Here is a 254267-nt window from a genome sequence, read left to right as displayed (position 1 = left end):
TCAGTTTTTATGCTTTGTGCGAAGGAGGCTGACATCCACGCATAGCTCCACATCTTAGTCAGCAGCAGCTGCTGACTATGTCGGATGGAAGAAAAGAGGGCCCATGACAGGGCCCCCAGCATGCTCCCTTCTCACCCCACTCTGGTCGGCGGTGTTGTTAAGGTTGAGGTACCCATTGCGGGTACATAGGCAGGAGCCACATGCTGTTTTCCTTCCCCATCCCTTAATGGGCTCTGGGTGAAGTAGGATCCTAATCGGTCTCCAGGCACTGGGACCGTGCTCCCTCCGCAGCCCCTGGGGAATCTGCTGTACAGGAGCCGGGTATCGTCAGGGACAAGGCCCTGCTACTGTGAGGTACTCTGTGTCCCCGTGGGGGACCGCGCATGGAGCGCTTGTGCCATACACACTGCAGCACTGCTGGGTGTGTTAGTGCGCCGGGGACTATCGCGCCGACCGCGCTTATTTGCCGGCCGCGCTTATAACTTTAGTCCCCGGCTTTTGCGGCCTAGTATCGCATATTCCCGCCCCCAGGCCTGCCAGTCAGGGGAAGGGCGGGACGCTGCACAGGACGTCAGCGCTGAGGGCTGGAGCATACTTTGTATCCTCCTCCCCCCTCACTCAGCACAGTGGGGCATCAGATTCCCGTACTTTCTAGGGCACGCCCACGGCCCCCTCCTCCCCACAGAACGCCGGCAGCCATTCCTGTCAGCACTTCTGACGCTGGAGAGGAGAGACAACACAGCTCTGGGAGGCCCAGGCAGGGAATCTGGTGATCACACAACCGCTTTGAGCGGTCGGTAAGCAGCACCTGTGGTGCTGGCCCCACTGAGTGCCGAAGTGTACATATATATATATATGCTTATATGCTATACATTTACACTGTACGGTCGCACTGTTGATTTTTGGCTATATACCCTCCTGGATTGTACTCAGAGGAGACAACAGCATGTCGTCCGCAAAAAGCAAGGGTGCCAAAGCACAGGCTTACTTTGCAACCTGTACCTCATGTGCGGCTATACTACCGGCAGGTTCCACCGACCCTCATTGTGTGCAATGCTCGGCCCCTGTGGCACTTACTCAGCCGGAGCCTCTGCTACTGGTGGCCCAGGTGGAACCACCTGCTACCACTGTCCAGGTGACAGGGACGGAGTTTGCAGTATTTGCTGACAAACTGTCTGAGAGTATGGATAAATGGTCTGCTAAGATACTAGAAGCCTTACAGTCCAGACCGGTGACTCAGGCCCCGGGCACTGTTGAATCATTGACCCCAGGCCCCCCTCAGTTGGAGCAGCAAAGTGCTCCTGGGGTGACTCATAGGTCCCAGGGTGAGGTCTCTGACACGGACCGCAGTCCCAGACCGGCTAAGCGGGCTCGCTGGGAAATTCCCTCGACTTCATCACACTGTTCAGGGTCTCAGCAGGAGGACTCTCTGGATGATGAAGCGGAGGTAGCAGATCAGGATTCTGATCCTGAGGCCGCTCTCAACCTAGATACACCTGAAGGTGACGCCATAGTGAATGACCTTATAGCGACCATCAATCAGGTGTTGGACATTTCTCCCCCAGCTCCTCCAATTGAGGAGTCAGCTTCTCAGCAGGAGAAATTCCGTTTCAGGTTTCCCAAGCGTACATTGAGTACGTTTCTGGATCACTCTGACTTCAGAGAGGCAGTCCAGAAACACCGAGCTTGTCCAGATAAGCGTTTTTCCAAGCGCCTTAAGGATACACGTTATCCCTTCCCCCCTGACGTTGTCAAGGGCTGGGCTCAGTGTCCCAAGGTGGATCCTCCAGTCTCCAGACTGGCGGCTAGATCCATAGTTGCAGTGGAAGATGGGGCTTCACTCAAAGATGCCACTGACAGACAGATGGAGCTCTGGTTGAAATCCATCTATGAAGCTATCGGCGCGTCTTTTGCTCCAGCATTCGCAGCCGTATGGGCACTCCAAGCTATCTCAGCTTGTCATGCGCAGATTAATGCAGTCACACGTACGTCTGCTCCGCAAGTGGTGTCCTTAACCTCTCAGGCGTCGGCGTTTGCGTCCTACGCCATTAATGCTGTCCTGGACTCTGCGAGCCGTACGGCGGTAGCATCCGCCAATTCGGTGGCAGTCCGCAGGGCCATGTGGCTACGTGAATGGAAGGCAGACTCTGCTTCCAAAAAGTTCTTAACCGGTTTGCCATTTTCTGGCGACCGCCTGTTTGGTGAGCGATTAGATGAAATCATTAAACAATCCAAGGGAAAGGACTCATCCTTACCCCAGTCCAAACCAAACAGACCTCAACCACGGAAGGTACAATCGAGGTTTCGGTCCTTTCGGTCCGCGGGCAGGTCTCAATTCTCCTCGTCCAAAAGGCCTCAGAAGGATCAGAGGAACTCCGATTCATGGCGGTCTAAGTCACGTCCTAAAAAGACCGCCGGAGGAACCGCTCCCAAAGCGGCCTCCTCATGACTTTCGGCCTCCTCACACCGCATCCTCGGTCGGTGGCAGGCTTTCCCGCTTTTGCGACGCCTGGCTGCCACAGGTAAAAGACCGTTGGGTGAGAGACATTCTGTCTCACGGTTACAGGATAGAGTTCAGCTCTCGTCCTCCGACTCGATTCTTCAGAACATCTCCGCCCCCCGAGCGAGCCGATGCTCTTCTTCAGGCGGTGTGCACTCTGAAGGCAGAAGGAGTGGTGATCCCTGTTCCTTTTCAGCAACAGGGTCACGGTTTTTACTCCAACTTGTTCGTGGTGCCGAAAAAGGACGGATCCTTCCGTCCTGTTCTGGACCTAAAACTGCTCAACAAACACGTAAAAACCAGGCAGTTCCGAATGGAATCGCTCCGCTCCGTCAATGCCTCAATGTCCCAAGGAGATTTCCTAGCATCAATCGACATCAAAGATGCTTATCTCCACGTACCGATTGCTCCAGAGCATCAGCGCTTCCTGCGTTTCGCCATAGGGGACGAACACCTTCAGTTCGTGGCACTGCCTTTCGGCCTGGCGACAGCCCCACGGGTCTTCACCAAGGTCATGGCAACAGTAGTAGCAGTTCTGCACTCTCAGGGACACTCGGTGATCCCTTACTTAGACGATCTGCTTGTCAAGGCACCCTCTCAAGTGGCATGCCAACACAGCCTGAACATTGCTCTGGAGACTCTCCAGAGTTTCGGGTGGATCATCAATTTTCCAAAGTCAAATCTGACACCGGCCCAATCACTGACATATCTTGGCATGGAGTTTCATACTCTCTCAGCGATAGTGAAGCTTCCGCTGGACAAACAGCGTTCACTACAGACAGGGGTGCAATCTCTCCTTCAAGGCCAGTCACACCCCTTGAGGCGCCTCATGCACTTCCTAGGGAAGATTGTAGCAGCAATGGAGGCAGTTCCTTTTGCGCAGTTTCATCTGCGTCCACTTCAATGGGACATTCTCCGCAAATGGGACAGGAAGTCGACGTCCCTCGACAGGAACGTCTCCCTTTCTCGGGCAGCCAAGGCTTCCCTTCAGTGGTGGCTTCTTCCCACTTCTCTGTCGAAGGGGAAATCCTTCCTGCCCCCATCCTGGGCTGTGGTCACGACGGACACGAGCCTGTCAGGGTGGGGAGCGGTCTTTCTCCACCACAGGGCTCAGGGTACTTGGACGCAGCCAGAGTCCTCCCTTCAGATAAATGTTCTGGAGATAAGGGCAGTGTATCTTGCCCTAAAGGCGTTCCAGCCGTGGCTGGAAGGCAAGCAGATCCGAATTCAGTCGGACAACTCCACAGCGGTGGCATACATCAACCACAAAGGCGGAACACGCAGTCGGCAAGCCTTCCAGGAAGTCCGGCGGATTCTGCTATGGGTGGAAGCCACAGCCTCCACCATATCCGCAGTTCACATCCCGGGCGTAGAAAACTGGGAAGCAGACTTTCTCAGTCGCCAGGGCATGGACGCAGGGGAATGGTCCCTTCACCCGGACGTGTTTCAGGAGATCTGTTGCCGCTGGGGGATGCCGGACGTTGACCTAATGGCGTCCCGGCACAACAACAAGGTCCCGACATTCATGGCACGGTCTCAAGATCACAGAGCTCTGGCGGCAGACGCCTTAGTTCAGGATTGGTCGCAGTTTCAACTCCCTTATGTGTTTCCTCCTCTGGCACTGTTGCCCAGAGTGTTACGCAAGATCAGGTCCGACTGCCGCCGCGCCATCCTCGTCGCTCCAGACTGGCCGAGGAGGTCGTGGTACCCGGATCTGTGGCATCTCACGGTGGGCCAACCGTGGGCACTACCAGACTGACCAGACTTGCTGTCTCAAGGGCCGTTTTTCCATCTGAATTCTGCGGCCCTCAACCTGACTGTGTGGCCATTGAGTCCTGGATCCTAGCGTCTTCAGGGTTATCTCAAGAGGTCATTGCCACTATGAGACAGGCTAGGAAACCAACGTCCGCCAAGATCTACCACAGGACGTGGAGGATATTCTTATCTTGGTGCTCTGATCAGGGCTTTTCTCCCTGGCCATTTGCCTTGCCCACTTTTCTTTCCTTCCTTCAATCCGGATTGGAAAAAGGTTTGTCGCTCGGCTCCCTTAAGGGACAAGTCTCAGCGCTCTCTGTGTTTTTTTCAGAAGCGCCTAGCCAGACTTCCACAGGTACGCACGTTCCTGCAGGGGGTTTGTCACATAGTCCCTCCTTACAAGCGGCCGTTAGAACCCTGGGATCTGAACAGGGTGCTGATGGCTCTTCAGAATCCACCTTTCGAGCCAATGAGGGATATTTCTCTCTCACGCCTTTCTCAGAAAGTGCCCTTCCTAGTAGCAGTCACATCACTTCGGAGAGTGTCTGAGCTAGCAGCGCTGTCATGCAAAGCCCCTTTCCTGGTGTTTCACCAGGACAAGGTGGTTCTCCCTAAGGTGGTATCCCCCTTTCATCTCAATCAGGATATCTCCTTACCCTCTTTTTGTCCTCATCCAGTTCACCAATGTGAAAGGGATTTGCACTTGTTAGATCTGGTGAGAGCACTCAGACTCTACATTTCTCGTACGGCGCCCCTGCGCCGCTCGGATGCACTCTTTGTCCTTGTCGCTGGCCAGCGTAAAGGGTCACAGGCTTCCAAATCAACCCTGGCTCGGTGGATCAAGGAACCAATTCTCGAAGCTTACCGATCTTCTGGGCTTCCGGTTCCCTCAGGGCTGAGGGCCCATTCTACCAGAGCCGTGGGTGTGTCCTGGGCTTTGCGGCACCAGGCTACGGCTCAGCAGGTGTGTCAGGCGGCTACCTGGTCGAGCCTGCACACTTTCACGAAACACTATCAGGTGCATACCTATGCTTCAGCAGATGCCAGCCTAGGTAGGCGAGTCCTTCAGGCGGCGGTTGCCCACCTGTAGGAAGGGGCCGTTTTACGGCTCTATTACGAGGTTTTACTTTACCCACCCAGGGACTGCTTTTGGACGTCCCAATTGTCTGGGTCTCCCAATGGAGCGACAAAGAAGAAGGGAATTTTGTTTACTTACCGTAAATTCCTTTTCTTCTAGCTCCAATTGGGTAGGCAGAAGGGGAGGGGCTTTACACTTTTAAGTGTAATACTTTGTGTGGCCTCCGGAGGCAGAAGCTATACACCCAATTGTCTGGGTCTCCCAATTGGAGCTAGAAGAAAAGGAATTTACGGTAAGTAAACAAAATTCCCTTTATATATATATATATATATATATATATATATATATATATATATATATATATATATATATATATATATATATATATATATATATATATATATATATTATACTGTGTGTGTGTAAATGTATACGTACACACACAGTGGTCCAAAAGTAGGTGGACAGTATGTGTAATAGGGTTATCAAACATGGTGTAAAGGGAAGCTGACTCAGTTGCCCTTAGCAACCAATCAGATTCCACTTTTCATTCTTCACTAACACTTTGGAAAATGAAAGGTGGAATCTGATTGGTTGCTAAGGGCAACTGAGTCAGTTTCACTTTACACCGTTTCATAACCCTATTACACATACTGTCCACCTAATTTTGGACCACTGTGTGTGTATATACATTTTTACGAGGGCTATATTCCCTACAAAATTATATACTTACGGTAGTTTATACTCTGTCTCAGTTGGCAGACTCACTCTACATGGTAAAGACTGCCTAACTAAATATCTGCTACAGTAACTTAAAGGGGTTGTCTCTGTTTTTTGCCAGCGTTTCTGAAATCTTATGAACAGGTGCTACAATGCTTTTATCACTTGCTTATTGCAGCCCCCATATGTGGTGTAAAAAGAGTACGATCTTGTGATTTATCTTATTTCTTGACTGAAATTATCTTCCGGTGTTACCAGTTGGGCGTGTTGCCTACACATTTTGACTTTTGTCCATCAGCAGACTATGTAGCGATACGCCCTCAAATGGGAATGATACTGTCCCTTTAAGAAAACTTAATTATGGGAATTATAGTTTTAGCAACACGGAGTTACCTGCTAAACCGAAGTCTGCACTGGTCTCTTAACTAAAACCAGATATCACATTAAAATGTAAAAGAAGTTCAACTTTTAGTGAAACGTTTGCTTCAAAGTCATGTTTGCCAGAAGCAAGAAAGAATTCTCAGCGCTCGGTCTCTGCACAGAATTCCCTGGATGAATGAGCCTTAAAAATAACAGAGGAAAAGTTTAAATTTGCAGTGTGACATTTAAAGGTAAATTCTACGTTTTAAAGGGATTAAAATACACAAAGGAGATAAGATAGATCTTCATAATATACGAAGATTACAAAGGAATATACAAAATATTAATTTTTTATTAATGTACAGTACAGACCAAAAGTTTGGACACACCTCATTCAAAGAGTTTTCTTTATTTTCATGACTCTGAAAATTGTAGATTCACATTGAAGGCATCAATACTATGAATTAACACAAGTGGAATGAAATACTTAACAAAAAGTGTGAAACAACTGAAAATATGTCTTATATTCTAGGTTCTTCAAAGTAGCCACCTTTTCCTTTGATTACTGCTTTGCACACTCTTGGCATTCTCTTGATGAGCTTCAAGAGTTAGTCACCAGAAATGGTTTTCACTTCACAGGTGTGCCCTGTCAGGTTTAATAAGTGGGATTTCTTGCCTTATAAATGGGGTTGGGACCATCAGTTGTGTTGTGCAGAAGTCTGGTGGATACACAGCTGATAGTCCTACTGAATAGATTGTTAGCTGATTTTTTTTCTTGCCATAATACAGATTCTAAGTAAAGAAAAACGAGTGGCTATCATTACTTTAACAAATGAAGGTCAGTCAGTCCGAAAAATTGGGAAACTTTGAAAGTGTCCCCAAGTGCAGTGGCAAAAACCATCACACACTACAAAGAAACTGGCTCACATGAGAACAGCCCCAGGAAAAGAAGACCAAGAGTCACCTCTGCTGCAGAGGATAAGTTTATCCTAGTCACCAGCCTCAGAAATCGCAGGTTAACAGCAGCTCAGATTACAGACCAGGTCAATGCCACACAGAGTTCTAGCAGCAGACACATCTCTAGAACAACTATTAAAAGGAGACTTTGTGCAGCAGGCCTTCATGGTAAAATAGCTGCTAGGAAACCACTGCTAAGGAAAGGCAACAAGCAGAAGAGACTTGTTTGGGCTAAAGAACACAAGGAATGGACATTAGACCAGTGGAAATCTGTGCTTTGGTCCGATGATTCCAAATCTGAGATCTTTGGATCCAACCACTGTGTCTTTGTGCGACGCAGAAAAGGTGAACGGATGAACTCTATATGACTGGTTCCCACCGTGAAGCATGGAGGAGGAGGTGTGATGTGTGGGGGGCTTTGCTGCTGACACTGTTGGGGATTTATTCAAAATTGAAGGCATACAGAACCAGCATGGCTACCACAGCATCTTGCAGCGGCGTGCTATTCCATCCGGTTTGCGTTTAGTTGGACCATCATTTATTTTTCAACAGGACAATGACCCCAAACACACCTCCAGGCTGTGTAAGGGCTATTTGACTAAGAAGGAGAGCGATGGGGTGCTACGCCAGATGACCTGGCCTCCACAGTCACCAGACCTGAACCCAATCGAGATGGTTTGTGGTGAGCTGGACCGCAGAGTGAAGGCAAAAGGGCCAACAAATGCTAAGCATCTCTGGGAGCTCCTTCAAGACTGTTGGAAAACCATTTCCGGTGACTACCTCTTGAAGCTCATCAAGAGAATGCCAAGAGTGTGCAAAGCAGTAATCAAAACAAAAGGTGCCTACTTTGAAGAACCTAGAATATAAGACATATTTTCACACATTTTAAGCATTTCATTCCACATGTGTTATTTCATAGTATTGATGCCTTCAATGTGAATCTACAATTTTCAGAGTCATGAAAATAAAGGAAACTCTTTGAATGAGGTGTGTCCAAACTTTTGGTCTGTACTGTATATGTAATCATTAAAAAAAGAAAATTAATCAGGAGACAAATACTACCAACACAACAAGAAGGACCCAAAAATGTGTCATAAGATATGAGGTAAAGAAATATAAATGTAAAGTGCAAGGTAAGTATATTACAAATGGTCAAATAAATGAAACACAATAAAAACCTATGTAAAAGTGCACAGAGGAATAAATATCATGAAGCGTACCGCAGAGAGTATAAAGAAATCCACAAGCGAATAATACGCATAAATATGTAATATAAAAGGCGCTAGAGCCAAATCTATATTTCAATATTCACTGCAATATCTACATCTTTAATGTGGTGGCACAAGAAAGCACTGATACAGTGATGTGAAATCATACACGTATACTAAAGTACGTATTGTAATGTGAACAGTCTATAGACTAATCAATACCTCATTAATGTAGATGGCACCAATTTCCCAACACTCCGATGTGTGTTTCGCCCTGCTTCTTCAGGGAAGGTGAAGAAGATTTCATGGAAAAATGCTCAAATTCCCCCTTGACTTCCATTATACTTGCGTATGTGAGTCGCACCCATCCGAGCATCCAACTGCTCGTTACAAGTACTGAGCACCCGAGAATAGCAGTGCTCACTCATCACTAGTTACAAGCACCGAGCACCAGAGCATGGTAGTGCTCACTCATCACTAGTTACAAGCACCCGAGCATGGTAGTGCTCACTCATCACTAGTTACAAGCACCCGAGCATGGTAGTGCCCGCTCATCACTAGTTACGAGTACCGAGCACCTGGGCATGGTAGTACTCGCTCATCACTAGTTATGAGTACCAAGCTCCTGAGCATGATAGTGCTCGCTCATCACTAGTTACGAGTACTGAGCACCTGTGCATGGTAGTGCTCGCTCATCACTAGTTACTAGTACTGAGCACCTGAGCATGATAGTGCTCACTCATCACTAACTATGAGTATCAAGCTCCTGTGCATGATAGTGCTCGCTCATCACTAGTTACGAGTACTGAGCACCTGTGCATGGTAGTGCTCGCTCATCACTAGTTACGAGTACCGAGCTCCTGAGCATGGTAGTGCTCACTCATCACTAGTTACGAGTACTGAGCACCCAAGCATGGTAGTGCTCACTCATCACTAGTTACGAGTACTGAGCACCCGAGCATGGTAGTGCTCGCTCATCACTAGTTACGAGTACTGAGCACCTGGGCATGGTAGTGCTTGCTCATCACTAGTTACGAGTACTGAGCACCTGTGCATGGTAGTGCTCGCTCATCACTAGTTACTAGTACTGAGCACCTGAGCATGATAGTGCTCACTCATCACTAACTATGAGTATCAAGCTCCTGTGCATGATAGTGCTCGCTCATCACTAGTTACGAGTACTGAGCACCTGTGCATGGTAGTGCTCGCTCATCACTAGTTACGAGTACCGAGCTCCTGAGCATGGTAGTGCTCACTCATCACTAGTTACGAGTACTGAGCACCCAAGCATGGTAGTGCTCGCTCATCACTAGTTACGAGTACTGAGCACCTGAGCATGGTAGTGCTCGCTCATCACTAGTTACGAGTACAGAGCACCTGAGCATGGTAGTGCCCGCTCATCACTAGTTACGAGTACTGAGCACCCGAGCATGGTAGTGCCCGCTCATCACTAGTTATGAGTATCGAGAACTTGATATCTGTTATTGGTTAATTTAGTTTAAAGAGAGACTACAAAATAAAGTCTCTCTTCCCCTCACCCCATGATCCCTCCTAAACGTTGCTACAACCGCTCATACATTATAATTGCAGCTCTTCTTGGAAACTGTCTTGCTGCTCCTTTAAATTTCCACAAATGAAAAGAGATAAGGAAAATCGTCCTACTTATGATAAATAGGATGGTTGGATGCTAAATATTCTCTAGGAACAGTGACAGAGCAAGAACATCAAGGTACCAATTATCTGGCTGCCTCCCAAGACTCTGCTAAACTTGGTGCAGTATTAAGGATTTCAAGAGGCTTCGGAAGCACAAGACTCCCCGCTACACAGACGGCTGCAGTTAGAGATCCGCACAGACTGTCCTCGAGAAAGTATAGCCCTGATGCATGCAGAGACATATGGCAATGCCTTTTTCAAAGCAACTGCTAGTAGTTTCTAAAATAGTCCACCATGCTCCCAGAGCTCTGGAGTGTTCATTAAAAATCATCAATAGAGCAATGTAAATAGCACCAAGATAAGAAGGTTGTTGAAGTCTAACAATCCCTCCCTCCAAAAAAACCCAAAGGAAAACATCTCCTCTGGGTTATCACAGGTTAATTCACATCTCCTCGGTTAAGGCAGGTCTTGGAAAAATCAGCAGCCTATCACAGTCTTGTGTTAAATCTACATTTCAAGACTGCCAGTCCAGCTCACTCTTCCTGGAAGACCTTGAGAGGTAGGTCATAGCTGGCTAGAACCTATAATTCTGCCAATCTGAAGAAGAAGGGTGAATATCTATGACTGGATGGACGGTGGACTTGCTTGTGTGCTGAATAGCCTTTTGCTGAAGCATCAGCGATACAGCAAGGGTTAGCATTCATTTCCCTGCTCTCGGATGCTGGACTTGGAACTGTGGTGCTGACTATGCCAGCTATGTCGAAGAAGAAATGATGATGAGGTTGACTGTGGAGAGCTAGTAGGACCTCGTCCAAGACTACTGATGAGCGTATTTTCCTTCACCTCTGCTGTGAGGACATGTTCTTGTAGTCATGTCTAGGAATTCCTACGCAAAAAATGAGGTATTGCATGCTTTAATCTTCCAGGTACAACTAGCATCAATCTAAGGATGACCCCTTGTCAAGTTGACCCCCTTGATCTATAGCGTAGGAAGAGAGCCAGATGTAAGCAATGCCAGGGGGTGGTTTATGTAGGATGACCATGTGCTTCTCTAGTGTGGCTATTGGATAAGTATTGGGAATAATATGTCTTGTCACAGAAGGTCTACAGAACTCTCGGAGGTCTTCCATTTTTTCGAATATCCTAAAGTGTGGTTATAGGATATGTGTTCATTAGGAAATAGTATGTCACCAAAAGTCTGCCAGACTTCTTGGAGGTTTTCTTAGGTATCAAATGTTTTTCTGTAATGTGGCTATAGGATACAGTATGTCATGTCAAAGAGGGTCTACTAGAGCTGTCTGAGATCTTCCAAGGATTTGAATGTTTTGTAGAGTGGCGATAGGTTAAATACTTGTTAAGAGATACTAAGATACTGTGTCGTGTGGCAGAAGGTCTACAAGAGTCCTCAGAGGTCTTCCTAGTTTTTGAATATTCTTCTGTAATGTGGCTATAGGATATGTATTTGTTAGGAGATAGTATGTCATGTCAAAGAGGGTCTACTAGATCTAGCTGAGATCTTCCAAGTTTTCAAATGTTTTGTACAGTGGCGATAGGTTAAATACTTGTTAGTAGATACTAAGATACTGTGTCGTGTAGCAGAAGGTCTACAAGAGTCCTCGGAGGTCTTCCTAGTTTTTGAATATTCTTCTGTAATGTGGCTATAGGATATGTATTTGTTAGAAGATAGTATGTCATGTCAAAGAGGGTTTACTAGATCTAGCTGAAATCTTCCAAGTTTTCAAATGTTTTGTACAGTGGCGATAGTATCTACTAACAAGTATTTAACCTAAGATACTGTGTCGTGTAGCAGAAGGTCTACAAGAGTCCTCAGAGGTCTTCCTAGTTTTCAAATATTGTTCTGTAGTGTGGTTATAGGATAAATATTCCTAAGGAAATAATGTGTATTGTCTAAGAAGGTCTACTAGGTCTCTTGGAAGTCTTCCCAGTTTTCGAATGTTCTTCTGTTGTGTGGTTATAGCATAAATATTAGTTGGTATGTCTTGTCATAAAAGGTCTTCCTAATTTTCGAATGTTCTTAAATAGTGTGGTTCATTAGGTTATAATGTGTATTGTCACAGAAGGTCTACAAGGTCACTTGGATGTCTTCCCAGTTTTCAAATATTCTTCTGTTGTGTGGTTATAGCATAAATCTTCGTTAAGAAATACTATGTAATGTCAGGTCTACTAGATCTCTCCAAGGTCTTCCAAGTTTTCAAATGTTCTTTTGAAGAGTGACTATAGGATAAATATATGTTAGAAAATCATGTCACGGAAGGTCTACATCTCTCCAAGGTCTTCATAGTCTTCTAATGTTCTTCTGTAGTGTGGCTGTAGCATTAGTAGCAGATAGTATGTCATGCCATTGGAGCTTTTCTTAGTTTTTGAATGATCTTGGGTCTAATTAGTTGGAAATTTTAGTGTCTCCGAAATCCCGATGCAGGTCATGTAGCTAGAGATGTTGTTCCAGCCTTCATTGTACTTAGGGAATTTCCCCTTTTGTTGTTGAGGTGTCAAGAGGGACCGCTTCTAGAAGAAGTAGGCTGAAGAGGTCGGATGGAAGTACCACCTCTACAAGCTTCATCCTAAGACAGGTAGGAGAATAATAACTTTATTTTTAGTATTCATTGAGAAATACTGTATGTGCCTCTGTATTTTGGAGCTTTAGCATGAGCTCCAGTGGGGTTAGTTTTCAGTTTTGTACTTGTTTGTCTCTTTCCTCTCCTTTTATATGATCCTTGGGTTTGCCAATATTGGACACCCTGTAAACAGGTTCTTACCACCCAATATAAAGGATGAAGCCATCCTGGTCTGGGCCCTCCCCCCCCCCCCCACCAAGTACTTACATTATTCACATTCCTCTTTGTATTAATCTGACCAAGTTGGCAGTGAAAACGCTATTTAGTTATTACTGTTCCGTCAAACTGTCCAGTAAGTATGTGGTCAGCAGGATCTAGAGCTAGTATATTGTTGAGAAGGAGCGTCGGGCAGATTGATATATTGTTTTGTACACATAGCTTTTAATTTAAAAGAGTAATCCAGCTCCGCAGACTTCCACGTCCGACGTGAGCGAGGTTGGTGCTGTCGTGTTTATAGATTACAGTTAGACATGTGCTTGATACATGCCGCTTGTGCATGATAGCCGGATACTTCATCGGAGACCGATTACCCTTTTAAGTGACATACACAGAAAACATAGGTACTGTAGATAAGTGAGGATCAAGCTGGAGTAGAGAGTAAGGATGTTGGGTGACCGAGTGACCAAAGGAACCTTCTTATATCCTTCAAGATGGCTGACTTATGGTTGCAACGATAGCCGGTTACTTCTTCGGAGCCTGATTACCGCTTTAAGTGACATACACAGAAAAGAGAGGTATTGTAGATAAGTGAGGATCAAACTGGAGTAGAGAGTAAGGATGTTGGGTGACCAAAGGAACCTTCTTATAACCTTCAAGATGACTGACTTAGGTTGCAACCCTTTCCAGTTACGGAAGAGCTTCTCTGTTGGAAAAATTGCAGGTGTAACAAGTGAGCTATTGTGCAGAATTGGGCTCTGTCCTCATCATCTTTAATGAAAATATTCAACGTTATTGTGCCAAAAAGATACCGGCTGGTTAGCCAAACTTCGCAATGGGCTACCATTCTCCTGACGGGAGCTGAAACATTCAGTACTTTTTTTCCATGTATAGAAAAATGTATTTGACGGCTTTTCTACACCGCGTTCCAAATTATTATGCAAATTGGATTGAAGTATTATAAAGACTTAATTATTTGTTTTTCATATACATGTTTTCAATAGTATTGTGTCAGGGCTCTTTGGATCGCTGAAATCAATCTCAAAGACATATGATAATTAGTTTGCCATCTGAGCCCAATAAGGGTGCATACACACGATCAGTGTTTTGGATGCAGCGTTTTTTTCACTGCTTCCAAAATGCTGCATTGTACAGTGCAAGCACAGTGGATGGGATTTATAGAAAGCCTATGCCCACTGTGCTTGTTTTCCCGCAGCATAAACTGCTCTATGGTGCTGCTCTCCGAGCCACAGCATGTCAATTTATTCTGCGGAGCCGCAAGTGTTCTTGCAGGGAGAATATAGAGAGAAAGTTTGCAGCTTTCCAAACCATATTGGTGGGCACGGACAACTGCGGTCTCCTGCGGACAGCACCCGCAACCCCGCATGAGATGACACGCTGCATCCAGCATGCAACTTGTCCTCATCATGTGTACATATCCTTAAAGGAAAGCTACTTAAAAGGGTTGTTGCACCTTTTTATGAAGGCCACGTTTCAAACAACATGGGAAAAGAAGGGATCTCTTGTGCCAAAACACGTCAAATAGTGCAAGGTATGAAAACATTAAATATTTCATGAAAACATCTGTGATCATCATACTCTGAAGACATTTGTGGTTGATACACAACACAGACAGGTTTGTGCAGATAAAGGCATAATGAGGAAGGTTTCTGCCAGACAAATTAATGGGATTAAGAAAACAACTGTTAAAATACCATTACAAAGCTGCAAACTGGTATCTGAAGCTGCTGGTGCTTCTGGAGTCCCACAAAACTTAAGGTGTAGGATACTCCAGAGGCTGCATGTGTATATAAACCTACTTTTCGGCCGAAACTGTTGCAGTGGGCCCAGACATACATGAAGACTAATTTTAAAACAATATTCTTTACTGATGAGTTTTGTGCAACCCTTGATGGTCCAGATGGATGGATGGTTAATAGATGTCCACCATGACCCAACAAGACTGTGATGTCAGCAAGGAGGTTATGTTTTGGGTCGGAATCGTGGGGAGGGCTGGTAGCCCCTTTAGGAAAATGAACTTGGTATAGTATATAGAGTTACTGACTGACCATTTTCTTCCATGGTACAAAAAGAAAAAAAACATGCCATCTGTAGCAAAATCATCTTCATGCTGACAATGAATCATCTTCATGCTGGAGAAAAAAACCTCTAAGGGTATGTGCCCACGTTCAGGACTCCCTGCGTTCTGGACGCAGCGGGTCCTGACCTGCGGGGCTGCGAGTCTCCTCCGCAGGAGAACGCAACTGCTCGTACACACGATCATGTTTCGGTGCGCTGCGGTCTCTTGAATGTGTTCTCCCTACGGAGGACGCATGTGATTCCACAGCAAACAACTGACATGCTGTGGTCTGGAAACACGCACCGCAGGTCAGTGTTTGCTGTGGAAAAAACAAGCACAGTGGGCACGGAAATTCTAGAAATCCTGTCCACTATGCTTGTTCTGTACAACGCAGCGTTTTGGACGCAACTGAAGCACGCTGCGTCCAAAACGCAGCAAGCATTGATTGTGGGCACGCACCCTTAGGGGTACTTTGCACACTACGATATCGCAGGTGCGATGTTGGTGGGGTCAAATCGAAAGTGACGCACATCCGGCGTCCCTGTCGATATCTTAGTGTGTAAATCCTTTATGATACGATTAACGATCGCAAAAGTGTCGTAATCGTATCATCGGTGTAGGGTCTGACATTTCTATAATGTAGCTGCAGCGATTTTACGATGTTGTTCCTCGTTCCCCTGCGGCAGCACACATCGCTGTGTATGAAGCCGCAGGAGCGAGGAACATCTACCTGCGTCACCGCGGCTCACGCCGGCTATGCGGAAGGACGGAGGTGGTCGGATGTTTACGTCCCGCTCATCTCCGCCCCTCCGCTTCTATTGTCCGCCTGCTGTGTGACGTGGCTGTGACGCCGCACGACCCGCCCCCTTAGTAAGGAGACTGTTCGCCGGCCAGAGCGACGTCGCACGGCAGGTGAGTGCATGTGAAGCTGCCATAGCGATAATGTTCGCTACGGCAGCAATCACAAGATATCGCTGCTGTGACGGGGGCGGGGACTATCGCGCTCGGCATCGCAAGCATCTGCTTGCAATGTCGCAGTGTGCAAAGTACCCCTTAGTCATGGGCTACTATGGGCAAAAAAGGAGAGAAACTCCCGATGTCACCAAAAGCCTCCTCTGACCTCAACCCTATTGAGAACCTTTGGAGTATTCCCCAAGCAAAAAATCTATGAGGGCAGGAGGCAGATGACATCAAAGCTTTAGGGGACGACTCTGACATCCTGCAAAGAAATTCAAGGAGAAACTATCATAAAACTCACAAGTTCAAAGGATGTAAGAACTGTGAAGGTGACATCAAAGAAGGGTCATATGTGAAGATGTAACTTGGCTTGCTAAGAGGTGTGTAAGTGGAAAAGCTTTTGATTTCAGGAAATGTGATCTCTTAATGCTGTAAAGTCGCCAAACGATTATTTTCAGTTTTTTACAACTTATAAAATGTGCATTTGGAATTTGGAACATTGCATTTTGAGTTTAATTTTGGAGAGAAAAAAAAAATGTATTGAGATTTTTTTTGTCAATAAAATGTGATTGAAGCGATGTGTCCACGGTGCGTTTTTTTGCGTTTTTCCTTGCTTGTTTTAATCAATAAAAGCAAGGAAAAAGCATCCTAGCAAAGTCTGAGAATCCTGACTGCTGTGCACACTCTGCTTCTTTTTTCCTTGCAGTTTTTTTTCTTTTTTTGCTGCTTTTTTCACAAATTGACTTCAATGCAGTCAGTGGAAAACGCAGGAAAAAAACACTTGTGTAATGCCCACGTTGCTTTTTATGTGCTTTTTTGACGTTACTGGGTTTCCTCAACTCACGGTCTTTACTGTGGGACCTTGCTGCAGGGAACTCCGGTGACGTCACAAGGTGAATCGAGTTCATGCCGACGGATCACCAGGGTTTCCTGTAGATGCGCCGGCATGATCTCTGTTAACCTTGTGATCTCACCGGGGTTCCCTGCACCTGGGCAACATAGCCAGTGTCAGCAGACATTTAGTCATCTCGCGGTCTTGACTGTGGGACCTTGCTGCAGGGAACTCCGGTGACGTCACAAGGTGAATCGAGTTCATGCCGGCAGGTCACCGAGGTTTCCTGTAGATGCGCCAGCATAAACTCTGTTCACCTTGTGATCTCACCGGGGTTCCCTGCACCTGGGCAACATAGCCAGTGTCAGCAGACATTTAGTCATCTCGCGGTCTTTACCGCAGGACTTTGCTGCAGGGAAGTCCAGTGAAGTTGGTGCCCTGGTCTGTGAGGTGATCTGTACCTCAGTAACCCGGGGTCATCATGGTAATGACCCAGGGTTACCATGGCAGCGATCAGATCCCTGTGATCGCATTACAGGGACCCAATCACCAGGGCGAGGTAAGCAATTCCTCTCCCTGCCTCCTGAGTCCTGCGATTGCATAAATCGCAGCATTCGGGAGTTAAACTGCCAGGAGCGGCGCGAGCACCGCTCCGAGCAGAGAGCTGGGTCCCAGCTGTAAGATCAGCTGCTGAGCCGACGATGATCGCGGGGGTACAGCGCCTGAACCCCCGAGATCGCCTTGATTAAAAAGCGCACACAAAAAAAACATGGAAAAAAGCATGCAAATGCGCAATAAATAAAAAACACATGTTTTTTTTCAGCTGCTTTTTTCCTGCCAAAACATGCGTTATGTGCAAATTTTCTGCACATAAAAATGCAATGTGGCCTTATACTCAACGATTAATAATTTTAACATTATACCGACTCCTTTACATCTTAGGAAAATCAGAGAACAATAGAATTCCAGAATAATTGGGTGTATGTAGAGGCATCATGCAGAAAACAAAAGTGTGTGTCCATTTTTTTTTTCCCATTGAGGTCGAAAGCAATCTATGCAGAGCCTAGAACAGAACCGAGCCCCTGTACAGGGGTATTGTGCTGACGTCGAGGTATCTGGCGACTAATATTGTGAGTTTTGCTTCCTGTGCGTTTGTTGAACTTGTATTTTTATTTGCTCTTTATTAAGAAAATCCTTGCACTTTGTTCAGAGCCATTCCGCAGCATAAATCAGACGACCTGCTGCCGATATGAGCTCGGGCTGTAATGACAGCGTGGTAATTAGTGCAGGGCATTTACATAGTGTATATAGTCTCAGGAGTATGGCAATAATTTATACAGCAGAGGTGGCATTGACTTACTTTCTGAGAGATGAAAAACGAGTCTGTCTTTGGAAAGTTCCGTGCGTCTTGTACTTTCAGACATCTTGGTCTCATTTGATACATCATGTGATAGACAATTAAGGCGTGTTGTCTTACCCACGGCCACTCTGTGTCTCCTTTTTGTCTAACTTGCGATCTCTTGCCTGTTTTCAAGTGTAAGGCCTATGACACACGGCATGAAAATCGGAGCGAGTGGAATGCGACAAAACATCACATTCCACTCGGACCAATATTAGCCTATGTCCCAGGACCCATGAGCGATTATTTTCTCACCCCTAATCGGACCGAGAAAACAATCGCAGCATGCTGTGACAGTAATGCGATCCTTGTTTCTCTCGCACCCATTCAAGTCTATGGGGCGAGAGAAAAATCGCACTGCACTCGTAATACACCGGTGTTCCGCGGAGTGCAGGGCGAGAATCGCAATAGCCGGCTACGGAGGAGAGAGGGAGATAAATCCCTCCCTCCCCTCCGCAGTGCCGGCCTGCCTCCCCCAGAGCTGTGGTCCGATCGCATGATCGGACCTCAGTCGCAGTGACACTCGCATGACACTCTGCTCATGGTGTGCTACCAGCGTGAGTCGAGTGCCATGCGAGGATCACAGTAGATCCCCGTGTGGCACCGGGGAGCAGAGACATCGAGACGGGCTACAGGAAGAGGGGAGGGTCTTCATCTTTTGCCGCTCCACTCCTCTGACGCAGATAGCGAAGTGTGATCACAGAACACCTCTCCTCCAGAGTCCAGTGGTGGCAGATTTACATAACTTTATCCAACGCTCGGCATTGTGCTTGGTGATGTACGGCTCGGCATTGTGCTTGATGAAGTAAGGCTCAGCATTGTGCTTGGTGATGTATGGCTCAGCATTGTGTTTAGTGATGTACGGCTCAGTATTGTACTTGTTGATGTACAGCTCAGCATTGTGCTTGCTGATGTGTGGCTCAGCATTGTGCTTGGTTATGTACAGCTCTGCATTGTGCTTGGTGATGTGTGGCTCAGTATTGTACTTGGTGATATACAGCTCAGCATTGTGCTTGGTGATGTTCAGCTCAGCATTGTGCTTGGTGATGTACAGCTCAGCATTGTGCTTGGTGATGTATGGCTCGGCATTGTGCTTGGTGATGTACGGCTGGGTATTGTGCTTGGTGATGTACAGCTCAGCATTGTGCTTGGTGATGTACGGCTCAGCATTGTGCTTGGTGATGTACGGCTCGGCATTGTGCTTGGTGATGTACGGCTCGGCATTGTGCTTGGTGATGTACGGCTCAGCATTGTGCCTGGAGATGTACGGCTCGGCATTGTGCTTGGTGATGTACGGCTCGGCATTGTGCTTGGTGATGTACGGCTCAGCATTGTGCTTGGTGATGTACGGCTCGGCATTGTGCTTGGTGATGTACGGCTCGGCATTGTGCTTGGTGATGTACGGCTCGGCATTGTGCTTGGTGATGTACGGCTCGGCATTGTGCTTGGTGATGTACGGCTCGGCATTGTGCCTGGTGATGTACGGCTCGGCATTGTGCCTGGTGATGTACGGCTCGGCATTGTGCCTGGAGATATACGGCTTGGCATTGTGACTGGAGATATACGGCTCAGCATTGTGCTTGGTGATGTACGGCTCGGCATTGTGCCTGGAGATATACGGCTTGGCATTGTGACTGGAGATATACGGCTCAGCATTGTTCCTGGTAGTATATGGCTCAGCATTGTGCTTGGTGATGTACGTCTGCAACTGCTGAGCTGTGAAGCTCCCGGCGGGTGCAGTGTTTGTGCTGATGTTAGACTCTGCAGTTATAGGGTCAACAGAGCGGTGGTGACTCTTCTGCCCTCTGCTCCTCAGCACACGGCCCCCCGCTCTATAACGTTACATGGTCTACACTTCTTCGGGGCCGAGTTTCTGCAGTTCCTTCCACTTCTCAATAATATCACTCACAGGTGATGGGGGAAGATTCAGGAGGAAGAAACATCATGAACGGACTTGTTACTTGTGGCTCCTATTACAGGACGCACTGGTATCGGTGAGCTCCGGACCACCAGCCGCTCTGTCACATATTAGAAAAGGCAGATAGCATGGTGGGAGGCCGAAAGGTATACACTGGGGGCGAGCGACCATATGTTGCATATACACCAAGGCCTAGGGACCGGATATTATATATCAGGGGGCACGGGACGGATGTTATACACTGTTGGGGAGGGGATGGATGTTATACATCGGAGGGGGGGGGGGGCAGGGACTGGATTTGGTATACTGGAGAAGGGGCCGTATGTTGTACACTGTGTGTGTGTGGGGGTTGTTATATATCAAGGCTGGGGTCAGATGTTATACACCGGGGGACATCAGGAGGGTGCACAAACTTTGGAAAAACATATCTGTCCTAAGAAATGTCTTTTTCTGCCACCAGTTGTTAATTGTCTCTCTACATTTCTGAGGTTTCCAGGATAAGAATATAGATTTACTTTTATTTTTTTCCAGAAACCTCTCCACTCCGGTGTATGAGCTGCCTTTATTTGAAGGCTGCAGTACCAGGCATAGCCTATAGATAGGAGTGGCGCTGTTCTTGTTTATTTTTAATGGACATTTTTTCAAATCCTGAAAACCCCTTTTTTTTGCCTTGTAAGATGTCACCGTAACTGATCCCCATCCTCCCCATATTTCCGCCTTGCTGCATTGCACTCCCCCCCCCCCCCCAATGTTGATGAATGTATTGCATCGGAGCCTTCGCACGGTTCGCTGACCGGTTGTGGATGGTCTTCATTTCATATTGCAGCTCCGGAGCTTTGGGATTGATTCTGAGTAGAAGATGGCACCATGGGGGATACTATGACCTTGTTATGTTCTTGTGAACTTCCTCCAAGATAATAATAAAAAAAAAAATGGAAACCGCATTATGGATGACCTAGGACGTTCACATACTGGGTGTAAGAAAATGGCATTTAAACTTTTTGAAAAGTTTGTTTGTTTAGACTTTAATAGTACAATATTAGTATTGATGTTATATCTTACATGCACCAGGAGGATCAGGATGAACATTAACAGGAAACGTCTGCACTGGGATAAATGTTGAGTCGTCTTAAAGAGCTCTTTATAAAAATCGCTTACACAGGCTCCTTATTTTCTGACCTTAGTCGTGGCGCTTGTGCGGTGCGAGCGATCACTAACTAGTCACATGGAACCTGAGAAATATAATTCTGTCAGGTACGAAAACCGCAGCGGCGGTGGATTGATTAAATAACCTGTAGAGTGTTTTTGCCCAAGGACATATACAACAAATACACGAGCGAGCGCGCTGTCACTTATCCTCCATGATGTCACAATCCATATTTATAGAATATGGGGGGGGGGGATGTGAAAATTTATTGCACGCAGTGGTCAGAGCGACAATTAGGGGACGTTCAGATTTTCTTCTTATTTTGCCTCCATGGATTATTTTGAGGAACCATTAAGGCCAGTCTGAGCAATCATTGGAGGTGGACGCTATCACTGTGTTTAATAATGTCCATGATATAACGCCATTTTTATGTTCAAGCTGATTGTATTAAATTCTCCAGTACTCTCACACTTAATCTCACTTGATAACTTTTTTTTTAAATTATGTTGTTTTACCTCCGTAAAATTGGCCCAAGTTGCTGCGATACTCGGTGTCTCCTTCCTGTGCTACTTGCTGTCCACTGCCTGTTGTTGTGCTTCATTAAATTAGAGTGGGTCTTTGTCCCTCTACAGGACGTGAGGGCAAGTCTTTGTCCCTCTACTGGAAGTGGGGGTGGTCTTTGTCACTCTACAGGAAGTGGGAGTGGTCTTTGTCACTCTACAGGAAGTGGGGGTGGTCTTTGTCCCTCTACGGAAAGTGGGGGTGGGTTTTTGTCCCATTACAGGAAGTAGGGATGGGTCTTTGTCCCTCTACAGGAAGTGGGGGTGAGTCTTTGTCCCTCTACAGGAAGTCGGGGTGAGTCTTTGTCCCTCTACAGGAAGTAGGGATGGGTCTTTGTCCCTCTACAGGAAGTGAGGGCATGTCTTGGTCTCTCTGCAGAAAGTGGGGGTGGCTATTTGTCCTTCTACAGGAAGTGATGGTGGTTCTTTTTCTCTATACAGGAATTGGAGGTGGGTCTTTGCCCCTCTAAGGAAAGACCCTTCCATTGCAGAAAATGAGGGAGAGTCTTTATTCCTCTGCAGGAAGTGGGGGGTGGGTCTTTTTCCCTCTACAGGAAGCGGGGTGGGTCTTTTTCTCTCTTCAGGAAGTGGGGATGGGTCTTTGCCCCTCTACAGGGTGTGGGGATGGGTCTTTGTCCCTCTACAGGATATGAGGATGGGTCTTTGTCCTTTTACAGGATGTGGAGGTGGCTCTTTGTCCCTCTACCAGAAGTGACAGTGCGTCTTTGTCCCTCTACAGGAAGTGGGGGTTGGTCTTTGTCCCTCTACAGGAAGTGGGGGTGGGTTTTTGTCCCATTACAGGAAGTAGGGCTGGGTCCTTGTCCCATTACAGCAAGTAGAGCTGGGTCTTTGTCCCTCTACAGGAACTAGAGACGGTTCTCTGGCCTTTTACAGGATGTGGGTCTTTGTCTCTTTTACAGGTTGTGGAGGTGGATCTTTGTCCCGTTGTTATAGAGAGTGGGAACAAATTTATGTCCCACTACAGGAAGTGGGGGCAGGTCTTTGTTCCTCTACAGAATGTGGGGGCAGGTCTTTGTTCCTCTACAGAATGTGGAGACAGGTCTTTGTTCCTCTACAGAATGTGGGGGCAGGTCTTTGGTCCTCTACAGAATGTGGGGGCAGGTCTTTGTTCCTCTACAGAATGTGGGGGCAGGTCTTTGTTCCTCTACAGAATGTGGGGGCAGGTCTTTGTTTCTCTACAGAATGTGGGGGCAGGTCTTTGTTCCTCTACAGAATGTGGGGGCAGGTCTTTGTTCCTCTACAGAATGTGGGGGCAGGTCTTTGTTCCTCTACAAAATGTGGGGGCAGGTCTTTGTCCCTTTATGGTAAGTAGGGATGAGTTTTTGTTCCTCTACAGGAAGTGGGGACGAATCTTTATCCCGCTACAGGAAGTGGGGATGGGTCTTTGTCCCTTTATTGCTTTGAGAAGTCGGGATAGGTTTTAAGCTGGTGTCACACACAGCGACAACGACGTCGCTGCTACGTCACCATTTTCTGTGACGTTGCAGCGACGTCCCGTCGCTGTCGCTGTGTGTGACATCCAGCAACGACCTGGCCCCTGCTGTGAGGTCGCCGGTTGTTGCTGAATGTCCAGCTTCATTTTTTGGTCGTCACTCTCACACTGTGACACACACATCGCTGTGTGTGACAGCGAGAGAGCGACGAAATGAAGCAAGCAGGGAGCAGGAGCCGGCATCTGGCAGCTGCGGTAAGCTGTAACCAGCGTAAACATCGGGTAACCAAGGGAACACCTTTCCCTGGTTACCCGATATTTACCTTCGTTACCAGCCTCCGCCCTTGCTGCCAGTGCCGGCTCCTGCTCTGTGCACATGTAGCTGCAGTATGCATCGGGTAATTAACCCGATGTATACTGTAGCAAGGAGAGCAAGGAGCCAGCGCTAAGCAGTGCGCGCGGCTCCCTGCTCTCTGCACTGTGACATGTAGCTGCAGCACACATCGGGTTAATTAACCCGATGTATACTGTACCTAGGAGAGCAAGGAGCCAGCGCTAAGCGCGGCTCCCTGCTCTCTGCACATGTAGCGACGTTATGATCGCTGCTGCGTCGCTGTGTTTGACAGCTAAGCAGCGATCATAACAGCGACTTACAAGGTCGCTGTTACGTCACCGAAAATGGTGACGTAACAGCGACGTCGTTGTCGCTGTCGCTTAGTGTGAACCCAGCTTTAGTCTTTACATATATAAAGCACTTTATCTCTCTACTCCAGTGTTCCCCAACTCCAGTCCTCAGGAGCCACCAACAGGGCATGTTTTCAGGATTTTCTTAGCAATGCACAAGTGCTGAAATCATCACCCGTGTAGGTGATTAACTTATCACCTGTGCAAAACTAAGAAATGCTGAAAACCTGCACTGTTGGTAGCTCCTGAAGACTGGAGTTGGGGAACCCTGCGCTACACAATGAGGGGGCATGTCTTTATCTCTTCAGGAAGGCAGGGCAGGGCTTTGCCTTTTGCTCCTGCTCTCCTGTTTATCAAACTACATATAGGTGTAACAGAGAGACAAGCTTTCAGTTTAACGCATTGGCGAGGAACCATGTATTAAGGAAGGAAAGGGAAGTTCCAGCACCTATAGTGCTGTTAGAATTGCAATGGAAAACAATATGACCAGTTACAGAGCATGCAAATCAGGACTATTTCTGCACATATTAGGCTGGTATATATCCAATCTAAGTAGTAGAAGTGGAGCTCTGTATCAGAAAATTGAACTCACCATTAATAAGATATATTAAAAAAAATCAGCTTAGAATTTTGGACCTACAGTATGTAGTAAAACAAAAAAAAGCTCATAAAGGTGTTTAAGGATGGGTAACGGATTATTTAATACTTTAAACACATCTGCTTCTTCCCAAAAATAGTGCCACTCTTTGGCTGTGACTGATATTGCAGTTCAGTGTCATTTATTTGAATATGATTGAGTTGCAATACAAATAAACAGCTGCACTCTGAAATGCTAATGTATACAGACATGAAATATAGGAACTTGGGAAGCATACTGCTAAGGAAATAAATATATATTTTTTTAAACTGAGTTGCTTAGCGTATAAAAAATGCTGGTTTTAAGCAAGCCCAGCAGCCAGTGTCAAGGCGTATCTTGTATGCTGGGTCCCTCCTTACTGATTTCTCTATCTGGGCTCAATAGCCTACAATTTTATGGGCGGGCAGGAACCTGCTACTAGAAAATTATAATTTTCCTTAAGCTGAGGGAAAGGCGTGTCCAGTCAGCCAGTTTCAAGGCGTATCTTGTATGCTGGGTCCCTCCTTACTGATGCCTCTATCTGGGCTCAATAGCCTACAATTTTATGGGCGGGCAGCAACCTGCTGCTTAGGAAATTTACATTTTTGTTAAGCTGATGGGAAGGAGTTCTCAGTCAGAAGGCATGATCCCATAATCCAAAATAAGAAAACTGACAAACAAGTGTGAACAGGTGCAAACTGAACATGAAATAAACTAACAAATGGAAAGCTGCACTCTGAGATGCTAAGGTATACAGACATTGAATATGGAAACTTGGACATGCATTACTGCTAAGAAAATACTTTTTTTTATTTAAAAATTGAGGATTTTAACTTATAAAAAAAAGGCCAGTTTTATGGGAGCCCAGCAGCCAGTGTCAGGGCGTATCTTGCTAGATCCTTACTATCGCTTTCTTATTTTGAGTTGCAATACCACTCACAGCCATGGTCAAAAAGTGGCGCTTTATCTGCAGTCTGATGAGCCTGAATTCATTTTCTTCTTCTTATTTCCTTGCTTCTTTACTGGGAGCATTTCTAAGAATTTGATTTGCATGAATTGCACTTGGCTACAAGATATACTAAGAAACTGCTGACTACTGTGAGAGTGAAGGAACATGACAGCTGCTCTCCGTACAGTAAGGGCCGATACATGATTTATTTTTTTTCTCTTTTTCTTTTTCTTTTTTTTTTATAGCTTGTGGTCTAATATATAATGAACTTATTTGCACCAATCTTTTCAGAATATGGTTAATGAGTTTTGAGGAATATTAAAAATGTGCTTATCTTTTTTGGCCCATTTCCTTATTGCATTTGTACTTTTTATTTCTATACTTTTTGGTGTTTTAATCCTGTTTTTGACTTGCGCAAAATACTTCTTTTAACTTGCGCCTTTCTTGAAGTCTAGTTTCTATGTGTCTTGTTGTGAAACTCTCAGTTTTGGGTATAGAAAGTTGTTTGCTGTAGACGATCCATATTTGTTAAGTGTCCCCCAATAAAATGAAGTTTGGAGGCCCCCCAGAGATCACCTGTAATCTGAGGATCGCTTTTGTAACAAGTGAGCTTTTCTCCTGCAGCACTCCCGCAGGAGAAATTTGGTATTGCATGGAACTGCTGCACCAAAGTGAGGGATGGTTTTGGTAACTACTCTTTGAAAATAAGTTTTCTAAACCAGACAATCGCTTTAAAAATCAATCCTCTTCGAGACTTTTCAAAGTGAATCTCCAAAGCTTATTGAAACATATTAGTTAGCACTGCTCAGAAATAGGAACTCTTACCTTTCCTGGTCCAATTCTCCACCTTTATGCTGCCATTAATAAATCTCAGGAGATGATGTTGGTTCACACTTTTTTGTTTTGTTTTTTTCTTTTTCCCTCCAGATCATGTTCTTTTCTATTTAAATCGCATTTCTCACATACACTGCTATATTTAGCACTTCACACTATGCATTTTCCAGACTTTCCATTGAAACACATTAAGGCTATGGAACAAAAAAAGTAAAATTTGCTAGACTGCAATGTATTACCAGTTCTAATTCTTAAAGGGGTCAAGCATGATCAGAAAAATTCTGCTTTTAGATACTGATTTTCGTGAAACAGCGCCACCCCGGTTCACAGGTTGTGTACGGTATTACAGCTCGACTACATTCACTTCAATAGTTCTGAGTTGTAATGCCAGACACAACATGTGGAGAGATGATTGTGCTTTTTCTGGGGAGAAAAAAAACAGCCATGTTTTTCTAATGAATTTCCTCATAGATGACTTTAAACTATGGTAAAGTAGCCCTGAGCCCTGAGGAGTTTTGAACGTTTAAGAGTGACCCCCAATGTTCCTCTTACATAAAGGTCACTTATTTACTACACATAATATATCATAAATACAACTTCAACAACATTATGAAGAACATTTTTGTTCTGCTTTGCGCTTCTATGGGGTATGGGTACCTTTGTATATTAAATGCATGTATTTTAGACTAAAAATATTTTTTGCAATTGAGTTTCATTAAAAATTTTGCACTGCTTTCCTTCTGTAGTCTCTATGTTGCTCTGTCTATAGCTGGCTGTAGGAGTCATCCAGAATTCCATCAGCGAGCTCATTCTGACAGTAGTTTTAAACTCTATTTTTTTATCAGTCTTTTTATGAACACCTCTGTACAAATTTATGACAACAGACTTAAGGCCCCGTTACACGCTACGATTTATCTGATGATATGTCGTCGGGGTCACAGATTCCGTGACGCACATCCGGCATCGTTAGCGACGTCGTTGCATGTGACACCTACGTGCGACTCCGAACAATCGCAAATAGGTTGAAAATCGTTGATCGTTGACACGTCGTTCAGTTTCAAAATATTGTTCATCGTTTGGAACGCAGCAGACATATTGGTACGTTTGACACCCTGCAAACGACGAACAACATCCACACGACCGCCTTGGTTAAGCAATATATCGTTGAACGATTTTGCGTAGCTTGTGAGATCATTACGTGTGACCGCTAATAAACGACCTATGTGCGATCTCGGCAAATCGTAACTACGATCTGGGCGTGTCACATTGCTAATGAGATCGTCAGATAAGTCGTAGCGTGTAAAGCGGCCTTAACTTCATCAAATTCATCATTGAGTTGAACTTTGTAGTTATAAAATCAGAGTAAGATGGAAGATATTACCATCATGTTTCCTATTATGATTTTATCTATCCATAGCTAGGAAACATGATGCATCTATTGTCCTCCAGTGGCCAGCTATTAATTATGGGCTGATATGCACCTCCCATAATTAAGGCAAAATATGTGTTATGTGCATTCCGCTGTCCTAAAAATATGCCTGCCATATTTGTGGGAGCTATGCACACGCCAATTTTATAATTTTTTACCCGGACCCAGGCTGTCTGCCAGGCCCCCTTTGAAGCTCCTCTGAAACTAGCAATTTTATGCCAACTTCCCAAGCTGAATTACTTTTGTCACCAGGGGGTCTGCTCTGATCAGGGGTTTTTTTTTTCCTTTCTATGATTAATTTTGTCACCTACCATTTGTTCCAGGATTTAGGTATGAGATTTCTATCCTGAATGTAGTGACCTCTAGATGCAGGTAAGGATGTATGGAAATATGTATGATTGGCATGTATGCATATACTATATTAATCACAGTAGGTCTTTGAGCCAGCTCACTGATAGTTTCTCAGTTAACTGTTTCATATTAATATGCATCTCTGCTGCTCAGCATACCTTGTGAAAAGTGTGTTTTGTCCTGTGCAGTATAGTATTGGAGTTTTCCTTTAAGTTCTTCCTGTACACTATAAATATACAGTTTCAGTTTTCTCCAAATCCTGACCAAGATGACATTTTCCTAATATTTAAATGTTGCTTTAAAAGTGGAGGCCAGAAGCCGCAGACAGGGAATTGATGTGGGACATTATCTCTTTTTCATCTGGCGTATAGAATTTCAATCAAAATTTGGGAACGTAACCAATTACCAGGATATTAGGCTGGGGAAGTAAGTAGGTCAGCCCTTGTCTACATCCTCCCGATATCATCCCTCATATGTCACATTAATACGAATAATTCCTTTTCCTTCAAAATTCTTGTGCCTAGCAAACGCTAGAAGAAAGGAGCATTCCGTAAAGACCTTAAAAGGTTTCTCCACCTTGGATAGAAACCTTTTATTTGTTAAAAGGGTTCCATAGCGATTTGTGTACAAATGACCAGCAATCTGTGGGGAACTTAGGTTTTTGCCTACACTGCCCCCAGAGGAGAGATGAGGTATTACATGGTTCTTTTTAAATCAAAAGTCTCTGTAATGCACTTTATATTTTGATTAAAAAAATTTTATTTATTTTTTGCTATTTAATCCAGCCCACAATAAATAATATACATAGCATGAAAGACGACATTTATGAAAGCACCCCATAACTCATCATATCCCAAATACCCCAGTGAAATAGTATCATTCCTGCATAGGCCATCAACAAATATTACAGGTAATACGGAAAGGGGAGTTGGAGGGGAAAAACAGGCCTGATGCTTTATTAAAGGACATTTATTTTATCATGTGTATGTATATATGTATATGTGTGTATATATATATATATATATATATTGTGAGGTAGCGTGGTCAGCTGCGCAGCAGAAGACACGGGATCCAGGCATTAAGGTTCACAGCACACGGTTTTAATGTCCAAACAAAAGTCCATAACAAAATACATGTGCCTCTCCAGCAGAGAGCTCAGGGAGTTCTGTTCACTCCCTCATACCCGGCACACCTGCCCTCGTTCCTGTTTCCATTTAACCCTTCCTTCAGCCTGTAGGGAAACAGCATTAACCCTAGAGTGGATTTACTTTCTATCATGGAGTGAGCACAACCGGGGTGAGACATACCGGCCGTCATAGATAACCCCGGTCACAGTCTCACATACCCCCCCCTCAGTTCAAGCGAGCGGGGTTGAACTCCCGCCATCAAACACGGGCCGCGGGACAAGGCATCGGCGTTGCCCTGCAACCTACCGGCCCGGTGTTCAACCGTAAACTGGAAGTTCTGCAGAGAAAGGAACCACCGGGTAACCCGGGCATTCCGTTCCTTGGCGGACCTCATCCAGACCAGTGGAGAGTGATCCGTCACCAAGCGAAACTGCCGTCCCAGCAGGTAATAGCGTAGGGACTCCAAGGCCCACTTGATCGCCAGGCACTCCTTCTCCACTACGCTATAATTCCGCTCGGGAGGGGTGAGCTTCCTACTTAAGAAGGTGACGGGGTGTTCCTCCCCCTGAACCACCTGAGACAGCACTGCCCCCAGGTCGACCTCTGAGGCATCAGTCTGTACTATGAACTCCTTCCGGAAATCAGGGTGTACAAGAACGGGCTGTCCGCACAGGACCCCCTTCAGGGCCCGGAAGGAGTCCTCGGCCTGCGGAGTCCAGCGCACCATGACGGACTTCTTGCCTTTGAGAAGGTCCGTCAAGGGGGCTGACAGTCCCGCAAAATCCTTTACAAACCTCCTGTAGTACCCCACGATACCCAGGAAGGCCCTAACCTGCTTCGTGGTCAGGGGTCTAGGCCACTTCTGGATCGCCTCAACCTTGTTAATTTGGGGCTTAATCACTCCTTGGCCTATCACGTAGCCCAAGTAGCGGGCTTCCGTGAGTCCCAATGCACATTTCTTGGGATTGGCTGTCAATCCGGCTGTTCGAAGCGCGTCCACCACCGCTTGTACCTGTTCCAAGTGGGTCTGCCAATCGGAGCTGTAAATAATGATGTCATCAAGGTACGCTGATGCATACGCCTGGTGGGGTTCCAGTACTAAGTCCATCAACCTCTGGAACGTGGCCGGAGCGCCATGTAACCCAAAAGGCAAGACAACATAGTGGAAGAGACCCTCCGGTGTAACAAAAGCGGTTTTCTCCTTGGCGGACTCCGTCAGTGGCACCTGCCAGTACCCCTTGGTCAGGTCGAGCGTGGTAAAATATCGCGCCTGTCCCAGCCTATCAATCAGCTCATCCACCCGTGGCATGGGGTAGAGATCGAACTTGGATATTTCGTTCAATCTCCTAAAGTCATTGCAGAACCTTAAGGAGCCATCGGGTTTTGGTATTAGGACAATCGGACTAGCCCATTCACTCTGGGATTTTTCGATGACCCCCAGGCGTAACATAGTCTTTACTTCCTCCGATATGGCTTGTCGTCGAGCCTCCGGTACCCGGTATGACTTCAGGCGTACCTTCAGGTGGGGCTCGGTGACAATGTCATGTCGTATCAGACTGGTCCTACCGGGCAGCTCGGAGAAGACATCGGGGTTCTGCTGAACCAACCGTCTGGCCTCTCGCCTCTGTTGCTTGGTGAGGGCTTCTCCAATCCTTACTTCTGGTTCGTCCTCTCCGGAGGTCGCTGGAGCCGGATGTGAACGACCCGAAGAGGAGGGAGATGGGGAAAAAACAGCCATCAGGTTTTCCCGTTCCTGCCAAGGTTTTAATAGGTTGACATGGTATATTTGTTCAGGTTTCCGCCTACCAGGCTGCAATACTTTATAGTTAACCACCCCTACTCTTTCCTTTATCTCGTAGGGGCCTTGCCACTGAGCCAGGAATTTACTCTCCGCCGTGGGGATTAATACCAACACCCGATCCCCGGGTTTAAAGGTCTGCATGGTGGCTTGTCTATTGTAGCGGCCGCTTTGCGCAGCCTGAGCCTCCTGTAAATGCTCCTTCACAATTGGCATGACTGCGCTTATGCGGTTCTGCATACCCAAAATGTGTTCAATCACACTTTTATGGGGGGTGGGCTCTTGCTCCCATGTTTCCTTTGCCAGGTCCAACAATCCCCGGGGATGTCGCCCGTATAACAATTCAAAAGGCGAAAACCCCGTGGATGCCTGTGGCACCTCTCGTATGGCAAACATCAAATAGGGAAGCATCATATCCCAGTCTTTCCCGTCTTTGGAGATCACCCTTTTGAGCATGGTTTTCAGGGTTTTATTGAAACGCTCGACTAAACCGTCCGTTTGAGGATGATACACAGACGTACGCAACTGCTTGATCTGGAGTAGCCGGCATAGCTCTTTGGTCACTTTAAACATGAATGGGGTCCCCTGATCCGTAAGGATCTCCTTGGGCAACCCCACCCGGCAGAACACCGCAAACAACTCCCGAGCTATAAGCTTTGCTGCAGTATGTCTGAGAGGTATCGCCTCGGGATACCGGGTGGCATAGTCAACGATCACTAGGATGTGTTGGTGCCCTCGAGCGGACTTTACGAGGGGCCCCACCAGATCCATCCCTATCCGTTCAAAAGGGACTTCTATAATGGGTAAAGGTACCAACGGACTGCGAAAATGGGTTAGGGGTGCGGTAAGCTGACACTCCGGGCAGGTTTCGCAGAACCGTTTTACCTCCCCAAAGACCCCGGGCCAATAGAACCTTTGCAATATTCGCTCCTGCGTTTTCTTGACCCCTAGGTGGCCACTCATCAGGTGTTTATGAGCCAAGTCGAGGACCCGCCGGCGATGCGGCTGGGGCACGACCAACTGTTCTACCCCCACGCCCCGTATTTCATCTACCCGGTAGAGTAAATCCTGCTTAAGAGCGAAATGGGGGTATCTTACCTGGGCACCAGGCAGCTGTGCCACCCCGTCAACTACTGTCACCCGACTCCGGGCATGTATTAATGAAGGGTCCTGGAGTTGGGCTGTCCCAAACGTATCCGGGGACGCCTCCAACTCCGGGATGGGCTCGACCGTCTCAGCCTCTCCTGCCAATACCTCTAGGGGCGACCTATCAGGTTCACATCCTGTCCCTATCATGGGGACCCCTACGGCAGGCATCCCGGATTCAGGATTGTAGGGCTCAGGTCCCGGACTGACCAATAACTGAGGGGACTTAGGGGGTCCCTTCCATAAAGTCCAAAAATAGGGCAGATCCCTTCCTAGGATCACGTCATAAGGAAGAGTGTTAAGAAGTCCCACCTCATGTTGCACCTGACCGCAAGGTGCTGTGATGGTGACAATCCCCGTGGGATAGTCGCGGCGGTCCCCATGTATGCAAACCACCCCCACGGTACGTCCTGTGGCCTTTACTTTAGCCCTCAAGGTGGATCGCACAAGGGTCACTAAGCTTCCGGAATCCAACAATCCTGTAACCGGACATCCATTCACCTGTATTTGGCACAAGTGGGGCTCCGTCTCTGGGGAGACCAGGTCAGCGGTACACACCACCTGAGCATACATTGAACCCCGCCGGGTAACCCCACAATCCATGGGCTCCGTGGTGAGTGGACACTGGGCTTCCATATGTCCCACCCGCTGGCACCGCCAACATCTAATGGGGACGGAAACCCCCTTGACGGGTTGTCGTTTAGGGTACAGAACCTTCCGGACCTCAGGAACGGCGGCCGCGGCCTCAGACGGGACGGTAGGGGACTCCTGCACCGTTGTCAGCGGTGGGTCCTTGGCCCTAGGCTTGGAGGGGCCGGACCGACGGGCGGTACGCAAAGTCTCAGTGTCCCGTATCAAGTCCTGCGTAGCCACATGCCGCTCTACCAAGGACACTAATTGGTCCAGGGTACTCGGGTCGCCCTGTCCTACCCACCGTTGAACGGTGACGGGTAAAGTGCGCACAAAACGATCCACTACTACCCTTTCCACCATTTGCGCCGGGCTCAGAGTGTCAGGCTGCAACCACTTTTTTACAAGATGCAACAAGTCATAGGCCTGGGAGCGTACGGGTTTGGCTTCCTCATAGAACCACTGATTTACCCGCTGAGCCCGTACATAGGTATTCACCCCCAACCGAGCCAGTATTTCGGCTTTCAGGGTCACATAGTCAATGGTGTCCTCGGTACAGAGGTCCAGGTACGCTTTTTGGGGTTCCCCCGTCAGATAGGGCGACAATACCTCAGCCCACTGGGGGGTCGGCAGCTTTTCCCGCTCGGCCACCCGCTCAAACACCGCCAGGAACGCTTCCACATCATCACCCGGGGTCATCTTTTGCAACGCTTGTCTCACCGCTTTCCTGACGCTGCCGTCGTCACCCGTTCCCGGGGTTGTTGCTGCCGGTCCGGCACGGATCGACTTGGCCAGGAGAACCATCTGTTCTTGGTGCCTTTTTTCCTGCGCTTGCAAGGCTTGCTGCTGACGTTCCAACGCCCGGAGCAGGTGTGCATTGGTCTGTTGCTGCTGTGCATTAGCCTGTTGTTGCTGTGCATTAGCCTCTTGTAGCTGTGCATTAGTCTGTTGCTGCTGCCTTAGTATGTCCTCCATGGCGTCGCCGGGTTTGGGCTGTAGTATAGCCGCTCGAATCCAGGACATGTGCTACCGGGTCACCAGGGATGGATGCTACACCTCACCGGCTGTCATGCCCGCATTCTCCACCATATGTGAGGTAGCGTGGTCAGCTGCGCAGCAGAAGACACGGGATCCAGGCATTAAGGTTCACAGCACACGGTTTTAATGTCCAAACAAAAGTCCATAACAAAATACATGTGCCTCTCCAGCAGAGAGCTCAGGGAGTTCTGTTCACTCCCTCATACCCGGCACACCTGCCCTCGTTCCTGTTTCCATTTAACCCTTCCTTCAGCCTGTAGGGAAACAGCATTAACCCTAGAGTGGATTTACTTTCTATCATGGAGTGAGCACAACCGGGGTGAGACATACCGGCCGTCATAGATAACCCCGGTCACAGTCTCACTATATATATATATATATATATATATATGTGTATGTATGTATGTATGTATGTATATATATACACACATACAGTACAGACCAACAGTTTGGACACACCTTCTCATTCAAAGAATTTTCTTTATTTTCAGGACCCTGAAAATTGTAGATTCACATTGAAGGCATCAAACATTAGAATGTGGAATGAAATACTTAAAGTGTGAAACAAGTGAAAATATGTTTTATATTCTAGGTTCTTCATAGTAGCCACCTTTTGCTTTCATTACTGGTTTGCACACTCTTGGCATTCTCTTGATGAGCTTCAAGAGGTAGTCACCGGAAATGGTCTTCCAACAGTTTTGAAGGAGTTCCCAGAGATGCTTAGCACTTGTTGGCCCTTTTGCCTTCACTCTGTGGTCCAGCTCACCCCAAACCATCTCGATTGGGTTCAGGTCTGGTGACTGTGGAGACCAGGTCATCTGGCGTAGCACCCCATCACTCTCCTTCTTAGTCAAATAGCCCTTACACAGCCTGGAAGTGTGTTTGGGGTCATTGTCCTGTTGAAAAATAAATGATGGTCCAACTAAACACAAACCGGATGGAATAGCACGCCTCTGCAAGATGCTGTGGTAGTCATGCTGGTTCAGTATGCCTTCAATTTTGTATAAGTCCCCAACAGTGTCACCAGAAAAGCCCCCCCACACCATCACACCTCCTCCTCCATGCTTCACGGTGGGAACCAGCAATGTAGAATCCATCCGTTCACCTTTTCTACAAAGACACGGTGGTTGGATGCAAAGATCTCAAATTTGTCTCATCAGACCAAAGCACAGATTTCCACTGGTCTAATGTCCATTCCTTGTGTTCTTTAGCCCAAACAAGTCTCTTCTGCTTGTTGCCTGTCCTTAGCAGTGGTTTCCTAGCAGCTATTTTACCATGAAGGCTGCTGCACAAAGTCTCCTCTTAATAGTTGTTCTAGAGATGAGAACGTGTGTCCAAACTTTTGGTCTGTACTGTGTGTATGTGTATATATATATATATATATATATATATATATATATATATATATATATATATATATATATATATATATATACTAGAAGGTGGCCCGATTCTACGCATCGGGTATTCTAGAATTTACGTATTGTGTAGTTCATGTATGATTTTTGTTTGTATATATATATTTATATATATAATTGCCTTATTCTGTCTGTCTGTCTGTCATGCTCCGAAATTGTGTCCTTACGGTGACACAAAGCTGATTGGCCGCTGGGCTCGCCATGGCCCCGCCCCCCCACACGGATTGGCTTCTCGCCCCGGCTCTCTGCAGGCCCCGCCCCCCTCACGCAATGCACGCTAGCTCTGGCCGCCCAACTGACACGGGGCTCCGATTCCCAGGTGAGTACACACACATCAGATCACACTCACTCTCACACTCACTCTCACACACACCTCACACATCACAACATGCTGGGATATCGCTTGCTTCTACACCGGCTCCGTCAGGATCCCAGCAGCGCCAGACATAACCTTGCGATGCTGGGATCTTAACGGAGGCCGTGAAAGCTGGTAACCATTATACACATCGGGTAACTAAGGTCCCTTAGTTACCCGATGTGTATCATAGTTACCAGTGTACACCGGCTCACACTCACTCTCACACACACATCACACACACATCACATCGCATCCACACATCAAGGTCCTGCAGCTGCGGAACATACATAACATAACAGCACACACATAACAGCACACACACACACACAAATCAGATCACACTCACACATACCTCACACATCACATCGCATCCAAATACTCACAACATCCTGGGATATCGCTTGCTTCTCGGCGGCGATATTGTGCTGTTGTGAGCTTCCAGGACCTGACGGAGGATCACATGGCCAGAAGCATGTGATATCCCCGGATGTTGTGAGTATCAGCGCGTATGTGCAATATCGTCAGTGTCTGTGTGTGTGAGTGTATGCGATCGGGTGTGTGTGAGTGGATGCGATCGGGTGTGTGTGAGTGTATGCGATCGGGTGTGTGTGAGTGGATGCGATCGGTTGTGTGTGTGAGTGGATGCGATCGGTTGTGTGGGTGAGTGGATGCGATCGGTTGTGTGGGTGAGTGGATGCGATCGGTTGTGTGGGTGAGTGGATGCGATCGGTTGTGTGGGTGAGTGGATGCGATCGGGTGTGGGTAAGTGTCGGCAGAGGAGCACGGCGTGCTGGAGGAGGCTGGGAGCAGAGAGGCTGATCTTGGGGAAGGCTGGGAGGGGGAGGCTGATGCTGAGGGAGGCTGGAAGGAGAGAGGCTGAGCAAACGTGCTCCATCCGCCATACTGCGCACTCCCCATCGTGCTGCATCCCCCATGCTGCGCACTCCCAAACGTGCTCCATCCGCCATGCTGCGCACTCCCCATCGTGCTCTATCCGCCATGCTGCACACTCCCAAACGTGCTCCATCCGCCATGCTGCGCACTCCCAAACGTGCTCCATCCGCCATACTGCGCACTCCCCATCGTGCTCTATCCGCCATGCTGCACACTCCCAAACGTGCTCCATCCCCCATGCTGCGCACTCCCAAACTTGCTTCATCCGCCATGCTGCGCACTCCCCATCGTGCTCTATCCACCATGCTGCACACTCCCAAAAGTGCTCCATCCGCCATGCTGCGCACTCCCAAACGTGCTCCATCCGCCATGCTGCGCACCCCCCATCATGCTCCATCCGCCATGCTGCGCACTCCCAAACGTGCTCCATCCGCCATGCTGCGCACTCCCAAACGTGCTCCATCCGCCATGCTGCGCACTCCCAAACGTGGTCCATCCGCCATGCTGCGCACTCCCAAACGTGGTCCATCCGCCATGCTGCGCACTCCCAAACGTGGTCCATCCGCCATGCTGCGCACTCCCAAACGTGCTCCATCCGCCATACTGCGCACTCCCAAACGTGCTCCATCCGCCATACTGCGCACTCCCCATCGTGCACCATCCGGCATGCTGCGCACTCCCAAGCGGATGGAGCATGATGGGGGGTGCGCAGCATGGCGGATGGAGCACGTTTGGGAGTGCGCAGCATGGCGGATGGAGCACGTTTGGGAGTGCGCAGCATGACGGATGGAGCACGTTTGGGAGTGCGCAGCATGACGGATGGAGCACGTTTGGGAGTGCGCAGCATGCCGGATGGTGCACGATGGGGAGTGCGCAGCATGGCGGATGGAGCACGTTTGGGAGTGCGCAGTATGGCGGATGGAGCACGTTTGGGAGTGCGCAGCATGGCGGATGGAGCACGTTTGGGAGTGCGCAGCATGGCGGATGGACCACGTTTGGGAGTGCGCAGCATGGCGGATGGAGCACGTTTGGGAGTGCGCAGCATGGCGGATGGAGCACGTTTGGGAGTGCGCAGCATGGCGGATGGAGCACGTTTGGGAGTGCGCAGCATGGCGGATGGAGCACGTTTGGGAGTGCGCAGCATGCCGGATGGTGCACGATGGGGAGTGCGCAGTATGGCGGATGGAGCACGTTTGGGAGTGCGCAGCATGGCGGATGGAGCACGTTTGGGAGTGCGCAGCATGGCGGATGGACCACGTTTGGGAGTGCGCAGCATGGCGGATGGACCACGTTTGGGAGTGCGCAGCATGGCGGATGGAGCACGTTTGGGAGTGCGCAGCATGGCGGATGGAGCACGTTTGGGAGTGCGCAGCATGGCGGATGGAGCACGTTTGGGAGTGCGCAGCATGGCGGATGGAGCACGTTTGGGAGTGCGCAGCATGGCGGATGGAGCACGTTTGGGAGTGCGCAGCATGGCGGATGGAGCACGTGTGGGAGTGCGCAGCATGCCGGATGGTGCACGATGGGGAGTGCGCAGTATGGCGGATGGAGCACGTTTGGGAGTGCGCAGTATGGCGGATGGAGCACGTTTGGGAGTGCGCAGCATGGCGGATGGAGCACGTTTGGGAGTGCGCAGCATGGCGGATGGACCACGTTTGGGAGTGCGCAGCATGGCGGATGGAGCACGTTTGGGTGTGCGCAGCATGGCGGGTGGAGCACGTTTGGGAGTGCGCAGCATGGCGGGTGGAGCACGTTTGGGAGTGCGCAGCATGGCGGATGGAGCATGATAGGGGGTGCGCAGCATGGCGGATGGAGCACGTTTGGGAGTGCGCAGCATGGCGGATGGAGCACGTTTGGGAGTGCGCAGCATGGGGGATGCAGCACGATGGGGAGTGCGCAGTATGGCGGATGGAGCACGTTTGGGAGTGCGCAGCATGGCGGATGGACCACGTTTGGGAGTGCGCAGCATGGCGAATGGAGCACGTTTGGGAGTGCGCAGCATGGGGGATGCAGCACGATGGGGGGTGCGCAGCATGGGGGATGGAGCACGATGGGAGGTGCACACCTCCCCCCAACACACACACACACGCGCACTGCACAACACACACACACTAGGAATCACAAACAACGCCCTACACAGACACCCACACACACAGACAACGCTGCACACACAAATATACGCACATACTGCACAACACACACATTGCTCAAAACATACCTCCCCCAAAACACACCACACACACAAACCGCACAACACACACACACAACGCTACAGACACACAGCGCTCCACAAACAACGCAACACACGCAACACACATACAACACCGCTCTCACCCCCCGCGACACTCAGAACATGTACAGCGCCCTACACAAACACTTGGTAACTACACACAACAACATCTATATATATATATATATATATATATATATATATATATATATATATATATATATATATATATATATATATATATATATATATACTAGAAGGTGGCCCGATTCTACGCATCGGGTATTCTAGAATTTACGTATTGTGTAGTTCATGTATGATTTTTGTTTATATATATATATATATATATATATATATATATATATATATATATATATATATATATATATATATATATATAAACAAAAATCATACATGAACTACACAATACGTAAATTCTAGAATACCCGATGCGTAGAATCGGGCCACCTTCTAGTATCTATATATATATATATATATATATATATATATGTTGTTTTGTGTACTTACCAAGTGTTTGTGTAGGGGCTGTACATGTTCTGGGTGTGGCGGGGGGTGAGAGCGGTGTTGTATGTGTGTTGCGTGTGTTGCGTTGTTTGTGGAGCGCTGTGTGTCTGTAGCGTTGTGTGTGTTGCGCGGTTTGTGTGTGTGTGGTGTGTTTTGGGGGAGGTATGTTTTGTGCAATGTGTGTGTTGTGCGGTATGTGCGTATATTTATGTATGCTGCGGTGTTTGTGTGTTGGGTGTTGTGTGTGTGCAGCGTTGTCTGTGTGTGTGGATGTCTGTGTAGGGCGGTGTTTGTGGTTCCCAGTGTGTGTGTGTGTTGTGCAGTGCGCGTGTGTGTGTGTGTGTTGGGGGGAGGTGTGCACCTCCCATCGTGCTCCATCCCCCATGCTGCGCACCCCCCATCGTGCTCCATCCCCCATGCTGTGCACTCCCCATCATGCTCCATCCGCCATGCTGCGCACTCCCAAACGTGGTCCATCCGCCATGCTGCGCACTCCCAAACGTGCTCCATCCGCCATACTGCGCACTCCCAAACGTGCTCCATCCGCCATGCTGTGCACTCCCCATAGTGCTCCATCCGCCATGCTGCGCACTCCCAAACGTGCTCCATCCGCCATGCTGCGCACTCCCAAACGTGGTCCATCCGCCATGCTGCGCACTCCCAAACGTGCTCCATCCGCCATGCTGTGCACTCCCCATAGTGCTCCATCCGCCATGCTGCGCACTCCCAAACGTGGTCCATCCGCCATGCTGCACACTCCCAAACGTGCTCCATCCGTTATGCTGCGCACTCCCCAACGTGCTCCATCCACCATACTGCGCACTCCCAAACGTGCTCCATCCGCCATACTGCGCACTCCTCATCGTGCACCATCCGCCATGCTGCGCACTCCCAAACACGCTCCATCCGCCATACTGCGCACTCACCATCGTGCTCCATCCCCCATGCTGCGCACTCCCAAACGTGCTCCATCCCCCATGCTGCGCACTCCCAAACGTGCTCCATCCGCCATGCTGCGCACTCCCAAACGTGCTCCATCCGCCATGCTGTGCACTCCCAAACGTGGTCCATCCGCCATGCTGCGCACTCCCAAACGTGCTCCATCCCCCATGCTGCGCACCCCCCATCGTGCTCCATCCCCCATGCTGCGCACCCCCCATCGTGCTCCATCCCCCATGCTGCGCACCCCCCATCGTGCTCCATCCCCCATGCTGCGCACTCCCCATCGTGCTCCATCCCCCATGCTGCGCACCCCCCATCGTGCTCCATCCCCCATGCTGCACCAGCATCAGCCTCTCTGCCCGCAGCATCAGCCTCTCTGCCCGCAGCATCAGCCTCTCTGCCCGCAGCATCAGCCTCTCTGCCCGCAGCATCAGCCTCTCTGCCCGCAGCATCAGCCTCTCTCCTCCCAGCATCAGCCTTTTCTGTCCCTAGCATCAGCCTCTCTCCTCCCAGCCTACCCCAGCCTCAGCCTCCCCCAGCATCAGCCTCTCTTCTCTCAGTCTCCCCCTCCCAGCCTTCCCCAGGATCAGCCTCTCTCCTCCCAGCATCAGCCTCTCTCCTCCCAGCATCAGCCTCTCTCCTCCCAGCATCAGCCTTTTCTGTCCCCAGCATCAGCCTCTCTCCTCCCAGCCTACCCCAGCCTCAGCCTCCCCCAGCATCAGCCTCTCTTCTCTCAGCCTCCCCCTCCCAGCCTTCCCCAGGATCAGCCTCTCTCCTCCCAGCCTCCTCCAGCACGCCGTGCTCCTCTGCCGACACAGATCCGATCGCACACACACACACACACACACCCGATCGCATACACTCACACACACCTGATCGCATACACTCACACACACCCGATCGCATACACTCACACACATCCGATCGCATACACGCACACACACATTGACGATATTGCACATACGCGCTCACACTCACAACATCCGGAGATACCACATGCTTCTGGCCATGTGATCCTCCGGCAGGTCCTGGAAGTTCACTGCACAGTATCGCCGCCGAGAAGCAAGCGATATCCCAGGATGTTGTGAATGTGTGGATGCGATGTGAGGTGTGTGTGAGGTGTGTGTGTGAGAGTGAGTGTGATCTGATGTGTGTGTGTGTGTGTGTGTGTGTGTATATGTTCCGCCGCTGCAGGACCTTGATGCGCTGGTAACTATGCTACCATGGTTACCAGCGTATCCCGTCCCCCGCTCGCACGGGAGCCCACACCAGCATACGGCGGCAACCCCAGCAATGCGAGGGTATGTGTCGGCTGGGTTGGCGGCGTACGCTGATGGGGGCTCCCGGGGGTACAGTACTCACCTGGGAGTCGTGGCTCCGTGTCGGTCAGTTCGGGGAATGCGTGCAGGGGGCGGGGCCAGAGCGAGCGTGCATTGCGTGAGGGGGGCGGGGCGTGGGGCGAGTTGCCTGGGCGAGCGGCCAATCTGTGCGGGGGGGCGGGGCCATGGCGAGCCCAGCGGCCAATCAGCTTTGTGTCACCGTAAGGACACAATTGTGGAGCAAGACAGACAGACAGACAGACAGAATAAGGCAATTAGATATAGCTCAATTATAGACTCTAACTTCTGTTTTTTTTTTTTTTTTTACAAGCGCATTAGCCACAATGAACTGACTCAGACGCTATCTTTAGTAGTAAAGTGTCTAATGTGTGTGTACAAAGGTTATTATGAAGGGAATGGCAGCAGGGGCAATCTGTGACATCACGGATTGAGCTTGTTCGATGCTATGTTATCAGCTGTATATAGATTACCTATCACTGTAATCCTGTCTGGGATGATAATGAGGATGCTGAAAAGTCTTATGTAAAGAACAGGAAGTTTGAGTTTAAAAATTTCCCCCCTCCCCAATGGACAATGTGAAAATTTCAACATTACTAGTTTATTTTATACAGATTCTGATGTAAAAAAAAAAAAATGGCCAAAAATATATTTAACTAATGAACCTGATTTAAACAATAGGTCATTACGTATGCAAATCACTCGTGCGAGCATCGCGGTGCTCGGGTACGCTCGGTGCTCGGGTACGCTCGGTGCTCGGGTACGCTCGGTGCTCGGGTACGCTCGGTGCTCGGGTACGCTCGGTGCTCGGGTACGCTCGGTGCTCTGCCCAGTGCAGTGTTTGAATGGCTCACACTGGGAGTAACAACAGTGTGATCGGATGTAGCATGCACACCCCAAAAAATGGAAAACCTCCATCCTCCCATCCCGGAAGTGATCTGTTTATGGCTGCATGTGACTGCCCAATTAATGACTTCCATTGGGGTTCAGGTCAAGTCTGAGTGCCAAACCAAAGTTTATCAAAAAGTCGCCTGAACCCGCCAAACCGAACTTCCATGGGTCTGCTCATCTCTAATTACTATCTTTCATGCCTGTTGCCACTTTCTTTCTTGCAATATATCTGGAACTACACTTCACCATCACAATGGGGCATATTTACCAGTGCTAGTGCACTACAGAGCAGTATTCATCAAAGACATGGAGAAAACGGCCTAACTCATACTTTGTAGTAGGATTACAAATTGCCAGAATTAATTCCTGGGTCATAAAATGATAAAAGACAATATATGCAGATGCGTACAGGCATGTAGTGTCTTACCACGTATGAACACCAGGTGGCCAACCATCCTATTAGATTGTGCAATCACGTGTCACATAAAATAAAGCCTCAAGCCACGTGTAGTATACCATCAATGTCCTGACTCCAATTTTCATCCATTTTGCCATGTGTTTTCGTTTTCAGTATCTGTGTGGAAACTGTTTTCTTGTATGTAAAAAAAAGACAAAAAAAAAGGTCAAATCTTCTATCTATTAAATAGCAAAAAATGCAGTCTTCAAGTGACCCTCAGCTTGCACCCATGTGCTGTCCGTTTTTTCACAAATTTGAATGGACAAGTTTAATTCATGACTATGATGAAAAATGGATGTTTCATCTTTTGTTTTTGTGGTCTCTTGCTCTACAAAAAATACATGGTCATGTGAACAGCCATAGAAAATAATAGGTTTGTGTCTTCTCTATGAGAAATGGACATCTGAGTCAGGCCTTTCTTTAAGGCCGGTTTCACACATCCGGCTTTTCGCCGGTTTGCCGGATCCGGCGCTCTCCCGTACAGACAATTCAGTACAGTGACAGCGCTGTAACTTCCGGGTCACATGCACCGGTCACATGACAGCATGTGACCGGCGCTTGTTGCGCTGTCACTGTACTGTAGTCACTGTATGGGAGAGCGCCGGATCCGGCAAACCGGCGAAAAGCCGGATGTGTGAAACCGGCCTAAACCTCCCAACTTTGCAAGACAAGCTGTCCCCGAAGAACAGATGAATAAGGAAACTGATTGCTTGCAGAGATGTGGCTATAGCAATAATAAACATGTGACTTGCTTGCAGAGATGAGGTTATAGCAATAATAGACAGCTAACTTGTGTTACGTCACCACCGGAGTCCGCTCCATCGACTTCTCCGATCGCCAGGCGACGCAGTGTTCATGCCGTGGATGGTGCTGGTGATGGGAGAGGAGTCGATGCCAGCGGCGTTAGTGGGCGCAGGCTCCGCTCATCCACTGGTCTGGGTCTCCTGGAGATCTGCAGTACCACTGGCTGACTGTAGGTGGCGGGTGTCTCCCAGCTGAAGTTACCATCATTCAGCTACAGCCAATGTGAAGATACCACACCCGTCTTAATGCCCTCCTGTCTGCTGACCTCTGCCAGAGATAGTTCTGAGAATTCTGGCTCCTGTTTTGTCCTGTGATTTTGTATGCTGATTACCGCTTGTTTCCTGACTACCCTCCTGCCTGCTGTTTTTGTACCTCGCTGCCCGATCTGGATTTGACTCTGCTACGTTTTCTGATTACGTCTTTGCCTGCCGATTCTGTCCCTGTTCTGCAATTCCTGGTTGGACCCTGCCTGACGACTACTCTCTCAGACTGCAGCCTTCCACAGGTAGTGATCTCCAGGGCCCTGTGTAATTCCAAATCCCTGTATAGGGGTTAAAGGGTTTCAGGGTTCTGGGGGTCCTGCTTGGTTAGTGGCTTCCCTCTAGCCTTTCCATTACAGCCCATCTGAGTCTGTGGATCCAGGCAGGCGTTACAACTTGCTTGCAGAGATGTGGCTATATCATTAATAAACACATGACTTGCTTGCAGAGATTTGGCTATAGTAATAATAAACATGTCACTTGCTTGCAGAGATGGGGCTATAGCAATAATAAACACATAACTTGCAGAGATGTGGCTATAGCAATAATAAACACGTTAACTGCTTGCAGAGTTGTGGTTATAGTAATAATAGACAGGTAACTTGCTGGCAGAGATGTGGCTATAGCAATATTAAACACGTTACTTGCTTGCAGAGATGTAGCTATTGTAAAAATAGACATGCAACTTGCTTGCAAAGATGTGGCTATTGCAATAATAGACAGGTAATTTGTTTGCAGAGATATGGCTATAGCAATAATAAACAGGTAACTTGCTTGCAGAGATGTGGCTATAGCAATAATAAACAGGTAACTTGCTTGCAGAGATATGGCTATAGCAATAATAGGCAGGTAACTTGCTTGCAAAGATGTGGCTATAGCAAAAATAGACATGTAACTTGCTTGCAAAGATGTGGCTATAGCAATAATAGACAGGTCATTTGTTTGCAGAGATATGGCTATAGCACTAATAAACAGATAACTTGCTTGCAGAGATGTGGCTATAGCAATAATAGGCAGGTAACTTGCTTCCAGAGACATTGGTGTGAACAGCACTAGTATTAAATGAGATCAGTCTGATCCCAGGTACCTGTTGCAATAGAGCTGAGAGTGCAATATCTCTGGGAATCACAGGACTGAGCTAGGAAGCAGTTGCAGATTGTATAATAGCTGACAGACATTTGCTGGAAAGATAATTAGACAGCTGAGTGATGTGGATGATGAGCCAAACTCCTGAAAGCTATGGTTCCTGAATACTCAGACAGCACATATCTGCCTGAGCCGGCCTGAAAAAGTCTTTGGATGGTTATGTCAGCAAAGTAACCTTGTGCGGACTAGTATAGAGGGATCAGGCCATAGGGGAAAGAAGCACCTGAGCCGGGACAGGTAACAGAAGCCTCCACCACCGTGCAGCTCTCAACACTCAGCTCCCTTTAAGCGCTTCCTTCCACATTACATATGTTTCAGAAAACATTTTACACTAAACATATTGATAATCGCATACCTGCAAACTCTCCTGGAATGTCTGAAAGGCTCTTGGAATAAGGGGAGCCCTTCAGGTTCCTGGAAGATTCAGCAAATCGGCAAGCAAGTTATCCCAGCATTATCAGAAATCTCAGAAGGTGTCATTACTGAGCTACAATATGGCTTTTCAAGCATGAGCAGTATTCTTGGAACCTATCATCACTGAACTGCAACCCAGCTTTCCCATTGGAAGCAGAAGTTTTAGAACGAATCGTGACAAAGCTTTGACAAATGTTTTCCATTATCAGCAGCAGTATCAGAATGTATCCTCAATAGGCAGCAACCCAGCTTTCCCATTATCAGCAGCAGAATCAGAATGTATCCTCAATAGGCAGCAACCCAGCTTTCCCATTATCAGCAGCAGTCTCAGAATATATCCTCAATAGGCAGCAACCCAGCTTTCCCATTATCAGCAGCAGTCTCAGAATATATCCTCAATAGGCAGCAACCCAGCTTTCCCATTATCAGCAGCAGTATCAGAATGTATCCTCAATAGGCAGCAACCCAGCTTTCCCATTATCAGCAGCAACATCAGAATGTATGATCAATAGGCAGCAACCCAGCTTTCCCATTATCAGCAGCAGAATCAGAATGTATCCTCAATAGGCAGCAACCCAGCTTTCCCATTATCAGCAGCAGTCTCAGAATATATCCTCAATAGGCAGCAACCCAGCTTTCCCATTATCAGCAGCAGTCTCAGAATGTATCCTCAATAGGCAGCAACCCAGCTTTCCCATTATCAGCAGCAACATCAGAATATATCCTCAATAGGCAGCAACCCAGCTTTCCCATTATCAGCAGCAACATCAGAATGTATGATCAATAGGCAGCAACCCAGCTTTCCCATTATCAGCAGCAACATCAGAATGTATCCTCAATAGGCAGCAACCCAGCTTTCCCATTATCAGCAGCAACATCAGAATGTATCCTCAATAGGCAGCAACCCAGCTTTCCCATTATCAGCAGCAACATCAGAATGTATCCTCAATAGGCAGCAACCCAGCTTTCCCATTATCAGCAGCAACATCAGAATGTATCCTCAATAGGCAGCAACCCAGCTTTCCCATTATCAGCAGCAACATCAGAATGTATCCTCAATAGGCAGCAACCCAGCTTTCCCATTATCAGCAGCAGAATCAGAATGTATCCTCAATAGGCAGCAACCCAGCTTTCCCATTATCAGCAGCAACATCAGAATGTATGATCAATAGGCAGCAACCCAGCTTTCCCATTATCAGCAGCAACATCAGAATGTATCCTCAATAGGCAGCAACCCAGCTTTCCCATTATCAGCAGCAGTATCAGAATGTATCCTCAATAGGCAGCAACCCAGCTTTCCCATTATCAGCAGCAGAATCAGAATGTATGATCAATAGGCAGCAACCCAGCTTTCCCATTATCAGCAGCAGTCTCAGAATATATCCTCAATAGGCAGCAACCCAGCTTTCCCATTATCAGCAGCAACATCAGAATATATCCTCAATAGGCAGCAACCCAGCTTTCCCATTATCAGCAGCAGAATCAGAATGTATCCTCAATAGGCAGCAACCCAGCTTTCCCATAATCAGCAGCAACATCAGAATATATCCTCAATAGGCAGCAACCCAGCTTTCCCATTATCAGCAGCAGTATCAAAATGTATCCTCAATAGGCAGCAACCCAGCTTTCCCATTATCAGCAGCAGAATCAGAATGTATGATCAATAGGCAGCAACCCAGCTTTCCCATTATCAGCAGCAGTCTCAGAATATATCCTCAATAGGCAGCAACCCAGCTTTCCCATTATCAGCAGCAACATCAGAATATATCCTCAATAGGCAGCAACCCAGCTTTCCCATTATCAGCAGCAGTATCAGAATGTATCCTCAATAGGCAGCAACCCAGCTTTCCCATTATCAGCAGCAACATCAGAATGTATCCTCAATAGGCAGCAACCCAGCTTTCCCATTATCAGCAGCAGTCTCAGAATATATCCTCAATAGGCAGCAACCCAGCTTTCCCATTATCAGCAGCAACATCAGAATGTATGATCAATAGGCAGCAACCCAGCTTTCCAAGCATTAAAGAATCATGGCTGAGCTGTAACCCTGCTTTATTAATATCAATAACTTTTACATAATCACTAACTCATAATGAACCCAGCTTTCCTAGTATCAGCAGCAGTCTCAGATTTTATCATCCATGTGAACGGCTCAGCTTTCACCCCACTGGCAGCAGCCTCAATATGTATCATTACTAAACTACAACCCAGCTTTCCTAGCAATAATGTGTCATCGCTTAGTTGCAACCCAGTTTTCTCAATGTCAACAGCAAACTCATAATGTGTCATCCCTGAACTGCAACCTAGCATTGGCAGAAACTACAAAAAATATCAGCTGCAACCCAGCTTTCCTAGCACCATCAGCCTGCTCAAGGCATACCACTTAGCTGCAAGCCGGCTTTACCAGTATTGGACAGTATCATCACTCAACTGCAACCCAGCTTTACTAGCATCAGCAGCAGTTTTGCAAAGCATAATCATTGAGTGGTAACCCAGCTTTTCCACTGCTGGCATCTATGCAGTAACCACACTTACCCAAGCAAGGGGAACACGAATATAATGCTCTGCTTCATATACAGGGTATTATTGGAAGTTTCCCTTAAAGTGAACCTGTTTCAAGCTTCACAGAGCACAATATTCAGAAGTACTGAGCAGTGTAGCTGTGAATGCAGCACTGGGAGAAAGCATCAGAGTCTGTGCATGTCTCTAAGAAAAAGTAGAGAACTCTTTTGCTGCCACGTACCCCACAATGATTGACTCGGGGGATTCTTAGAAGGAATCTGCCAGGTGGAATTTCCACCTAGAACTAAGGTTACGGCTGTATAGGCATCTGTACCCTGAGTAAATGCATACCTTTCTTGTAAAACTGCTGCAAGTGCATTGAGGTTTGGCAGCACTTCCATGTTACCTCCATATTCCCTGCCTAGCGTCTGTATTTGATTGACAGGTCTGTTCAGAATCTGTCGTCCGCAGCCCGCGCCAAGAACTCACACGATCGCCATCAGTGACTGGGGTCCGGACACGAGATCTCGGCAAGGGGCAGCACATGACAAAGGCTGGACTGACCTGTCAATACAACCCGGCGCCAACCAGGAAATAAAGAGAGAGGGGGTGGAGAGTAGGAAGTGCTTTGACACGCCCCCAATGCACTTGCAGCTAATTTGCATATACTGTGGATTTCTCATTAATGGCAGGGTGGATTTTTGCAAGAAAGGTATCGATTTTCTCAGGGTGTTGATTTCACCTCCGATCCTTTCCAGAAGGACCCAAGATGTAATCCTTACTAACCCCAGAAGGATGCAATCCCTACTAACCCCAGAAGGATGCAATCCCTACTAACCCCAGAAGGATGCAATCCCTGCTAACCCCAGAAGGATGCAATCCCTACTAACCCCAGAAGGTGAGAGTATTGTCATTCACCCATTAGCGTCACTGCCTGTTTATCTCTCTGCTACTGCCCCTTCCCCCCTTTCCCAATTCCATATGCAGCAGGTAATTTGATCCTTTTGTCCATCTTGTGGATTTTAGCAGAGTGAATGCTAAAATCCACATTGGAATGGAGAAGACGTGGCTCATAAGTGGAGAAAGAGCAAAGTTATTTTGGAAACTGTATTAATGATTTATGCAAAGTTTGTTACCACGTAACGTGTCCATGCATTATGTGCCGCCCCAGCAGCGGATCAAACTGCTCGGATCCGTGAGCAATGTCCGTTCGTGGCTCGAGGGTCTCCGGACCCGGGGGCTCGGGGCCACACTCTAACGTAAAAGGGGATATTTACAGGGAGATGATAGTTTGTGACGCCAATTGGGAGTACCGCCGCTGACGTTGTTGGGAGTACCTGGGGTGATGGAATGGGGCAGCTAGGTGTTGTTACCCTCCATGGGTAGGGATAAGCCCCGGGCTCTGGGAGGTTAATACTGGGTGCCGTGACAGGGAGATCACTCATGTACTCACTCAGCCAATAAGCAGACGCTGACAACTGGGTAAACCAAGTCTCTGGGTGCCGCTGCTTCTCAAGAGGAGCTCGTCTGGGTCCCGTCCCCTGCAGCACTGCCTGGTGACCGTGATCAGCCTCCTGGCACAAAGTTTAGATTCACTGAAGTGGCCCGGTAGTCTAGAACTTGTCGGGCCCCGCTCCCCTCTATGGCTAAGTGTGGGGGCCTGTTCTCAGGGCTCACGCTTGGGATTTCAGTGGGCTGCTTGTTTGGAAAGTCCTATCCCCCTCGTTGCACTAGTGCCCCGATTCTGGACCTGGTGGGAACAGTCCATAAAGGCTCCGCTCTCCGCAGGTTAATTGCCGGTTTGCCTGAAGCTACTCCCCGACCTAGGGTCCGTGTACCCCGCCGTGCCTTCGGTCCCGGACCGGTGATAGGACCAGACTGCCGACCATTCACTCAATAGGTCCAGGCACCTTGCCTCAATTCTCTGTAACCGGGGGTCCGACTCCTCTAGGTCCAGACCACCACCTGCAACCTAGACAGCTACTCTGAGGAGCCACCGCTCCCTGTTTCCTCTACTTCCCTTCACTCTCCTTCACTGACACTCTCCTGACCCTTACTACCTGAGCTCTAGGTGGGCGACCCTATTCCGCTCAAGCCGCCCACTGGTGTGCCTGGTGGGTGTGGTGCAGGGTGTGCCTAGGATTTGATTTGCTATATGAGGCAGTACTGTAAGATGGGCACCCAGAACCATGAGGGATTTAAATACTGCACTAAGAGAAAAGAGTGTGCAGTACCCTGTGACCACCTGATAGTCCAGGGGCGTCACATATTATGTGACAGAGACATTGGTGGGAAAGCCCACCCCAGATTACGTGCCCAGGGGTCTCCAATGACTTTGATTGTCTTTATCTGAGTCTTAATTATATCCATCCTCTTTTTTTTCTAAGATACAATAAATAAAGCAGAACTTTGGTAACTGGGGGTTGATCTGCGGACTCCTCCTTTGATGTGTAATAGTCATCATGGCGATCAGTGGTTGTGTAACGTGCGGGGGGGGGGGGCGGGGATGACTCAGGCACTTATCTCTCTACTAAACTCCGCAAAGTACAAAAGAACATTTCTCCAGGTGTAATGGATCGGGGAGTTCTTCCCACATTCTGTCAGGTTATTGTCTTCAGAAAACTTTTTTTCCCATTCATGTGAAATTTGCAAATCCACCTACTCGTTATCTTCCATGACAGAAGCTGATAAACAACAATGTTCTCGTGTTTTGGGGGAGCCCAAAACCAAACACAGATAAACCTCCCCATCAGCACCAAATAAATGCCACAATAGAGCACAAAATTCCCTCCAAATACCCCACTGGCAGCATAATTATCCTTCACCCCAAGTGTGATTCTGATCAGCGGGTGCCAATGGTTGGATCCTCACTAGTGATGAGTGGGCACTACCATGCTCAGGTGCTCAGTACTTGTAACTAGTGATGAGCGAGCACTACCATGCTCGGGTGCTCAGTACTCGTAACTAGTGATGAGCGGGCACTACCATGCTCAGGTGCTCAGTACTCGTAACTAGTGATGAGCGGGCACTACCATGCTCGGGTGCTCAGTACTCGTAACTAGTGATGAGCGGGCACTACCATGCTCGGGTGCTCAGTACTCGTAACTAGTGATGAGCGGGCACTACCATACTCGGGTGCTCAGTACTGGTAACTAGTGATGAGCGGGCACTACCATGCTCGGGTGCTCAGTACTGGTAACTAGTGATGAGCGGGCACTACCATGCTCGGGTGCTCAGTACTGGTAATTAGTGATGAGTGGGCACTACCATGCTCAGGTGCTCAGTACTCGTAACTAGTGATGAGCGGGCACTACCATGCTCAGGTGCTCAGTACTCGTAACTAGTGATGAGCGGGCACTACCATACTCGGGTGCTCAGTACTGGTAACTAGTGATGAGCGGGCACTACCATGCTCAGGTGCTCAGTACTCGTAACTAGTGATGAGCGGGCACTACCATGCTCGGGTGCTCAGTACTGGTAACTAGTGATGAGCGGACACTACCATGCTCGGGTGCTCAGTACTCGTAACTAGTGATGAGCGGGCACTACCATGCTCAGGTGCTCAGTACTGGTAACTAGTGATGAGCGGGCACTACCATGCTCAGGTGCTCAGTACTCGTAACTAGTGATGAGTGAGCACTATCATGCTCGGGTGCTCAGTACTGGTAACTAGTGATGAGTGTGCACTACCATGCTCGGGGGCTCAGTACTCGTAACTAGTGATGAGCGGGCACTACCATGCTCAGGTGCTCAGTACTGGTAACTAGTGATGAGCGGGCACTACCATGCTCGGGTGCTCAGTACTCGTAACTAGTAATGAATGAGCACTACCATGCTCAGGTGCTCTGTACTCGTAACTAGTGATGAGTGGGCACTACCATGCTCAGGTGCTCAGTACTCGTAACTAGTGATGAGCGGCCACTACCATGCTCGGGTGCTCAGTACTGGTAACTAGTGATGAGCGGGCACTACCATGCTCAGGTGCTCAGTACTCGTAACTAGTGATGAGCGGGCACTACCATGCTTGGGTGCTCAGTACTGGTAACTAGTGATGAGTGGGCACTACCATGCTCAGGTGCTCAGTACTCGTAACTAGTGATGAGCGGGCACTACCATGCTCAGGTGCTCAGTACTCGTAACTAGTGATGAGCGGGCACTACCATGCTCAGGTGCTCAGTACTCGTAACTAGTGATGAGCGGGCACTACCATACTCGGGTGCTCAGTACTGGTAACTAGTGATGAGCGGGCACTACCATGCTCAGGTGCTCAGTACTCGTAACTAGTGATGAGCGGGCACTACCATGCTCGGGTGCTCAGTACTGGTAACTAGTGATGAGCGGACACTACCATGCTCGGGTGCTCAGTACTCGTAACTAGTGATGAGCGGGCACTACCATGCTCAGGTGCTCAGTACTGGTAACTAGTGATGAGCGGGCACTACCATGCTCAGGTGCTCAGTACTCGTAACTAGTTATGAGTGAGCACTATCATGCTCGGGTGCTCAGTACTGGTAACTAGTGATGAGTGGGCACTACCATGCTCGGGGGCTCAGTACTCGTAACTAGTGATGAGCGGGCACTACCATGCTCAGGTGCTCAGTACTGGTAACTAGTGATGAGCGGGTACTACCATGCTCGGGTGCTCAGTACTCGTAACTAGTAATGAGTGAGCACTACCATGCTCAGGTGCTCTGTACTCGTAACTAGTGATGAGTGGGCACTACCATGCTCAGGTGCTCAGTACTCGTAACTAGTGATGAGCGGCCACTACCATGCTCGGGTGCTCAGTACTGGTAACTAGTGATGAGCGGGCACTACCATGCTCAGGTGCTCAGTACTCGTAACTAGTGATGAGCGGGCACTACCATGCTTGGGTGCTCAGTACTGGTAACTAGTGATGAGTGGGCACTACCATGCTCAGGTGCTCAGTACTCGTAACTAGTGATGAGCGGGCACTACCATGCTCAGGTGCTCAGTACTCGTAACTAGTGATGAGCGGGCACTACCATGCTCAGGTGCTCAGTACTCGTAACTAGTGATGAGCGGGCACTACCATACTCGGGTGCTCAGTACTGGTAACTAGTGATGAGCGGGCACTACCATGCTCAGGTGCTCAGTACTCGTAACTAGTGATGAGCGGGCACTACCATGCTCGGGTGCTCAGTACTGGTAACTAGTGATGAGCGGACACTACCATGCTCGGGTGCTCAGTACTCGTAACTAGTGATGAGCGGGCACTACCATGCTCAGGTGCTCAGTACTGGTAACTAGTGATGAGCGGGCACTACCATGCTCAGGTGCTCAGTACTCGTAACTAGTTATGAGTGAGCACTATCATGCTCGGGTGCTCAGTACTGGTAACTAGTGATGAGTGGGCACTACCATGCTCGGGGGCTCAGTACTCGTAACTAGTGATGAGCGGGCACTACCATGCTCAGGTGCTCAGTACTGGTAACTAGTGATGAGCGGGTACTACCATGCTCGGGTGCTCAGTACTCGTAACTAGTAATGAGTGAGCACTACCATGCTCAGGTGCTCTGTACTCGTAACTAGTGATGAGTGGGCACTACCATGCTCAGGTGCTCAGTACTCGTAACTAGTGATGAGCGGCCACTACCATGCTCGGGTGCTCAGTACTGGTAACTAGTGATGAGCGGGCACTACCATGCTCAGGTGCTCAGTACTCGTAACTAGTGATGAGCGGGCACTACCATGCTTGGGTGCTCAGTACTGGTAACTAGTGATGAGTGAGCACTACCATGCTTGGGTGCTCAGTACTGGTAACTAGTGATGAGCGGGCACTACCATGCTCGGGTGCTCAGTACTGGTAACTAGTGATGAGCGGGCACTACAATGCTTGGGTGCTCAGTACTGGTAACTAGTGATGAGTGAGCACTACCATGCTCGGGTGCTCAGTACCCGTAACTAGTGATGAGCGGGCACTACCATGCTCGGGTGCTCAGTACTAGTAACTAGTGATGAGTGAGCACTACCATGCTCGGGTGCTCAGTACTGGTAACTAGTGATGAGCGGGCACTACCATGCTCGGGTGCTCAGTACTGGTAACTAGTGATGAGCGGACACTACCATGCTCGGGTGCTCAGTACTCGTAACTAGTGATGAGCGGGCACTACCATGCTCAGGTGCTCAGTACTGGTAACTAGTGATGAGCGGGCACTACCATGCTCAGGTGCTCAGTACTCGTAACTAGTGATGAGTGAGCACTATCATGCTCGGGTGCTCAGTACTGGTAACTAGTGATGAGCGGGCACTACCATGCTCGGGTGCTCAGTACTGGTAACTAGTGATGAGCGGGCACTACCATGCTCGGGTGCTCAGTACTGGTAACTAGTGATGAGCGGGCACTACCATGCTCGGGTGCTCAGTACTGGTAACTAGTGATGAGCGGGCACTACCATGCTCGGGTGCTCAGTACTGGTAACTAGTGATGAGTGGGCACTACCATGCTCGGGGGCTCAGTACTCGTAACTAGTGATGACCGGGCACTACCATGCTCAGGTGCTCAGTACTGGTAACTAGTGATGAGCGGGCACTACCATGCTCGGGTGCTCAGTACTCGTAACTAGTAATGAGTGAGCACTACCATGCTCAGGTGCTCTGTACTCGTAACTAGTGATGAGTGGGCACTACCATGCTCAGGTGCTCAGTACTCGTAACTAGTGATGAGCGGCCACTACCATGCTCGGGTGCTCAGTACTGGTAACTAGTGATGAGCGGGCACTACCATGCTCAGGTGCTCAGTACTCGTAACTAGTGATGAGCGGGCACTACCATGCTTGGGTGCTCAGTACTGGTAACTAGTGATGAGTGAGCACTACCATGCTTGGGTGCTCAGTACTGGTAACTAGTGATGAGCGGGCACTACCATGCTCGGGTGCTCAGTACTGGTAACTAGTGATGAGCGGGCACTACCATGCTTGGGTGCTCAGTACTGGTAACTAGTGATGAGTGAGCACTACCATGCTCGGGTGCTCAGTACCCGTAACTAGTGATGAGCGGGCACTACCATGCTCGGGTGCTCAGTACTAGTAACTAGTGATGAGTGAGCACTACCATGCTCGGGTGCTCAGTACTGGTAACTAGTGATGAGCGGGCACTACCATGCTCGGGTGCTCAGTACTGGTAACTAGTGATGAGCGGACACTACCATGCTCGGGTGCTCAGTACTCGTAACTAGTGATGAGCGGGCACTACCATGCTCAGGTGCTCAGTACTGGTAACTAGTGATGAGCGGGCACTACCATGCTCAGGTGCTCAGTACTCGTAACTAGTGATGAGTGAGCACTATCATGCTCGGGTGCTCAGTACTGGTAACTAGTGATGAGTGGGCACTACCATGCTCGGGGGCTCAGTACTCGTAACTAGTGATGAGCGGGCACTACCATGCTCAGGTGCTCAGTACTGGTAACTAGTGATGAGCGGGCACTACCATGCTCGGGTGCTCAGTACTCGTAACTAGTAATGAGTGAGCACTACCATGCTCAGGTGCTCTGTACTCGTAACTAGTGATGAGTGGGCACTACCATGCTCAGGTGCTCAGTACTCGTAACTAGTGATGAGCGGCCACTACCATGCTCGGGTGCTCAGTACTGGTAACTAGTGATGAGCGGGCACTACCATGCTCAGGTGCTCAGTACTCGTAACTAGTGATGAGCGGGCACTACCATGCTTGGGTGCTCAGTACTGGTAACTAGTGATGAGTGGGCACTACCATGCTCGGGTGCTCAGTACTGGTAACTAGTGATGAGTGGGCACTACCATGCTCAGGTGCTCAGTACTCGTAACTAGTGATGAGCGGGCACTACCATGCTCAGGTGCTCAGTACTCGTAACTAGTGATGAGCGGGCACTACCATACTCGGGTGCTCAGTACTGGTAACTAGTGATGAGCGGGCACTACCATGCTCAGGTGCTCAGTACTCGTAACTAGTGATGAGCGGGCACTACCATGCTCGGGTGCTCAGTACTGGTAACTAGCGATGAGCGGACACTACCATGCTCGGGTGCTCAGTACTCGTAACTAGTGATGAGCGGGCACTACCATGCTCAGGTGCTCAGTACTGGTAACTAGTGATGAGCGGGCACTACCATGCTCAGGTGCTCAGTACTCGTAACTAGTTATGAGTGAGCACTATCATGCTCGGGTGCTCAGTACTGGTAACTAGTGATGAGTGGGCACTACCATGCTCGGGGGCTCAGTACTCGTAACTAGTGATGAGCGGGCACTACCATGCTCGGGTGCTCAGTACTCGTAACTAGTAATGAGTGAGCACTACCATGCTCAGGTGCTCTGTACTCGTAACTAGTGATGAGTGGGCACTACCATGCTCAGGTGCTCAGTACTCGTAACTAGTGATGAGCGGCCACTACCATGCTCGGGTGCTCAGTACTGGTAACTAGTGATGAGCGGGCACTACCATGCTCAGGTGCTCAGTACTCGTAACTAGTGATGAGCGGGCACTACCATGCTTGGGTGCTCAGTACTGGTAACTAGTGATGAGTGAGCACTACCATGCTTGGGTGCTCAGTACTGGTAACTAGTGATGAGCGGGCACTACCATGCTCGGGTGCTCAGTACTGGTAACTAGTGATGAGCGGGCACTACCATGCTTGGGTGCTCAGTACTGGTAACTAGTGATGAGTGAGCACTACCATGCTCGGGTGCTCAGTACCCGTAACTAGTGATGAGCGGGCACTACCATGCTCGGGTGCTCAGTACTAGTAACTAGTGATGAGTGAGCACTACCATGCTCGGGTGCTCAGTACTGGTAACTAGTGATGAGCGGGCACTACCATGCTCGGGTGCTCAGTACTGGTAACTAGTGATGAGCGGACACTACCATGCTCGGGTGCTCAGTACTCGTAACTAGTGATGAGCGGGCACTACCATGCTCAGGTGCTCAGTACTGGTAACTAGTGATGAGCGGGCACTACCATGCTCAGGTGCTCAGTACTCGTAACTAGTGATGAGTGAGCACTATCATGCTCGGGTGCTCAGTACTGGTAACTAGTGATGAGTGAGCACTACCATGCTTGGGTGCTCAGTACTGGTAACTAGTGATGAGCGGGCACTACCATGCTCGGGTGCTCAGTACCCGTAACTAGTGATGAGCGGGCACTACCATGCTTGGGTGCTCAGTACTGGTAACTAGTGATGAGCGGGCACTACCATGCTCAGGTGCTCAGTACTCGTAACTAGTGATGAGCGGCCACTACCATGCTCGGGGTGCTCAGTACTGGTAACTAGTGATGAGCGGGCACTACCATGCTCAGGTGCTCAGTACTCGTAACTAGTGATGAGCGGGCACTACCATGCTTGGGTGCTCAGTACTGGTAACTAGTGATGAGTGAGCACTACCATGCTTGGGTGCTCAGTACTGGTAACTAGTGATGAGCGGGCACTACCATGCTCGGGTGCTCAGTACTGGTAACTAGTGATGAGCGGGCACTACCATGCTTGGGTGCTCAGTACTGGTAACTAGTGATGAGTGAGCACTACCATGCTCGGGTGCTCAGTACCCGTAACTAGTGATGAGCGGGCACTACCATGCTCGGGTGCTCAGTACTGGTAACTAGTGATGAGCGGACACTACCATGCTCGGGTGCTAAGTACTCGTAACTAGTGATGAGCGGGCACTACCATGCTCAGGTGCTCAGTACTGGTAACTAGTGATGAGCGGGACTACCATGGCTCAGGTGCTCAGTACTCGTAACTAGTGATGAGTGAGCACTATCATGCTCGGGTGCTCAGTACTGGTAACTAGTGATGAGTGGGCACTACCATGCTCGGGGGCTCAGTACTCGTAACTAGTGATGAGCGGGCACTACCATGCTCAGGTGCTCAGTACTGGTAACTAGTGATGAGCGGGCACTACCATGCTCGGGTGCTCAGTACTCTTAACTAGTAATGAGTGAGCACTACCATGCTCAGGTGCTCTGTACTCGTAACTAGTGATGAGTGGGCACTACCATGCTCAGGTGCTCAGTACTCGTAACTAGTGATGAGCGGCCACTACCATGCTCGGGGTGCTCAGTACTGGTAACTAGTGATGAGCGGGGCACTACCATGCTCAGGTGCTCAGTACTCGTAACTAGTGATGAGCGGGCACTACCATGCTTGGGTGCTCAGTACTGGTAACTAGTGATGAGTGGGCACTACCATGCTCAGGTGCTCAGTACTCGTAACTAGTGATGAGCAGGCACTACCATGCTCAGGTGCTCAGTACTCGTAACTAGTGATGAGCGGGCACTACCATGCTCAGGTGCTCAGTACTCGTAACTAGTGATGAGCGGGCACTACCATACTCGGGTGCTCAGTACTGGTAACTAGTGATGAGCGGGGCACTACCATGCTCAGGTGCTCAGTACTCGTAACTAGTGATGAGCGGGCACTACCATGCTCGGGTGCTCAGTACTGGTAACTAGTGATGAGCGGACACTACCATGCTCGGGTGCTCAGTACTCGTAACTAGTGATGAGCGGGCACTACCATGCTCAGGTGCTCAGTACTGGTAACTAGTGATGAGCGGGCACTACCATGCTCAGGTGCTCAGTACTCGTAACTAGTTATGAGTGAGCACTATCATGCTCGGGTGCTCAGTACTGGTAACTAGTGATGAGTGGGCACTACCATGCTCGGGGGCTCAGTACTCGTAACTAGTGATGAGCGGGCACTACCATGCTCAGGTGCTCAGTACTGGTAACTAGTGATGAGCGGGCACTACCATGCTCGGGTGCTCAGTACTCGTAACTAGTAATGAGTGAGCACTACCATGCTCAGGTGCTCTGTACTCGTAACTAGTGATGAGTGGGCACTACCATGCTCAGGTGCTCAGTACTCGTAACTAGTGATGAGCGGCCACTACCATGCTCGGGTGCTCAGTACTGGTAACTAGTGATGAGCGGGCACTACCATGCTCAGGTGCTCAGTACTCGTAACTAGTGATGAGCGGGCACTACCATGCTTGGGTGCTCAGTACTGGTAACTAGTGATGAGTGAGCACTACCATGCTTGGGTGCTCAGTACTGGTAACTAGTGATGAGCGGGCACTACCATGCTCGGGTGCTCAGTACTGGTAACTAGTGATGAGCGGGGCACTACCATGCTTGGGTGCTCAGTACTGGTAACTAGTGATGAGTGAGCACTACCATGCTCGGGTGCTCAGTACTGGTAACTAGTGATGAGCGGGCACTACCATGCTCGGGTGCTCAGTACTGGTAACTAGTGATGAGCGGACACTACCATGCTCGGGTGCTCAGTACTCGTAACTAGTGATGAGCGGGCACTACCATGCTCAGGTGCTCAGTACTGGTAACTAGTGATGAGCGGGCACTACCATGCTCAGGTGCTCAGTACTCGTAACTAGTGATGAGTGAGCACTATCATGCTCGGGTGCTCAGTACTGGTAACTAGTGATGAGTGAGCACTACCATGCTTGGGTGCTCAGTACTGGTAACTAGTGATGAGCGGGCACTACCATGCTCGGGTGCTCAGTACCCGTAACTAGTGATGAGCGGGCACTACCATGCTCGGGTGCTCAGTACAAGTAACTAGTGATGAGTGAGCACTACCATGCTCGGGTGCTCAGTACTGGTAACTAGTGATGAGCGGGCACTACCATGCTCGGGTGCTCAGTACTGGTAACTAGTGATGAGCGGGCACTACCATGCTCGGGTGCTCAGTACTGGTAACTAGTGATGAGCGGGGCACTACCATGCTCAGGTGCTCAGTACTGGTAACTAGTGATGAGCGGGCACTACCGATGCTCGGGTGCTCAGTACTGGTAACTAGTGATGAGCGGGCACTACCATGCTCGGGGTGCTCAGTACTGGTAACTAGTGATGAGTGAGCACTACCATGCTCGGGTGCTCAGTAGTGATGAGCGAGTATGCTTGTTACTACTTGGTACTCGCACGAGTATCACTGTACTCGGGCTACTCGGCGGGGACCGAGTAATCTCGCGATACTCGTGCTGTACTCGTGGTCTTCATGTTGGCGCTCTTTTCACAGCCATCCCTTATGCAGGGATTGGCTGGCAGACCACTGCAATGCCACAGCCCTGTTACTTGTGGAATTGCAGTGATTGGCCGGCCCTCACAGCATGACCGTGCCTTTAGCCCGACACTTCCCCGCTCGGCTACGGCCCCTCCCGCACTCCACTCCGCGTGTATATATATATGCACGCTTACACACACACACGCACGGTTTTTTTTTTTTAATTTAAAGTTTTATGGTTTCTACATGCTGCCGGGGATCATTTCAGAATAATACTCGGGTCTCCCATAGGATAACATTGGGCTCGGTGCTCGGGCCGAGTACACGAGTATTTTGAGATGCTCGGCCCGAGCCTCGAGCACCCGAGCATTTTAGTACTCGCTCATCACTAGTGCTCAGTACTGGTAACTAGTGATGAGCGGGCACTACCATGCTCGGGTGCTCAGTACTCGTAACTAGTGATGAGCGGGCACTACCATGCTCAGGTGCTCAGTACTCGTAACTTGTGATGAGCGGGCACTACCATGCTCAGGTGCTCAGTACTCGTAACTAGTGATGAGCGGGCACTACCATGCTCAGGTGCTCTGTACTGGTAACTAGTGATGAGTGAGCACTACCATGCTCGGGTGCTCTGTACTGGTAACTAGTGATGAGTGGGCACTACCATGCTCGGGTACTCAGTACTCGTAACTAGTGATGAGCGAGCACTACCATGCTCGGGTGCTCAGTACTGGTAACTAGTGATGAGCGGGCACTACCATGCTCGGGTACTCAGTACTCGTAACTAGTGATGAGCGGGCACTACCATGCTCGGGTGCTCAGTACTCGTAACTAGTGATGAGCGGGCACTACCATGCTCGGGTACTCAGTACTCGTAACTAGTGATGAGCGAGCACTACCATGCTCGGGTGCTCAGTACTGGTAACTAGTGATGAGCGGGCACTACCATGCTCAGGTGCTCAGTACTAGTAACTAGTGATGAGCGGGCACTACCATGCTCGGGTGCTCAGTACTGGTAACTAGTGATGAGCGGGCACTACCATGCTCAGGTGCTCAGTACTAGTAACTAGTGATGAGCGGGCACTACCATGCTCGGGTGCTCAGTACTCGTAACTAGTGATGAGCGGGCACTACCATGCTCGGGTGCTCGGTACTTGTAACTAGTGATGAGCGGGCACTACCATGCTCGGGTGCTCGGTACTGGTAACTAGTGATTAGCGGGCACTACCATGCTCGGGTGCTCAGTACTGGTAACTAGTGATGAGCGGGCACTTGGTAACTAGTGATGAGCGGGCACTACCATGCTCGGGTGCTCAGTACTGGTAACTAGTGATGAGCGGGCACTACCATGCTCGGGTGCTCAGTACTGGTAACTAGTGATTAGCGGGCACTACCATGCTCGGGTGCTCAGTACTGGTAACTAGTGATGAGCGGGCACTACCATGCTCGGGTGCTCAGTACTGGTAACTAGTGATGAGCGGGCACTACCATGCTCAGGTGCTCAGTACTGGTAACTAGTGATGAGCGGGCACTACCATGCTCGGGTGCTCGGTACTCGTAACTAGTGATGAGCGGGCACTACCATGCTCAGGTGCTCAGTACTCGTAACTAGTGATGAGCGAGCACTACCATGCTCAGGTGCTCAGTACTCGTAACTAGTGATGAGCGGGCACTACCATGCTCAGGTGCTCAGTACTGGTAACTAGTGATGAGCGGGCACTACCATGCTCAGGTGCTCAGTACTCGTAACTAGTGATGAGCGGGCACTACCATGCTCAGGTGCTCAGTACTGGTAACTAGTGATGAGCGGGCACTACCATGCTTGGGTGCTCAGTACTCGTAACTAGTGATGAGCGAGCTCTACCATGCTCAGGTGCTCAGTACTGGTAACTAGTGATGAGCGGGCACTACCATGCTCAGGTGCTCAGTACTGGTAACTAGTGATGAGCGAGCACTACCATGCTCAGGTGCTCAGTACTGGTAACTAGTGATGAGTGGGCACTACCATGCTCAGGTGCTCAGTACTGGTAACTAGTGATGAGTGGGCACTACCATGCTCGGGTGCTCTGTACTGGTAACTAGTGATGAGCGGGCACTACCATGCTCGGGTGCTCAGTACTGGTAACTAGTGATGAGCGGGCACTACCATGCTCGGGTGCTCAGTACTAGTAACTAGTAATGAGCGGGCACTACCATGCTCGGGTGCTCAGTACTCGTAACTAGTGATGAGCGGGCACTACCATGCTCTGGTGCTCAGTACTGGTAACTAGTGATGAGCGGGCACTACCATGCTCAGGTGCTCAGTACTCGTAACTAGTGATGAGCGATCACTACCATGCTCGGGTGCTCAGTACTGGTAACTAGTGATGAGCGGGCACTACCATGCTCAGGTGCTCAGTACTCGTAACTAGTGATGAGTGGGCACTACCATGCTCTGGTGCTCAGTACTGGTAACTAGTGATGAGCGGGCACTACCATGCTCGGGTGCTCAGTACTGGTAACTAGTGATGAGCGGGCACTACCATGCTCGGGTGCTCGGTACTCGTAACTAACTAGTGATGAGCGGGCACTACCATGCTCTGGTGCTCAGTACTCATCAAACTAGTGATGAGCGGGCACTACCATGCTCAGGTGCTCAGTACTGGTAACTAGTGATGAGCGGGCACTACCATGCTCGGGTGCTCGGTACTCGTAACTAGTGATGAGCGGGCACTACCATGCTCGGGTGCTCAATACTAGTAACTAGTGATGAGTGAGCACTACCATGCTCAGGTGCTCGGTACTGGTAACTAGTGATGAGTGAGCACTACCATGCTCAGGTGCTCGGTACTGGTAACTAGTGATTAGCGGGCACTACCATGCTCGGGTGCTCGGTACTCGTAACTAGTGATGAGCGGGCACTACCATGCTCGGGTGCTCAATACTAGTAACTAGTGATGAGTGAGCACTACCATGCTCAGGTGCTCGGTACTGGTAACTAGTGATGATCGGGCACTACCATGCTCAGGTGCTCGGTACTGGTAACTAGTGATGATCGGGCACTACCATGCTCAGGTGCTCGGTACTGGTAACTAGTGATTAGCGGGCACTACCATGCTCGGGTGCTCGGTACTGGTAACTAGTGATTAGCGGGCACTACCATGCTTGGGTGCTCGGTACTGGTAACTAGTGATGAGCGGGCACTACCATGCTCAGGTGCTCAGTACTGGTAACTAGTGATTAGCGGGCACTACCATGCTTGGGTGCTCGGTACTGGTAACTAGTGATGATCGGGCACTACCATGCTCAGGTGCTCAGTACTGGTAACTAGTGATTAGCGGGCACTACCATGCTCGGGTGCTCGGTACTGGTAACTAGTGATTAGCGGGCACTACCATGCTTGGGTGCTCGGTACTGGTAACGATGTGCGGGACTTGAGTACCCGAGTATAATAGAAGTCAATGGGAATCTTGAGCATTTTTCCATAACATTTCCAGTAAAAATGCTGAAGTTCCCCATTGACTTCCATAATACCTGGTACACGATTCGGGCCCGTCCGAGTGTCCAACTTCCCATTACGAGTACGGAGCACACGGCATGGTAGTGCTCACTCATCTCTAGTCCTCAACTGTCTAGTATGGATGGCTTATCCTATGGCAGGGACCCTCACCTCACAGTATGAGAAGCCCCCCTGGTTTCAATGTGAGCAATACAATTCCTTTCATATCCCTGGTGGTCTAGAGGGGCAAAGCAAGTTATTACTTAGGATCTCTGGGGAAATGGAGGAATTAATATTGAAATCTATTCTTCTTAATGGCTTTGGAAGGTTACAGGTTAATATATATCATCTCTCCATTGTGTATATGTGATTAGTGCCCACATTCTATAATAGTGTAATTCAGCTTGTAAGATATCAGATTTAGGACTGAGCTGATCCAGGGATCCATTCTTCTGCACCGTTATTCCTTTGTATGTCCGGTTCTTATTTTTGGACTTTTTATTTGCTTCTCTCCTTATTCTTTACATCTACTGATAAAAAGACGCCTTGCGGTGCAGCCAAAATATACACATACTGTATAGCAAAACTTCCACTATCAATCATATATTTTATGTTCATGTCATGTTAGCTCTTCACCACCAGGTGGCAGTAGTGTACAGATTTTCAGCAATAGTTGACTGTTGCCTCTGATCATTTTTCTTGTGTTATGGTACAAAATCATGGGAATCATTTTGCTTTGTGCAGGATGGACGTGTATGTGGCCAGATCAGCAATATCTTGTGCTTTAAAACTCATAACGATTAAGCAGAGATGTAGTGTAAAGCATGGTGGACACAGCCTGACCCTCTTATGAAGAAGTGTATTAAACAATACCCATTAAAGCCTTCGATAATAGAAATGACAATTTATAGATCACTGGACACTTATTGGGTAATATTCCTGGTGGTTTGTGATGGTGCAGGGATAATGGAGGAGGCTCAGGCTATGATTTAATTTTACATTTTGTGATGAGAATTTGTTATTTTCTGATACATTGTTCCAAATCACAGCCAGACTTACATGATGCAAGTGTTTGCCTGCAGCTTCCACTAGGGGGAGCTCACCGCAGAGGGATTTGTACAGCTCCAGTAACAAAGTGCAGTGAGCTCCCCCTAGTGGTCGCAGAAATAATTTTATAATCTGGATTTTCTGATGGTCCCAGAACCCCTTAATAAGGATTTATCCCACAGTATGAATATATGATTGGAGGGGTTCCAAACAGTTGGACCCCTGCTGCTCCCGAGAATGGGGATTCATATATAGGACCACTGCTCCATTCACTTCTATGGGGTTTCTAGGGGTGTTAGTGCACATATAAGGCAACAATTCCCATTGACAGTGCATGGAGTGGTGGTCGTATATATGCGATACCAATCCTACTCACACAACAAGATACTGAGACCCCCATTCTTGCAATATTGGGACCAGCACCTTTTATCTTCTTTACCAGCATGCACAGTGTTAATATAACGTATCGCCTGCTGCATGCTGAGGATGGAGGATCTGCCGCTGTCACTGACCACCCTGAGAGCCGTGCAGCCATTCATTATTATGGTAAACCTGCAGATAAATGTGCCAGTTGCTGCCAAGCGTCGCACTGTCTGTCCCGTGATGAATCGCTAAGGTGCCCGGTATGTAAAATAGACGGATGATCTTCAAACAGCATGTGGGCACGAAAAAGAAGAAAAGGAGACTGTGACTGAGCCAAGCGTCTCCATTATCAGACCCACAGAAAGCAAGGCAGCAGCAGATACTCGGTATTGTGAGCGGAGACTCAGTGCTGGACCAGGGGAGGGTGATAGAAACGGGCGGGGTTTTTTTAAAAACAAACTGCATCCAGGAGGTGGGAGTCTTCTCAAAACTAGAAAACCTCTTTAAAGGATCGGCCGTTGATTTATTGGATAACTACGTCTAAGAGGTGGTGCTAGAGAGCGAGCTTTTTAATTTTATTTCAGTGCTGGAGTCGCGCTTTAAATGTAAGTCCCCTGCCCCCGTCTTATACTCACCTGCCCCCCTGTCTTATACTCACCTGCCCCCCTGTCTTATAATCACCTGCCCCCAGTCATATACTCACCTGCCCCCCGTCTTATACTCATCTGCCCCCGTCTTATACTCACCTGTCCCCCGTCTTATACTCACCTGCCCCGTCTTATACTTACCTGCCCCGTCTTATACTCATCTGCCCCCTGTCTTATACTCACCTGCACCCTGTCTTATACTCACCTGCCCCCGTCTTATACTCATCTGCCCCCTGTCTTATACTCACCTGCCCCCTGTCTTATACTTACTTGCCCCATCTTATACTCACCTGCCCCTGTCTTATACTCACCTGCCCCCAGTCATATACTCACCTGCCCCCCGTCTTATGCTCATCTGCCCTCTGTCTTATACTCACCTGCTCACCCATCTTATACTCACATGCCCCCGTCTTATACTCTCCTGCCCCTGTCTTATACTCTCCTGCCCCCGTCTTATACTCACCTGCCCCCGTCTTATACTCACCTGCCCCGTCTTATACTCACCTGCCCCGTCTTATACTCACATGCCCCCGTCTTATACTCACCTGCCCCAGTCTTATACTCACCTGCCCCGTCTTATACTCACCTGCCCCGTCTTATACTCACCTGCCCCGTCTTATACTCACATGCCCCCGTCTTATACTCACCTGACCCGTCTTATACTCACATGCCCCCGTCTTATACTCATCTGCCCCCTGTCTTATACTCACCTGCCCCCTGTCTTATACTTACTTGCCCCATCTTATACTCACCTGCCCCTGTCTTATACTCACCTGCCCCCAGTCATATACTCACCTGCCCCCCGTCTTATGCTCATCTGCCCCCTGTCTTATACTCACCTGCTCACCCATCTTATACTCACATGCCCCCGTCTTATACTCTCCTGCCCCTGTCTTATACTCACCTGCCCCCGTCTTATACTCACCTGCCCCGTCTTATACTCACCTGCCCCGTCTTATACTCACATGCCCCCGTCTTATACTCACCTGCCCCAGTCTTATACTCACCTGCCCCGTCTTATACTCACCTGCCCCGTCTTATACTCACATGCCCCCGTCTTATACTCACCTGACCCGTCTTATACTCACATGCCCCCGTCTTATACTCTCCTGCCCCCGTCTTATACTCACCTGCCCCGTCTTATACTCACCTGCCCCGTCTTATACTCACCTGCCCCGTCTTATACTCACCTGCCTCCTGTCTTATACTCACCTGCCCCCGTCTTATACTCACCTGCCTCCTGTCTTATACTCACCTGCCCCCGTCTTATACTCATCTGCCCCCTGTCTTATACTCACCTACCACCCATCTTATACTCACCTGCCCCCCGTCTTATACTCACCTGCCCCCCGTCTTATACTCACCTGCCCCCCGTCTTATACTCACCTGCCTCCTGTCTTATACTCACCTGCCTCCTATCTTATACTCACCTGCCCCCTGTCTTATATTCACGTGCCCCCTGTCTTATATTCACGTGCCCCCCGTCTTATATTCACCTGCCCCCCGTCTTATACTCACCTGCCCCCAGTCTTATACTGACCTGCCCCCGTCTTATACTCTCCTGCCCCCGTCTTATACTCACCTGCCCCGTCTTATACTCACCTACCCCTAGTCTTATACTCACCTGCCCCCTGTCTTATATTCACCTGCCCCCGTCTTATACTCACCTGCCCCCAGTCTTATACTCACCTGCCCCCTGTCTTATACTCACCTGCCTCCTGTCTTATACTCACCTGCCCCCTGTCTTATACTCACCTGCCCCCTGTCTTATATTCACGTGCCCCCCATCTTATACTCACCTGCCCCCGTCTTATATTCACCTGCCCCCGTCTTATACTCACCTGCCCCCAGTCTTATACTCACCTGCCTCCTGTCTTATACTCACCTGCCCCCTGTCTTATATTCACGTGCCCCCTGTCTTATATTCACGTGCCCCCCGTCTTATATTCACCTGCCCCCCGTCTTATACTCACCTGCCCCCCTGTCTTATACTCACCTGTCTTATACTCACCTGCCTCCTGTCTTATACTCACCTGCCTCCTGTCTTATACTCACCTGCCTCCTGTCTTATACTCACCTGAACCCTGTCTTATACTCACCTGCCCCCCATCTTATACTCACCTACCCCCGTCTTATACTGACCTGCCCCCGTCTTATACTGACCTGCCCCCTGTCTTATACTCACCTGCCCCCTGTCTTATACTCACCTGCCCCCTGTCTTATACTCACCTGCCCCCTGTCTTATACTCACCTGCCCCCCATCTTATACTCACCTACCCCCGTCTTATACTGACCTGCCCCCCGTCTTATACTGACCTGCCCCCGTCTTATACTCACCTGCCCCCTGTCTTATACTCACCTGCAACCTGTCTTATACTCACCTGCACCCTGTCTTATACTTATCTTCTTCGTCTTATACTCACCTGCCCCCCGTCTTATACTCACCTGCCCCCCGTCTTATACTCATCTGCCCCCCGTCTTATACTCATCTGCCCCCCGTCTTATACTCACCTGCCCCCCTGTCTTATACTCATCTGCCCCCAGTCATATACTCACCTGCCCACAGTCATATACTCACCTGCTCCCAGTCATATACTCACCTGCCCCCAGTCATATACTCACCTGCCCCCCGTCATATACTCACCTGCCCCCGTCTTATACTCATCTTCCCCTCGTCTTATACTCACCTGCCCCCCCGTCTTATACTCACCTGCCCCCCCGTCTTATACTCACCTGCCCCGTCTTATACTTACCTGCCCCGTTTTATACTCATCTGCCCCCTGTCTTATACTCACCTGCCCCCTGTCTTATACTCACCTGCCCCCTGTCTTATACTCACCTGCCCCCTGTCTTATACTTACCTGCCCCCGTCTTATACTCACCTACCCCCGTCTTATACTGACCTGCCCCCGTCTTATACTCATCTGCCCCCGTCTTATACTCACCTGCCCCCAGTCATATACTCACCTGCCCCCAGTCATATACTCACCTGCCCCCCGTCTTATGCTGACCTGCCCCCTGTCTTATACTCACCTGCTCACCCATCTTATACTCACATGCCCCCGTCTTATACTCTCCTGCCCCTGTCTTATACTCACCTGCCCCCGTCTTATACTCACCTGCCCCGTCTTATACTCACCTGCCCCATCTTATACTCACCTGCCCCGTCTTATACTCACCTGCCCCCTGTCTTATATTCACCTGCCCCCTGTCTTATATTCACCTGCCCCCTGTCTTATACTCACCTGCCTCCTGTCTTATACTCACCTGCCTCCTGTCTTATACTCACCTGCCTCCTGTCTTATACTCACCTGCCTCCGTCTTATACTTACCTACACCCTGTCTTATACTCACCTGCCTCCGTCTTATACTTACCTACACCCTGTCTTATACTCACCTGCCCCCCTGTCTTATACTCACCTGCCTCCTGTCTTATACTCACCTGCCTCCTGTCTTATACTCACCTGCCTCCTGTCTTATACTCACCTGCCCCCGTCTTATACTCACCTGCACCCTGTCTTATACTCACCTGCCCCCCATCTTATACTCACCTACCCCCGTCTTATACTTACCTGCCCCGTTTTATACTCATCTGCCCCCTGTCTTATACTCACCTGCCCCGTCTTATACTCACCTGCCCCCTGTCTTATACTTACCTGCCCCCGTCTTATACTCACCTGCCCCCGTCTTATACGCACCTGCCCCCTGTCTTATACTCACCTGCACCCTGTCTTATACTCACCTGCCCCCCTGTCTTATACTCACCTGCCTCCTGTCTTATACTCACCTGCCCCCGTCTTATACTCACCTGCCCCCGTCTTATACTCACCTGCACCCTGTCTTATACTCACCTGCCCCCCATCTTATACTCACCTACCCCCGTCTTATACTGACCTGCCCCCGTCTTATACTGACCTGCCCCCGTCTTATACTCACCTGCACCCTGTCTTATTCTCACCTGCCCCCCATCTTATACTGACCTGCCCCCGTCTTATACTCACCTGCACCCTGTCTTATACTCACCTGCCCCCCATCTTATACTCACCTACCCCCGTCTTATACTGACCTGCCCCCGTCTTATACTGACCTGCCCCCGTCTTATACTCACCTGCACCCTGTCTTATACTCACCTGCCCCCCATCTTATACTCACCTACCCCCGTCTTATACTGACCTGCCCCCGTCTTATACTGACCTGCCCCCGTCTTATACTCACCTGCCCCCTGTCTTATACTCACCTGCACCCTGTCTTATACTTATCTTCTTCGTCTTACACTCACCTGCCCCCGGTCTTATACTCACCTGCCTCCTGTCTTATACTCATCTGCCCCCCGTCTTATACTCATCTGCCCCCCATCTTATACTCACCTGCCCCGTCTTATACTCATCTGCCCCCCGTCTTATACTCATCTGCCCCCCGTCTTATACTCATCTGCCCCCCGTCTTATACTCATCTGCCCCCCATCTTATACTCACCTGCCCCGTCTTATACTCATCTGCCCCCAGTCTTATACTCCCCTGCCCCCCATCTTATACTCACCTGCCCCCCGTGTTATATTCTCCTGCCCCCCTCTATACTCAGTACTTGGAAAGTACTGAGGAACAGCAGCTGACAGGCTGAACAACATCCCAGCATTCTAAAGGGAAAGGGATGAAAACCAAGCAGGAATGATAGAAGATCAGGGAGCAGTTTGTGCAGCCAAACGCTGTGACCTTCTATGGCTGGACACCACTGGACCGTCTGTCACCCATGAGACACCCATTACAAGGGACAATGGGGCCGCATGTTAGTATCCCTATACTTTTCTCCACATAGCGTTCATGATGTGACCTTATAAGTGCACCCCTCTTCATTGGTCTTTCTTGGCCAGTACCAGATTGGCCACTGAATGACCCCTAGGGGGTCTGACACAATAATAGGCCATCTTTGCTACCTTGGAGCCAATGGATGGCTATAAGGTGGCCTTCTGAATCATTTTCCCTGGTGAACCCAATGATCCTGAATCCGGCGGCTGAGACCTGTTGACCGCTTTGTTGCAGGATGGGAGAACATTAGGTGTAGATCTTTGCTCGCAGGGTGACCCAAGTTCACCGGGATAATCTAAACGACCGACCTCGTCCACCAGAAGCTCATGAAGGTCACCGGCTTCTTCTTCTTCCAACCACTTTAGTAACGAGCAGAGTTTCCTTCGCGGTTATTTTTAGCCGTCATATGCATAAATGAGCGGCGCTAAAACGAGTCTCGATAAACCTTGAGCAGAAATACCGTCTAATGAAATATCACTCTCGCAATTACAATTCGCTGAACCTATTTCTGTGACTTTTGCGGTGACGTATTTAAAGCTGTCTGGTTTGCCATCACTGCCATTTGGAAAGTTAATTTTAGAAACTGCAGACGGCCAAAAAGGAACCACGCACTTTTATTACAGTAGGCAAACGAATGCTGAAGGAAAGGAAGAAGATCATGTCATGGTGCAGCAGGTGTTATCAGATGAGAGGGGACACTAGGAGTGATCGGCAGATCCTAAGGCATGGTTACAGAGCGTTTAATGGGGCATCACACCAAAAAAAGCCAGCCTCTGACAAAACAAAAACTATAGGCTCCAGAGGAAATTTTTGACTCTGAACTTTTACCCAAAAACTCAGGTCCTTTCACTATATTTTTTTATATTCAACTGGATACACAATCTATTAGTGGCTGCAGAGGGAAATAAAGCTTGTTGGTTTTTATTTTTGTTCTTTAGCCACTCTGTTGTGGAGATATTAGCAAGTATTGGCACATAATAGGTTAACTTTTCAAAAGTCCAAGTGAGTGTTATTAGTTACTTTTCAGAGGGGGCGTGTACTTCTGCTCCCTGTATGAATTGACCAATCATAAGCAGGCAGCAACATACTAGAGCGAGAACACGCCCCCTCTCCTAGAGAGAGAACCGTCCGCCCCATGGTAGCTTAAAGGGAACCTGTCAGGTCCCATATGCATTCTGACCTATAAGCAGGGTGTTGTGTGGCCTAATAACCCCTTCCTACCCATGCCATTGTATGTTTTATTACTTACATATTCCCTATGTAAATGATCAGAGGCTGTAGTCCCATGGGAGTGGCATCGCCCTGTGGGTGTTTGCATGTTTTCCGTAGTATCACACCCCTGTGAGTGTGATACCATGGATTTACATGAGCGACGTCCCCGTCGCTCCTTGAGATCCCGCGTGTGCGCGCTTACCATTCCCGCAGCCGTCATCCGGGTGCTCGCTTCTCTGCTTCAGATGCACTCTGCGCATGGTCCGACCTGCAGGAGTCTCCTGAGCATGCGCAGTCTGAAGCATAGAAGTGAGCACCCTGATAACGGCTGCGGGAATGGTAAGTGCGCATGCGCGGGATCTGAAGACGCTGATGGTGACGTCGTACATATAAATCTATGATACCACGGAAAACATGCAAACGCCCACAGGGCAATGTGACGCCCAGGGGACTACAGCCTCTGATCATTTACATAGGGAATATGTAAGTAATAAAACTTTTTTTTATTACTTTCTTATTCCACAATATTACAACACAGGCATGGGTAGGAAGGGGTTATTACGCCACACAAAACCCTGCTTGTAACTCAAAATGCATATGGGACCTGACAGGTTCTCTTTAAGTTTCTCAGAGTGTGAGATGTAAGGATAAAGCCCTGATCTTCTGGTCTAACCTCCTGCATGATTAGACAATGCTAGGTATAGAGCACAGATGACTCCCATCTTTCAAAGAAGGTCGGTGTGAGGGGAGAGGAAGCGCAACTGAGCATAGTTGTGTCACACTGTAAAACCTTCTATCAGCTCTGCTGAACTGCCCCTCCCTTGTAATCTCAGGATCTCGGTAGCCGGAGGGTGAGCCCCCAATAGCCCCTTCGGGACCCCAGCCCCAGTCAGGATACAGAGCCCTCGGTTAGGCCTAAAACACACTTCCGCAAAAAAAAGTATGTGTCTCACGGTCCATTTTTCGGGTCCGTGTTCCGTTTTTTAGGGGCGTTTCTCCGGTACGCATGGCATCCGTGTGTGCGTGTGGAATGTCCGTATTGACATAAAATACGTACGTGTGCTGTCCGTTTATAAAGGCCCGCATTCTTACCCAATTAACGTTGTTAATCATTCATCATGAGATCCTGGTGTTTTTGTTTGCCATCAATTGATCTGATAGATTGGTAACAAGTGTTTCAGATTTCGTGATTAAAAACGGACACGGACGATACGTGCTGAACACGGACATACTCCGTGTGCGGTCCGTACAGGCACGGACCCATAGACTAAAGCGGGTCCGTGCCTGCGTGCTGCCGGCCAAAAACGGACATGTCGTTCGTGTAGAAAAGCGCACACACGTACTTACCACACGGACACACGTTCCGTGTGATTTTACATGTGTGTGCCATCTACCATTGAATAACATGGGTCTCCGTGTCTCCGGTACGTGAAAATACGTACCACACACGTACAAAAAAAATGGATGTGTGTTGCGGGTCTCAGGGGATTCTCCAAATTTTCCCCTCCAAATCTGCAGTGGAAGGGGATTTCACGTTCCATTGCCCAACACCAAAAGTCCCGGGGCACAGCAGCAGATAGAGACAGGAGACACGGCCGGGTCTATAACAAGTTTTGCGCTGCCTGCGTACGGGCCAGAAACTAAAGCCAAGTACACTGGGGTCCCCAAGTAGCTTCATGCCACGGGGATTCACACTACAAGGCGCAAGGAGGAAAGTCTCACATACTTTACAACAGTTTTTGGTGACCTCTGCTTCATCCGGGATCAGCTAGGGCTCATCACGGCGATGACCGGTACTCTGCGGGCGCAGCACATGAACTGTGAGTGAAACACCTGGAACCACAGTCCCTGTGTGAGACTCTGATTTGCTGGCGCCGCCCTGAGCTTCGGCGCCAACGGCCCTTCCCCCATCACCACCGTCCTCTCCGGTGCTCGCTCCACCTATGGGGAGCTGGACTAGCTGAGCTGCGGTAACATCAGCCCTGGAGGAGAGCGACATCTCGCAGCAGTGGCTAATCCCTGGCCGCACACCACGGATGGCGCTGTAAAGGAAACCCCCTTATTCCCCCTTTTTACTCTCTCTTTGCCTGTAGCGGACGGAGCCACGGAGCTGGTCAGGCGATTTACAGCAACCCCACAAAACCACTGGCCCGGTGACGAGTTATGCCCTGCAGGGTCGTGAGCCAATAACAACGGGTACTGTGCGCCTTCATGGACTTTACAAAAACTGTTTGCCCACCATTGACCATCCTGGCGCGGGAAAACAAGGGGTGCGCCATCGTGAGCGGGACCCAAAAAGCGCACAAAAGCATGGGTGGAGCCCAGAAAGAAAAAGAAAAAAGCCCCACTGCCAGACACTTATTGTACATGACTTTATGGAAAACCAAAACTTACCACGAGAGTCAGGAGCCCCCGCCTCCCCAGGACGCAGGAAAAGATTGGATAGTGGCACGGACGGAGCAGGTGTGAGCCATGGCGAGCGATGACCGGATGGACCCAGGGTACGGGGTAGAAGCGTTGTGCTCCCCTGGCTGTCAAACAGTAGCTCCGGCGGTGCGGCCGGAGACCGGCTCTGTTGTTGTTCCCAACCCTGGATGCTTGGAGTGCCCTCAGCTGTGGAATTGTGCACCTGTAGTGTAACAGTGAGGCATGTAAATATGTATTTGAAAAAGGTGTACATAGTTACAGACTTGGTAGCCTTTATACAAAGTACTGAATGTTTTTTTTTTTCCTTTTACATGACAAAGTGGATATCTGGGCCACCATGATATGCGTGGCAAGGACTGCCTTTGTAAACTAGTTTTTGACACCATGGACTCTGCTGATGAAAACTTTGATTGATGCTGTTAATGTACAGATATAGAGTTGTAATATGCTATTTTGCTCTGCTATTTTGCTATTTTGTTTTTTCTGCTTTTTGTGTAAAGTGTATAAAGATTTATAGAACTGATAGGGGTAATGATGTTTGCAACGTTCAAGTGATCCTGCCTCCCATAAAGGGAGGAATGTTCAATTGTTTATATGCATAACAAAAATTGCGGTGTACTAATTTTGCTTGGTTGCAGCCCAGGTGTGCTACCATTTGCTGTGGGGGAATGTGGTGCCCCTGAGGCTTCAGTCGCTACAGAGTATTGCATCTGTCTTAAGGTGTAATGCTTATCCCGGGTAAGAGGAGTAAGAGGAGGTTAACCGCTGGTGACCGGTACTCTGTGGGCGCAGCACACGAACTGTGAGTAAAAAACCTGGAACCACAGCCCCTGTGTGAGACTCTGATTTGCCAGCACTGCTGCCCCGCGCTTTGGCACCAACGGCCCTTCCCCCGTCAACACCGTCCTCCCCGGGGCTCGCTTCACTTGTGGGGAGCTGGACTAGCTGAACTGCGGTAACATCAGCCCCGGAGGAGAGCTACATCTCGCAGTGGCGGCTAATCCCTGGCCGTGAACCACGGGTGGCGCTGCAGAGCAAACCCGCCATCCCCTTTTGACTCTTTGCCTGTAGCCGACAGGACCACGGAGCCAGGTCAGGCCATTCACAGCAACCCCACAAAACCACTGGCCCGGTGACGAGTTATGCCCTGCAGGTCCCGTGGGGTGGTAAACCTACATGATTTTAATACACTATTCCTTCTCCAGCAGTTTGCCCTACACTAAATGCAGCTAAGAGCGGTAATATTTAAGTATAAAATAGATTTTTTTTGTTAGGTAGCAGCAGCAAGGTCTGTAAGGCTAGAATCCCTGCCTACAGTCCTCTAATACACTATTCCTTCTCCAGCAGTTTGCCCTACACTAAATGCAGCTAAGAGCGGTAGTATTAGAGTATAGAATAGATTTTTTTTATAGGTAGCAGCAGAAGCAAGGTCTGAAAGGCTAGAATCCCTGCCTACATGCCTCTAATACACTATCCCTTCTCCAGGAGTTTGCCCTACACTAAATGCAAGAGCGATATTAGTATAGAATAAAATCAATTGCATGAAAAGGACTGTTGGTTTAATGTTGCAGCAACAGTTACTGTGACGCTATAACGCACCATCCCTTCTCCAGCAAAATTTCTGCCTACACTATTTCCAGGTAGAGTGCAGCAAACATGGCGTCTCTAGGTCTTATATAGACCCGATGACTCAATGCAGCCGGCCAATCATAATAATACCAGTAGCCAACATGGCTACGGCATATTACTGTGATCTGCAGGCAATCCTCGCATGTTTAGTGGTTGAAAAAAAAATGGCAAAACATGCGGGGCGGGGACTTCAGCAGAACGCCCGAGCACCAGAATACTCCATCATGTATCGCGCATCTCGAGCACCCCGATGCTTGATTTCGTACCGAGCAATGCCGAGCAGTTCATGAAATCTATGCCAGAAATATAGTACAGACTGACAAACATGTTTTGCTTGTATCAGTGCAAATTTATATTTAATTCTGTATAGTTTATTATCTTTTCTTTTAGTGGGATGTGTACATTAGCATTGTGCATCCTGAGCCTCCTGCTTCATGCATAGAATGCCAGACATAAAATAAACTGACACAATTGTGTATCAGAGTAAATTAATATTCCATTCATGGTCTATAGGAACAATTATGAATTTCATTGTATAGTGTATCATCATCTTATTTGGTGGAGATCTATATCCTTGTTCATCCTGAGATTACAAGTTGAGTTTTCACCTTTGGATGTGGGTGAGGGGCAATACAGCAGAGTAATATAGCAGAGCTGACAGTGCTGTGAGGAGGATAGCTGATAGTTTAGCTGTGACCCACTGCAGACCTTTCTAAGTTGTCCTGAAAGATGTGAGTCATCTGTGCCCAACACTTTCTAATCATGCGGGAGGTTAGACCAGGAGATCAGAGCTGTTATGATCAGGTCACAGTGGACGATCACAAAAATCCCATTAGCAGAAAAACACAAGAGTAGTTGGAACCTGAGCTGACCGCAATCCCCTATCTGTCAGACCACACTAGAAGTTGCCGTGGAGCGTTCCCAAACACACCTAGACACGTCGTCACAGCCAGAGAAACTTACTACACCTCACAGATAGAAATGAGGAAACCCATCTTGCCTCAGAGCAGTCCCCAAAAGAACAGCAAGCCCCCAACACATAGATACCATACTATGAAGAAAAAGACATGGATCGCACATCCCAAAAATACAATGATCTAAAGCCGCTAGGCAAAAAATTAAATAGAACATGAGGTTCTTTTGTTACCATTCTGATCAGATTGTATTAAGCCCACTGCCACGTCACGGCAAACCTCTTGAGTGGGTCCCTAACCTGACCTTTTTGTGCGGCACCGTGCACTGACCACCGCCGCAGCGACAAAACGCCAGCAGGGCGGGCGACCTGGTGCCTCACAGCACCCGTGCTGCAAGGCAAAGCCCCCAAGGCTCCAGGCCGCGCCGCCCCACTGACACCACACCACCACAACAGCAGCCACCACACAGCACCAGCACACAGTGAGAGGAGCTGTGCAATCACCTCCCACTGGCTCCCATATGTGGACTGGGAGAAAAAAGAAGGCTGACCCCTCTTGCAGTCTCCTGCTGATTAAAATCACCTGTGCCAAATGGGGAGAGTGCAGATCCAAGCAAAAAAAAGAGGGGGATAGAATGAATTTTTTTGCTTGGATCTGCACTCTCCCCATTTGGCACAGGTGATTTTAATCAGCAGGAGACTGCAAGAGGGGTCAGCCTTCTTTTTGCTCCCAGTTCACATATGGGAGCCAGTGGGAGGTGAGTGCACAGCTCCTCTCACTGCGTGCTGGTGCTGTGTGGTGGCTGCTGTTGTGGTGGTGTGGTGTCAGTGGGGCGGCGCGGCCTGGAGCCTTGGGGGCTTTGCCTTGCAGCACGGGTGCTGTGAGGCACCAGGTCGCCCGCCTTGCTGGCGCTTTGTCGCTGTGGCGGTGGTCTGTGCACGGTGCCGCACAAAAAGGTCAGGTTAGGGACCCACTCAAGAGGTTTGCCGTGACGTGGCAGTGGGCTTAATACAATCTGATCAGAATGGTAACAAAAGAACCTCATGTTCTATTTAATTTTTTGCCTAGCGGCTTTAGATCATTGTATTTTTGGGATGTGCGATCCATGTCTTTTTCTTCATAGTATGGTATCGCCAACACATAGAGCCAACGGCGATGTAAGAAAACACAATGCACAGATAGGAAATATAGATTAGCAAAGGCGAGGCCCGACTTCCTAGATAGAACAGGACAGGACAGATAACTGATTGCGGCCAGCAAAAAACCCTGCAAAAAATACCAATCTCCTGATAATAAAAAATACTGAGACCACACGGACTCTTTCCCACTATATCAGGTACTCATGTAAATAATGGGAGAAACAAAATACAAAAAACCCCCACAAGAAATACAAAAGTGCAAATAATCAAATAGAACAGGGAGAGTCTCCCTTTTCTTGCAGTGGGGCCTGCAGAGGGGGAACCCCCATGCTCATCACAACAGAAAGACAATTCCTCTCCTGCAAGAAAACAGACTTAAAGCAAAATTAAAAGAAACACAACCACTCTTAGGTCTGGATCAGGCAAAAAAGCAAAGAACTTGCAAATTATCTGGAATGGGACAGGCACAGGATTAATGGAAGGACAAACTCCAAGCCAATTCAGACACTGAGGATAAACCTCTATCACCGGCCCCAGCCACCAGACACTGCTCTTCTATATAACCCAGGCTGATCTGCAATTGGACCTCCCAAACTCCCAATTACCGTAACTCCCACACCTGTTGATTCACAGTCAGATTCACCCCCAGTCCTGACCACCAGAGGGCGCTCCAAACCATCACCCCCTGGATTACATTCACAACACAGAGCTGAATCCTTACATCTCACACACTGAAAAAACTTAAGCTATGTTTGTGGTGTGTTCTTTCTCTAGGATTGTCAAATGGAGGTTTTTCCTAACTTTGCTGACTGTCATGGCGGCGGCAGGATCTGTTCAGACTTCTGATTCTGACATTCTGCCTGATAATTTCTCTGAGGCCTGTAATCCGCGCAGGATGACATGTACGCTGTCCAACAGATTGATAGTTCATAACCAAGCTATCAAGAGTTAATCTCTGCTGGTCTACTTGTGTGTCATCTTTGATCACATGTTGTGGGGGAGTCACATCTGCTCCCCTCCTATATATGCTGGGTGGCTACTTCCATTAGTGCCAGCTATAGTTCATCTTAGATGGTCTGGTCAATTATTGTGATCCAGACTATAACTGGTGGTTGTAGTATTTGTTGTTGTGTGCGGTTGTGGAGTTACCTCTTGTTGTCTTTTTGTCGCCACCTTCCTGCTCTTGCTTTTCTCCAGAGTGTCTCATTGTTGGTTCCTATGTATTTGCAATATGTCAGAGTTTTTGTCTGTTTTTACCTGAGTTTCCATCTCTTCTGCCCCTTCCTTTCCTGGTGGGAGTGGGGAATAAGATCAGTTTTGGTCAGGAGCAAAGCCAGGCATGGTACTCAGGCATCTCCACCATGAGGGGTAACCCTGAGTCTAGGGACCTGCAGAGTGAGGGACAGCATAGGAGCCCCTGTCCCTCGCTTTCCTACAGTCACATCATGACAAAGATGTTGCTGTCTACTTATGATTGATCAGCAAATACAGGCAGAAAAAGTACATGCAATGGTTGAAAAACAATGGCACAAATCCGAGGGTCAGCTATTCCTTCTGACCTGGGGACATAGCCAGATATACATTGAAGCTACAGCTGTGAAACGGGTCAGTAACATTCTATATTCACCCTTATATAGTTGTATCCATATATAATAAAATTATGACGGTATTATTTACTGCATTAGTGATTTATGGTGTGTACATTGCCACTATCGGGGACAGACTGTCACCATTTCTAACTGCGATGCAAATTAATCTTACTGACCCAGATAAATGCCATCCTACTTCTGTGTGATACATTTAGACTCCACAATTTTGGTCAGCATGGACACTGTAAGGAAACTGAAAGACACACATACACATATAGACACATACACATACATACATACACTCAGCTTTATACAGTGTGTCCACCCATATCCTGTCCACCGCCATTAACTTGAGAACGGCGGCAGGTATAGGCATAGAAGTGGTGTCTAGGTATAGTAAAGTAGCCATGCGCAACGCAATGAAACCACCGATAGCGCCACCTGGTGGAAAGCAACGGAGTTAGCATTTTTATCTCGAAAACGGAACGAGATAGAGAAAAAAAAGTTAATTACAAAGTTGTAGGGCATCATCAATTCAATATGAATCGACACCTTGCATACAGAAATGCTATGATTAGAACGTGTAAACCTCACAAGGCTGCGGACGTGAAGCGATACCTCATGGAGACCTTCCTACAAGTCATTGGGTATGGTGGCTGCGTGGAGTGGCCTCCGCGCTCACCTGACCTGACCCCATTGGACTTCTTTCTGTGAGGTCACATCAAACAGCAGGTGTATGCGACCCCTCCACCAACATTGCAGGAGCTACGACGACGTATCACAGATGCTTGTGCAAACGTGTCACCTACCATATTGCACAACGTGCAGCAAGATACAATATGCTGTGCAGAGTCCAGATGTGCATTGCAGCCGACGGGGGCCACTTTGAGCATCAAAGTTAAATGAGCGCCATATGCGTGACCAGCATTCAATGTTTTGGGGCGGTGATGGGTTTCATATCATAGCATTTCTGTATGCAAGGTGTCGATTTGTATTGAATTGATGATGCCCTGCAACTTTGTAATTCACTTTTTTTCTCTATCTTGTTCCGTTTTTGAGATAAAAATGGTAACTCCATTGTTTTCCACCAGGTGGCGCTATAGGTGGTTTCATTGCGTAGCGCATGGCTACTTTACTATACCTAGACACCACTTCTATACCTATAGCTGCTGCCGTTCTCAAGTTAATGGCGGTGGACAGGATATGGGGGACACACTGTATATAATAATAATATTTTATTCATTTATATAGCTCTATTAATTCCACAGCGCTTTACATTAATAGTGCTATATAAATGAATAAATTAATTATTATTATTATTATATACAGTGTGTTCACCCATATCCTGTCCACCGCCATTAACTTGTATATTAGATTTCTGGAGCAAACGGATATATTAGAAAGTTGCAGAACTTTTTAACGATTCCTTATCCTGTTAATCCTGAACCGCCATCATGACCATTTTTTTTTTCTTTTTCATAAATAATAGACAATTTTAACTCTTTAAATGACCTCCATATTCCCAGATCCTTAATTAGTGCCCCTTAGACACAGTGATGAGGATAACAGCACTTAAGATATTCAGTGACAAAGGTGCAAGTGTAGAACCTGCCGAGATTCTCAGCTCCCGGGGCTCCGCCGTGCAAATGCAATGAGTCATGTTTATATGTAAGCTTCATCCCACACATCTGACTGCATTTTTTCAATAAAAAAAAGCTTTTTTTTCCACCTAAAGATACATTGTTGCACATAAGAAAAAAATAAAAAAAATCTTCTATACTGTTGCATCAGTCGTGGATTGAACATCAGGCTTTTGTGCAAAAAAAAAAAAAAAATAAAAAAAAATATTAAAAATAATAAGTTTTCGACTTGGACCTATTTCCATGGTAATCAGACTTCAGTGAACACAAAATGGGAACAGGGGCAACTTAAAAAGAAGCACGTTTTCTGGTTTGGTAACTTATCAGACAATAGGCCTGCAGCTTGTTTGCAGTATTTCATTCCCTTCGCATTGAATATTCTGGTGTTAGATAGAACGGAGCGCTCTGGACTGTTCTATTAATAGGCTCCGATAAAGACATCATTACAAGCCAGGTACAAAGGAATATTCTGGCAGGAGCTACCGAATGTATAATAAGAGCGCGCAGACCCTGCATTAACTTCATCTCCATTTTAGTGCTTGAATCCTGAGCGGAATATGGAGATTCGGATTTTTAGCTTTATTATAGGTGCAAATTATATTAAAAGCTATGGACACCTTTGCAATGATTCTTTTTTTTATTGTTCATTTGCTTCCTAAATTCAAAATGAAGCAATGTTCTAAACAGTCATCATTTAAAATTTCAAACAGTTTTGCTGCTGCAGAGTGTAACCCCTTCTCATAGCCGGCTGTCCTGCTGAAACTGATGCAAATCTCATAGGAACTTGTTTAATCTCTCTGCCAACTCAATGCCTTTTTTTAGTTGGTAGGGATTGTGGATAGGAGATGAGTGTGTAGAGGGAGGAAAGCATCCAAGTGTTCTGGGAGGGCAGATCACACTGTAGATAGGGTGGAAAGCACATACATTGTGCATCAGTGAGAAGAGAACTTCAGGGGATACTACACTCCCCAGCATCAGAGTCTATCAACAATAGGGAGAAGAGATCGTTCTGGGGCTGTGGAAGGGTAAAACAGTAAAGGGCTGATGAAAACAGATAGACTTCACAATCCTTACCATGTATAAGCGAGAGTGACCCTTAACATGAGTAAAGTCTGAAACTGTAAACTGCATATAAGGGGTTAGCACAAAAATTCAGGAATCTGGCACAGCATCTTCATAAAAAAAGAATTTTATTGATCCATTAAAATCCAATAAAACGGACAAGACGCATTTCAGGGACACCCTTGTTCACAATCCGTCTCATCACAATACAATTCCCCTTTTTAAATGGGGAATTGTATTGTGATGAGACAGATTGTGAACAAGGGTGTCCCCGAAACGCGTCTTGTCCGATTTATTGGATTTTAATGGAGCAATAACATTTGTTTTTTTATGAAGATGCTGTGTCGGATTCTTGAATTTTTGTGCTAACCTCTTGGCTGGAGATTTTCTGTGCACCATCTAAAAGGACTTCCAAGTGCACAGGTGAGCTGGATTTAGGAGGATTCCTCCACCTTTTTGTGTGTGCATATAAGGGGGTCTGTAAAGAACAAAGTTAGAAACATTCATTCCACATGGTAATGGTTAATTTTTTTTAATTTTTCTATGTTGACGGCAGCTCTGCCCAAATAGTGTAATTGTGAAAGTGCTCTTATGTTACACTTGGTGGAGCAGCAGTTTGTGCTTCAGAGCTGCCCATCCTACTCTAGAACCAGAAACCTGCAGTCCATTATGTAGACTTTTTTACATTTAAAGGCAACTGGTCATCCAAAAAAACTGTTATTCTCTGGCCCGGCGTTTTAGAGAAAATATAGCTAGCAGAACTGGCCTGGGACCAAAGCCACTCCAGGTGATTGACAGGTCTCTTACAAAGTACAAACATGAGAGAGAGCTGTCACTTGTCAATCACCTACAGTGATGCGAGGAAAAAACGGCCAGGAATGGTGCCGGTCTAGTCTCGCCTCACCCCATGTTTCCGGAGCTCCGGCGTTTCAGAGAAAATATAGTTAATAGATCCAGCCTGGGACCAAAGCCGCTCCACATGGTTGACAGGTCTCTTACTAAGTACAGACATGGGGGAGACCTGTCAATCACCTAGAGTGATACGAGCAAAAGCCGGCCAGGAATGGTGCCTGTCTAGTCTCGTCTAATCCTATGTTTCCCGAGCTTTTCATAACCTAAACCAAATTTGGGAGTAATTTATGAAACCAATGGATGAATTTAAAGTTAGATTATAAGCTTTTATTTACATAAAATGGATAAGCGACAAAACTGTCAGGGACTGAATTAATTCATTTTTTTTGCTGGCGTCCCCTGTAACTGAGGCTTGTGTATAAGCCCCAGTTACAGGGGGAATCAGACTCTTATCTGCCTTGCATAGCCGACTAGGTTTTCTAAAACCCAGAAGCTCCTGATGATTTGTTATGTGCAGTGATCAGGATTGCTAAGTCTGGAGGAAGAAGGCAGCCCATCCTACACTGTATACCAGCAATTAGGAAGGCAGAGATGGGCAATAAACCATCTCTGCCTTCTTTGTGAGTAATCTGGCTGTGTCTGACAACCAGATCCCAACCTCCACAGCTGAGTGATCTTGTGCAGCTAGCATACTATGTAGTGACATTTTAGAGTAAAGTGTGGATCGCCTGTAGGTTTAAGATCTGTGAGTGGTTTGGAACTGATTAAAAGAGTAATATAAATGGGTCCATGTAGGTGGAAAAAATAAAATAAATTTGATACTCATCTCCCGGACCACTGATTGGCTGCAGTGTTCACATTTTTTTGTTGGAGCCGAAAAAAGTAACACAGCTGTGACTACTATAGAGAAGTGGTGCCAGTCCCGGAGGTATCATTTTTAATATATACTGTATTTTCTCCTACCTGGACCCATTAACCTGCTCCAGTAGTGTACAACTCCTTTAAAATAATATCTGAACGCAAGTGTAAATTAATCTGGACCCAGATTATTTCCTCCAGTACAAAAGTGGATGAAGCTAACGCAGGGATGGGCCCCCGTCCTCTACGGGCCCCATATTGGCCTCTTTACGATCACTGCATGCTGCTTTAATATTAGTTCAATTATGCATTTTGGATGATAACGTCAGCAGCAATGTGACCCTATTTTATGTTTGCAATTCCAAATATTATGAATCTATTTTACATTTCAAAGCATAAATGTGTTAAGTGTATCCGGGACGAGATCAGCTGCTTTCATAAATTCAGCTCTGTTGCCACCTATGTGCAGTAAGTGGTACTGCAATCCCTTCACATCACCCCCACTGCCCTCGGTACAGTAGAACAGATGATATTGGATATATAAATTGATTCCAATATTCTAATGTAATAATTATGTATCTATTTTACTCACTAATAAATTTATGGTTTTATATTATTTTGAACATTGTCAGGGTATAGAGGAGGCCTGAGAGTGCAAAAAACAACAAACTTTGGCCTTGAGCCCCCAATTCATCAAGCTGTTTTTGACTGTTTTCTACATTTTTGCACATTTGTAGTTTTTACAATAGACTCACCCGCCACTATCAACTTGTTGAAAACTTGGCAAACTTCGGCCAGGAGGGCGCATTGCCAATAACATCTGATTAATCATAATTTAATCATGATTAATCATTCATTAATCATGATTTTTTGCGGTGACGCATGGCACCGAATTAATTTTGATATACACTGACTACATATATGCAGTATATACAGGTAACATTGGAGCCTCCACTGCTGTCCCAGTTTATGTTGTTTGGCTGCAGCGGTGACGTCACATTGGTAGTGCTGCAGCCAATCACTGAGCTCAGCGTCTTCATCAGTTGAGCCACTAAGCTCAGTGATTGGCTGCAGCACTTGTCGATGTGACATCACCATTGCAGTCTGTACCCAACAATGGAACTAGAGTTTTCTACTACTTCACGTGGCTCATCTCAGCCAAGTGTCTACCATCACCTTGGCCACTCCTGACTTCCATTCTCCCATCAGCATTATTTCCAAGCTTAGTTCAGCCTTTTTGGTGATATCAACAATCTACCAATTTCTAGCAACTCCTCTGTAGGCTGATGACATCTGCCTTAGCAATCAAGCTAACCCATCTTTCCAGTCTTCAGTTTGCCTATTCTTCATGAATATTCTGTTATTTAATCATTTCCTCTCTACAAGTCCAAGTTTGCATACAATACATCATTGCTATTAACTATTTCTCTGCTGGAATATACCAGAAACTATTTTCTTCTCTGTTATTCCAGTGATTAACTATTGCCCTGCTGGAAGAGACCACACTGCATTCCTGTGATTAACTGCATCCATTCTGGAAATTAGCAGGTTCCTATACAGTAAGGGGTACTTTGAACGTTGCGACATCGCTACTGTGATATCGTCTGGGTGAAGTCGAAAGTGACGGACATCCGGCGCCGGTAACGACGTCGCAACGTGTAAAGCCTAGATGCGCCGATAAACGATCGCAAAAGCGTCATAAATCGGTGATCTGTGTAGCGTTGGACATTTTCATAATATCGCACCAATAGGAGATACGATGTTGTTCCTCGTTCCTGCAGCAACACACATCAGCGAGAAACATCTCCTTACCTGCCTCCACCGGCTATGCGGAAGGAAGGAGGTGGGCGGGATGTTTATGTCCCGCTCATCTCCGCCCCTCCGCTTCTATTGGCCGCCTGCCGTGTAATGTCGCTGTGATGCCGCACGACCCGCCCCCTTTGGAAGGAGGCGGGTCGCCGGCCAGAGCGACGTCGCAGGGCAGGTAAGTGCGTGTGAAGCTGCCGTAGCGATAATATTCGCTACGGCAGCTATCACAAGATATCGCATCTGTGATGGGGGCGGGAACTATCGCGTTTGGCATCGCTAGCATCGGCTAGCGATGTCGCCACGTGCAAAGTACCCCTTACAGTTGACTTGTGCATCTGTATAGCTGGCTGTGCCTAATTTGTGTTACCTGTTCTGCTTATCTGTAGAGCTGAGCAAACTTTTGGAAGTTTGGTTCGCTGTCAGCAAATGAACCAAACCTCCACTGGTCCGAACATGGCCCGAGGAGGTTCGGAATCACTGATTGGCAGTTTGAGTCTCCATGCACATACAGCCAGTCATAAGCAGATCACTTCTGGGGGAGGATGGATGGGGTTTTTCCATTTCTTTTTTTGTACACAGTACATCTGATTACGTTGTTGTTACCCCCAGTGTGTACCATTCAAACTGGGCTGAGCACCGAGCGTACCGATACCCGCGTGGCTTAAGTTAGCACGTAAAGCATTCGAACTCCAAATGAGAGCCCTGATTTTTTCAGAAGGTGTTTGGTTCAAAAACCGAGCCTTGGATTCACTCATCTCTACTTATCTGCCATCCTGCATACCCTAATGTCCTAGATCTCAGTGATCCATGTGCCTTTCATCAAGGCCCTCTCCGCTGCACCATCACCTCCAGTCCGTGCTGGTTACCTAGACCTACCGCTTAGAGAATCCACGTCCGCAGGGCACTTCTCTCTCCAAGTACCTGCTTCAAGCAGCAGATAGGTGACAACAACTCCAGTGGATTGGAGTAAGCAAAGAGTGGCCCATCCCGAACAGGATCGCACCTGAGAATTATCATTGTGCTCCGCATGTTAAAAAAGGGGTCTGTTAAAAGGGATTGTTTGGGGAGAAAAAGAACAAAAAACAGTCTTAGGCCTGTTTCACACGTCAGTGATTCTGGTACGTTTGTGCTTTTTTTTTATATGTACCAGAATCACTGACATATGCAGACCTATTATAATCAATGGGTCTGCTCACAGATCAGTGATTTTTCACTGACCGTGTATCCGTGTGGTGTACACGCGTGTCCGTGATTGCCGCACGGAGACATGTCCATTTTTTTTTTTTTTTTATTTATTTTTTTTTTTTTTTTTTTTTATTTCAAATCTGTTTTATTGATGAAACTGTTGTCAACATACAAACATATCATTTGTGCAATTACAATACACAAACATCATTTTCTCAATGCCGGGATAACATCCAGAAATTGTTACATTACTAAATTTCTTGGAATTCTTCAAATTATCTTTGTGCTATTACCATACAACCACTTATAAATTATAGGTCAGAATTCCCACTTCTTTTGACTTCCCGTATCCTAATATACTCATTCTCCTTGTGTGTCTATTGTCTTATGAATTATTGATAAATCTTTTCATATAAAAAATGAAACTAGAAAAATGCAGATTAATGTTCAGAAAAGAAAGAAAGAAGAGGAAAGATACAAGCATAAAGAAGAGGAAATTAGAGAGAAGGGGGGAGAGGGGGGAAAGCAAGAAAAGAAAAGAAAAAAGGGGGGGGGAAGGAATGAGACTCCCCACCGTTTCTCAGTTCAAAAAGCTCGCCAAACTCTCCACAAACTCTGGGGACTCCATGAACATAATCCATGATCTCCAAACTGTAGTAAATTTTTCTGTGTTCCCATTTAGTTCTGCTGTCAGCTCCTCCATTCTCTGGAGGTTTGTCATCTCCTCCAACCAATCCAGCACCGTAGGGCATCTAGTCTGTTTCCAAAATCGTGGGATAATCATACGGGCAGCCGCCAGGCAAAATCGCAACATGTCCCTTTTTTGTGTTTTAATAGCTCCTGGGAGCATAGAAAGAAGGGCAACCTGGGGGGACTTTTCTATTTCACCTCCGCTCATCTTTTTGTACAGGTAGAACACTGAGTCCCAAAAGGGTTGCAGCTTAGTACAGCTCCACCATATGTGTAGCATTGTACCTGTGTCTGTGCCACACCTCCAGCACACATCAGACACGGAGGGAAATATAGCATGTAATTTAGTCGGGTAATGGTACCACCTTGTGAGAATTTTATAACTTTTCTCTTGAGCGGCGCACGCCAAGGAAAGCTTGTGGGTCCACAGGTACGCTCTGCTCCAATCGTCCTCTGCAATATCCTCTCCCAGTTCCTCTCCCCACCTACAGACAAAGTGAGGTTTATCCACCCTATTTCTCTGGTTCAGCATTTTATAAATGAGTGAGATGCCATGTCCAGGTGATGAGCCCTGTAAAAATATTTTCTCAAAAGGAGTAGGGGGTGTCCTCATCCTTCTCTCCCTGTCCTGGTACGAGAGGAAAGATTTCAACTGCATATATTCCATCCAGGAAATCTCTCTCCCTGTGGCCTGCATGGAAGTATAAGTTGGTAGGGTGTGTCCCTGGAGCACGTGACAAAAACGAGTATCATCCGCCCGAGTAAATCCCCCGAATCTATGGGAGTGGAGTCCTGGGGGGAACTTCTTATTACCGAATACGGGGGTAAGTGGGCCCTGCTCCTGAGAGAGAGATCCCTTTTTTATCTCTCCATCCCACATCCCCATCGCTGTCCGCGTGAACTCCATTCCCTTCGCTATCTGGATCCTACTTTCTTTCTCTAACCATGGAAGTAAATGTAAGGGAGTTCCCAGCACATCCTGTTCAATCACCACCCATTGTTTCGAATTACCATGAAAATGCCAGTCCAGTAATCTCGTTAGGATAGCTGCCTTGTAATATAATTGAAAATTTGGGAGCCCCGCCCCCCCGTCACTTTTGTGTCTGGTCAGAGTTTTAATTCCTGTTCGGGGTCTCCTGTTCCCCCAGACAAACCCAGACAAGGCTGTCCGGATCTTGGAGAAGTAACTTAGCGGTAGCTGTATGGGTATTGTCTGAAACAGGAACAGGAACCTCGGTAACACATCCATTTTTATCGCGTTTATACGCCCAAACCACGTCAATCTCTTTTTGTCATATTTCTTTAAGTCCCTGATTGTCCTTTCTAATAAGGGGAAAAAATTGTGATGTACAATTTTTGCTGGATCCCTAGGTACCATAACTCCCAGATATTTTAAAACTGACGGTTGCCACTTAAAAGGGAAGTTTTGTGATACTCTCGCAAGGTCTTCTGCCGATAAAGTCACGTTCATGGCCTCTGATTTGGAAAAATTTACTTTGAAGTTGCTTAAGTTGCCAAACTCTTCGAACTCCTTGAGCAAGGACGGTAAGGATATGTGTGGTTGGGAAATGAACATGAGAAGGTCATCCGCGAATAGAGCCAGCTTACGGTTCTCCCCACCCGCCTCTATCCCGTGGATGCTTGTGTTGTTTCTCAGGGCGACCGCAAGGTGCTCCATGACTATGACGTATAAGAGGGGCGACAGTGGACATCCCTGTCTCGTTCCATTGTGGACCAGAAAGGATGATGATAGAAACCCATTTGTCCTCACTTTTGCTGAGGGTCTCGTATACAGGGACGCAATTCTGCCCAAAAATTTCTGACCCAAACCCACCTGTCTCAAGGCTGCCATCATAAAGCTCCAACTGACCCGGTCGAAGGCCTTCTCCGCGTCCACTGAAAGTAAACACATGGGGAGAGACTGAGCCCTCGACCGAGCCATCAGGAGGAACAATTTGTTGGTGTTGTCCCGTGCCTCCCGGCCTTTTACAAATCCCACCTGGTCCGTATGTATTATCCCAGGCAGGGACAGGGCAAGTCTGTTGGCAAGTGCTTTAGAGAAAAATTTCAAATCTAAATTAATCAGTGAGATGGGTCTGTAATTTGTAACCAGCAAGTGGTCCTTTCCCGGTTTGGGGATAACACATATGTGTGCTTCAAGAGACTGCGCTACCCACTGGGAGTTTTCAGATATGGAGTTAAATACTTTGGTCATGAACGGGGATAACTGAGTCTGAAAAATTTTATAGAACTTGGGGGTAAACCCGTCCGGACCTGGGCTTTTGCCTGAGGGAGAATCCCTGATAATAGATGCCACTTCTGTCTCTGTAAAGTCTGCTTCTAGGTTTTCAACCTCAGTATTGGGTATAGTCGGCAGGGCTGTTTTAAGTATGTAATCATTTATTTTAGTCTCCAAAGCTTCTTGTGGCATATCCCCAAATTTGCCCCTTATGTTGTAAAGGTCACTATAATATTTTTGAAACTGGTCCGCTATGTGGATTGGGTTCTGAGTCAAAAGGCCGTCCGATTTTTTGATCGTAGGGATGTGACTGGGGTCCCCCCTCGGATGTAATAACCTAGCTAGTGGTCTGCCACATTTGTCCGCATATTCATACATAAATCTTTTTAGTCTATTCCTGTGGCGCTCGTATTGTCGGTCCAGAATGGATTTAAGTTCCTCTCTGTTTTTAACTAGCTCTGTCAGTGTCACCGGGGATAATGTCTGCTTATGGATCTTCTCTAGGTCTGAAATATTCTGAAGTAGAGACAGAATAGTTTGGGCTCTCTCCCTCTTAATCCTAGCCCCATGTTTGATCAGAATCCCTCTCAACACACACTTTAGTGTCTCCCATTGAACAGGTAGGGTAGTAGTGTCTCCTGAGTGTATCTCCAAGAATTCATCTATTGTGTTCTGCAGGTCTTTCAAGCATCCCTGGTCCCTCAGCAGACTATCATTCAACCGCCAAGACCACGGCCTCCCAGGCCCATCCGGCATAGTGAGGCTCAAAAATATGGGGGCATGATCTGACCAAGAGATACTGCCTATAGAGGCCTGTATCTGCCATGTCAGGGCCTTCTGACTTACAAGGAATAGGTCTATGCGGCTGTACGAAGAGTGAGCCGGGGAAAAATATGTGTAGTCACGGTCTACTGGGTGTAGTGTTCTCCATGCATCCACTAATCTGAGTTCCTGTATACAACGTTTAACCTTCGTTAGTTTCCTTATTGAGAGAAAGTTATGTCCCGACGTTGTGTCTACCTTAGGGTCCAAAGTGAAGTTTAAATCACCGCCCACGATCACGGTCCCTTCTGCGAATTCATCCAGTGATGACAGGAGAGAGGAGCAGGTCGTCGCCGGATCTCTATTCGGTAGATACCAATTGACAATGGTAAAGACAGATGAGTTAACATTAATTTTCAGGAATATAAATCTTCCCTCCGTGTCCACCCGTGTATCTAGAACTGTGTGCACTAGGGACTTATGGATGCCTATGGACACTCCCTTGGATTTTGACTCTGGGTTGGAACTGTGGACCCAGTTAGTATAATATCTGTCTCTAAAGATGGGGAGGTGGCCCGTTTTAAAATGTGTTTCTTGGATCAATAGTATATGGACTCTTTTTTTGTGCATGTCAAAAAATATCTGGGAGCGTTTTTGCGGGACATTAAGTCCCCTCACATTTAGTGAACCCCAATTAATCTGCGTCATTCCAATGCGGAGGAACGGTGGGGACTCTAGGGATAGGTTCGGGGATTAGGGAGAGAGAGATGTGCAGGCAAGTAGGATAGGAAGAGCAGGGAAAGAGAAGAGGAAATAAAAGAGAAGAGGTAAGAAGGTCGAGAATACAAAAGAAACTACCAACAAAGCAGTAGAAACCAAAAGGCAAGGAGGTCAGAGTGCCTCCCACCTGCAAGGTCACAACAAGACCCTAACGTCGGGTCTAAAAAGACTAAAAGTAACTGTATAGGTATAAGAGAATACCAAACTGTCTAACCTAGGGATGGTGAGACTACGCCACTCCTTTATGGCGTGTTATCCCAATCAGGGAGGGAACTTTCTACAAAGGAGCCCCCTGCCCCGGACTAACAATAAGCAATTATTCAACTTAGTTTGTCAGCCAGAGCCCTATATAATGTGAGGACACAAGGTCTAGAGAGAATAATGTGCTATACACAGTACGGGGGTGCCCCCCGCCCCCTCTTCCAGGAAGGCGGGAGGGAACCCCCCCCCCTCATAATCAGAAAGACTTAATCCCCCTGGCAAAAAAAATTATAGCAAAACTGGGAGGTACATTCTATTGAGAAACAACCCAATGAATTTTTGTTTATAAACCAATAACTCCTTAAACATCAGACTGGTCTTCCTCTTCGAGGGCCACGCATCCGATCACCATCTGGGGCAGCACCCCATACCCCCATTGGAAACACCGGCCATTCCTCTATAGGCACCAACGGAATGTCCAGGGCTGCAGCAAACGATGGCATATCAGTCGGGTTCCTAAGAACATGCATTCTTCCCGCATGTCGGACCTGCAGGCGGAAGGGAAATCCCCAGCTGTATTTATACTCATACGAACGGAGCATGTCCAGGAGAGGTTTCAGTGCTCTCCTTCTTTGTAAAGTGAAACGGGATAAGTCCTGCAGAATCTGGACTTGGCTCCCCTCGTATGCTGGTGAAACTCCACTGCGCAGCTTAAACAGGATGGCCTCTTTAAGGACATAACGGTGGACCCTACAAATCACATCTCGAGGTCTGTCATTCTGTGTAGGTCTAGGGCCAAGCGCTCTATGCACTCTGTCTAGCTCCAGGGGTTGGCTTGATGGTTCACCCAGGATCTCATTAAACATCACTTGGAGGGCTCTCTGGAGATCCTTAGGTTCAACAGACTCTGGTAAACCCCGGACCCTTAAATTGTTTCTCCGGCCCCTGTTTTCAGCATCGTCCATTGCTTCCACCATATATTGTATTTGGCGGGAGTGTTGATCCAAAATGGCCCCTTGTGCCTGAGTGGTGTCTTCTATATTCTGTATTTTAGCTGCCTGTATTTAGTTCTGAGTGTCCACTCTTTCCACCTCCCCCCTCAGGGCCGACATCTCTGTGCGGTATGCCTGTTCCAGCCTTGCTATATATGTCTCCATATCTTCTCTGGTGGGCATAGAAGAGATGTGTGCCCGGATTTCATTAAGTTCTGTCAGCACTCCTGGTTCATGTGATCTTATTGTACTTGTGGCAGGCTCTAACTCTGCTTGCATTTCCATATCATACACACTTTGACTCAGGCTGTGTCTCACTGAAGATAGGAGATTTCCACTAGCAGGGCCCTGTTCCCCATTTGCAGCATTAACAGCCTCTGCTTGAGATTTATTATTGTCCTCCTTCTGTGACAGGGGTAAGGGCACCTCTCCCCCCTCCTGAGGCCTCCCCACTGCAGGTCTGCAATCAGCAATGGTGGGGGTTGTACCCATGCTCCCTGCTCCAGGGATCTCCTGTACCTGAGACCTTGCACGCTGGCTGTCTGGGGTTATCAGCTGCCTCTCCTCCACTGCCCGGGTGGTTTCCTCTCTCTGTCTCTGCTGCTGCTGGGGCTTCCCCTGCCTCTCCATCTTGGGAGATGTCTGCAGTGCTGTCCTCTGCTTCGGCCCGGTAAGGAAGCCTCTAATTCCCTTCTCCTCTGTCCGTGACGCTCCTCTGCTGGGCCCCTGGGAGCTCTCCCTTCTCCTCCGCTGCATATCCTTTTCTTCCAGGCTCTTGGGCTGGTTTAATTGTCAGTAATGTAGTCCGGTGGCAGGAGCTGAGACAAACACGTCCTCACTCCTCCATAGCCAGGACACGCCCCGACATGTCCATTTTTTTCTGGCATCACTGATGTCCCACGGACCACACGTACCAGAAAAACACGGACATTGAAAAGAAAAATCATTTTTACTCACCCGGCTCCAGCGACGCTCTGTGTAGCCTCTGCTAGCAGCTGCTTCTGAGCCGGCTCATTACTGTCGCGCATATTCATGAATGCACGACACAGCCGCCCCGGAAGCAGCTGCTGCAGGGGTCAGCGCCGGCCGGATGCTGCACCGCGGGAGGGTTCAGCACCACGGAGAGCGGGAGCGGGCACAGGTGAGTTGATCTCTATGTGCAATCACGGACCATGGAGAACAGAGCCCGGATTGCACATAGACAACCCCCGTGTGCCGTGAATCACGGAACACGGAGGGACATGTGCGTGTTTTACACGTCCGTGAAGAACGTCTGTGTTTTTCACTGACGTGTGAAACCGGCCTTATAGAAAACTACTAATTTAAGTTAAAGAGGAGTTATGTATGAGCTGCAGAAATATAGGACTAGGGCTATATCTGCAGCGTTATAACTTTCATATAGTAGATGTATAGTAAGTTCCATAGGTTATGTGAAGGGAGATGTCCTTGCATTAAATCTCATTTCCGCCTCCCCACACAGTCATAATCATATTTTTGCAGCTGCCACAAGCGGAAATAACTGAAAGATGTTAGCATAATATCTGTGTAAATCAATATAGAGAGCTCCCCCTAGTGGTGGTCGCAGGCAGACATTATTTATCATATACAGAGAGCTCCCCCTAGTGGTGGTCGCAGGCAGACATTATTTATCATATACTGAGAGCTCCCTCTAGTGGTGGTCGCAGGCAGACATTATTTATCATATACTGAGAGCTCCCTCTAGTGGTGGTCGCAGGCAGACATTATTTATCATATACAGAGAGCTCCCCCTAGTGGTTTTCGCAGGCAGACATTATTTATCATATACAGAGAGCTCCCCCTAGTGGTGGTCGCAGGCAGACATTATTTATCATATACTGAGAGCTCCCTCTAGTGGTGGTCGCAGGCAGACATTATTTATCATATACTGAGAGCTCCCTCTAGTGGTGGTCGCAGGCAGACATTATTTATCATATACAGAGAGCTTCCCCTAGTGGTGGTCGCAGGCAAAAATTATTTATCATATACTGAGAGCTCCCTCTAGTGGTGGTCGCAGGCAGACATTATTTATCATATACTGAGAGCTCCCCCTAGTGGTGGTCGCAGGCAGACATTATTTATCATATACAGAGAGCTCCCTCTAGTGGTGGTCGCAGGCAGACATTATTTATCATATACAGAGAGCTCCCTCTAGTGGTGGTCGCAGGCAGACATTATTTATCATATACTGAGAGCTCCCTCTAGTGGTGGTCACAGGCAGACATTATTTATCATATACAGAGAGCTCCCCCTAGTGGTGGTCGCAGGCAGACATTATTTATCATATACAGAGAGCTCCCCCTAGTGGTGGTCACAGGCAGACATTATTTATCATATACAGAGAGCTCCCCCTAGTGGTGGTCGCAGGCAGACATTATTTATCATATACAGAGAGCTCCCCCTAGTGGTGGTCACAGGCAGACATTATTTATCATATACAGAGAGCTCCCCCTAGTGGTGGTCACAGGCAGACATATTTATTTACTTTTTTTTTTCAACTTTATAAAGGAAGCAGAGAATTTGGAACTCCATGAGATAACTCAATGTATTAATGCCGGTTTTATGAGATACAATGTTATTTTACATTTTTGTATATGTTATAAACTCTTAAAATCCCATTTGCGTCTTTAAATCCCCCTAGTTATTTTTTTCCTGTCTCCGGCGCTTTTCTTCACTCAATTTGTCAAAGTCGGACTGAAATGAGTTTGTTATTGACACAACTGGAGAAAAATGATCGGTGCCGAAATGCGAGGCTTTCCCCATCAGGCCAAGCACTGGGGAAAGTTTATGCACCCTCCATGGGAAAATGAATGTGCTACTAAAAAAAAAAAAAAAAAAAAAAGACAAATGCTTCAAAAAGTAATTTTATACACCCACAAAGTTAATTAGTCCGGGCTTCAATTATACCTTATGCTACAGTCCGTGGAAAGCAATATAATCAATACCTGGATATCCACGGCCCTATAATTGCTGTTCCTATCTTCTAAGAGACTGAGGAGGGGGGCAACAAATAGGAAGGGGCTCATAGCAAGAGGATTAATATAGGGGAGGAATATATACATCCTCTTCAGCCGATATGTGCCCCCCAGATCTGGCCAAGACATAAGGACAAAGAGATATTCACTAGTGGCAATGGTTTTCTACTGGTTTCCAGTTATTATTGGTACAACCAGATAGTTTCTGTGGCTCAGTACATGCTGGGAGTTGTAGTTGTGCAACACCTGTAAAGCTGCAGGCTGGGGACCCTGGTGTAAGGGGGGGGTGAGCCCCTCTACCACATAAGAAGGCACCAGTCTTATAAATGGCACATGGTTGTTTCATATTTTGCATTGGAGTCTTGGAAGGGCTAAACTTTTTTTTTAATTTACTTATCCTCCAGGTATTGCAAAGTTATGAATTTTTGTGATATATAGCACGTCGTTACCTTATTTTGCATCATTCTTTTTCAAATGCTATGTTTCAGTGCTGTTTCATATAGTTAATGCTCCTTTAGAAGCTGCTTTTAACTGCTGCCCAGCCAAAATACATACAGAATTTTTGTGTATGTATTTTGGCTGAGCAGCAGTTAAAAGCAGCTTCTAAAGGAGCATACAGTATGTCATTACCTTATTTTGGATCCTTCTTTTTTAAATGCTATGTTTCAGTGCTGTTTCTCATAGTTAATGCTCCTTTAAAAGCTGATTTTAACTGCTGCTCAGCTTCGAAAGGAGCATACAGTATGTCATTACCTTATTTTGCATCCTTCTTTTTCAAATGCTATGTTTCAGTGCTGTTTCTCATAATTAATGCTCCTTTATAAGCTGCTTTTAACTGCTGCTTAGCCAAAATACATACAGAATTTTTGTGATATTGTCACGCTGTACAAAGGCTAGTAAGATGTAGTACAGCGTAATCCCCACTAGGTGGCAGCAGAGTAGTGAAGGAGAGACAAAGAAACACTGTAGTGGAAAGGCAGCTGAAGTACAGCAGAGTAACCTCAGCAGGCAGTAAACAGGTGAACCACCAGGGGGCAATAGAGTAGTCAAACAGTCAGGGTCTACCCGGGAAAGTCACTGCAAAGGGAGGATCAATATCAAGTTAGAAAACAGAACCAAGTCGGAAGCCGGGAAACCAGGTATGCAGAGAGAAACACAAACAACAGACAGAAGAGGGAAGTCAGGGACCGGGACAGGCAGACAAACGGGGGAGGGTACAGGTCAGGACACAGTAGCAGGGAGGCAGAACAGATCGGGAACACTCACCAGAGCCAGTATACAAACTGCAAGGCAGAAATATCACTGGCACTGAGCCATAGGTAGAGAGGCAATATATAGCGTCCTGGGATCCAGAGCAAGGCAAGGGAAGTTAACCCCTGATATGACCAGGCCAGAGCTGGGTGTAACCAGCAGCAGGGAAAAGCCGGCCTGGGTCATGACAAATATACAGTATGTCATTTTATTTTGCATCCTTCTTTTTGAAACGCTACATTTCAGTGCTATTTCACATAGTTAATGCTCCTTTAAAAGCTGCTTTTAACTGCTGCTAAGCCAAAATACATACAGAATTTTTGGGATATACGGTATGTCATTACCTTATTTTGTATCCATCTGTTTCAAACGCTATGTTTCAGTGCTGTTTCACATAGTTAGTGCTTTTCTAGAAGCTGCTTTTAACTGCTGCTCAGCCAAAATACATTCAGAATTTTTGTGATATAAAGTATGTCATTACCTTATTTTGTATCCTTCTTTTTCAAACATTACGCTGCAGTGCTGTTTCCCAGAATTCATGCTCCTTTAGAAGCTGCTTTTAACTGCTGCTCAGTCAGAATACATACAGTACACAATATTCAAACAGTTGGTGTACAGGAATTTCTCTCTTAGTCTCTCTGCTCCCCAACCTCATACTCGGACTGGGAAAAACCTGTACACAGACAGGTTGTATATATATAGTGCATTAGTGTTTGCTGAGAAGCAGGTAAAAGCAGCTTCTAAAAAAGCATGAACTTAACATTGAAAAAGATCTGTAGTGAGGGAGCCAAGGAAGCAAAATAAGATAATTAAATATAATACATAACAATCATAACTTTGAAATACTTGGAAAATAATAATTAAAAAACAAACAAACAATTATTGTGAAAAGACTGGCCCTTTAACCTCACCATACCCATACTTAGTGATATTCACCATGCAAAATTTGGGGCACTTAAAGAGATCCTGACAGCTAATACATGCTGCCTGACCAGCAATTTCAGAAGTTGCTGGGGACTGAGCCGTACGTCTGACTAGTCAAAAAAGTTTGTCCCCGTCAGCTTATCTCAGGCTTGAGAGCTCAGGCAGTGCATCTGGGCCTAGGGAGTGTCGCACTATGCACTATGCTGTGCCATGTGCAAAGCCAGGTTTTAGCGGCATCTCCAACTGGAAAATGACTGCTTAGGCTGAAGGTGACAATTGTAGATGCCCGTGTAGGGGTCAGTATTCTGACACTGGGACTATATGCTTCAGAGTAGTGAGTTTGGGGGGGGGGGTCATTGGGTTGATGGCTCCAACAGAGACCTGTGTGAGGTTGTCCTGCTCCAAGGATTGCTCTGGGAATGATAATAATCCAGCCATGCCACTGATATGGAAATAAGAATCGATGCAAGACATTTAGACCCCATTCAGATGGCCATTATTTATAATTTTATCATCCATAAAGAGTGTAAAAGGGCTTTTCTGTGTGTGGCAAATTGTCGATTTCAAGGGGTACATACAACACCTTGATTGATTTTTATCACAGTTTTGGAGGAAAATCTGGCAACATGGCATATATCCTAATATATATATATATATATATTTATATATATATATATTACAGTACAGACCAAAGGTTTGGACACACCTTCTCATTCAAAGAGTTTTCTTTATTTTCAGGACTCTGAAAATTGTAGATTCACATTGAAGGCATCAAAACTATGAATTAAAACATGTGGAATGAAATACTTAACAAAAAAGTGTGAAACAACTGAAAATCTGTCTTATATTCTAGGTTCTTCAAAGTAGCCACCTTTTGCTTTGATTACTGCTTTGCACACTCTTGGCATTCTCTTGATGAGCTTCAAGAGGTAGTCACCGGAAATGGTTTTCCAACAGTCTTGAAGGAGTTCCCAGAGATGCTTAGCACTTGTTGGCCCTTTTGCCTTCACTCTGCGGTCCAGCTCACCCCAAACCATCTCAATTGGGTTCAGGTCTGGTGACTGTGGAGGCCAGGTCATCTGGCGTAGCACCCCATCACTCTCCTTCTTAGTCAAATAGCCCTTACACAGCCTGGAGGTGTTTGGGGTCACTGTCCTGTTGAAAAATAAATGATGGTCCAACTAAACGCAAACCGGATGGAATAGCACGCCGCTGCAAGATGCTGTGGTAGCCATGCTGGTTCGGTATGCCTTCAATTTTGAATAAATCCCCAACAGTGTCACCAGCAAAGCCCCCCCACACCATCACACCTCCTCCTCCAACTTGGACTCATCAGACCAAAGCACAGATTTCCACTGGTCTAATGTCCATTCCTTGTGTTTTTTAGCCCAAACAAGTCTCTTCTGCTTGTTGCCTGTCCTTAGCAGTGGTTTCCTAGCAGCTATTTTACCATGAAGGCCGCTGCACAAAGGCTCCTCTTAACAGTTGTTCTAGAGATGAGAAGGTGTGTCCAAATTTTTGGTCTGTACTGTATATATGTATGTATGTATATATATATATATATATATATATATATATGCATATATATACCGTATTTTTCGCTTTATAAGACGCACCGGATTATAAGACGCACCCCCAAATTTGGTGAAGGAATAGAGAATTTTTTTTAATAAATGGGGTCCGTCTAATAATGCCAGTGTCTGTCTAACAAATCATATAGAGTATATGTCCCTCATAGCCCCCATCCTAAAATTAGCCCCCTTAATCTGGATATGGCCACCTTATATTGATTATAGCCCCCTTGGGCCTGGCACACGTCCCCCAGTGATGCAACATGTCCCCTATGGCTGGCACGCTGCCCCCTGTGGCTGGCACAAACTGGCCCCCTGTGGCTGGCACACACGCTACCCCCTGTGGCTGGCACACACGCTGCCCCCTGTGGCTGTCACACACGCTGCCCCCTGTGGCTGTCACACACGCTGCCCCCTGTGGCTGGCACACACACTGCCCTCTGTGGCTGGCACACACGCTGGCCCCTGTGGCTGGCACAAACTGGCCCCCTGTGGCTGGCACACATGCTACCCCCTGTGGCTGGCACACACTCTGCCCCCTGTGGTTGTCACACACGCTGCCCCCTGTGGCTGGCACACACGCTGGCCCCTGTGGCTGGCACACACGCTGGCCCCTGTGGCTGGCACACACCCTGGCCCCTGTGGCTAGCACACACCCTGGCCCCTGTGGCTGGCACACACGCTGGCCCCTGTGGCTGGCACACACGCTGGCCCCTGTGGCTGGCACACACGCTGGCCCCTGTGGCCGGCACACACGCTGGCCCCTGTGGCTGGCACACTTGCTGGCCCCTGTGGCTGGCACACACCCTGGCCCCTGTGGCTAGCACACACCCTGGCCCCTGTGGCTGGCACACACGCTGGCCCCTGTGGCTGGCACACACGCTGGCCCCTGTGGCTGGCACACACGCTGGCCCCTGTGGCTGGCACACACGCTGGCCCCTGTGGCTGGCACACACCCTGGCCCCTGTGGCTGGCACACACGCTGGCCCCTGTGGCTGGCACACACCCTGGCCCCTGTGGCTGGCACACACGCTGGCCCCTGTGGCTGGCACACACGCTGGCCCCTGTGGCTGGCACACACGCTGGCCCCTGTGGCTGGCACACACCCTGGCCCCTGTGGCTGTCACACACGCTGGCCCCTGTGGCTGGCACACACGCTGGCCCCTGTGGCTGTCACACACGCTGCCCCATGCTGCTGCTTTTAGTAAAATAAACTCTTTCCTTACCTTCTCCAGCGCTGTGCTCCCTCGTGTACCGCTCCTCAGGGTTGAGCTCCGGCCTCCTGCATTTCCTGGTTCACAGTCCCGGTCATGTGATCGGCACAGCAGTGTGTTATCTCTGCATGCCTGATCATAGCGGCAGGAGGGGGACGGGCAGATGCTGGAGGAGGTGAGTAACGAGTTTATTATTTTACTATGGGTAGCAGCATGGGGGCCATAGATAACACAGGGGGAGGGGGCATTTGTGAGCAAAGGGAAGCACGGGCAGATATAATATGCACAGCTCCCCCAGCCCATCACCGCGGTGCAATTTCAGCACCACAGGGGTGGACAGCAGCTGTGCATATTATATGAGCGGGTGCAGGAGATCAAACGCTGCCGCCCTCAGCTTCACAAGTCTATACCAGCCTCCACCAGCTCCCCCAGCACCGCTCCAGAGCGGCCCCACCTCCCCTGGACCCTGCAGTATATAATCTGTATATTCGGTTTATAAGACGCACCCCCTACTTTCCCCCAAAATTTGGGGGAACAAAAGTGCGTCTTATAAAGCGAAAAATACGGTAATATATAAATGTACTGATATATACATTGTATATATACCTTTATATATATTTTTAGTATATATTTTTATATATACTATATACATATAGTTTTTATTTTCGGATTGGAAGAAAGGGTTTGATTCAAACTTTTATGGGGTTTTTTCTAACTTTTTTTTTTTTTTAAATTAGTTTTCACTTAATCTTTAACCTCTCCTTAGGGGACTGGGTTGCTGACCGTCCGGCAGAAATAAAGCACCGTCCATGACCTTTATTTTCAAATTTTCCACTATTTGTTTTGCGCATGTGCCAAAAGGGCGGACAATGTCTAGTTCTCCTAAATTTTATATACTGCAAAATTTCGGTATTGCATTATATATTAAAAATCACAATCTCCCATCGGCTTCATGGGAGGACAAAGATGGTGGCTATGGAAGACTTCAGTAGGGTTCTGGCTCATGGTAATTCATTGGCACCCCATAATGGTGTCATGGGGTGGTGATGGGCACTGGAGTAGACAACTACCCTCGCAGCAACACATATACCACTGGGAGCATTTGACAGTAGAGTATAGGGCACTTTACACGCTGCGATATCGGTAGCGATATCGCTAGCGTGCGTAGTCGTACCCGCCGCCGTCGGTTGTGCGTCACAGGAAAATCGCTGCCCGTGGCTCACAACATCGCTAACACCCGTCACACGGACTTACCTTCCCTGCGACGTTGCTGTGGTCGGCGACCCGCCTCCTTTCTAAGGGGGTGGTTCGTGCGGCGTCACAGCGACGTCTCACTGCAGCCGTCCAATAGAAGCAGAAGGGCGGAGATGAGCGGGACTTAACATGCCGCCCACCTCCTTCCTTCCTCGCTGCCGGCGGCTGCAGGTAAGCTGTGTTTCTTGTTCCTGCAATGTCACACTTAGCGATGTGTGCTGCCTCAGGAACAACAAACAACCTGCGTCCTGCAACAGCAACGATATTTGGGAAAGGAACGACGCGTCAACGATCAACGATTAGGTGAGTAATTTTGATCGTTAACGGTCGTTCCTGCGTTTCACACGCAACGACGTCGCTAACGAGGCCGGATGTGCGTCACGAATTCCGTGACCCCAACAACATCTCGTTAGCAATGTTGTTGAGTGTAAGGCCGGTTTCACACATCCGGCTTTTTGCCGGTTTGCCGGATCCGGCGCTCTCCCATACAATGACTACAGTACAGTGACAGCGCAACAAGCGCCGGTCACGTGCTGTCATGTGACCGGCGCATGTGACCCAGAAGTTACAGCGCTGTCACTGTACTGTATTGTCTGTACGGGAGAGCGCCGGATCCGGCAAACCGGCAAAAAGCCGGATGTGTGAAACCGGCCTAAAGAGGCCTTATAAGTAGTTAAACAGCAGCAATCAGAACAATCTCTGGTCGCTGCTGTCAGAGGTAGAGGAGCAACTGCCCAGTATGGAGCAGATTCAGCTCTGGAGCCTGCTCCATACACCTGGGATGTACTGGTATAATGGAAAGGGTTTAAAGGGGTTCTCCACTTTGGGAAATCCTAACTTGTGAAAATGGTCCAGTGACTAAGGGGTACTCACCTCCTTCCTAAGGCGGCGGCTCGTGCGGCGTCACAGTGATGTTACACGGCAGGCGGCCAATAGAAGCGGAGGGTTGGAGATGAGCGGGACGTAAACATCCCGCCCACCTCCTTTCTTCTGCATTGCAGGCGGGACGCAGGTAAGGAGATGTTCCTCGCTCCTGCAGCTTCACACACAGCGATGTGTGCTGCCGCAGGAACGAGGAACAACATCGTAACATCGGTCGATCCGATATTATGGAAATGACCGACACTACACCGATCACCGATTTTCGACGCTTTTGCGATCGTTTATCGGTGCATCTAGGCTTTACACATTGCGACGACGTTACCGGCGCCAGATGTGCGTCACTTTCGATTTGACCCCGACAATATCGCAGGTGCGATGTCACAATGTGCAAAGTACCCCTAAGAGTTGATCTCAAAGTATCATCCTACTGGGACCCTTAGTGATCGGCTGGGTCTGCAGCGCTGATGTCAGGATGACAGCTCTGTAGCCAATCCCTGATTGCAGTAAGATGACATCAGCGCTATATCATGGCGTCTTTCAGGCAATGGCATACCTGCATCATTTTTTCCAGGAAAAAAATACTCCAGAAGACTCCAGTGGTATTTTTCCTGACACTTCTTTGAGACGTCTTCTCGGACATAATTTGCGGCATCTTTGGCAGTTTTTTTCCGCCTGTTTTATGTATCGTAAAAACGGAACATGTGCTCTTCAAGATTGCAGTGCATACAGTCATGGCCACAAGTGTTGGCACCCTTGAAATTGTTCCAGAAAATGCAATATTTCTCCCAGAAAATGATTGCAATTACACGTTTTGTTATACACTTCTTCATTTCCAATGAGAAAAAAAGGACAATTGGACATCATTTCACAAAAAAACTAAAATGGTCTGGACAAAATTATTGTCCCCCTCAACTTAATATTTGGTTTCACACCCTTTACCCTTTGGAATAAATAACTGCAATCAGTCGTTTCCTATAACCGTCCACAAGCTTCTTCCTCCTCTCACCTGGAATCTCGGACTCTTCTTTATAAACGTCTTCAGGTCTCTCATATTTGAAGGCGTCTTCTCTTCTCCCAAAAGCAATTTTAAGATCTCTGCACAGTTCAATGGAATTTAGATCCAGACTCATTGTTGCCACTTTAGAACTCTCCAGCGCTTTTTTTTCCCCATCCATTTCTGGGGGCTTCCTGAGGTATATTTGGGGTCATTGTTATGCTGGAAGACCCATGACCTAGGACGCAAACCCAGCTTTCTGACACTGGGCACTACATTGTGACCCAAAATCCGTTGTTAATCTTCAGATTTCATGATAACTTGCACACAGTCAAGGCACTCGATGCCAGAAGCAGCAAAATAACCCCAAATCGCCTCTGACCTCCACCATGTGTGACTGTAGGTTCTGTGCTATTTTTTTTATAGGCTTTAATCCATTTTCGGTGAACAGTAGAATGATATGCTTTACCAAAAAGCTCTATCTTGGTCTCATCAGTCCACAAGACTCTTTCCCAGAAGAATTTTGGTTACTCACGTACATTTTGGCAAACTGCAGTCTATCTTTTTTATGTTTCTGTGTCAGCAGTGGGGTCCTCCTGGGTCTCCTCCATAGACTTTCATTTAATTCAGATGTGGACAAATAGTTTGCGGTGACACTGATGCACTCTGAGCTGCAGGACAGTTTGACCTTCTTTGGAACTTGATTGGGGCTGGTTATCCATGATCCAGACTATCCTGCATTGTAACCTTTCATCATTTTTTCCCTGCTGTCCACATCCAAGGGGATTAGCTACACTGCCATGGGTTGTAAACTTCTTGATTATGTTATGGACAAAGAAACATCAAGATCTCTGGAGATGGACTTGTAACCTTGACATTGTTGATATTTTTCATTGATTTTGTTTCTCAAGTCTTTTCTTCTTTCTCTTCTCCATGCTTAGTGTGGCACACACAGACACACAAGGCAAAGACTGAGTAAACTTTTATCTGGTGTCAGGTGTGATTTTCATATTGCCCATACTTGTTATTTGTCACAGGTGAGTTTGATTGAGCGTCACATGTTTGAAAGCAAGCGGTTTACCTACAATTTTGGAAATCTCCTGACAATTTTGTCTTGCCTATTTTTGGGGTTTTGTGTCAATTTATGTCCAATTTGACATTTTTTTAACTTTTTTTTGTGTTGCTCCAATACACGCGAAGGGAATAAACATGTATATAAAAGAAAACATGTAAATGCAATAATTTTTTGGGAGAAATACCTCATTTTTTGGAACATTTTCAGGGGTGCCAACACTTTTGGACATGACTGTATGCATATTATTACTTGCATTTGTAAAGGGGTTGTCCACTACTTTTACATTGATGGCCTATCCTTAGGATAAGTCATCAATGTCTGATCGCCGGGGTCCTGCACATCCGCCTTCCATTGTAATCAATAGGAGATGGATGTGCAGTGTACGACTGCGGCCGCTATGAGAAGACGGAGCAGCGCCAGAACTGAGCATTTCTGGCTGCATGCTGCCGCTGCCGGACCCAGCTGATCAGACATTGATGGCTTATCCTAAGGGGTACTTTGCACGCTGCGACATCGCTACTGCGATATTGTTGGGGTCAAATTGAAAGTGACGCACATCCGGCGCCGGTAATGATGTCGCAACATGTAAATCCTAGATGCACCGATAAACGATCGCAAAAGCGTCGTAAATCGGCGATCTGTGTAGCGTCGGTCATTTCCATAATTTCGGAAAGACCGATGTTGCGATGTTGTTCCTCATTCCTGCGGCAGCACACATCGCTGTGTGTGAAGCTGCAGGAGCGAGGAACATCTCCTACCTGCGTCCCGCGGCTCCCCCCGCCTATGTGGAAGGAAGAAGGTGGGCGGGATGTTTACGTCCTGCTCATCTCCGCCCCTCCGCTTCTATTGGCCGCCTGTCATGTAACGCCGCACGACCCGCCCCCTTAGGAAGGAGGCGGGTCGCCGGCCAGAGCAACGTCGCAGGGCGGGTGAGTGCATGTGAAGCTGCCGTAGCGATAATGTTCGCTACGGCAGCTATCACCATGATATCACATCTGCGACGGGGGCGGGGACTTTCGCGCTCGGCATCGCAAGCATCGGCTTGCGATGTCGTAGTGTGCAAAGTGCCCCTAAGAATAGGCCATCAATGTAAAAGTAGTGGACAACCCCTTTAAAGCGTTTTTTAGGCATGTTCCAGGCAGAAAATAGCTGATAAAGGCACTGTGTGCACATACTCTAAGATTGATTTAAACATATTTCTTTGAACTGAAATTCTGTTTATAGTTTTATGGTTTTTCTGTTTCTTAGTTACAGTTGGGTGAAATAATTACACGTCCTTTATGAGGTTGTCACCCAACTTTTCCTAAATCCTGAAAGGCAAAATCCTGTGTTTTTACTATTTCCAAAAATATCAACAGTATCTGTGTTTCAGAACTGGAGGAAAATTGGAATAAAGCGCCTGCAGAAATTGGAATTGCTGCATCACCCAACTTTCCCAGAAATTGATGCAAAATAGAAAAAAAAATTGTACACTGTGGGGATGACGTTCTATGATGACTATTCAGCACCCTAGCAGCAAACCCTAACTACTTCCCTATTCATTTACTCTACAATTTTCCTGTTTCTGGGGTACAGTTTGTTGAAATAATTACGCTTCTTATAAGAGAGTCATCACCCAACTTTTCCTAAATCCTGAAAGGCAAAATCTGTTATTACTATTTCCAAAAATAACAACAATAATCAAGATGAGGAAAATTGAATAAAGCGCCTACAGAAATTAGAATTATATCACCACCCAACTTTCCCAAAAATTGATGCACCCTAGCTGTAAACCCTAACTATGAATTGCTGCATCACCCAACTTTCCCAGGTATTACTACAAAATAGTAAAAAAGTTGTACACTGGGGGGATGACTTTCTATGATAACTATTCAGCCCCCTATCCGCAAACCCTAACTACTTCCCTCTTCATTTACGCTACATTTTTTTTCTTATAAGTTCCTTCCCATTATAAAAATACAAATTATGTGGAGGAACTTGGAAGAAAAAAAACAAAATTGGAATAGCTACAATCTCTTTCATGCCATGAGTGCAAAAAAAGAAGGCAAACTGGAAAATGTAACTGTTTCTTTTTTTTTTTCTTTCATTGTATTTACAAAATATCAAAGTGTTACCAAACCTGTTTCAATTGTAAAATATTTTTCTTGCAGTCGACGGAGGATGCAAGTAGGAATTTTCAAAAGGAGAGGAGGGAGGAACAAAAAAAAGAATAAAATGTATCTTTGTTGAATAAATAATTTGTAACTGTTTCTTTTTTAATTATATTATTATTATTATTATTATTATTATTATTATTATTATTATTATTATTATGTCATTTGTTCCATGGCGCTTTACAAGTGAAAAGGGTATATATAAAAACTAGTACAAGAATTATGAACATTACAATAACAGACTGGTATAGGAAGAGAGAGGACCCTGCCAGCGAGGGCTCACAGTCTACAGGAGGAGAGAGGATATAGGAGGAGAGAGGACCCTGCCCGCGAGGGCTCACAGTCTACAGGGGATGCGTGAGGATATAGGAGGAGAGAGGACCCTGCCCGCGAGGGCTCACAGTCTACAGGGGATGCGTGAGGATATAGGAGGAGAGAGGACCCTGCCCACGAGGGCTCACAGTCTACAGGGGATGCGTGAGGATATAGGAGGAGAGAGGACCCTGCCCACGAGGGCTCACAGTCTACAGGGGATGCGTGAGGATATAGGAGGAGAGAGGACCCTGCCCACGAGGGCTCACAGTCTACAGGGGATGCGTGAGGATATAGGAGGAGAGAGGACCCTGCCCACGAGGGCTCACAGTCTACAGGGGATGCGTGAGGATATAGGAGGAGAGAGGACCCTGCCCACGAGGGCTCACAGTCTACAGGGGATGCGTGAGGATATAGGAGAGAGAGGACCCTGCCCACGAGGGCTCACAGTCTACAGGGGATGGGTGAGGGTACAATAGGTAAGGACAGAGCTGGTTGCGCAGTGGTCTACTGGACTGAGGGCTATTGTAGGTTGTAGGCTTGTTGTAAGAGATGGGTCTTCAGGTTCCTTTTGAAGCTTTCCGTAGTAGCTGAGAGTCTGATATGTTTAGGTAGAGCGTCCCAGAGTATGGGGGAGGCACGGGAGAAATCTTGTATGCTATTGTGGGAAGAGGAGATAAGAGGGAAGAAGAGAAGGAGATCTTGTGAGGATTTGAGGTTGCGTGCAGGTAAGTACCGGGAGACTAGGTCACAGATGTAAGGAGGAGACAGGTTGTGGGTGGCTTTGTATGTCATGTTTAATGTTTTGAACTGGAGTCTTTGAGCAATGGGAAGCCAGTGAAGGGATTGGCAGAGTGGCGAGGCTGGGGAATAGTGAGGCGAGGGGTGGATTAATCAGGCCGCAGAGTTTAGGATAGATTGGAGGAGTGCAAGAGTGTTGGAAGGGAGGCCACAGAGCAGGAGGTTGCAGTAGTCGAGGTGGGAGACGATAAGGGCTTGCACTAGTGTTTTTGCTGATTCTTGGTTAAAGAATGCTCGAATCCGGGAGATATTTTGGAGTTGGAATCAGCAGGAGGTGAAGAGGGCTTGGAGTGGCACGGTGGCTCAGTGGTTAGCACTGCAGTCTTGCAGTGTTGGGGTTCCGGGTTCAATTTTCACCAAGGACACCATCTGCAGGGAGTTTGTATGTTCTCCCCGTGTTTACATCGGTTTCCCCCGGGTTCTCTGGTTTCCTCCCACACTCCAAAGACATACAGATAGGGACCTTAGATTGTGAGCCCCAATGGGGACAGTGTTCCTGATGTATGTAAAGTGATGTGAAATTAATAACGCTATATAAATGAATAAATATTATTATATGTGGCTGAAGGAGAGAGCAGAGTTGAGGGTTAAGGCGGCTTTGCACGTTGCAACATCGCACGTGCGATGTCGGTGGGGTCAAATCGAAAGTGAAGCACATTCGGCGTCACTTTCGACATCGTTGTGTGTAAATTCTAGATGATACGATGAACGAGCGCAAAAGCGTCGTTATCGTATCATCGTTGCAGGCTCCGACTTTTCCATAATTATGCTGCCGCGACAGGTATGATGCAGTTCCTCGTTCCTGCGGCAGAATACATAGCTGTGTGTGAAGCCGCAGGAGCGAGGAACATCACCTTACCTGCCGCCGGCGGCTCTACGGAAGGAAGGGGGTGGGCGGGATGTTTACATCCTGCTCATCTCCGCCCCTCCGCCGCTATTGGCCGCCTGCCGTGTGACGTCGCTATGAAGCCGCACGACCCGCCCCCTTAGGAAGGAGGCGGGTCGCCGGCCAGAGCGATGGTCGCAGGGCAGGTGAGTGCATGTGAAGCTGGCATAGCGATAATTTTCGCAACGCCAGCTATCACAAGATATCGTACCTGCGACGGGGGCGGGGACTATCGCGTGCGACATCGCAGCATCGGCTTGCGATGTCGCAACGTGCAAAGCCCGCCTTACTCTGAGGCAACAAGCTTGAGTGACAGGGAAGAGTGAGCAGCCATCAGCTTTGGTGGATAGGCTTGCTGGGGGGGTGTTGAGTGAGGCGGAGATGGAAAGAAAATTTTCTTTCATTGTATTTACAAAATATCAAAGTGTTACCAAACCTGTTGCAATTGTAAAATCTTTTGCTTGCAATCGACGGAGGATGCAAGTAGGAATTTCCAAAGGGAGAGCAAGGAGGAAAGAAAAAAAAAAATATATCTTTATTGAATAAATAATTGGTAACTGTTTCTTTATTTTTCTTTTATTCTACTTACAAAATATCAAAGTGTTACCAAGAAATTTAAAAAAATAAACCTGTTGCAAATGATATATATTTCGCTTGCAATTAACGGAGGATGCAAATAGGAATTTCAAAAGGGAGAGGAGAGAAAAAATAAAAAAAATATATAATTATTGAATAAATAATTGGTAACTGTTTCTTTTTATTTCTGTCATTGTATTTACAAAACAACAAAGTGTTACCAAATAATTTAAAAATCTGTTTCTTTTTCTCTTTCTTTGTATTTACAAAATATCAAAGTGTTGCCAAAGAATTTATAAACCTGTTGCAATTGATATATATTTTGCTTGTAATTGACGGAGGATGCAAATAGGAATTTCGAAAGGGAGAGGACGAGAGAAAAAAAAAAAGAATAAATATATAATTATTGAATAAATAATTGGTAACTGTTTCTTTTTATTTCTGTCATTGTATTTACAAAACAACAAAGTGTTACCAAACAATTTAAAAAATAAACCTATTGGGGAAAAAAAAAGCAAAATTGTAACAGCTGCAATCTTTTTCATGCCATGAGTGAAAAAAAAAAAACAAGGCAAACCGGAAAATATATCTTTATTGATTAAATAATTGGTAACTGTTTCTTTCTCTCTCTCCTTGTACTTACAAAATATCAAAGTGTTGCCAAACAATTTATAAACCTGTTGCAATTGATATATATTTTTCTTGCAATCGACGGAGGATGCAAATAGGAATTTTGAAAGGGAGAGAGGAGGGAGGAAAGAAAAAAAAAGAATAAATATATAATTATTGAATAAATATTTGGTAACTGTTTCTTTTTATTTCTTTCATTATATTTACAAAACAACAAAGTGTTACCAAATAATTTAAAAAACTGTTTCTTTTCTCTGTCCTTGTACTTACAAAATATCAAAGTGTTGCCAAACAATTTATAAACCTGTTGCAATTGATATATATTTTTCTTGCAATCGACGGAGGATGCAAATAGGAATTTCGAAAGGGAGAGGAGGAGAAAAAAAATGAATAAATATATAATTATTGAATAAATAATTAGTAACTGTTTCTTTTTCTCTTTCCTTGTATTTACAAAATATTAAATTTATAAACCTGTTGCAATTGATATATATTTTGCTTGCAATCGACGGAGGATGCAAATAGGAATTTCGAAAGGGAGAGGAGGAGAAAAAAAATGAATAAATATATAATTATTGAATAAATAATTAGTAACTGTTTCTTTTTCTCTTTCCTTGTATTTACAAAATATTAAATTTATAAACCTGTTGCAATTGATATATATTTTGCTTGCAATCGACGGAGGATGTAAGTAGGAATTTCCAAAGGGAGAGAGGAGGGAGGAAAGAAAAAAAAAAAAAAAAGAATTGCAAAAAAAAAAAAAAAGGAAAAGGAGCCGGGGAAGGATTCTTGCATTGCACATTATAGACCTTCTGCTCGTCATCTTACTATCAAAGCAAATGAACATTCAGCTGAGAGCTGGCAGCCAATCGCAGGGCACATTCCTGGGTCTCTCACCAGTCCTTGGTGGGGAAGGGTTTTGCTTTCATGCTCTGAATTTGGAACACAGATAAAAATGCCAGGTCTGAACTGCCTCTAGGGATAACCTCCCCTCTATAATATGAATGAACAGCATCTTGGCTGGGGAATACAAACACACAAAAAATTCACGGTGCAGGCTCGGTGTCTTGCTGAGGCCTTCAATTCCCAGCAGTGGTCGAGCTAGCTCCTCTTTTCTTTTTTTTTTTTTTTGTTTCCGTATCGAAAGGTGCATTGGATTCTAGACCTCCATGTACGACAATTTGTACCTACATGGATTTGAAGATTCGGAGGCGGTAAGCATTTCTTTTTTTTTCCACCCCTCTTCTCCATCCCTTCCATCTAGGAAGATGCATGCTTTGACTATTGCAAAAGACAGTACCGGTGATAGCAGGTGAATGATCATGGTCTTCAAGGGACCCCATATTGGGAAGGATCTAGGATTTTGGAGGGTAATTGATCTGCATGAGGATACATTCAGAAATGATATATCCATTCAATGGAGTGATAATGTTCTGGTTTCTAGTTGGAAATTGGATTCTTAGATTTCATGGGCACAATCGGTGACGGTCCGGTGCGATGACAATGTACCGGGCAGGGCTATATTGTTATATAAGAAGTCATTGATTTTCATAAATGGGTCCGGTGCCTACGTCATTGCAGATGTGTAAACTTACTGGTGTGATAACCACAGGGGAGCGGATACGGTTACATGGCGGCTCCCTTTCGACCCAACATCGGCAGTTCTAAAGCTATGGTGTCAATTTTGGCTTTTTGGCTTTTCTGATGGGGAGATTTGCACGGTGGCCCATGTGCACGTCGTCGAGCCTCTCCTGCAATATTAACCAGTGATGGACTGCGGTGGACCGTGCACCAGCCCCTTTCGTTCGCTGCCGGGGAAGGGGGGTTTTGACAGGAATAGGCATTATTTTGCAATGTTTTGCATTGAAATGTCGATGGTGAAACTGGAAGAAGGAGGAGGCAGAGCAATGCTTCTCCTGCCTGGGAAAAAAAAAAAGATGTGCAGGATCTATCCTTTCAGGGGGAGGCCGAGAAGGAGGAGGTGGAGGAGGAGGAGGAGGGAATATAGGAGCAGAGACATGCTCGCTCTATGGAGATGTAGCCCCTGTGTAGTAACAGCAGCTCTTGGAGGGAAAATCAGAACCACCGACCTATTGGACGCATTGGAATTAGATTTTGGAAATTGTCGTAGAATTTAAGGGACTGTGCTTTTATATAATGTCTAATGGGTACCCTATCCTCAGGGCAAAGGGGAAACTTGTAATTTCTTGGCCCCCAAACCCTATTATGTCATTTTTAGGACTGGTCTCATCATATTGAACAGAGGGACTTTTAGGTGCTTCACTGTGACCGCTCCCCCAATAGTTATGCACCCACTTTAGCATATATACAATTAACTCAGTGTTGTCAGAACATATAGCTGCAGAGTAAAGGCAAATATATAGTCACAAATAAAGTATAATCTGCATTTTATATATATATATATATATATATATATATATATATATATATACACATATATATATACATACACACACACAAAGAGGTCTATAGAGTCAGACCGTGCACCTATACGCAGCTGGGTGTAACTACAATAGGTGCAGGGGCTGCAATTGCACCAGGTCAACGGAGCCTAAGGGGCCTAAAAAGTTCCTTTGGTCCATATAAAAAGACTAATGCTATTAAAGACTAGCAATTATTGGTGACCCCATTGGAGCTTTTGCATTGGGGCCCATGAGCTTCAAAATTACTCCACTGCCTATATGGGTGTTAACATATGACACCTCTGTCACAAGTATGTTGCATCCGTAGGTTACCTCTTGTATTGGAGGAGTGGACTCACTTTTATTTGATGCTGAAAGGGTTAAGGAAGCTTTCCTTTCTGGCTGAGATTACTCATAGCTTTAATTACAGCTGCAGCATCTTTTCATCACTCCCTTCCACTATATTTGCCCACTCCTGTCTTTGCTCCATGCCGGTGATAGATGGTATACTGACCACTTTGAAGGAGCCTGTCTCTGGAGAAGCTGAGGTGTCATTTCTGTTGCAGCTGTGAAGTTTTCAGCTGGAGAAACCAAGAAGTGCAATTTGTTGTGTCTTTGCCCACCCGTTTGCCTTACCTGCCTTGTGTTGTTTTATTTTAGTAATGAGACTAGTGGCTTACTGGCCTACTCACTAGTCAGGATAACTTTAGGGTCCGCAAGGGCCTAAGCACTCGATGGGACACGGGGGAAGGACATTAGGGAGCGCAGAGATCAGCCATAGGTGAGTGTTATGAGAGGGGAGTAGGGTCACCACCTATCACCAGGGCCTTCCTTTACATCTTTCCTGGTTTTCCTTTTGGTTACGCCGCATGACGGATATTTCCTAACCAAGGAGTGACAACCTGCATGGGTGTTGCAGAGGAGAGGAGTCTAAGGGGCACTTTGCACGCTGCGACATCGCAGGCCGATGCTGCGATGCCGAGCGCGATAGTGCCCGCCCCCGTCGCAACTGCGATATCCTTGTGATAGCTGCCGTAGCGAACATTATCGCTACGGCAGCTTCACATGGACTCACCTGTCCTGCGACCGTCGCTCTGGCCGGCAACCCGCCTCCTTATTAAGGGGGCGGGTCGTTCGGCGTCACTGCGACGCCACACGGCAGGCGGCCAATAGGAGCGGAGGGGCGGAGATGAGCGGGACATAAACATCCCGCCCACCTCCTTCCTTCCGCATATCCTACGGAAGCCCTTGGTGATGCCGGTAGGAGATGTTCCTCGCTCCTGCGGCTTCACACACAGCGATGTGTGCTGCCACAGGAGCGAGGAACAACATCGGACTGTCGCGTCAGGGTAATCATGGATTACGCCGACGCTGCACCGATGATACGATTACGACGCTTTTGCGCTCGTTAATCGTATCATCGAGCCTTTACACACTACGATGTCGCATGCGATGCCGGAAGTGCGTCATTTTCAGTTTGACCCCACCGACATCGCACCTGCGATGTCGTAGTGTGCAAAGTACCCCTGAGTGTCCGTCCTCCATCTATGCATTAGCTCTGTTATCATAGGCTATATCATTAATAGGTTATTTCTGCATCATCCCATAGGAAACAGACCCTACGGGCAAATGATTTGCTCCAATGTCACCTCCAAATTGGAGTTGTCTGCAGCTGGAGTTTTGGGACCATTTTTTTTTACCAGAATTGTAGTCCATCAAAAGATGCTTTCGTCTCTGCAGGGCTTGACTAGTGCTGCCTCATTCCCCTTGCATTTGGGGTCCTCAGCTTTTCAGGAGTGATTTACAATATGTATTATGAGGATTACATGAGCTCAGTTTTTTAATTTCCTGTCTCATGTGGTGTGCAAGAGACCCCAGTATACCACCCCCCAAAATCACATCTCCCCTATATGACACACATAGTATGGAATTCAGGATATTTTTTATTATTTTAAGTAAACTCAGTATTACTTCAGCATCTGCTATTGGGAGTTTATTGTATATTAGTGTGCATGCACCCCTATAAATGTATCACACGACTGTTCCTGTAAGAGGGTCCGTTCTGTGTGTGTGACCCATGGACCCTCTAATTGGTACCCAATTTGAGAATGGCACGGTTATAGAGGTTACCATCTCTCAATGAGAACAATATCTTGGCCATTACACACAGTATCGAGGCGCAGAACTTTACAGTTACATATCAACATTTAGACTGAGAACTTGCTGGTTACATATAATAATGGAGACACAGAGCTTGGTGGTTACACATCAAAATGTAGGCATAAAGCTTGATGGTTACGCATAACAATTGAGGCACTCAGCTTAGTGGTTTCACATCAAATTTGAGACCCAAACCTTGTGCACCGATGGGAACAAGGTAATGCCGGCTGGCACTCATCCATGGCACAGATTATGGCATGGAAGTGGTCTGTAGCCACTTGTAATATCCAGGGATATTTCTATCCATGGAGTTCTCCAGCAGGCCCAATAGTAACTGCAATCCGAAGCCGATCCACAGAGTTGATGGCAGTTTGACACAACCCCATCAGATCTCAGCACGTCTACTATTTTCAGTATTATTCCAACCACAGACTTATCTTACTGCTCCGAACGTCTTATCTGTGCAGCATTCTGAACAATACGCTCACTTGTTTGGTTATTTGACCAGCTGTGGTGCTAAGTTGCTTCTTGATATCAGCTGAGCCCACATAGATAGTGAGCCTGTACGGCACAACACTCAACGTCCTCACATGTGACATCTGACCCGAGCAACTTGCAACTGGCACGATATGAGAAGTGAGTCATAGGTAGATATCAAAGGTGCTCTGCCGGCAACAAAATAGTGTTCAACAGCACATATATACAAATGTGGCATCACATGACTAAACACGGCAAAGGCCACGAGATACTTCACCGGTGGTCCACATTTCAGTCAGAAAGTGGAACAGGCTACCACGGGAGGTAGTGAGGGCAGTCAGAAAGTGGAACAGGCTACCACGGGAGGTAGTGAGGGCAGTCAGAAAGTGGAACAGGCTACCACGGGAGGTAGTGAGGGCAGTCAGAAAGTGGAACAGGCTACCACGGGAGGTAGTGAGGGCAGTCAGAAAGTGGAACAGGCTACCACGAGAGGTAGTGAGGGCAGTCAGAAAGTTGAACAGGCTACCACGGGAGGTAGTGAGGGCAGTCAGAAAGTGGAACAGGCTACCACGAGAGGTAGTGAGGGCAGTCAGAAAGTGGAACAGGCTACCACGGGAGGTAGTGAGGGCAGTCAGAAAGTGGAACAGGCTACCACGGGAGGTAGTGAGGGCAGTCAGAAAGTGGAACAGGCTACCACGAGAGGTAGTGAGGGCAGTCAGAAAGTGGAACAGGCTACCACGGGAGGTAGTGAGGGCAGTCAGAAAGTGGAACAGGCTACCACGGGAGGTAGTGAGGGCAGTCAGAAAGTGGAACAGGCTACCACGGGAGGTAATGAGCTCTTTATCAATGGAAATCTTCAAACGGAAACTGGATAAACATATAGCTGAGATGATTTAGGAAAGCCTGCACTCGCAGGGGGTTGGAACCAATGGCCCTTGAGGTCCCTTCCAACTCTACCATTCTATGATTCTATGTTACTATTATTTACAGATCCCAAATTCCCTCTGCAACAAGTGTGGACAACTCTGGAGTATGGTTTCTAATGCTACATGGTCCAACTTAAGGGTGCTTTACATGCTGCGACATCGCTAGCGATTGCTAGCGATGTCGCGAGCGATAGCACCCGTCCCCGTCGTTGGTGCGATATGTGGTGATCGCTGCGCTGCGAACATTATCAAAACGGCAGCTTCACACATACATACCTGTTCTGCGACATCGCTGTAACCGCCGAACAATCCCTCCTTCAAGGGGGAGGTGCGTTCGGCGTCACAGCGGCGTCACAGCGACGTCACAAAACGGCAGTCCAATAGAAGAGGAGAGGCGGAGATGAGCGGCCGGAAAATGTCGCCCACCTCCTTCCTTCCTCATTGCCGGTGTACGCAGGTAAGGAGATGTTCGTCGTTCCTGCGGCTTCACACACAGCGATGTGTGCTGACGCAGGAACGACGAACAACCAGCGGCATGCACCATCACCGATATCATGAAAAGGAGCGACGTGTCAACGATCAATGATTTTTGCCGTTTTTGCGATCGTTGATCGTCCCTCCTGGCTGTCACACGCTGCGATGTCGCTAACGGCGCCGGATGTGCTTCACAAACACCGTGACCCCGACGATATATCGTTAGCGATGTCGCAGCGTGTAAAGCACCCTTTAGTCTCAGTCCAAACCTCAGTGGTGGTAACTTTTCTTTAAAAGACTGTTCTACATAGATTTCCACATTAGTACCACTGTAACTAGCAATTTACAGAATTGTATTTCCATATTGTACTCAATGTTAGGCAACTAGTGGAACTGTTACATTTTTTTCAATGAAGGAACAATTTTGGCTGTTGCAGTGTTGAGGCCAAAAACTTGGTAGTTACACATCAGAGTTGAGGCACAGAGCCTGGCGGTTACACATCATTGTTAATTTACACAACTTAATGGTTACACATCAGAGTTTCATAGTTGAGGCCCTGACCTTCATGGTTACACATCAGAGTTGAGGCATTGACCTCGGTTCTTGCACATCAGAATTGAAACACTGAGCCTGGTGGTTACACATCAGAGTTATTGCACAGAACGTAGTGGTTACACATCATAATTATTGCACAGAACGTAGTGGTTAACATCAGAGTTATTGCACAGAACGTAGTGGTTACACATCATAATTATTGCACAGAACGTAGTGGTTACACATCAGAATTGAGGAACTGAGCTTGGTGGTTACACATCAGAGTTGAACGTTAGTGACGTAGTTGCGTGTGACAGCTACGTGCGACTGCGATTGAACGTAAAACCGTTCATCGCATACACGTCGTTCATTTCCTAAAAATTGCACGTCGGGTTGTTCAATGTTCCCGAGGCAGCACACATCGCAGTGTGTGACACCCCGGGAACGATGAACAGATCTTACCTGCGTCCCGCGGCAATGCGGAAGGAAGGAGGTGGGCGGGATGTTTACGTCCAGCTCATCTCCGCCCCTCCGCTTCTATTGGGCGGCCGCTGTGTGACGTTGCTGTGACGCCGAACGTCCCTCTCACTCAGGAAGTGGATGTTCGCCGCCCACAGCAAGGTCATATGGAAGGGTAAGTATGTGTGACAGCTTTTAATCGATTGTACAAATTGAACGTGCCGCACATACAATGGGGGCGTGTCACATCGCATACGATATTGTATGCTTAATTGAAAAGTGTAAAGCAGTCTTTACACATCAGAATTGAAGCACTGAGCCTGGAGGTTACATAGTTAGTGGGCAGAACTTAGTGGTTACACATCATAGTTGAGGCACTGAGCTTGGTGGTTACACATTACAATTGAGGCACTGAGCTTGGTGGTTACACATTACAATTGAGGCACTGAGCTTGGTGGTTGCACATTACAATTGAGGCACTGAGCTTGGTGGTTGCACATTACAATTGAGGCACTGAGCTTGGTGGTTGCACATTACAATTGAGGCACTGAGCTTGGTGGTTGCACATTACAATTGAGGCACTGAGCTTGGTGGTTACACATTACAATTGAGGCACTGAGCTTGGTAGTTACACATTACAATTGAGGCACTGAGCTTGGTGGTTACACACTACAATTGAGGCACTGAGCTTGGTGGTTACACATTACAATTGAGGCACTGAGCTTGGTGGTTACACATTACAATTGAGGCACTGAGCTTGGTGGTTGCACATTACAATTGAGGCACTGAGCTTGGTGGTTGCACATTACAATTGAGGCACTGAGCTTGGTGGTTGCACATTACAATTGAGGCACTGAGCTTGGTGGTTGCACATTACAATTGAGGCACTGAGCTTGGTGGTTACACATTACAATTGAGGCACTGAGCTTGGTGGTTACACATTACAATTGAGGCACTGAGCTTGGTGGTTGCACATTACAATTGAGGCACTGAGCTTGGTGGTTGCACATTACAATTGAGGCACTGAGCTTGGTGGTTACACATTACAATTGAGGCACTGAGCTTGGTGGTTGCACATTACAATTGAGGCACTGAGCTTGGTGGTTGCACATTACAATTGAGGCACTGAGCTTGGTGGTTACACATTACAATTGAGGCACTGAGCTTGGTGGTTGCACATTACAATTGAGGCACTGAGCTTGGTGGTTACACATTACAATTGAGGCACTGAGCTTGGTGGTTACACATTACAATTGAGGCACTGAGCTTGTGGTTGCACATTACAATTGAGGCACTGAGCTTGGTGGTTGCACATTACAATTGAGGCACTGAGCTTGGTGGTTACACATTACAATTGAGGCACTGAGCTTGGTGGTTACACATTACAATTGAGGCACTGAGCTTGGTGGTTGTACATTACAATTGAGGCACTGAGCTTGGTGGTTGCACATTACAATTGAGGCACTGAGCTTGGTGGTTACACATTACAATTGAGGCACTGAGCTTGGTGGTTACACATTACAATTGAGGCACTGAGCTTGGTGGTTACACATTACAATTGAGGCACTGAGCTTGGTGGTTGCACATTACAATTGAGGCACTGAGCTTGGTGGTTGCACATTACAATTGAGGCACTGAGCTTGGTGGTTGCACATTACAATTGAGGCACTGAGCTTGGTGGTTGCACATTACAATTGAGGCACTGAGCTTGGTGGTTACACATTACAATTGAGGCACTGAGCTTGGTGGTTGCACATTACAATTGAGGCACTGAGCTTGGTGGTTGCACATTACAATTGAGGCACTGAGCTTGGTGGTTGCACATTACAATTGAGGCACTGAGCTTGGTGGTTGCACATTACAATTGAGGCACTGAGCTTGGTGGTTGCACATTACAATTGAGGCACTGAGCTTGGTGGTTACACATTACAATTGAGGCACTGAGCTTGGTGGTTGCACATTACAATTGAGGCACTGAGCTTGGTGGTTGCACATTACAATTGAGGCACTGAGCTTGGTGGTTGCACATTACAATTGAGGCACTGAGCTTGGTGGTTACACATTACAATTGAGGCACTGAGCTTGGTGGTTGCACATTACAATTGAGGCACTGAGCTTGGTGGTTACACATTACAATTGAGGCACTGAGCTTGGTGGTTGCACATTACAATTGAGGCACTGAGCTTGGTGGTTACACATTACAATTGAGGCACTGAGCTTGGTGGTTGCACATTACAATTGAGGCACTGAGCTTGGGGGTTACACATTACAATTGAGGCACTGAGCTTGGTGGTTGCACATTACAATTGAGGCACTGAGCTTGGTGGTTGCACATTACAATTGAGGCACTGAGCTTGGTGGTTGCACATTACAATTGAGGCACTGAGCTTGGTGGTTGCACATTACAATTGAGGCACTGAGCTTGGTGGTTGCACATTACAATTGAGGCATTGAGCTTGGTGGTCACACTTCAGAGTTGAGACACTGAATTTGGAGATTACCAGCAGCAACAGGAATAGTCTCTTGATACAGTTTGCTCACAGCAGTCGATTGTGGAGCTTAGCAGGTTGGCTTGGTTGCTCACAGACAATATAGGTTAAAGTATTGAGGTGGTCATCTTCAACCATTTACAATATCCATGGCCACCTCAGTTTACCATTCTCATGCCATTTGGTCAACAATAACAGCACGCTGTGCAGGTCCACAGCGTTGATGAAACCAGTTGGTCAGATTGTTGGGTCACTTTCCCAACCACGGATCTTTCTCTCTGCCTCTTGCCCAGTGCCCTCTTCTGACACTTGGCCCCATACACCAGTACTTTCCCATCTGCCATCATCTGACATGTAATTAATCTCTTGGAAAATAGTTTTTAAAGCAAAACTCAAGTTCAATGATAACTCAGCTCTCACTTTTATCTATGTTCCTTATCCTTACATATTGTAAGAGCTTTGGGTTTTCTTTATTTGTTGCTACTCTCTGGTTTCTACATTTAAGGCTGAGTTCACATATTTCGCTGCTTTGTGTGAGTCAGACCTCTGCTTGTGTATGGGGGTTACATGGAATAAAACTAGAAAAAATGGAACAATTCGAGAAAACCTTGACTTTTCTACATTTTTTATATCAATACTGTACATCAGTATAACATTATAACATTTCTGGAGTTTTCCTTTAAATGCTTAATGTACTTTCATCAGACATGATCTCGTTTGATAACGTGATAGACAATCTGAAAATCACAATTATCTTTCCTTTATAAAAATCCTTACAAAGTGCCGGCTGCTCTGCTTCTCTTTTCTTGCTGTCCCCTGCTTGTTGTCAAGTGCAATCCATCACTATCAGCAGAGAGGCTGGTAAGCCATCGCACAAAGGCAGGAGCAAGCAGCCGGTGGAAGCTGGGAATTAGGAATTCTTGCGGTCCCCTGCTTGTAGTCAAGTGCAATCTATCTCTAGCAGCATAGAGACTGGTAAGACATTGGACAAAGGCAGGAGCAAGCAGCCGGTGGAAGCTGGGAATTAGGAATTCTTGCTGTCCCCTGCCTGTAGTCAAGTGCAATCTATCTCTAGCAGCATAGAGACTGGTAAGACATTGGACAAAGGCAGGAGCAAGCAGCCGGTGGAAGCTGGGAATTAGGAATTCTTGCCATCGCCTGCCTGTAGTCAAGTGCAATCCATCTCCAGTAGCAGAGGCTGGTAAGCCATCGCACAAAGGCAGGAGCAAGCAGCCGGTGGAAGCTGGGAATTAGGAATTCTTGTGGTCCCCTGCTTGTTATCAAGTGCAATCCATCTCCAGTAGTTGCGAGGCTGATAAGCCATTGGACAAGACAGGGCAAGCAGCTGGTGCAAGCTGGGAATTGGAGGAAGTCTAGGCATCTATAGTGCTGGTAGAATGCTGATGAAGAGTAACTGTTTACTCAAAAACATTATGAAGTTTTGAGTTAAAGAACAAGTTGACACTAAATAATCAAGTATATAAAATATTTATTAATAGTTCTAACTTTAATTATGGTACAGAACGGACCTTAAAGGCATTTTTTGGGTAGTTGGGATGCTCTATGGCAGGGGTGGGGAACCTCCGGCCCGCGGGCTGTATTCGGCCCGCGACAACTTTTTCTGCGGCCCCCGGGCTGATTCCTGGGGACTGCAGTGCTGGGGCAGAGGCCGCATCTTGCTGGCTGCTGGCCCTTTAAAACCCCACACAGCGCGTTCAATGCTGAACGCTGCATTTCCTATACCTGAAAGTCCCCACGCTGGCACTGCCTACGTGAGGACATACTTTGTAGGTGGAGTCGGCGTGAGGAGCGCTAAAATCAAACAAGAGGATTGACTGCCAAATGCCAATCATCCCCCAGGTCTTATTGTGCCGGGCAGCGCTCTGTGCTCGGCGGCGGCTCTCCCTGTTCCCAGCGGCTCTCCCTGTACCCGGTGGCGGATGCTCTCCCGGCTGCGGCGGCGGCTCCCTGTACCCGGTGGCGGCGGCGGCTCCCTATACCCGGCGGCGGCTTCCTGTACCTGGCGGCGGCTTCCTGTACCTGGCGGCAGCTCCGTGTACCCGGCGGCGGCTGCTCCTCTCTGTGCGCGCCAGCAGCGCTCTCCATGCCCGCGGCCACCTCCAGCGCTCAGTGATCCAAGCCTCACCCAGTTCTCTAACTGTCTCCAAGCTTCCCCGGGTCTGCCTGTGCCCCCCAGCGCTCTGTGCCCCTCTTTCTCCCCAGTGTTCTGTGACCCCCCAGTCTCCCCAGTGATCTGTGCCCTCCCAGTGATCTGTGCCCACCCAGTCTCCCCAGTGATCTCTGTGCCCCCCCCAGTCTCCCCATGGATCTCTGTGCCCCCCCAGTCTCCCCAGTGATCTGTGCCCTCCCCCATTGATCTCTGTGCCCCCCCAGTCTCCCCAGTGATCTGTGCCCTCCCCCATTGATCTCTGTGCCCCTCCCCAGTCTCCCCAAGTGATTTGTGCCCCCCCCCCCCAGTATCCCCAGTGATATCTGTGCCCCGAGCCTAACCAGGTCTGTCTGTGCCTTCAGCCTCTCCCATCCGTCTCTGTGCCATCTGTGCCCCCAGCGTCCCCCAGGTTTGTCTGTGCCTCCAGCCTCTCCCATCATTCTCTGTGCCCCCAGGGCTGTCTGTGTCCCTCCGGCATCCCCAAGGGATGTCTGCCCTTGACTATGTATATAACCCCAGCAATATCTGTGCAACCCAGTGGTGTGTATATACCCCCAGTGAAGTCTGTGCCGCCCAGAGATGTATCTACCCCCAGTGACGTCTATGCCCTGCTGCTTCCCTAGTGATGTATATTCCTCCCAGCCCTCCCCAGAAATGTTTATGCTCCCCAGCTATGTCTGTGCTCCCCATCAATGATGTAGATATCCCCCAGTGATGTATGTACCCCCCAGTGATGTCTATGCCCTCAGCCTCCCCAGTGATCTATATTCCTCCCAACCCTCCCCTGTGATGTATATACAGCAGTCCCAGCCAACTCAAACCTGGAAAAGCAGTTGTGAAAAGCAACAAGATCAACATCGCCTAATATTACAGCTGCACCAAAGAGTAGAAGCTCCAGCCGCCACAGTGAGTTAATTGTTTGACCAAATATATTAGGGTAATTTTCAAGTTGATAGATTTGTTCAGCCTCTGAAGGTTGGTAGAAATTTCAAAATGGCCCCCGGCAGAAAAAAGGGTCCCCACCCCTGCTCTATGGTATTAAAGGGGTTATATGTAAATAGAAAAAAAGTGTTTGGGGTTTTTTTTTGCATCACAGCCATATTTATTTGATACTACTTAGCAGAAAAAACAGCACCCCTAATCCTGGGTGACCCCTTTAAGTTAGAATTTAGGAAATCCACCAGCAATTTTTTTTTTACCTAGAAGGGAGGTGTGAATGCGTCTGTATGGCAGGGGCATTACTTAGTATTATTTTCAAGCTATTTGGAAGCTTTTCGAGGAAAATTATTTGCTACAAATTGAAGAGGATCAATTAGCTTTCATATGTAACAAATTCCCATGGAGTAAGTGCGGGTTCCACTGTAATCTTTACCTGCGCGATTGTGCTGTATTTGAATCAAATTATTCCGTAGGCTGTGAAAGCCGACCTCACCCTGTGCAAAGCAACAACATAGGGAGAGCTGCTGAATGTTTAATACCGTACTGGCGGCTTTAGAGCCTCGGTAAATATCACATAGAAAATCATACGGCTCGCTCCCCCTTCTGTGTCAGACATGGAGCTGAGAAACATGTTGCAGCGCTGGTAAAAGAGGTTAACACAGGCCTTGTAAAACACCGACGTTATGTGCCGACGGTCTGTTGTGGCGCTTTTACCGCTTTGGATTGTGCCAGACTCTTTTTTTTTTTATTTTACTAGACCATTCAGTGATTTGTACGGGCCTCTTACGCTGCGTTGTGATCTCTGTTCAGTGGTTCCGTCGGGGCTTCTGTCCGAACTGGTTTCGGACACATGCACCGACGGGGCCATTGACCGTGTGTTCTGTCGTGCACCATTTTAGGGGGTATTGCCTCTATTGGAGGCAGTCACCCAGACGTAGTAGACTGCATCTGGGTGTTGCCTCCCGTAAGCATATACTCCCAAAAATGGTGCACAACTGTAATGCCTGCCTGGATCAACAGACTCAGATGGGATGTAATGGACAGGCTAGAGGGAAGCCACTCCCAAGCAGGACCCCCAGAACCCTGAAACCTTTAACCCCTATACAAGGATTTGGAATTACACAGGGCCCTGGAGATCACTACCTGTGAAAGGCTGCAGTCCGATGAGAGTAGTCGTCAGGCAGGGTCAAACCAGGAATTGCGGAACAGGGACAGAATTGGCAGACAAGGACGTAATCAGAAAATGTAGCAGAGGTCAAATCCGGATCGGGCAGTGAGGTACAAAAACAGCAGGAGAAGGGTAGTCAGGAAACACGCAGAAGTCAGCACACAGGAATCACAAAACAGAATAGGGCGGATCAGGAGCCAGGAAATCAGAACTATCTCTGGCAGAGGTCAGCAGACAGGAGGGGAACTAAGAAGGGTGTGGTGTCTTCCCATTGGCTGTAGCTGAACGCTGGCAACTTCAGCTGGAAGACACACGTCACCCACAGTCAGCCAGTGGTACTGCAGATACCAAGATAACCCAGCCCAGTGGATTATCGGAGCCTGCGCCCACCGGTGCCGCCGGCATCGACTCCTCTCCCATCACCAGCACCATCCACGGCAGGAACACGGCGTCACCTGGGGATCGGAGCAGAAGTCGCTGGAGCGGACTCCGGTGGTGACGTAACAACGACAGAGCACACGGTGACTCCATCTGCACCATTATAGTCAATTGCCACTACACTGTCTTGGCTTTGCTTCGTTGGGGAACCGCATCCTCCCACAGTACCACAGTCCATATAAAACACCTTTGACACAAAACAGATAAAAATAGTATAAAGCTCACTAGGAGTGGGGACAACACAATCATTTCCTACATAGGAAGTACACTCTTGTCTTTGTCCTCCTCACCTGGTTGCCACCACACACGCTTGACACCATCTGAACCAAATAAGTTTATCATGGTCTCATCAAACCACAGGACGGTTCCAGTAATCCATGTCCTTAGTCTTCTTGTCTTCAGAAAACTGTTTGCAGCTTTCTTGTGCATCATCTTTAGAAGAGGCTTCCTTCTGGGACGACAGCCATGCAGACCACTGTAATGCAGTGTGCGGCGTATGAGCACTGACAGACGGATCCCCCATTCATGTAACCTCTGCGGCCATGCTATTTTGAAAAGACAAGCTCGTGCATGCCACCTCTTTTGTTGACCATGGTGAGGCCTGTTCTGAGTGGATCCTGTCTTGTTATACCTCTGTATGGTCTTGGCCACCGTGCTGCAGCTCAGTTTCAGGATGTTGGCAATCTTCTTATTGCCTTATCGTGAGAGATAACACCAAATGTAACACCCCTGCTCCCACTCACACAGGCCTCACTAGAACAGCGCTGTTCTGGGAAATATGGGCATGGTTTATTTTATAGTTGGGTCTTTAGCATTTTAAAAGGGATTTTCCACTAATGAATTCTCTTTCATTTATGTATGTTTTTACTTTATTTTATTGCGAACAACCTCTTTAAAAGGAAACATTTTGTCAAAATGTCAATAAAATACTCTAGCACACTATTATGTGAAGGAGGCCATAAGATGGTTGCACTCCACAACACAGGCAGCGTCTTAGACCCAGTTCCCCTTGAGATCACATGCGTGCTCACCTGAGCAGAGCGTACATGTGTATAGGTGCGGTGTCTGGAGAGAGAGCTGTCAGCAGAATAAGGTTTTGGATGATAGTGAACTGATGTGTATGGTCACCCACCCTAATTCTCAAGCCCCCTTTACACAATAGATAGTTGTTGGCCAAAATGATGGCTCAGCTGATCGCTCTGCTGGTAGCCATCTTGCCTGACCTTCTCATACATAGGAACGCTCGCTCTGCTGACTACTCTTATGAGCATGGCTTATTTCTAGAGAACAAAAGGATTAGCAGTCCAAAAATTATCCCCTCCAACATCATCTAGGGGAGGGTCAGTGTTACAGGTGTGTCATGGGTAACATTTGTGACAGACAGTTGTGTGGTGTCCAGCAATAGAAGATCACAGCGTTTGGCGAAATGCTCCCTGACTTTCTATTATTCCTGCTGTCAGTAGTCAGTGTATTAGGTATCTTCTTTGCTGCATTTTAATTCCTTTCCCTTTAGGACCCTGCATAGCTCTTCTTCCCTTCATCTGCTAATCATCTGTATTTCCCCTTCGGTTTAAATATTCTCATTTCCCTGCACTTGTGCTGGTGATATTAATTTCCTTAACAAGCTCTTGATGCAAGCAGGTGGCTTGCACTCAGTGGTAGGATCTTTGCTGTTCTTTGCAGAACTTCTACCTGAGGCATCTGAAGATAAGTTGTTCATGTGTTTTTCCCCTCTGTGTGCTCCCTGTGTCTTCTATAGTGTTTAGTGGAATTGACGAAGAGCTCATCCAACGGTTCCCTATTTAGGGTCCAGCACTAGGGCTACCTAATGTTGGGTGTTTGGCTCAGTGCATAGGTGCGGAACCTATCTAGGGTGGTGAGGGACCCCAGGGGCCAGCAGTAGGTTTGGTCAGAGGTCATCATCGCCCACTTCCCTAGACGCAGGGTTTCCCTTCTCTTCCCTTTCGCCGTTTGCTTGGTACTTCCACGTACCTAGCGTGACACTAGGAGTCCCCCCTACATATTAGACTGTCGTCTGAGCCTGCAGGTGGGTTCAGCCTTTGTCAGTCTAATGTATATGGGGGACTAAAGTCTCCTCGATCTGAGCACTTTTATGTGAGTAATTTACTATATAGCACTGGCATTTTATGTCATAATTTACACCACTTTTATGGTATAAATTTGAATAAATTAGTTGGATACACTCGACCATGTACCCTGTCCCCTAAGTTGCAAAAATAAGGGGTACTTTACACGCTGCGACATCGCTAGCGATGTCGAGCGCGATAGCACCCGCCCCCGTCGTTCTTGCGATATGTGGTGATTGCTGCCGTAGCGAACATCATCGCTACGGCAGCGTCACACGCACATACCTGTGCAGCGACGTCACTGTGACCGCCGAACAATCCCTCCTTCAAGGGGGAGGTGTGTTCGGCGTCACCGCGACGTCACTAAGCGGCCGGCCAATAGAAGCGGAGGGGCGGAGATGAACGGGACGTAAACATCCTGCCCACCTTCTCCCTTCCTCATTGCCGGTGGACGCAGGTAAGGAGATGTTTGTCGTTCCTGCGGTGTCACACATAGCGATGTGTGGTGCTGCCGCAGGAACGATGAACAACATCGTTCCTGTGGCAGCAGCGATATTAAGGAAATGAACGACGTGTCAACGAGCAACGATTTTTCACGTTTTTGTGCTCATTGATCGTCGCTCATTGGTGTCACACGTTGCGATGTCACTACCGGCGCCGGATGTGCGTCACTAATGACGTGACCCCGACGATATATCGTTACCGATATCGCAGCGTGTAAAGCCCCCCTAAGAGTTTGCTACATTTTAAACAGTTTTGAATCAGAATTTTGGTTAAAACTGATTGATGTCTTGGACCCTTACATATTTTGATTAAGTGATAGACTTATGTTATGTAGCATTCTAATGTATATTTTGTTTCAGTTCCTCACCATTTTCCAACTTTTTTGTATCTTTTTTGTATGTAACGCTCACGGCCAATGTAGGGGCAGCGAGCGGGATTAGTGGTCCCACTGGACCACAGGGGGACCCGGGCTTACCGTTTAGTGGGAGGGGCTTAATTAGTGATTAGTTCAAAAAACATACTGATGGGGAATTTAGATTGTGAGCCCCAACAGGGACATTGTTGCCAATATGTGTAAAGCGCTGTAGAATTAATAGCGCTATATAAGTGAATAAATATAAATATATAATTAAGTGCCCACCGCGAGGCAGATGCCAGGTACAGTGACAAAGACTGTAGCAGCTGAGCTCAGGACAGGTGATGGACTCAGGTACAGGTGAGATAACTGAGGCTCGCTGGACAGGCAGGTATGGACAGGAATGGAGTGCATGGCAGAGAATGATAGGTATGGGAAGGCAGGTACAGGTGACGGACACAGGATAAAGGGAAAGGAGCACAGGAACCTGACAGCTAGACAGACAGGACACTGACTAACTAAAGGTTTTGCGCAGGCACCTCCCCTAAAGGGAGGGTGTCTTAACTACACAGTGCCTCTCAGCCATAGGATGAGAGGCATTTCCAGTCAGTGGCGCACTGGCCTTTTAAAAGGAGGGCCAGCGTGCACGAGCGCGCCCTAAGCACTCTCCTGGGAGACCTGGTCTGTGTGCAGAGGCCTCGGGAGGGGAAGGAGGTAGCAGCACATGTGGATGGCCAGGGGTGAGCGGGAGGACTTGACCCGGCCGGTCTGGTGATGAAGTTGGTGTCTATGCAGGGACATGGAAACTTTCTTGTTTACATCCAGATACTGACCAATTGGCATATATATCTACAGGTTGTTACTATACGGACTTCTAATACACTTTAAGGGATTTTCTACTTTTGAAATTCCTTTTTAGTAGATGTGTCCCTTAACTTCAAGCAGATTCAAAGGGTATCTTATGCAGCTGGGATGCTCAGCGATCAGCAGTAATGTATGGAGAAGCACAGCACCCTGACAGCATAGGGCTCAATATCCCTGCACAGGAGAAATTAAGTATTACACAATGCTCATTGAAACAAATGGGCTGTCCCTGAAATGCGCAAGCAATTCCGGGTCCTCCAAAATAAAAGATACAGTTTGCAGCCTCTCCAAGCTTTGGCTAATAAACGAGGGCCTCAATGAGACACCCCCCTGTAAAAATCACTGATTTTCAGAAGGATTTGCCGGGATCTGAGAGGTTTGCCAACTGTTCCCAGAATCTGAAGTCTGCCCTATGTCTAAAAACTTTCTGGAAGTTCTGTAAAAGTTAATTAGAATGTTTATGATTATTATTACTATTTGTATGTTACCAATATATTCTACAAAACTTTATAATTCAGAGGTCACGTGTACAAACAAAATCAGACGTTATTGAATAAAACTAATCAACACAAACAATAAGAGTTAGTTCGCTGTTCGCAAGAGCTTACAATCTATAAGGAATTAGGGATGACAAGTTTTTTTCAATATAAGGCCATGTGCACACACTGCGTTCTTGATGATTTTTTTTTTTATTATGTGTTTTTTGGTGCAAATTTGTCACAAATCTGCAGGTCAATCTTTCTCCCAGCAAAGTCAATGCGATTTCTGAAGTGTTCTGCGCACGTTGCTTATTTTTTCCTTGCAGATTTGGTGCAAAAAATAATGTGCAATATGTCAATTCTTGGATCGTTTTGCCTGTGTTTTTCAACCCTTCCACCCATTGACTTTATTATGAAATAATGCTGCAAACATTTTGCCAGAAGATGCAGAAAATACAAGATACTGTAGCACATAATGCTGCTTGATCTTGTCATCCAGGCAAAGTACAAATATGAAGGGCGTACAAGTATGTAGATTGTGGAGGCTACTGATAAACTAATGGATGCGGTTTTGCGGAATAAGTAGTAAATTTAGCAAAATTCAAAGAATTTTACTTTCAACAAACTTTGCATAAATTAATAGTATAGGTGAATAGAAGAAAGATTACTATATATTTTATCAGACAATTGTGCTTCTTTCTCCACTTATGAACCACTTCTCTCCCTCCCACATTCCTCCTCAACTCATTATTCACTCTGTAAAAAGAGCTCAGCTCCATCTTCCTGAAGAAAAGACAGACAATCAGCTCATTGTGGTGTCAGAATACACCTCATATTATACTCTATGGAGAGGAGAAGACTAGATAAGAGCAGGGGGAGAAAACAAGCAAAGGGTGAAATAGAAAGATTATGCTGAGCTTTCTAACAAGTCTTTTCCCTCTCTACAGAGCTCAGGACTGATGTATATTTTCATCCATGTGGTTGCTACTCCTTTCTGTGTGCTACCTAAGGAATGAAGTGCATAAATCTCTCACTGTGTGTAGAAAGCCCTTTGGCACCCCAATAGTGGCTTGAGGAACATGACAAAAAGGTCAAGATGTTGACTCCGCCTCTAAATTGCCTATAATTCGGAACTATTTATCCTCTGTGAGATACATTGTAAAAAGAGATCCGATCAGTGGAAACCTAAAGGATGTGCTGATATCATCTTAGGTCGAGTTATCACTGGACACCTCCAGAGGTATTATAGAGTCCACATGTTTTGGCAGCACGGTGGGAGGTCTACCCAAGCTAACAATTTTAATGTGATGGTGGCTGGGTGTAGATACCACGATGAACTGGTTAAATAATAATAATAATCTTTATTTCTATAGCGCCAACATATTCCGCAGCTCTTTACAATTCAGGAGGCTCATATACATATACATATCATATACATAAACATATACAAACAAGTAACAATTATAGAAGATACAATATTTAAAGGGAAAAAAGGCAACCCTGCTCGTGAGAGCTTACAATCTACAATGAGATGGTGGGAGGGGCAAGGTACAGGTGCTTATTTACAATGACAACCCAGCCATCTCAAGGAAATGGGGGATAGATAATGGCTTCCTGGACCAATTGGCCAGAGCCTTGAGATGCATTTGGGTGCCATGGAGTTTGACGTGGGGTTATGTTCTGAGAAGTTGTAGAGGGATTAGGTGAAATTAGTTTGGCTAGGGAGTGTGATAGGCCGCCCTAAAAAGATGTGTTTTTAGGGAGCGTCTGAAGCTGAGTAAATTGTGATTTGTGCTAACTTCTTGGGGTAGAGCGTTCCAGTGGCTTGGTGCAGCTCAGAAGAAGTCTTGGATTCGGGAGTGGGAGGTTCGAATTAGTGTGGATGTTAGTCGAATTAGGGTGGTATTTAGACAAAGACAAGGTGGCATTGGGTCCCCTAGATCAGAAAACTTCTGCCCGTAATGGTCTATACAATGTTATGGAAGACACCATTGAATTTCGCGAATGGGACATAGACTATTTCCAATGGCCATAGACATGACACAACTATTTCCTTACAATATTATGGACAAGGAAGCCTACAAGTCCTCTCTACTTTGTCCACAGTATTTAGAAACAAGGCTGGGGTATCAAACTGATTCTTTTCATATGGTGAAAGGAAGAGTATCTACCACTCAGTATCATGGACATATGTTGGGTCTATTGGGATGCATGCTGTGGCTCATTCTATAAGTGTCATGTGGTGTTCAGCTCCAGAATCATTAGGTTTCATGGCGGTGTGAGGCTCTGTTCACACTGCAGAACCTGACAGGCAACCTGGTGTCTCCTAGTTGTTTAGCCAGAGCTGGGCGTTGGCTGTTTCATGTGCTCTGTTCCTCAGCCCTGCAGACTTGGGGAACTCTTCTAGGAGCTCAGATTGCTAATTACCAATATAGCCGTCTCCTCCCTATATAAGACCTTGCTACTGAGAGCCAATGGTAGCTTCAGCGATCCGGTTTTGTGGTGAACCTGTTTATGGTGATCTGTGTTGTAATCTTGAATGGTGTGGAAACTCCCCTGTTGTGCCGTTACTTTCGTCCCTTTTCTTTATTCCCCTGTACACATATTGTCTCTCTTTTGTGTTTGAGTGCTGTGTGTACGAGTTTTCGTTCTCCCTTTTCCGGGTCGTTTCTGTGGGGTTTTGTTATTGTATTTTTTGGCCTGCTCTAAAGTTGGGGGAGAGGGGTAGCTAGATCAGGGCTCCGATAGGAGTCAGAGTCACGCTGGGGGCTCCGACCTGGCTACCATCAAACCTACCTCCGAGATAAGGGACAGCGCAGGACCTCGAGTCTGAGGGCCAGCCTAGGGGCCCCTGTTTTGTCATTACTTGCCCTGTGACAATACGTTATTGGCAATTTTATTTTTTTTATTAAAAAAAAAGTAAATTAAATTCTTCCAGAAGGGGTGATCCCAGTCTCTCCAATAAGTGTGAAAAAGAGGTAATCATTCTACCCCCGGAGCGAAGTGGTTAAAATCTCGTGAGACGTAAACTGAAGGCAGTGTGCATCCTGGCCTTGACTGAAGTATAGAGAAATAATGATGAATTGTGAGATGAACACAATGCATTATGTAAGCAGACATTTGCAGAATAATAGAAGGAAAGTCTTTAAATGAGCCATCTCTTAGTGACTTACAGTACGCCGCCACCGCTGCTGCTGATGTTGTTTGGACAGAGTGGGCAGTAATCTCTGGAGGATTGTATGTTGATGAAATGAGGGGGTGGTGGTGGGCTGCGTATTGATAGGCTGGTGAGACACGGCAGAAATGATGCCTAGATCGACATAAATTGGTTTGTTCTTTGTCTTTGTTAACATTGTTCCTTTGAAGTTACTATACTTGGTTGTCTTTATGAGACAGTATGGGAATAGCTATCCCTGTAATTGTCCCTGTGTTGACCAGTGACGTATAAATGGGGGGTTGATTTTACATCTAGCGACGGTGAAGGGCCCTAACTCAAAGACCCCACTACTGGAAGAGTAGGCACCAGCACAGTTGGCCGTACTGTCATGGGGCATGTAATGACAGGACAGGGGCCCCTAGGCTGGCCATCAGACAAGAGACCCTGCACTGTCCCTTATCTCAGAGGTAGGCTTAATGGTAACCAGGTCCAAGCCCCCAGCGTGACCCTAGCTCCTGTCTGAGACCTAATCTTACTCCCCCTCTCCCCCACCCTTTGGGCAAGCCAGAAAACACAATGACAGGACAGGGGCCCCTAGGATGGTCCTCAGACTTGAAACCCTGTGCTGTCCCTTATCTTAGAGGTAGGCTTAATGGTAAAGAGGTCTGAGTCCCCAGTGTGACAATAACTCCTGTCTGAGCCCTGATCTTACTCCCCCTCTCACATTCCCTTGGGACGGGCCAGAAAACCCAATGACAAGAACCCACAAAAAGACACGGACAAGGGAGAACGGAAACTCGTACACCAGGTCTCAAACGCACACAGGAGAGACAATATATGTACCAGGGAACAACAAAAACGGGGAACAAGTAACGCACAACAGGGGAACGCTCACAGTACTCAAAAGTGCAACACGGACGGATCACCATAAACAGGATAACCACAAAGACTGGGATCACTGGAGCTTATGCTGAAGCTATCATTGGCGGATACTGGAAGGAAGCCATGCTTTAAATAGGGAGGAGACAGGAGCACATCACAATTAGCAACCTGAGATCTTAGGTCCTGCTCACCAGTCTGCAGGAACTAACTCCTGCAGAGCGGAAGACGAGAGAACCTGAACCAGCCAACGCCCGGCTCTGGCTGAATAATCCAGAATCCTTAGGTAGCTTGTCAGACTCTGTGGTGTGAACAGTGTCTGCCGACGCTGTGCCAGCTGGTATGTGCAGAGTCGAACATCGCATAACACGTACACATGAGATAGCAGTCTGTTGTTCATTTGGCAGTTTCTCACTATTCCCCAATACATGAGTGCTCATCTGAGCATTCCTGTATTTCCAAAGGGGAGAGAGGAAAAAGCCACCTCTAAAAATGTCATCAACTATGTTAACCGTCATCTGTCGGGAGAGAGAGGAGACCTTCTTACTGGTAAGATAGTCAACTGATCCTGCCAAAATCGATGGGTTCATACAACTTTCATCCACTGTGAATAGGCTTAATGTGACAAATGTCCTGGTTAAGAAGCAAACCATGTTTCATTAGGTCTACCAAATAAGTGGACAACTCCCTTTGCTACTGGGCGGTGATAACCTGAGTAGGACCTCCCTCTTTAGAGGGACTTCATTATTAGGGACAATGGTCTAAAGGGTGCCTTACATGTTGCGACATCGCTACCGATATATCGTCGGGGTCACGTCGTTAGTGACGCACATCCGGCGCCGGCAGCGACATCGCAGCGTGTGACACCAAGGAGCGACGATCAACGATCACAAAATCGGCCAAAAACGGTGATCGTTGACATGTCGCTTTTTTCCTTAATATCGTTGCTGCTGCAGGTACGATGTTGTTTGTCGTTCCTGCGGCAGCACACATCGCTATGTGTGACACCGCAGGAACGACGAACATCTCCTTACCTGCGTCCACCGGCTATGCGGAAGGAAGGAGATGGGCGGGATGTTACGTCCCGCTCATCTCCGCCCCTCCGATTCTATTGGACGGCTGCTTAGTGACGTCGCGGTGACGTCACTGTGACGCCAAACGCACCTTCCCCTTGAAGGAGGGATTGTTCGGCGTCACAGCGACGTCGCTGCACAGGTATGTGCGTGTGACGCCGCCGTAGCGATAATGTTGCATGTACGATGGGGGCGGGTACTATCGCGCTTGACATCGCTAGCAATCGCTAGCGATGTCGCAGCGTGTAAAGCACCCTTAAGACTCATACAGACACCAGTCCCTTATGTTCTGAGTTGTAAACTATGGAATCATAATTAGGGAGCCATTTTGATTTTTGGGATCCCCTATCTCCTATGTGTGTTACCGTCCTTTGTTGCAGATTTTGCATCTCGGATATTTGAGCTATATATATATATATATATATATATATATATATATATATATATACATATATATAGTTTTTGAAGACACTGAGTTAAATGGGACCTGTCACTTGCTTGAAAAAAATTAGTTAAATAGCTTAATCAGTGTCCCCTGATTCTGCTGCTCTTATTAATTTTGTACCATACTGAGCCATTGCAGATATATTCACATTTGTTGATTTTGGAGCGCACTATGTGAAATCTCTGCTTGTAGTTCATCTAGACATTTCTTCAGAGTCTTCTCTGGAGGCATGCACTGTGACTCCTCCCTCTCAGTTGTGGCCAATCATGGTTCAGTTGCATGGGAGATTGCTAGATTGCTAGTGCAGCTGGCGAGCTGTGATTGGCAGCATCTGGGAGAGAGGAGTGAAAGTGCACACCCCCTAAGATGACTCTGAAGAAATGCCCAGTTGCAGTGCAATAAGTATGTGAAATCTCTGCTTTGCAGTACAACTTGGTGTTTCTTCAGAGTCATCTTAGGGGGTGTGCACTTTCACTCCTCTCTCCCAGATGCTGCCAATCACAGCTCGCCAGCTGCACTAGCAATCTAGTAATCTCACATGCAACTGAACCATGATTGGCCACAACTGAGAGGGAGGAGTCAAAGTGCATGCCTCCAGAGAAGACTCTGAAGAAATGTCTAGATGAACTACAAGCAGAGATTTCACATATTGCGCTCCAAAATCAACAAATGTGAATATCTCCACAATGGAATGACGCAGCGAAAAACAAAAAAGAATTGCAGAATCAAGGGAGCTCATAGCATTGTACAGGCCAGTAGCAGCTTTTGGACTGGAGCTTCCCTTGGCTCTCTAATTTAAATGGGTTTTGTTTCTTTTGGCACTGAAATGGTTAAGTGTCAGTTTGCCTCTTGCAGCCTGTCCAAGCAGTTCCCTGCTGAGTGTTTTCAGCTGCACTTACTCTGTAGTCACACCCTTCAGGGTTAAATAGTGGCATATCCCAGCAATCCCTGCTGAACATACAAAGTCTTTTGGTCTCTGGCTGCTTTGGAGGAATGTTCTGCAGTTGAAGTTTCCTGTGCTCAGGCTATATCCTTTTGGTTGTTTTTCCCCCTGTTTGTCTTCACTTCCTTGGTGTGTTGTTAGTGCAGCACTGAGGTCTAATGTACCCAACCTGCCCCTCACTAGTCAGGGCTACTATAGGGTCTTCCGAGGGTCTCATGTTCCCGTTCAGAGACTGTATAGGGACTGGTGAGGAGAGGAGGGACAGCTCAGATGAGGTCAGGAGGTGCCTTCCTGCCCTCTCACTAGTTGTTTTTGTGTCCCCGGTGCACCCCTTTTCTTATGTTGTTTGTTGTGCATCAGACGCACGTAGGTCCGAACACACCTCACCACGCTTGCTACACCCGGCAAGCGTGACAGTATGTGCAGACTTTCCGTTTGTCAAAGGGCCAGGTGCACCAATTTCCCTTTCTATCGGCCACTTCCCTGGTGCCCTGGGTTTTGTACGGGACCTTGTGCCATATTTCTGAGCATTAGCTATAGGGTTTGTTAAATTCATGCTTTCCACTAGGGTATGTTGTTTCCTGTTACTGTTCAGCTTTTAAAGTTCACCTCGTTTACCTGTCTGTCGCCTGCCCTGACCTTCACCAGTCTATTGTTTTATGACTGAACTCCATGTGCCTTTAACAGGGCTGCCTTTGCATTTTGCTTATATGAATGATGAGTAAAGGCCGCTTTACAGGCTACGACATCGCTAGCAATTGCTAGCGATGTCGAGCGCTAAAGAACCCGCTCCCATCGTACATGCGATATCGTGTGATCGCTGTCGTAGCGAACATTACCACTACGGCAGCGTCACACGCACATACCTGCCCGGCGACGTCGCTGTGACCGGCGAACCACCTCCTTTCTAAGAGGGCGGTTCATTCAGCATCACAGCAGCGGCACTGAACCGCCGCCCAATAGAAGCGGAGGGGCGGAGATGAGCGGGACGTAACATCCCGCCCACCTCCTTCCTTCATTGCGGGCGGCCGCAGGTAAGGTGAGGTTCCTCGTTCCTGCGGCGTCACACATAGCGATGTGTGCTGCCGCAGGAACGACGAACTACATTGTACACCGAGCAGCAGCGATAATTGAGAATAGGGGGGCATGTCACTGATGAGCGATCTTGACCGTTTTTGCGACGATTCAAAGTCGTAGCGTGTAAAGCGGCCTTGAGGTCTCACTCTGCCTTGCCGCAGAGGTCGGCGCCTTAAACAAAGCGCAAATGGCGCTCCCACTCAACGAAGACTCACCCTCGGAGACCCTAATGAGTCCCTAATCTGTGTCCAACCAACACCAGTATAACCACAAAACTGACCAACCGTACAAATGACCACGCTCAAGAAGTAATAATAGCACATGTATCCACTAGCAACTGTGAGGTATCAACCGGCTGTATTACAAAAGGCCGGTATGTTTTGCAGAAGCGTGGGTGCTCTGCAATGTGAAACTGGCTGGGACCTGTGGTTCCACAGGATTGCATTCATGCAGAGCCATGGAAGGGTGTGTGATGCTGATTACACACTCCTTACCACCTGTGGGTGTGGCTCCAGGGGTTAAAGCAATCCTGTCTCTGAACCTGGGTGGAGAGTGTCGAGGGCAGTCTAGGGAGAGACTGGCTCTAGATGTCCAGTGTGTGTGCTGGAGATGGAGAGAGCAGAAGCAGGGTGTTTTGCACTCCTCCGGAGACCTTCTTCTGAAGGAAGGGGCTTTTAGGTCCATGTGTAAAGCCATGTGGCTGGAGCCAGGGGGAACCTGGAAAGGACACTAGCCACCTTAAGAGGAAGGTAACTGGGATTGGACCTGGGGTCTGGATACTGACAAGGGTCAGTGACACATGGGTGGCAGTCCAAAAGTGTGTGGACTTTATATTATGTGTTGGTCTTTGAGGAGAAAGCCAACGAACGGCATCTTTATGTTATGTGACCTGATATGGTTTATGGACCTGTTAATAAACCAGATGGTCTGTTAAAGAGACCAATTACTCTGGCGTGCTTTAATCCCGCTACCTGATGTGTGGCCCACATACACTTGGGGCCCACATTGTCACATTATGGTGGAGAACGCGGGCATATGGCCTGGTTGCTAGGGGCAACGCAGCCTGGTTGCTAAGGGCAATGCAGCCTGGTTGCTAAGGGCAACGGCCTAGGACATATTCCTGTGGATACGGACTGCTTGCGGTGGATCGGCGGGTCCACGAAAAAATTTTTGAAGCGGTTTGCGGTGGATCGGCGGGTCCACGAAAATTGTCTGCGCACTCAAGCAGCTGGCGGTGGATCGGCGGGTCCACGAACAGGGACAGCGCTCTCAAGCACCTGGCGGTGAATCAGCAGGTCGTTGGGGACCTGTGCTGCAGTGGCGAGAGTCAAGCGACTGGAGGTTCCAGGCCAGCCGGAATTGCGAGGCCCTGCTTGGTGAGCAGTGATACACCACAAGCTGGAGACCCTGGTTGTACGGGCGGTACAACCCGGAAAGGTTAGTGGTTCTCTAACCCCCCCCCCTGTCTTTGACCACCGGGTATTACCCATTGGAGCGCCCCTCCTGTTCCTCTTTTCGTTGCAGCATGGAGGAGCTCCTGAACCAGCTGCTGCAGAGCCAGCAGCACCAACGGCATGTGCCTGGAGGTCCAGTGACAGCAGTGGGGGCTAAAAGCCAAAAAGAGGGAATGGTCCCTGCGGACGTTGTGGAGGAGCTGTACCTGGTCCAGGGACAGCAGGAGCTGTCAGTGTGTAGCGATGTCGCAGCCATGGACCAGTTTGAGCGTACCCTTCGGGGGCCAGTATGGACACTGGGTGCCCAGGGAGACAAGGGCAAACGGTGTGAACTGGGGGCTAAGGACATTGCATGGAAACCGCAAAAGGGGGCGGAGTCCCAGAAGGGAATAGTTGCCCATAAGGGGGTGGAGTCCCATAAAGGGGTGGTTGCCCATAAGGGGGTGGTTGCCCATAAAGGGGTGGTTGCCCATAAGGGGATGGAGTCCCAGAAAGCGGTGGTCCCCCAAAAGGGTGCGGAGCATCCCAAATCCAAGGGTGAAGTGGCGCAGATGGACTGTAGCCAGGGACAACAGTGTTCATGCCACAAGTGTCCTGTTTGCAATATAGACCACCCATCCGACGAGAAGCCACGTCTGTGTTCCGTGGAAGTGGATGGGGAATCTGTAACAGGAGTCGTAGACTCAAGGAGCTTGGTGACCCTGGTGAGGGCCACCTCTGATGTCCACTTGATTCCTGGAAGGAAGATCCACGTCGGCTGCACCCACAGTAATGAGACAGAATACCCGGTCTCCAGCGTGGTCATTAAGACAGCCTGGGACAGTGGTTCTCATGATGTTGGTGTAGTCTCAGATTTACTGCACCCAATTATTATAGGTTGGGACTCTAAATTATTTGTGCACTTGTGGAAGCAGGGGGACGTATACGGTTGCTTGTGTAAGAGCCGGAACAGCCCAAAGGAAACCCCACCACATTGGGAGGTGAAAAGGGGTCCTTGTTGTGCAGTTATGTGTGGTAAGGAGGAGATAGCACCTCCTAAAATTGACTGTCCTAAGTTAGGGGTGACCAAAGAAAATGATGGACGGACCCAACTTAGTGACATAAGGACTAAGGGAATAACCGATAGTGTGACCGTTAAAAACGGGGTAGCTCCAGAAAGGGAGGCAGATATCTGGTTAAGTGGGGACATGATAGTCCAGGATACCAGGGGGAGCGATGATGACTCCAGTAAAGACACTGACTCTAGTAAGGTGACAAACGAGTACAGTGTGGTACAGATGGGCGAGAAGGGCAAAACTTCCTCCCGACGCCGAAGACGTAATAAGCGCCGAGAGGGGGCACAGTGTAGGCCGTCTGAGGGTGCAGAGAAAGTGACATGCCTGATTAATAAAGACATGGTGCTAATAACACCTGCTACGGTGGAGTCAGACGGTGATATCCTACAAAAGACTGAGGAATCAGAGATTGAACTGACACATTGTGACGACAGAAATCAGCGCGCTGCAAGTGCAGAGAAGGAGCCAACCAAGGACGTAATGGTGGTGGTCCCTATGATTTCAAAGTGTGAAGTTGATAGTCTGTCAGGCGAGAATGGTATAGGAAATGGAATCCTAGAGAGTGTGGGGGAAGGAATAATCCCCAACAGTCGTGGTGAGCAGACTGGTGAACTACCAAGTGCTGGGGTGGATGACAGCGAATTTAGCCCCAAATCTCTAAAAGGAACAGAGTGCCATGTTGAAGGGTGTGACACCCAGGCTGAGGGTGACACTGCAGAGACCCCAGAGGAAGTGGAAGATAATGCAGTGAAGAACCAAGAAACAGCTGGCGCTGAAGTGAAGAGAGCCTCTGAGGAGGTGAAGCCTGGACCAGAGGTCTCATCCAGGACTGGGAGCCTGCCTGACCTGCTTGGTAAAACCATGATGGAGGATATAGAGAAGGTCGTGGGTAAGAAGAGTAAGAAACCCAAATGTTCTGAAGCTGAGGTGGAAGAAGCCTCAGAAATAGTGTGTCATAGACCAGAGAGGTCCGCAAGTGAAGACTCATTCAAGAGGATGAGCAAAGACCATCTGCAACAAGAGATACTTCTTAGGCAGGCTACTGAGAGTCGAGTAAGGGAGCTGGAGAAAGAAGTGGCTGAGCTCCGAAGTCGCTTGGCAGAGTACCAGTCCAAGTCCCAGGGAGACTTGGAGCAGATGGAGCAGCGAGTGTCACTCCTGACCAAACTTGTTGAAGCAGGGGAGGCCCAAAGAGAGCTAACTCTGGAAGCTAAACTTGACAAGCATGTGGCAGGGATGAATGAGACTTCTGTAGTCAAGTGCATGGTGGATATACCTGAGGACTTAAGAGAAGCGTGTGCCACCGGGTGCATGCATGACGAATTTAAGAGAGCTGTGGAAGCGTGTGAGGTCTACTGTACCCCAGGGGCTGAACAGTTAGTGATATTGTCTACCAGTAAAATTACTGGGCAGCGGGTGGCTATTCTAAAGGACATGCACTTCAGATGTGTTCGTATGAAGTGGCAGGCCCAACTGCAAAAGGAAGAAGCCACTAGACAGCTAGAGTATAAAAGGAAAGCGCAGAGTCTGGCGGAAGATATTGTCCAAGTACCCCGGGCTCTGGTGGGGAGAGTCATTGGAAAAACCGGACGAGTCATGCAAGACATGGTGAATAAGTCGGGATTGGTGAGATTAAGAATCCCTGCTGCTAATGAGAGCAAGATACCCAGGGAAGCTGGTATGGTTCCGTTTGTCTGTGTCGGGACTGTAGAGAGTCTTGGAACCATTCGAAGCCTTATTGAATATCGGGTACACCATGTACGTGACATGGAGCGGTTGTGGCAAGAAAACCTGAAAATTAAGGAGCAGCTTCGCCAACTGTGTGGGGGACAGCAGCCGTCTTCCACCCGTTGTTCAGGGGAAAGAAGTGGAAGATGGCGTGTCGGTCCAGTAGTTCAGACGCGCGATAAAAGGAATCGCCGACAGAGTGGTAACCTACGATGTACGGTAGATAGTGGCCGCTATGAGCTTAGAGTTCCCGACAGTAGCCTTGGGGGTACTCGAGAAAGCCTAGGTTCGGACAAGACTGTAGGTTTGACTGGGGACATGTCTCTCTACTACGGTGACCCTGGGAGGGGGTCAGGGAGAGAACGGTCTGGAAATGGGACGTCCTTTAACCCTAGGTTGACCAGACAGGGTTTGGTGACAGTGTCGGGCGATGCCTCAGGGACTACTGCTCTTGGACGGCCCTCTCGACTGGTGGGGCATGGCAGCGGGGATGCCCTGTCTCGCGGCCCCAGGTCATTGGAAAGTGTTCTCCCCTACGGGTTTGAACAGAGGGGGAGGGTATGTGAGGTATCAACCGGCTGTATTACAAAAGGCCGGTATGTTTTGCAGAAGCGTGGGTGCTCTGCAATGTGAAACTGGCTGGGACCTGTGGTTCCACAGGATTGCATTCATGCAGAGCCATGGAAGGGTGTGTGATGCTGATTACACACTCCTTACCACCTGTGGGTGTGGCTCCAGGGGTTAAAGCAATCCTGTCTCTGAACCTGGGTGGAGAATGTCGAGGGCAGTCTAGGGAGAGACTGGCTCTAGACTTCCAGTGTGTGTGCTGGAGATGGAGAGAGCAGAAGCAGGGTGTTTTGCACTCCTCCGGAGACCTTCTTCTGAAGGAAGGGGCTTTTAGGTCCATGTGTAAAGCCATGTGGCTGGAGCCAGGGGGAACCTGGAAAGGACACTAGCCACCTTAAGAGGAAGGTAACTGGGATTGGACCTGGGGTCTGGATACTGACAAGGGTCAGTGACACATGGGTGGCAGTCCAAAAGTGTGTGGACTATATATTATGTGTTGGTCTTTGAGGAGAAAGCCAACGAACGGCATCTTTATGTTATGTGACCTGATATGGTTTATGGACCTGTTAATAAACCAGATGGTCTGTTAAAGAGACCAATTACTCTGGCGTGCTTTAATCCCGCTACCTGATGTGTGGCCCACATACACTTGGGGCCCACATTGTCACACAACATACTATGCCGCTCTTCTGCACCAATGCTATACTTCCCGCAAATCTATATGCTTTCTGTTCTGGTGCGGAATGTCACATGATCACTACAGCCAATCAGTGGCTGCTTGGCTGCAGCAGAGACCTTCCATCCGATGCAGAAGAGGAAGTATCGAGATTTGTGTGGGGGGCACAGATTTTTTCCAAGTCATGATGGTTTTTTTTTTCATTTTCTGACCACCATGGGCTAATTTGAAAAAATAAAATATAGACGTGAACACACCCCTTTAATATCAGTTAACACTCATGTGTAAAAAAAAGATTCTTATCTATGAACACGACACAGATCCGGAGCTGCATCTGCCACCGAGGGGTTAATGGTTTTCATTTTCACTTTTACGCAGTAAAGCTGTTTGCGTTTGTCAGCAAGTCGTTTTCACAAACACGCGCAGCGTGAAATTATAAGGTGTGTAGTATGGCGGCTCATGATGAGGGCATGGAAGCGGCTTACATCCTATATTATCTTAAATCTCCAATGTCTACAACTTAACATGAGTGGTATAACAAGAGGGGGGAATTATTTTACAACCCGAATGTGTGGGCACCGCAGACCACCGGGCTATGCATAGCGGGGGCAGACATACTATATGGGTATCCTGTGCAGCTGGTGAAGGGGCCAAAGTCACCGTAAACCCGTAAACATAGCTAACTTCTGTCTATGAGACTGCATGGAAGAGGCTGTGCGAACAATTACTGGTCCCTCGCGGGAAAGGTAGGACGATTGTAAAAAAAAAAGTAGGTTCTGTATGATCAAACTATTAGTGAGTGAGGGGCCCCATATACTGTTCTTGTATACGGGGTCTATACTCACTGTACTAAATGGCGCCACCAAGCAACGCATCTTCTGACTCAATGGCTTCCGCCAACAGTTGCTTTGCAGAGCGCAGCAGTCAAGATGCGTTTGCCATCACCTGCTGTGCTCTGCATAGGCAGCAACTGAGATAAAGTTTTTAGTCACTTTGTCACCTTAGTAGCTACCTGTGCAAAGCCCAGAAGCTGATGACAAACTCATCTACATTGCTGCGCTCTGCATAGGCAGCGAGAAAGATGACAGAGGTTGACCACTTACTAGGATTAGAGCTAAGGTCAGGGCTAGGATTAGGAACAGCAATAGAGATAGGGTTAGGTTTAGGGCTAGGGTAATAAAATAATTACTTAGGAAAAAAAAACCTTAAAAAAATATAACAATGTATACTTATCATTTTTGTCACAAGGGTACCACGATGGAGAGTGATCCCTCCTATTTCTGGTGTTAGGAGATCACAGCGCAGGGCTTCATACACACTTGCTTAGGTTAATACTGCTGGCTGTGCGGATTCTCCTTTATTCAGCACTGCTGGGGTTAAGTAGATCCTCTGGTCTCCTGAAACTCTGAGTATAAGCAATCAGCTGTTCTCTATTGCTAATCAGCTCTGCTATAAAGACTTCTCTCCCAGCCCAGGTAAGGCTACTTTCACACATCCGGTTTTTGCTGAGTGGCACAATCCGGCTCAAAAACCTATGCAACGAATGCGGCGAAAAAACAAACGGATCCGTTGCATATGTTTTTCCATGCGGCCCGTCCATTTTTTGACGTATGTGGCTTGATACTGAGCATGCGCAGTTCAAAAAAACGCATCCGGCGGCCGGATGCAGTTTTTGCCGCAGGACGCCGCATCCGGCGTTTATAGGCTTGCACTGTAAATCGCGCCGGATCCGGCGCAATGCGTTTTTTTCGCCGCACAAAAAAACGTGTTAGGCAACATTCCATCTGGCCGCCGCATGGCCTTGCGTTGCGTCCATTTTTTGCCGGATGCGGCACATTTAGCCCATGCGGCACAATACGGCGCTAATGCAAGTCTATGCGGAAAAAAACACAACCGGCGGCAAAAAAAAGGGTTGCGTTTTTTTCTGCAAAGCGCTGTATTGTGCCGCTCGGCAAAAACCAGATGTCTGAAAGCAGCCTAACTGCTGGTGATAGTTTCTGCTATACTTGCCTTTAGAGGGAACATGTGAGCTGTGGACCAGGAAGCCATTCAGAGAACATTTGTTGGGTAAAAGATGTGTTGTTTTTTCTTTTTTAGTCCTTTTGGTTTTTCCTCTCTGGTCTGTTCCTCGTTATTACCTCTTATTGTTTGCAGTGATTTGTATGATCGCTGTTTATTTTACCCCTGTCTGTTTAATCCTCTCTGTGTCTTTAACCTAGAGCGGGACTAGTGTTCCCGCTGACCTGCTCACTATACAGGGCTGAGCCTAGGGAAAGACAGGGATAGGCACGTGATTGGTGACGGGGTGTAAGAACCCGAATAGGGATGTTATTGAGTGCAGGTATCAGTTTTAGGTGAGTTTAGAAGGTGACCCTGCTCCCCTTTCATTAGGGCCAGGGCCCAGAGTTGTATTGTGTACCCTGTGTGTTGCGGCGCTCCCTGGGGGTTCCCATGTACCTGGCGGAACCCCAGTAGTCACTGTGTGACAATTTAATGTCGGATTTCAGGAAAAAGCTAACAAAGAACTAGAGGGCCAAAGGATAAGTGGTTCAATACTGGATTGGTAGTAGGGAGTGCTATCGATCCATGAGTTAGGGCAGGTGCAAAATACTTGCCTTGCTCGAGTGGTGGCAATCCACGCAACACTGCTGCCTTTACCGTTTGTATACCCCTGTGGCTCAGTGTCTTGAAAGGGTGGCCAGCCATGCTCTCCTGCCAGATATGACCCCATACTGGAGGCCATATGTTGGGCAGCATATTTGAAGAAGTAGTTGTTTGACTCCCATAGAGTACTATGTGCAGGTTATAATAATTAGAATCAAGGCCATGTAGTGACTAGGCTTCGGTAACACAGGACCCTTACCTCATCTTGGTTCAGTCCTACATCTTCATTGAATTCTTTGTTGATTGATCATTATAACAGATATATTTTCATCCTATGTCACAATTTACATCCCCTAGTCCTCATATACTGACCATTCGAGATTGTGCTGCAAAACCCTGCTGAGTGCATCCACTTAGGTCATCCCCTGAAGCAGCATCAGTCCGGGGCTCTGAGAGAATGATTCTGCGGACTCGGCCATGTATACCAAACATATGCAACAATACAATCTATTCTGTTATTTGGGATTAACCCATAAGAAATGCACCTAGTAGTAGAATCTGATTATGTTTAAATGAGGCTGGTGTACTTTCTATGAAAATCCATGTCTCAATAGCTGTATAATTCTTTTTTTTTTTTCTTCTTTTATAATTTCATATTCTCTGATCTTAAAGTAAGACTGGAACCACTCATGATTCCAGATATACAGTACAGACCAAAAGTTTGGACATACCTTTTCATTCAAAGAGTTTTCTTTATTTTCATGACTCTGAAAATTGTAGATTCACATAGAAGGCATCACAACTATGAATTAACACATGTGGAATGAAATACTTAAAAAAGTGTGAAACAACTGAAAATCTGTCTTATATTCTAGGTTCTTCAAAGTAGCCACCTTTTGCTTTGATTACTGCTTTGCACACTCTTGGCATTCTCTTGATGACCTTCAAGAGGTAGTCACCGGAAATAGTTTTCCAACAGTCTTGAAGGAGTTCCCAGAGATGCTTAGCACTTGTTGGCCCTTTTGCCTTCACTCTGCGGTCCAGCTCACCCCAAACCATCTCGATTGGGTTCAGGTCTGGTGACTGTGGAGGCCAGGTCATCTGGCGTAGCACCCCATCACTCTCCTTCTTAGTCACATAGCCCTTACACAGCCTGGAGGTGTGTTTGGGGTCATTGTCCTGTTGAAAAATAAATGATGGTCCAACTAAACGCAAACCGGATGGAATAGCACACCGCTGCAAGATGCTGTGGTAGCCATGCTGGTTCTATATGCCTTCAATTTTGAATAAATCCCCAACAGTGTCACCAGCAAAGCACCCCCACACCCTCACACCTCCTCCTCCATGCTTCACGGTGGGAACCAGCCATGTAGAGTCCATCCATTCACCTTTTCTACAAAGACACGGTGGTTGGATCTAAAGATCTCAAATTTGGACTCATGAGACCAAAGCACAGATTTCCACTGGTCTAATGTCCATTCCTTGTGTTCTTTAGCCCAAACAAGTCTCTTCTGCTTGTTGCCTGTCCTTACCAGTGGTTTCCTAGCAGCTATTTTACCATGAAGGCTGCTGCACAAAGTCTCCTCTTAACAGTTGTTCTAGAGATGAGAAGGTGTGTCCAAACTTTTGGTCTGTACTGTATTTATGAGCTAAAGTAAATCTCCCCCCACTCAGCCTGACCTGACTAACAACTGCAGCTTATACTGAGCAAAGTGAGATCTCAGCAGCAGAGGAGGGACACTGAGGAGCTGTCAATCAGGCTAGCTGGGCCAATAATCAGTAGCAACAGGAAGGAAGGACACAGAGTAGCTGTCAATCAGAATAGATAGGCTAAGATTGAGCAATAGCAGGAAAGAGGGGGACAAAAGTGTTTTCTATCAGGCTAAATGAACAGATTCAGGAGCAGCAGTGATTAGAGAGAAGCTTTCAATCAGGATTCATTTGTGAAGATACAGCAACAGCAGAGGAGGAGGAATAGTGATAAGCTGTCTATCGGGCTAGATGAGCAGAGATACGGCAACAGAGGAGGAGGAAGGACAGTGATCTGTCAAAGCGCCCTCTGTGGTGCGAAACAGTGCTGTCATCTTGCGTGCTCCCCTCACTCACCTGTATGTGTCTTTTTGAATAAAGCAACGATGAACCGGTGAGTGCCTCCGACTAACTTCACTGAATGGAAGGACAGTGATGAGCTATCAGTCAGGCTCAGGTTAGATCAGCAGAGATACAGCAGTAGCAGAGGAGGAAGGACAGTAATGAGCTGTCAGTTGGACTAGATGAGCAGAGATTCAGCAGCAGTAGAAGAGGAAGGACAGTGATGAGCTGTCAGACGGTCTAGATGAGCTGAGATTTAGCCGCAGAGGAGGAAAGATAGGGATGAGCTGTCAGTTGAACTGATTGAGCAGAGATTCAGCAGCAGACGAGGAAGGACAGTGATGAGCTGTCAGTTGGTCTAGATGAGCAGAGATTCAGCAGCAGAAGAAGAGGAAGGACAGTGATGAGCTGTCAGTCGGTCTAGATAAGCAGAGATTTAGCAGCAGAGGAGGAAGGACAGGGATGAGCTGTCAGTCGGTCTAGATGAGCAGAGATTTAGCAGCAGAGGAGCAGGGGTAGTGTGACGCCCTGGACTAGCCAGGTAGTCACAAACACAACATCACACACACCCACTCCCCTGGATAGTCAACAACAGTCAAACAAAATCCTTGTTGCCTCCTCCAGGGTCTGATGTCCACACCAGGTGGGGCGGAGCCAGGCGGTTGGCCCCACCCACCAAGGAGTTCACAGGCCTGGAGGTGGGAAAAAGCAGTTAGTTAAGTTTGGAGTTCAAGTGCAGTGGAGTGGAGAAGTGGAGTAGAGAAACTGTTAGTGTCTGGGTCGGAGCCCAGGCACTGTCAGCAAGGTCGGCAGACGATGGTGGCCGTCTGCAGGAGTTGGCGCAGGTCAGCGGAACTGTAGGACCGGGGACGGGCGGTGGCCCACTGGTACCGAGCCGGGGAGCAGATCTGAACCAAGCACAAAGGCAGAGCCATCAGACCCCGACCAGGCTAGGAGACGCCGACAACGGTCAAATCAGATAGTGACCGGGACCTCAGGGGTTCCCTCACACCCAAGACCCGACAGAAGGCAACCGTCCACACAGTGAGGATAAAGAGCCACCGCCATAGGCTAGAGATCCAAGGGCCAGCGCCTGCGGGCAAAACGGGCTCCTTCGGTACATACACGCCGGGGAGCGGACTACCGTTGGGAAACCATCGGAGTCAATACATTCTACAACGGTGCAGGGAAAGACAGCCACCATCAACCTGTCCGGGGAGAGCAAAGACACTGCAGCCGGCTACGGGACCAGTCCATCCAGCCATTTGGTTTACCAGAGACTCTGTGAATCTGTGCCTGAGTGAGTACAACAGTGACATCCGGCACCGCGCCGCGCTGCCCCTGCAACAATGCACCCCGGCCTTCCTGCCTCCCCGTACCGCCACCGGGCCCCGGGATCACCAACCCCTGCCCACGGAGGGGGAACCAACATCCTAGCTGCTCCCTGCCATCGCTCCCGGGATCCCCATCACCAGCAGCGGTGGTGCCCATTATCACCACGACCCGTGGGTGGCGTCACGAACTATCTCCCCAAACAAACCATCCCTTTTCACTCGTGGGCAAGAAGCGTTGCTCGAGTCCCCGGGTCCGGCCCACCGCTCGAGCCACCGAGCAGCAGCAGAAGCCCCGGACCCGAGCGTAGCGAGCGCGGCCCCTCCGCCCGCGACAGTAGCAAGGAGTCAGATGTTGGGAGTTAGTCATTTTCCCCACTTTCATCCCTAAGGTAGAATTTGAAGCCTCTGAAAAGTGAAGGAGAGCTCAGACATGACTGTACTTCCACGCTCTACTGGTGCTTGCAGTGTATTCTATGGCCTTTGTACATACAGTTAGGTCCAGAAATATTTGGACAGTGACACAAGTTTTGTTATTTTAGCTGTCTACAAAAACATGTTCAGAAATACAATTATATATATAATATGGGCTGAAAGTGCACACTCCCAGCTGCAATATGAGAGTTTTCACATCCAAATCGGAGAAAGGGTTTAGGAATCATAGCTCTGTAATGCATAGCCTCCTCTTTTTCAAGGGACCAAAAGTAATTGGACAAGGGACTCTAAGGGCTGCAATTAACTCTGAAGGCGTCTCCCTCGTTAACCTGTAATCAATGAAGTAGTTTAAAGGTCTGGGGTTGATTACAGGTGTGTGGTTTTGCATTTGGAAGCTGTTGCTGTGACCAGACAACATGCGGTCTAAGGAACTCTCAATTGAGGTGAAGCAGAACATCCTAAGGCTGAAAAAAAAGAAAAAATCCATCAGAGAGATAGCAGACATGCTTGGAGTAGCAAAATCAACAGTCGGGTACATTCTGAGAAAAAAGGAATTGACTGGTGAGCTTGGGAACTCAAAAAGACCTGGGCGTCCACGGATGACAACAGTGGTGGATGATCGCCGCATACTTTCTTTGGTGAAGAAGAACCCGTTCACAACATCAACTGAAGTCCAGAACACTCTCAGTGAAGTAGGTGTATCTGTCTCTAAGTCAACAGTAAAGAGAAGACTCCATGAAAGTAAATACAAAGGGTTCACATCTAGATGCAAACCATTCATCAATTCCAAAAATAGACAGGCCAGAGTTAAATTTGCTGAAAAACACCTCATGAAGCCAGCTCAGTTCTGGAAAAGTATTCTATGGACAGATGAGACCAAGATCAACCTGTACCAGAATGATGGGAAGAAAAAAGTTTGGAGAAGAAAGGGAACAGCACATGATCCAAGGCACACCACATCCTCTGTAAAACATGGTGGAGGCAACGTGATGGCATGGGCATGCATGGCTTTCAATGGCACTGGGTCACTTGTGTTTATTGATGACATAACAGCAGACAAGAGTAGCCGGATGAATTCTGAAGTGTACCGGGATATACTTTCAGCCCAGATTCAGCCAAATGCCGCTAAGTTGATCGGACGGCGCTTCATAGTACAGATGGACAATGACCCCAAGCATACAGCCAAAGCTACCCAGGAGTTCATGAGTGCAAAAAAGTGGAACATTCTGCAATGGCCAAGTCAATCACCAGATCTTAACCCAATTGAGCATGCTTTTCACTTGGTCAAATCCAGACTTAAGACGGAAAGACCCACAAACAAGCAAGACCTGAAGGCTGCGGCTGTAAAGGCCTAGCAAAGCATTAATAAGGAGGAAACCCAGCGTTTGGTGATGTCCATGGGTTCTAGACTTAAGGCAGTGATTGCCTCCAAAGGATTCGCAACAAAATATTGAAAATAAAAATATTTTGTTTGGGTTTGGTTTATTTGTCCAATTACTTTTGACCTCCTAAAATGTGGAGTGTTTGTAAAGAAATGTGACAATTCCTACAATTTCTATCAGATATTTTTGTTCAAACCTTCAAATTAAACGTTACAATCTGCACTTGAATTCTGTTGTAGAGATTTCATTTCAAATCCAATGTGGTGGCATGCAGAGCCCAACTCGCCAAAATTGTGTCACTGGCCAAATATTTCTGGACCTAACTGTACATGTTCCTCTGAATATTTTAAGCTCTGCTCCTTTCTTCCCAGGATAGCCAAGAAGGCCTCCCTTTTAGGCATAAACTCCTACTCTTCGAGACCACCATAATTGGGCAGTCCTATGAAACACCTGACAATTAGCGGCTATGTTTCTGCTTTGCTATTCTGTCTTTAATCTAACCACTGTTTTTTTAATGTATGCATCATGCTGGTAATTTCTATGCATTGGGTATAGCTGTATATGTCCTCATCTGATACATGGAACATTCCTATGTATACACATCCCCCATGCGGCTGCCATTCTATATACTCTATATACTGTGCCTCTTTGTGCCCTACATTCTTTGTGCTTTACTTATGACCATTATATATTTCATCTTAATTGTTGCTTCAATAACGTTTTGCCTTTGTATACCGCACTTACCTCTTGCATGGATTTATAACTCCATTATTTTGTAGGATTTATCATTATTGTAGAGTTTTCCCAGGGTTTATTATCCTATATTTGTTATTTGTTGTACATCATCATTTATGTTCAGACGATTAATTAAATAACAGTACAAGTGTAGCATTTTGTAAGATGAGAAATATATCCAATTGCAGAAAAGTGTAAGTTGACACCTAACTATATGAGTCCAGTGGTTTTGCTAACTTTCTGCATGGTGATATCTTTCTTGGGGATTACTTTAATATGTCAGCAGGTTTTTGCATTGGAATCTGATAGCAGCATAATGTAGAGACAGAGAACCTGATTCCAGGGATGTGTCACTTACTGATCTGCTTGGCGTAGATGTGATAGAATCCTTGTTTTTTATGATGTAGATATAGCAAAACTAAGACTTCTCACCTGTTTATAACCCCACCTACATCGCTGATTGGCAGCTTCCTTTATACACTCTCAGCAAGCTGCCAATCAATGGTGGGGGGTGGGGTTACACAGATTAGCCTGGCTGGTCTGCAGGAGTAGTCCAGTAGTGATAATCTCCTGCTGATAAAACACTGATTGTATTGGAACTACCACACACAGCCTAATAAGTGACACATCCCAGTAATCAGGCTCTCTTGCTGTCATGCCAGGTACGGGGAAGTACCAAGCGAATGGTGAAATTGAAGGGAAACACTGTGTCTAGGGAAAGGGGAGATGGTGACCCTTGACCAAACCTACTGCTGGCCCCTGGCTTCCCTCACCACCATATGTGCCAAGCCGAATACCTACCCTGGCTGACCCTGAAATAGGCCCTAGATAGGGAATGGATGGGATGAGGGCTTAGCCAACCCCACTAAGCTCTACAGAATATGCAGGGAATACACACAAAGGAAAGTAAACAAATAACTTATCTCCAGATGACTCAGGGAGAGGAACCGCAACAACCACAAAGTTTCTCCAGATGAATACAAGCCGACTGCTCGCACTGAAGACTTGTTAAGGGTACTAGACCTATCACCAGCACAGAGTAAGGGGAATGAGGGTATTTAAAGACACAAAGGGAAGTGCTGCTAATTCGCAGGTGAAAAGGTGAGGAAATCCGCAGGGTCCTAAGGAGAAAGGCATATACCCCAAGCAGGGAAAAAGGGAAAGTCAGATAGAGCAGCTTGTGTAGCCAAACACTGCGACTTTCTACAGCCGGAAACTACAGGGCTGTCTCTTAAGCGTGACATACCTGTGACACTTGCCTTACTTAAGTGGCTCTCAGATTAAATAGCAAAAACCTGCTGACAGAGTCCCTTTAAGAAACAGTTCATCCTGGACCCTAAAGAATACTGCCATATTTTTCCTTAATAATACCGTAATTTAGTACCCTATTCCAGGGGAGGACTCTAGCATCTACTACAGTTATTCAGACCCATAATGACCTGTATAAACATAATGACCTGTACATAACAAATGAAATGTACAGTTCCCTTTAATTCTGTGAAATGTGAGCCAGTTCTGGGAGTCCCGGGGAGACTTGAGATGACACACATACAGCAGCCGCACCGCAATATTCTGCCTGTAACTATAGTGATTGAATAATGCAGCACAGGCATCAGCTCCAGTTTCTGGAATAACAGCAGCGCCGAGCTGCTCCATGGGAGATGTTGGTAAAATTCTGTATTCCACTGGTTTTGCATTAGGGTACTTTCACACTTGCGTTCAGCGCAGTCCGTCACTATGGAGAATAGCGCAGTCTGTTAACGCACTGCACTATTCTCCATAGACTTGTATGGACAGTGCACTGTAACGCAAGTGTCAGCGTTGCATCCGCTGGACGACGCAGCGTCGTTATTTTGACACTGCGTCGAGCGAAAGGAACGCTGCATGTAAAGTTTTTTTGAGAGATGGAAACCTTTATTTTTCACTGCGCGTGCTCTTTTTTTTTTTTTACTTTTTAAATCACAGAAACTTTATTTTGTTTTTCGGTGGCCGAACGTTCAGCTGATCACCCGGCCGCCGGCATGTGAGAGCACTCAGCTGATCGCCCGGCCGCCGGCATGTGAGAGCACTCAGCTGATCGCCCAGCTGCTGGCATGTGAGAGCGCTCAGCTGATCGCCCGGCCGCCGGCATGTGAGAGCACTCAGCTGATTGCCCGGCCGCCGGCATGTGAGAGCACTCAGCTGATCGCCCGGCCGCCGGCATGTGAGAGCACTCAGCTGATCGCCCGGCCGCCGGCATGTGAGAGCGCTCAGCTGATCGCCCGGCCGCCGGCATGTGAGAGCGCTCAGCTGATCGCCCGGCCGCCGGCATGTGAGAGCACTCAGCTGATTGCCCGGCCGCCGGCATGTGAGAGCGCTCAGCTGATCGCCCGGCCGCCGGCATGTGAGAGCACTCAGCTGATCGCCCGGCCGCCGGCATGTGAGAGCGCTCAGCTGATCGCCCGGCCACCGGCATGTGAGAGCGCTCAGCTGATCGCCCGGCCGCCGGCATGTGAGAGTGCTCAGCTGAGCGCCCGGCTGCCGGCATGTGAGAGTGCTCAGCTGATCGCCCGGCTGCCGGCATGTGAGAGCGCTATGCTGATCGCCCGGCCGCCGGCATGTGAGAGCGATCAGCTGATCGCCCGGCCACCAGCATGTGAGAGCGCTCAGCTAAGCAACCGGCCGCCAGCATGTGAGAGTGCTCAGCTGATCGTTCACAATAGTCTGCTGCCGGGAACTGTAAAGAAGAAAAAAAAAAAAGTTTTCCGTTGTTTTGTATGATCCGTAGCATCCGTTGCATCCGTCATACAACGCAATGCTACGGAAGCCGTCCAATTAAAGTGTGAAACTAGCCTTACTGATACCACAAGTTGTAATGTACAGAGTCATTATACAGTTTACGGAATAAAAGGGGGGACCTCCAAGAGTTGGTAAATCTTCCGGGCATCACTGAAACCTTTTGGAAAACAACACTTTGCTTGTGATGGAGCCCCGTGGACCAAATGTACAGAATAGTCATAAGGGGGATGTAGCAAAAGTTTAGCAAGAGGCATCGGTAAAGAGAAAAAATTATGCGAATCACCTCCCTATCAACCATCCCTGGAGGAACCTCCATAAACGTTTCTTCATGCTATATTCCAGACAAGTCTTCCTCTAGATACTTGACAATTTTTCAATATGTTTGGAAAGGGAGATGTTTTGCTTACAAGATCATGCCCCTTTTCATGACAGCCTCCCAATTGTGCCATTGAACGCCAAGTTTTGGCACCATAGCATAGAAACTCTATGAGGATAGCTGCTTTTTGAGATCCTTTGCACCACATGTGAAGTTTAGCAACTCCTCTTGGCGTTTTGGAGGTCTCTCCTCTTCTGAAAGTCTCTCAGATGTTCCAGTAGAGTTTGCAAATATGCCCAAGAACACAGGGCCCCAGCCTTTCTGACCTTGAGAGCCGCATTCAGCTCTAAGAGAGGATTGGGTGCCACATCCAGCTTCTGTCCCCCTCATAGTAGTGACACACCCAGAGACCCCATTACCAATATAATGACAGCAAAGGTTCTCCACAGAAACCACCACACCAGAGCAGTATACCAATATCCAGGGGTTCCTGCCTTTTCACCATTCAGATCTGTTCTTCTATGTGGGGCTACTCACAAAAGTCACCATCTGGAAACCTACTCTTAATCGCTATCTGCTACACCTGGAGCTTTCTGCACAAAGCTGGAAGACAGACGTGAGCCACACATCACGGGCTTGGGCCATGAGCCAAATTTGGCTCACATGCCTCAGGGGGACCCCTTCCCTATAATATTACTGACATACAGGACTGGTTGGAGCACAACACTAAGGCGGGCTTTGCACGTTGCGACATCGCAAGCCGATGCTGCGATGTCGCACGCGATAGTCCCCGCCAGCGTCGCAGGTACGATATCGTGTGATAGCTGGCGTAGCGAAAATTATCGCTACGCCAGCTTCACATGCGACCGTCGCTCTGGCTGGCGACCCGCCTCCTTCCTAAGGGGGCGGGTCGTGCGGCGTCATAGCGACGTCACACGGCAGGCGGCCAATAGCGGCGGAGGGGCGGAGATGAGCAGGATGTAAACATCCCGCCCACCTCCTTCCTTCCGCATAGCCGCCGGCGGCAGATAAGGAGATGTTCCTTGCTCCTGCAGCTTCATACACAGCAATGTGTGCTGCCGCAGGAACGAGGAACAACATCGTACCTGTCACTGCACCGGCATTATGGAAATGTCGGTAAATGCAACGATGATACGATAACGACGTTTTTGCGCTCGTTCATCGTATCATCTAGCATTTACACAGTACGATGTCGAAAGTGACGCCGGATGTGCGTCACTTTCGATTTGACCCCACCGACATCACACGTGCGATGTCGCAACGTGCAAAGCCGCCCTAAAACCGCAGAAAATTTGGTGTTTCGCCATATAGTCTCCATGAGCATGAAGCCTTATTCTACTCAGCCGGACTCCTGTTGGGAGTTCCTCTTTGGAGGCAGAACCAAGAGCAGCTGCAACAAATTATTATTATTATTATAGCGCCATTTATTATTATTATTATTATTTATTATTTACAAGTGAAAGAGGGTATACGTACAACAATCATTAACAGTACAAAACAGACTGGTATAGGAGGAGAGAGGACCCTGTCCGCGAGGGCTCACAGTCTACAGGAGGAGAGAGGACCCTGCCCGCGAGGGCTCACAGTCTACAGGGAATGGGTGATGGTACAATAGGTGAGGACAGAGCTGGTTGCGCAGTGGTGTACTGGAGTGAGGGGTATTGTAGGTTGTAGACTTGTTGGAAGAGATGGGTCTTGAGGTTCCTTTTGAAACTTTCCACGGTAGGTGAGAGTCTGATGTGCTGAGGTAGAGCGTTCCAGAGTATGGGGGAGGCACGGGAGAAATCTTGTATGCGATTGTCGGAAGAGGAGATGGGAGGGGAGTAGAGAAGGAGATCTTGTGAGGATCTGAGGTTACGTGCAGGTAGGTACCGGGAGATGTCTCCTATTCTAAGAAACCCGAATGTCTGATTAAATCACTAACTGAACCAGTGATTTTAATGGGACACTATGGTAAATTTAGTGTGTAACTGCACTTTGACTTTGGAAGTAGACTATACTTGACAATTTTTCGAATTGGGCTTCCCGGAGATTCTGTAGTGCACCAAAAAATTTCGCAGAACCCCTTTTTTACAGTTCAGCCCATTTACTGCTCCCAGAATGCCAAGATCCTTGCAAACCCCTCTATAAGCGCTACTATGTGAAGGTTTTTGCAGTGACTGGTAAAGTTCCCAACTCTTCTCTTTTCTCCGACGCCTCCTGGACATCCCAAGAGACTTGGAAAGTTTGCAGAAAATTTGACTGCATTTTAGAACAAATTGTTGTATTTAGTTTTACTCCTTTGTGTTCATGCGTTTTTGATTCTTTTTTTTCGGGATTATTTAAAGGTGGTGTGGTTTAGCGGAAAGAAACAAAACTTATATTCAATTATGTGCCCACGATTGCGGAAACATTTTGGAGAAAGATAGTGGTGCAAAGTAAACCAACCAATAACCAAAAGTACCAAAGATGCTCCAAATTTACCATTCAGTCTGAGTATTCTATTTTTTACTGGTCGTTATTTGTCTGAAACCAACTATAGTCTGTACCCTATAACTAACTAGTGTATATTGGTAACTGCATGAAGTATTTCTTTGCATCTTCTTGACCTAATTCCTGCATTGTGTCTTCTAGGGATCAGCAGATTCTTACACTAGCAGACCATCCGATTCTGATGTCTCTCTGGAAGAAGACAGAGAAGCAATACGCCAAGAGAGAGAACAGCAAGCTGCAGTGCAACTTGAGAGAGCCAAAGTAAGACACGTACCGAGAGGTGATATAGCTAGAAATGTGATAGAAAACATGCTGTATCTGCCATAAGTCATATCAGATACTGTCTTCCCCCAAAAATAAGACAAGGTCTTATATAATTTTTTGCTCCACAAGATCGGCTAGGGCTTATTTTCAGGGAATGTCTTTTTTTTTTCCATGAACAACAATCTACATTTATTTAAATACAGTTGACATCTGCTAATTGTGGATGGGCTCTCACACACAGATCAGCAGCACTGCCAAGCCGTTGCCCGTCCACTGCAATGTAGCACTTGGCTCCCCTTGGTGACCGGGAGCAGCCACAACGCTTGGGCACGAGGGGTTAGAGTGATTCGAGCGGTACTGCCCGATCTGTATTGAGAGAGCCTTAGCCAGCACTAATTATTGCAAGGTCATTTTAATGCGATTCTTTTGGGGCTGTCTGCATCCCTTGATGAACGGTCTACAGTATCAATCCTGCTGCATTCTATTTACATGTATACCAGTAGCTGTCTGGACGTTTTCTTTAAAGGGAACCTGTCAGCAGATTTGGGGCCTATAAGCTGCAGCCAACACCAGTGGGCTCTTATATACAGTATTCTAACATGCTGTATATAAGAGCCCAGGCCGCCGAGGAGAATGTAAAAATCACTTGATAATACTTACCCTAAACGGTCGCTGCGGTGTAGTTGGGCCATATGGGTGTCTCCGTTCTCCGGTACAGACGCCTCCTCTTTCGGCCATCTTCGTCCTCCTTCTGAAGTCTGTGTGCATGACGCGGTCTATGTCATACACACTTGCCGGTCCTGCGCAGGCGCATAACAATGCTTTGATCTGCCCTGCTCAGGTAGATACAGGGACTTTTCTCCTCTCACACCTTCCAGTGACTCTGATGGAACTGTGTGGATGGATGCAGGAGCTTTTCTTCATGTTATCACCTATCCTACCAATCATAATCTGCTACTGTCATCTCTCCCCCTCCCACTTTCCAAAGACTCTGATGGAGGGGTGTAGCTGGATACAGGAGCTTTTCTTCATGCTATCACCCAACCTACCAGTCATAACCTGCTACTGTTACCTCTCTCACCCCTCACACTTTCCAGTGACTGATAGAGGGAAGCAGATGGATGCAGAAACTTTTCTTCATGTTATCACCCAATCTACTACTTTCATCTCTCGCCCCTCACACTTTCCAGTGACTCTGATGGGCAGTGTGGATAGATACAGGAGCTTTTCTTCATGCTATCACCCATCCTACCAGTCATAACCTGGTACTGATATCTCTCCCTCTCACACTTTCCAGTGACTCTGATAGAGGGGTGTAGATGGATGCAGGAACTTTTCTTCATGTTATCACCCAATCTGCTACTTTCATCTCTCCTCCCTCACACTTTCCAGTGACTCTGATGGGAGTATGGATGGATACAGGAGCTTTTCTTCATGCTATCACCCAATCTACTACTTTCATCTCCCTTCTCAAACTTTCCAGTGACTCTGATGGGGAGTGTGGGTGGATACAGGAGCTTTTCATCATGTTATCACCCATCCTACCGATCATAACCTGCTACTATCATCTCTTCCCCCTCACACTTTCCAATGACTCTAATGGAGAGGTGTTGCTGCATACAGAAGCTTTTCTTCATGCTATCACCCAATCTACCAGTCATTACCTGCTACTGATATCTCTCACCCCCTCACACTTTCCAGTGACTCTGATAGAGGGGTGTAGATGGATGCAGGAACTTTTGTTCATGTTATCACCCAATCTGCTATTGTCATCTCTCCCTCCTCACACTTTCCAGTGACTCTGATTGGGGGTGTGAGTGGACACAGGAGCTTTTCTTCATGTTATCACCTATCCTACCAATCATAACCTGCTACTGTCATCTCTCCTACTCACACTTTCCAATGACTCTGATGGAGGGGTGTGGATGGATACAGGAGCTTTTCTTCATGCTATCACCCAACCTACCAATCATAACCTGCTACTGATATCTCTCACCCCCTCACACTTTCCAGTGACTGATAGACGGCTGCAGATGGATGCAGGAACTTTTCTTCATGTTATCACCCAATCTACTACTTTCATCTCTCTCCCCTCATACTTTCCAGTGACTCTGATAGAGGGGTGCAGATGGATGCAGGAACTTTTCTTCATGTTATCACCCAATCTACTACTTTCATCTCTCCCCCCTCATAGTTTTCAGTGACTCTGATAGAGGGGTGTGGGTGGATACAGGAACTTTTCTTCATGCTATCACCCAATCTGCTATTGTCATCTCTCCCTCCTCACACTTTCCAGTGACTCTGATTGGGGGTGTGAGTGGACACAGGAGCTTTTCTTCATGTTATCAACCTCTTGCCAATCAAAGATTATATGTATCTGAATTTACAATTAAGTGGCATGTTCTTCTCGTTCTATTAACAGTCTGAGACTAATAAAGTTACATGTATGATTTATCCCTGTGCCTTATCCGGACATTTGTTGACTTCGTGGCTCAATTGTTTTATGGCATCTGGATCATTGATATTTTGGGTTAGTTTAGTTCTGGTTGATATGGGAAGATATGTGATTATTGGCGTAAGTATCACATGTAGACATTCTCACCCTTTTGGCTTTTTATGCTTTTTTTGTTGCAAAATTGCTTGAAGTCTCCGATCCCTGGTGGCCTTTTCACAATGTGCCAATTCTGAACTTTCTAAAATTGTGAAACTTGTCCCGGCGTCAAACTCCGCTTTCTTACATCTTTAATTTTATGGCAGCTGATACTGCAAATGCTAAAGTCAATATTTGCCAATGAATGAGACCGTAAGATTTACACGGATATTCATGATGGGTCTTTGTGTCTTTAGACCAAACCAGTGGCATTTGCTGTAAGGACGAATGTGAGTTACTGCGGGGCCCTGGATGAAGATGTCCCTGTACCGGGCACTGCTATTTCTTTCGATGCCAAGGATTTTTTACACATTAAAGAGGTAAATCTGGGATGGATTTCTCCTGCCACCTGTCACCAGCTAATAAAACATCAGCGGTCAGACCGCAGCTTGTTAAGGCTAAAAGGAAAACTGACCAGCTGCCAGATCTCCGGAGGAAGGATTTGATTAACCTCTTCAGCACAAACGTCTTTGCCAACCATATATTACGCACTCCTGATGTACTGCAGAGCCATAAAACTGGGAATGGGAGGTTTATGGAAATAGCTGTCAATACCTGGCCTATTCCACAAATGATTCAGTTATGTAATGAAAGTCATGCAGATATGCATCAATTTCTTTTTAACTCGCCATCTGATTATCCAGAAATTACAGTATCATGGAATCCCACAAAAACTTTAGACTGTGCCTCCATATTGTAATTCTTCATATTACAGAGATATGGAGACATACGGAGGCACAATAAGGGGTACTTTGCTCGCGTCGCACATGCGATATGTAGTGCGAGCTGCCGTAGCGAACATTATCGCTACGGCAGCTTCACACGCACTTACCTGGTCGGTGACGTTGCTGTGACTGCCGAAGAATCCCTCCTTCAAGGGGGAGATGCGTTCGGCATCACCGCAACGTCACTAAGCGGCCGGCCAATAGAAGCGGAGGGGCGGAGATGAGCGGGATGTAAACATCCCGCCCACCTCCTTCCTTCCGCATTGCGCAGGTAAGGAGATGTTTGTCGCTCCTGCGGCTTCATACCCAGCGATGTGTGCTGCCGCAGGAACGACAAACAACATCGTACCTGCGGACGCACCGATATAATGAAAATGAACGACGTGACACAGATCACCGATTTTTGACTGTTTCACGCCCGTTCATCTTCTCTCCTAGACTTTACACGTTGCAACATCGTTACCGGCGCCGGATGTGCGTCACTTTCGATTTGACCTCGACGATATGGCAGGTGCGATGTCGCAACGTGCAAAGTACCCCTAAGATTTCTATAGAACTTGGCTGGCAAAAATATTGGCTTGAGATAAGTTTTATTGAAAATATAGGCAAAATTCAACTTTAAAAATGTTGTCAAAATGTTTTTAAAAAAAATTGGCAAATTTTTGTAAAAAAAAATGTTAAAATTTTATGAAAATTGTTCACAATTTTTGTTCTTTAATGGTAAAACAAAATGTTTATGGATTTTAGAAATACAACAATGACTGGTGGATTGGGAGGTTAGTTAAAGAAGGTTGTGAGATCGGCTTCATTCCAAGTCCGCTGAGATTGGAGAATATTAGAATACAGCAAGAACAGAAGAGAGGGCGATTCCATACAGGGTAAGTCAAAGGTTTCGTAAACTTGAGATTATCCAGAAGAAAGCAAAACAAAACCCTGGGTTGTCAAATAGAAGTTTAAAAATGAAAGAGTTGTACGCAAAATTCCAGATGCTCTGCAATATTTGGAACTTCCATTGAAGTGAACGGAGGGACATGCCCATGCTGTCACTGGTATGACATGGTAACCAGGAGTAGGACGACCTAGACTAGCTCTCAGACTATGGGCTCTAAACTATCACTTATTCCATAGGTTGGCTCGATGGTAGCCAGGTCTGGACCGCCAGCATGGCCCTAACTCCTCAGCAGCCCTGGCCTAACACCCCTTCTCCCCCACCCCTCGGGGGGGCTGGGACCAGAGTAAAGAATAACCCAAATACCGACAGACAGGGGCAAACCAAGGCTAAAACTCACTGCAAGCACACACAGGGGAAAATACAATACGCGTGCAGGGAAAAATAAAGTGCAGGGAGAAAATAAACAAACTACAAGGATATTTCCACAGCACATCCAAAAGCATACAATCGTTCACCAACAACTGGGTCACCACACACAAAGACCGACAATGCTATAGCTATCTTTGGTATGTGAGCCTAGGTTCCACTATCTTTTAAATGGAGGAGGTGGCTGTGATAGGCTGTCAGCAACCTTTGACCCCAGCAGCCATTCACCAGCCAGCAGGAATTAACTCCTGCTAAACTGAACACCAGAGAGCAGAAAACAGTCGATGTCCTACTTTGGCTGAGCAACTAAGGAGCATCAGGTTGCCTGCCAGACTCCGCACTGTGAATAGAGTCTGGAGTCACCAGGAAACATGCGCAGCCACCTCTTAGTTTCCAGCAGCACAAGACGTGTCCCATTTTTAAGATAGTCACAGGTGTACCATAAATTTCGGAGGTCAGAATATACTTTTAACCTTTAAAAATAATGCATATAATAAAATGAATAACAATAAAACCAATTTTGTTAATATGTGTCACTAAGTTCACATAGTGCACTAAGTTGTCGGCACAGACAAGTGTGCAAATTGTGGACGTGGCTGACTGTGTGCAGGTCTGTGCTCACGTCTTCCCTGCTGTCTGACACAGCACACTGCAATCCAGTAATAACAATTATTCAGAAATCAAAAATAAAAAAATAAATAACACTTCTTAATTTAAAATTGGCACAAAATATGTTAAGCAAATAATTTATGTTTACCTATTGTATATAGATCTCAACTGTAGTGGATTGTATCGTCTATAGTGAATGTTCCTTTTTAGGCTTAATTTATTTATTTATTTATTTATTTATTTATTTATTTATTTCGACAGTAAACCAAGTGGAACTTCTTCTTCAAGCCTTGGAGAAATGGTATCGGGGACATTTCGGGCAACCCCACCATCTGCTGGTGAGGAGGAATTTGGTTTTATGTATGGGTTATATAGCACCAGGTTCAAAGCCATCATATAGGCATGGTGACCCCTTCATAAATATATATCCTATATCAATCGATATAAGCTTTATGGCTGTTTATAATATCATAAACACCATATTAATTAACATATGAGTCATTTGCATTTTCATTCTTTATACAACAGAGATAGGTATTTATTATAAATGTTATCATTCTTTTCCACTGGAATTTCAATGATATTTTACTGTCCCTCCTACTGTAAATAAGGGAAGCCCTATCGGACTCTTAGGGATACTTTAGACGTTGAGACATCGCTAGCATCTGGTAGCGATGCCGAGCGCGATAGTACCCGCCCCCGTCGCACATGCGATATCTTGTGATAGCTGCTGTAGCGAACATTATCGCTACGGCAGCTTCACACGCACTTACCTGCTCTGCGACGTCACTCTAGCCGGAGACCCGCCTCCTTCCTAAGGGGGCGGGTCGTGCGGCGTCACAGCGACGTCACATGGCAGGCGGCCAATAGAAGCGGAGGGGCGGAGATGAGCAGGACGTAAACATCCCGCCCACCCCCTTCCTTCCGCATAGCCGGTGGAGGCAGGTAAGGAGATGTTCCTTGCTCCTGCGGTTTCACACACAGCGATGTGTGCTGCCGCAGGAACGAGGAACAACATCGTATCTCCTATTGGTGCGACATTATGAAAATGACCGACGCTACACAGATCACCGATTTTCAACGCTTTTGCGATCTTTTATCGGCGCATCTAGGCTTTACACGTTGCAACGTCGTTACCGGCGCCGGATGTGCGTCACTTTCGATTTGACCCCAATGATATTGCAGTAGCGATGTCGCAACGTGCAAAGTACCCCTTAGACAAGGTGGTAAATCTACTTTGCACCACAAAAGCCTCCTCAAAAATAGGGTTCTCCAATCTTTTTTTATGGTTTTGACACCATGGCTTGACAAAAATTAAGGGACGGCATCAGGGCATAGTTGGATGGGGAAGCCCTTTAGAAAGGGAGTGTTAATATTCAAATAAAAATTTGGCATCAGGGGAAGTGCATCGCAATCCACCATCTCTTGAAAAGTTGGAAAATATAATCTTACTATAAGAAGAAATGTTTTAAAATGTGTAGCCACTGCTGACCCAGTCCTCTAATTAAGAGATGACTCTGTTGGCTTATCCCAATCTACACAACAAAGTAAAAAATAATTTCTTACAGCTGGTTAAATTTCAATATACGGTATGCTTTCTTCTTACAAAACATTATATTAGGAGATTAATTGTTCTACCCATTGTCTATCCACATTATTGTGTGCATAACCATAGGTTTTTATTAACAATTTTATCATACTTTTCCATTGGCATTTCCATGGTATTTTACTCCCCCCCCCCTCAAATAAGGGAAGACCTCTCGGACTCTTAGACAAGGTGGTAAATCTACTTTGAGCCACAAAAACCTCCTCGAAAACAGGGTTCTCTTATCTCTTTTTATTGTTTTGACACCATGCCTTGACAAATTCAAGGGAAGGGATCAGTTGGATGGGGAAGCCCTTTAGAAAGGGGGTGTTGTTATTCAAATAAAAATTTGCCGACAGGGTAAGTGCATCGCGATGCCCCATTTCTTGAAAAGTTGGCAAATATAATCTTACTGTAAGAAGACATGTTTTAAAATGCGTAGCCACTGCGGACCCAGTCCTCTAACAATGAGATGATTCTGTCGACTCTATCCCAATCTACACAGCAAAATCAAAAATAATTTCTTACAGCTGGTTAAGTTTCAATACTTGCTTTTTTCTTACAAAACATTACATTAGGAGATTAATTGTTCTACCCATTGTCTATCCACATCATTGTGTGTATAACCATAGGTTTATATTAACAATTTCATCATACTTTTCCATTGGAATTTCAATGGTATTCTACTGTCCCCTCTAAATAATAAGGGAAGATGTCTCTGACTTTTAGACAAGGTGGTAAATGTACTTTGTGTCACAAAAGCCTCCTCGAAAACAGGGTGCTCTAGTATTTTTTTATGGTTTTGACACCATGCCTTGGTGTCAAAACCTGGCAAATATAATCTTTTTGTAAGAATACATTTTCAAAATGTTTAGCCACTGCTGACCCAGTCCTCTATTGATGAGATGACTCTGTCGACTCTATCCCAGTCTACACGGCAAAGTCGAAAATAATTTCTTACATCTGGTTAAGTTTCAATACTTGCTTTCTTCTTACAAAACAATACATTAGGAGATTAATTGTTCTACCCATTGTCTATCCACATCATTGTGGGCATAACCATATGCAGCACAGACAACCTTGTTCCAAGAGTTCATGATTTTATGGTTGGTTAGTTTGCCTCCTCCATTGCCTTTATGAAGGCATTTATAGGTGCACTCTGGCTGTCTCGTAGGGCATTTTGGCTGTTAGCCCTTTTGGTTATGCTAATCATGGGAGCTGATATTCCTAGGCGGCACTCTGGCAGGCACTATTTAACTGCTATTGTTTGTTGTGTATTGGCCGCATCAACTTTGGAGGCATCTATGAGGGCACAATAGCTTGCACATAGGGGCATTTTTGCCTCAATTATTCAGAAGGCACCACTTTTGTGGTTACTATTCATGGCAATTTTTTGACCGTCTGTACTTTTAGTGCCATATTCAGCCTTTGTGAATATTTTTGATTCCTATGCCCTTGTTTCGGTTACTGCATGTTTGTCCAAAAGATTTAGTCACATTTTGGGTGCTACTGAAATATATTTGATCCTTTGTGTGTATAATCAGAGCTGTAAGGTGATATATCTTCTAAATAATGACATATCTGAGGCGTCCGATGTGAGAAAACTGCTTATCTGCAGCCGCCTGTCAACATACGATGGGGTTGGAGAGCCTTCTTCTAATATTAGAACGTTAGAAGCTCTGAAGTCCGGACAATGGCTAAATGATTGGCCGAAGAGCACAGACGCGTGCGAAAATCAGATACTGGAGAAATGCTACCGAGCGTCTCTACCCTTCCGCTGTTTTTCATGACCAAGTTTAGACTCAAAAATGTGCCCGAGTCTAGAGGTCAAAAACAGTTTTCAGAAATGGGCTCGTGACGGTTCAGCCATTTTTAACATTCTAATGGGCAAGAGAAGCTCTGACATATTATTTTTTTGCCTATAAGAAAATCACAGTAAATATGGCCACGCCGACCAAATACTGGTGAAGATCTGATCCAAAACACTGATAAAAAGCAGCCATTTTTGTTTCTAACATTAGAAAAAAATTGAAATGAGGCCTAATTCCAGAAATAGCGCCATTGTTGGCCAATGGCTGAGCCAGGGGTATCAGCACAGCCAGGATTACCTGAACGAGACGGAGCAAACACAGACCAGGAGATGGCACTACTTATGGGAATACTGTAGATGTCACTATTTATTTGGGCACTGTGGCTGTCACTATTTATGTGGGCACTGTGGCTGTCACTATTTATTTGGGCACTGTGGCTGTCACTATTTATGTAGGCACTGTGGCTGTCACTATTTATGTGGGCACTGTGGCTGTCACTATTTATTTGGGCACTGTGGCTGTCACTATTTATGTAGGCACTGTGGCTGTCGCTATTTATTTGGGCACTGTGGCTGTCGCTATTTATTTGGGCACTGTGGCTGTCGCTATTTATTTGGGCACCGTGCCTGTCACTATTTGGGCACTGTGGCTGTCGCTATTTATTTGGGCACTGTGGCTGTCGCTATTTATTTGGGCACTGTGGTTGTCACTATTTGGGCACTGTGGCTGTCGCTATTTATTTGGGCACTGTGGCTGTCGCTATTTATTTGGGCACTGTGGCTGTCGCTATTTATTTGGGCACCGTGTCTGTCACTATTTGGGCACTGTGGCTGTCGCTATTTATTTGGGCACTGTGGCTGTCGCTATTTATGTGGGCACTGTGGCTGTCACTATTTATGTGGGCACTGTGGCTGTCACTATTTATTTGGGCACTGTGGCTGTCGCTATTTATGTGGGCACTGTGGCTGTCACTATTTATGTGGGCACTGTGGCTGTCACTATTTATTTGGGCACTGTGGCTGTCACTATTTATTTGGGCACTGTGGCTGTCGCTATTTATTTGGGCACCGTGTCTGTCACTATTTATGTGGGCACTGGCTGTCACTATTTATGTGGGCACTGTGGCTGTCACTATTTATTTGGGCACCGTGGCTGTCGCTATTTATTTGGGCACCGTGTCTGTCACTATTTATGTGGGCACTGTGGCTGTCACTATTTATGTGGGCACTGTGGCTGTCACTATTTATGTGGGCACTGTGGCTGTCACTATTTATGTGGGCACTGTGGCTGTCACTATTTATGTAGGCACTGTGGCTGTCACTATTTATGTAGGCACTGTGGCTGTCACTATTTATGTAGGCACTGTGGCTGTCACTATTTATGTAGGCACCGTGGCTGTCACTATTTATGTGGGCACCGTGGCTGTCACTATTTATGTGGGCACTGTGGCTGTCACTATTTATGTAGGCACTGTGGCTGTCACTATTTATGTAGGCACTGTGGCTGTCGCTATTTATGTAGGCACTGTGGCTGTCACTATTTATGTGGGCACTGTGGCTGTCACTATTTATGTGGGCACTGTGGCTGTCACTATTTATGTGGGCACTGTGGCTGTCACTATTTATGTGGGCACTGTGGCTGTCACTATTTATGTGGGCACTGTGGCTGTCACTATTTATGTAGGCACTGTGGCTGTCACTATTTATGTAGGCACTGTGGCTGTCACTATTTATGTAGGCACTGTGGCTGTCACTATTTATGTAGGCACCGTGGCTGTCACTATTTATGTGGGCACCGTGGCTGTCACTATTTATGTGGGCACTGTGGCTGTCACTATTTATGTAGGCACTGTGGCTGTCACTATTTATGTAGGCACTGTGGCTGTCACTATTTATGTAGGCACTGTGGCTGGCAGAATTTCAGGGGTAACGTCACGTAGCTCTAATAGATGCCCTCAGACCTGCAGGTATTATGGTGACACTAATATGGGGGCACTGGAATTATGTTTCTGAATTTGCACTGCATCTGGTACATTATTGGAAGTGTTGCCAGCCATGCACTAGGCTTGTCTCATGTACGTATTATTTCGGTATTTATTTTGGCACCATGATACCTCATCTCGATACAGCGACACACGCTCTCCATTCACAATTCTCTGTACATGGATGTGACTGTCTTCTCTTTGTTTTCTAGCCAAGCCGAAGCAGAAAGTGGTGAGTTGTTGTGACTGCATCTCGCGGCTCGTCCTGTGACTGCCAGCTGCACACTCATTAATGCCATGTTATTGTGTTTTCAGACGGAACATGTTGCGCCTTACGATGTTGTGCCATCCATGAGGCCCGTAGTGTTAGTGGGGCCATCGCTGAAAGGCTATGAGGTATGTGACGCACTCCCACTGACAGCGGCAGCTATAAGATGTGATGGCTTTGGGCAGAAGTAGAAGCGAGAGTATATTATTGAGCTGCATTCACAATTCTGAGCTGAAATCTCCCAGCATTCTTTGCTGGATAATATGCTGAAAGCTTGCTGTGGTGAATTGCATTCTGGGGAGAGTACACGTTCAGGTTGTATCTGATTGTAACAGGCTTGCTGACTGTTTCCAATATCACTGGAAACAGATCTTAGCAATAACAATAAGACCAATGCAATTTAACTAATGCTATGTATTAGTGTTGAGCGAGTAGTTGACTATTCGTACTCGCTGTGCTGTTAGCAAGTAATATCCGCTACTCGCATATTCATTACGAGTAGCGGGTGCAATGTAAGTCAATGAGAAATTCTCGCTAAGTAGTAAGTAAGCTGTAAGCTGTACTTTTCGTGCGAGTAGCAAATAGTATGTGTAACGTCCTGGATGTGGATTCACTAGACCGTGCACCGGACTCCTCCAGTGGGGCAACCCGGAGCTAACCCCTATACAAGGATCACCCCACCACCCAGCACGGCAGTCCTTCAGGGATTTGCAGGGAAAGTCTCTGAGCTCAAAGGCACCGTGGGCAGGATGGATGGCGGGAACTGGGTTCAGGTGCCGGGTAGGAACAGCAGACCGTGTCCGGGTCTAGTGAGCCGTGCAGGTGGATGTACCAGGTAGAGCCGGGGATTGGTGACGGGAATATGGTGATGGAAGATGACGGGATCCTCAGCAGACAGTCACCGGGACACTTCCTGAGGAAACGGTAGTCAGGACCAGCGGACGGAGTCTGTGGACGAGACAGGGTTAATGGAGAGACACAGCACAAGGGGACCTGAGCACCTAGCCTGGGGAACACATTGATCAGGCGCCGCCCACATGGAAAGGGGAGTCTTATATATCCTGCACCTGCCTCAGCCATATCCTGCTTCGGGAGTGCTGGGTCTATAAGATAAGGTGAATGGGCGCGGCCCCGCCCTATACACATGCATGTGCCAAAGAATCAGAGTCAGACCACTCAGAGTCAGACACAAGGGACCAGGACGCAGGGGAGCACGAGCGGGAGCGGCAGCCGTGAGCGGGGGGCACGTGGACTGGATCAGTGGGTAAGCAGTGGTACTGTGACGGTGAGACTAGATCAGTGGGTAAGGAGTGATACCGTGACGGTGAGACTGGATCAGTGGGTAAGGAGAGGTGCTGTAATGGTAGCGTGACAGTATGTATGGCTTTCGGGTTACTCGCTACTTAGGAACTACTCACTCAACACTACTATGTATTTCTATATTTAGCTGTTAATTCAAGTCATACTCATGCCAATCCTTAACTTTTCTTAAATTGCATTAAAGAAGTCATGTCTTTGCCATAAATATGTATTTTTTATTTATTTATTTTTATATATATATATATATATATATATATATATATATATATTTTTTTTTTTTTTAAATGCCGCTGTTCTGAATCCAAAACTGTATTATTTTTGTTCCTGCGTCTCTCCGTTCTTGAGATATAACATCTTCTTCCCTGTATATAAATCTAGTTGTTTTTTGTGGGCGTGGTCCTCAACTTTACTCAGGGGTTGTCTTCTTTGATGACCACACCCAGTTGGTAAAAAAAAAAACCAACAAAAAAAAACCCCTTACATTTCTATGTAGGGATTAGTGGGAGAAATCTCAGGAATGAAGAGGCGGAGGAGCATAAGGAAAACAATGCCGAATTCAGGAGAACAGCATTTACACCAGAAAAAAAACAAAACATTTTTATATAATCCATTCCATCCGGTAAACAGACTTAGATTATAGATAGATATATAGATAGATTGATAGATAGATAGATTGATAGATAGATAGAGGGATAGATAGATAGAGGGATAGATAGATAGAGGGATAGATAGATAGAGGGATAGATAGATAGAGGGATAGATAGATAGAGGGATAGATAGATAGAGGGATAGATAGATAGAGGGATAGATAGATAGAGGGATAGATAGAGGGATAGATAGAGGGATAGATAGAGGGATAGATAGAGGGATAGATAGAGGGATAGATAGAGGGATAGATAGAGGGATAGATAGAGGGATAGATGAGGGATAGATGAGGGATAGATGAGGGATAGATGGAGGGATAGATGGAGGGATAGATGGAGGGATAGATGGAGGGATAGATGGAGGGATAGATGGAGAGAGATAGATGGAGAGAGATAGATGGAGAGAGATAGATGGAGAGAGATAGATGGAGAGAGATAGATGGAGAGAGATAGATGGAGAGAGATAGATGGAGAGAGATAGATGGAGAGAGATAGATGGAGAGAGATAGATGGAGAGAGATAGATGGAGAGAGATAGATGGAGAGAGATAGATGGAGAGAGATAGATGGAGAGAGATAGATGGAGAGAGATAGATGGAGAGAGATAGATGGAGAGAGATAGATGGAGAGGGATAGATGGAGAGGGATAGATGGAGAGGGATAGATGGAGAGGGATAGATGGAGGGATAGATGGAGGGATAGATGGAGGGATAGATGGAGGGATAGATGGAGGGATAGATGGAGGGATAGATAGATAGAGGGATAGATAGATAGAGGGATAGATAGAGGGATAGATAGATTGATAGATAGATTGATAGATAGAGGGATAGATATAGATAGATAGATATAGAGGGATAGATAGATAGATAGATAGATAGATAGATAGATAGATAGATAGATGGATAGATAGATGGATAGATAGATAGAGGGATAGATAGATATAGAGTTTGTGAGACTGTGACCGGGGTTATCTATGACGGCCGGTATGTCTCGCCCCGGTTGTGCTCACTCCATGATAGAAAGTAAATCCACTCTAGGGTTAATGCTGTTTCCCTACAGGCTGAAGGAAGGGTTAAATGGAAACAGGAACAAGGGCAGGTGTGCCGGGTGTGAGGGAGTGAACACAACTCCCTGAGTTCTCTGCTGGAGAGGCACATGTATATTGGTGTGGACTTTTGTTTGGACATTAAACCGTGTGCTGTGAAACTTAATGCCTGGATCCCGTGTCTTCTGCTGCGCAGCCGACCGTGCTACCTCACATATGGTGGAGAATGCGGGCATCCCGGCCGGTGAGGTGTAGCTTCCTTTTCTGGTGACCCGGTAGCACATGTCCTGGATTCAAGCGGCTATACTACGGCCCAAACCCAGCGACGCCATGGAGGACATACTAAAGCATTTGGCTCAGGCTAATGCACAGCAGCAACAGACCAATGCACACCTGCTCCAATCCTTGAAATCGCAGGACCAAAGACACCAAGAACAGCTGGTTCAGGCCAATGCACGTCAGCAGCAAGCCTTACAATTGCAGGAACAAAGACATCAAGAACAGATGGTTCTCCTGGCCAAGTCGATCCGTGCTGGACCGGCAGCAACAACCCCGGGACCGGGTGATGACAGCAGCGTCCGGAAAGCGGTGAGACAAGCGTTGCAAAAGATGACCCCGGGGGATGATGTGGAAACGTTCCTGGCGGTGTTTGAGCGGGTGGCCGAGCGGGAAAAGCTGCCGACCCCCCAGTGGGCTGAGGTTTTGTCGCCCTATCTGACGGGGGAACCCCAAAAAGCGTACCTGGACCTCTGTACCGAGGACGCCATTGACTATGTGACCCTAAAAGCCGAAATACTGGCACGGTTGGGGGTGAATACCTATGTACGGGCTCAGCGGGTAAATCAGTGGTTCTATGAGGAAGCCAAACCCGTACGCTCCCAGGCCTATGACTTGTTGCATCTTGTAAAAAAATGGTTGCAGCCTGACACTCTGAGCCCGGCGCAGATGGTGGAAAGGGTAGTAGTGGATCGTTTTGTGCACACTTTACCCGTCACCGTTCAACGGTGGGTAGGACAGGGTGACCCAAGTACCCTGGACCAATTAGTGTCCCTGCTAGAGCGGCATGTGGCTACGCAGGACTTGATACGGGACACTGAGACTTTGCGTACCGCCCGTCGGTCCGGCCCCTCCAAGCCTAGGGCCAAGGACTCACCGCCGACAACGGTGCAGGAGTCCCCTACCGTCCCACCTGAGGCCGCGGCCGCCAATCCTGAGGTCCGGAAGGTTCTGTACCCTAAACGACAACCCGTCAAGGGGGTTTCCGTCCCCATTAGATGTTGGCGGTGCCAGCGGGTGGGACATATGGAAGCCCAGTGTCCACTCACCACGGAGCCCATGGATTGTGGGGTTACCCGGCGGGGTTCAATGTATGCTCAGGTGGTGTGTACCGCTGACCTGGTCTCCCCAGAGACGGAGCCCCACTTGTGCCAAATACAGGTGAATGGATGTCCGGTTACAGGATTGTTGGATTCCGGAAGCTTAGTGACCCTTGTGCGATCCACCTTGAGGGCTAAAGTAAAGGCCACAGGACGTACCGTGGGGGTGGTTTGCATACATGGGGACCGCCGAGACTATCCCACGGGAATTGTCACCATCACAGCACCTTGCGGTCAGGTGCAACATGAGGTGGGACTTCTTAACACTCTTCCTTATGACGTGATCCTAGGAAGGGATCTGCCCTATTTTTGGACTTTATGGAAGGGACCCCCTAAGTCTCCTCAGATATTGGTCAGTCCGGGACCTGAGCCCTACAATCCTGAATCCGGGACACCTGCCGTAGGGGTCCCCATGATAGGGACAGAATGTGAACCCGATAGGTCGCCCCTAGAGGTATTGGCAGGAGAGGCTGAGACGGTCGAACCCATCCCGGAGTTGGAGGCGTCCCCGGATACGTTTGGGACTGCCCAACTCCAGGACCCTACATTAATACATGCCCGGAGTCGGGTGACAGTAATTGACGGGGTGGCACAGCTGCCCGGTGCCCAGGTAAGGTACCCCCATTTCGCTCTTAAGCAGGATTTACTCTACCGGGTAGATGAAATACGGGGCGTGGGGGTAGAGCAGTTGGTGGTGCCCCAGCCGCATCGTCGGCGGGTCCTCGACTTGGCTCATAAACACCTGATGAGTGGCCACCTAGGGGTCAAGAAAACGCAGGAGCGAATATTGCAAAGGTTCTATTGGCCCGGAGTCTTTGGGGAGGTAAAACGGTTCTGCGAAACCTGCCCGGAGTGTCAGCTTACCGCACCTCTGACCCATTTTCGCAGTCCGTTGGTACCGTTACCCATTATAGAAGTCCCTTTTGAATGGATAGAGATGGATCTGGTGGGGCCCCTCGTAAAGTCCGCTCGAGGGCACCAACACATCCTAGTGATCGTTGACTATGCCACCCGGTATCCAGAGGCGATACCTCTCAGACATACTGCAGCAAAGCTTATAGCTCGGGAGTTGTTTGCTGTGTTCTGCCGGGTGGGGTTGCCCAAGGAGATCCTTACGGATCAGGGGACCCCATTCATGTCTAAAGTGACCAAAGAGCTATGCCGGCTACTCCAGATCAAGCAGTTGCGTACGTCTGTGTATCATCCTCAAACGGACGGTTTAGTCGAGCGTTTCAATAAAACCCTGAAAACCATGCTCAAAAGGGTGATCTCCAAAGACGGGAAAGACTGGGATATGATGCTTCCCTATTTGATGTTTGCCATACGAGAGGTGCCACAGGCATCCACGGGGTTTTCGCCTTTTGAATTGTTATACGGGCGACATCCCCGGGGATTGTTGGACCTGGCAAAGGAAACATGGGAGCAAGAGCCCACCCCCCATAAAAGTGTGATTGAACACATTTTGGGTATGCAGAACCGCATAAGCGTGGTCATGCCAATTGTGAAGGAGCATTTACAGGAGGCTCAGGCCGCGCAAAGCGGCCGCTACAATAGACAAGCCACCGTGCGGACCTTTAAACCCGGGGATCGGGTGTTGGTATTAATCCCCACGGCGGAGAGTAAATTCCTGGCTCAGTGGCAAGGCCCCTACGAGATAAAGGAAAGAGTCGGGGTGGTTAACTATAAAGTATTGCAGCCCGGTAGGCGGAAACCTGAACAAATATAACAAATATACCATGTCAACCTATTAAAACCTTATATATAAGAATAAGGCTGCACATCAAACTTAGATAATGGTATAATGCCTCAAGCATATGGAAAAATATTGGAATATACAATGAAAAATGCTACTTGCTAATTTGAACATGTGAATAATGAATTGCATACCTGCTATGAATATTAGGAAAAAGGAGATATTTAGCAATCGCATTGATCAATGTAACTGAGCCCCAAAGCCTCGTCAAGGCATATCTCTATATTGGGGTCCCTAGCTCTGTGACCCTAACTGTGTGTCATCTCATTGCAATTAAAAACTGCTGTGGGTGGAGAGGGGTAACTAAGGACTTTCTTATATAGGAGATGGAAAAAACATGGCCGAAAGGGGCGGAGCTGTGTTCACATTCAGAAAAAAAACTACATATAACTGAATAGGATAACTGAAGTGAGCACTAATATATATGTATTTTTGGCTTGCACTCATATATATATATTAGTGCTCACTTCAGTTATCCTATTCAGACCTATTAAAACCTTGGCAGGAACGGGAAAGCCTGATGGCTGTTTTTTCCCCATCTCCCTCCTCTTCGGGTCGTTCACCTCCGGCTCAAGCAACCTCCGGAGAGGACGAACCGGAAGTAAGGATTGGAGAAGCCCTCACCAAGACTCAGAGGCGAGAGGCCAGACGGTTGGTTCAGCAGAACCCCGATGTCTTCTCCGAGCTGCCCGGTAGGACCAGTCTGATACGACATGATATTGTCACCGAGCCCCACCTGAAGGTACGCCTGAAGTCATACCGGGTACCGGAGGCTCGACGACAAGCCATATCGGAGGAAGTAAAGACAATGTTACTCCTGGGGGTCATCGAAAAATCCCGGAGTGAATGGGCTAGTCCGATTGTCCTAATACCAAAACCCGATGGCTCCTTAAGGTTCTGCAATGACTTTAGGAGATTGAACGAAATATCCAAGTTCGATCTCTACCCCATGCCCAGGGTGGATGAGCTGATTGATAGGCTGGGACAGGCGCGGTATTTTACCACGCTCGACCTGACCAAGGGGTACTGGCAGGTGCCACTGACGGAGTCCGCCAAGGAGAAAACCGCTTTTGTTACGCCGGAGGGTCTCTTCCACTATGTTGTCTTGCCTTTTGGGTTACATGGCGCTCCGGCCACGTTCCAGAGGTTGATGGACTTAGTGCTGGAACCCCACCAGGCGTATGCATCAGCGTACCTTGATGACATCATTATTTACAGCTCCGATTGGCAGACCCACTTGGAACAGGTACAAGCGGTGGTGGACGCGCTTCGAACAGCCGGATTGACAGCCAATCTCAAGAAATGTGCGTTGGGACTCACGGAAGCCCGCTACTTGGGCTACGTGATAGGCCAAGGAGTGATTAAGCCCCAAATTAACAAGGTTGAGGCGATCCAGAAGTGGCCTAGACCCCTGACCACGAAGCAGGTTAGGGCCTTCCTGGGTATCGTGGGGTACTACAGGAGGTTTGTAAAGGATTTTGCGGGACTATCAGCCCCCTTGACGGACCTTCTCAAAGGCAAGAAGTCCGTCATGGTGCGCTGGACTCCGCAAGCCGAGGACTCCTTCCGGGCCCTGAAGGGGGTCCTGTGCGGACAGCCCGTTCTCGTACATCCTGATTTCCGGAAGGAGTTCATAGTACAGACTGACGCCTCAGAGGTCGGCCTGGGGGCAGTGTTGTCTCAGGTGGTTCAGGGGGAGGAACACCCCGTCACCTTCTTAAGTAGGAAGCTCACCCCTCCCGAGCGGAATTATAGCGTAGTGGAGAAGGAGTACCTGGCGATCAAGTGGGCCTTGGAGTCCCTACGCTATTACCTGCTGGGACGGCAGTTTCACTTGGTGACGGATCACTCTCCACTGGTCTGGATGAGGTCCGCCAAGGAACGGAATGCCCGGGTTACCCGGTGGTTCCTTTCTCTGCAGAACTTCCGGTTTACGGTTGAACATAGGGCCGGTGGGTTACAGGGCAACGCCGATGCCTTATCCCGCGGCCCGTGTTTGATGGCGGGAGTTCAACCCCGCACGCTTGAACTGAGGGGGGGGGGTATGTGAGACTGTGACCGGGGTTATCTATGACGGCCGGTATGTCTCGCCCCGGTTGTGCTCACTCCATGATAGAAAGTAAATCCACTCTAGGGTTAATGCTGTTTCCCTACAGGCTGAAGGAAGGGTTAAATGGAAACAGGAACAAGGGCAGGTGTGCCGGGTGTGAGGGAGTGAACACAACTCCCTGAGTTCTCTGCTGGAGAAGCACATGTATATTGGTGTGGACTTTTGTTTGGACATTAAACCGTGTGCTGTGAACCTTAATGCCTGGATCCCGTGTCTTCTGCTGCGCAGCCGACCGTGCTACCTCACAAGTTACATAGATAGATGGATGGATAGATAGAGGGATAGATAGATATAGATAGATAGATAGATAGAGGGATAGATAGAGGGATAGATAGAGGGATAGATAGATAGAGGGATAGATAGATAGAGGGATAGATAGAGGGATAGATAGATAGAGGGATAGATAGAGAGATAGATAGATAGAGGGATAGATAGATAGAGGGATAGATAGAGGGATGGATAGATAGATAGATAGATAGATAGATAGAGGGATGGATAGATAGATAGATAGAGGGATAGATAGATAATGATTATCGGCAGATTCTGGCAGCTCTATCCCCCTACACTGAAGTTCCACAGATCTGAAGAATTCTGCTTATGTCCCTTCAAAGAGAGTGAAACCTGCAAAGATTATTTTTGTGGGCGATATAATTGATTCTACAAAGAACAGATCAGTGAAATACTGAAAATCAGCAGCAGCAGTTAACTCTTCCCATGAAGTGTAGACATTTCCATTTTCTGTCCTTTCTTTCTCACCTTTGTCTATTTTTTTCCTCTCTCTTTTCCTCCTTGTATCCTCATTCTCTTCTTTTCTGGGAAGGTGACGGACATGATGCAGAAAGCCCTTTTTGACTTCCTGAAGCACAGGTTTGATGGGAGGTGAGGGACAAAAACATCAAGCATCTGACCATGGTGTATTATACAGTCGTGGCCGAAAGTCTTGGCACCCTTGAAATCGTTACAGAAAATGAAGTATTTCTCTCAGAAAATTGTTGCCATTATACATGTTTTCTCATACACATGTTTATTTCCTTTATGGGTACTGGAACAAGACAAAAAAAACCTGATAAAAAAAAAGGCAAATTGAACATAATTTCACACAACACCCAAAACTGGGTTGAACAAAATTGTTGTCCCCCTCAGCTTAATATTTGGCTGCACACCTTTTGGAATAAATAACTGCAATCAATCGCTTCCTATAACCGTCCACAAGCTTCTTACTCCTCACACCTGGAATCTTGGACTCTTTTTTATAAACTGCTCCAGGTCTCTCATATCTGAAGGCTTCTTCTCTTCTCCCAAAAGCAATTTTAAGATCTCTCCACAGGTGTCAATGAGATTTAGATCCGGTCTCATTTCTGCTACTTGAGAACTCTCCAGCACTTTGTTTCCATCCATTTCTGGGGCTTATAGAAGTATGTTTGGGGTCATTGTCCTGCCGGAAGACCCAAGACCAACGACTCAAACCCAGCTTTCTGACACAGGGCACTACCATGCCACCCCAAATCCTTTGGTAATCTTCAGATTTCATGATTCCTTGCACACAGTCAAGGCACCCTGTGACAGAGGCAACAAAACAACCCCAAAACATCTTTGCGCCTCCACTATATTTGACTGTAGGTACTGTGTTCTTTTCTTTGTAGGCCTCATTCCATTTTTAGTAAACAGTAGAATAATGCACTTTACCAAAAAGCTCTACTTTGGTCTCATCTCTATAAAAGATGCTTTTTCAGAAGTATTTTGTCTTACTAACATTTTGGCAAACTGCAGTCCAGCACTTTTATGTCTCTGTGTCAGCAGTGGGATCCTCCTGGGTCTCCTCTATAGGGTTTCATTTCATTCAGATGTTGTTGGATACTTCACGCTGACACTGATGCCCCCTGAACCTACAGAACAGCTTTAATTTCTTTGGAACTTGATTGGGGCTGCTTATCCACCATCCGGATTATCCTGCGTTGCAACCTTTCATCAATTTTTTCTGCCATCCATGTCCAGGGAAATTAGCTACAGTCCCATGGAATGTAAACTTCTTGACTGTTTCTTACTGGGGACAAAGAAACATCAAGATCTCTGAAGATGGATTTGTAACTTTGAGATTGTTGATAATTTTCAACTATTTTGATTCTCTAGTCCTCAGACAGTTCTCTTCTCCTCTCTCTGTTCTCCATGCTTAGTGTGGCACACACAGACACACAACGCTAAGATTGAATCAACTTCTCCCCTTTTTGTATGGTTTCAGGTGTGATTTTCATATTGCCCACATCTGTTACTTGACACAGGTGAGTTTGAACGAGCATCACATGCTTGAAAAAAAGTTGTTTACTCGCAGTTTTGGAACGGTGGCAACAATTTTGACCGGATCTTTTTTGGAATTGTGTAAAATTATGTCCAATTTGCCTTTTTTCTGTTTTTTTTGGGGGGTTTTTTTTTTGCGGTATTCCAATAAACACAAAGGAAATAAACATGTGCATAGCACAGCATGTGTAATTACAATAATTTTCTGGGAGAAATACTTAATTTTCTGGAACAATCATAAGGGTGCCAATTCTTTCAGCCATGATTACCGGTATATAGTTAATATAAAGTTCTGTGCATTGACCATACGGGGCACTGTAAACTATACACAGGAATGGGGACTAATAATTTTGGCCAGTTACATGGCTCAACTAAGTACAGTATGTTATATAGTAATACTGCTACAACTGCAAAACAAATATTATACCGTTTTTTGTACAAAGCTCCCATGCACACCTAAAAATCCCCACATTTTCAGAAACAGTGACACTTACACATGGTTGTATCTAGTACTCAGCGTCATTTAAACTGCAGTACCTGACACAACCTATTGACAAAGGTGGTGCTATTTCTGAAACTATTTTTTAGAATAAAAGTAGAATGATTGTGCTCCATTGAGCCCTATGGGTGAGGTTATCATAGTCCATTAATCTATGTGTGTCCCAAGCGGAAATATACTGAATATAAACCGCTGCCACAAGGGAGAGCGGAAATAAAGTGAGAAAATCGATGAACTCGTCTTCTAATCTATATCAGTATGTTTACTGCGGACAGAGCTGTCATTTTAACACATTATGCCTTTTCCTAGGATATCCATCACAAGGGTCACCGCTGACATTTCTCTGGCCAAGAGATCGGTACTGAATAATCCCAGCAGAAGAGCAATAATTGAACGCTCTAACACCAGGTCCAGTTTGGGTAAGAAATTTACATTTTCAGGAATGGCAAGAGTCATAATGAAATCTATGTAAAATGGTGAATATTCAACATACAGATTTTCGGTTCAGAAATTATGGGTGGAAAATTTGAAATTAATTAAAATATCTATAAAGTGGATGAAATGTAGCAAAATGTCATCTACATGCTGACAAAAAAACCCTGCACTGAATAAAGGAAGGACTTTACCTGTTTCTCTTCGTCAGCATTCTGCCAGCATTATAGAGGATGGAACCTGCTTTTCCTCCTTTTCACCCATACATTGCACCTACCAAGTTGAACAGGGAGATGAAATCCCACCCCCAATTTTGTAGAGATACAAACACTTCATGTAGCAATAGAAAAACCCACCCCTACTTCCAATACGGAGATACTGCCCCCCACTTCCTGGAGAGATACAAAGACCTGCCCCCACTTCCTGGAGAAATACAAACACCTGCCCCCACTTCCTGGAGAAATACAAAGACCTGCCCCCACTTCCTGGAGAAATACAAACACCTGCCCCCACTTCCTGGAGAAATACAAAGACCTGCCCCCACTTCCTGGAGAAATACAAACACCTGCCCCCACTTCCTGGAGAAATACATAGACCTGCCCCCACTTCCTGGAGAAATACAAACACCTGCCCCCACTTCCTGGAGAAATACAAAGACCTGCCCCCTGCCCCCACTTCCTGTAGAGATACAAATAAACCTCCCACTTCCTGTAGAGATACAAATAAGCCTCCCACTTCCTGTAGAGATACAAAGAAACCTCCCACTTCCTGTAGAGATACAAATAAACCTTCCACTTCCTGTAGAGATACAACAAAACCTCCTACTTCCTGTAGAGATACAAATAAACCTCCCACTTCCTGTAGAGATACAAAGACCAACATCAACTTCCTGTAGAGATTCAAAGACACACCTACTTTTCCTGCAGAGATAAAATCACACACCCCCACTTCTGGTAGAGATATAAAGCCCCCCCACTTCCTGTACAGATACAAAGTCACCTCCCACATCCTGTAGAAATTCAAACACTCGCCCCCACTTCCTGTACAGATACAAAGACCAGCCTCAAGTTCCTGTACAGATTGAAAGATACCCCCCCATGTCCTGTAGCGATACAAAGACATATAACCTACTTCCTGTTGAGATACAACAACACATCCCCACTTCCTGTTGAGATTTAAAGACACACCTACATTTCCTGCAGAGATACAATCACACCCCCTACTTCTGATAGAGATATAAAGAACCCCCCCATTTCCTGTAGCAATACAAAGATACGCCCACATTTCCTGTAAAGATACAAAGACCCACCTCCACTTCCTGTAGAGATAGAAAGGCACCCCCCCCCCACTTTCTATAGAAATACAATGATACAGATCTACTTTCAGAGGAAATACAGTGACCTGCCCCCACTTCCTGTGAGATACATGGACAGCCCTCACTTCCTGTAAAGGTACAAAGACACATTCACTTCCTGTAGAGATACAAAGACCCACCCCAAATTCCTTGGAGTGGGTCTTTGTATCTCTACAGGAGATACAAAGACCACAGGAGGTTGCCAGGTCAAATCCAAGGTATGATAAAAATCTTTTAGACCTGAGAAAGCAGGTGTGATTACTGTGAAAATCTATGAAAGAACTGCTACATAATCTTGAAATCAAAATGAACATTTCCGTCCATCTAATTTGACTGACAGCTACAGCTTGTACTGACCAGTGTGAGATCTCAGCAGAGGAAGAGCACTGAGGATCTGTCAATCAGACTACAAGGGCAGAGTTTCAGCATAAGCAGGAGGGACACTAAAGAGCTGACAATCAGGCCAGGTGGATGGAGATTCAACAGCAAACAGAGAGGAGTGATACTGAGAAGCTAAATTAGTCTAGCTGGGTGGAGATTCAGCAGCAAGGAGAAGAGACACTAAAGAGCTGTCAATATGACTAGGGGAGGCGGAAATTCAGCAAAAGCATTGAGAAGGAATACTGCGGAGCTGTCAATCAAGCTGGGTGGGCAGAGATTCAGCAGGAGGAGAGACACTGAAGAGCTGTCAATCAGGCTAGGTGGACATAGGGCGGCTTTGCACGTTGCGACATTGCACGTGCGATGTCGATGGGGTCAAATCGAAAGTGACGCACATCCGGTGTCGCAGTCGATATCGCAACGTGCAAATCCTTTTTGATACGATGAACGAGCGCAAAAGCGTCGTTATCGTATCATCGCTGCAGCCTCCGACATTTCCTTAATGCCGGTGCAGCGACAGGTACGATGTTGTTCCTCGCTCCTGCGGCAGCACACATCGCTGTGTGTAAAGCCGCAGGAGCGAGGAACTTCACCTTACCTGCCGCCGGCTGCAATGAGAAGGACAGAGGTGGGCGGGATGTTTACATCCTGCTCATCTCCGCCCCTCCACTTCAATTGGCCGCCTGCCGTGTGACGCCGCACGACCCGCCCCCTTAGGAAGGAGGCGGGTCGCCGGCCAGAGGGACGTCGCACGGCAGGTATGTGCGTGTGAAACTGCCGTAGCGATAATAATCGCTACGGCAGCTTTCACTAGATATTGCACGTGCGACGGGGGCGGGACTATCGCTGCAGCATCGGTAACACATTGTTACCGATGTCGCAGCGTGCAAAGCCCGCCTTAGATCTGAACTAAACTTTTATAAAGCAGTACACAGCCATTCTAACATGGATATTCATAGTAAGTACATCAGCCTCATCAGGTGAATGGATCTATTTAATAATCTATGCAGGTTGTATAGTGAAATCTAGTGTCAGAATCCTTTTATCCTGGAAATCCCCTTTGAAGTGCATTACTATACATACTTCATCCAAGATATGAGCTGTGTTAGAATTTGCTGGGTAATGTAAGCATCTTTCGTTATATAATCCGGTGCTTGCTCTTGCATGAATCCATATTTTGCATTCATGTGCAACTTCATGCTTATTTGCCAAAAAAAATAAATAAAAAAAATGACCGTCATTTGATTCACTGAGCGCACATTGGTGTTTCAGGCTAATTTTTCCTGGCAATTACTAGACACATTTGTCTGTACACATTCCCTCGGTTTATGAAATGTGCGGTTTTCTCGGAGAAGGAATGACACATCCCTTTAATGCGGGCTGCGCTCTCCGTGTGACTGACAATGGGTGTCACTGTGAATTAGTGTGCAACTTAACACAACAAATCCACTTACATTTCCAGATACGCCGTGCGTCTTGCCAAGGCTGCTGATGTGAAAAGCAAAGATCAGGCACGAAAATCAATAGTCTGAATGAAATGTTAACCAGCGGGGGCGCACGCCTTTAATTAAAACCCAACACAAGTGCATTGTTTCATGGAATATTTCCTCTGATATTTTCTTTTTGATGGATTAATAGCAGCAATTGCAGTACAGATATCCTGGGGACGCTGTACTATAGATGATAGCAATCATTTTTTCCTACCTGTGAAAGTCATTTAAAGGCATCCTTCATTAAATTACTGCAAAATTTAGCGCTTGCCTTTAAATTAGAAACATAAAAGGGTTGTCCAGGCATATAATATTAATTTCTTATTTATTGAATAGGTCATCAATATTAGCGCAGTGAGGGTCTGAGAACTGGCACCCCTACTGAATAGCTTTTCTTAGCTCCGGTGGTGGTCACTGTCAGTGTCAAGGGAAACGGACAGTCCTGTGGTGTCTGGCAATAGAAGGTCACAGCGTTTGGCTGCACAAAATGCTCCCTGACTTTCTATTGTTCCTGCTGTTAGTATTCAGTACACTAGGAATCTCCTCTGCTGGGTTTTCTTTCCTTTCCCTTTAGGACCCTGCAGAGCTCCTCTCCCTTCATCTGTATTTCCTCTTGGGTTTAAGTACTCTCATTTTCCCTGGACTTGTGCTCCTATCCTGTGTTCCTTCACAATGTCTGGATGCAAGCAGGCGGCTTGCACTCTTCTGTAGAATCGGTTGCTGCTCTTTGCTGAACGTCTACCTGAGGCATTTGGAGATAAAATGTTAATGTGCTTTCCCCATGTGTGTGCTCCCTGTGTCATCTTTAGTGTTTAGTGGGGTTGACGAAGAGCTCGTCCCACACGTTCCCTATCTAGGGCCTAGTTCTAGGGCAATCCTAGGGCCAGGTATCCAGCTCGGTGCATAGGTGTGGAACCTACCGGGGTGGTGAAGGACTCTAGGGGCCACCGGTAGGTTTGGTCAGAGGTCATCATCTCCCCCTTCCTTAGATGCAGGGTTTCACTTTCCTTTCGGTGTTCTCTTGGTTCTCCCCCATACCTAGCTTGACAGCCGGATACGGCAGATCAGCTAATAGGAGAGAAAAGTGTCATCAATATTATATGCCAGGACAATTTAAATAGGCAGGAGGTCTTTCTTAGAATCCCATATAGGGAATACAGAGTGCAAGGGGTTATCCCTTTAACAACATTTAATACCTATCTAGAGGAGTGATCCCGAACACGGGGGTCTCAGTGAATGGAGTGGTAATGCACACGTGTGACCACTGCTCCCATAGACAATGAATGGAGAGGATGTGCGCTGTGGTACCATTCCCATAGAGGGGCATGTTACTCTCATTCCCAAATTGGGTGGGGTCTCAGAGCACTTACCCCCAGAAATTATATATTTAAAACCTATCCTGTGTCCAGGTGACAAATGTTGCTAGGGGTGGAAGCGTAACCCCTTTAAAAGGTTTTTGCCTAATTTGAAAATGATCACCGCACTCCATCCAAATTGTGGCGCCATCTGAATGCATACACTCCACCACTCCATTCATTACCAGATATAGCAGAAGCTTAGTGGACCCAGCGTATCTATACATTGCATAGACAGCCCAGTGATTTCAGTGGGCACTATGTAATATTTGATTTATCCAGCGGGGGTGCTGCAGAGGAATTAACCCCTTAACATTCCCTTAACAACATGTGCCAATGTATAATGTGGGAAAACAAACTGAGTCCACTATACACAGGACAGGTACCACCTGTGTTACACAGCCAGCACCTGCCTCTAACAGCTAATGCCGAATATTGATGTTTAACTGTGTCGCCCTGGGCAAGCCAGGGGTCACAGGTCACAACACCACCACACCCCACATCCCAGGTAGGCACACCTAAGCTGAACCAAAAATCCTTGTTGCCTTCCTCCAGAGGCTGATGATTCACACCAGGGGGTGGGCCAGGCGGTTGGCTCCGCCCACCAAGGAGATCACAGCTCTGGAGGCAGGAAGTACCAGGCAGTTGAGCTCAGGGCGAGCTTGTGTAAACAAGATTAGCCTGGGCAGGGCAAGAGTGAAGTCCAGTGAAGGGCTAGAGTAAACAACAGAGAAGTGAAAGTGGAGGAAAGAAGAGTAGTAAAGGAGGAAAGCAAGAAGTGGTGACAGAGCAGAGAGTGTGTAAGCCTGAGAGCCCAGCTTTGTGTAGGGCCAGAACAGCAAGGTCAGCGACGGCGGTGACTGTCTGGAGGGGGACCGTTTGGAAGTTCCTGGAAGGACCCCGTTGGCTGTGTGCCCGGTGGTCTGGAGCAGTGTTCCGAAGGACAGTCAGCACCAGGGCAGGGGCCTCTCGGACCCCGGCAAGGCTAGGAGTCGCCAAATTTGCCGAATCCGTCAGTGAAGGGGACGTAGATTCCCCCAACAACCAAGTCCCGATTGAAGGCAACAGCCCAACCCGTACAACAGAGGCACCGCCACCGCCAGGGCACCAGTCTCTGAGGGCCAGCGCCTGCGGGCAAAGTGTAGTGCTCCTCCGGCCCAGCTTGAAGCCGGGGAGCGGGTTACCGGTGGGGACCCATCGCAACCAACCGTATATACAGGTGCAAGGAAGAGGGACATCACCGTCACCTACCGGGAAAGCAAAGCAGCCGTCTGTGGGACCGTCCTACCAGCCGTTTGGTTTACCGTACAAACTGTGTCCACGTCTCAGGCTGAGTGAGTACCACAGTGCCGCAAGGCACAGCGCTGTCCCCGCGTCCCTGCGCCCACCAAGCCCTGCACCTCACAAACCATCACCGGGCCCCGGGATCACCAACCCCTACCCACGGAGGGGCAACACAACACCTGGCTGCTCCCCATCACCATCCCCGGGATCCCCACTCAGAGCAGCGGTGGTGCAATCACCACAACCGTGGGTGGCGTCACGAACTATAACAATCCCCCACACCCAACAACAAACCCCCTTTCACTCACGGGCGAGGAGTGTCGCTCGAGGAACCCCGGGATCCGGCCCACAGCTCGAGCCACCACTGAGCAGCTGCCGGACCCGAGCAGAAGGGGTGAGCGTAGTGTGCTGACACCCTCCTCCCCGCCCGCGACAACTTGGCGTCACGAACAGGATCTTACCGCTCTGCCGTCTGGTAGAGGTGCGCCTTGTTACCGCCGGAGGTATCCGGCGGAAAAATTTCAGAAGCCGCCATCTTTGGCGCGAAAAGTTCCCGCTCGAGCGTCTTCTCGAGCAGTAGAGGCGCGAAGGCCAAAATCCCGCCCCGGAGAGAGGAGGGGCCGGAAAGAGCTAAGGGGGACGGAAACAAGATGTCTGCGCCCGACGGAGCCGCTGGACGTCGCAGCCGCAGCGGCACCCGCAGCGGCACCCGCGGATGGGGATGGACCTGCCCAGGTCCCGGCCGTACCGGCGGGAGGTGCCGCGGCCCCCACGCTCGCTCAGGTCATGCCGTTTTCCTTGCCCTATGCGCCCGGAGCTGCCTGGCTACCGCAGTATGACGGGAAACCGGATGCCCTACAGGCCTTCCGGAAAAAGCTTAACCCGTTGCTAGAGCTGTACCCCCTGACTGATAAGCAACGTGCAGCGATAGTGCTAGGCCAGTTAACCGGTGCGGCGGAGCAGGAAGCGGAGACCTGGGCCGAGGGGGACCGGCTCTCTGTAGCCACCATCTTTGAGAAGCTACAGACTGCCTTCGAGACCCGGACTGAAGCTGAGCTGAGGATGCAGTTTTACCAGTGCCGGCAACGAGCTGGGGATAGCATTCGGGACTATGCTCTACGTCTGCAGACCGCCCTCCGCACGCTGAAGCGGGCGAATCCTATCAATGAGGCGGATAGCAACAAGATGTTAGTGGAGCAATTTGCGCAGGGGATGAGGTCCCCTGAGGATCGTAAACAACTCCGGCTGTGGGCCCTAGAACACCCTGATGTGGACTTTGCTGTGTTAAAGGAGCGGGTCATTAAAGCACTACAGCCCCCAGCAACCGAAGGTCTGGAACCCGCCCCGTGGCCCGTTGAGACGGCTCCCGTTGTGGCAGCCTCAGCCAAATCAACCTCTCCAACATCTGCAGTCCCGAGCAGCACAGTGGAAGAACTGGCAGCCCAGGTCCGCCGCATGGACGGAGACCTTGCCAAAATCCTGGCTGCACTACAACCTCTGACCTGACCCGACCTCAGCCTCCAGCACAGATCCAGCTTGCTGACAGTCCCGAGGATGTTCCCTGGATGCAGCGGAAAAGTGCTAACAACCCGCGGAGCAGACCCCCAATCTGCTACAAGTGCCGTAAGCCGGGTCATTACTACCGACAGTGCCCGTTAAACGAGCAACCCCTGGGGCCCCGGGCCAATCCTCAGGAGTAGAACATCGTGGCCCCCCGGACTGGCGGGACCGATATATCGGGGCCCGCCCTATCATCCCCGTGGCTGTGGACGGCATACCAGTGATGGCTCTCTTGGACACTGGATCACAGGTAACTACCATACCATACACGTTGTACCAGCGGTATTGGGCCGTAGACGAACTGGCGCCCCCAGACAATAGTATAACATTGATTGCCGCTAATGGACTCCCATTGACCCAGGTGGGGTATAAACAAGTGGCTATGACAGTGGGGCAAGCCGAACTGCAACACCAGGGTATGATTGTGATTATGAACGAGCCCAGTGATCATAACCCGAAAATAGTGCTGGGAACCAATGTGATGGAGCACTGTATGACTGATGTGTTGTCCCTATTGCAACAGCTGGCCGCCACAGCGGCAGGGAGCCGGCAGAGGGCTGTGCAGCGTGAGATCCGAGCCCTGATGTACCGCCAGCATGTAAGCTCAACAGGAGGGGAGATTGGTGGAGTGAGAGTGATGGATGTTGCTCCATTGACTGTGCCCCCTAGGAGCGAGATGATCATCTGGTGTAGGGCAGCAGTAGGGTCTCAGGGGCGTGACTACCCTGCAATGATGGAGCCCCTGCCTTCCGAGCACTGGCCCACTGTAATGGCCGCCCGAGGGGTGGTGGATGTGAAGAAAGGGAGAGTGCCTGTGAGAGTGCTGAACTGTGGAGAGGAAGAAGTCAGGCTTCCCCGGTATGCCACCATTGCCAAGCTGCTCACCCTGGACCCTCACACTATCCATGAAGCCAGCCCATCTACACTCCCACCTACCACCAGCACTTCCCCACACCAGAGGGAGACAAAGGAGTGGCATCAACAGCTACATGTAGGCACTGATGACACCCCTACACATCACAGGGCAGGGGTATACAGGGTGGTGCAGGAGTATGAACAGGTTTTTAGTAAGCACCCCCTAGACTTTGGGCAGATTAAGGGAGTCCAACACCACATCCCCACCGGTGAACATCCCCCTATCAAAGAGAGGTATAGACCTATTCCCCCTGCACATTACCAGTGTGCCAAGGATATGTTGAGGAATATGAAGGAGGCAGGGGTTATTCGGGACAGCTGTAGTCCCTGGGCCACTCCGTTGGTACTGGTCAAGAAGAAGGATGGTACCATGCGGATGTGTGTGGACTACCGGAAGATCAACCAGATAACCCATAAAGATGCCTATCCGTTACCTCGGATTGAAGAGTCTTTGGCTGCGCTGAGAACTGCAAACTACTTCTCGACCCTTGACCTCACCAGCGGATACTGGCAAGTGGCCGTGGCCCCAGAAGATCGGGAGAAAACCGCCTTCACCACCCCGATGGGGCTCTGCGAATTCAATAGTATGCCGTTCGGGCTGTGCAACGCCCCAGGAACCTTCCAACGGCTGATGGAGTGCTGTCTGGGACATCTAAACTTCGAGACCGTCCTGTTGTACTTGGATGATGTGATTGTTTATTCCCAGACGTACGAAGCCCATCTGGAGCACCTGGCCGAGGTGTTCGCGTCCCTTGCCAAGTATGGGATGAAATTGAAGCCCTCTAAGTGTCACCTGCTGAAACCCAGAGTGCAGTACCTGGGGCACGTGGTGAGTGCAGATGGTGTTGCCCCTGACCCTGAGAAGATTACTGCCATCCAGAGCTGGCCGAGGCCAACCACGGTGAGGGAAGTAAGGCAGTTCCTGGGCCTGGTGGGGTACTACCGGCGCTTTATCAAGGGATACACGAAGATGGCGGCCCCCATGCAAGACCTCCTCGTGGGACAGACCAAAGGTGGTAGACCCGTTGGAGCCCCACTGTCGTGGGAGGACAAGCATGAGGAGTCCTTTTGCCAGCTGAAGGCGGCCTTGACCGGAGAAGAGGTCCTGGCATACCCTGATTATGGGCGCCCGTTCATCCTCCACACGGACGCCAGTAACGTGGGGCTAGGAGCGGTCCTATCCCAGGTCCAGGATGGAAAGGAGAAGGTGATCGCCTATGCTAGCCGAAAACTCCGGCCGACCGAAAGGAACCCTGAGAACTATAGCTCCTTCAAGCTCGAGCTATTGGCATTGGTGTGGGCTATCACGGAGCGGTTCCGCCACTACTTGGCGGCAGCAACATTCACTGCGTTTACGGACAACAATCCGCTGACGCACCTGAACACGGCCAAGTTGGGCGCGCTGGAGCAGCGGTGGGTAGCCCGGCTAGCCAATTATGATTTCACCATAAAGTACCGGGCCGGTCGCGTCAACATCAATGCGGATGCACTCTCCCGGATGCCCCATCTGTCCGAAGAAGGGTGCGAGGATGACGACCTCGAGGAGATTGAGTTACCTGCGTTTCATCAGCCGCTTACTGAGAGGGTACAAGTACATCAGCAACGAGTGGATCTGGACCCACGGCCCAGTCAAGAGTGGCAGGAAGCTCAGGATCAAGCGCCGGCTGTTCGCCTTGTCAAGACTCTGGTGGAACAAGGTGCTACGGGAATAGACCCTGCCGCCCCAGCCGAAGCCCAACGCTTGTGGAAGGAACGGAAACGGCTTTACCTACACCAGGGGAAGCTGTACCGTGAGCTGATCAACCCGAAGACCCATGAGAAAATATGCCAGTTGGTCATTCCTCAAGCTGACGTCGCCACTGTCCTGCGGGCATACCATGATGGTGCTGGCCACTTCGGGTGGAAGAAGCTGGAGATGCTGTTGAGGGAGCGGTTCTATTGGAGTGGGATGCGTGAATCGGTGGAAGCCTGGTGCCGGGAATACGGTCCTTGTACGCTAAGGAGAAAGGACGAGACTAGCCAGAGGGCACCCTTACATCCAATAGTCACCCATCAGCCGCTGGAATTGGTCGCCTTAGACCATGTCAAGCTCACCCCTAGCCGAAGTGGGTACACCTATGCATTGACCATTGTGGACCACTACTCAAGATTTATGGTGGTAGTCCCCGTTAAGGACCTGACTGGTCGAACCGCTGCTCGAGCGTTCCAGGCTTATTTTTGCCGACCCCATGGGTACCCCGAGAAGGTACTGACTGACCAGGGCCCGGCCTTTGAAGCAGAGGTGTTCCACGAATTCTGCCAGTTGTATGGCTGCAAGAAAATCCGGACCACTCCGTACCACGCCCAAACCAATGGCATGTGCGAGAAAATGAACCACTTGGTCCTGGGACTTCTCAAGACGCTACCACTGGAAGAACGGAACCTGTGGCCGGAAAAGCTACCCGACCTGGTCGACATGTACAATAATATCCCCTCTAGCTCGACGAAGTGCACCCCAGCGTATCTGATGAGGGCTCGGCCCGGCCGCCTGCCGGTGGATCTGGAGATGGGGTTGGAGGCCTCCGAAGCACTCCCTTCGACGGTGGAGTGGGAAAGCCGGAGGAGAGCACAATACCGGCAAATCCAGGAGTATGTGGAGAAAAACCTCAGTCGAAGTCGAGAACAGCAGGAGCACCGGTTCAATCAGAAGGCGTCCGCGGATCCTTTCCAGCCAGGAGATGTAGTGCTGAAACGGAAGAGGAAAGCCCACAAGCTGGATGATCAGTGGGAGCAAGTCCCTTACGTCATACAACCCACAGAATGGGAAGATGGGAAGGCCTACCAGATCAGTCGTGACCAAGGGGGCACCCTGGCCACAGTTTCCCGGGACCATCTAAAAAGGTGCCCTCCAGCATTGAAGGCAGAGGCTGAAGTACCGGTTCCTCCACCAGCGGAGAAGGCAGCAGAGGTAATCCACACGGTGATGGGTGACTTCCCAGCAAACTGGCCTACACAGAACGGCGCGGTGATTCTTCCAGTGATACTGTTCCCACAACCCGTGGATGAAGGAGTAGTGGAAGTGGTTAACCGTGAGCCAGAACCAGTGCCAGTGCCCAGGGATGAACCTGTACCCAGCTCCCCTACGCCCCCGCCTGCTCCACACTATAGCCGGGAGGAGGAACCGATTGTTCCCTCTACCCCACTGTCTAGCACCACTGACACCGGGCCCCGAAGGTCCACCCGTTCCAACCTAGGTAGACATCCACTTAGGTACAGGGAGACCGTTCTGTGAGTAAAAGGGGTCGGGAATGTAAAGAGTGCTTGTTTGCTTGTTTGAAAAGTTTAAAAGTTTAAAGAATGAAGAAAAATGATTACCGAACAGTAACCAGATTTGTTTTTGTGATTTGCAACCGGCTGGAGCCGGCACCGTTGTCCCCGTGGGGACCGTTTAAAAAGTTATGCATGGGAACTATCTATGGACAAGCCCGTGAACTTTGCAGGGCAACCACAAACGTTAGTGGCTTGTAAATATGTTGGTTACCGTTACCGTTTCCGCAGGCCGCCTCCGGAGAGGCGGGTTGGAGGGAGGGCCCTGAGCAGAGCAGGCCAGGGCCCAGCCACCAAAGGAACCGGTGGCTACCCTCTGGAGGGAAGGACAGATCCCGCTCGGGTACCGTGTGCTGGACTGTGGGTCAAGGGGTGCTGCCTGGGTTTTAGGGGCAGCATCAGGGCCAGGTTACTTGGGTGGGAGAGAGCGGAAACCGTAACCGTAAACCGTTGCAACGTTAAAAGTAAATGTGCCTCCCGTCTTGGGAAGAAGTTATTAAAAATGTTATCCATGTTTGTTTAACCTTGTTACCCCTTTTTCAGAAAAATAAAACCGGTGTAGGACGGCAGCCCGCTGACGGTCTGCATTTTGCTAAGGGGGAATCTGTCGCCCTGGGCAAGCCAGGGGTCACAGGTCACAACACCACCACACCCCACATCCCAGGTAGGCACACCTAAGCTGAACCAAAAATCCTTGTTGCCTTCCTCCAGAGGCTGATCATTCACACCAGGGGGTGGGCCAGGCGGTTGGCTCCGCCCACCAAGGAGATCACAGCTCTGGAGGCAGGAAGTACCAGGCAGTTGAGCTCAGGGCGAGCTTGTGTAAACAAGATTAGCCCGGGCAGGGCAAGAGTGAAGTCCAGTGAAGGGCTAGAGTAAACAACAGAGAAGTGAAAGTGGAGGAAAGAAGAGTAGTAAAGGAGGAAAGCAAGAAGTGGTGACAGAGCAGAGAGTGTGTAAGCCTGAGAGCCCAGCTTTGTGTAGGGCCAGAACAGCAAGGTCAGCGACGGCGGTGACTGTCTGGAGGGGGACCGTTTGCAAGTTCCTGGAAGGACCCCGTTGGCTGTGTGCCCGGTGGTCTGGAGCAGTGTTCCGAAGGACAGTCAGCACCAGGGCAGGGGCCTCTCGGACCCCGGCAAGGCTAGGAGTCGCCAAATTTGCCGAATCCGTCAGTGAAGGGGACGTAGATTCCCCCAACAACCAAGTCCCGATTGAAGGCAACAGCCCAACCCGTACAACAGAGGCACCGCCACCGCCAGGGCACCAGTCTCTGAGGGCCAGCGCCTGCGGGCAAAGTGTAGTGCTCCTCCGGCCCAGCTTGAAGCCGGGGAGCGGGTTACCGGTGGGGACCCATCGCAACCAACCGTATATACAGGTGCAAGGAAGAGGGACATCACCGTCACCTACCGGGAAAGCAAAGCAGCCGTCTGTGGGACCGTCCTACCAGCCGTTTGGTTTACCGTACAAACTGTGTCCACGTCTCAGGCTGAGTGAGTACCACAGTGCCGCAAGGCACAGCGCTGTCCCCGCGTCCCTGCGCCCACCAAGCCCTGCACCTCACAAACCATCACCGGGCCCCGGGATCACCAACCCCTACCCACGGAGGGGCAACACAACACCTGGCTGCTCCCCATCACCATCCCCGGGATCCCCACTCAGAGCAGCGGTGGTGCAATCACCACAACCGTGGGTGGCGTCACGAACTATAACAATCCCCCACACCCAACAACAAACCCCCTTTCACTCACGGGCGAGGAGTGTCGCTCGAGGAACCCCGGGATCCGGCCCACAGCTCGAGCCACCACTGAGCAGCTGCCGGACCCGAGCAGAAGGGGTGAGCGTAGTGTGCTGACACCCTCTTCCCCGCCCGCGACATAACCACTTAAATTCTGCTGTTAATCTCTAAGAGCGTCATTTAAATGGCACTATTCAGGGCAACCATCCGTTCAGTCTTCCATTGTCCACCCACTCCCCTCGACATCTTGGTGCCCCTGTGATGCTTAGCCACAGCTTGAACTTCAGGATTGCAGTAGTATAGTACAAAACCTTGACTCTTATGAATTATTGCACTATATATTACAAGGTTCAAATCCCTTAATAGACTAAAAAATGAAGTGAAAAAAAAAGTTTAAAAAAAATTCTAGTCACCCCAACTAATAATAAACAAGTACTGTAGTATCATAACATCCAGAAAAGTCTGTTCTATCAAAACATAAAATTATTTAATCCACAAATTAAAAGTCGTAAAAAAAAATAAAACACTGAAACACCAGAATTGCTGTTTTTCAGTTGCTGCACTTCTCTCAAAAAATGCAAGTTATCAAAACATCATATATACCCCAACATGGTACCAATAAAAAGAACAGTTCAGCACTCAAAAGAAACAAGTCTATGGCTGGAAAAGTAAAAAAGTATGGTTCTTGAACAAAGGGGATTAGGAAACACAAAGTTTTTATATATGGGGATAACTTACTAATTGTTGGGGTTCTGACTACTTAGACCTCATGCCTTCCCGAGATCAGAACTACAAACTTGGCTCTGCAGAGCTCTGTCTTTAAGGTTCAAACAACATGGCGTCTTTGGCCCCAACCAAGATCACTATGTTTCGCTGCTCCATTGCAGCACAATTCAATAAATGAATGGCCACCGCTGCAACAAGTATGTGGCACAAAATCATAACCATTTGGATATTTTGAAATTTAATTGTAGTGGTACTGTAGTGGGCACGGGGGATTCCATTGACTTGTATTTTGTTGTTAATTGGATATTTTGAAAACTTGTTTGTATTGGTACCAAAGTGGGCACGGAGGGACCCTATTGACTTGTATTTCGTTGTTAACTGGATATTTTGAAACTTGTTTATATTGGTACCGTAGTGGGCATGAAGGGACCCCATTGACTTGTATCTCATTGTTAATTGGATATTTTGAAACTTGTTTTTATTGGTACCATAGTGGGCTTGGAGGGACCCCATTGACTTGTATTTCGTTGGTAATTGGATATTTCAAAACTTGTTTGTATTTGTACCATAGTGGGCATGAAGGGACCCCATTGACTTGTATTTTGTTACTTGGATATTTTGAAACTTGTTTGTATTGGTACCGTAGTGGGCATGAAGGAACCCCATTGACATGTATTTCGTTGTATAATTGGATATTTTGAAACTTGTTTGTATTGGTACCGTAGTGGGCACAGAGAGACTCCATTGACTTGTATTTCTTTATTAATTGGATATTTTGCAACTTGATTGTAGTAAAATTGTAGTGGTCACGGTGTGACATTCAATTGTATTGCGCTGCAATGTAGTAGCGACACATACCAACCTTTGCCCATCCAAGCTAATAAAGAAGAGGTTGCACATGTTTGTCCTCTGTTCCTTTCATTGTCTATGGGACTACGAAATAACAAAGCACCCTACTTGGCTTTCTCCAGCAGTTACATTAAAAATAAATGGAATGGAGTTTGAGGACCTCTGCTCCATCCAGATGGGGCACTGCACAACCCCTTTCTCAGGATCGAGAGCTCCAGTCTTTATATTTCACAGTAGTTAGACTTCTAAAAATCATTAAGGTATGGATAGGGGATAACTATAGATTCTGGCCATACCCATCCTTTTGCATCTACTCTATTAATTTACATTATATTGCTGCTTCACGCCACTGTGTCCTGCATACCCAAACCCTTCTTGATCTTGATAAACCAGATTGAAACAGATGAATTGGACCCATTTAGCAATCCTTCTCTGAGTGACACTATTTAAGAAAAATATGTGCCCTGTATATTTTATACATATAATAGTTCGTTAATCACATTAGCTGATTATCCATCCGCGCTGATAACTTGTGAACATTCTCGCCATATTTTAAGCTACGTAGTAAGCAGTGCAGATATATCCAGTAATCACCAAAGGTAGCGATAATTAGATGTGAACAGCAGATTTCGTAAACTTGATAATTCGATGCTGTGTAAAGCATATGCACACAGATAGCAGCTATATATTTATAGCTCCATGTTTGCCAGGTCTTGTGGTCGGAGTTATTTATGGGTCTTGTGAACAATATATTGAATGCATTTGTTAATATGTGGCTTGTGGAGGGGGAGGTCTGACCCAGTAGAAAGGTAGGGAAATGGCGCCCACATATGGCTGTGTTTGGTACTGCATCTCAATGTTGGGCTAGTGGCTTTTTAAGGCCGGGGTCACACTTGCGAGTGCCTCGCGTGTTTCTCTCGCGAGTCTCTCATTGCATCACCCGTCACGGCCGCACACTCGCCGGACAGGAGCGTCTTAGCTGCATAGAGATACATGCAACCGACCTGCTCCTGTCCGGAGAGTGTGCGGCCGTGACGAGTGATGCAATGACAAACACGCGAGGCACTCGCAAGTGTGACCCCGGCCTAATGATCACAGTGGCTTCTATGTTTGTCTACTAGATAGTGTATTGATAGCCTGTCTTAAAGGGAACCTGTCACCAGATTTTGGCCTTCTAAGCTAAAACTAGCACCTTAAGCAAAACCTGTGCTGCATTCTATAAAGGCGCACGTTACCCCCCTGACCCCACCTGTAGACCCCACAAATACCTTACTAAAATCTCCCGCCATGTATGTACATTGTCCACTTGTAGGTATATGTCCCCTCTGAAGTGTAAAGCGCTGTGGATTATGTTGGCGCTATATAAATAAAAATTATTCTTATTATATGCATTGCATACTGATATCAGTCAGCTTATCATCAGACAGGTATAATTGTCTGTTTCTGATGTTGCTCTGTAAAAAGTGGGGAAAAATACAATCAGATATATAAAATAATGTTATAAATCAAATAAAAATTAAAGAGTTCCAACCCAGCCTTCAAGTGTCATATGTTTCCCAATTACCTTCAGGCTGAAATATCTACTGTTGCCAGCAGGGGGCACTGTGGATTTGCAATGTAGGAGTGAAATATCTTTTCTTGCCAGTAGGGGGCTCTATGGATTTGCATCATGGGTGATGTAATGTCTACTGTTGCCAGCAGGGGCGCTGTGGATTTGCATTGTGGGGGATGAAATATCTACTGTTGCCAGCAGGGGCGCTATGGATTTGCATTGTAAGGGTGAAATATCTTTTTTTGCCAGTAGGGGGCGCTATGGATTTGCATCATGGGTGATAAAATATCTACTGTTGCCAGCAGGGGGACAGGAGTTTTTGCAAGGCAGAATAAAGAATTTTATCGATACAAAAATCACAAGTAAACACATATGAAAAAACACGTAAAGGTTAAAATAGTGCTATAGGGGGGAGACACCCAGAGACGTGTGGGACAGAGAGGCATGCTCATATAAATATCAGAAACATGGGTATATGCATCAGGTTTAAATAAGTTATAAGGTGCAATCATATAATAAGCCTTACTTCAATTGCTTACCCATTGTTAAAAGAGCGTCGCTAATGCGTCGCTAAAACGTCCCACAAGTCAGAAAAACCCATCCAACGCGCGTTTCGCGTCGCACATCTCAGCTTCCTGAGATGAAATATCTTATGTTTCCAGCAGGGGGCGCTGTCGATTTGCATCATGGGGGATGAAATATCTTATGTTTACAGCAGGGTTCACTGTCGATTTGCATCATGGGGGATGAAATATATGTTTCCAGCAGGGGGCGCCATAGATTTGCATTGTGGGGGATGAACTATATACTGTTTCCAGTAGGGGGTGCTATGGATTTGCATCATGGGGGTGAAATATCTTTTGTTGCCAGCAGGGGGCGCTGTGGATTTGCATTGTTTGCGCCTATGTATTGTCAATGACATTTTTCTCCCCCCCCCCCCCCCCCCGCTTGTCATTTCTTGCCCTCAGACAATGGCCCGGATTATATTTGCATAGTGATAATTGTTTCCATTCTTTTTCCCAGCCGAAGTGCAGAGTGAAATAGAGCGAATCTTTGAGCTGGCGCGCTCTTTACAGCTCGTGATTCTAGATGCAGATACCATTAATCATCCAGCACAACTAATCAAGACGTCATTAGCGCCGATTATCGTTCACGTCAAAGTGTCTTCTCCAAAGGTAACAGTATTTGTCACGTGTGTCACATGTTCATGGACCGCGCTCGTCCTGACTGTCTATCACTCCCTTCCTATTTGCCTTAAAAAGCATTTTGTGCTTAAAAATCACCAGTGATTACAATAAAGGGCCAATGGGGATGTTAAAAAAAAGACATAACCTCACCTACTGCATCCCCATCCCCGCCAGTCTCCAAGTTTCCTCTTCCTACGGGAGAGCATCAGGTGACCGCTGCAACCAATTAGCGGCTGGAAGAGGAATCTAAGAGACTGTTTCTTATCACTCCGATCTGATGGAACATGAACTCTGCCGTCAATCAGTGACCACTGATTGGCTGCAGTGATCACCTGATGCAAGAGGAAGAGAAGAGATTGGTAGGGACATTGTCAGCAGTACAGAGGAGCAGCGGGACCAGCAGATGAGTATCTGTGACTTTGCTTAGCTTGAGGTATACTTATTTCGAGAAAGTAATCTCCAGCAAAAATCCACTGTTACATATAGCTGACAAGTTGCTGTAAAAGCCAGAATTGGAACTAACTCCGATCCTTGCTGCTTAACCCCTTAGATGCCACAGTCAATAGCGGCCATTGCATCTAAACACTTTAATAATGGAAGATCTCTCTCTGTTAAGGCCCCGTCACACGCAGTGATATCGCTAGCGAGCGTACCCGCCCCCGTCGTTTGTGCGTCACGGGCAAATCGCTGCCCGTGGCGCACAACATCGTTAGGACCCGTCACACGGACTTACCCGTTTAGCGACGTCGCTGTGGCCGGCGATCCGCCGCCTTCCTAAGGGGGTGGTTCGTGCGGCGTCACAGCGGCGTCACTAAGCGGCCGCCCAATAGAAGCGGAGGGGCGGAGATTAGCAGCCGTAACATCTCGCCCATCTCCTTCCTTCCTCATTGCCGGCGGCCGCAGGTAAGCTGCAGTTCGTCGTTCCCGGGGTGTCACACGTAGCGATGTGTGCTGCCTCGGGAACGACGAACAACCTGCGTCCTCAACAGTCAACGATTTTTTTGAAAATGAACGACGTGTCAATGATGGACGATTTGGTGAGTATTTTCCATCGTTAACAGTCGCTCGTTGGTGTCACACGCAACGACGTCGCTAACGATGCCGGATGTGCGTCACGGAATCCGTGACCCCGGCGATATATTGTTAGTTACGTCGCTGCGTGTAATGGGGCCTTTACTCCATTGTGTGACACTTTAGCCTAGAATGTATCCAATGAGAAAGAGAGCACAGGTAGCTATAGAGGAAAAACAGGGGGCCACTCGGAAATTTTCCAGTGGAACCCTGTTTTTTTTATAGTGGGAAAAACGTTTCCCAGTATAAAATGGGAGTCACGTGGTGATCTGACAGTCTGCTCAAATTGGTCACGGAGCAAGTAAAGACCAATAGAAGTATAGTGATGTATCGCAGGAGGAAATCACATAACGATGCAGTATGGGATGAGGCATGTAGGAACGGGCAGGACGTGAGTCTTATATAACCCCTTTTAACAATGTGCAATACAGGGTAATATTGTGGTACCGTGTTATCCAGAAAAATCAATTGAAATACTATGTCCCAAGAATGACAAAAGTATTTTAGGAGTGATACCTTTATAGGCTAACCAGAACAATTATATTAGCAAGCTTTCAGAGCACACAGGCTCCTTCTTCAGGCGATTTACAAAACCTGAAGAAGGAGCCTGTGTGCTCTGAAAGCTTGCTAATATAATTGTTCTGGTTAGCCTATAAGGGTATCACTCCTAAAATATTTTTGTCATTCTTGGGACATAGTATTTCAATTGAATAACCCCTTTTATAAATACTTGATTCTTTCATTCCAGGTATTACAGCGACTCATCAAATCCAGAGGAAAATCCCAAAGCAAACACTTAAATGTACAATTAGTAGCTGCCGACAAACTTGCCCAATGTCCTCCAGTGAGTATATACAATGTTATGTTCAGTTGGCATTACCTATCAATACAGAATGTCTGTGTATTTCACTATGAATGAGCCCTGTGCACATTAAAGAAGTTCTCCAAGAATGTAATAAAATGGCCCTATAACGTACAGTGGGACCTTGGTTAACGAGAACAATCCGTTCTGGGACTGTGCTTGTTAACCAAGTTACTCGTTCAGCAAAGCAAGATTTCCCATAGGAAATCATTGCAATGCAGACAATTCGTTCCACAACTTGTTAAATGTCCCATCCTGGTCCCCTATTGTGCCATTCTACACACGCACAAACACACACAAGCACACACAAACACGCACAAACACACACGCACACACATATAATGCTCACCTTACCTTCCGTTCCCTCGCCGGTCTCCTGGAACTTGCAGTTCGCCCGTACAAGATGTGTAACGGGTAACCAAGGCGACCGATGCCGGACCTTCCGCACTCATCGCGCTGACGTCAAAGGCAGGAGCCGCTGGCCTCTGATTGGCCAGCGCGCTGCCTTTGAGTAGCGCCTGACAGGGGAAGTTCCTCCCTCGTCGCAATGGTTACCGGATACACATCCTGTGGAGGGAGGACCTTCCCCTGTCAGCTGCTACTCAAAGGCAGCGAAAGGTCCAGCATCGGTTGCCTTGGTTACCCGATACATGCAAGTTCCAGGAAGCCGGTGAGGGAATGGAAGGTAAGGTGAGCATAATATGTGTGCGTGCGTGCGTGCTTGTGTGTGTTTGTGTGTGTTTGTGCGTGCTTGTGTGTGTTTGTGTGGACTGCAAGAGCGGGTTACAGTGTGGTGGATGTATGGAACCGGAAGTGTGTGCGGTGAGTATTTTGCTCGTACAGCAAGGCTTGCTCGTAATCGGAGTTACAATTTACAGGAAAGCTTTGCTCGTTAGGCAAAATACTCGCTAACTGGGTTACTTGTTAAGTGAGGTTCCACTGTAATTCAAACGATAGCCCATCCTAGTCACATGTCAGGATGGGCTGTAAGCTGAAGAAACATAACTCCCGAGACCTGTGTTTCAATGACGGAGGAGCTGCATTGTAAGCACACATATTGGTGAGCTTACGGAAAAGGGCTGTGACAGGAGAAGAAATTACATTTTCTTCTTGGTTGAGTGAGTGTGGAGAACTATGCACAGCTAGGTGAGAAGATTTATTTCTTCTCCTGTCACAGCCCTTCTCTGGCAGCTCCCTAGTGGTATTTGTGGTTATACCATTCTCAGTGTTGGGCTGGAAGAGAGAGAACTGTGCTGCTAGATACTTCTGTTACTGATCATGAAGGATATTGTGGCAACGTCTCCCTTAATCACAGGAAGATGTCTCCAGACTATGAAACGCAGACACAACTTTTAGTTATTTTTCTTTGATAAAACTGTGTTTTATAAACCTAACTATATGGTACAAAAATATGATTTTTGTTATGTTGTTATATTAAAACTGGAGAAAGGTGGAGTGAATTTAATATATATATATATAATATGCAAGATAAGCAAAGCTTTTTAAAAATATGTAACTTGGTTTAAGAGCAATGCTTTGCAATAAGAGCAAATCTTCACCGTGCACACTTCCGGTTCCGTCCTTTCACCGCGCTCTGACCCGCTCTGGAGGTACCGTAATTTTCTGTCCATATGTACTGTATACAGTATACCATTGTACAGTATATACTATATAGCATTTATATCATTTTGCATTTGTGGATACAGAATTGTACTCTGTTTCGGCTATCCAGTACAGCACATTGCTTATACTGTACCTCCCGCACTCCAACAATTTTATTGGAAGCTAATGTGCAGTTTAATTTGTTTTATATGTTTCTTTACAGTACAGTATTTTGTATTAGTCACTGTTATAATTTTATATGAATACAGTTCATTAGTTTGTATTACTGTAATAAGTTTGTATAAATGTAGTAAATATTTTTGGGATGTGGAACGAATTGTCTGCATTTTAATTGTTTCCTATGGGAAAATTTGCTTTCAGATAAGAGCAACGTGGTTTAAGAGCTCACTCCCTAAACAAATTGTGCTCGTAATCCAAGGTTTCCCTGTATATATATATACATATATATCATACAAAATTTAATTTACTATATATATATATATATATATATATAATACATATATACATATATATATATACAGTGGCGTAACTAGAGTTTGATGGGCCCTGATGCGAAATTTGGACCGGGGCCCCCCCTCGACGTACCCCGACACTTAGGGTATGGGATAATGACACTGACACTCGGGGTACAGGATAATGACGCTGACACTTGGCTTTTACCCACAGCACCCAGGTTTCCCATGATCTGAAATTCCTCTATCAGCACCCAGCTTTGCTATGTTCTGATATCGATCTTGTCTTGTCTTGTTCATCTTGTCCTCGGCACCCAGCTTCCCCATGCTCTGCCATACATCTTACCCTCAGCACCCAGTCTTCCCATATCAGAGCATGGGAAAGCTGGGTGCTAAAAAAGATGTACAGCAGAGCATGGAAAAGCTGGGTGCTGAGGGAAAGAGCCTTTTTCCCCGTCACCACAAAAGATTACCATCCCATGCTTGTATCTTTGTCCTAACTTGTATATAGTTCTCCAAATACTATAATAGCCCCCACATAGCCTTCCATATAGTATAAAGGGTCCCACATAACCCTTCATATATTAGAATGCACCCCCATAGTTCTCCATGTATTACAATGCATTTCCCATAGTTCTTGATGTATTATAATTCACCCCATAGTCCTCCATATTTTATACTGCACCACAGTCCTCCATGTTTTGTAATGCACCCCCATAGTCCATGTATAAGGTAGGCTCCATAGTCCTCCATATATTATAATGTAGCCCCCATAGTCCTATATGTATTATAATGCAGCCCCATAAATCATCATATTGCATTATGCAGCCCCATACTCCTCCATGTATAATGCACCCCTATATTCCATGTATAAGGTGTCCTTCATATTGTATAATGCAGCTTCATAGATCTCCATGTATAATGCACCCCTAGTCCATGTATAAGGTGTCCTTTATGTTTATTATGCAGTCCCATAGACTTCCATGTATCATGCAGCCGCCCCCCCCCCCCAGGGCCTCAATGTGTCATGGAGCCAGCCCCCCCAGGTGTCATGCAACCAGCCCCCCTAGGGCCTCTATGTGTCATGCAGCTAGCCCCACCAGGGTTTCCATGTGTCATGCAGCCAGCCACCCCAGGTGTCATGCAGCCAGCCCCCTCAGGGCCTCTATGTGTCATGCAGCCAGCCCCCCCAGGGCCTCAATGTGTCATGCAACCAGCTTCCCCTGGGCCTCCATGTGTCATGAAGCCAGCCCCCCAGGTGTCATGCAGCCAGTCCCCCCAGGGCCTCTATGTGTCATGCAGCCAGCCCCACCAGGGTTTCCATGTGTCATGCAGCCAGCCCCCCCAGGGCCTCTGTGTCATGCAGCCAGCCCCCCAGGTGTCAAGCAGCCAGCCCCACCAGGGCCCCCATGTGTCATGCAGCCAGTCCCAACAGGGCCTCCATGTGTCATGCAGCCAGCCCCACCAGGGCCTCCATGTGTCATGCAGCCAGCCCCCCAGGTGTCATGCAGCCAGCCCCACCAGGGCCTCCATGTGTCATGCAGCCAGCCCCCCCTCCCGGGTGTCATGCAGCCAGCCCCCCCAGGGCCTCTATGTGTCTCCTTCCAACCCCTACGACCGCGGTAGTTACGCCCCTGCCCCCATATGTCACACACCCAGCCTGCACCCCCATATCACACACACTACACCCTCATATGTCTCACACCCTGCCCCACATATCTCACCCTGCCTGTACCCTAACTTACCCCTCTCAAACACTCTGCACCCCTTCACATCCTTCTGTCACAGTCTGCAGCCCTCATATGCCACTCACCCTGCACACCCCCTCCCTCATGTCCTCTCTTTTTCCATTACCAGTCATGTGTCCAAATCTCGTTCAGGAATCAGTATCTTCTGCTTTCTGCCCGGCATCCTGTGTCTCCTCCCACACAGTCACATGGGCGTGACATCATCGCAGGTCCTGGAAGGATGGATTCCGTGTGCTGTGCAGGAGCACTTCTGCTCTGCCGCAGGTCAGAGAGCCCCTCTCACAGGCTGGCCCCCTGACGGTCGCATTGTCGGCCACTACACAGCGGCACTACACATAGGGGCCCGGCAGCCGGCTCTGCAGAGCGGCTGCCGGGCCCCTAGAACCCTGCGGGCCTGGTCGCAGTGGCGACCTCTGCGACCGCGGTCGTTACGCCCCTGTATATATATATATATATATATATATATATATATATATATATATATGTCAGGACCGGGAGGACGGATGGGCTCAGGAGGTGGATCCACTGGACCGAGTATCCCACCTGGGGGCAGGGTACACGGCAGCCGGAGCACTGGCGTGGCCGGGACAGGTATAACCAGGTCAGCAGAGTCACAAAGTTCTTCAGGACGGTAAGGAAACAGGCACAGGTACCAGGGAGCAAAGACAAGAAGTCTACAGGACACGGCACCAGGGGGCCTGAGCACCTAGCACAAAAGACAAAGCTTCTAGACACGTTGATCAGGCAACGCCCCTATGGAAGGGCCAGTCTTATATATCCAGCACAGCCGTATGTCACTTCCTGCTTCAGGTGTGCTGGGTCCATAAAACCAGGAGAGTGGGCGCGGCCTGGTCCTATACAGAGGCATGAGGCTAATACTCAGAGTCAGACTCATGAGACCAGGAGCAGGACACAGGAGAGCACGAGCGGGAGCGGCAGCCATGACCGGTGGACACGTGGAGTGGATCAGTGGGTAAGGAGCAGTGCAATGACGGTGAGGCCGGATCAGTGGGTACGGAGCGGTGGTGCGATGCAGGTGCGACTGGATCAGTGGGTACAGAGCGGTGGTGCAATGCAGGTACGACTGGATCAGTGGGTATGGAGCGGTGGTGCAATGCAGGAACCGGCTCAGTGGGTAAGGAGGGCTGCTGGGACACCGGGAGCGTGACAGTACCCCCCCCTTGAAGCCCCCCTCCCCGCGGCTGGGACATGTAGGCGCGCCGAAGAGGGGCAGCAACGTACTTCCGGGACAACCAGGACCGAGCCTCGGGACCGCAATCCACCCAATCGACCAGGAAGGACTGCCTACCCCGGACCGTTTTCATGGCCACTATGTCCCGTATCGGAGAACCCAAGTCAGCGGCAACGGAGGCAACGGATAGGGGAAGACAGTCAGAAGCAGGACTGGAGTCGTGGGCGACCGGTTCGGGCGTCTCGGACCGGGTACAGGATAGTGTGTCATCCTCAGTAGCAGGGGGCATCAAAGTCTCAAGTGCCAGGGATGGTGGCACGACGCTGGGCTGCGTCGACTCTGCTTCTGGGTCCGGTGGCACCACAGGCACAAGTGCCAGGAGCTGTGGTACACCGCTGGACTGCGTCGTCGCCTCTTCTTCTTCCGGCGGCATAGCAGGTTCAGGTGACAGGGGCCGAGGAACGGGCTGTAGGCAGTGGTCACGACACAAGGGTCCCCAGCGGGAAATAGCGCCAGAGCGCCAACTAATGACAGGGTCATGGAGTTGAAGCCAGGGCAGACCCAGCAGGAGCTCAGGAGCCATTCTTGGGATGACATAGAAGGCTATAGTCTCGGTATGCGAAGCGCCAACCTGGAGGTTCACGGGTTCGGTGGTAAACCGGACAGGTTTGTAGAGTGGTTTTCCGTCCACTGAGGCGAACCAGAGAGGCTTCTTCAGCGGGGTGACAGGGACCTGGTATTTGTCTACCGTGGCCTGGTGAATGAAGTTGCCTGCTGCCCCGGAATCGATGTGGGCCTCAGCTGAAAACCGGGTCCCCTCTGTCGTCACCCGGACAGTCTGTTTAACTGGAACCAAAGGGATTTCGGTGGCAAGGATGGCGGTTCCCACCATCCCTTGGACCTGGGGTCTACTTGGTTTCTCCGGGCAAGAACGGAGCATATGTGAACCGTCTCCGCAATAGAAGCACAGGCCCCGGGCGAGCCGTTCTGCACGGCGTTGCTTGGCTTGGGTCAGACGGTCCACTTGCATGGGTTCTGGCGATAAGTCACGGAAAGGCAGGGACGAGGGAGCGGTAGGTCTCTGCGGGGGCAAGGCATGGCAAGGTGGTCGCTTCTCCCGGACTCTTTCTTGGGTACGCTCCTGAAAGCGGAGGTCAATCCGGGTGGCCAGGGAAATCAAAGCATCCAGGGTGCGTGGAACATCACGGCCGGCTAGTTCGTCTTTAATACGACCCGAGAGACCCTCCCAAAAGGCCGCTGTTAAGGCCTCATTGTTCCAGCCCAGCTCCGAAGCGAGCGTGCGGAACTGGATGGCGTATTGGCCGACTGTTTGGGTCCCTTGGCGTAGCCGGAGGAGCGTAGAGGTCACTGCGGTAGTTCGTCCGGGTTCGTCGAAGGTGCCCCTGAAGGCTCGCAGGAACTCCTGGATGTCGGTGATCATCGGGTCCTCATTTTCCCACAGGGGGTTAATCCAGGCCAGGGCTTCGCCTTCCAGGTGTGACATCAGGAACGCCACCTTGGCCTGGTCTGAGGCAAACAAGTGCGGGAGCAACTGGAAGTGCAGGGAGCACTGGTTCAGAAAACCGCGGCAGGACTTGGGCTCCCCTGCATAGCGAGGCGGAGCAGCGAGGAGCAGTTGCGAGGCCGTGGAGGAAACTGGTTCGGACCTGGAGACTGGTTGCTGCGTGGACTCAGACGAGGCGGCGGTCTGCAGCGTATATAACCGATGGTCCACGGACGCCAGGAATTTCAGCATCCGGTTCAGGGTTTCACGCTGTTGTGCCAGCTCCTGGCGCAGCTCAGCCAGCTCTGATGTTTGTGCTCCAGCGGGATCCATGGCCTGATCAAACTGTCAGGACCGGGAGGACGGATGGGCTCAGGAGGTGGATCCACTGGACCGAGTATCCCACCTGGGGGCAGGGTACACGGCAGCCGGAGCACTGGCGTGGCCGGGACAGGTATAACCAGGTCAGCAGAGTCACAAAGTTCTTCAGGACGGTAAGGAAACAGGCACAGGTACCAGGGAGCAAAGACAAGAAGTCTACAGGACACGGCACCAGGGGGCCTGAGCACCTAGCACAAAAGACAAAGCTTCTAGACACGTTGATCAGGCAACGCCCCTATGGAAGGGCCAGTCTTATATATCCAGCACAGCCGTATGTCACTTCCTGCTTCAGGTGTGCTGGGTCCATAAAACCAGGAGAGTGGGCGCGGCCTGGTCCTATACAGAGGCATGAGGCTAATACTCAGAGTCAGACTCATGAGACCAGGAGCAGGACACAGGAGAGCACGAGCGGGAGCGGCAGCCATGACCGGTGGACACGTGGAGTGGATCAGTGGGTAAGGAGCAGTGCAATGACGGTGAGGCCGGATCAGTGGGTACGGAGCGGTGGTGCGATGCAGGTGCGACTGGATCAGTGGGTACAGAGCGGTGGTGCAATGCAGGTACGACTGGATCAGTGGGTATGGAGCGGTGGTGCAATGCAGGAACCGGCTCAGTGGGTAAGGAGGGCTGCTGGGACACCGGGAGCGTGACAATATATATATATATATATATGTATATATATATATGTGTATATATATATGTATATATATATATGTGTATATATATATGTATATATATATATGTGTATATATATGTATATATGTATATATATGTATATATATGTATATATGTATATATATGTATATATATGTATATGTATATGTATATGTATATGTATATGTATATGTATATGTATATATATATATATATATATATATATATATATATATATATATAATTTTTATTACATTTTTGTGTTAATTCCATTATTCCAATCATATTTTTTAGTCCACTTATGAGACTTTCTTGCTTTTTATACTGGAATACCATTGCATTACAAAAGATAGAGAAAATTATGGAAATCTATGAAGCCTAGCCACAGACCTTTTAGGTGAACTTGCAGCAGAATGGCTGTGTCTGCCCTATGCTCCTCCCTCTTCCTCTCCATAGACCTTTATGAGCACCAGCTGTCATCTCCTATCCTAATACTGGAAAAATCACACATTTTACCCATGAATTGAGAATTTTGAGAATGAAAGATCAGACCGTGAGGAGAAAGCAGCAGATTTCTCTAATAAAATATATTTTAAAATGTTCTTATTTTTAAGTGTAATATTGATTTATGAAGCAATTAAAACATCATTTACTCTTTATACCTTTGCTCTTATTTTTGCCAAACAGGAAATGTTTGATGTAATTTTGGATGAGAATCAACTAGAAGACGCCTGTGAGCACTTGGCGGATTATCTAGAAGCGTACTGGCGATCTACACATACCACTAGTAGCACACCCATGACTCCTCTTCTGGGAAGAAACCTAGGATCCACGGCTCTTACATCATATCCAACAGCAATCTCTGGATTACAGGTATTGGTCATGCGATAGTTACATGTTTAGTGTCGGCCCTGGTAAGCAGCCAGCAGAGGGCAGCCCCAGGGGATCCGCGGTACCCTGGCAGCTGGCGCCACATACAAAATACAGTCTTTGCTGGAAACGGCAGCAGCGGCAGGCAGAGTAATGGATCCATCTGGGATGGATACGGCCAGCAGCAGTGACCGGTGTGGATACTTGCAGTAGCAGGTATTGCAGTAGCCAACCGGCGTGGATGGAAGCGGCAGCAGCAGGGCAGCAAACTGGCACAGCACTGAAATATAACAAATGTCAGCAGCAGCACTCAGCACAATGACAGCAGCAGCACAAGGGACCTGAGAGCTAGTAGCATTACTAACTCGGTGTCCAGCTACCTCCCAAAGGGTAAAGGTGCCTTAAGTACCTGCAGCCTCTCAGCTGGCCAGAAAAGCACTTCCGGGTTAAGGTACGCAGGCTCTTTAAGAAAAGGGGCGTGCTGGCGCGTGCACCCTTCGGGCAGAACCAGGAAGCCTGTGAGATGTGCGCAGCCACCCGGAGGCAGCAGCAGGGACTCGGGATGGGGTGGCCAAAGCAGGATTGCCAGACGAGTGAGAGAGCTGACGTCCCCACTGGGGGAGGAGGGCAGGACAGTGCGGGGACACCTGTGTAGGGATGTGGGCATTACAGCCAACCTCCTTCTCTGGGGGACTGGTTGTTGTTTTCAGCATAGCTCAGGGTGCTGCTGTGCAGGAGGACGTAGAGCAGAAAAAAAACACTGCCACCTCTAGTCCCAACTTTGGTGGAATCCAGCATTCAGATTCCCACCAATCATATGGTAATCACTTGAGAATAGCAATTCGGTTCGCTTTTTCTTGGTCGGCTTCCAATCCCGTATTTCAAGGCAACTGGTCTTCACTTCTGCCACCGACATCCTTTATCAGGAACCCTGAGTGTCTCAGGAGCTCGCTAGACCCCAACGTGACGCACCTGATGACGTTGCAGAGACTAGTGGCACCAGAGACAAATTTTGGCAAAATCTGTACTTTCTCATGATTCATGTAGCTTTCCAAGAAAATAAAAAAAAAAGGTCCAGTTGTATAGTTGAAAATGAGTGTACCGAGGTGTCAAAAATTCTTCTCATTTCATTGCTTTTCGCAGAGCCAACGCATGAGACATAGTAACCACTCAACTGAAAATTCCCCCATCGAGAGACGAAGTTTAATGACCTCAGATGAAAATTATCACAATGAAAGAGCTCGGAAAAGCAGAAACCGCTTGTCTTCCAGTTCTCAACACAGTCGTGATCATTATCCTCTTGTGGAAGAAGAGTACTCCGATTCCTACCAGGACACTTATAAACCTCATCGGAACCGCGGCTCTCCGGGAGGATATAGCCATGATTCCAGGCACAGGCTTTGAGTTTGTTTGTTTTTTTTTGGAACTTGAGAATTGTGGTCACTGACCGCTTTGCTGTCCAGGAAACTTCCAGTGCATTGTTTTGTAATGCATTGCGGGTCAGAAAGACAACAAAAAGGTCAAGTTTCTGACAGCAACATAAGGTAGATAGAATATACAAATCACTTTATTTTGCCAGCTGTTCGAGTGTCACTTGATGCTACATCACAAGGCAAAATGCTTAACCACATCCATAAGTATTTACGTGTAGATAAAAAATTTATTGTGCCCTCTCGACAGACTTTTTTTTTTTGCTTTGACGTTGATATTTGAGCAGTATGTGTTTACATGGATTATTGCACACATCCATTTTGTAGTCTAGGGCAGGGGTCGTCCACTTTACTTCTTGATAACCTGGGCCGTTGAAGTTTTGGAGATCTCCTTGCATGAGGTTAAATAAAACAATCTAGTAAAGCATGGGCGGGACTTGCACAGTGACTTGTTCGGGGGTGGGTCCTCACAATTTCCTTATATGGATAACAAATGGTCCTAGCATGGAAAAGTCTGTGAATGGGTTCTCCAATGTGTCTTCTACAATAATGTTTCTTCCCTAAACATATTACTGCTTCTTAGGATGGCAAGAAAAGGTCTTTCGGAATAATTGTCTTTACGGTAGTCCCCTCCCATGAGCAAGAAAGGAAGTTAAGTTAATCACACTTAATCTAATGAGCTGTGTAGGGGGTAAACAAAGCACAGTAGGGTTCTCCAAAATGCATCTGTCATGTTGGAACCCGGAGATTGACGAGACTATGTGACAATAGCGATGACAAATAGGTGGTTTTGAGTGTCAATTCCAGTTGACCTTTCATTGATAGTCCCATCGATAGAGCAACCGGTTCGTAGCTTGGGATCTTTTAATTAATACTGTACCCATGTGAGGAGATTCTTGTGGATTATCCGGCCCATGGCTTTTCAGGATTTTAGTAGGTCGCTTCTGTTTTAGGGTACTTGTCAAGGCACGTATAGGAACAATTTCCTGCACTGGGAAATTTCCAAAAGAACAGTTCCAGTTGGAACCAATTTATAAAGCCAATTCCTGTTGGAATTTGGGTAAATTGACTGGAAAGTCTACTTGAGCATGTTGCATTCATTTTAAAATAACCTGGACAGGATTACGAGTGCGATGGGTATAGAAAAGAGAAACGTTTAATATAAAAAAAATAACATAAAATCTCTATACATTTATTTTTACTATATAATATAAAACATATCTTCAGCAGTTTTCCTATTAATAATAATGACACAAAAAAATACATAAAGCTTCAAAGTGACTTTTAAAACTTTCCAAAAATCTGATTTAAATAATTTTACATTTTTACAAAAAAAATAAATAAAAAATGCTCAGATTTTTGGGGTTGTGGGAGTTGAAATGATAGATAAAACGAGGCAATAATGACATCAGATGTCACTTCGATCAACTTTGGACATAAACATAGCAAACACATACAGTTTTACCTACAGCAAAAAAATGTTCTTTTCTAGTTTAATCCAAAATAAAATAAAAAAATAGACATTTTTTTCTAATTTCCATGTGTTTCTGCTATAGAACAGTTAAAAAATCAGGATAATATGAAAGTTAAATTTTAACCAGGCACTACTACATACCAAATATATATTTTAATATATCTTTGTAGCAGTCGGAGTTTCATTTTTTATGATACTGAGTTTCGAGCTTCCCGCACAGACATAAAGGTAAATGGTAATATCATGGCCGCCCCTAGGGGGAGCTTAGGAGCCAATTGCATACTGCTCATGTATTGAACATAGTAATAAAAATGTATTCGGGAAGTTGTAATAATGTAACACACAGGATTAAAAGGCGAAGATTTTATATAAATCCGGGGCTACAAACATTTTGTTGCATATATATGTTACTGCTGAAAGAAAAGTAAATGATGGGACAAAAAAAATAGATGGACTAGAGTCACTGCTACAGTGTGACTGTAGCAGTGAAGAGGCAAAAATCTGTTCATAGCCTAATTTATCAAGTCTACTACAGAATTTATTTTTCTGAAATCTTATTGCTTGGGTCAACTCCTTTACTTCCCTTTTTGATCAATTTCCTGCAATGTGTGACAACACTAAGATGTAACTGATCTCCGAGAGGTCAATCTGAGCAATAGTCTGCATTGGGTCTTCATGAGTTAAAAGGCTAAATCATAATGAGAATCCAAAAATAATCATTCCTCAATACTCAGCATATGGCACATACCTGTAATTATTGGCCACGCCCAGTGATCCTCATGGGTGGAGTCAATATAAGTAAGGCTCCTCTTTCCCAGAGGGAGGAACAAGCTTGTTGGTTAATTTGCCTTCTTTTCATTTTTAATTTTATGTCCTGTTTCTTGGCCTACCTTTAAACTTTTGTGTTGAACCGAACTGTAGGAAAATCTATTGTATAGATCTGCACTATTACACTGTATCATACCTTAATATGATATTAACCATTCAAAGAGGACTTCCTCATTTATTTATTTTTTTACTAATAGACACCCCACCTCTTCATTTTGTATGACCTATAAAAACCAAATATAAAACGACCAGAGAAATATAAGGCTGTGTGCACACGTTGCGTTTTTGTTGCTTTTTTTCTGCTCCGTTTTGTAAAAAAATCTGAAGGGTTTCCTAATGCCAGCAAAGTGAATGAGATTCCTGAAGTCTCATGCACACATTGCTTATTTTTCACTTTTATTTTGTTTTTGTTTTTATTTTATTTTTATTTTATTTATTTTGCCAGCAAAGTGAATAAGAATCCTGAAGCCTCATGCACATGTTGCTTATTTTTCACTTTTATTTTGGTTTTATTTTTTATTTTTATTTTATTTATTTTGCTAGCAAAGTGAATGAGAATCCTGAAGTCACATGCACACATTGCTTATTTTTCACTTTTATTTTGGTTTTATTTTTTATTTTGCCAGCAAAGTGAATGAGAATCCTGAAGTCTCCTGCACACGTTGCCTATTTTTCACTTTTATTTGTATTTTTATTTTTTATTTCTATTTTATTTTATTTTGCCAGCAAAGTGAATAAGAGTCCTAAAGTTTCATGCACACGTCGCTTATTTTTCACTTTTATTTTTATTTTATTTATCTTTTTGTTTTTTGTTTGATTTTTATTTATTTTATTTTGTCAGCAAAGTGAATAAGAATTCTGAAGTCTCATGCACACGTTGTTTATTTTTTACTTTTATTTTATTTTCTATTTTATTTTTATTTTATTTATTTTATTTTGCCAGGAAAGTGAATAAGAATCCTGAAGTCTCATGCACATGTTGCTTATTTTTCACTTTTATTTTATTTTATTTCTATTTTATTTTATTTTTTATTTTATTTTTATTTTTTTAAATCTACATTATGTCAATTCTGTCAGATTTTTTGCTGCACACTTTATCCATACTAACGAGTGAGAAAAAATCTGCACCAAAAATATGTGATATATTATGCTGTGTTTTTTCCTGCCAAAAGGTGCAGAAATTATAGAGATATTTCTGCATCAAATACTAAACGTGTGCACATACTGTGTTTGGCTAATGTTGACATTACCCTGATATTGGGTGCACCACATATTTCTTAAATTGACAGTATGATAATATTGGACTTCATTTGGGTGCTCATAAAAAAAATGATTGAAAAATGTTATATATGCAACTTATTTTCTTGGTATTCTAGCAACTGGTATTTTTAGTAACATGCTTAAATTCACTGTTGTTGAAAAACTTAGATTCTGTAAGTAGTGTCCATTGCAATGTCGCCCAAATTAATGCAGATGTCTGTTTTTAGTTGCATGCATGGGAATAGTTATTTGAACATATATTATGCATCTGAGCTGAAAACGCGTCAGTGCGGTTGGAGCAGATTATTGGATCACAAGGTGTAAATGCCCCAAATTGTATTCAGTTTTTGGAGGGATGACCTTATGGGCAGGAATATGGGTCCTTCAGAGGTCTGCTTTGTAGCTTTCTGCTCTATTGGAGGACTCAAATGATGTTCTTCTATTATATGTGTAATGACTAAATGCCAAAGCCAACTTTCATTAACATTTCACAACTGATTAATGGTACCAATGGACCCTACATGTAAGTGTTGAGATTGGGACCCCATATAAAATCAATTTTATACTATTAAAGAGGTCCAACCACCAGGATTTTCATATATAAACTAAATCCACTGCTATACTGGCACTATCAGGCTGATTCTATACATGCCTTTAGTTGTGAGATCTGATGCATAGTTTCTGAAATATAGGCAAGTAAAGTTTGTGAAATGCACCGTTATTTGATTGATAGCAGCTACAGAATATCTAATAGGTGGGATGGGTTTTGTTAGTTATTCCCACCCCTGTCTGCTGCCTGTCCTTCCTCCCTGTCTCTGTTAATACAGGGAGAGGAAGGAGGGAAGATGGACAGGGGGGAGGAAGGACTGGCAGCAGACAGGGGCGGGAATAACTAGCAAAACCCGACCCACCTATTAAATATTCTGTAGCTGCTATCAATCAAATAACAGTGTATTTCACAAACTTTACTTGCCTGTATTTCAGAAACTATACATCCGATCTCACAACTAAAGGGATTGTATAGAATCAGCATGATAGCGCCAGTATAGCACTGGCTTTAGTTTATATAGGAAAATCCTGATGATTGGTGCGCTTTAAGCTCAATTCCTGTTGGACTGTTGGGTCATGATTGACCAGCTTAGCAAAACTCTGATTAACGGAGCAAGGAAAGATAGAACAAGTTTAGCTCAAGTACTGTCAACCCTCCTCCTTATCGTTTCTCTGCCAAACAACATTGTAATAGGCTAAAAGGATTGTCCCATAAACCACATTTATTACCAGGAATAATTGATAAATGTATGATCACTGGAGGTCCGGCTGAGAGACCGACACAGATCCTGAGAATGGCTTCCAGTATCTGAATAGAATGCTAGTGAGCATGTGCGACCACCACTATAGACAGTGAGTGGTCGCACATGCTCACTACAGTTCTTTCATACAGAGATATTTGGGACCCCCATTCTTGTGATCGGTGGGGGTTCTAGTGGTCAGACCCCCAGAGATTTTACATGTATCACCTATCCTGTGACTATTTCATCACCTAAAAGACTGTTTTAGCTTTAGTGCATAAATAGTAACAACAGTTCAATCATGTGATTTTTTTTTTTGATTTTTTTTTTTTTTTTTTTTAATCTCAACTTGCACTATTACGGTAATCAGATTTTTATGTAGAACCCTTTCCTATGATAGAACACAGTCTAGAGATATGATACCCTATTCCTCTGGAAGAGGAACTATTACACCCGGAACTATTACACCCTTCTAGCACCTTTTTTCTGGAGGGAGGTAAGCAGCCATGCTAATTTTTGTTCAGAGAGTGGTCATATCAGAAGGTTGTATACAGTAAATTATGCATGGAGCTATTCTGCATGAAAGGTTTAAAGGTCCTTCTTCTTCCAAGTAGGGGGAATAACCACTAGAAATCCTTTCAGGACCATCAAGAGGTAGATCCCTGTCCTTCTCTATATGCCCAATGGAAATTAGGAATAAAATGGAGACATTTAACCATAGATTTCCCATAACTTTTGTTCACCTCAATAAATTGTAACTGAAAATGCACAGCAAATTCTCCACTGATAGCGGGTGACAGAGGGATTCTTGGGGAAAAAGGGTTTCTTGTAGCAGCATGTCCACGAATATGGATTGTTTTTCTTCATTGGCAGGGCTTTGGGGTTGTAGGGGTTGTAGAGTATCAATGTCACAGGTGAAAGACAGTCATATGGTTTCGGGCTATAGAAGGTCACAGTGATTGGCTGTGCATAATGCTCCCTGACTTTCCATTGTTCCTGCTGTCAGTGTTCATTGGTATGGGTAGCTTCCTGTTGGATTAATCTCTCCCCCTTTTGGATCCAGCAGGAGCTCGCCTTCCACCCAGCTGCTGATGATCAGTATTTTCTTTGTGTTTTGGTATTTAAATACCCCTTTATTCATTTGACTGGTGCTGGTGATATTATTCAGTGTATTCAAGCCTTGGTTGCAAGCAAGTGGCTTGTACTCCTCTGTGGTATCTGCTGAAAACTCTGCTGAACTCCTGCCTGTGTCATCTGTGGATAAGTAGTTTATGCATTTTCCCCTGTGTGTTCTCCTTGTGTCTTCTGTACTGTTTAGTGCGGTTGACGAAGAGCTCTTCCCACCCGTTCCCTATTTAGGGCCCTGCACTAGGGATACTTAGGTTCCGCACCTGTGCGCTTTTGTGGATACCTCACCCTATCTAGGGTGATGAGGGACTCCAGGGACCAGCAGTAGGTTTGGTCAGAGGTCACCATCTTCCCTTTGCCTAGACACAGGGTTTCCCTTCCCTTCCTTTTGCCCTTCACTTGGTACTTCCCCGTACTTGGTGTGACAATCAAGCCTATCCATGGGTTGTGTGATATTGCAACTTGGCTCTGATGAAGTGAATGGAGCGGACTGCAGAATGATTTTTTCAAGTTTAGCTTATAACCTATGTTAATGAAAGCATGCTACCTACCATGAGCTTGAGGCAGGCCATTAACCAATGCTTCTTAAATACAATACAATCCCAATTTTTGGGGGTCAATTATGGTTTTTAATTATTTTTATAATTTGTTTTACATAGAGGATTAAAGGGGTTTTCTGCTTTAAACCATTTTTATTTGATAAATGGGTCTTGCCGCAACCCTTGAGCCCCTCCTGAAAACCCAAACCTGCAAGTGTTGAATATCCCAGCAGCTCCCCCACAGGTGAAATGAAGCATAACAATGAGCCTAGTAAAATGAATTAGATGTTGATATAGTCCCTGGTTATGACTAGCCCTCCGACATGTGGCACCCTTATGGCTAATAGAGAAGGATTAGGGATGATCGAATACCTCAAATATTCGGCTTCGCGAATATTTTCTGAATAGGTCACCGCTATAGGACTATTCGTGAATTGGCGATGCGCAATGTAAGTCTATGGGAAACCCGAATAACAACTATTCGGAACTATTCGGGCTTCCCATAGACTTACATTGCGCATCGAATATTTGCATAGCGGAAACCTATTCGTCGGATATTCGCAAAGCCGAATATTTGAGGTATTCGATCATCCCTAATAAGGATCTTAAATTAGGCAATCTTTGCATTCTTACACTATCCTACTACTTAGTCGAAATCATTTTTCAAAAGCAGAGAACCCCAATGAGTAAAGCTAATTTTTGGTCTGTTCTTTTATAAACTAATGGAATATTGGCAGCATATTCACATTTGGCGGCGGTGACCATAATGTGACTGAATTAAGTATTTTGTGCAATGTGACCCGTCTACCTTCTTATTATACCCCCATATCTGCTGCACACGAATGAGATACATGGTGCTTTGCTATAAAACACATTGACAGCCCATAAAATGTACAGAAATGTTATCTATGTACTGTATGCCAAAGGACGCATTAAAACAGCGCTGTACTGTATAATGGCGGGTTTCGTAAAATAGCTTGTTAGATTTGTAGGAAATCCTCAGCAGGATGGTTTAAGACAAAACTTTAGTTATTTGCCTTAACTGCCTTTTTATCTTGTCAGTAGCACTCCAGCACTGAATAGGTTAATGGAATTAGTAGATATAGTCATGTGATTACAGAAGTTAACTGAAATCTGACAATATGTCTGTTACTTTGTAGAGCAAAAGTTCTAAAATCTTGAAAATAGGGGCCCGAAAAGATATAATCTCCTATTTTAACCCTAGAACGCATACCTAGGGCCTCACAGGCCTGCTAGGTCATTTGTTTTCTATGATAGATTTCTATGGTTGCGCATTGTAGGGTTAATAGTACTGTTTTCTTATGTGGCAGAGAGGCCTTTGGTTCCCCTTAGGCACCTGGCGTATACTGCAACCTCTGGTCACTCAATACTCAACATTATATAGGAAATCAATGACTGATTTCTTCCTTTTTGCTTTTTCCTTACCTTTAAGGGAATCTGTCAGGGCAATTTACTGCAGAAACTACTGGTAGGAATGCATAGGTCCTAGTGCAACGATAAAAATGACACCTGTCTTGTAATAATCTGATGTGCCAGTGCTGAGAAATCAAGCTTTAAACATATATGCAAATTAGACAGGAAGTGCACTCAGAGTGCATCAATGTACTTCCTGGTGAAGTTGCATGTAACTTTAACACTAGATTCTTCTGCTCTGCCACATCCGATTAGTACAAAACAGGTATCAATTTTATTGATCAAATGGGATCTATACAGCGGTAACTCAGGTTTCAGTAGTAAAGTCACCCTGACACTTTCCCTTTAAGGCCACCACAGCATGTAGTATGTAAAATACTGTTATTTGATGTCCAGTTGCATTTTCTATGTGTTCATTATGTATGCAAATTACATTAATATTGGGAATACATTAATGTATATAGTCATATAACTTTAGCAGTATGGGACAACAGTATTCACTAATAATACTGGTACACCCATTTTCATAAAACTTGACCTAATTGGATAGTGTATGCCATTTTCTTTTGATACTTATGTTAATGTAATTCACTTTATTTTGCTTTGAGCAGATCCTCAGGGGCAGTGCATGACACAGAGATTCAAAGACACACGGACCACTGGGTCATGCACTGTCTAGTGTTGTCTGTACGACTGCTTTCATGCCCATTGGATTGGCATGGAGAAAGGGACACATTTTATAATTTCTGCTTTCACTGCCAAAGTACTTTTTCGTATCTTGAGTATCATTCTACCGTGATGTCACATAGACCAGTGATGTCATGCATGCCTTTGATGTCATACCACAGCTTTTCTTGGCCTAATTTTTGAACATGAGTTCCAAGTGGCCAGATTTGCAAATCGGATAGTGTCATGCATGGATATAATGGCATAAACTTGTTTTTCTTCACCTAATATCTGCATGGAGTGCCTTCACTGAATTAGTTTTCATGCTTCACAAAGGAGAGTCCTTGTTTTTGCAATCAAATAATGTGCATTTTTTTCTAGGATTTGGAAGGCTAAGGCACTAGGAAAATTAACTAGTGAGCCACCAATTTGAAATTGGTCATCAAAGAGTTATTCCCATCTAGGATGTGGAAAATAACAAAATACACATAAGAATATAACTAAACGGGAGTATTTTTTTCCCTATATTCTCGTTTAGTCATACCTATATGTATATATTGCTTGTTTCTCTTTTTAATGCATATCCAATAACTATTATGATTTTATCTATATTGGAGGGAATACTGTTTTTCTAGTTAGCCACTTATCAATGCCCTAATTTATTCAAGTTATTCCATCTAGGACAGGGATGTCACACTCAAATACACAGAGGCCCAAAGTTAAAAACTTGGGCAAAGTTGTAGGCCAACGTTGTCACAGGCCCCACATAGCCCTCCATACAGAATAATGGCCCCCACATAGCCCTCCATACAGAATAATGGCCCCCACATAGCCTTCCATACAGAATAATGGACCCCACATAGTCCTCCCTACATAATAATGGGCGCCACATAGTCCTCCATTCAGAATAATGAGCCCCACATAGTCCTCCCTACAGAATAATGGCCACCACATAGACCTCACTACAGAATAATGTGCCCCATATAGTCTTTCATACAGAATAATGTGCCCCACATAGCCCCCCCATACAGAATAATGTGCCCCACATAGCCCTCCATACAGAATAATGTGCCCCACATAGCCCTCCATACAGAATAATGTGCCCCACATAGCCCTCCATACAGAATAATGTGCCCCACATAGCACTCCATACAGAATAATGGGCCCCACATAGCCCTCCATACAGAATAATGGGCCCCACATAACCCTCCATACAGAATAATGGGCCCCATATAGTCCTCCATACAGAATAATGTGCCCCACATAGCCCTCCATACAGAATAATGGTCCCCACATAGTCCTCCATACAGAATAATGGGCCCCACATAGTCCTCCATACAGAATAATGAGCCCCACATAGTCCTCCATACAGAATAATGAGCCCCACATAGTCCTCCATACAGAATAATGGGCTCCACATAGCCCTCCATACAGAATAATGGGTCCCACATAACCCTCCATACAGAATAATGGGCGCCACATAGCCCTCCATACAGAATAATGGGCCCCACATAACCCTCCATACAGAATAATGGGCCCCACATAACCCTCCATACAGAATAATGGGCCCCACATAGCTCTGCATACAGAATAATGGACCCCACATAACCCTCCATACAGAATAATGGGCCCCACATAGCTCTGCATACAGAATAATGGGCCCCACATAACCCTCCATACAGAATAATGTGCCCCACATAGCCCTCCATGCAGAATAATGGGTGCCACATAGCCCTCCATACAGAATAATGGGCCCCACATAGCACTCCATACAGAATAATGTGTTCTACATAGCCCTCCATACAGAATAATGAGCCCCACATAGCCCTGCATACAGAATAATGGGCCCCACATAGCCCTCCATACAGAATAATGGCCCCATATAGTCCTCCATACAGAATAATGAGCCCCACATAGCCCTGCATACAGAATAATGGGCCCCACATAGCCCTCCATACAGAATAATGAGCCCCACATAGCCCTGCATACAGAATAATGGGCCCCACATAGCCCTCCATACAGAATAATGAGCCCCACATAGCCCTCCATACAGAATAATGGGCCCCACATAGCCCTCCATACAGATTAATGGACCCCACATAGCCCTTCATACAGAATAATGGCCCCACATAGCCCTGCATACAGAATAATGTGCTCTACATAACCCTCCATACAGAATAATGGGCCCTACATAGCCCTGCATACAGAATAATGGGCCCCACATAGCCCTCCATACAGAATAATGAGCCCCACATAGTCCTCCATACAGAATAATGGCCCCATATAGTCCTCCATACAGAATAATGGGCCCCACATAGCCCCCCATACAGAATAATGAGCCCCACATAGCCCTCCATACAGAATAATGGGCCCCACATAGCCCTCCATACAGAATAATGGGCCCCACATAGCCCTCCATACAGAATAATGGGCCCCACATAGCCCTCCATACAGAATAATGGACCCCACGTAGTCTTTCATGCAGAAATAATGGGCGCCTGGCATCGCAAGTCATATAAAATGAGCCTGAGGGCCAGATTTGGGCTGCAGTCAAGCGTTTGACATATGTAGTCTGCAGAGCACATCTGTAAAGCAGCGCATTGATATTCTAGTGAATGTGGCTTGCTGAACTTCCCTGCACAGCTGGGTGGCCAGGAGCGCCTCTGTAAGGGTAAAAACAACATGGGAGACCCTCTACTCATCACAAAGTAGTGATACTATAACACTTCATAAAATTGAAATACCTCTTTAAGGATTCTCTAAAAATGATTGCTGTTTTATACCAATTTCCTACTTTCACATGATAGTCATGCATAATATATGTACCATCAACATTCATACACCAAAGGAAGACATCATGACATTTCCTAGACTGATGCAGCAGAGCTCAGTTTGTCAAGTGCTACAACCCATAGGGCCCAATTCATTATTGCATCTGCGTCTATTTTTTGACTTTTTTTTTTTTGCTGTTTTTTTCGTACATTAACTTCTTTTTTAAATCACCCCATTTTAAAGTTCATTTTCTAATTGTTCATCAGATTTTATTCTCATGGCATGATTTTGTAGCAAAGTTGAAATCCAGATGTTTGCGGTCGATCTGCAATTTTTTTAAAAAGACGATAAATTTGTGCCCAAATGTATTCCAGTATCCTCCCCGAGAGATATTTTGTACTCCAGAAATTTTTGCGCAAATTTTATTTTCACGGATTATGGAGCTTTTTGCAGGTTAAGTACAAATAAAGAGCATTTTTGATTCTGATTTTAAAATTATAAATCTCCCATTCACCGTTTTCAAGAACTAGACGCTAAAAATGGCAACAAACACACCAAACAAAAAAGTAAAAATTACTTAAAAAAAACAATATTAGCCATAATGTCTTCAATTGTTTTCTAAAGGAAGACTAAAGAACATATGGCCGGACTACATTTTCCTAATATTGGTATACTGCGGAAAATATGAAGGCGATATTGGGCTGTCAGGTATCAAGTCCCTAGTGCCCATAATGGCCAACAAGTTTCATTTTTGGCGCACCGTAGATGAGAATAATGAAGCAGTGAATTTTACATGATCTAGATTGGTGTAGGTCTGTAAGCACTGGTCTTCTGGCTATATAAATGACTATATAATGTCAAGCAAAAAAAAGAAAACACTAAAAACATCTCCTCGAGTCTTCCATTAAACAGGTTTCCAAAAATACAAGAAAAAATATGAAATTCCATCCTCATTTTAATAGTTTTAACAGTGTTTTCATGGTAATTTTCCATTTTAATTTTAAATGATGGAGAAATGCCATAAAATAAAACAAAAGAAAATAAACAAAAGATTTCAAACAATAACCATTTAAAGGGAACCTGTCACCGGTTTTTCAGCCTATAAGTTGCGGCAACCACCACTGGGCTTCGTCCTCGTTTTCAACCTCGGGTGCCGGCGCCGCCTCTTTCGGCCATATTCAACCTCCTTCTGAAGCCTGTGTGCATGACGCGTCTACATCATATACACTCGCCGGTCCTGCACATGCGCACTACAATACTTTGATCTGCCCTGCACAGGACCTGAATGCCAACGAGTGGGGATGACGTCGGACGCGTCATGCACCACGGCTTCAGAAGGACGACAGAGGCGGCGACAAAGATGGTCAAAAGAGGCGGCGCCGGCACCGGAGGACGAAGACGCCCATCTGAGCCACATCCACCGCAGCGACCAGTTTAGGTGAGTATTATAAAGTGTTTTTTATGTTGTACACAGCGGTCTGGGCTCTTATATACAGCATGTTAGAATACTGTCTATAAGAGCCCACTGGTGGTTGCTGCAGCTTATAGGCCGAAAAACCGGTGACAGGTTCCCTTTAAAGATGACTAACTATAAAGTCTTAAACTAGTAGGTGTCAAGAGTTCCATCTGTACAGTGATCATCCTACTGAAAAGAACATTGGGGGAGTAGCACAGTTCTCTGCATTTTACTGATTGGTTGAGAGCAGCCCAATAGCAGGCAGCAGCTCACATTGCTCCACCTTAAGTCCTTTTCAGCTGAATGCCAAGCACAGTATACTGTTCAGCCCTCTGACTCTAGGAGTTTTACAGCAGGATCTCATATATCACACTATCTAGTCTATCCCCTTTTGACCATCTACTACATTTTCTTCTTTGTGAATGTTGTAATTTTTCACATCTCCTAATCATTTTAAACAGTACTCTGCCTGTCTCTTATTGGCAGTAGTATCTATACCAATGTGTTTGCCGTTAGTTTAATTCATAAACTTGGCCCCACTTTTTTGAAGAGGACTCAATTCAGTGGAAATAACTTTTGCAATCTATATTGTTTCGAGAGCATGGAAGCGCCATACTTAGTAGTAGCTAACTATTCACAGATCACTAGACTTGTACATTGTATGTCAAAATTCCTTCGGCCGTTGAATGTTTTTAATTGTAGTCTGAAAACATACCGACAGATTAAAAGGAGTACCTTAGTTTTACCTATTCAAGGCTAAGTTCACATGCCCTGTAACCATCCGTTAGAATGGATCCTGCAGAGATCCGTTGGGAAACTGATTTTTGCCATATCCGTTTTTATAATATGGGAGTCTATGGAGGATGGATCCGTTAACGGATTGCTATTTATTCTCCATTTGTAGAGGTTCCGGGACTAAAAGAACGGATATAGCAATCCTTTAACGGGTCAGTCCTACATCGATCCAATTGTTTAAAAAATGGATACGGCCAATATCCATTATTTAATAATGGACAAAAAGTTGTGTTTGCACAACTTTTTAGCCAATGGATCTCTGATGGATCCGTACTAACGGGTGACTACAGGATATGTGAACATGTGAACCCAGCCTAAGGCCCCCTTCACACGTCCGTGAAAATCACGCATGTGTTTCACGGATGTGTCAAAGGTGCGTTTTTCCCTCCGTGTGCCGTGTTTATGGCACTACATGTGTTCTCCGTGTGTTATCCGTGATAACACACGGAGAACAGGAACTTTCTACTCACCTGTCCCTGGCGTCGCTGTCCATGGTGCTGATCTTCTGTCTCCAGCCCTGCTGACTTCCCGCTGCTGCCAGCTGCAGTGAAGTGAATATTAAATGAGCATAATGAGCGGCGGTCGGCAGCAAGTGACAGCAGCGGCAGAGTCAGCAGGGCTGGAGCAGGTGAGTAAAGATTTGTTATTTTTTTCCCTGACACGTGAGTTTTCTCCGGCGCGTGTCACACGGGACCGCATCCACACTACATCTGTGTGGTCCGTATGCGGGCCGGGTGACACCCGTGCTGCCGGAGAAAAACGGACATGCATCCGTGTGGAGCACACGGACTTACATATGCTCCGCACGGAGGCACGGGCCAATGGCTGCACACGTGCGTTCACATAAACCCATTGATTTTAATGGGTTTACGTGTGCCCGTGTCTCCGGTACATGCGGGCATGGACCTAGCACATACCGGAGACACGTGTGTGTGAAGGGGGCCTAAGGCTACTTTCACACATCCGGCTTGAGCTCTGCGGCTCAATCCGGCTGTGAAGCCTATGCAACGGATGCGGTGAAAACACCGCATCCTTTGCATAAGTTTTTTACATGCGGCCGGTCCAGTTTTTGCCGCTTGCGGCATGCTACTGAGCATGCGCAGTGGCAAAAACCGCATGCGGCAGCCGGATGCGGTTTTTGCCGCATCGCGCCGCATCCGGCATCCATAGGGATGCATTGGGAAAAGCGCCGCATCGGCCGGATGCGGCGCGATGCGGTTTTTTTTTGCCGGAGCAAAAAACGTGCCAGGGAACGTTCCATCCGGCCGCCGCATTGGCTAAATCTGCCGCATGCGGCAAAAGCCGGACCGAACGCAAGCCCATGCGGCACAATGCGGCACTAATTAAAGTCTATGCAGGAAAAACGCAACCGGCAGCAAAAAATAACGGTTGCGGTTTTCCTGCAAAGTGCCGGATTGTGCCGCATTGCAAAAGCCGGATGTGTGAAAGCAGCCTAACACAGGGGTATGTCTAGAGGTAGTCGTTGAGTCCTAAAGCCCATTAGGATCTGGCCGGTGGCTATCCTTGTCAGAATAAGAGAAGATAAGAAACAGTAGTGGCACCTTGTTAAAGGGGCTGATAGGCGGAAATGGGGAGCCTTGCTTTCTAGGCTACTATGCGAATGTGAGTGAATGATGAGAATGGAAAAGTTTGTATTAGTTTTCCTTTATTTAGCTTTACTTGGACTTATTTGTGTCTCTGTTGTAGTGACATTGTACTGCAAGCTCTTTGAAATTGCTTTAATTGAAGTTTTTCTTGCCTTTTTTTTAATAAGCACCTGTAGTTTTACATTAAGAATAAAAGAGGGGTTTGCCATTAGTGGATATTTCTTTAATCATGGACCCTGGGAGATGAAAAAAAAATTGATTCCTCACTTACACCTTAAGATAAAACCAGCTGTCACGGCTGATCGACTGCAGTGTTCACATTTTTTCTCAAATAAAAAAAACTGTGTTGAAGATAGTATAGTATAGTATAGTATAGTATAGTATAGTATATTATAATATATATATATATATATATATATATATATATATATAAACAAAAAAAAAACCAAACAACCTCCCTGGGCCCATCATTAATATTTTGTACAGTCATGGACTACCGGACCACCAGAGCGGGATTTTGTAAGTCCGCACAGAACAAATCTAAACTATTTTGAAGAAAGCCTAACCGTAGCAACCAATTTCAGGTCAGTTTTTACTTTTTTTTTATTTCACTGTGGAAATAAAAATCTGATTAGTTGCTATGACAGCACAGTGGAGAAGATGTTTGAAACTATTTGAAAGAAACTGTCCTTGTTGCCCTAGCAACTGATAACTGTTAAGGTTCCATTTCAAATTCTGCTTTTCGAAAATCAAAGCTATGTTTTGATTGGTTGCTACGGGCAACAATGACAGTTTCTGTCTTGTTCTCTTTATACATGAGGTCTCACATATACTGCAAACTCTTTGTCTATAGCAATAAATACATGCTGTGGGGAAAAAACTGGTGAGTTGTTAAGGGCAATACAGGCTATTTATCCCACGGAGAAAATTTAGTAACAGAACTAAGCAACTTTTCTAAGCTTTGAACACACTGCTGTTTGGACTTCCGAGACCCCTTTGGAAGTTCAGGTCATTTCTGAATGTGCCCATATGAAAAACTGCAAGAAACCTTTGTGGACCCATGGAAGACCACATTATAAGTTGGCTTACCAGATGCCATCATAATCTGTTCAAAAACCTATGACCTGAACCTATGATGCAGATGTGAACAAAGCCCAAAGGTTATTAAAGTGGTTCACCCATATTTATTATTTGCTATATCGATATTATGTTGAGAAACTATGTTTCTCTCAAATACCCTATGTTGGCAATAGTGCCTGTGAGTGGCACTATTGCAGTCCGCTCTTCCCCATCGCTTGACCCCCGGGCTCCGTGACCTCGGGGATCCGGTGAAGTCATGTCAACTTCCTGATCACGTGACTTCACCGCAGCCGGCCCTAGTCTTCCTGAGTCAATGGACTGTGGGCGGAGTCTCACTGCTCGTCACAGCCCAGCATCGCTCGTGCTTGCAGCGCTCTGTTGTGAGGGAGGAGGTTGCTGATGGGCTGTCACGCTGGGCTGTGCTGAGCGGTGAAACTCCGCCCACAGCCCAGTTACTCATGGAGACTGGAGCCTGCCGCGGTGACGTCAACTCAGCAGGAAGTTGACTCGACATCACCGCATCCCCGAGGTCACGGAGCCCGGGAGGTCAGGCGATGGGGAACAGTGGTCCGCAATAGTGCCACTCACAGGCACTATTGCCAACATAAGGTATTTGGGAGAAACATTGTTTCTCAACATAATATCGATCTAGCAAATAATAAATATGGGTGAACCACCCCTTTGATTCCAAACATCATATCTCCCACCAAAAAAATTCTTCTTTGTGTTGGTAGACGGAGTCTTGATTTTTTGGTAGTGTAAAATAATATTGCCCTAATTTTTTTTTGGTTGGGGTGGGGGGGCAGAGATTATTGCCAAGTATGACTTGGCATTGATCAGTAGTGTGACATATTCCTTGATTTGTGGGTACTAGAAATGAACAGATCGATTTTCAGGACTCCGGTCCTGCTCAGTGGTATTTGGTGGCTAGAAAGGTGGCTCGCAAATCCTTTACCTTCCGGTGTCCCTGGTGCGGCATTTAATCTGTAGATGACGTTGTGCCAGTCCTGGCAAACTAAAACCCATAGGCCACCTGTCTAGCCACCAGATGCCACTGACTTGGACACTGGACCAATGTCCCACCAATCGATCCGCTTACGTCCAGTGAGTACTTTGTCTGGGTATTGTCCACTAAAACACACAGAGTTCTCAGCCTTAGCACATTTTCCTTTTTTTAGGACTGATGAAGATCTAACCCAACTTAGGCAAATAATAAATACCCACAAACATCAGATGCAAATTTCTGTGTATGGGACAATGGGATCGTAGTGATGTAGTTCAGAAATAAAGGTCTATTCAGCAGAAAAACATTAGAGGCCCGATTTATCATTTGCATTTATTTTTGTCCTTTTTCCCTTTTATTATGTCTTGTGGCATTCGTTGACCCTTTTTGCACCAAATTCTCCAAAATGGTCCATGTGGTTCATAAATTCTTCACAAAAGCAAAAATGCTCTTCATTTTTGTCTTTTTCCTAAACTTTTTTTTTGCAATTTTTTAAAACAATGTCACATGTTCTGCTAAAATTTTGCAAAATTTATGCAAAAAATTACATAAATTCACTGTGGGGAAAAAGGGTCACTGGAGTATACTTGTGCAAAAACTGCATCTTTTTATGAGTCACAATTAATGAGTCAGCCAAAAACATCAACTAGAAACCTCAAACAACGCCCACAATGGCGAACATAAAACTAGGTGAACAGATATAAAACATACTTTTAAAAAAAGGCACAAAGTAAAAAAATAAAGTGCAAATATAAAAACAAGTAAACACCAAAAATGGACAAAAAAAGGAAATTAATATGCAATTGCAATGATGAATTAGGCCCTAGATGTAGGAGAGTCATCGATCAACCTTCAGTTAATGATATAATATGTGCTTCCAATTTTCGGGGTTGAGATTTAGGACCGGTTTACTGTTCGTCGTGCCATTACATATTTTAGTACTGCTGTTTTGAGCCTTTATGCCACAGGGTACAGATGAGAAATTTGCAAATGGCTGAATTGTGGTTTACAGATGACCTACACCTCTCTGGATCCATAGCAGTGCTCTGTGGATAGAGGGAGGGTTCTAGAATGGGAGTTTGCAATTTAAAGGGATTGTCTCAAGGAGACAACCTCTGATGATGTGCCACGTAGAATTATATGGACAACATAGGGGGGATCCCTTCTATACGAGTGGTTCCCATTGTGGAGGTCTTGAGCCATTGTTGTATCGCCATGTTATACTACATTTCTTTTGCAGTGGAGCCACCTTTACAACATGAAGTTTAAAGGGGTATTCCAGGGAGATAAAAAATTCTTCTACTACCCTGCCCTCATAAATAGTGTTGAGTGGACCCGGACCGGCAAAATCCGGATCTGCGCAGTTTGAGCGGCAGATCCGAGTCCGACCCGGAAGCGGGATTCCGGGTGCACGATCCGGATTCGGCAATTTTTTTTTTTTATTCTCTCTCTCTCGTCTCGGATTCCATATATTGGCCGGATTCCGGATCGGATCTCGGACTTCCATGTGAACCCGACACTGATCCGCCGGACCCGGATTATTAGCATACCGCTCAACTCTACTCATAAACTATACAGATGGGATGCACAGTGCAGTTCTATTATCCTTACAATACCTGTAATTCAGTCACACTAGAGCTGCTCTTTCTTTTCCCCCTCCCCTCTGGAACATTACATCACACATCAGTTGGCCCACTCCTTGCTGTTAGTAACAGCCCTCCCCCTGATAAGAGCTGCTTCTGTCCAGAACAGAATGATGTGTGATGTAATGTCCCAGAAGAGAGGTGGAGCAGAAATAGCAGCTCTAGTGTCACTGAATTACAGGTAGTGTAAGCATAGTGGAACTGTACTGTACTGTGCATCTCATCTTTATAGTTTATGAGGACAGGGACAGTTGAATAATTTTTTATCTCCTCGGAGTACCCCTTTAAGGTCCACAACTATAGAGGCAATATTCCATATATTTTCTGGGTGAACTAGATTGTGCAGCCACCATTTACTGGCAGTCATTAGCCAACAGTTGAGTATATTTTCACCCTAGGGGTTGTCCAAAGATATAACATTTTAAAATGTTTTTTGCCTCTTTTGCAAATATGTATTTTAATTCTGAAATCTGTAACGATGGCACAAATTCACAGCTGACATGTGTGAAGGGGGCTGGAGGTCAGACTTAATTTATTAGCTAAGCCAGCCCCATTCTCTGCATGTGCTTCAACTATGATGGGGGGGAGGGAGCTGGCTTAGTTACTGACCTGAGCTAGACAGACAGCCCCCATCATCTGGTCATTTACAGAGAAGGGGAGAAAACTCATTGCCTGTTTTGAAACAAAGGTGTACATGACGGCCGTGAGACCAGCATTGGGGGGTCTAAAATTGGGATATTGGTGCAGATTTTAACTTTAAATTAACTATCTAAGTTTTATTCATTTATATTTGATTTTTTTTTAGACGAGCCTTTTAATTATATGCAGTAATCCCCTAAACCACATGTAGTGATGATTGTATAACAGTCAGAATTTTAAAGAGGACGTGTCATTTTCCCTAAATTTGCAATTTTTTTGTACCTTGAGTAAATGCCCCTGTTTTTCTTAGGGTCAACAAACACATGGCGAGTAATACGGAGCGAGTGGAATGCGAATTTTTTTTTTTTCTCAGCCCTAATCGGACTAAAAAAAACAATTGCACCATGCTGCGGGTGGAATGTGATTCTGTTTCACTCACACCCATTCAAGTCTATGGGGGCGAGAGAAACATCGCATTGCTCACGTATTACACCGGTGTAACGCGAGTGCACTGCGATTCTCGGATCAGTCGGCAACGGAAAAGAGAGGGAGATAAATCCCTCCCTCCCCTCTGTAGCGCTGGCCCTCCCCTCCGCAGCGCCGACCCTCCCTTCTGCAGCGCCGACCCTCCCTTCTGCAGCGCCGACCCTCTCCTTCGCAGCGCCGGCCCTCCCCTCCGCAGCTGTGGTCTGATCACAAGAGCAGACCACAGTCGCATGACACTCGGCTCCCGCTGTGCTGCTAGCATGAGCCGGGTGTCCAGCGAGGACTCGCACAAATCCCCATGTGGCCTCAGCCTTAATCTAGCTGTTTTTCTTTTATTCCTGCACCTCTCTCTTCCCAATATATTGACCCCTCTTCTTTGTATGTAAATTTAATCTTGTTATCTAAGTGGGCATGTTCATTAATTCTTGCTGGTGGGCGTCTTCTTTAGGACCACGCCCCCTTGGCTAACAAGGCTAGATTAATATATAGGGAAGATGGGGCCATATCTAAGGAACGGAGAGGCACAGGAACAAAAGAAAAATTACCCCGAATTCAGGGGAATATTGGCATTTAGACCAGATAACATGATAATATATTAATGGCAAATGACAGGTGCTCTTTAACTCTACTGCTATGGAAGACGTTTGTAGCTCAGTGTCAGGCAAACTGAGTTCTGAACCACATAAAGATTCATTAAAAATAAAAATATTCAAGGGTAGACATTCATTTTAACTTGATTATGATCATATGGGTGTGTAAACCTGTCCTAAACATCCGGAGATGAACCACCACCAAACCCCTCATCTTCAATGGTGCCTCCATTGCACAGCCAATTGGCTTGCCACATTCCCAACATGTTCCGACCACATGCAATAGCATCCTATAGACACATACATTGAGAGTAATCATTTTCTGGTGAATAGACCAAATAATGTAATGTATAGATAGTTCTAGATTATAAATATAAATATATACATATATTTTGCCAAATCAATTATTTGAAACTGAAGTAATAAAGCACATTTGTATTAACTAGCACAAGATGATTAGTTTACAAAAATTAAATAATGATTGTCACGTTTGGCAGCTGTGTTTTTAATAAAGAAAATTGAAAAATAATATATATATATATATATTGAGATCTGTAGATTACTGTGTCACCATGACGTGTTTCATTCAATGTTCGGTGTCCTATATAAAGATGATTATTTTTACAGGTTTATATTTTATTTAGAACTACATACAACGCTTTTTTCTCCATGTAATAAGTAGCATTGACATTGTTGCCATGGTGCATAGCATAAAGTGATATAGTGGTGGTAGCTTTATTGTGTGCTGAACCAGTGTTCTTGAAATGGTTGGTAATTAAAGAGGACCTATCATGTTCTATAAATATGTAATTTATTGTTACCTGGTGTAAATGCCGCTGTTCTTCTGAATCCGGTGCTGTTTTTCTTTTGTTTCTGCGCCTCTCCGTTCCTGAGATATGCCCCCTTTTCCCTGGACGTAATTCTAGTCTTGTTAGCAAGTAGGTGTGGCCATCAACTCCTCTCTAGGAGGGGCTTCAAAAGGACCACGCCCACTTGACTACCAAGACTAGATTTATATACAAGGAAAAGGGGGCCATATCTCAGGGATAGAGAGGCGTAGGAATAAAAGAAAAGCAACGCCGGATTCAGGAGAATAGCGGCATCTACACCAGGATTAAAAAACACCTCTTTATGGAAACTGAGAGGTCCTCCTTAAAGGCTATTTTTAAACCTAAAATCTAAAAAAATTGAGTTGTCCTTTTTCTGTCTTAAGTTTTTATTTATTTTACTGTCATTCTCAGAGAGTCCCCTTTTGGTGAAAATCAATATGGCCACCAATAAAACCTCGAGAGGGGTTGTCACCCACAAATTCTATGCTTAAAATATTAATCTGCCTATGCAGTCCTATTAGCAGAGAGTTCCAATCAGCACCTAAGAAAATTGTGTGTTCACCCAAGTGGGTGATGTTTCGGTGACCATAATGGTTTCCCAATTTCATTAGCAATAGATAAAGATAAATAAAACAAATAGGATAGAAGAACCTAATGAATAAAAAGAAGAAAACCTAATACAAGAAAAAGAGTATCAGACTTGAAAGAGTTGTCTCTATGAAATTGATGGCATATCATTGTGGTTCTACGTCTCCTATAGGCTAACCTTTTTTCGGAGGGCCTTGGGGTCAGCTACAAACTATTGGGTTGAATTTGTATTAAAAGAGAAATTGGCAAACTGCGGTGGTCACCGATGTTGGATCCCGTTGGTCAGAAATTAAAGCAACTGAAGAGATGTGTCATTAAAGGGAACCTGTCAGCGGATTTGGGGCCTATAAGCTGCAGCCAACACCAGTGGGCTCTTATATACAGTATTCTGACACACTGTATATAAGAGCCCAGGCCACTGTGTAGAATGTAAAAATCACTTTATAATACCTAAACGGTTGCTGCGGTGGAGTTGGGTCATATGGGTGTCTTCGTCCTCCGGTACCGGCGCCTCCTCTTTCAGCCATCTTCATCCTCCTTCTGAAGCATGTGTGCATGACGCGTCATACACACTCGCCGGTCCCGCGCAGGCGCACTACAAAACTTTGATCTGCCCTGCTCAGGGCACATCAAAATGCGCCTGCGCAGGACCTCAATGCCGGCAAGTGTGGATGACGTAGGATGAGTCATGCACCCAGGCTTCAGAAGAAGGATGACAAAGATGGCCGAAAGAGGAGGCGCCGGCACCGGAGAATGGAGACGCCCATATGACCCAACTCCACCGCAGCGACCCTTCAGGTAAGTATTATAAAGTGATTTTTACGTTCTACACATCGGCCTGGGCTCTTATATACAGCATGGTAGAATGCTGTGTATAAGAGCCCACTGGTGGTGGCCAAATCAGCTGACAGGTTCCCTTTAATGCTTGTCCTGAGACAGTTTGGGAGAAACTGCATTTTCAGTAAAAAAAAAAAAAAAAACAAGAAAAAAAGTCATCCATTTTTTTGCAATTTTTTGAAAATTCATAAAGAAGAGCCTGGTTTGGCATACAATATAGATACTATCACTTAATAGATATGTTATAACAAGAGCACATATGTAAGTAGATAGCGCTTTATAAGGAGGTTAAGGTGTACTAAAAAAAAGTGTGTGATAAAAAAATAAAATAAAGATGACTGAGCAAATATATAATAATTACTGTTCTAAAATAATCCGTATTTACGTCATCATTATAATAAATGTGAATTCCCACTAATGCTTATGTCATGTTGTGAAATCGACCTATACCCAAAAAGCTGAATATTTGAAGCTGGACTGTGGAAATTAATTTTGCCTTTACTAAACCAAAACAGTCGGGGGAAATTAAAAATAAAAAATTTGTATATGTTTTTGCTGATTAATCCTTTCTACTTTTATCTATGGATATGTGTAGCATTCAACAAGGCATGCTGGGTAAAAAAAAAAAATGACTATGCAAAGGCGTAAAGTGTTGCATGCTCTGCTCTCCCTCTGCTTTAGTGGCTTACAGAGATTTAAAAATAAAAAAAGTGGTGTTATTTTTGTGAAAAAAAGGAACATTTAACAAAGCAAATGCAGACTGCATGCTTCTGGCATCCTAATTTCTCCAGACTTGTTTTATGAAATTTAGAAGTGTAAAAATAAAAATTAACTGCATTAACATTTTTTTTTCTATAATAAATTAAAAATCTTTTAAATGTTTGTGTCTGGTGTTTTTTTGTATGTATTTTTTTTATCAAGTTTTTGATAGATTTCTCTAATAAGATATATAAAGAAGTTGCTTATAATATTCACATTTTTACAATGCGATGTTCTGCTCTGCACACAGATGCTGGCACGGCGTCGTCAGACTCTGTTCACACCACAGAGTCTGACAAGCAAACTAAAGCGGGCTTTACACACTACGATATATCTAACGAGATGTTGGCGGGGTCACGTCGTAAGTGACGCACATCCGGCATCGTTAGTGATATCGTAGCGTGTGACAGCTACGTGCGACGGTGAACGAGCAGAAATACTCACCTTCTCGTTCATCGCTGACACGTCGCTCATTTTCTAAACATCGAACGTCCGGTTGTTCATCGTTCCCGTGTGACACCCCGGGAACGATGAACACAGCCTACCTGCGTCCCGCCGGCAATGCGGAAGGAAGGAGGTGGGCGGGATGTTTACGTCTTGCTCATCTCTGCCCCTCCGCTTCTATTGGCCGGCCGCTGTGTGACATCGCTGTGACCCCGAACATCCCTCCCCCTTCAGGAAGTGGATGTTTGCCGCCCACAGCGAGGTCGTTTGGAAGGTAAGTACATGTGACGAGGGGTTAGAGGATTGTGCGACACGGGCAAGAAATTGCCCGTGCTGCACAAACAATGGGGGCGGATGCAATCGCAAATGCGATCGCACAATAAATTGTAACGTGTAAAGCAGGCTTGAGGCTTCGGGATTGTTCAACCAGGCATCCGCTGGTTTAGGTTCACTGGTCTTCACCGCTGCAGCCCGGTTAGCAGGAACTAAGAGCTCAGGTTGCTAATTGCCACATGAAGCTGTCTCCTCCCTATTTAAAGCACGGCTTTTTTTCTGTTTGCACCGATTATAGCTTCAGCATAAGCTCCAGCGATCCCAGTCTTGGTGGTTATCCTGTTTATGGTGATCTGTGTTGCACTTCTGAGTGGTGTGAGCGTTACCGTATCGTGCGTTACTTTCTTCCCTTTTTCTTTATTCCCCGGTACACATATTGTCTCCCCTATATATTTTGAGTGCTTTGTGTATGAGGTTCCGTTCTCCCCTGTCCGTGTAATTGTGTGGGGTTTTGTCTTTGTGTTTTTCGGCATGCCCCAAGGGTGTGGGAGAGGGGGAATAAAATCAGGGCTTGGACAGGAGTTAGGGTCACGCTGGGGGCTCGGACCTGGTTACCATTAAATCTACCTCCAAGATAAGGGACAGCACAGGGTCTCAAGTCTGAGGGCAAGCCTAGGAGCCCCTGTCCTGTCATTACATACCCTGTGACAGTTTTCTATTGGGGTTTTTGGGGCAGGTTTTAAGCAGTAACATTTTATAAAAACTCTAGGTCTTCTTGATGACATCATATACCAGACTGTCAGCCACACATTATGCCACTACGGCACTTATTATGCTAGTGGAAAGCTAGGCTTTAGCACAGTTCACACACACATGTTCTTATTTTAGGGTAAAAACAAATGAAAGAAATCTAAAAATAAATTATGCTGTGCCGAATGCTACTAGATGGATTCCTAAAATGGTGATTTAAGGGTAATGTTACTGCTGAAGGATGGACATCAGACAAACGGGGACAGTTAACTCGCCACACACATGCACACTCTACACAGTTGAGCGTGCATGTGTTATCAATAGGGGGAGGGGAACTGCTCCAGTGAGAAATGGATCGCCATTAAAATTCAGAATCCACTAACATTCTTACCACGACTACCTGGATTTAGATGGTTAGCTGGATCCCTCGAAATTAGGAGCGATCAACCTCCATTCATCCAAGGCTGAATTCACATTTTGTTACGCTAAGCATTCTGTCAGTGGTTCGCTTTGACTACCCTAAACCGATATTCCGATAAGTTCCTTATCTATTTGCACTGAAGGGTAATGGGAGGCTAAGAGAGGCTTGAATGCCCTTCGGGTGGTGATAGTTTTTTTTTTGTAGGACAAAGCATGGTGGTCTACGCAATTATGTCTCACAAAAAGGACTTCCATTGCTGGAAACACGATCAAAGTTTCCACTTTTTAATCCTTTTTATCCATTAAAGTGAAAGAACATGCTAAAGGCACATCTGATTACTTTTTTCAGGTATTAAAAAATGACCAAACACCAGGGCATTAAAGGGTTTGTCTGGACTTAGGATAAGTCTTCAATATCAGATTGGTCGGGGTGCCAGCTGTTCGAAGGTCCAGTGGTGCCAGAAAATTAACAGCAAATAGCGACACCACAACTCTGAACATTTTATAGCGGCTTGTGATGATTTAAATATTAGACAAAGATAACACAAGTAAATACAACATGCAGTTTATAAATTAAGGTCTTTATTATTAAGGGAAAAAGTGATTGCCCCCCCCCCCCCCAACCCCCTTAAAACATAAATTAACTGTGGTTTATCACATCTTTGGGAAGCTGAGTTCTATTTCCCTAACCACACTCAGGCCTGATCACTGCCACACCTGTTCTTAATTAAGAAATCACTTAAATAGGACCTGCCTGACAAAGTAAATTAGACCAAAAGATCCTCAAAAGATAGATATCATGCCACGATCAAAAGAAATTCAGGAACAAATGAGAAACAAAGTACTTGAGACTAATCAGTCTGGAAAAGGTTATAAAGCCATTTCTAAAACCTTGGGACTCCAGCGAACCACAGTGATGGCCATTATCCACAATTGGTGAAAGCATGGAACAGTGGTGAACCATCCCAGGAGTCGTCGGCCAACCAAAAGCGCAGCAAAAACTCAAATAGGTCACAAAAGACCCCACAATAACATCCAAAGAACTTCAGACCTCACTTGCCTCAGTTAAAGTAAGGTCTCATGACTCCACCATAAGAAAGAGACTGGGCAAAAATGGACTCCATGAAAGCGTTCCAGGACAAAAACCACTGCAGTGCAAAAAGAACATAAAGGCTTCTCTCCGTTTTGCCAGAAAACATCTCAATAATTCCCAAGACTTTTTGGAGAATACTCTGTGGACTGACGAGACAAAAGTTGAACTTTTTGGAAGGTGTATGTCCCATTATATCTGGTGCAGAAGTAACACAGCATTTCAGAAGAGGAACATCATACCCACAAGAAAATATGGTGGTGGTAGTGCGATGGTCTAAGGCTGTTTTGCTGCTTCAGGACCTGGAAGACTTGTGACACGTCCGCGCCGGGTCCATGGGGTGACTCGTTACAGGGCCGCTGTGGTGGCGAGGCCTGGTTCTGTGATTCCGGCAGTGTCGTTTAGTAAATAGGAAGGGGAAGATGACAGTTTATTTGTGACGCCACCTGTGGTATGTGGCAAATTAAGTGACGCCGCTGTGGGATGGGGGCCTTTGGGGCAGATGGTGATGCAGCTTAGATGGTGCAGCTCTCCACAGGTAGAACTAGGCCCCAGGGCGGATGGGGGTAGTAGTAGGCAATGGTGGGGGTTGCTGAGCTGGATGCGCAGGTGAATAACGGAGCAACACAGGGATGCAGTCTCAAGGTCTCACTGTAGCAGATTCCAAGGTAACATGACATGTCAGTGACCGCCTTTGGAGTGCTGGGGTTTCACTGTGATGGGCTCCAGCCGATCCCGGGTAGTTCAGAGGTCGAGTCCGATGCACCTTTCTTAAGTGTACCTTCCCTGGTCGTCTTCCTGCGCTTGCTTCGCCCTCCTGCTTTGCACCCTCAAACACTGAACCCTGCCGGTGCTGCAGACCCTTTTGGGTGGCGTGAAGATCCCTTGGCCCTTTTGGGGTCACCTTTGAGCGAATTCATGTGCGGATGTGGCCACGGTACTTGAAGTCACCTTAGCTTCTGGTTTTACTAGCGTGCCGCCCCAGTGACGACCGGGGTGCTCAGATCCGGGGCGGTCGTGGCTCGAGGGGTCCGGACTCAGGCTCGGTGACCACTCAAAACTTGAGAAGGGGTTATATACAAGGGAGAAGTTTGTGACGCCACCTGCGGGTTGCGGTAATGGGAGTACCGCCGCTGCTGGAGGAAGTACCGGGGCAGATGGTGTGGAGCAGCAAGGTGTCAGTCCCTCCGCTGGTAGGGAAGGCCCCGGACTCTGGGGTTTGATGGATATTTGGGAGGACAGGGTGTAGGGATCAGGGTACTCACTTCGGTAGTTGTGGTGCTGGATGAGGTTTATAAAGTAGACACACACACTGTGGTAAACCAAAGTCTCTGTGTAACGCTGCCACTGCGGGGAGCCCGTCCAGGTATCCGCTCCCACCGGTGTCACTAGGTGATCCGGAGCCTGCCTCACAATTTAGTTGTCTGTTTGTGGGCCCTTGGCTTGAAGCTGTTAGGGCCCCGCTCACTATGTGTAGTGTAGATGTGCTCTTGAGGGCTGGCACTTGGGACTTCAGTGGGTTGCTTTATCTGGAAAACCCTGTCCCCTTCATTGTGCTGATGCCTTCAATCTCTGAGCTCTCAGGGAAGTTCATGAAGATACTCTCCCTCCCAGGTTAATTATCAGGACGTTGAATCGGTTCCTGACCTAGGGTCCTGTACTCAGTCATGCTGGTACAGTCCGGTTATTGGGCTTTCTGGTGCTGACCGACCTCCAAGACTACGTCCGTCACTCCCCTGTCCAATGTCACTGCTACCGGTCCCCGACTCCTCTGGTCCCGGACCACTGTCTGCGACCAAACCTTGGTTGTTATGATCCGGAACCATGGAAGACCACCATAAAGCATTGGTAAAAGGTGACAAGAGCATTGGCAACTAATCTGGCTGCCATCCCCTTACTAACCATCACAATGAGAAGTAGCCGAGGGGTGAACTAACATCCTGTGCACCGCGAACCCAGCCAGAGAACTAGCTATCCTAAAGGAAGGAAAGATGAATAACTCTCTGCCACAGAAAATAGACAAAGAATAGCAAGCCCCTCACATTCAAAGACTGCGGTGATATGGGAAAACACAATACACAGATAGATGATAGGATTAGCAAAAGGTGAGGCCCCCACTGACTAAAATAGGAAAAGACAGGAAAGGGGTTGATGGTGGCCAGAGAAAAACCCTGCAAAATTCCAAATTCCTGATACAAAAAAGCCCTCAGATCGTACGATCTGCACTCCGTCCTATACCAGGCGCTCTTGTCATACCAATGAACAGAAAACAAGAATCATTACAAATTCAAAAAGCCACAAACACATGGACTTATAGGAGCTATACTCCAAACAAAACTGCAGGGAGTTTCCCAGCTAAGCAACTGAGAGGGAAGATCCCTGCATGCCAATAAACTGAACACAACCACAGCAAAAGACAAACCCAGATAAGAGTAAAAGAATCAAACAACAAATAAAGAGCAAAGCACTTATCTGGGGTAGATGTGGTGTGGAGCAGAAAGAAGCAGGCTGGTGAACAAAGAACAACTGACATCCGGCAAAGCCTGCTATCAGACCAGGATTTAAATAAGCAGAGAGTTAGCAATGGAAACGCCCATAGCTCAACACACCTGGTCTATGTCCAAACCATTCCTGGCCACAAGAGGGAGCCTCCCAGCAGCAAAAGCACAACTGACATTCACAACATTACCCCCCCCTTGAGGAGGGGTCACCGAACCCTCATCATCGCCACCGGGTCGCTCAGGATGAGCATGATGGAAGGCGCGAACCAACCTGTCCGCATGAATGTCAGAAGCCACAACCCAAGATTTATCCTCCTGCCCATAACCCTTCCATTTCACAAGGTACTGAAGCTGACGCCTACTGCGACGGGAATCCAAACGTTTTTCAACCTCATACTCCAGATCCCCTTGTACCAAAACAGGGTCAGGAGGCGCTGCTGCAGGAGCTGCCGGCTCCACATGTTTCTTCAACAAGGACTTATGGAAGACATTGTGAATCTTAAATGACACAGGCAGAGTCAAACGGAAAGATACCGGGTTGATAATCTCCGAAATCTTATAAGGTCCAATAAATCTGGGCTTAAATTTAGGAGATGGAACTCTCATAGGAATATTTTTAGAGGACAACCACACCATGTCCCCTACTTTAAACCGGGGACCAACAGTCCGACGTCGGTTGGCAAACTTTTGGGCAGTTTCTTGGGACTGAAACAATTTATCCACTACCTGCCCCCAAATCTGCTGCATTCTGTTTACCACCGAATCCACCCCCGGACAGTCAGACGCCTCAAGCTGCCCTGGGAGGAACCTGGGGTGATACCCAAAATTGCAGAAAAAGGGGGACACCAATGTGGTAGAGCTAGCTCTATTGTTAAGGGCAAATTCAGCCAAAGGCAAAAACAAAACCCAGTCATCCTGATCTGCAGAAACAAAACACCGTAAATAGGTCTCCAGGGTCTGGTTAGCCCTTTCAGTCTGACCGTTGGTCTGAGGATGAAACGCCGAGGAGAAAGACAGCTGAACACCCAATTTGGAGCAAAAAATCCTCCAAAACCTGGATATAAACTGCACCCCTCTGTCAGAAATAATGTTTTCCGGAATACCATGCAAACGAACAACATGTTGGAAAAACAAAGGCACCAACTCTGATGAAGACGGCAACTTAGATAGGGGAACCAAGTGGACCATCTTGGAGAATCTATCACAGATCACCCAAATCACAGTCATTTTCTGAGAGACGGGAAGCTCTGAAATAAAATCCATAGAGATGTGCGTCCAAGGTTTCTTAGGTACCGGCAAAGGCAATAATAGCCCACTAGAACGTGAACAACAGGGCTTGGACCTAGAACAAACTCCACACGACTGCACAAAATGACGGACATCCCGGGACATGGAAGGCCACCAAAAAGAGCGTCTCACAAGATCCCGAGTACCAAAAATGCCAGGATGACCCGCCAAAACAGAGCAATGAACCTCAGAGACAACTCAGTCTCTCCATTGGTCCGGGACAAACAGTTTCCCTGCAGGACATCTCTCAGGTTTATCCCCCTGAAATTCCGCCAGTGCCAACCGCAGATCAGGCGAAATGGCAGAGAAAACTACACCATCATTCAGGATAGTAGACGGCTCGACAACCTCCAAAGAGTCAGCACAGAAACTCCTGGAAAGGGCATCGGCCTTAACATTCTTGGTGCCCGGCAAAAAAGAGACCACAAAACCGGGTAAAAAACCCACAAGACCGGGTAAAAAACAAAGCCCACCTGGCCTGCCGAGGATTCAACCTCTTGGCTGATTCCAGATAGGTAAGATTCTTGTGGTCAGTAAGCACCACAACTTGATGTCTAGCCCCCTCCAACCAATGCCTCCACTCTTCAAATGCCCACTTCATAGCCAATAATGCCCGGTTCCGTACATCATAATTCCGTTCAGAAGGAGCAAACCTCCGAGAGAAAAAGGCACAGGGCTTAAGTTTACCCGAAGTAGCGTAAAGTAGTACAGAACAGCTCCAGCTCCGATCTCTGAGGCATTTATCTCAACTTGAAATGGGCGAGACACATCAGGTTGCTGCAGGACTGGGGCAGAAGTGAATCGCTTTTTAAGCTCCTGGAAGGCCACCAAAAAGCATTGGTAAAAGGTGACAAGAGCATTAGCAACTAATCTGGCCGCCATCCCCTTACTAACCATCACAACTAGAAGTAGCCGAGGGGTGAACTAACATCCTGTGCACCGTGAACCCAGCCGGAGAACTAGCTATCCTAAAGGAAGGAAAGATGAATAACTCTCTGCCTCAGAAAATAGACAAAGAATAGCAAGCCCCCCACATTCAAAGACTGTGGTGATATAGGAAAACACAATACACAGATAGATGACAGGATTAGCAAAAGGTGAGGCCCCCACTGACTAAAATAGGAAAGGACAGGAAAGGGGCTGATGGTGGCCAGAGAAAAACCCTGCAAAATTCTAACTTCCTGATAGTACAAAAAGGCCCTCAGATCGTACAATCTGCACTCCGTCCTATACCAGGCGCTCTTGTCATACCAATGAACAGAAAACAAGAATCATTACAAATTCAAAAAGCCACAAAAACATGGACTTATAGGAGCTATACTCCAAACAAAACTGCAGGGAGTTTCCCAGCTAAGCAACTGAGAGGGAATATCCCTGCATGCCAATAAACTAAACACAACCACAGCAAAAGACAAACCCAGATAAGAGTAAAAGAACCAAACAACAAATAAAGAGCAAAGCACTTATCTGGGGTAGATGTGGTGTGGAGCAGAAAGAAGCAGGCTGGTGAACAAAGAACAACTGACATCCGGCATAGCCTGCTATCAGACCAGGATTTAAATAAGCAGAGAGTTAGCAATAGAAACGCCCATAGCTCAACACACCTGGTCTATGTCCAAACCATTCCTGGCCACAAGAGGGAGCCTCCCAGCAGCAAAGCATAACTAACATTCACAACACTTGGTCTCGCTCCACGGGAGCTACTACTTCCAGTTCCTCACTCTTTGAGGGCTCTCACTTGACTCTCTTCGTCCCCTCCCACCAGTTTGCCTGACCCCTAGGTGGGTGGCCCTGTTTCATCAAGACCAACCCACTGGTGTGTCTGACAGGTCATGATGTGAGGTGTGGTTGGGATTTGTGATGCTGATGGAGGTGACATCGATTGTTGGGAACCTGGAAGCAGGGAGGGGAAGGTCCTGCACCCTGGGGAGAGGATACACTTCACTGCAGCACCCTGATATAGTCAGGGGCGCTACACTAACGGAGTACGTAGGTTCTTCTCCTCTAGCCTAGGGACCAGTCCATGAGTTACGGCCAAGTCCTTCCACTCAAAGGTTGTATGTGGAACAAGGCCACTGGAGTTTGTCGCACTTCCCGTGGTCTCTAGGACCCCTTCTGTCGTGTGCCCGGGCCGAGCGGTACCAGCTCCAGGTCACAGGTCTTCGCTTCTCTACTGCGCCTTACTCTTTTCTTTTCTTTCTCCGCACTCCACTACTGTGTGTGTCCCCACTCTTAAGATTCAAACCCCCCGGCCTGGCATCAGGTATAACACGCCCTTGCCATGTCTGTTGAGGTGTTGCTGAGTGAGAGTGTTGTGTTTTCTGTGAACCGTGGTGACATCCTCCATACCCAGGATGGGATACCATACCTCTGGATGAGGTGCAGTACCTCTGTGGCGAGTGAAGCCTCAGGGGTGCCACACTTGCTATGGTAATGGAACCATGAATTCTGCTGTCTAACAAAAAATCGAATGTCTGGCCATCTGTTCATGACCTCAAGTTGAAGAACACTAGGGAAATGCAGCAGAACAAAGATCCAAAACACACCAGCAAGGCACCTCTGCATGGCTGAAGAAAAACAAAATTAAGACTTCGCCGTGGCCTAGTCAAAGTCCTGACCTTAATCCGATTCAGATGCTATTACCTGACCTTAAAATGACCGTTCATGCTCGGAAACCCTCCACTGTGGCTGAATTACAACAATTCTGCAAAGATGAGTGGCCAAAATTCCTCCAGAGCAATGAAAATACTCATTGCCAGTTATCACAAATGCTTGATTGCAGTTGCTGCTTCTAAGGGTGGTCCAACCAGGTATTAGGTTTAGGTGGCAATCATTTTTTCATACAGGACCCTGTAGGTTTGGATTTCTTTTTCCCTTAATAATAAAGACCTTCATAAACTGCATTTTGTGTTTGCTTGTGTTATCTTTGTCCAATCCATAAAAGTTTCAGATCACCAAACAAATTTAAATGTGACAAACATGCAAAAGAATAAGAAATCAGGAAGCAGCAAACACTTTTTCATATCACTGTAAATCACACGCCGGGTGTGGAAATACAGTTCGAGCTCAGGAGGTGGGCCCACACCATACTGTCACGCTGTACAAAGGGTTGGTAAGATGTAGTTCAGTGTATTCCCCACTAGGTGGCAGCAGAGTAACCTCAGCAGGCAGTTCACAGGTGAACCACCAGGGGGCCTTAGTTAGTAAGTAAGGGTCAAGCCGGGAAGTCAAGTCACTGCAGAGGGAAGATCAAGATCAAGTCAGACAGATCCTAGGTTGGATGTTGGGAGTTCAGGTATACAGAGGGAAAAACAAAGGGCACAGGGAACAGAAGACAAGACCAGAGGGTGAGGAGAGTAAACATGGGAAGGAGGATGAACCAGGATGGGTAAACAACTGACAGGAGCGGGAAGTCAGGGACTGGGACGGACGGACAAACGGGGGAGGGTACAAGTCAGGGCACGGTAACTAGGAGTCAGATCAAACAGGAAATTTCACCAGAGCCAGTTACAGGCTGCAGAGAAAAACTATAACCAGCACTGAAATGCTGGTGCAGCTTTAGCACCCTTGAACCCCTCAGGGCACTACTAGGTACTGCATCCTGGCAAAGATGCAGAGCCTATCCCTAGTGACCTGGAAGACCAATGCCGATACCACCTAAACACATCACATCCCCAGTTTCCCACTCCCCATTAGGGATGACTGACTAGTCCTGGACCCAATGGATGGCCACCCAGAGGCCGAGACAGTCAAGTCCACTAGAGTTCAACCTGGTGGGAGGGGATAGACAGACAGACACCGTTAGACACTTAGACAGTGAGGAGTCCGGTAGTGACAGTTGAAGGTGAAGGACGTGTCTCCAGACGGAGTCATGTAACGGTGACCGAGGTGGCAAGGAGAGTAATTTTCAGGGAGGGTACAGCCAGGAAACCCTGGAACCAGAGTACTGACAGGGCAAAGGGCCCTAGCTCAGGCAACAGCTTTAGGCAACCTGACAAATACCTGCACAGTGAGAGGACCTTCACGGACATCACTGACCCAAGAATCCGGGGGCACCAGTAGTAAAAATTGAGCTAGGGTCTAGAACAGAACACCAACCCTACAGGGTTCGCACTGCCTGCCGTACAGACAGTAAGGGAGCCACAAACGCTCCAGGCTATGGGGTCCCATCCACTAGTGAGAGGTGCCGGGGAAAGAGACCACCAGGTCACCACACCGGCACTGGGACAAAAGGGACTAGGGGTCTGAACCAGCCATCCTCAGGGCCACAGCTCAACATGACTTTAAGTAAACAGACGTTGCACTGCATCCCCATCGTGTGGTCTCCCTTTTTCTGCGACGGACCCTTCCATTCACTTCCTGGGGCCCGGCCCTATTTGCGGAGGGCCTACCATCCTGGCTGCCATCACCATCAGCCCCAGTGGTAATAGACTGTGCAGCGGCGGTTCCATCACCATAACTGAAACCTGCAAGTGGCGTCACAATACAAACGCTTTCAACTCCCCTGTATATAACCCCTTTAAAAAGCGTCCCCAGGATTATGGAACCCGGCATCTGTCATTATACAATCGTGACACAGCATCCTATACATATACGGCCTGAGACCAAGTACCCCATAGCCCTGGGTGACACACAGCGCCCAGATATAGCGTCTCTTGAAACCGGAACGAAGCCCCAGACATGACTAGGCCGGGCCTGAGAAACTCTGGAGTGGGGAATACCGGTACTGGATCATGACACATACCTGGTAGATGCTGACTCTGATTTTGACCATTTAAACTCTTCTGTCAATCTCTGACACCGATATTTACAGATTGCAATTCTGGCGATGGGCTATTTCAGGTGCCCAATGCAGGGGTGTACGATTTTTGTGTCATTGACACTTTACCGCAAGGTGATTATAGTGTTGGAATGTCAATAGGTTGACATGGCAGATGAGATCCTAGTGAAAAAACAAGTTTTAAAAATATTAAATAAAACCCAAAAAGAAACCCCACACATTTGAATCACCCCTCTTTTATGCTTAAAAACACACACACACAAAAAAACAAAAATAAAGAAAACATTCCGAACCATCAAAGTAAGATAGCGATGCAAGTAAGGTAGTCACACTGCTGTGTTAACCCTCCGTCACATACAATAGGCCTGACAGGCACATCTCTTTTACTTTCATTTCTCCTTCCTCACCAGATTGTGAGGAAATCCCCTCCCTCCAGGTAGTCTCCTGTCTCTAGCAGCTCTGTGAAACCTCATACCACAGTTGGATTGCAGAGCTTCAGGAGGACAGATATAACTGCTCAGGCTCATTGTATGTGAACACGTCACACTCAATAATGTTGGTATTTTATGTTTTTATTCATCACATGCTCTGCAAGTGTAATTTTTCTGGGGAAACTTCAGGATCTAATTCTGATTGAATATATGTTTAATAGTACTTAAGGTACCTTAAAAATAAGTTTGTTTCCATAAATTTTCTTTGTAGAGTTTTTTGACAGAGTCGAACTGCGGACTATTTGGCGGGAGTTTTGAAATGTTTGTATTTCAGAGTTATTAGTTTTATGTTAAGTAAATGGTTTTACGTAAGTAATGGTGTTAAGTACATTTTTTTTGCACCTGATTATGTGTAGTCTCTTTTATTACATCCATATGAAGGTCACTGATCACTTTTAGAGCACTGAAATTGCAAACATTAGATATTATAGGTATTTTTCTAGCCTGAGCCTGACAGTCACATTGTATGTGAACTCGTTAGAATCGATATTGTATGTGACGGAGGGTTAAAAGAGATTTTACTCATTACGACGCGGTCGACTAACTTGCAATTCCCACTGTATATATTTGAGTGCCAAGTTCTTCATCTTGTTTACTGGATGAACCCTTTAACATCATGTAATTGCAGCCTAAAGTGCATTTATTTTATGCTTTTAATAAATGAGCTCCACTTTCATGAGCTGCAGGACTGTACAGCCAGCATATACTTAGTATATCACAACCCCAGGATACGGCGTTCTCCATTGTTACACGTGAGTATGTGTGTGATTCAGCGTGACCTTTGAAACTTCATGTCATTATTACTAATGATAGTCTCGTGCCATGTCACAGTCTAAGTGCCTCACATATTTCTTACTGTCGCTATATCATTGCACTAAAACAAAGTACAGTCAGATTACACATGATCGTGATTAGAGGTGTGATGCCATTATTAAACAAAAATAAATAAATCAATGATTCCAAAGGAAATGTAGACTATGTTTGGGTGTCCGCCTGCAGAAAACGTACACGCCCGAAAATGGTGCAAGACAGAACACACAGTGACTCCATCTGCTCCATTATAGTCAATGGCCCCGTCGGTGCGTGCGTCCAAAACACATTTTGCGAGGGGTGGGGGTTCGGATGGATGCCCCAACGGGATCAGTGAACGTAGGTTAAAAAGCAATGTGAAAGTGGCCTAAAGGAGTTGTCCTTCTTTGGGGACATTTTTATTTTATTTACTTACAGGTCAGTATTTTTGGCTATAAATCATTTTTATAATGTTTTTTTTTTTTTTTTTTTTTTAATATTCCACCAATTTGTCTTCTATAGTCTTTGTGTTGTTAGGTCTATTGCCAGCTGCAGAACGAGCTATCTGAGATTAAAGCGGGCTTTACACGCTACGATATATCTAACGAGATGTCGGCGCGGTCATGTCGTAAGTGACGCACATCCGGCATCGTTAGTGATATCGTAGCGTGTGACAGCTACGTGCGACGGTGAACGAGCAGAAATACTCACCTTATCGTTCATCGTTGACACGTTGCTCATTTTCGAAAAATCGAAAGTCCGGTTGTTCATTGTTCCTGAGGCAGCACACATCGCTCCGTGTGACACCCCGGGAACGATGAACACAGCTTACCTGCGTCCCGCCGGCAATGCGGAAGGAAGGAGGTGGGCGGGATGTTACGTCCCGCTCATCTCCGCCCCTATTGGCCGGCCGCTGTGTGACGTCGCAGTGACGCCGAACGTCCCTCCCCCTTCAGGAAGTGGATGTTCGTCGCCCACGGCGATGTCGTTTGGAAGGTAAGTACGTGTGACGGGGTTTTACGACTTTGTGCGACACGGGCAACAAATTCCCCGTGTCGCACAAACGATGTGGGCGTTTACGATCGTACGATCAATTGCAACGTGTAAAGCCACCCTTAGTCAGGGAGTTTCTAAATCTTTGATCTGTTGTTCTTTTGAGTAGCTCCTGGAACTGTTCCTCCCGTTTTCTCAACTGATTAATGACCACAGACCAAATCGAAGTTGAATGTGCCAGGAAGCTGGGAAATAAAGAGCCTGTAAAAGCCAAAAGGTGCAAATATTTTAACGAAATCCAATTGCAAAATACATGCATAAAAAAATCCCCAGGGGTAGTCAATCTGTTTAAAGGATTTGTTAGATTGCAAGGTTGTCCCCTATACATTTGATAGTACATAACTCTGTTGGTTGTCTGACCCCTGGGACTCCGCTGATCTTATTCACTGAAGACCATGGTCCGAATGGATGACAGAAAAATGATCGATCCCGGAATGTAGGGCCCCCAAAGTATTTTACTGATTCATTTTATTAGTCATATTCATACCGAAAAATTAAAAAACCAAGAGTGGATTTGTACCTTGACGGAACAGCTGTCACATGACCGCCGGAGATGGAGCGCCGTCATCGTGGGAACAGCACTGTGTCGCCCAAGGGTATGGGGTACTCGGTTGTGGGCCGGGGATGCTGTGTCACGGTTGTGTAATGGCCGATGCCCGGTTCTGTGATCCTGGCGACGCTTTTTAAAAGGGATTATGTACAGGGGAGATGAAAGAGTTTGTATTGAGACACCACTTGCAGGTTGCGGTTATGGTGATGAAACTGCCGCTGCACAGTTCTGTTACCACTGAGGCTGATCGTGATGGCAGCCTGGATGTTAGGCCCTCCGCAAGTAGGGCCGGGCACCAGGGAGTGAGAGGTGGGATCCGGTGCAGGAAGAAGGGAGACCACCCAATGGGGATGCAGTGCAACGTCTGTTTACTCACAGTGATGTTGAGCTGAGGCACTGAGGACAGCTGGCTCAGACCCCTGGTCCCTTTTGTCCCAGTGCTGGTGTGGTGACCTGGTAGTCTCTTTCCCCGGCACCTCTCACTGGTTGGTGGGACCCCGTAGCCTGGAGCGTTTGTGGGTCCCTTACTGATTGTTGGCAGTCTCTCGTCCGTACGGTGGGCAGTGTGAACCTTGTAGGGTCAGTGTTCCGTTCCGGTCCCTGGCTCAATCTTTACTGCTGGTGCCCCCGGATTCTTGGGTCAATGAGGTCCGTGAAGGTCCCCTTACTGTGCAGGTATTTGTCAGGTTGCCTGAAGCTGTCGCCTGACCTAGGGCCCTGTGCCCAGTCGGTGCTCTGGTTCCAGAGGTATCTGGCTGTACCCTCCCTGGCAACCACTCTCCTTGCCACCTGGGTCACTGTTACACGACCCGGTCTGGAGACACGTCCGTCCCCTTCAACTGTCACTACCGGACTCCACTGTCTGAGTGTCTGTCCCCTCCCACCAGAATGCCTTCTAGTGGACTGGACTGGCTCCGCCTCTGGGTGGCCATTCATTGGGTCCCAGACTAGTCAGTCATCTCTAATGGGGAGTAGGAACTGGGATGTTTATGTGCTTTGGTGGTATCGGCATTGGTCTTCCAGGTCCCTGGGGGTAGGCCCTGCATCTTTGTCAGGATGCAGTACCTTGTAGTGTCCTAAGGGGTTCAGGGGCGCTAGAGTACACATCCTGGCACAACAATTATTATTATTGTGTATGTTAGTACTAATTGTGCAGTTTGTTTGCTTTTTTATTTGTTTTTCCCTTTAGACCTATTAGAAAGAATTTATGCAGAAGTGGACAACCCCTTTTAATCAGTAAATTTTACCAATAAAAACTCATTCTTTAAAAAAAAATAAAAAATTAAAAAAAAAATTGCTTTGCAAAGAATAAAATAAAGAAAAATGTGTGTTGATTAAAAAAATGTGAAAAAACCCTGGAAAAATAATTGCGGTATTGTGTTTCTACGGGCAGCTATGGTAGTTGTAGTTCTCTCTTCAATCACAAACAGCCATAGCAACCAATCAGTTCACAGCTTTCATTTTCTCACCTGACTAGTAAAAATGACAGTTGCATTCTGATTGGTTACTATGGATAACAACTCTGCATTCACTTTTCACTTTCAAGCCAACAATATAATTATCAGATAGTAAAAGTAATTGGGACAATAATTTTTCTCATTTGATTTATAGGGTCTAAGGTTTGTGCAAATGAATGCTGATTTTAATGTCTCCAGTAATGCTGTAGACGTGGCACGAGGACGGCCATTTTGTCGAAGACCAATTTATAGTGAGGAGTTATGTGAAGGACGACAGAAAAATGTCTGCTACATCGAAGACACAGTGAAGGTTGATAGCGCCTCGGAGTCTATTCTGGCGCTTCCTGCTGACGTCATTACCTGTGCGACCTGTGCGATGTGTCAGATGAGAGATTCGGGGTGGGTTGCGTCTAGATCAGAGTTGATTTTTTGTGGTCCTCAAAAAATCAACTCTGATCTAGCTGCTTCAGTAGTGAGCCGGCTATATCGGAGTTGATTTTTTGAGGCCTCATTTTTTCCACTCTGATTTAGCCGGCTCACTACTGAAGTGTCTAGATCAGAGTGGGTTTTTTGTGGTCCTCATTTTTTCAACTCTGATCTAGCCGGCTCACTGCTGAAGTGACTAGATCAGAGTTGATTTCTTGAGGCCTCGCTGCAGTCACATGTTTTTGGTCACCTCATTTTATCCACTCCGTTCTAGCTGCTTCACCAGTGAGGTGACTAGATCAGAGTTGATTTTTTGATGATCTCTGTGATCTTTTCTCCATACAGCACAGTTCAGTTTCTACAGCAGGGGCTGGAATCAGATTTATAATTGGAATGATCTCATGTTTTTATTTATTAGATGCTCACACTGTTATATTTATTATTTTTTTCCAAAGGGCAAATTTTTATTTTCATTATTATTATAACTTACATTTTATTATTATTTTTTACAATATAAATAATTACACACAGCGCTGATTGTTCAGTTTTGCTGGAATTTTAATTTTACCGTATTTCCACAAGTCGTGACCGCATGACTGACATTGAAAGAGTGGGCGGAGCCTCACAAGGAAAAACGGAACCGCGCAGCTGACAGTCTTCATAACTTACCATATTGGATCAGAGTGGATTTTTTGAGGATCTCTCTGTAGCCTTCATTATGTACATTTGGTACTGAAGTGACTGAAATTCAGTTTTTTGAAGAGTGGGAGGAGCCTCACGGCGAAAAACGTAACAGAGCGCAACCGAGAAAGTGCTTATAATTTCACACATTGTGTCGTAGTGGATTTTTTGAGGACCTCATTTTAGCCACTACATTATGTACATTTGGTACTGAGGTGACTGCAGTGGATTTTTTCGAAGAGTGGGAGGAGCCTCACGGCAAAAAACGTAACAGAGCGAAGCCGAGAAAGTGCTTATAATTTCACACATTGTGTCGTAGTGGATTTTTTGAGGACCTCATTTTAGCCACTCCGTTCTAGCTGCTTCAGTAGTGAGCCGTCTATATCAGAGTGGATTTTTTGAGGACCTCATTTTAGCCACTACATTATGTACATTTGGTACTGAGTTGACTGCAATGGATTTTTTCGAAGAGTGGGAGGAGCCTCAAAGCAAAAAGCGTAACAGTGCGCAGCTGAAAGTCCTCATAATATCCACATTGTGTCGTAGTGGATTTTTTGAGGACCTCAAAAAAGCCACTCCGTTCTAGCTGCTTCAGTAGTGAGCCGTCTATATCAGAGTGGATTTTTTGAGGACCTCATTTTAGCCACTACATTATGTACATTTGGTACTGAGGTGACTGCAATGGATTTTTTCGAAGAGTGGGAGGAGCCTCAAAGCAAAAAGCGTAACAGTGCGCAGCTGAAAGTCCTCATAATATCCACATTGTGTCGTAGTGGATTTTTTGAGGACCTCAAAAAAGCCACTCCGTTCTAGCTGCTTCAGTAGTGAGCCGTCTATATCAGAGTGGATTTTTTGAGGACCTCATTTTAGCCACTACATTATGTACATTTGGTACTGAGGTGACTGCAATGGATTTTTTCGAAGAGTGGGAGGAGCCTCAAAGCAAAAAGCGTAACAGAGCGCAGCTGAAAGTCCTCATAATATCCACATTGTGTCGTAGTGGATTTTTTGAGGACCTCAAAAAAGCCACTCCGTTCTAGCTGCTTCAGTAGTGAGCCGTCTATATCAGAGTGGATTTTTTGAGGACCTCATTTTAGCCACTACATTATGTACATTTGGTACTGAGGTGACTGCAATGGATTTTTTCGAAGAGTGGGAGGAGCCTCAAAGCAAAAAGCGTAACAGTGCGCAGCTGAAAGTCCTCATAATATCCACATTGTGTCGTAGTGGATTTTTTGAGGACCTCAAAAAAGCCACTCCGTTCTAGCTGCTTCAGTAGTGAGCCGTCTATATCAGAGTGGATTTTTTGAGGACCTCATTTTAGCCACTACATTATGTACATTTGGTACTGAGTTGACTGCAATGGATTTTTTCGAAGAGTGGGAGGAGCCTCAAAGCAAAAAGCGTAACAGTGCGCAGCTGAAAGTCCTCATAATATCCACATTGTGTCGTAGTGGATTTTTTGAGGACCTCAAAAAAGCCACTCCGTTCTAGCTGCTTCAGTAGTGAGCCGTCTATATCAGAGTGGATTTTTTGAGGACCTCATTTTAGCCACTACATTATGTACATTTGGTACTGAGGTGACTGCAATGGATTTTTTCGAAGAGTGGGAGGAGCCTCAAAGCAAAAAGCGTAACAGAGCGCAGCTGAAAGTCCTCATAATATCCACATTGTGTCGTAGTGGATTTTTTGAGGACCTCAAAAAAGCCACTCCGTTCTAGCTGCTTCAGTAGTGAGCCGTCTATATCAGAGTGGATTTTTTGAGGACCTCATTTTAGCCACTACATTATGTACATTTGGTACTGAGGTGACTGCAATGGATTTTTTCGAAGAGTGGGAGGAGCCTCAAAGCAAAAAGCGTAACAGAGCGCAGCTGAAAGTCCTCATAATATCCACATTGTGTCGTAGTGGATTTTTTGAGGACCTCAAAAAAGCCACTCCGTTCTAGCTGCTTCAGTAGTGAGCCGTCTATATCAGAGTGGATTTTTTGAGGACCTCATTTTAGCCACTACATTATGTACATTTGGTACTGAGGTGACTGCAATGTATTTTTTCGAAGAGTGGGAGGAGCCTCAAAGCAAAAAGCGTAACAGTGCGCAGCTGAAAGTCCTCATAATATCCACATTGTGTCGTAGTGGATTTTTTGAGGACCTCAAAAAAGCCACTCCGTTCTAGCTGCTTCAGTAGTGAGCCGTCTATATCAGAGTGGATTTTTTGAGGACCTCATTTTAGCCACTCTGTTTTAGGTGATTCAGCAGTGAGCCGTCTAGATCAGAGTGGATATTTTGAGCACCTCATTTTTGCCACTCTATTCTAGATGATTCACTAGTGAGCTGTCTAGATTGGGCCCGTGAGTCACTGTGGCCCCGTGGACCTCCTGACGACGATCGTACTTTCATTTATATCGGCATCACCATCACAGATGCCAATACAATTGAAAGGAACAATGCGAGGAGGAGCAGAACACTCTATTTCTAATCATTCTACTACTATGTGTCTGTGAGACACTGATGTTTCAGCATGGAGGACTGCGGTTACTAGAGATGAGCGAGCCTCTGAAGGCTCCGTTCGAGGTGCCGTTCGACGAACCGTTTGACGAACCTCTCGAACCCCATTGAAAACAATGGGAGGCAAACACCTAAAAACACATAGAAAACACCTTCAAAGGTGTCCAAAAGGTGACAAACAACTCACAACATACCACAAACACATGGGAAAGTGACAAGGACATATACTCATGCGAAAACGAAACAGCTGGACGAGGAAAAAGAGGAGGAGACACAGATATAGGCATGGCACGCCCTTCTAAAATCATGTAAAACACAGCAAAGGGACTCTAAGCAGAGTCTCCCTTTTTTCCAAAAATTGGGCCACACACACCCCTTCAGTGGCATCACTTGTGCCCCAGTTGCAAACTTGACCTGTTGATTTGCATCAAGCACATTCAAAAATACGCCAGCCTTAACTGTCTTCAGGATGACACCTGGGTAGGTAGCAAAGTCCTTGCTGAACTATGACTTGTTCATCTTGGATCATTTTTAAAAACACAGCAAGGGGACTCCAAGCGGAGTCTCCCTTTTTTCCAAAAATTGGGCCCCACACACACCACTTCAGTGGCATCACTTGTGCCCTAGTTGTAAACTTCACATGTTGACTTGCATCAAGCACAATCCAAATCCACAAGCCTTTACTCTCCCCAGGATGACACCGGGGTAGCAAAGTCCTTGCTGATCCATGACTTGTTCATCTTGATGAACATTAGTCTGTCCACATTGTCACTGGACAGACGCGTGCGCTTATCTGTCAGCACACACCCAGCAGCACTGAATACACATTCAGAGACATCGCTGGCCGCGGGACATGACAAGATCTCCAAGGCGTAAGTGGAGAGCTCTGGCCATTTTTCAAGATTTGAAGCCCAAAATGAGCAAGGCTCCATTTGCAAAGTCATGGCATCGATGTTCATTTGGAGATACTCCTGTATCATCCTCTCCAGCCGTTGACTATGTGTCAGACTTCTTGTCTCTGGTGGCCTTGCAAAGGAGGGTCTAAAAAATTATGAAACGATTCAATAAAACTGCTGTTACCACCAGATACGGTGCTGCTGGTACGGTTTGACTGTTGATGACGAGACAGTCCCCTGTTTGTCAAGTTACAACTGGGAGATTCACTCCCTGCACCTGCACGGTTGTTTGGTGGAAAAGCCGAGCTAAGATCGAGTAACAGCTTCTGCTGATACTCCTGCATACGTGCGTCCCTTTCTATGGCTGGAATTATTTTGCAAAACTTGGACTTGTACCGGGGATCTAAGAGTGTGGCAAGCCAGTAGTCATCATTACTTCTAATTCGGACAATCCGAGGGTCATGTTGAAGGTAGTGCAGCAAGAAGGCACTCATGTGTCTTGCGCATCCCTGCGGACCAAGTCCTTGCTGTGTTGGTGGCGGCGAGGTGATAACCATGCTGCCTTCCTCTGACATATCCTCCCAACCTCGAACAACCGAAATTTGACCAAGGTCTCCCTCATCAGCTGAGTCTTCCATGCCCATCGACAGTTCGTCCTCCATTTCTTCATGGGCTCCTGCCCCTTCCTAAACAGTTTGGCTGCTACCATGCGCCCTTGTTAATCCCTCTCCCCCACTGTCCCATGCCTGCCGCCTTGTTGATGATGAACGTCTGGTCCTTGTAGATCTTGTTAACCCTTCCGTTGTCATGCTAATAATGGCATTGTCAGCGCTAAACATATTCGTCGCCATGTCGAAGCTGTGCAGAAGGGTGCATAGGTCCTTGATCTGAGACCACTCCATCAGCGTGATCTGCCCCACCTCTGCATCTCGTTGGCCCAGGCTATACGTCATAACGTATTGCACCAGGGCTCGGCGGTGCTGCCACAGTCGCTGTAACATGTGGAGAGTCGAATTCCAGCGTGTCGTCACATCGCATTTCAGGCGATGAACCAGCAGGCCGAAAGACCTCTGCAGCGATGCAAGTCGGTCAGCTGCGGCGGTTGAACGGCGGAAGTGAGCAGAGAGTGACCGTGCCCTGTGCAGAAGCCCATCTAGGTCGGGATAGTGGGTGAAAAATTGCTGGACAACAAGGTTCAAAATGTGAGCCATACAAGGCACGTGTGTCACCTTGCCCCGGCGAGGGGCCGCACCCAGGTTTGCAGCATTGTCGCACACGGCCTTACCTGGCTGCAGGTTGAGTGGAGACAACCATTTACGAAACTCTGAGTGCAGAGCTGACCACAACTCCTCAGCTGTGTGACTTTTATTTCCCAGACATTTCAACGTAAAGACCGCCTGATGCCGTTGAGCTCTACTGCCAGCATAGTAAGGAGGTGTGTGGGATTCCTTGTGCACAGTTACTACGCGGGTGGCCTGACCACACAGGCTTTGGGCGGAGGTGGAGGACCCAGATGAGGTTGAGGAGGCAGAAGCAGTGGAGGAACTTCGACATACAGAGGATTGACGCACAAGTCGTGGGGACGGCAAGACTTGTTCAGCAGACCCCTCACCATCTCTCACCATAGTTACCCAGTGCCCAGTCAGCGACATGTAACGCCCATGTCCATGCTTACTGGTCCAAGTATCGGTGGGGAAATGCACCCTGTCACACACAGAGTTTCTCAAGGAAGCGGCGATGTTGTGTGCGACATGCTGGTGTAGCGCAGGCATACCTTTCTTGGAGAAGTAGTGGCGACTGGGCATCTGGCACTGTGGCACTGCGACTGATATAAGGTC

General features: G+C 47.0%; 1 protein-coding gene across 2 annotated transcripts; it reads left to right on the top strand.

The window, feature by feature from the left end:
• The first annotated feature begins 10768 nt into the window (after positions 1 to 10768).
• On the top strand, positions 10769 to 210794 carry CACNB4 (calcium voltage-gated channel auxiliary subunit beta 4). 2 transcript variants are annotated; one of them, XM_075317210.1, is made up of 14 exons: positions 10769 to 11133; positions 12739 to 12822; positions 156308 to 156427; positions 159278 to 159400; positions 160553 to 160683; positions 161994 to 162070; positions 167322 to 167341; positions 167425 to 167505; positions 176445 to 176503; positions 178728 to 178837; positions 196381 to 196532; positions 198364 to 198459; positions 206719 to 206904; positions 208045 to 210794. In XM_075317210.1, the coding sequence occupies exons 1-14, from the start codon at positions 11104 to 11106 to the stop codon at positions 208303 to 208305; spliced, it is 1530 nt and encodes a 509-aa protein (XP_075173325.1). In that variant the 5' UTR covers positions 10769 to 11103; the 3' UTR covers positions 208306 to 210794. The 2 variants fall into 2 exon arrangements, with proteins under 2 accessions (XP_075173325.1, XP_075173326.1); XM_075317211.1 differs by lacking the exons at positions 10769 to 11133; positions 12739 to 12822 and adding an exon at positions 110850 to 111214.
• The last annotated feature ends 43473 nt before the right edge of the window (positions 210795 to 254267 follow it).

The sequence above is a fragment of the Anomaloglossus baeobatrachus genome, chromosome 7 (assembly GCF_048569485.1).
Source record: "Anomaloglossus baeobatrachus isolate aAnoBae1 chromosome 7, aAnoBae1.hap1, whole genome shotgun sequence".
In the NCBI taxonomy this organism is placed as follows: domain Eukaryota; kingdom Metazoa; phylum Chordata; class Amphibia; order Anura; family Aromobatidae; genus Anomaloglossus; species Anomaloglossus baeobatrachus.
The sequence above is the reverse complement of the archived record's forward strand: the minus strand, read 5'-3'. Positions and strand labels throughout refer to the sequence as shown.

What these genes read in the sequence shown, in the direction of transcription:
- CACNB4 (XM_075317210.1), top strand. Translation starts at nt 11,104, where the DNA reads ATGTCTAGGAATTCCTACGCAAAAAATGAG. An exon ending in TGCAACTTGAGAGAGCCAAA is followed by an intron (nt 156,428 to 159,277) that starts GTAAGACACGTA and finishes TTGTGTCTTTAG; the next exon opens with ACCAAACCAGTGGCATTTGC. An exon ending in AGAGGGCGATTCCATACAGG is followed by an intron (nt 160,684 to 161,993) that starts GTAAGTCAAAGG and finishes TTATTTCGACAG; the next exon opens with TAAACCAAGTGGAACTTCTT.